A 268938-nucleotide genomic window follows, 5' to 3' on the forward strand; every position below is an offset into this window, starting at 1 on the left:
ATCGTCACATAAGCAGATCTTGTTTTTAAAAATTATTTTTTTAATTGTTATCAAAGTGAGATATTGGTACTGGGGCAGTCACCTACCATTAAGACTTTTAGTTGTTTGTTGTTTTTTTTTTTTTAACTGCTGTGCTCTTGTCTGTAAACGTGTTTGATTGCTACTTGTTGGGATTTTTCTTCCCGGTTTTATATGCTATCCCTATCTGGAAAAATATTTTGAGATTGCTTATTAAAAAACTTTCATCCTTGGTATTCTAGTTTGTCTGGGTATAAAATTCTGGTATAAATCATTTTATTCCAGGGACTTCTAACTTCCAGAATTATTGAATATGCTAAAAACACATTCTATTATTGACCTATTTTATTGTTTCTTTTCCTCGCCAATGTTTTGAAGTTACTGGATGCTCCGCAGAGACATGGGCCCATTGGTCCCTTCCACCAGCTGCTGGTGTATTATTTCACTCTTAGCATTCAAGCTCCTGAATTAATTTGTTGACTATTTCTTCTCCATCTTCACTATTTTCTCTTCTTGGATTACTCTGTCATTCAGATATTGACTTCCAGGATTACCCCTGTGGTTCTATACCTTAGTTATCAAATCACCATTGTCCTGGTTGACATTTTTTTTTTGTTGTTTTTCTTCTCTAGTTTCTTTGTTGGCTTGTTTTTTCCAGACAGGGTCTCACTCTATAGGCTTGGCTAGCCTAGAACTCACTGTGTAGACCAGGCTGACCTTGAACTCATAGAGATCTACCTGTCTCTGTCTCCCCAAGAGCTGGTAATACTCTAGCATATAAGCAGTGACCTCAACTTTATTTTCACTTCATCTTAATGACTATTTTTTATATCAAACTTTTACTTTTTCAAGAACTGTTTATCCTGGAGCGTTGCTTTGTTGGCATGCGCTTTATTTGTATGGTTGCATAGTTTCCTTGCCTGGCTTCACAGACTAATAGCCATTCTTCCCTCCCCTGCAGACTCTGTTCCTCACAGCGCCTTTATACTGGCATGCTTTGTTTTGTAATGTTTCCTGTGGCCTCTGAACCGTGTCCGTTGCCTATGATGAAGACAATCAGAGATCATGATGTCCATCAATAAAAGAGTTTGTAGCTTGGGAAGCTGCAAAGCTATACCGGAGTGACAGGCATCTCCATGCAGCAATACAGGTTGGCAGTCAGAAAACATTAAGTGGCAAAATCTAGGTGGAACTGTATAAAGTGTGCTTTGTTTGACAGGAACGGTAGCTAATGTACTTTTAATCATGTGTACTGGAGGGGGGGATGCAAGTGCTCACAGAAGCTAGAAGAGAGCATCGGAGTCTCTGGAGCTGGAGTGACAGGCAGATTGATGGGTTGTAAGCTGACCACCATGGGTGCTTGGAGCCAAACTGACCCTCTGTGAGAGCAGTGCATGCTCCTAACCACTAAGCCACCTCAGCGGCCTCAGCATACTACTTTTGAAAGAAGGACAAGAAAGCCAAAGGCTGTGACACATGGCTGCTTTCAAAGAGCGGTGGGCCAGCCAGGAGAGAGGGCAGCGAGGCTTCCTTATGAACACCTTATTTCATAGAATCTTAGCTTTTGAAGCATGCAAATCTTTAACATAACTGAAAATTATATTTGAGTTTCTAAAAGTGTCTCTAAACATTGAAAACCAACAGTGATAAATGAACTTAACTGTTTGTCAAATAGCTTGACAATTGCCTATTCCTTAAAGTACTGACAAACACAAGCTCCTAAGAGGCTGAAGCACGAGGATCACATGAGCTGACAAGTTTAGGACCAGCCTGGTCAAATAGACCTCATTTCAAAATGAAACTGAGGGTTAGAGAGATGGAGAGCACTGACTGCTCTTCCAGAGGTCCTGAGTTCCATTCCCAACAACCACATGGTGGCTCACAACCATCTGTAATGGGATCTGGTGCCCTCTTCTGGCCTGCAGGCATACATGCAGACAAAACACTGTCTACATAATAAATAAATCTTTTTTAAAATGAAATAAAATTTAAAAGAAGGCAACTTATACATTACAGTTTTTAATGCTTCGGGGACTATAACTCCTTAATATCCTCTGTACCCCAATATTTTACTTCATATGATGAACAATATCATCCTCAGCAAGGGTTTATCAGATTGCTAATAGAGTACCTGAAACATTAAAGGATAAGGATCCATGATTTTTATTTCTCTCTTTCATATTAAAAAAAAAAACCAAGAGGCCAGTGAGAATGGCTCAATGGGTAAAGGTGCTTGTAGCCAAGCCTAATGACCTGAGTTCAGTCCCTAATAAAGGAGAGAACTGATTCCTACAAGGAGGGAGAGATGAAAGGGTAACTCTCATAGAATATAAGTGAGTTAAATGAGCCAGGCGGTGGGGGCGCACACCTTTAATCCCAGCACTCGGGAGACAAAGGCAGGCGGATCTCTGTGAGTTCGAAGCTAGCCTGGTCTGCAAGAGCTAGTTCCAGGACAGGCTCCAAAGCCACAGAGAAACCCTGTCTCGAAAAACCAGAAAAAGGAGGGCGGGGGGAGTTAAATGACAAAATGCCTCAACCTTGAGTCTTGACTCTCACAAACAACTTGTAAAAATGCATTTTCAGGTAGTCAAGGACACTGAACACAGGGTGAGTTTCTTTCTACATATTAAGAAATTATTGTTAGTTTTGTTCTATATGATAATAGTATTGTGGTGATTTTTTAATTAAGATCTTAAATTTTATTTTTAATTGTGAGTTACGGGTGGTTTTAAGCCTCCTGACATGTGTTGCCCGTAACCACTGAACTGCCTCTCCTGCCTCTGTTTTCGGCCAGGAATGTGCCTGTTTTGAAACGCAATCAAATGGTAATTACCGTGTGCTGGGTATTTGATCTGAAATACTTAGGTGAGCCTTTGGGACGGTTCAGCTACTGACGGCACCTGCTGACGAGCCAGACGACATGAGTGCTGTCCCCATCCCGCACGGTGGGATGAGAGCGCCATCTCAGAAAGTCCTCTGATCTCCACATGTGCTCCATACCCCCATAAGTAAATGTTTAAAATTAAAACGCTGAATCAGAATGGATGAGACCAGATCAGCCTAGCATAGGTGAGGGCCGAAGCCTAGTAGGGCTGTGGGTGCTCATAATCTAGCAGACAACCTTAGCCACTCTAGCTTTCTGATGTTCCAGTCACCCACGACCAACCACAAAAATGGTAAATGGAAAATTCCAGAGATTGACTTCGTGAGTTTTAAACTGGGCACCGTTCAGCATGATGAAATCTTGGACCATCCTGTTCCATCCAGCCTAGGGCATGAATCATCTCTTTGTCCACACTGTACTCCTTCGGGCACTTAGTATCCTTCCTGATTATCGGACGGACTCTCGAGGCCCTTGTGCTTGTACTCAAGTGGTTCTTATTACCCTTCATCATAGCCCCAAGGCACAAGGGAAAGGGTGACGGTGATTGCGATATGTCAAAGCAAAGCCATAAAATGCTCCCTTTCGGTGAAAAGGTATATAAACTCTTCACCTGAGAGAGAAAGAAATGTTGAAGCTGTTGAGACTGTCAGTATGATTTCTGTGGTTGCAGCTGTGAAGAAGGAAAACAGAATTTATGCCATTGTTATAGTCACATCTCAAGCCACCCGTGTTACAGCCACCCACTGTGTATGACAAACAAGTGCAGGAGTTACGATTGAAAACACACTAAATCTGTGCGCACGTGTGTTTCAGTAACACCTGTGGCTTCAGACATCTGCAGAGGGTCATGAAACCTCGCTATCATTTCCTGATACTTCTGTTCATTTTTCCATAATGAAAACATTTTCTGCCTGGGGAGAACATTCTGTCTAGTGAGTGCTTGCTGTATACGCATGAGGTCTGGATTCAATTCCCAGAACCCGGGTTAAAAGGCCCACTATGGATGTGTACATTAGAATCCCAGTGCCGAGGAGAGAGGCGGATGGAGACCCGAGCTTGCTGACCTGCCAACCTAGCCTACTCTGTGAGTTCCAGACCATAGAAAAATCCTGACATTTAAAAATAAAAGTGGGTGCCACCTGAAGAACAGCCCAACACCCAAGACTGCCCTCTGCCCTCCACATGCTTAACTCCCCACACACATGTGTGCACACAAAAGAAGAGATATACTTGTTGATTTTTTTAAAAAAATAATGGATTTAAAGGTAACTGTCAATCAGAAATATCTGGTGCCAGCAATTCTTTAGCCTGAATCCACTGTGTAAAATGAGCTAGCCCTAACCCTCAAGCCTCCCCACTACTTCCTACCAGGTGTCTTTTCCATTCCTGTAACAGCGTCCTGACCCCCAAGACTTTGTTGCTATGACCATCTCTGCTAGGCTCCCTCTCTGGATATCCTTTAGGAATTCTTTACATTGGGGCTGAAAGATGAGCTGCAAGGGTGGAGGAGCACTCACTGTGCAAGAGTGAGGACTGGAGCGCTGGTCCCCAGTGCCCACATAAATGCTGAGCGGATGTTCTGGCCTGACTGTAATCCCAGTTCCAGCGCAGATAGCATGCTTAGAGCAGACCTGCTTTCTAGACTAGCTTGACCGATGATTCCAGATCCAGTGAGAGACTGCGTCAATACACAAGGTGCAGAGAAACTGAGGAGACACCAGACATAAACATGCACACACAGGCAAACACACATGCACACACTCATGCACATGCACACAAACACGTGCATACCCCACACACATGAAAAAAGTTCTATCCACGAGTGGTGGTGTACACCTTTAATTGCAGCACTTCAGAGACAGAGGTAGGAAGATAAGGGATTTAAAGGAGTTTGAGATCAACCTGGCTCTCTGAGACCCTGTCTCAAAAAAAAAAAAAAAGAAGGGAGCTGGGGAGATACCTCAGTTGATATAGCCCTTGCTGCACATGAGGACCTGCATCCAACCCCCAGCACCTACATAAAAACCCAACATGGTGGCACTCATTTATAATCCAGACAGGTGGATTCCCAAGGCTCACTGGTCATCCCACCTGGCCTCATCATGAACCCCAGGTCCTAGGAGGATTCTGTGACTCAAAAAGCAAGATGAGAGACTTCTGAAGATGCCATACCTAAAGTTGACCTCTGGTCTCCACCCTATGAGCACACACATCCACATGAAGTGCAAACACACACACACACACACAGCCTTTATCTGGTTCTGGGGAGGGGCGTGCAGGAAGAGGGAAAAGTGCAGATATCTATGCTCATCCCACTGTGGCGTTCCCGTCTCTGTGTCATTGGTTGAAATATCTGCCTTTGCTGAAATGGCTCCAAGGTATCATCGTGTCACTCCTGCCCACCACAAACACCTACGCCTGAGCGCAGCTAAGCATCTGTACTCTGACATCAAACATCTCTCTTTTCAGCCTTAGATTGCAGAGCAAAAAACAAGGGTTGACTCATCAGGGCAGCTGTCCATTACTCACACTGCCGAGGGGCCTGGAACGTTATTGGAAAGCTGACAGTTTGATAGCCGTACAAATCAAACTGCCAGAGTTTTATCGAGGACCAGAGAAAGTGTTTGAGTGGGAGGCAGGGACAGAACCTTGAAGGACAGGGTGCTAACAACAGACAGTTGTCCACAAGAGAGGGGCCCCATTAGATAAAGAGTAGAGGCCGCCCAGAGCATGTGACTTATGTCCAAGGGACATTCTTTAGACCACAAAAGAGTTGTTGCTATCCAAGCCCTCTTGCTCTCCGACTACTCACACATTGCTCTTGCTGCCCATCATAGACAGACTTAACAGGTTGAAAGATCATGTATTGGAGTCTTTGGGGATAGCTCAGTTGGTAAGATACTTGCCATGCAAGCATGATGACCTGAGTTCGAATCCTCAGTTGAGTGTGACCAGGTACACTTCTATATCCCAGTGCTAAGGAAGCAGAGATAGACAGGTCACTGGGCTGGGCAGTGCTGGCACACGCCTTTAATCCCAACACTTGGAAGGCAGAGGCAGGTGGATCTCTGTGAGTTCGAGATCAGCCTGGTCTACAAGAGCTAGTTCCAGGACAGTCTCCAAAGCTACAGAGAAACCCTGTTTTTGTCTCGAAACCACAGAACCATCTCTCTGGTCCCATGTCAACAGTTTTTGAGAGGGCCAAGTACATTCTTGTTGGCCGCAGGCTACTGCTGCCTAAGCTAGCCCTGCCTCCTGTCTTGCTCCCCCGCTCTCACTAAAGCCCCCATCTGCTCCGGCCATCAGTCTCCTCGCCATTCTCCTTTGGCAGCTGTTTCTCAATATACTGGGACTGGCATTTTAGAAATGTGTCTATAACTACACAGAGAATTCCATAGTCTCAAACATGTATGCACAGGATAAACCAATGAATCGATGATTGCAGGGAATATCCATCCACTCATGAGACACAGAGAGAAATAAGTTTCTCATTTTAAGCAATTACAGTTACCTGCTCCAAACCCATGAATACTTTTATCCACCCCACCGCCCATAGCAGAAGCTTCCCCTCTCTTTCTGTTTTATTCTGACTTTTTTGTCCTGAGAGGAATAACTTAGAGGCAGAGATTTGTCCTCACTCTCCCAGCTGCCGATGTCTCGGTCTGCATTCAGCTGCCCCCTCTGTTTCCAGGAAACAACAAGGCAAAACATCAGAACGGAAAAGCATGGAGAGCAAGTCGTTCCCCTCAGAGAAGCCAGGAAACAGATAGTTAGCCCAGAAGGCTCCAGCAACAGCGTACATCATCCTAGAGCATGCTCCAGGGGTCTACTTGATTCACCAGCCCCACTTCCCAATGATACCACCAAATAATGTACCCATCAATAGATTCACTCACTGATGAGGTCACACGCCTTCTGACCCAAACATCTCTCAATGACAGAATCTACTGTCTCTCAGTGATAGTACAAAGCATAACAAGCCTTCGAGCCATTCCTGACAGAGAGTTATCAGTACCCATCATCCCCCTCTCCACCAGTTATTACACTAGGATGGGATAAAGTCCAGGCCTCCCATATCCTTACAACAGTGGACATTTGACAAAGTCTGGAAACACCATTTATTGTCTTGGTTTTGCAGGGGAGTGGATGGTTGCTACTGGTACCTGCTTTGGTAGAGGCCAATGTTGCTGTTAAACATCTTACCTGACTCAGGTCAGTCTTCCACAGCCAGCAATTACCCAGCTTGAAGTGTCGTGGTGCCAAGGTTAGGAAAGCTTGTCTTAGAAGAAACAGTAGATTATCCTTCCATTAGCTACCTGCCAATAAACTGCACGAAGGTGTGTCTTCCAAGATAACTAGGTTTGATCTGTGTTGTGAAAAGCCAAGCCTGGACACAACTACATATGCTAGGATGGGCAGACACTTACCTGAGGGTAACCAACATACAGACTTCCCTAGCCAGTTCCCTCCCCCAAGTCACACTAAGCTGAAAGTTGTCCCAGCAGACTCTAGTGATTTGATGAACCAAACCACCTCTCAGGGATCTGAATTGGGCATTAGAATAAAGAGCCCTGGAAGTCAATAGTAGACACAGAAGGTAATTAAGAGAGAGGCAGTTCCAGGGGCTGTTGCAGTCAGAGTTAGCTGAGCTGAAGCCACCAGATAGAGAAAGAGGCCCACGAGCTGAGGCTGCTGGTCGGAAAAGGAGCAAGGTGGTGGAGATGGCCATTGGACTCCTGGTTGATAGCATGAGTCAGGAGGACCAGGCTACTCTGGGGAAGCCTCCTTTGCTTCCAGTCTGGAGAAGGCCTGGTTGGAAAGGTATTTCTGTGAATCTGAGTCCTACCCCTTTGTCACTACCTGTGACCTGACATAGACCCTGCTGTAGGCTAGAAAACAGAATTTGGTTCATACTGCCCATGACCTACAGAAGCCAATGAGCAGAGAAAAATAGAATGCTCTCTCTCTCTCTCTTTCTCTCTCTCTCTCTCTCTCTCTCTCTCTCTCTCTCTCTCTCGTGTGTGTGCGCGCATGCATGTAAGAGAGGTGTGTGTGTGTACATGTGTGTGTACATGTGCATGCATTCATGCAAGCATATACACATATGGAAGCTAGAACTTGGTATTAAGTGTTATCCTCTCTTATACTTATTTTTGAGGGTCTCTCTATAAATCTGGAACTCACCTATTCGGAAAGACTAGCTAAGCAGAAAGTCCCAAGAATCCTCCTGCCTCTACCTCCTCAGTACTGGGATTATAGGCGCACCACCCAGCCAGCTTCTGTTGTTTGTGAAAGGTTTTTTCTGAATGAGCCATCTCCCTAGTCCAGTAACTGAATCTTAAAACTGCACTTTATTCAGAGAGCTGGCAATCTGAGAAGAGAGTGGCTTCATTCCTTGGCAGACTGGCTCACATCGCTTCTCCAGCCAGCAAATGATACGGGGAGAACGGGGGCTACAAAGGCAGCCAAACATTCCAGACTTCGGTTTGCCCCTGTGGTCAAGGGATCATCCATGCTTTGGGGCCTTGGATCTCTGTGTTCTTCTCATCCCCCATTGCATTCTTCCCTTATCCTGTGGGTGTTTGGGCTCTGGCACACATTGAAACACTGAATCAAGTTAGTTCCCACTGGTATCTCCCTGCACTCTTCCAGGGACGTTGACAGCCTGTCCGTGCTGAGCTGAGCTAGCTAGTGACAGTGTGTACTGCTTGCTGATAATGTTTTACAATGTGGAGTACAGATGTGTCTTTGTGATGTAGAAGTATACGCGTGTCCCTGGTCCCTCTCATTCTGGCCCGTCAACACTAACTCTTAAACTATGTATGTCCTGCGAAGGGTGAGAGCCTGTCACCATGCACCTGGTGGTTTGTCACCATGACGTTTTACCGCCAAGGGAAACACCCTGCACGCAGATATGCACGTCAGAGTGCGCCATACGTTTAACGGCCAGCAGTCTCATCTGGTAAGAAGATGCCCAAATTATGTTCACGTGTCTGAAACAAACATCTTAAATGGCATAAGAGTATGAACCAAGCTTAGTGACGTCAGCTAGGTGTCAGCTAAGCTGCTGTGCTTCAGTGACTTCTGGAAGGGCTGGCACAAATGACTGCATTCTTGTTGCTGGCTATGAGTCAGGGTCTTGTTACAAAGGCCAGGCCAGCCTCAAGTACAAGATCCTCCCTGTGTAGCTTGCCACGTGCCGGGATTACTGGCAGGCTCGATCATATCCAGGGGGCTTTACTCCAAGCCTGACAATATGTCTCTGAACAACATTCTTTGGAGATATCACTAATTAACCATCTGGTGTTTGATCCTAATTGTCCCTCATTGCCAGATCCAGGATGAGAACTGTCCTAGCTGGTCTCATTTGATTCCACATTGTATGTGTGTGTAGTGGTGGTGTGTGTGTGTGGGGTGGTGGTGGTGGTAATAACTTTCTAATGCCAAGGAATCGTGGCCAATTTTAAGCATGGTATAAGAAATAGATCTTAGGTAAGACATAACAAGAGTTCATTTTCTTTTTAATTTTTGTGTCCTATAAGTCATGTCCTAACATCTCCAAATAAATAAATAAATAAGCAAATAAACAAGTAGCATTGCTCAGGTTCCTCTGTCAGAAGCTGTACCTCCGCAGCACGTCAGCAAACAGAACCCACGCAGCTCTACGAGGAGAGCATAAAACATAACAGACAGGAGCAAATTCGTGTAAAAGCTAAGAAGTCCTCTACGGATGTACACGGAAATCTACCTTAGGAGGTGAGGCTCTGGTGCCTCTTGTTCAGTAGGAGGGGTTGCTTAGAAGACACAGGTACAGGGCATGTCCTTTTGTTTCTGCTTAAAGAGAATGGTTGCAATGCAACTAGTAGTAAGTTAGCAGCGGCCTGGGGAAGGTTGACCACTCTGGTTTGGAAGATACAGGCACGGTAAAGTATTTTCTCAGTATTGTACTTTTAAAAGCTTCTATAACATTAAAGGCATAAATACAAATAAAAGACCCAGTAAAATTAGCATTATTACACAGAAGAACTACACGTAAGTCATATATATATACAATCATATGTGTTGGTATGTGTGCATATAAATGAGTTGGTTTTTAAAGATTTTTTTCTTTGCCTAATGAAAGTCTGAGAGTTACATTTTTTTTAATTTTCCATTTGAAACTTTATTTGAAAGCAATTTTACAAGCTTTTTGCTCATTCATGACAGTACTTGTCTTGGTAGGATAAATTTCAGTGATCTGAAATTGAACCCGAGTAGCTCACACAACATTCAGAACACATCCTGAAGGTAATGTAAAAAATAAGGCACACACAACAACAGTAAAACCAGATCTTAAATGTTTTTATAAGTTTTGTCAATGAGCTCTGAGAGTTGCATTATATGATCTAGTAAGAGCTGGCCAGGACAATGAAGCTTTCAATGACCTTGGACAGCAAAGTAACTTGTATGAGCAAGAAAGCAGAGGAGAGAGAAAATACACAGAGAGCCAGAAATCTTTATATGTTAACCCTGTAATTGCAGTTAGGACAAGAAAGAAAAGAAAAGAAAAAGAAAGCCATTTGCTGTACTAAGAACTAGGTGAGAGGGACAGAGAAAGACAGACAGAGAGGCAGAGAGAGAGACAGACAGACAGAAACAGAGAGGCAGAGAGAGACAGAGAGGGAGAGACAGACAGAGGCGGAGAGGCAGAGACAGACAGACAGAGACAGAGAGGCAGAGAGAGACAGACAGAGACAGATGAGACAGAGACAGGCATAGAGAGAGAGAGAGACAGAGACAGAGTGACATAGAGAGAGACAGAGACAGAGAGGCACAGAGAGAGACAGACAGAGACAGGCATAGAGAGACAGACAGACAGATAGACAGAGACAGAGAGGCAGAGAGAGGGAGGACACACCAACAATTGTTTCTTTATCATAGGGTCACAAGCATAATCAGGCCGTTTCAACAGATCATGCTTCACAAGGTTGTCACCGGGAAGAGGGGCTGTGTCACCCATTCTAAAGACAGAGCTCTGAAATAAACCAGACAGAAAAGAGCAGAAACTTAACTCAGAGGGCAAACAGGCCATAACTTGGGAAGCAGAAAGCAGTAGGAAGAGCTTTGAAACCAGAAGCCAGGGAAGCCTTAACCGAGGAGCCCAACCATGAAGCGCAAAGATCCAATACGTACTGTTTGAGAAGCTATGGAAAGCGCTTACGTGGGGAGAATGAAAGCCCCCACGGGGAATCACCTGGTGACCTCTTGGGACTTTTTCCACCATGGAACCCCAGTAGATTCTCCTAATCAAGTCATTAGCTTACTGAAGGAACCTGGAACTGTTGCCAAGAATATGAAACTAGCTGGTGATGCACGCCTTTAATCCTAGCATCCTAGAAGTAGAGGAAGGTGAATCTCTGTGAGTTTAAGGCCAGCCTGGTCTATAGAGTAAGTTCTAGGCTAGCCAGTACTACAGAGCAAGACCCTGTCTCCAAAAAGAAAATAAATAAAGGAGAAAAAAAGGAAGTGAAGTAGTCTAGAGAACTATGCCCAAATTCCCAAATACTGTTTATAAATGTTTGTTTACATATAAAGGGGGATTGCTATAGAGATTTGCTTTGGTATGGATCTTGGTCTATTGATGTAAATTTAAGGTCAATTTTGTTATATATATTTCTGCTCTTGATTAAGGTATTGTGTAGTTCATTTAAAAAGTAACGTATAATTAAGAAATATAGGTTAATAGTCATCTATAATAGTTAAGCTTGTAGTCATGCTAGTTAGGTTTTCTAGACATACAGAGATATATTTCAGTTATGTATTCTTCAAATCTTTCAGAGACCTTCACAATATGACATTTAAATGTTTTAAGAACTTAGGACTTTCATGACAATGAGACACATCTGCTCCTGGCAGCTCCAATAACTTCAAGAGGATGATGGGAATTGAAGAGGCTCCTTATGGAGTTGGTTAGTCATTCGGACAAAAAACTGCTCTTGCCTGGACTGCTTGATAAACTGGACATGCAGGACCCACAGAGAAATGACTGCTGATCTTGCCTAAAGGTGAGAAAGAGCCTTTGGGGTTCCTGCATCATAAAAGAGTCTGCCAGACATGTTCAGAACACAGAAGAAAGTGACTGACAAACTGCCAATATAGGTAGAACTGTCTTTGAAATTTCCTGATTTATGGAAAAGTCTGCCAGATACTATGTTCCTATAGGCTGAAGATGGATGCCTCAACAGTACAGAAGAACTTTGGGTGACTGTCCAGGCAACAAGATGTCTTTGTCAACTCTAGAGTTTTGGAAGTTGTTTACAATGTACTTCCTGTTTACTTAGGTAACATTATATCCTTCTGAAGTCTTTGATGGAGCTGAAGAATAGATAAAAATATTATAGTTTTCCTTAATTATGATAAAATAAAGATATAAATACTGTAACTATAATTCTTGCTTAATACCTGTTTTGTTATATGTAATTTTACTATGTTAAAGATAAAGCCTTCTTTTTTATTTAAACAGAAAAGGGGAGGTGATGTGGGATTCCCTCTGTATGCTGTGAATACCATTGGTTAATAAAGAAACTGTCTTAGGCCTGTGCAGGGAATAGAGGTAGATGGGGAAAACTAAACTGAACGCTGGGAGAAAGAAGGGCAGAGTCAGAGAGAAGCCATGTAGCCCTGCTGAAGATAGACGCTGGAACTTTAGCCGGTAAGCCACAGCCACATGGTGATACACAGATTACTAGAAATGGGTTAAATTAAGATATAAGAGTTAGCCAATAAGAAGCTAGAGCTAATGAGGCAAGCAAGCAGTGTTTTAAATAATATAGTTTCTGTGTGATTATTTGTGCCGGGCAGCTGAGAAACAAACAAGGGACCTCTAACAACAAGGAAGGAAGGACAGAAGGAAAGAAGGAAGGAAGGAAGAAAAGAAAGAAAGAAGAAAAAGAATAGAAAACTATAAAACTGGAATTTAGTCCATGCAACCTGTCACAGAAACCAATAAACAGAAGCAAGACTTAACTATCCTTTTTTTTAACATAGTTTTTAAAGATTTATTTATTTTTATGTTATATGCAGGGTGTTTTGCCTACCTGTATGTAAGTGTATCACATGCATACCTGCTGCCTATGAAGGCTAGAAGAGGGTGTTGGATCCCCTGGAACTGGACTTACAGATGGCTGTAAACTACCCTGTGGATGCTGGGAACCACTCCCGGAACCTCTGCAAGAACAGTAAATGATCTCAACTGTGGAGCCAGCTCTCCAGCCTTTTCTCATTTTTAAATTCACAGATTTATAGCTGGGCAGTGGTGTACACACCTTTAATCCCAGCACTCAGAATGCAGAGACAGGCAGATCTCAGAGTTTGAGATCAGCTTGGTTCACAGAGAGCTCCTAGGACAGCCAGGGTTACACAGTGAAACCCTTTCTTGAAGAACAAAAATTAAAAAATAATTAAAAGATTTATTCTCGTTCTCTCTCTCTCTCTCTCTCTCTCTCTCTCTCTGTGTGTGTGTGTGTGTGTGTGTGTGTGTGTGTGTGTACGTGTGTGCACGAGAGTGTTCTGGAGGCCAGAGGTGTTGAACCCCCTGAAGATGGAGTTTCACAAGGTTGTGAGCCACATCCAACACTCATGCTAGGAATTAAACTGCACCCCTCTGACAACAGTATACGCCCTTAACCTCTGAGCCCCTCTCTGCAGCCCAGGAACTGACACTTGAACCTGTACTTTACTCAGACAACAGCAATCAGAAAAGCAGACTATTACCTAGTGAACAGATGACCTGCGTCAGGGCACACAGAGGCAGTCAGCCGTTCTGAACTTCAGTCTTCCCCCCCTGTCAGGTGTTTGGCCACGTTTTGGGACTTGTGTGGCTGTAGCTCTCTCATAATCACTCCTTGTTCTGTGGATGCTTGGGTTCGGGCACAGCCAGAAACTCTGAATCAGGTTCCCTTCTGCTGGTATCAAGCTTGTCCTCCTCCAGGGACAACTGTTAACTCCGAACAAACAAACCGCTAACTGTGTTCCTGCTGATCCCCTCTACTGCACGGCTACAAATGTGTCTTTGTAACAAGAATGTGCCAGTGTCCCTATCTGTCCTTCTTGTCCCTGGGCGAAGAATTGTTGAAGTGCTTGTCTCACCACGCAGAATAGGACCATGTTTGGAAACATAGCCATGAGTTGCCTAACGCTGGGGACAGAGTCTCAAAAATGTGCTATTTGGCAATTTCCATTGTGTTTAAACATCATAGTGGGCACTTAAAAATGCCTGGATGGCAGAGCCCACTACATACCTAAAATATGATATGTATGTACATATACATGGCATGCATGATTATAATGTATGTGTATGTATATATATGGTGTGTCTATATGATATGCCAAAAACACAATATGTATGAGGCCACTGCCAGTATAACACGGCATACTGTTTCACACTCGCTGGCCTAGGACTCACTCTGTAGACCAGGCTGGCCTTGAACTCATAGAGACTTTCTGCCTCCACCTCTTCAGTCTGTGTACCACTGATACAAAGTTACAACCTTTTCTTAGAAGTCGAATTATATTCTAAATTAATGTCCAAAAGTGTAGTATCCTAAGTAGATGAGCTGTCACATAATCACTGAGCATATGTGCTGTAGAAACTGTGAGCACTGAACACCTACACTACAGAGAGCAGGAGAACTGTTTACACCGGCATCGAGCAAACGGATGACATTATATTCTTTCACAGTTTTATTTGGGGAGGGGGTTGGTTGGTTTTTGGAGACAGGGTCTCACTATGTAGCCCTGATTGGTCTGAAACATGCTATGTAGACCAGGCTGGCCTTAGAACACATGGAAGTCTGCCTGCCTCTACCTTCTGCCTCCCCAGATCTGGGAGACATGTACCACCACCCTGGCCATTTATTTATTGATTTATTTGGTGTGCACGTGTGCTGTGCCACATCTGTGGTGGGCAGAGGAACTTTACCAGGTGGGTTACAGGGCCTGAACTCGGGCCCTCGGGCTTGGTGGCCAGCACTTTTCCCTACTCAGCCGCACCATCACCCTGTAGGTAATGTCACTGATTAGAATTCTCAGCTCCGTTAGAATTTTTTGTTCTTTAGGTCATATTTTTACATGTGTTCAGTTTGTGCTGTGGAGGTGTGTGGGTGCAAGTGCTCCACAGTTCCCATACGGAGGTCAGAGGGCAGCTCGTGGGAGCCAGTGATCACTTTCATCATGTCGGCTGCAGGGAGGGAACTCAGGTGGTCAGCCTTGGCAGCGACCCCCGCTCTCTGCTGAGCCATCTAACCAGCCCCTCCATAATTTCTCTTTCTTTTTTTCCTCTCCTTTTGTTTGTTTCTCTGTAGCTTTGGAGCCTGTCCTGGAACTAGCTTTTGTAGACCAGGCTGGCCTCAAAGTCACAGAGATCCTCCTGCCTCTGCCCCTTGAGTGCTGGGATTAAAGGTGTTCACCACAACCGACTGGAAACCCCTCTATAATCTTAAGGGACCAGCATTGTATATGTATATAGTCCACTGTGTTATTACTACAGAAAAAATAGAATGAGTCCCTGCTGTAGCAGGGCAGGGCCCTGTTTAATATGGCTTCTGTCCTCATAGAAAGAGGGTCATGTGAAGACACAGACACATGAGGAGTAAGTTTCTGCTCTGTTTTTTGTTTATTTGGTTGGTTGGTTATTGATTTTTGTTTTGTGGTTAATGAATAAATAAATTGCTTTGGGCCTGATGGGGCAGAACTTAGGTAGGCAGAGAAGACAGAACTGAATGTTGGGAAGAAAGGCGGAGTGAGAGAAGCCATGGATCCTTTGCCAGAGATGGCTGCCCATTAGAATCTCTGGTAAGCCACTGCTATGTGGCGATACACAGATTAATGTAAGAGTTAGCCAATAAGAAGTTAGAGCTAATGGCCAAGCAGTGTTTTAATTAATACAGTTTCTGTGTGGTTATTTTGGGTGTAAACTAGCTGGGTGGCCATGACAAACAAGCGGCCCTGCTCCTCCAACATTTTGTTTTTGTTTTTTTCTAGACAGGGTTTCTCTGTAGCTTTGGAGCTTGAACTAGAACTCACTCTGTAGACCAGGCTGGCCTCGAACTTAAAGAGATCCACCTATCTCTGCCTCCTGAGTGCTAGGATTAAAGGGATTTGCCACCATGGCCAGGCAAGTTTCTGCTCTGTTAAACCATGGGTTTTATTCAGTGCAACAGACCTAGCAAATTAAGCTAGCCACCCTTGATTGCAGTAACCCACGTGTGTCCCTGTGTCTGCCAACACTTCAGCCCTGACCCTGGGCTTGTGGAGACTCCAGCACTCTGACTTTTCTGACCACGCCTCTTCCTGGAAGGTGAGGCGTCCACTGGCCAGCACACGGGGCTAAAGCACCTAGAATCGAAGTCTCCCCTCACCTTCTAGACCAGCAGTTCTCAATCTGTGGGTCGTGGCCCCTTTAGGGATTACATATCAGCTATTCTGCATATCAGATATTTACATTATGATTCATAACCGTAGAAAGATTACAGTTATAAAGTAACAATGAGATAGTTTTATGGTTGTGGGGGGGGGGGCACCACAGCATGAGGAAACTGTATTAAAGGGTCACAGCATTAGGAAGGTCGAGAACCTCTCTAGACCATTATCTGTATACTAAGAACCTCTTAAGATGACTCTAAGATCCCTGTGAGTTTGACCAATTTGGGATCTCAAGACCGTCCTCTTAAAAAGAGTTGAGGCATTAATGTGATAGCATTGGCCCAAAGGGTGAGCAAGGGAACATGTTTGCAAGGGCCTGGGGAGCTGTGGATAGAACTTCAGCTGTAGCTGGGGTGTCAACACGCCCTCAGTTTTTAGTCTATGAGGAGGCAGAATGGGGACAGGAAGACGAAGGGGACAGCTATGGTTTCTGGGTCCGGATCACCATTGCATTCTTGCCTTACAGGAGGCTCTACACTTTCACCCTCTCGGGCCAGGATTAATGCCCAAGGAGGATTCCTGGTCATGTTTGTGCATCTCTCAGCAGCCTCGTTTCTCTAGTGTGCCCTCCAGGTGTCTTCTATCTCGCCGGCCCTCAGTGCTGCACCAGCTCCAGATCCCTGGCCTTCCTTCCCCTTCCACACGGCCAGGAAGATGTGTGTGTGTGTGTGTGTGTGTGTGTGTGTGTGTGTGTTGTACATGTGTATGTGCATGTAGAGGCCATATATTCTACATCAGGTGTCTTCTTTAATTGTTTTTCCATCTTATTTGTTGAGACAGGGTCTCCCACCAAACCTTGAGTACCAAACCCAGTATTGAGTACCAAATCACTGCCTCATCTCCCATCCTCCACACTGGGTTATAGGCATGGACCACTCACCCAGCTTGTAATATGGGTGCTGGGAATCAGGAGCTAGGTCCTGTGATAGATAACTTTATGTCAACTTGACACAAGCTAAAGTCATCTGAGAGGAGGGGAAAAAAGCCTCCAAAAGATCTGGCTGTAGGGCAGCCTGCAAAGCATTTTCTTATTAGTGCTTTAGGCAAACAAAGCCTTTGTTCCCCAAGCTGCTTCGATCACAGTGTTTTATCACAGCAGTGGTTACCCTAACAGGCCCTCGTGCTCCTTCAGCAGGCACTGAGCCAACTGCGCCCCCCTCAGCCCCTGATTTCTTACAGAACAAGTCAAACCCAGTAACTGGAGCCCTTAAATGTGCCAACACATAAGTCAGAAATCCAACTGCCCACAGTAGTCAGGCAAGTATCCTGAGTGAGTATAACATCTTAGGGAAGGGTGAAGTCTACAGCAAATGGAGCTGTTGTAGGCTTGATGAAACAAATTGATAGAATTTTAGAAAACTTCATTCTATTACACAGAAATTCCCATTTTACTAATTCAAAATTTTGATGTAGTGTCTACTATAGACTAGCCAGAGAGGTGAACAAGCTGTTAGCCAGTACTAAAACTAAACATCTACACCAGACCTACTGGGTAAACTGGGGCAGCCTTGGGGATCACCTCCAAGGACAGATTTGGTCTGTCCTGATCTAGCTGGTTCTCCTCTGCAGTTAGAGGAAAGAATGGGGTTTGGTGTGTTGTTATTATTTTTTCAGATATATATTTTTATGTGGCATGAATTCTTTGCCTGCAGGTATGTATGCACCATATGCCTGCCTGGTGCCCACGGAGGTCAGAAGAGGGCCTTAGATCCTCAGGTACTGGAGTTAAAGATGGTGAGTATCTGTGTAGGTGCTGGGAATTGAACCAGCAGCAAATGCTCTAAACTGCTGGGTCATCTCTTCCGCAGCTGTGCTGTTGGTTTGCAAACTTATAAGGCCTTCCTAGCCTCTTCGGTCTTGCAAATTCCCAGTGTTCCTGTCTCCACGGTAAATCTCGATGTCCAGGCCAACCTCTCCCTCCGTATCTGCCACTTCCTGGTCACACTGTTGTATTTGCAGCCTTTGGCGGGTTGCTTTAAGACTGTGATGTGCACAGTAACTCCCCAAAGCCTCGGGTTATTTATGTTCCCGGCTCTCCGGCACTTAGCAGGTACAATGCTTGCAGAATGAGTATAAAAAACACTGTGCATTAGTAATGAGATGAATATCACAAAACTGCTAGCTGTAATTCTAAATTAGCATGCAAGGCAATAAGTATCATGACCCTGGGAAACAAGAGTGGGGCAAAATAATATTCGGCGGGAATATCACCTGAAAGGAATTTACATTAAACTGAGAAACTGATCCTCATGGGGGAAGTGAGGGCTAACGATGTGAAATGTCCAAGGACAGAAAGAAAGCCTGAGGTGGCTCTGAGCTGTTGGGTAGGATTGCAAGGGAAAGGCAGTGATCAAAGAGAGCAGTGGAGAAGGAGTGTGCACGCGCGCGCGTGCTCTGGTGTAGGGTGACTGGAGTGTGGGGTGATGAGAATAAAAACATGCTGCTGGTGCTTTGCATTGTGTCACCCAAAGAAAGTTCTGTGTTTGCCAGATGCTTCGGGAGCCCCTGCAGTCCGGAGGGGCCGATGTGTAGTCTGTCGCCCCCGTGCGGCGGGAGCACGTACTGCATAGCACCGGCGGGAAACTTTACCACCAGAGGGCACTAAAGGCTTAAGCTCCCAATGGGCACAGACCTGTGATGTCATTTAATTAAGTCTTAGCCAGAGTTCTTTTCACATGAGCTGTGATCAAGCAAAGGACCATCTGTCACTCATTTCAGCAGACCAGGATCTCTCTCTTCTGCTTATTCGTTGCCTACTCCTTCCTTACTGTTCAGGTCAGAGTGACTATTGCTGTTAAAAACACCGTGAGCAGAGCAACGCCAGGAAGAAAGGGTTTATTTCAGCTTCTACTTCCACATCACAGTTCATCCTCGGAGGAGCTCAAAATAGGAACTCAACCGGCCAGGAACCTGGAGACAGGAGCTCAGAATAGGAACTCAAACGGGGCAGGAACCTGGAGACAGGAACTGACGCAGACGCCACGAAGGGGTGCTGCTTACTGGCTTGCTCCTCATGGCTTGCTCAGCCTGCTTTGTTATAGAGCCCAAGAGCAGGGATGGTACTACCCACAATGGGCTGGGTCCTCCTCCATTGATAACTAATTAAGAAAATGTCTTACAGAAGAGACATTTTTCTCTATTAAGCTTCTCTCCTTTCAGATAACACTATTTTGATATAAAACTAGACAGCACGCTTGCTACTTTATAAACTTGTTAGGTCTGGGAAGCTCATTCAAGAACACAATACACAAACACTCATCCCAGGACCTGTACACTGCAGTTGCTCAATGAAGATGACATCTATAAAAAAAAAATTAAACCTCCCAAAACATTGGGGGTTTTGTTTGAGACAGGGTGTCTTTGTGTAGTTTACTGTCCAGAGACCAGGCTGGCTTCAAACTCACAGAGATCCTCCTGTCTCTGGTCTTCTGAGTGCTGGGGTTATCTGCCTCCTGAGTGTTGGGATTAAAGGTTTACACCATCACTGCCCAGCCATTGTTCCTTTGGGAAAGAAAAAAAAAGATGAGAGCAAAAATGTTACCTCTAAATCTATCACTCTCAGTCACTTTGTGAATGAGCAAGCAAGTCAAAAGAAGAAGCCTCCTTCCTGTTCCCCATGGACCTCTAGCCATGGAATTGCTGGACGTGATAGAAGAAGTAGCCTCCTTCCTGTTCCCCATGGACCTCTAGCCATGGAATTGCTGGACGTGATAGAAGAAGTAGCCTCCTTCCTGTTCCCCATGGACCTCTAGCCATGGAATTGCTGGACGTGATAGAAGAAGTAGCCTCCTTCCTGTTCCCCATGGACCTCTAGCCATGGAATTGCTGGACGTGATAGAAGAAGTAGCCTCCTTCCTGTTCCCCATGGACCTCTAGCCATGGAATTGCTGGACGTGATAGAAGAAGAAGCCTCCTTCCTGTTCCCCATGGACCTCTAGCCACGGAATTGCTGGACGTGATAGAAGAAGAAGCCTCCTTCCTGTTCCCCATGGACCTCTAGCCATGGAATTGCTGGACGTGACAGAAGAAGGGTGGAAGGTTACCTAACCAGTTCCAGTTAGGGTGATTTTGGTGTTTGGTAACAGAGAAGCCAGATCAAATTAGCTTAAGTGGAAACCTGCTGGCTCCTGGCTGGGAGGTTCAGAGAGGGTGTAGGAAGTTGTCCTGTCCTAGTGACAATACGCCAGCTAGAAAGATTTCGGGAACCTACAGTAAAATTTCTCTTTCTGACATTTAGATCCTTCCCCATCTCTCTGCCTGCTAAGCCCTAGTCCATTAGCCATCTAAGCCTTCCAAGTTCCTCACTGTCAGACTAATTAAAGAGACCCCACAAATTTGAGAAAAATATGGAAAGGACCAATAATAAAATAACTTCCAGGGAATTAGAGATGGCTAAGGAAAAAAATGTAAACAAAAAGTTAAGGGCCAGCCAAGATGGCTCTGCAGCTAACGTGCCTGTCGCCAAGCCTGAGGGGAGCGGGATCCTCAGAAGCCTATGATGGAAGGAGAGAACTGGCTTCAGGAAGCTGTTCTCTGACCTCCACACACACGCATGACACAAATGTGCCCCACACACGAACAAATAATATAACTTTAAAATTTAGGCTGCTTGTGGTGGTGCACACCTTCTCCAGCTCCCTGGAGGCAGTGGCAGGGGCACCTCTGTTTTACAAAAGAGTGGCCCTGGAGCAAGAAGGGGAACTGAAACCTAAAGTACAGAGACAGTGTGTTGAGAAGAAACCAAAATTAGTGAATTCATTAACTAAACATCATAGAATTAAGAATTATGGCTGGGCAGTGGTGGTGCATGCTTTTAATCCTAGCGCTCGGGAGGCAGAGGCAGGTGGATCTCTGTGTTAGAGGCCAGCCTGGTCTACCACAGAGAAACTCTGTCTCAACACACACACACACACACGCACGCACACACACACACACACACACACACACACTCTAAATAAATAAATAAGAATTCACAAACAGAACAAACACATATAGAAAGGCACACAGACACAAATGTAAATCCTCTCGGTTTTGGGTATTGAACCCAGAGCCTCATGAATGCCAGGCATAGCATCACCCCAACAAAAGTACATCTTAGTGAACTGTTAGAATTACATACCTACATGGCCAACATCCAGGCCATAAAATGCATTTTTATGTCAAAATTTCAAAAACCTGTATCAGTATCAAGCCTGGTCTACAAAGTGAGTCCTGGTTGTCCTGGAACTCACTTTGTAGACCAGGCTGGCCTTGAACTCACTGAGTTCCATCTGCCTCTGTCTCCTGAGTGCTGGCATTAAAAGTGTGTGCCACTACCACCTGGCTCCGTTTTATGACTTTTTAAAGTTTTAAAAGTAAAATATTAGGGCACACTGATGGGGAATCTTTGTCAACTAATTATCTTTAAGAGGTGGAACCAAGTTAGGGTGTGGTTTTTCTGGGACCCAGAAAAAATGCCACACAGCTCAGGTGCGCTCTCTCTGTGGTTCCCTCGCAGCACAGCTGAGCTTGGACTTTTTGTTCCTGTTTCGTGAGTTTGCCCCTTATAATAAATAAAATATAATTGTTTTACCTTTTAGCTAGCCTGGTTATTTCTCAACCCGAGATAATTCAACAACACATAATTCTTCATAGTCAATGGGGAAATAATTTTGAACTTAGAAATCTACACTTAGCAAGCTGGCTATTAGGATGGATTCAAAGGGCTTCCTTATTATTGGTTCTTTCTGAAGGAGATAATCAGAAACATCAGTCAAGAAACAAGTGCACGGTGTGCGTAGAAAAGAGGTGGCAGAACCAGTCCTGCTAATCATGGGAAAGAAACCAGACTGGCACCTTGCAGTATTTGTGGCTAAGTTTGAGCTGTGGTGGTCACATGAAGAAATAGAATCCATTTTCCAGTAGTCGTGGGCTTTTTAGATAACTTTTTACACTTGCTTATTTTGTGTGTGGGGAGGGCAGGTATGTGTCATGGGGAAGTCGGAGAACAATTCGTCAAAGTCCGTTCTCTTCTTCCACTATGTGGGTACCAGGGATTGAACTCAGGTCTTCAGCCTTGGCAGCAAGCACCCTTACCCATCGACCCATCTCACAAGCTAACCTTTTCAGTTTTCTACATTGTTCAATGAGCAGTCCAGACCCATGACATTACAAATATAGAAGGCCAGGTAGGTGTGGTGGTGCACACCTTTAATCCCAGTCCTCAGGAGGCAGGCAAGGTGGAATGTTGTGTGTTCAAGGCTAGCCTGGTCTACATATCAAGTTTTAGGCCAGCCAAAGTTGTATCGTGAGAGCTTGTCTCAAAAAAAATAGAAAACAAAAAGAAAGGGCTGGAGAGATGGCTTAGCATTAAAGAGCACTGGCTGCTCTTCCCAAGGACCCGGGTTTGATTCCCAGCACCAACACGATGGCTCACAACCATCTGTAGCTACAGTTCCAGGGGATATGATGCCCTCTTTTGGCTTCTGTGAATACCAGAAACACATGGTGCCCAGAATTACATGCAGGCAAAATACCCATATCCATGAAAATAAATAAACAAAAATTTTAAATCCAGAGTTCACAGAAACTAAAAAGCAGGTGTCGGGGGAGAGATCAAGGAGGCAAAGGATATGAGGAAACCCAAGACACACTGATGAAAACGGATAGAATAAAAATAGATATATATATTCCAGAATAAAATCTAAATCTGTGAAAGTAACTAATAGGAAGAAAACTCAATGGCACGGCTAGGAAAACAAGTCTGTAAAAAGGAGGAAGAAGTGGATACTGAGATACTGAATGGTCAGAACAGGCAACTGGACAGAGCTGATAAACTAAACGCAGCAGGCTGGCAGGATGGCTTAGCGGCTAAAGGTGCTAGCTGTCGAGCCTAACAACTTGAGTTTAATCCCTGGCACCCACATGACGGAAGGAGAGAAACGACTTCCCCAAGTTGTCCTCTGACCCCTACATGTGCAGACCCATGCACGGTAAATAACCCTAGTAAATGTTAAAAAGACAAACCTATTTTTTTAATTTAAAATATAATTCACAATATACAGATATACATGTGAAGCCCCCCCCTCAAAAGCTAATGTAAGAAGATACTATAAGTGGTTATTATTAGAACACACAGAGGCAGGAATAAGGGCCCCAGGCCTCTTAATAGCTCTTTCAGCACTCTGATTTATTATTATTATTTTTTAAATAATCCAGAGATTTGTGTTCACAGAACAAAATGTGTCCTCTTTGCTGAGGACTTCCTTTGTGCTGTTGCCATGGATAAGTTCGTGTCTGCTGCCTGGAGCCACTCATTAAGTGGACCCGGTTGCCAGGGAAACCAGATCTGATACCAAAGGTAACAGCAAGGCCTACTGTTTACCAGGCAAGCTTTCCAATCTAGCTTTCGCTCCTGTGTGATGCTGTCAAGTCATAGGAAACTTATCTCATGGCATTCCCCATGACACTGGCTAAGATGTCACATTGGTCAGCCTTGTCCCTGTCTATGATAAACACGCTCATGAGAAGTGAATACATCTGTGTTCATAATGTCACAAATACCAACCCTTGTGTCCAGCTCGACATGTACACTGGGGATCTGAATTGGGTCCTCAATCTTACAGCCCTCATCTTTTAAAAATAGCATCTATTCTAACTGGTATAAACTTGATTCACTTCTGAAAATATTATGTTTTAATCTTTTTAAAAAAATAATTTATTTAGATTCATTTTATGTGCATTGGTGTGAGGTTGTCAGAGCCCCTGGAACTGGAGTTACAGACAGTTGTGAGCTGTCATGTGGGTGCTGGGAATCGAACCCAGGTCCTCCAGAAGAGCAGTCAGTGCTCTTAACCACTGAGCCATCTCTCCAACCCCTGTTTTAATCTTGTGTGCTTGTGTACTGTCGCAGGCCAGATAGGACACTGGATCCCCTGGAGCTGTAGTTACAGGTTGTGAGCTGCCCAACATAGGTGTGGGAAGCAAACTCTTAATCCCTAAATCATCCCTCCAGTCCCTTGATTCATTAAAAAAAAGAAAGAAAAGAAAAAAAAGTGCATTTCCAAAGGTGCCCAAGAGATGGCTCCCCCAATGCTCACCCTCAAACTGTAACAATTAACTCTTGGTAACAAGCAGGGAAGGGTATGTATGCCTCCAAGAGAGGGCTGAAGATCTACTGACACTGCCAAGAACAGTGTTTGGGCCGTACTCTGTGAGGTAAGGCCAGATGACTGATAACCAGCCTTCCAGGCCATGCTCAGAGGAAGGGACAACAGAGCACCAGAGTGTGTGGGTCCCAAGAGAACCCTCACCATTTTTTATCACACAAAGAGTATTTTTCATATTTATCATATTTATTATATTATTTTGGGTTTTCAAGACAGGGTTTCTGTGTGGCCCAGGCTGTCCTGGAACTCACTCTGAAGACCATACTGGCCTCAAACTCGAGAGATCCGCCTGCCTCTGTCTCGAGTGCTGGATTAAAAGTGTGTGCTACCACCGCCTGGCTTTTTAAATTTAAGTATCTACACTTTCATGGCAAACACCTTACAAGCCCCCACCCCACTAACTTCTTCCGCTGAAACCCTGGCCCTCTACGTGACAGCACAGCAGGAGTGGGGGTATAGCTGTGAGAACGTGGTTGGCACAGACAAGACAAGGCTCTCCTCTACCCGATAGCACAAGGCAGCTCATCAACCAGCAGAAACTGTTGCCAGTGCATCTGGAGAACATTTTCAACTTTCAAGTTTCCAGAGCTACAACCAATGTTTTTTAAGCTGCCACTCGATGGTAATTCGACCCAAGTTTGAACCAACTATGACTTTGCCTTTCAACAGAGTCCTGATTTTCTTCTTATTAGTTGACACCAAGTGTAAACTTTTAAGAACGTTTCTTTCTTTTTTGATTTCATGGCCTGGTGTCTGTCAAAATTGAATTCTTTAACCATGTCAAGTTTCTAACACTTCAGTTGTAAAGTTATAAAAAGATGTGTAGCTTAAAAATCCTTTTTTAAAATTTACACGTTATGTGTCCAAGGATGACCAGGGAGGACAGAGGAGAGCATCAGATCTCCTGGAGCTGGAGTCGAGCATCAGATCTCCTGGAGCTGGAGTTACCTGACCTGGGTGCTGTGAACCAGAAACCAAACTATAGTCCTCTGAAGGAGCGGTAGGAGCTCTTACCTGCTGGGCCTTTTCAGTCTCAGTATCTAATCTCTAACTTTATAACCACTAGTGACACACCAACAATGGCACACTTAGAGGTCCCTGTAGTGATATTTCATTTGTATTTTAATAAAAAGAACAAAACAGCACCACTGGTCAGCCTTACAGATCAGGCAGTGGTGACACACACCTTTGATTCCAGTAGCCACACTGGTTGCCATAGAAACCAGGCAGTAGTGGTGCACTCCCTTAATCCCTGCCTCAGAGAGGAATATAAAACTGAGGGGACGGCTCTCAGACACTCTCATTCTGAGGTTCCTGGAGGCAGGATCGCCACTTCAGACTCAAGTATTACTAAGAGCCAGTGGCTGGCTGTTTTGCTTTCCTGACCTTCAGATTGAACCAGTATTTGTCTCTGGGTTTTTATTAATCTTGCTACAGGTCCCTTGCGGCTGTGCAATTTTAGGTTTAATACAAATACTTCCTCATTCCACTGCCTTCCTAACTCCTCTACCACAGTGCCCAGGACCCACCTAAGCCCCGGGGACATGAACTAGTAACAGAAACAGGAACATCATCACATTGACAAACTCTAATCATAAACTGGAGAACTGCAATTCAAGAACTTACACATTTCTGAAATCAAGATGGCTCTGTGTTTTAATATGTAAAGACCTTTTAAAAGTTGAGCATTAGTGCCGGGCGGTGGTGGTGCACGCCTTTAATCCCAGCACTTGGGAGGCAGAGGCAGGCGGCTCTCTGTGAGTTCGAGGCCAGCCTGGTCTAGAAGAGCTAGTTCCAGGACAGGAACCAAAAGCTACAGAGAAACCCTGTTTCGAAAATCAAAAAAAAAAAAAAAAAGTTGAGCATTAGTGCTCAGTGGGATACTTAATGCATCATAAACCAGTGTTACAGCAGAATGCAGTGAGAGGCAGAGCAGATGCTTTACGTCCTTGAGGCCCTGGAGTCAGTCCCCAGCCTGAAACCAAAACCAAGCTACTCAAAATATAAAACATTTGCCTTACTCCCCAACTGATAAGCACAGCACTTAGTACAGAGTGAGGAGACACAGAGAGAGACAGAGGAATAAAAGACAAAATGTTAAAATGCTAGAAGAGACATCAAGAAGTTATGTGTGGGTAAAGACCATGTAGAAACGGCCAGACGTCAGCTTTGATTCTGTGTTCCGAGTCTGAGTAGAAAGGTGGCATTATCTGACAGACTTTAAAGTAAGGGTCACTCTGCTTCGTGGGAAATAACCTGTATAAAGTAAATAACAGAAGCAAGGTTATCTGCCAAGAACACACCAACCAGAAAGAGTAACACATGCTCACTAAAAGACAGACACAAGGCTTTTAATAGCAATTTTATTAATAATGACCACAAACTGGAAACAATCCAAATATTCATCAACACTGAATGGAGAAACTGGTACAGCAAATGGACATGAACACAGAAATGAAAAATGAGCTGTTACAACCCACACCATAGATTACTCTAGCAGACACAGAGAACAGAAGATAGAGTGTATATAATTACATTGATATAGATTTCAAACAGGCAAAACTGATTGACAGGCAATAAAGGTCAGCCCAGCAACTCTCTGTGAAAGGCAAAGGGCACCGACAGGAGTGACAACTATTTCCTACTTGGATCTGAATGGTGCATTCACAGATGAATAGAAAATCCACTGAGATGGACACTGAGTATTTGTAAACTTTGATCTCAATGAAAAAACAGACATATTTAGAATGATGTAACTAGGGGCCTAGAACCACAAAAATCACTAGTGTTATCTTCCAAATAGTTCATTTTCTTCCCAGCTATGTGGAGGGATTGTACTTCTCCTTGAGCTCTGGTGTGGCTGTGGGATTTGGAGCCTCTGCTATCTGTCAAACTTTCTCTTCTCATTCCCCAAAGTGAGCAGTCAGCTCCTAATGAGTCTGCTTTGTCCTGGGCCACAAGACAGAGGCATTTTAAGCAGAAATTAGCAAACTTTCCCATAATGTACTTTAGACTGTGCAGCACACACACTGTGTCAGCACTCAGATCTACAACTGCAGAGAGATGCAGCCATGAGGGTTCAGGGCAGACACAGCTGCGCCTCAGAACACTGCCTTAGGGGATGAGCCCGGACAGACTGGGCCTGCAGGCTTTAGTCCCTCCCCTACATGAAGCCCTCGACAACCTGCTGCAGACAAGCAGCATTAACTTTTGTAGTTAGTCACCTCATGGCAACCTTGCCAATCCTGATGCAGAACTAAAATACTAAACACGCTGCTTAGCGATTAGCTGGGAGGCCTTCGGGAAGATTGCTACCGGAAGATAGAAAAATAATTACACAAGGGCAATTTATACTAAGGAGAGGCAAAAGTGCCCCCTTCAGATGAATTGGGAGACGGGACAGCTACCCTTTATTTAAAGAAGAAAAAATTACCTTGTGGTGGCTGTTGCCTGCATATGACAAAATGTGTAGGACATGAACTCAGCATTTGGTCAGTTTCAAGACAGAAATTATAAAGTACTTACAGTGTAGAAAGAGACAATTTTTCAAATACAAACTAAAAATGAGAAACTCTTGAACCCAAAGATTGATGAAAACCTAGTTTTGCAACAAGGATCAAATCTCTGGATAATTATCATACCTACTACCAAGACCTCAGAGTGAATTAATTAATTAATGTGACTAGTTAAGAGAATGATGCTAGCTCATCTCTTAAATTGGGCAAAATGGCTTAATGAAAGAGACTCAGGGTCTGGCTTTCCAACATAAGACTGATTTTAAACTTCACAGGTGCATGAAACAAGAAAGCAAGGAGATACAGCAAATCAAAAAGTACATGTTTCCTGGACCTCAGCTGGGGGTTTTCTCCTTGGGGAGATGATGTGGGCATTCCACACATAAGAAAATTAATGAGCTGAGGATCTAGTAGCCAGGATGGCTCAGACAACCTTCTCATAGACAAGTTTACTTACTTTGAAATTCCAGAAGAGCCAGAAATCATCTGTAAAGCAAAGTAACTACTAAATAGCATGCCATTTTCTCCTAGGGTTGACGCCTACAAAAGGAAAAACGGATATTAACTCTTAGGTGGCATTTCTTCAATACTGAAGATAAGTTTTAGATTACTGCACTCAGTTCAATCTAAACAGTTATCCAACCCTTTCCTCTATGTGTAGGTTCCTTTGGAAATTAAAAATATATACAGACTATATTATGGATGTACTTCACACTAGATACAGAGCAAATCTGTGAGTACACCTAGGTTTGCATCCTGACAGTACTATTAATTTCCTAGGGTAAACTCTTAGCCACAGTCACGTAATATTTGAACCACATGCTAAGCACTGCACTAAATTCAAGAAACACAACAGTGAGGTCCCTAGTCACAAATAAGGCGAGCTTCATTTCTTAATCTGCAATAGATGGCGAAGAACTAGCCAGTGAACAGGCAGGATGTCTATGAAGACCAAATGAAGACTGTGAAGGGTTCAAAGGTCATGAAAACCCATACGAGTATTTATTTGCCCAAACATCTGTTCAAATGCCAGCTCTGAACTATTCACTAGAGATCAAACAATGGGTCAGACTTCCCAGTTCCAGTCGAGCACTGACCAATTCGCAGTAAGAAATGCTAAGTAGGAAGGACAAGGGTGTTTAGCAAGTGTAGCTGGGCACCTGGCCTAGAGGGCGCCACCGCAGCCTCTTAGACACATAAAACAAGAGCTGCAAGCTTAATAAGTGTCTACCTCTCTCTTCTGACCGCAATGGGGAAAGCCATGGAGCGGTGTGAGTGGGCTTGGGTGAGGGCAACTGACTGACAACTGTTAACACCTGCTGAAGGGAAAATGAGAGGAAAAGCAGGTTTGGGAGAAAGAGCTAAGATGTGTGGGGAGGCCGGGAGAGAGCAGAGCGTCAGTGATCTAGTAACTAGGACTTAGGCGGAAATCTTCAGGGGATAAGAATTTGGAAATATCTGCAATACAGCTGGTAAAAGTCATAGGAAGAGATGAGAGCAACTAAGGAGGCAAAGTAGGAAAACAAGGCAAGGGAGATTAGGCAGCCTAAAAAGAAGCAAACAAAGCAAGAGATAGACATACTCACACATACACTTAACGAAGAGGTGCCTGTACGGACTGAGAGCACCTGAGGGCTGGTGTCTCTGCAAACCTAGGATGGTTTCAAGGAAGGAAAAACACTGACAGAGATACTGAACTTGGGTGATCTGACTGGCAATATGGGAGACTGGGCAAGCAAATATTTGAGCCAGTGGGAAGGAAAGAAATGGGAACAGCTAAGGACACAGTTGTTTGTCCTATAAATGGCACTTATTTTAACTATATTCACTGATACCACAGGACCAGTAACAACTAGATATCTAAAAGGGAAAAAGGAAAGAAAAAAAGACTGACATGCAACTATAATTACTTAATACAGAAAACGGCAAAACACCTTAATCAAGTGGTTCTCAACCTGTGGGTCATGACCCCTTTGGGTCACATAAGCAGATATTTACATTATGATTCATAAGAGTAGCAAAATTACATCTATGAAGTAGCAATGAAATAATCTTATGGTTGGGGTCACCACAAATATAAACTATATTAAAGGGTCGCAGCATTAGGAAGGTTGAGAACCACTGCCTTAAATAAACAAACAAAAAACCCAAGACTAGTTACAGCAAACTCTCTATTGCTGAGGGTCAATTTAAAAAAAAAAAAAATTCTTAGCTTATATATATATATATGTATCTCCCAAACTCACACAGTGGCTACATAATGCAAACTAATTTTATTATCACCTTAAAGCAAACCACAAGAACTTGACAGAATGCACACGATATTAATATTGAGAGGACTAGGAATAGAAAGTAGAAGCAGCTTTCAGGACTTCCGATCATTCTCCCAAAGAATAAAAGTTCTTGAAGTATTTGCTGTAAAAGGTAGCATACAAAGCTACGGGAAACTACCAGCAGAGTCCTTCGGTTTCAGGTACTTAAGCTTATTCTTGGCTAAGCAAGAGGCCAGCCTGACACTGGCTTCTCCTCTCTGTACCGCTGGAATCAGGCTTCCCTATACGTACGCCATCAGCTTCTACTGGAGACTCTCCCTGTCTCCTGAAATAAGATAATGTGTACTTGGTGGGGAGGGTGCTGGCACTTTGGGAGGGCTGCCTCTTCGTGGCATCAGGCTGTCCTGAAAACCACAGGAGAGATCTTTAAGCTTAAAGGCCAGCAGAACCTTCCAGTAAACAGATAATCAATCACAAAGGTGCCCCCAACACTTTCCAGCACTCTCGGGAAGGAAGGGTTCCACCTCTGGCTGAGAACCACTGATCTGACTTTGGCTCTTAGGCTTGTGTGGCTTAGGCATCAGTTGCTTCTAAATTCGTGGTTGCAATCAGGTTCCTGCACTGTGCAACAGGATAACGTGCTGCAATACTCAGGACAGGGAGTAGCACGGCAGCTCTTAAACTGTACTTGAGGATGGGTTACAAATCGCTGCTGCTTTTACATCAGGCTCACAATGCTGAGCTTTACCGTAAGGTTGACGTCGTCACAGTTAACACGTCTGATAACGTTACAGCACAAAACCAACGTCTCTAAGAATAGGAATTGTTACGGTCTGTGGATAAGGCTGCTTCTTGAGATTTACATATTAATTGTGTACTGTCTTAACTACATAATGTGTAAGACAGCTGTGGAGTAAATCCATTTTCAGCAGCTAACATAATCTGAAATTTGTCATTTCAAAATAAATGTCTCCCTTAAGTATAGTTTCTCTATAAAACATTAATACCCATGCAGAAGAGACAAAGAAGTTAGAACCTCTCATAACTCCTGATCCTGAAGTGGAAAAGCCCTCTCCCACTGTTTCGATAGGGCCAAAATTCTGTCTAGAGTAGAAAAGAGAATTACTGACTGGCAAGGGTTAAGATTTCATACTTACCATGTTTCTTTCAGAGACAGGCTGAAAAAATTGTCCCTAGTTGTGAAATAATAAGGAGCAAACCTCCAATAATCGTTTATTCTTAATTCCTGGTAGTAGAGGCCTAATAAATCAAAATTTTAAGATGATTCTTGCTGCCCCAGGCAAATTTTGACGACTTCCTCCATCTTTAATGTCACCATGAACGGGGTATGTGGGGGTGGGGGCGGAACTGCCAGCTACTTACTTCAGGCTCAGAAATATGCTTCCAAAAACACCCTTAACATCTGTTGGCTAGACAAACACCTCCACTGTGTATACTCCTTTTCAGAAACTTAATTTGTTAGGAGTTTCTGTAAACTGACACAAATACACTTTGAAGGAGTTGGCCATTTCAAACCAGGATCACACTTTTTACACCGTGTCAAAATAAGAGCTGAAACTTTTGGCAAATATCTCCAGAACATCTTAAAACCAGACTTCTAGTTCAACTTACAATATCAATACTAAACGTGTTGAAAAGCAGTTATAACAGAAACGTAAAAGGCAATGACACTTCCATCAAACTAAGTTTCTGGAAGGTGTATTCTTATGTTTCAGTCCCATGTTGCCAAATGTAATGGGGTTTTAAAAGGCAACGTGTCAGAAAGAATTCAATGTTTATCAATTTGGACATCTTGTAATAAGCTCAGTGCTTTCCAACAATCCAAATTAGTAAACGTGAAAGAAAAATCAAACTAATTTTTCCTTTCCAAGTTGAATTGCTGTACTGCAAAGGCTTATGAATCATTTCTTTCTCTCACAAGATCATCCCAACGAGGATCCATTTCGGTTGTGGCAACTCGAAACAGTGCTTGGAGATGCTCGTCGGTCAGGGGCTGGCTCAGTGTGTGTTGGTGTCGAGTTAAATATGAAAAAGCCTTATCACAGATTTGGTTACTGTCAAACAAGGATGCCACCTTATAGGCAACCCCTTTGATAATGGGGTAAGCTTCACCAGACAACCCAGCATAAAACTGTCCCAAGTCTTTGACTCTGTATTCATTCCACAGGTCAGTGTTCGCCTGCAGTTTCGTCAGCTCCACTCGTACTGAAATAGGCGCATATTCAGGCTTAAAGCTAAACGGGTTTGCAAAGAGTTCTAAGTCCTTTTTAATGAACCTGAGGTCCTTAAAATGTCTCTCAAAATCTTTCTGTAGGCGGGAGATCACCATCTGATACCTGTCAGGATCAAATATTTTCTGATCTTCCTTAAACTGCTGTCTAAGTTCATCAACGATTATGCTGAAGGCAGGAAAGTCTGTTAGATTGACTTCCTCCATATGTCTCTGAAGTGAACTCAGCTTACCCTCAAAGGTACAGATTCGTTCAAAGGCGGCGGCGGCGAAGACCTTACTGATCTGCAGTTCTTCACTGATCTCTCGAAGATAATCCATAATATCTACCAAGAAGCCAAAATCACAGAGCCATTGCTTGTCTGAGAAGTGGACTGTTGTGGCCCCCACCGAAACCAAGAAAGCCTCTATTTCTTTTCTTAGTGAAAATATTAGTTTTAACGTCTTGCCTCTTCTCAGCCAGTTGTTCAAACACCGTCCATTAACCCTTTCGCCGTGCTCGGATTCAGACTCTGTTAGTAAAGGCTGGAACTCTGGTCGTCTAACACCTCGGGTCTTAATCATAACTACCCACTCAGATATGGTATTTATGATCTGATTAATATCAACATCGTAAGAACTCAGCAGTTCCAAGTGCAGAAATCCCGAATAGTGGATAACGTTCCAACAGTTGGGGCTCACGGCCTTTTCTCTCATGTAGGAGACCAGTCCCGAGTTCTCGCCGATCATCCTTAGAGTGTGGGTCGTGGTCAGTCCAACCATTCGCTGTAAGCTGAGTCCTGCTGTCTGCAGGGCCTCCAGAATTGCCGACATGAGGGCCCCGACACTGAAGTGATGAGTCAGGTTGACAATCGTCAGAAGATCTTCCTGAACCTCCAGGTCGCGGCCAACGCCACGGATGAAGACCAGGAGGTAGTTCTCATAGGCCACAAAAGCCTGGTCATCCAAAGCGAGGGAATAGGCCTTGAAGTCCCTGGCTCGGTTAAAGAGCTGGCTGCGGAGATTGCTGTCAATGCTCAGAATCCTCTGCCGCGTGATCTCCGGCGATAAATCAATGCCTTCCAGGACGCCGACGTGATCGGGCAGCACCTCCCTCAGCAACACCTCCATGCACTGGTGTACGAAGTCTCCCTCACCCCAGCCGCGACCCTTCAAGGCCAAGAAGCGACAGAGGCCGAGGCCTGCCCGCGTCGCTCTCTCCTCCGGAGTGAGCACGGCCGCCAGGGACCTGTCGCCCTGACGCAGCCGCTCCACCAGGGCCGCGCGCTCCTCGTCCCCTACGAACCGTTCGTAGAATTCGTGTTCGGCCTCGTAGTGGCGCCTCACGTCGCGTTCCCGGGTCGAGGCGACCAGGCGGCGACACACCAGGCACAGGGCTCCGTCGCCCTCCGCAGGCTCCACCACCAAGTAACGCTGGGTCCACTCGGGCCGGAACACGAGAGCTTCGTCGACTTCCATTCTGATCCTCTTGGGCGTCATCCACATTCTGCGGGAGGCCACACGATTACGCCGAGCTCCGAGGCCGCAGCAAACGGGGAGGAGCCCGCCGAGCGCCAAGCACCCCCTGGGGTCTGCGCCAGATCACCCGAGCAGGGGCGCACCAGCCTCAGCCAGGGCACCTCCGTTCCTATTGGCTGGAGATTTCGTATTCCCTTAGCTCTCGGGAACGAACCAATAGGAGGAGCGGACCGTGAACTTTGCCGCGCAAGCGCGTGGCCCTCTAGCCCAGTGGGCGGCCGCGGTTGAGGGCGGGAACAGGGATCCAGGAACTGACGTGTAGAAAGCAACTTGACTGGCATTCGTGCTGCCCAATCATCACTTGTCGTTAGGAAGGCCGTCAGGACGGCGTCGGCCGAAGCTGCAGGAAGAACGTGAAGGTGAGGAGCCGGAGTGATTGGCTGGCGGCGAGCTGTGGCGCCGACATGGCGTTTGTGGCGGGAGTTATTCGGCGTCTGGACGAGACGGTAGTGAACCGCATAGCGGCGGGGGAAGTTATCCAGCGGCCGGCTAATGCTATCAAAGAGATGCTTGAAAACTGGTACGGAGGGAGCGGAGCCGAGTTCCCCCGAAGGCGTCACGGGACGGGACGGGACGGGGCCGACCCACCTGCTGCGGTCGGCCACCTCGGGCTGCTCTGGGCACGGGGACCCTGAGCGCGCCTGGCCGGCTTCCTACCAGCGGGGTCCTCACGGCTTCCGCGAGACCCGTTGGGGTCGCAAGTAGAGGAAGCGGCGTGATACGGATTTAATGGTACCTTCCCGAAGGAAGCTGCTTAGCTTCACATCACGTTCGCAAAAGATGCGCTACTGAAGATGTGTGAATGTCTAGGGTGGAGAGAGAAACAGTCCTCAGAGCACGCCGTGTTTATCATTCGTTCAACCCCTTCGCATCCAGGGCACAGTTCATTTTGAGTTTTGTTCTAAATTATTGGCCTTTTAGGTCAGGCCAGTGGACACGGGACTTTTTTCTGACTCCTATTGTCAAATCAATGACCCCAGTTAGTGTTCTAGGAAGAAGCATTTGTTGCTTCTGAAACTTAGACCAGTCCATCACCTTGTGGAGAGGAGAGGTTAAAAATGTGGACAGAACGGTCTACTTCAAAATAGACACACCATCAAATAGGTTCAAAAAGGACCCCATGGAGTATACATAAAGCCTTTGTGTTAATATCAGTTGATGTCCGTGAAGCCCATACTTTGTTACAATAAAGAGAAAAGGTTTCTCCAGTGAGGACTAGCAGTCTTGTAGAAGTTCACTGAAAACAAACCATTCAGAGCAATGGTACTGCAAGAGGGAGAAAGGAAAAGAGGTAAAAGGTAACCGGCCCAAGTTATCCTGATAGCTCATTCTCATACAGTGGTCTATTGCTGTACCAACTCCAGCGTCCCCAGGCTCCCTGCGGCCAGTTAGTGTACTCTGCCTGAATACTGTAAACCAAAGCTAAGCTTAAAAATAGCATAGCTTATATTCAAGCAGAGATTTTGCATGGATTCTAGTTAAGGACTTTTTAAATAGTTAAGGTTTTTGGTACAGGGGCGCCAAGAAAAGTTTATCATTTAAGTAACTTTTTTTTCAATGCAGAATTTTTCATGAGAGAAATTGATAACTTCCCCTTTCCATGCAGTCCCAGGCCAAATTTGTTTTCTGTGCTGGATAGTAACTTCTTCCTTTTTACGATTATTTTCCCCTTTTAGCTTAATTAATTTGGTTTACTGCTTTGTCTGTGTGATGGAGAGTGTATGTACCACACACTTGTGGAGGTCAGAAGAGAACTTCGAGGAGCTGATTCTCTGCTTCCACCTTGTGGGTCCTAGGTTGAACTCAGGTCGTCACCTGATTAGTGGCAGGTGCCTGGACCCCCTCACATGTTTTCTGTGAATGGTGTTTTGCTGGTACATGTCTCCGTACCATGTCAGGTGCACCATGTGCATGCAGTGCCCATAGAGGCCTAAAGAGGGCATCGGGTCCTCTGCAACTCCTGTTTCAGATGGTCCTGAGCCACCATGTGGGGGCTGGGAGCTGAACTCTGGTCCTCTGGAAAAGCAGCCAGTGCCCATAACTGCTGAACTATCTCTCTAGACCCTCAACCCTTAAGCCCTCTTTTTTTGTTGGCTTGTTTTTGTTTTTTTGAGACAGGGTATCTCTGTGTAGCAGCCCTGGCTGTCCTGAAACTCGCCTTGTAGACCAGGCTGGCCTTGAACTCACAGAGCCCCATCTGCTCCTGCCGCCCCCCTACCCCCCGCCCTCAGTGGTGGAAGTAAAGGTGTGCACTGCTGTGCCTGCACCCTTTAGGCCTCTTCAATTTGTGCATGGCAGTTTTTCTTTGCTTCATCATGAGTGTGTTTTCTTGAAAATGTAAGTGTAGAGAAAAACATTTTTAAATATTAATACAGTAAAATTAGTTGGAAAGAGTAAGAAACAACTGTACTAAAAGGACTGTCCTGCAGGAACAGAAGTGTTGGCTCTGCACTTAATGGCTTTTGTAGTATACGTTCATACAGCACCCACATCGAGCTGTCAGACAGAGAGATAACATGTCAAATACTCTGTTTGGAGTTTGTTATTATAGTATGTGTATCAAAGTAGTTGCAACTGACTTTTTTTTTTCTGATTGCCAGTTTAGATGCAAAATCTACAAATATTCAAGTGATTGTTAAGGAAGGAGGCCTGAAGCTAATTCAGATCCAGGACAATGGCACTGGAATCAGGGTAAGGAAAGCCTGGGGAACTAGGTTTGTGTGCTTCATGTCAAACCTCTAGGAAAATGCACGACCTCTCCCTAGCCTGCTGAGTGAGTACTAGTGTCTATAAAGGCCGGAAGAGGTTACTGGACTCCTTGGAGCTGGAGTTAGAAGTGGCTGTGAGCCACCTGGTATGGGCGCTCTTACCTCACTGAAGTATCTCCCCAGCCCTTGTTTATGGCTTTTGAGGCCTGGTCTCTTGTGACTTAGACCAACCTTGATTACACTATATGGCAATGGGTGACCATAAATTCTTATCCCTCCTACTTCTACCTTCAAAGTGCTAGAATTTCAAGTGTGTGCCACCACACCCAGCTAAAATGAAAATTTTGTTGCATGTATTTTTATTTTTACTACAATTTTAAGAGTTTCCTGTATACTGAAAATAAAGATTTGTTTTGTTTTTTTAACTTCAAAAGAAAACGGAATTTGGATATGATATATGCATAGAATTTCAGCACTTGAGAGGTCGCTGTCAGAGAAGTATCCTTGGCTATACAGTGACACCCTGTCTCTAGGAGACAGACATGAGTGAGCATAGGTAGAGAAGCCGTGTAAGGGTGGAACCCCAGTGTTAGGAGGTGGGAACTACAGGACACTGAGAAGGAACAGCCTAGAGAAGAAGATCCATTGGTAGTTCGGGTGCCATAAGGAAGTTAGTACTAATGTAAACCTCTTCTGAGAACTACTTCTCAGATTAGAGCAATAAAATGAGACTCCAGAAAGACTTGGGAAAGTGAGAGAGATAATTATTTACTCCTTTCCCCCTCTTAATCCTGTAGAAGGAAGATCTGGATATTGTGTGCGAGAGGTTCACCACAAGTAAACTGAAGACTTTTGAAGATTTAGCCAGCATTTCTACCTATGGCTTTCGGGGTGAGGTAAGCTAAGGCTTGAAGAAATGTATAGAAATGCCCTCCCGTGATAACATTATCATTTCTCAACAGAAGCAAATGAAATTTAATATTTCTTATTGTTAAATACAAAAAATTTTAACAGATTTAGCTTTCCAGGACAGAACTTTTTTCTTTTTTTTTCTTTCTTTTTTTTTTTTTTTTTTTTTTTGGATTTTTTGAGATAGGGTTTCTCCGTAGCTTTTGGTTCCTGTCCTGGAACTAGCTCTTCATTCCGTGTTGTTGGGTTGTTTGAGACAGGGTGTTTCTACGTAGTCCTGGCTGGCCTGAACTCACTCTGTAGACCAGGCTTGCCTAGAACTCACAGAGATCCGCCTGCCTCTGCCTCCCGAGTGCTGGGATTAAAGGCGTGCGCCACCACCGCCCGGCTCAGAACTTTTTTCAAAAATACTTGATATACTATTTTATCTACAGAGGCACTGAACATCATGTGTCTCTTTATAGAAGTCCCTAATATCATCTATGAAATTTTATCAGAAAATCAAATGTGAATCTGATCAACATTTTCATCTGCATATCAGTATATGGAAAATATAGGGCCGTGTGTGAATGGTAACGTAAACTATACAGGGTTAGAAAATTGCACACAATAGACTCAACTGGCAGTCTGCACAGGAAAACTAAAAGACATTTGTAGGGCCTGAGGAGCCTCCTCATTTGATCTCTCTCCTCTCCCCCTTCCTCTCTGTCTCTCTCTTTCAGAAAGGGTCCCACTATCTCAGAAGAGGCAGACCTGACTGTCCTGGAACTCACCAGGGCCTCCTGCTTCTGTCTCCCCACTACCCTCACACTCACACTTCATTGACTCTTATCTAGATCCTAATTTGAGAAAATGGTGATTTTTTTTTCTTTTTCAAGGCAGAAATATTTGAGCATATTGGCCAACTTCCTTCCTGAAAGTACGTAAGAGATTGTCTCCTATGAACAGGTCTTGCCTTACTTACATGGGTTTCAAAGTTATTTATATTTTAAGTCTGCTTTATGCTTTGAACTATGTCTTCTATAGCCCTGGTTGGTCTTGAACTTTTTATGTAGCTGAGGCTGGTCTTAAGCTCCTGATATTCATGCCTTTGTGTCCAAAATATTGGGATTATAAGCTGCACTACCACACTCAGCTCAAGTTTGTAAGTGTTGAAAATTGTATAAACCAAGCTGGTACATGCTTATAATACTGCTACTTGGGAGACAGGACAATTGAGAGTTTGAAACCAGCCTGACTACAAAACGGGCGGTGGGGGAGGGACACATGGACGGACGCAGGGACGGGACCTTATAGATTAATACCTGGGGAAATCTGGGGTGACCAAGTAATCTCCGAGCCTGAAGCTTTTTTGTTCATTTGTTTTTGAGATGGGGTCAGGCTCCTTTGCTGATCTCAAACTCCTGGGTTCAGGTGATCTTCCTGCCTCAGCTACCCAAGGAGAGCCATGTTCCTTTTAATGAATTGAAACTCCCTCAGGAGTGTGGATGATGTTGTACAAACCAATTGTAGCAATTTTGAATTCCCATTTTTAAAAGTATAATTGTTTCTATAAAGCAGTTTTGAGAGATCCTGTTTTTTCTTTGTGAAGGCCCATTTTTTAATTTCTTGAAAGATACATCACTAAAAATTTATTTAATACGTTTGATACCATTTGGAACTGAAGTGGCCCCTAGAGACCCATGCACTGAAAGCTTGGTCCCCAGTTTATTATTTTGGAGATATTATTGAAGCTAAGTGTAGGGGCTGGTGAAACCCCTTCCTGTTCTTTTTCTCTTTGACCTCTGTGGATGTCTGTTGTGAGTAGCTTTGGTTTCCATGAACTCCATACCATGATGAATTTCTTCAGCACAGGACCAAAGCATCAGGACCTACTCACCATCAAATGAGTCCTCTAAAAACATGAGCCTTTTGTCTATAAATTGGTCATCTCATGTATTGTTACAGTAATGGGATACTCCAGCACAGGCCCTGTGTATTACCATGAGATACAGTTGCTGTTAACACAGGAAGTGTTGTGTGATTCGTTTCAGAGTTTTAATATATGCTTCCCCTTTTTTTAGTTATTATCCTACGAATTAGATTTTATCACTTTTTCTTTTTCTTTTTTGTTTTCGTTTTGGTTTTTTGAGGCAGAGTTTCTTTGTAGCTTTGGAGCCTGTCCTGGAACTAGCTCTTAGAGACCAGGCTGGCCTTGAACTCACAGAGATCTGTCTGTCTGCTTCCCGAATGCTGGGATTAAAGGTGTGTGCCACCATTGCCTGACTTTATCTCTTTTTCTTAAAACATGTCAAATTGTTCGTTGTTGCTTCATTAATGCAGATCAAAAGAGGCAAGTTAGATAAACTTTGCCTTTGATGAAGCGACAGTGAGTTTTCCTTTCATCTTCTCCCCCTAGGCTTTGGCAAGCATAAGCCATGTGGCTCATGTTACTATTACAACCAAAACAGCTGACGGCAAATGTGCATACAGGTATGTGATGATGACTTCTGTGAGGCGTTTGGTCTCAGTGTGGATCCCCTCCCCCCAACGTGTTCCTTTGTTGTTGTTGTTGTTAAGATATTTGTTTTCTTCCCTTGGTAGGGATAAATTGTTTATCTACAGGGATGATCATGGGTTCTTTTTACATTTTAGATTCATTTATTTTATGTGTATGGACGTTTTGACTGCATACATATCTGTGCACTAGGTGTATGTATGGTGCCTTTGGAGGCCAGAAGACGGGGTGGGGTCTCTGGGACTGGAGTTACAGATAATTATAGACTACCATGTGCATTCTGGGAATTGAATACAGGTCCTCGGGAAGTTTCCAGGTCATGAGATCTGCCCCGTAAAGAGATAGTGAAACCCCTTTCTGTTTATTTTCTCTTTGCCCTCTTGTGTTTTACTGGAAGATCAGCCAGTGCTTTTAATAGCTGAGCCATCTCTCTAGCCCCACTTTGTGGCTACTTAAGAGGTAAATTGTGCCGGGTAGTGGTGGCACAGCTTTAATCCCAATACTTGGAAGGCAGAGGCAGGCGGATCTCTGAGTTCAAAGCCAGCCTGGTCTACAGAGCGTGTCCCTGGACAGCCAGGGCTACACAGAGAGATCCTGTCTTGAAGCGCCCCCCCCCCCAAAAAAAAAAGAGAGAGAGGGAGATAGAGAGATAAGTTGATAAGCTGTAACATATTACAAGCACCAAGGAAGATGTCTATTGCACATAGGTTTTCTAAACAAATAGTTGCTAGTGTTAGTACTGCCCTTTTGCCCTTTAGTAGGGTAGCACTTTGGGCTGATGACAGGTCTGCGGCTGGGATGCTGAAGAGTCAACACTCATTTGCTGACTCCTACATTTCTGGTTCCCTTCAGCCTGTACCTGAGTGATCTGGCTGCTGGCTGTCGTGCCGGCAGTTTCCAGAAGCTCAAAATGGTCCTGGAACAGAACCAAAATGGAGTTTAAGAACTCAAAATCATGCTCTTGTTTTTGTAAGCACTGGCTGCCACTGCCTGAAAACTAGTAGTAAGTAGTAGTACCTAATGAATGCAGAAAGAAAGAAAAGCAACAATAAAATACATTTGAAGCTTGCAAATTGCTTATAAATTAAAATAGGAAATTCCGTGTCTTCCACCTTCTTCAGCAGACTAATGTGTGATGTAGTAGTGCTTCGGAGTATGCAAGGCTGATGATAGGGTCTTGATTCTATGTGAATTTGGGTGGACTGCCTGGAATGTTATAAACCAGAGAGACAATTGTGAGTTAAGTTTTTTGTAAATAGCTTGAGGTACCTGTTTCATGATCTCTGGTTTTGTGTTATGCCCTATCTGGGGTTTCTACTGGCTCCCTTCTGAGGCAGGATGAAATCCAGAGGTATCGCTTTGACCCCCAGTGCCTTCCTATGCTTGATAGTTTTATATTAACTTGAGACAAACTAAAGTCACTTAAGAAGAGGGAGCCTCAACTAAGAAAATGCCTCTAGGGCTGGAGAGATGACCCAACAGTTAAGAACATTGGCTGCTCTTCCAAAGGACCCCAGTTCAGTTTCCTGCACCTACATGGTAGCTCACGACTATCTGTAACTCCATTTCCAGGGGATCCAGAATCTTTACACAGATATACATGCAAGCAAAATACCAATGCACATAACATTAAAGTAAGATAAAATAAAATGCCTCTATAAAATCCAATTAGCAGTATATAATATGGCTATGTTATAATGTATTGATATAATTTTCATTTTTAAATGAGATGTAATATGAACCAAATCCAGGTAATAGACACAATTATGAAAGATTAGAAAGTGCATTGTTTTACTAGTTCTGTCATGGGTTTTGTGTTGGGTGGTGGATAAGTATGTAAATAAAGTTTATTTCTTACTGAAGGTGTAAATTTAATCTGGAGCTCCACAGATTTATTTCTCAGTGTCTATTCTAACTGTATAGAAATTCATTGAACTATATAGGCTTTGGCCTGGTTAATTTTGGTGTATGAGATTTTATTTATTTCCAAGCTTTTTTTTTTTTTAAATAAGAAGTTCATCTTTTACATGTGAAGTATTGATGTATTTATTGTTTCATGTAGTTTAGGGACTTTCAAGGTGTTCCTCGTGTCTGGGTTACAGATATATGCTGCAATGTCTATATTAGGGTTTTTGTTTTTATGCTTTGGCTAAGCATCCTGTTAGATACAAATAATCTTCTATGTTGTTTGACTAGAGCAAGTTACTCAGATGGAAAGCTGAAAGCCCCTCCTAAGCCGTGTGCAGGCAACCAGGGTACCCAGATTACGGTAAGAGTGGCACATCGGAATAAAACTTGGGACACACAGCTTAGTAGGAATGCTGAAGTAAAAGTAAAATGGGCTCTGCGTTCCTGGTGTAAAAATCAGATAAGTTTTGATTTGTAATAGAAGCCCCAGGATACCTAAGCTTCTAAGTAAGAAAAATGATGATTGGGTTTTATGGCATGGCAGCCTGCCTATGTCTTGTCTTTTGTAAGAGGCTGGGATGGTAAAAATCAGTGGCAGAGCAGTTGGCATTGAGACATCATTATGGTGGACTAGAAGACATGGGTCGGAGTCCCAGTCTCACCTTTTAGTGCTCGTGTGTTCACAGGCAGGTCACTAACATCTCAGAATTCAGTTTCCAGTGTCTCAAGCAGAGCAGAGAATGTCTGCTCGGCTGCCTCAGGGCCGTGGGTGGGTCATGAGTGTTGTGAGTCAAAAGCCTTCTCCTAGTATGTCAATGTCTTTCCAGTCTGAGATCCCATGGGCACCTCCCTGTCATCTTTCCCGTCTCTGTCCCTTCACTCCTGACCCCAGCTGTAGCACATCTCAAGTCCTGAGCATGATAGGCAGGTAGGAGACAGAAGCAAGCATGTGCTTCAAAGTGCTGTGTGGTGGCATGTCAATTGTATTGTAATAAAGACTGCCTGAAGATCTGAGAGTAAAACAGTCCCGCTGGTCAGCCTTGCAGACCAGGTTATGGTAACACACCTTTATTCCTAGTAGTCACAATGACACGCACCTTTAATCCCAGTAGCCACACTAGTTACCATAGAAATCGGGTGGTCCATGCCTTAAATCATGGTGGTCCATGCCTTTAATCCCAGCCATAGAGAGTATTATAAAAAAGGAGGAAACCGTTGTCAACACGCAGTCTCATTCTGAGATTCCAAGAGGCAGGATCGCCTTTTCAGGCTGAGGTCAGGGTAAAAGCCAGTGGCTGGCTGTTTTGCTTTTCAGGTCTTCAGGTTGTCTTTATTTATTAAAATACAATTGAAATGCCCAATGGTGCTGGCTAGGGGAGCCTTAGCTGCATACCTAGGATGATTGTTGAGAACTCCAAATTATCCAAATTATCTCCAGAGTTTTATAATTTTCTTTAGTTTGAAAAATGTCTCTGAATGCCATGTAATATAGTAATTCATTGTAGAGTTACATTCATGTCTTACCAAATTGTCTACTCTCTTGAGCAAGACAGTTTTAAATGGGCTCATATTTTAGTCTTTTATACTTTTAACAAACAGCATGCCATAGCGCCATCTCCCATTACCTGTCTGAGAACTGAGTGAATGTGGGATGCAGGAAAAATACTCTTTACTCCTTTGTTGATGCTTTCTTATCCTGCCCCTGAGTGAATGTGGGATGCAGGAAAAATACTCTTTACTCCTTTGTTGATGCTTTCTTATCCTGCCCCTGAGTGAATGTGGGATGCAGGAAAAATACTCTTTACTCCTTTGTTGATGCTTTCTTATCCTGCCCCTGAGTGAATGTGGGATGCAGGAAAAATACTCTTTACTCCTTTGTTGATGCTTTCTTATCCTGCCCCTGAGTGAATGTGGGATGCAGGAAAAATACTCTTTACTCCTTTGTTGATGCTTTCTTATCCTGCCCCTGAGTGAATGTGGGATGCAGGAAAAATACTCTTTACTCCTTTGTTGATGCTTTCTTATCCTGCCGCTGAGTGAATGTGGGATGCAGGAAAAATACTCTTTACTCCTTTGTTGATGCTTTCTTATCCTGCCCCTGAGTGAATGTGGGATGCAGGAAAAATACTCTTTACTCCTTTGTTGATGCTTTCTTATCCTGCCGCTGAGTGAATGTGGGATGCAGGAAAAATACTCTTTACTCCTTTGTTGATGCTTTCTTATCCTGCCCCTGAGTGAATGTGGGATGCAGGAAAAATACTCTTTACTCCTTTGTTGATGCTTTCTTATCCTGCCCCTGAGTGAATGTGGGATGCAGGAAAAATACTCTTTACTCCTTTGTTGATGCTTTCTTATCCTGCCCCTGAGTGAATGTGGGATGCAGGAAAAATACTCTTTACTCCTTTGTTGATGCTTTCTTATCCTGCCCCTGAGTGAATGTGGGATGCAGGAAAAATACTCTTTACTCCTTTGTTGATGCTTTCTTATCCTGCCCCTGAGTGAATGTGGGATGCAGGAAAAATACTCTTTACTCCTTTGTTGATGCTTTCTTATCCTGCCCCTGAGTGAATGTGGGATGCAGGAAAAATACTCTTTACTCCTTTGTTGATGCTTTCTTATCCTGCCCCTGAGTGAATGTGGGATACAGGAAAAATACTCTTTACTCCTTTGTTGATGCTTTCTTATCCTGCCCCTGAGTGAATGTGGGATGCAGGAAAAATACTCTTTACTCCTTTGTTGATGCTTTCTTATCCTGCCCCTGAGTGAATGTGGGATACAGGAAAAATACTCTTTACTCCTTTGTTGATGCTTTCTTATCCTGCCCCTGAGTGAATGTGGGATGCAGGAAAAATACTCTTTACTCCTTTGTTGATGCTTTCTTATCCTGCCCCTGAGTGAATGTGGGATACAGGAAAAATACTCTTTACTCCTTTGTTGATGCTTTCTTATCCTGCCCCTGAGTGAATGTGGGATGCAGGAAAAATACTCTTTACTCCTTTGTTGATGCTTTCTTATCCTGCCCCTGAGTGAATGTGGGATACAGGAAAAATACTCTTTACTCCTTTGTTGATGCTTTCTTATCCTGCCCCTGAGTGAATGTGGGATGCAGGAAAAATACTCTTTACTCCTTTGTTGATGCTTTCTTATCCTGCCCCTGAGTGAATGTGGGATACAGGAAAAATACTCCTTACTCCTTTGTTGATGCTTTCTTATCCTGTCCCTGAGTGAATGTGGGATACAGGAAAAATACTCTTTACTCCTTTGTTGATGCTTTCTTATCCTGCCCCTGAGTGAATGTGGGATACAGGAAAAATACTCTTTAACTCCTTTGTTGATGCTTTCTTATCCTGCCCCTGAGTGAATGTGGGATACAGGAAAAATACTCTTTAACTCCTTTGTTGATGCTTTCTTATCCTGCCCCCCTCCCCACAAATCAGGACTTAGAACAGTGCTGTTGGCAATGTCCCTGGATTCACTAACCTGAGGTCCAGCTTTCGGTAGACAGTGCGAAGCTTTCCATGTACGCCCATGAACTTACAAGACAACTGGATCTCTCTTCAGGTGGAGGACCTTTTTTACAACATAATGACGAGGAGGAAAGCCTTGAAAAATCCAAGTGAAGAGTATGGGAAAATTTTAGAAGTTGTTGGCAGGTACTGTCCAAAATCTGGGAGTGAGTGAGTCCTTGAGCTCTTTCATGAAAAGAACATGCCTCAGTGCTTGTAAATTAACCTAGGTGCAGACAAAAACTTACTTGTGTGCTACTCTGGTCCCAGTTTGCTCATCAATCCTAAGTCTTGACCCATCTTGTGAGGGGTACAGTTGGTCTCCTTTGGTAGGTTCTTTGCTGGAAGATGAAGCAAACTGATCTTAGCTACCATAACTCAAAAAGAAATCACTGAATGCTTGATTATTGGGTAGGAAGAGGTAGCACAGGGTGACAGGTGGTCCTCCTGTTCTCCTCTGCCTCTCCTTTGAAGTTCTGTCCTAGACAGTGCTATGACTGACTTTACTGGGATCCATAGTTTTGTACCCACAGCTCTGGGAAAACTTGTTGGTTGTCAGTCTTTACTTAGTATGCCTTGGGAGAGATGGGATTAAAGGAGTTTCCCAAAGCGACTTGGAGGCTGTTAACAGGAGAAGGGTCTTAGGGTAGCTAAACGCAGAATTATGTTTTGATAAACGTAATATATTGGCACAAGTGGCTGAAGTGTGGGTTTGATCTCAAGTGTCTTTGAATCTTAATAGTGGTTTGTGTCAACTGTCTTTTAGTATTTATAAAATATATTTGTCCATATAGGAAGAGGTGCATGTATTAGGTCCCCTAACCCTCCTCACTTCCACTAGTATAGTTGTATAAATCAGTGTCAAAAATGTTCTCAGTGACTCTTTTGGTTCTAAGTGTGGTAAGGTGGAAAACTGTACTTAATAGATGTATTCCCTAAGCACCGTTCTCAGCGGGGTTGGTGGACAGAGGCGTGATGAAGTCATCTTCACAGAGCCTGTGGGTACTGGAGCAGGACCAGCTAAGGAAAGAGTAAGGGAGCCAATCATGAAAATAACCCTGTAGGTTCAGACTGGGCGGCCTCTAACATTCTGTGTCATGGTTGGCAATGTTGTCTCCATGAGTCTCTGTTGTTTTGTTTCCTTGGAAATAACATAGGTTATACCAAGGTATCTTGGTTGTATATATCCTTGTTTAAACCACCTTTTTCTTATAAATCTACCAAATTATTTAATTAAAAGTAGATCCTTTAAATTAAAAGTATTATGTATTTGACTATCCTCTACTTAGCTTTTGCCTTTTCTTTTCTAGGTATTCAATACACAATTCAGGCATTAGTTTCTCAGTTAAAAAAGTAAGTCATGATTTTTTTTTCAAAAGATATATTTATTTTTGTTTTATATGTACAAATGTTTTACCTGCATGTGTTTTTCTGCACCATATGCATGCCTGGTGCCTACAGAGGCCAAAAGAGGGCATCAGATCCCTTGGAACTGGAGTTGCGGATGGTTGTGAGTACTATGTACTCTGGAAAAAGAATAGTAGCCAGTGTTTTTAATGACTGGTTCATCTCTCTGGTCACTAAATTAGGATTTTTGAAGGACAAAGGAAGGAAACATAGGACATTTTTAAGAAACAATTTCTACTACTCAGGGCCATTGGATGTCTGAAGGCGTAAGTCACAAACAATGCCACACCAGTTTGGAATTATGATTAATAGGGTGGTATTTATTTAAAGGGGAAAAAACTTACAGATCACCGTCCCAGCCCTCTGCGCAACCAGGAAGGGAGTCTAGTCGCCATTGGAGCAGGAAGTGAAGAGAGGAGAGGGAAGTGGCCGTTTTTTTTAAAGGGAGAGAGACCACGCCCCAATGGGCTGGTATCTCAGCAGTTATAGAGGAGGAGCTGGAGGACCTCCCGCAACAGATGTCAAGTCACCATGCTGTCTGTTGTTTTTCAGCAAGGTGAGACAGTGGCTGATATCAGAACACTACCCAATGCCACAACCGTGGACAACATTCGCTCCATCTTTGGAAATGCTGTTAGTCGGTATGTGAGTAACCCACGTATAGTAAAGTCCTTGGAATTCCCTCCCTTGGTTCATCACCCGTTGTGTTGTTCTGAAAGCTACTGAGACAGTGGATGCTGCTAGGGCTAGTGTAGTCGGGTGTGCAGGCTTGTTGTTGGGTTTCATGGTGATTGATGTGATCACTGTCTCACTGGGACTCAGTGCTCTCTGGGAGTTTTGCCTCCTGAATGCTGTGCCTGTGAATGTGCTTATTCTCTGGACCTTCATTTTCAAAATGTTTATAATTCAGAATTCTGTCGCCCTTAATGTTCCTGTTGTAATTTAATTTACTTGTCATTCAGCATTGATTAATTTCCTTTCTTGTTTTAAAATTTGTATCAGAAGTTAGGGGTGTAAAGCTGGATGAAATTTTCTGTTCTTAAAGTCTAGATTTGTGGGTGTTAGCAGCCTGTCATAATCAAAGAAGGACCAAGAGAAGAGTTTGCTTATGAGTTACTCCTGAGCTTCCTTGTTTGTAAAAATCCACCAGCACCATCACAGGTTTCTTGCTAGGAATTCATGAAGTCCCAAAGGCCCATGCCATACCCCAGATTATTAAGAGTCTTCTTGTGCAGGCGTACATGAGGTGCTCATAGCACATAGCACAGATGGAGTCAACTGGATCTGCTTGATTTTCCCCAAGGTCTCAAAAGCATTGGAAGTTGTCCTAATACTGAAATTCTACTTCCAAGGACAAACTGTTCATTCTTAGAGCATAACCAAGGGAACAAGTAGTTTATTTGTCAACATTCTTTTCTTCCTAATTAAATGTGAATTAATTTTTAAAAAAAAAAACCTATACTCCTAGATCAAAGGAAGATCTCTGTATTCTACAGAGTATCTTTTAAGAGCTTTTGACAAGATTTTGAGACTGAACACTAGTCAATGGAATCCGTAGGGACTGTAAGAGATTAAATATTTCCAGAAGTAGGTTTCCAAATTGCCTTTCTGAGACATTGGAGGAAGAAAGGCTTTGTGGGTCAGTGTGTATGTACAGAACTGCAGGCTGCACTATGCCCACCCCAGGACTCAGAGGGTATGTTACTGCAGGAAAAGCATCCCTGGCCTGCGCAGCAAAATCTAGTGAGTGCTGAACTGTAGTTGGGATACAGCGGTGGACCTGGAGTGATTCTTGCTCTCTCAGTACTCCAGTTGAAAGGGAATGAGATAATTATGCCATTCATTGGTAGGCTCTGTTGATGCCCCAAAAGAAAAATACCAGGACAAGAAGGAAAAATCTCTGGAGTCAATGAAGACTGAAGAAGAAGGCTACTAGGAGTTAACTAGCTGCTAATAGCTTAATCCTGAAAATTTAGGAAGACGTATCTTGTCTTCCTGTCCTTGCCAGTAAGCACTCTTGGGAACCTCATTGGTGCTGTTCAGTATAGTAAAGAGTCAGGTTAGCAGAGATGAGTATTAGACTTAAAGCTTTGGGATTTAGTTACCATAAAATTTTAGGCATAGTAATCTTACCAAAAGCAATCTACAGATCTAGTGCGATGCCTATCAAAATCCCAGCAAAATTCTTCACAGACCTCCAAAGAACAGTACTCAACTTCATATATGGGGAAAAGGAAAAACCAAGGATAGCCAAAACAATCCTGTACAATAAAAGAACTTCTGGAAGCGTCGCAATGCCTGACTTCAAACTCTACTACAGAGCTACAGTACTGAAAACAGCTTGGTACTGGCATAAAAACAGATAGGAGGACCAATGTAACTGAATAGAAGACCGGGATATCAATCCACACACCTTCGAACACCTGATTTTTGACAAAGAAGCAAAAAATATCAAATGGAAGAAAGAAAACATATTTAACAAATGGTGCTGACATTACTGGATATCAACTTGTAGAAGAATGAAAATAGATGCATATCACCATGCACAAAACTCAAGTCCAAATGGATCAAAGACCACACTGAACCTTATAGAAGAGAAAGTGGGAAGTACACTTGAATGCATTGACACAGGAGACCACTTCCTAAATATGACCCCAGTAGCACAGACACTGAGAGAAAAAAATAATAAATGGGACCTCCTGAAACTGAAAAGCTTCTGTAAAGCAAAGAACATGGTCAACAAGACAAAATGACAGCCTACAGAATAGGAAAAGATCTTTACCAACCCCACATCAGACAGAGGTCTGATTTCCAAGATACACAAAGAACTCAAGAAATTGGCCATCCAAAGAACAAATAATCTGGGCTGGAGAGATGGCTCAGAGGTCAAGAGGTCCTGAGTTCAATTCCCAGCAACCTCATGGTGGCTCACAACCATGTATGATGAAATCTGGTTCCCTCTTCTGGTGTGCAGGCATACATGCAGGTAGAATGCTGTATACATAATAAATAAATAAATAAATCTTTACAAAAGAACAAATAATCCAATAAAAAAATAAGTACAGACCTAAACAGAGCTCTCAAGAGAGGAATCTTAAAATGGCTGAAAAACACTTAAGGAAATGCTCAACATCCTTAGTCATCAGAGAAATGCACATCACAACAACTCTGAGATTCCATCTTGCACCTGTAAGAATGGCCAAGATCAAAAACACTGATGACAACTTATGCTGGAGAGGCTGTGGGGTAAAGGGAACACTTCTGCATTGCTGGTAGGAATGCAAGCTGATACAACCCTTTGGATGTCAGTGTGGCGATTTCTCAAAAAATTAGGAAACACCTTCCTCAAGACCCAGCAATACCACTTTTGGGTATATATCCAAAGGATGCTCAATCGTGCCACAAGGACATGTGCTCAACTATGTTCATAATTAGTGCAGGAGAATTGTCTGTATTCTGTCAATCATGTTTTAAATAAACGCTGATTGGCCAGGCAGGAAGTTAGGTGGGTCAACCAGAAAGGAAGTAGAGGTGGGACAAGGAGAACAGGAGTATTCTGGTAAGAAGGAAGCATTTCCCAGATGCCCAGATCACTGAAGAAGCAGGATGTGATCTGCCCTGCTGAAAAAGGTACTGAGCCATGTGGCTAACATAGATAAGGATAATGGATTAATATAAGTTATAAGAGCTAATACAAAGCTTGAGCTAATGGGCCAATTGGTTTATTATTAATATAGACTCTCTGTGTGAATTTCTTTGGGGCTGAACAGCTGTGGGAACTGGGCAGGATAGAAACCCCAACAAGCCCAGCCCTCATGTTACACATAGCAGCTTTGTTTGTCATAGCCAGAACCTGGAAACAATCTAACTGGCCCTCTACCAAAGAATGATAAGGAAAATGTGGTACATTTATACAATGAAGTACTACACAGCAGAAAAAAATGACATCTTGAATTTTGCAGGCAAATGGATGGAGCTAGAAAAAAATCATTTTGAGTGAGGTAACCCAGATCCAGAAAGATAATTATCACATGTACTCACTCATAAGTGATTTTTTTAAACATAAAGCAAAGAAAACCAGCCTACAAATCACAATCCCAGTGAATCTAGACAACAATGAGGACCCTAAGAGAGACTTACATGGATCTAATCTATATGGGAAGTAGAGAAAGACAGGATCTCCTGAGTAAATTGGGAGCATGGGGACCTTGGGGGAGGGTTGAAGGGAAGGGGAGAAGCAGGGAGGGAAGCAGAGAAAAATGTAGAGCTCAATAAAAATCAATTAAAAAAAATTTCAGGCATAGTAAGGATTCAGAGCTTAGACTCATTTTACCTCTCAGCGTGACAGTAGTGCCCAGCACTGAACACAAACACTTGAAAACACTGAGTAGGTGAGTGGATAGATAGATGCCAGATAGTGTGTAGACTCTCAGGACCTCAGCTGAACCTAGTCTCAGGTCAGGTCTTTCCTCCTCTTCTTCTTCTTCTTCTTCTTCTTCTTCTTCTTCTTCTTCTTCTTCTTCCTCTTCCTCTTCCTCTTCCTCCTCCTCCTCCTCCTCTTCCTTCTTCCTCTTCCTTCTTCCTCTTCCTTCCTTTTTTTTTTTAAATCCAGAGTTCGTTTATGGGAAAGAGCCCTGTTTTTTTTCTCTTGTGATACATATATATCATGTGAGATTTCTTGTACTTTAAAAAAGTCTCAAAATTTCTCTTTTCTAAACAGAGAGCTGATAGAAGTTGGGTGTGAGGATAAAACCCTGTCTTTCAAAATGAATGGCTATATATCCAATGCAAACTACTCCGTGAAGAAGTGCATTTTCCTGCTCTTCATCAACCGTAAGTGAGAAAGAGCGAAGTGTCTACAGAGAGAGGTTTATGGAACCTGGAGAGTTCCTGACTCACAGGTTAGATTACACAGGGAAATTCATGTCAGAGGTTAGCCCTATTCTATCTTAAGTCTGTGTCATTGCCTGTCACAGTCTGGTTCATTACCTTGAGCTGTGTAGGCCAGAATGCCTTCCTCATGAGTCTGCATTACAGCCTTTACAAGCAGGCTCTACTCTGACCCTACGTCAGGGCTGCTTTTCCACATTGTACAGCAGAAAATCAAGACTCGAGTATAGGCATTGTAACTAAAAAGCTGAATCCTAAGACCCTTTTTCTTCTAAAGAATTAAATTTATGACACTCAGAATAATTCTAGAAATCAAGGAAGAAATGAAATTAGGTTGAATTAGTTCTTGTCTCTCTGATGACCTATTATTTACATGATTCTTACTAAGTAAATGCAATTTGATTTTTGGATTTGTGTAGCTTAGTTGTATATAGCAAGTGTTGGATGGTGCTAGAATCACACTGCCTCCCAAGCCCCAGAAGTTTGAACTTAGCTTCTGTTCAGATGCAAGAAGCATCTTTCCATGCATTTGATTTTCATATTCTTATATTCAAAGTTCTTTTTTTTTTTTAAAGCAAAATTGGAGTTTACTAAGAATTAGTTTTTTTTTTTTTTGGTTTTTTCGAGACAATGTTTCTCTGTGGTTTTGGAGCCTGTCCTGGAACTAGCTCTGTAGACCAGGCTGGTCTCGAACTCACAGAGATCCGCCTGCCTCTGCCTCCCGAGTGCTGGGATTACAGGCGTGCGCCACCACCGCCCGGCCTAAGAATCAGTTTTTAATACAGATTTAAGATAGGTATTGAAGGTATGAGAGAGGAAGAATTGAAAAGAGGACAGTACACATCTAAGACAAGGGTATAGGCTTTTAAAATAAGTTTATTTTAGATTTATTTATTTTGAGTATGTGAATGTTTTCCCTCCATGTATGTTTGTCCATAATATGTATACCTGATGCCTTGGAGGTAAGAACTGGCCAGATCCCCTGAACCTGGAGTTAGGTGAACTACCGTGTGGGTGCTGAGAACTAACCTGGCCCCTCTGCAAGAGCAACACACTCTCTTAATTGCTGAGCTTTCTCTCCAGCCCAAGGGTATGGGCTTCCTTAGGGTTGTTTGTTTGTTTTAAGGCATAGGTATTTACTTGGTTTCTAGGTTTCATGGCATTTTCAGCTTACTTTTGGCCATCTTCAGCCCCCTCCCCTGCCTGTGTCTCCATGTCTAGTCCATCTCCACCTTCATGTCACAGGAATCCGTCCCATGCCACCCTCGTCTTTCTTTCTTCTGTGATTTCCAGTTCAATTCATTTTTCTGTAAACTTAATGATTTCATTTTTCTCTATGACTTTATAAAATTTCACTGTGTATATGGACCACATTTTCATTATTTATCTGGTGATTAACATCATGAATGTACATGTATCTCTGTGGGGTCTTACTGGTCCTTTGCCTTTATTGGGAAGCATTTTATCCTAATTTTAGTTCTCATCTTCTTTGTGTGCTATTGGAAATTGTATATTTTCTTCCTTTTTTCAGCAGTAAATGGCTATAAATGTCTCAAACTGTACATCTTAAAACAGATTCTTTTTTATTTACTTTTATTTGTATGCGTGCACGTTTTTATCCATGCACAAATGTGAGGGTGCTGTGTCTGCAGAGGCCGGAAGAGAGCGCTGGATCCCTAGAGCTGGAGTTGCAGATGGCTGTGAGCTGTCTGCTGTGTGCTAGGGTCCTGTGTAAGAGCAGCAGCAAGTGCTCAGCTGCTGAGCCCCCTCTCCAGCATCCAAATCATGTGTGTTTTACAAGAGTTGTTCAGGGCAGTCCAGGAGGAGTTAGGAGAGGCCAACCACTGTTAGACAGCTTCTGTTAAGGTGTTTCTATTAGGAGACATTGTCCCTTCCCTACCAAGAAGTATTAAGCCTGCTAATAAGGCTTAATCCCACATGTAAGGTTTGGGAATAACACCTTTATCTGTTTTGTTCTAAACATAAGAATTGCAGCATGGAGGACAGTGTGAAGGCTCAGCTGGTCTAGGCACTTGTCAACAAGCCTGATGACCTGCGTTTGGGTCCCAGGACCCACATGGTGGCATGAGAGAACTGACTCCTCAGTTGTCCTCTGTTTTAGTTAGGGTTTCCATTTCTGTGACCAGACAACATGACCACAGCAAGGCTTGGAAAGGAAAACGTTTAATTGGAGCTGGCTTATAGTTTCAGAGGCTTAGTCCATTATCGTCATGGTGAGAGTGGCAGCATGAAGGCAGACATGGATCTAGAGAAGGAGCTGAGAGATCTACATCTGGATCCTCAGGCAACAGAAGACTGTGACACAGTGGGCAAAGCTTGAGCACAGGAGGCCTCAAAGCCCACCTCTACAGTGACACACTTCCTCCAACAAAGCTGCACCTCCTAATAGTTCCATTCCCTATAGGCCAAGCATTCGTAAACATGAGTTTATGGGGGCCATACCTATTCACACCACTGCATCCTCTGACCTCCACATGTACCCCTGCCGCTCCCCCCCCAAAGTAAATCAGCAGTTAAAAAAAAATAAGAAATAACTGTTCTGATTATACATGTTGACTGCGGAGCTGACAAACAAAAGTCAGTTAAGTGTCATTTGACTGCCCTTTTCTTGTTTCTGATTGGTCCATGTGCCATAGTCTGCGTTAACACTGGTCAATTTGTTCATTATGGCAAAAAGAGGCAAGTTTTTGTCCTACTGTATGTGCTCACTTAGAGAACAGAGGTAAAGGTCACTGTGATAGCCAGCCTCACTTTCAGAGACCTTAGCAGATTGCTCCATCTGTCTTGTCAGGCACACCACTAGGCCTCTGTGATCACTAAAAGAATTTAATAGTCTCCTTGTTGATAAAGTCATCACTATTCTTGGAAATAAAAAGATGTGGCATATCCTTAGCTGCCAGTTCACAGGACAACAGTTCATTAAGCTATCCTTTAAAACCTGTCTCAGGAGAAAGGGGAGCTAGATTTTTCTGAAATAGTTCTTTCTCTGTCTTTAGTCTCAACTATGTGCTGTTGAATATTTGTTTAATGATACAAAGATGCGTTGCTTTTTTTTTTGGTTTTTCGAGGCAGGGTTTCTCTGTAGCTTTGGAGCCTGTCCTGGAACTAGCTCTTGTAGACTAGGCTGGCCTAGAACTCACAGAGGTCCACCTGCCTCTGCCTCTTGAATGCTGCTGGGATTAAAGGCGTGTGCCACCACCGCCTGGCTGCGTTGTATTTGTTGAACTTTGTAAAACTGTGTTACTGCTGTGCCTTTCTAAAATCCCTGGTTAGTCTAATAAAGAGCTGAATGGCCAAGAAGTAGGCAGGAGAGAGAAGTTGGCAGGGCTGGTGGACAGAGAGAATAGATAGGAGGAGAAATCTAGGGAAGAGAGAGCAAGGAATGAGAAAAGAAGCAAAGGACACCAGGGGCCACACAATCAGCCACAGAGGAAGAAGGAATCAAGAAAGGTAAAAAGCCCAGAGGCAAAACATATTTAAAGAGAAACAGAATAACTTAAGTTAGAAAAGCCCCTAGAAACAAGTCAAGCTAAGGCTGGGCGTTTCTTAATAAGAATATGTCTCTGTGTGTTTATGTGGGAGCGGGGTGGAGGGTCCCCCCTAAAGAGTAAAACAGCCAACTATGAAGCCTGCTATTGGACCCTGGGCAGAGTTGGCTGCTGTCTCCTCTGATGGGTGTCACACAGCTCTGTCGTGGTGCTGCACTAGGCTGCAGTGAGTCGTTCACCACCATGGTATCTCAGCACTTGGCATGTGTGATGGGTAGCTTTGTCTTTGTGAACTGAAATATCCAAGGGCTGCTGAGGTCCAGAGACAGCGAAGTTAATATACAGGAGCTGATGGGAAGGGGTGATGAGGCAGAATTGGACACCCTCTAATCTCTGCTGCTTGAGTGGGAGGAAGTGCCCCAAACATGTAGTGAGATGGCTAAAGTGGTAACAGATAAAGGGGTGATTGTTCCTGGGCATCTGATGAGGCTATCATTCCCCAGGTGTTCTTCCCAAGGTGACTTCATGACCATGTAAGTAAGCACCTGTGACCTCGTCCTGAAGGACAGTTTTGAACTGGGTACTTGCTTTTTTTGTTTTTCAGACCGGCTGGTAGAATCAGCTGCCTTGAGAAAAGCCATAGAAACTGTATATGCAGCATATTTGCCCAAAAACACACACCCATTCCTGTACCTCAGGTAATGCAGCATCAGCCTCCTCGGTGCCCTCCGTAAAAGAGATTGCCTAGCAGTGTTCAGCCAGGACAGATCCTGGGCACTGCTGGTGTAAGGATGCTCTGTCCCTCCCCACAGGAAAATGGTCCTGTTTTCACTCAGGGACTCTGCGGTTCCTCCTGCTGGGGTCATGAAACAGCATCCTCCCTGCCCTGTGGGGAGTCTTTAAACATTTTTAAAGATTTTATTTGTTTATTTAATTGAGAGGAGAGACAAAGTGAACAAGCAAGCATGGGACATGGAACACATGTGGAAGTCAGAAGGCACATTCATGGGGTCAGTTTTCCTCTCTTATCTTTATGTGAATTCTGGTTTTTAAGCCTGCATGGTAACCATCTTTACATACCTGCCTTCCTGTAGAGTTCTTGTCTTTATTTTGGCAGATCCCAGTGACTTAAGTTGGTAGTCATGTTTCAGTTATCACTCATAGTTTAGGACTTGCCTTATTCAGACCAAACCCCATAGTGCAAAAGGAAGGAAGGAAGGGAGGGAGGAAGGAAGAAAGAAAGAAGTCAGGGTCTCTTCTTTGTTTCTTGTTCTGCTTGTCTGAAAAAGCCTCTCAAAACCAGCATGAAGAGTGACCATTCTCTTTGGAACAAGGCTACTCAAGGGCCCAGCTTGTACTGACATCTTTCAGGTTTGAAACCTTAGCCTTCTTGGCAGAAACTATGTTGCAAGTTTATTCTCAGCTAAACCTTCAGGAACAGACCTATAAATCCAGTGTTTTGGAGAATTTTAAGTTCCAGACCAGTGTAGCAAGAATCTATCTGAAAACACTTTCCTTGTTCTGATCTCACTGAAATGAGAGGAAGTTTACTGTCTGAACCACGGTTCAGAATGGCTTTAGGTGAGGTCAGGCATGCTCAGGGTATTGTGGCCATAGGCTAAAGTAGATTTTAGATGTAACATGCAGTTGTTGACGCCATTGCATGTTTCCTTGCTAGGAATAAATCTGTAATGTCATCAGCTGCTCTGTCTTTGATCTAAACAGGAGATAGAAATCATGCAACAGAACAAGGAAAGTAATGAAAAATTTGCCTACTGAATTCAAATTGGAGTTGAGTAGTGAGATATGAGTGGCAGGAAGAGCAGGTGCAGAGAGCAGCCATCCCAAGACTGTGGGATTAATAGTGCCCCTTGCCTTCCATCACTCAGTGAAGGACAGACTGTGGCTTGCCATGCTGGGGAGAAGTGGGTGAGGCAGATCTCCGCACTCAGGACCTGCTATGGGGTGTACTGCCCACAAGAAGAAATGACTTGCCGTTGGTTTTGTGTACAAGAGGTGTGGCATGTTTGCTCCCAAAACTGACTTAGGAAACCCCTCCTGTCATCCTTGTAGTAGCCCCTGCTGACAGGGCTTCATATCACAAAACTCCATTATCAGTAAGCCGTGAAAGATGGACTTGGAGCAGGGGAAAGACCTCTTGAGTTGACTAGCAAATTCTTCTGTGTCTTTTTTTTTTCCCCCTGAAAAGTGAGGAGGAACTGTTTGATAGTCACCCTATCTTTAAAGCTGAGAAAACATGCAGGGAAGTTAGGCACTTGCCTGGGGTCACAGTCCAGCAGCAGTTCTAGAGTGCTGATGGTTGACCTGTAATAACCTCCGTATACATGGGCGGTGCCTTCTATAGACTTCATTCCCACTGTAAGTCTGTGCAACGAGGAGAGCCGTTGTGTCCACCCTGGAAGCTGCACGGCCCCTCGGTATCAGAGATGGCACTCGGTCTCTCTGACTTGATCTTCAGGTTTGAGGCCGCGTGATTGGGCCTCTCTACATTGTCTAGTCACCCTGTAGATTTTCCCCACCATTTGGTTTCTCTCCTCTTTTTTCATGCCAGTTTGGAAATCAGTCCCCAGAATGTAGATGTCAATGTGCACCCCACCAAGCATGAAGTTCACTTTCTGCATGAGGAGAGTATCCTGGAGCGTGTGCAACAGCACATTGAGGGCAAGCTGTTGGGGTCCAATTCGTCCAGGATGTATTTCACTCAGGTGAGAGCATCTACCTCCATAGACTCTCTAGGCCTCTGCTGCTTTAAAGGGTGCTCCATATCATGAAAACTTGGATTTTTTTGTTATAATTTCGAATTGTCTTTGTGTTGCTTTGATAGTTTTCTTAAAGGTAACATTTTCTTCAGGAATTTATGTGTGTGTGTTCTATGCATATGTGTGCCAGTCATACAACCATACTTGTATGCTGAGGTCAGAGCAAGATGTTGATTTTTTTTTATACCTCTTTATTGCCTTGAGAATGGCTTTCCCTGAACTGATGCTCTCTGAGTGAGGGTGACTGGCAAGTGGGCTCTCAGGATCTGCCTGTCTCTGCCCCAATGACTGGGTATTGGTGCTTGTAGCCAGACCAGACTTTACTTGAGTGCTGGGCATTTGAATTGGGGCCTTATGCTTGCACAGCAGATGTTCCTACCATGGAGCCGTTCTCCTAGCCCCTCTTCTGCACTGTGGGTGTCTTCCACACTTTTGAATGGAGCTGTTACTTTGTTTTAATTTTTATTCATATTTCTAAGCAGAGTTAAAATTAAATAGTACATATATCTGTTATCCATCATCAGCATTTTGCCCTGCTGGTTTTAGTTATTCCTATCTTCCTTAGGGAAAAGTAAATCTGAAAGCATATTTTAGACATTTATTTCTTCCTTAATACTTTATCATACATCTAAAATTTTCTTGCATAACCATAATATAAATACTATACCTAAAAAAGTTACTAACAGTAACATCATTTATATTCAGTGTATGTATCATCTATATTCAAATGTTTTAATTATCAAGAGAGTCTGTTGATTACCAGCCTTGTTCAAATCTGTATCTAGTGATGTTCCAGTCATAATATAATATTTCTGTTGTTACATTTTTAAATCTGTTAGGTTCTCTCTCTCTCTCTCTCTCTCTCTCTCTCTCTCTCTCTTTCTGTGTGTGTGTGTGTATTTATTTTTATTTGGGGGGAAACAAGGTTTCATAGCCCAAGTTGGCCTTAAATTTGCTTGTAGCTGAGAAGCCTTGAACTAATGATCCTCCTGCCTCTGCCTCCCAAGACCTGGGACTTCAGAAGTGTGCCACCAGGCCTGTCTTTAGGTCCCTTAAGTCCCTTTGAATTAAGTAAGCCCACTCCCTTTCATTTCTCTGTGGGGGTTGTACACCTGTACTCTGGTGAGCATGTGGAAATCAGAAGGTGACTTTCAGGAGTCAGTCCTCTCCTTCTAGCATGTGGCTTCCAGGAGTTAACTCAGTTTGTCAAGCTTGGCAAAAAGCCCTATCACTCACTAAGCCATCTTTTGCCAGCCCTGGCTTCTCCTTTTTAAACTTGCTGTTTTCATTGACTTCTCTAGGTTTCCTGTAGCATAATTTGTACTTTTGGTTTGGCAGATTCTTTCTTTGTGGCGCTAGTTAACTCTCTTGGATCCCTCTGAATTGCCTTTGAGTTGGGAATCTAGAGACATAACTATATTCAGACACAAGACGTTCTTTTTTAATTAATTTATTTTTATTTTATGTGGATTGGTGTTTTTCCTGCATGTATGTCTGTGTGAGGGTGTCAGATCCCTAGAACTGTAGTTCCAGATAGTTGTGAGCTGCTATGTGGGTGCTGGGAATTGAACCCGGGTCCTCTGGAAGAGAAGTCAGTGCTTTTAACCACTGAGCCGTCTCTCAGTCCTTCAAAACCATCCTAGAATCTATTTACTTGTGAATTTTGTTCATTCTAGTTTGATCCCTCAAAAAAAAATTCAAATCTTTAAATCTTAGTTTTCCATACTGCCAGTGACTGTCCCTCGCAGTACTGTAAATTCTCATGCTCCATAGAATTTAGCATTGAGGTATTTGTCCCCGTGTCCTGCTCCGTGATGTTAAGGACATTCACATTGCTGATCTGGCTTGGAACATCCTGAAACAATCAGTTTGCCAAATGACTGTCAGCCCATTCATTTGACACCAGTAATTCTTCATCTAAGATGTCCTTTGTTGGGTCCATTCATGTGTCCATCTTCCTCTTTTTGGTGGTGTGTAATTAAAATAGACACGCCATACATATAAATTGCTGGCATGCTTCTGCTGTGAGTGTATGGGATGGGGCTGAGGCTTTCCTGTGGGAACCAGCTGGGCTGTGAGAGAGAGCACACAGAGAAACATGAACCTGAGTGGCAAGTGCTTCCACCCATAGCAGGACTCCATTGGAGTGAAACCCATGCTGGCTGCATCAGAATCATCCCCAGGGCTTTGTCCCTCTCTTTCTCTCCCATGTTTAAACTGTGACCATCAAGATGCCAGGAGAATCTGCTGAACACTTTGCATTCCTCTTGGGCAAGCCATAAACATGTCACCCTCCATCACAGTGAGTCTTAGAGTTCAGTGGGGTTCCCTGGTCTCTCACAGTAGGACGGCTGTTTAGTAACTAGAATCTGGGACCTGGGGCTCCCTGCTTCTGAGAGTCATTGAGTTTTAGACTTCAGTTAGGCTTCAGTGTGTTTACAAGTGAAATTCTGAGGACATAGTTTAGTGGTAGAGTTCAACAGGTGAGAGGCCTGGGGTCAGTCCCTGACAAAGAAATTTTAAAAAAGAAAAAAACAAAACAGTAGAATGCTAGTTGCCAGGGCCTGGGATGAGGGGAAATGGAAGCCGAGTCTGGAAATGGATACACAGCTGTACGAATATACTCACTGCCACGGTGTTCTAGCTTAAAAATAGGTTAAAATGGTATGTTGTATGCTGTGTGTGTTTTACCATAAAAAATAAAAGAGGATCTTTTCATAAGTAGAAAAACAGACAAGCTATAAAAACTTTTCAGTTTTCAATTTCAACATCATTTTAAGATTATAAGAACTTTGCTTGATTTTTTTAAATTTCATGCCTATGAACATTTTATACTCCTTTAATAAATTTGCTTCTGTACTAATATCTGTGGTATGACTCCTTCTGGCTCTGATGTCTCCACCCACTACTGCTGGGGGTTTGCACACTTATGTACTAAAGTCTGTCCTTCTCTTCTGTCTTCTCTTTTGAAACAGACCTTGCTTCCAGGACTTGCTGGACCCTCTGGGGAGGTGGTTAAGCCCACAACAGGTGTGGCGTCCTCATCTACCAGTGGAAGTACTGACAAGGTCTATGCTCACCAGATGGTCCGCACAGACTCCCGGGACCAGAAGCTCGATGCCTTTTTACAGCCTGTGAGCAGGGCCCTGGCCAGCCAGCCCCAGGACCCTGTCCAAGGGGACAGGACAGAGGGCTCTCCTGAAGATGCCATGCAGAGAGACGAGGAGATGGTTGAGCTTCCAGCCCCTGCTGACGCAGCTGCCACGAGTCAGAACTTGGAGAGGGACGCGGTACAAGAGGTTTCAGAAGAGGCACAGAAAGCAGCACCCACTTGCAGTCCAGGCAACCCCAGGTGTGGGCCCTTGTTCCTCACTAAAGTTGTCTTCCAGCAGGGTCTCCACAAGCAGACTGGGACAGGGCTGTGGCCTTGTATTCTGTCTGCATTTGACAGTGGCTCACATGGCTTCCTGTGAGAGTTCTTAAACGTCCAAGGTTTTAAGTGTTAGTAACGCATCGGAAAGAGCACAGGTGCAGCTTTTGTTTTTAATAAAGCATTTTGACAAACCCTTGACACCCGATGTGACTGGAGAGGAAAGCCTAAAATGGCTCTTCCATCCTCGCCACAGCTGCTGGTGCTCCTCTCAGAAGCCGCCCAGTTACAGAATTCCCTGAAGTTTATGAGCCCATGGAAGTTCCCAGATACTGATCCCACTGAGCCTATGAGGTAGTGGCCTAGTACTCAATTCAGAATCACTTGCCCGAGGTGCATGCTCTCCTAGAGGTGCTATCGGGAACTCTGGCGCTGAAGTGAGCATTGCACTCAGACGTACTGCTGAACTCTACTTTGTTCATTCCTGCATTGTCCTGCCAAGACAGCTAGCAGGCTCCTAAGGAAGCTTTTCCAGAGAATAAAATGTTGCAGGTATTTTCCAAGCATGGATACTTTATATGTATTATCTTATTTAATGTTCTTACCCTGCCAAAGAAATAATTCCACTTGTTTATCGTTTGGGGAACTAAGTGTTATTTATCATAGAGCAGTCAGAAAATGTTAAAGCAAAAATAGGGTTCTGTTCCTCCTGCTGAAAGCCTTCCCAGGGCTTCCCATTGCAGGCAGAATGACAGCCTAACCCTCATTTGCTGGCTTCCCCCTCCTCCTCGCAGTACTGTCGCCCATGATTCTTGTGGCTGTCCTGGACCAGCTGAGCTTAGATCCTTCCACTGCCCTTGGTGTTCCTCAACCTGGAACTCTGGGTCTTGTCACTCATATCTCAGTTCACATGTCACCTTTTCCCAAAGGCATTCTGTCTTAGTTACTTTTCTGTTGGTATGAAGAGACACCATGACCAAGGCAACTTATAGTTTTAATTAGGGGCTTACTTACAATTCAGAGGGTTAGTCCATGATCATTATAGCAGGAAGCATGGCAGTAGGCAGGCAGCAGGCATGGTGCTGGAGCAGTAGCTGAGAGTTTATTCCCATCTACAAGTTGGAGATGAAGTGAGAGAAACTGGGCCTGAGTGGGCTTTGAAACCTCAGAGCCCAGCCCCAGTGACACACCTCTTCCAATAAGGCCATATCTCTCAATCTTCCCAAACAAGTCTACCAACTGGAGACCAGGTATTCAAGTATGTGAGCCTATGGGGTCATTCTCACTCAAACCACCACATTGTCCATTCAGACAAAAAGATCTGTTTCCTCTTACATCCTATCAGTCTGTTATGTGACCCTGACCTTGTACTTTCTTTCTAGCATCCACTACTACTAAAACTTTCCTTAGACTAGAGAGAAGGTTCAGGAGTTAAGAGCACTGGCTATTCTTATAGATGACCCAGTTTATGGATGACCCATGATTCTTAGCACCTAGAACATCCACCATGTCATAGGTGTCTATAGCTCCACTCCCAGGGAATCCAGTGCCCTCTCTGACCTCAATAGGCATCAAGAATTCATCTGGTGTACAGACATACATGCAGACAAAACAGCCATAAACATAAAATAGCTTTTTAATTAAGCATTTAAAATTGGACTTTAAAAGTCTTTTTCTGTTGCTAACTTTCCCACTAGAAAGCGAGCATGAGGGCTTCCCTTAAGAGTGCGCTCACTGCTGTGTAGCTGGTGCGGATCAGTGTCACGTGGGTAGACAAACGGATGGATCTTGGAATCATGAATGAGTGGGACTTGGCAAGGCCAGTTTACTTGCTGAAGGCCCTTGAGATCTGAGGGTTGTCAGAGAAGTAGCGTGACACAGGACAGCCGCTGACCTGCCACGGCACAGAGAAGCTGCTCCTTTCTCTGAAGTTCAACACATACACTGAGTTAAAGAATAAAATGGAGCTGGACAGTGGTGGCGCATGCCTTTAATCCCAGCACTCGAGAGGCAGGAGGATCTCTGAGTTCGAGGACAGCCAGGGCTCCACAGAGAAACCCTATCTCGGGAAACTAAAAATAAATGAACTGGAAGGATGACGACCTGCCAGTTCTTCCCTTTCACTGCAGAAAGAGGCACCGGGACGATTCTGATGTGGAGATGATGGAAGATGACTCCCGGAAGGAAATGACAGCTGCGTGTTACCCCCGGAGGAGGATCATTAACCTCACCAGTGTTTTGAGTCTCCAGGAAGAAATTAACGAGCGAGGCCATGAGAGTACGTAAGTGCTGAGATTTGTGTGGCACTCGGGGTTTTGGAAATGCAGAGAGCGCTCATGCTGTCAGGCAGGTACTGCCGTGAGCTGCTTGGACAGGTTGTTTTCCTTACACAGAGGACAGTTCTCAAGGGGAAGAGGAGGGCTTTGAGCAGGATTAACTGGCATTCCTAGTAACGAAAGGGATTAGCACAGTGGTCATTGCAATTGTTTCTACTTTGTTTCTGCTTTACTAAAAGCAGCATCGTGAATGAGCAGCAAAGTGCTTATCCTGTCAGATGCGGTGTGCTTAGGTGAGAGTTGACAGGTCACACCACTGGAGTTCACCCTGAGCTCCATTTCAACCATGAGACCTCACACTGACTGAGCTGTTCTGTGCCTCAGAATATGAGATTGATTTATCCTAGAATATCACCGACTGATTAGAAATAACCAGTAAGACACTTGTTAAGAAGATGGGTATTTTTATAGCCTGAAGGCCGATAAGTCCCTGTTACCCTCATAAACAGCTTTTGAGAGTAGTTGAGTACCAGACTTCATCCTGGTCCATGTTACTAGAAAAGAAGCCAAAAGGTTTTAGAAGTGAGTAGATAGAGTCCATAATTAGATGTGTAAGAATGACCCTTTTAGCCACGCTGCCCCCGAAGCCTTGTTGCACCTGTGAGGAACTGCTGTTCCAAATGTGAGTATTGCGCAGGCTCCAAGCAGCAGCTCTGTGCTTGAGTTTGTCAACTAACTGTGACCTTTCTGTTTTCATCTGTTAATAAATCCTAAGGGCCCGCAAGATGGCTCGTTGGGTAAAAGCACCAGACTTAATCTGACTTTGATACTTGGGACCCACATGGTTGAAAGAGAAAACCAACTCCTCTCCTGAAAGTTGTCCTCTGACCTCCACGTATTTAGTCTGAGCCAACACAGGAAGGCCTGAACTTTCCTTTCATACATTGCTCCATGTCTGTCTGTCTGTCTGTCTGTCTCCTCCACCCTACACTTCTCTTGTGCTGTCCGTGTTACATGTGATGCACATCTTCCTGTGACTAGGCTCCTGCCCGTTGTGCGTGTTGCCAGTTGGCTCCTGATTTCCGTTTCCATGAAATGTGCTGTGGTTGCGCTTTCCTGTGTGTTACTTTCCCAGCTGGGAGCTTAAAGCCGTTTTAAATCACATAAGAAGGGCGGGCCGCTGCATGGCTTCTTCAGCACTTCTCCTCACAGTTGTTTGTAGATACTCTCCCTCAGTCTTGGAGGTCAGTAAAGATCATTTCAGTGATGTTTTTGACAAATAAACTGTTCAGTACAGGGTAAAATCAGCCTATATCAAGTGGTCAGAATTTTCGTCTTGCTGAGGCCAAGATGATGACTCTAAGTGACCTAAAAATATATATCCACACATGCTAACTTAATTTTCAGATAGTCTCTGGAGAGGGCATATGCCTCCACCTCCTCTAATAGAGAGGATGAAGAGATGAGGAAAGGAAAAATGTTACATGGAATATCTGAACAGTTTAAAACTGTCCTGGTGTGGTCGTCCTTGCATTTAGTCCCTACCATTGTAAAAACAGAGGCAGGAGAATCACTTCAGTCTAGGAATTCAAGGCTAACATGGACAACACAGTAGGACTTGATGTCTAAAACAAAATAAAGCACAGCAAAGATGAACAGCCAAGCACAGTGAGTTGGCACTGGCAATGGCCTTTGTGGGTAGGCTCACTTAATATTTATTAACTTACTTATTTTGGTTTTTTTAAGACAGGGTTTCTCTGTAGCTTTGGAGCCTGTCCTGGAACTAGTTCTTGTAGACCAGGCTGGCCCTGAACTCACAGAGATCTGCCTGCCTCTTCACTTAATATTTAAATGCAAAATTGGATCAGTGCGTTGTTCTTTGGTAAACAGTCAGTCTTGGATCAGATGCTGACACTATTGACCTAGGGTCACAGGTGTGCCACATATCAGCTAATTATTTGTAACATGATATAAGTTAATTACTTTGTGCAGTGTGTTGCACCATATGTGGAATAGTAGATGAGATGAATGGGGTTGCACAGATTGTTTAATGAACCTTGCTGTTTTATCAGGCAGAATGCAAGAAACCCTGTGCGCCAGAGAAGGGCAAATAAACAGTATCCCACCTCACCTGCTGATACTTGAGAGGCGAGGCCTCGGCGTTAGGATTCTCCTTAGCTTAGCTTCATCTGTTGGTGCTGAGAATGTGTTAAGACCCACGGTCTCAGAATTGAAGTAGGGTGTATGGTTTAGCTTTGATATAAAAGAAGGATTTTATCTATTTTGGTCTTTGCATAATGGAGGAAAACTATAGAGAAACTTTCTGTGGCTGGAGGAGCATTTTGGATGGGGTAAAATACAGGTCCTTAAGTTCTGTGAAAAGGCCATGTGCTGGGCCAGCTGACATGGATTCCACCTTCCTGCTGACTGGGTAACACTTCAGTGGCTGGAGATGGTTTGAGAGGCCATGAGTACTCCTCTTAGGAACTCTGTGGCCTCCTTTTAAGGGATCATATTGCTCTTTCTCCTCCAGTAGCTTATTAGTCTAGATTATTTGATGCTCTCCAGCTTTAAAAGTAATCATTTCCACCTACATAGAACATCCTGTAAGCATACGGAGTTCCCAGTAGAACAGGGTAGGAGATGTGCGTGTCTGGGGGTGGGGGGCTTATCCCATTACATGAAGAAAGCAAGCTTCTTTATGGGGCATAATTTGCAGAACCTACAGAACAGTGAATACTCACAGATACATCAGCAACAGCCATGACAAAACAGTGAACACTTGGTATAGGAGGTCCTTCTGTATTTGTGTTGCTTTTATTGGTTATTAAAGAAACTGCCTTGACCTAGTTGATAGGGCGGAACTCAGGTAGGCAGGGAAGACAGAACAGAATTCTGGGAGGAAGAAAGCAGAGACAGACAGACACCATGAATCTCTGGCCTGAGACGGATGTAGGTTAGAATCTCGCCAGTAAGCCACAGTCACGTAGTGATACAACACAGATTTAATAGAAATGGGTTAATCAAGATGTGAAAGTTACATCTTCCTGAATATTAACCTTCATCAGGCGATGAAATGAGACAGAGACAGAGACCCACATTGGAGCAGTGGACAGAAATCTCAAGGTCCAAATCAGGAGCAGAAGGAGAGGGAGCATGAGCAAGGAACTCAGGACCGCGAGGGGTACACCCACACACTGAGACAATCTGAGACAATGGGGATGTTCTATTGGGAACTCACCAAGGCCAGCTGGCCTGGGTCTGAAAAAGCCTGGGATAAAACCGGACTAGCTGAACATAGCGGACAATGAGGACTACTGAGAACTCAAGAACAATGGCAGTGGGTTTTTATCCTACTGCACGTACTGGCTTTGGGGGAGCCTAGGCAGTTTGGATGCTCACCTTACTAGACCTGGATACAGGTGGGTGGTGCTTGGGCTTTCCACAGGTCAGGGAACCCTGATTGCTCTTCGAGCAGATGAGGGAGGGGGACTTGATCGGGGGAGAGGGAGGGAAATGGGAGGCAGTGGCGGGGAGGAGGCAGAAATCCTTAAATAAATAAATTAATTAAAAAAAATGTGAAAGTTGGCCAATAAGAGGCTAGAGCTAATGGGCCAGGCATTAATTTTTTTTTTTTTTTTTGATTTTCGAGACAGGGTTTCTTTTTTTTTTTTTTAAGATTTATTTATTTATTATGTATTCAGTATTCTGTCTGCATGTACACCTGTATGCCAAAAGGGGGCACCAGATCTCATTACATATGGTTGTGAGCCACCATGTGGTTGCTGGGAATTGAACTCAGGACCTTTTGAAGAGCAGGCAGTACTCTTAACCACTGAGCCATTACAGACAGGGTTTCTCCGTAGCTTTTTGGTTCCTGTCCTGGAACTAGCTCTTGTAGACCAGGCTGGCCTTGAACTCACAGAGATCTGCCTGCCTCTGCCTCCTGAGTGCTGGGATTAAAGGCTTGCGCCACCACCGCCCGGCCAGCAGTAATTTAATTAATACAATTTCTGTGTTGTTATTTTGGGTATAAGCTAGCTGGGTGACCAGGAAGACAAGCATCCCTCCGGCTGGGTGTAAGTCAGTCTGGGACTGGATGCAGCCCGCTTCTCCTTACAACAAACACTCACAGATACATCAACAACAGCTGTGACAAGTTGAATTCATTCTCTCAAATTCACTTTTATTTTTCAAAACTCCAGATTGACAATTGTTTTTCCTTGGTGTATTGTAGGTCTCCTTTTTTTCTGATTTCTACTGTTGAAAATTCAGCCATGAATCAAATATTTAATACCCATGGTAATCTCCCTTTTCTTCCTGAGTGTATGTAAGTGCTCTTTAGTTCCCACTCCCCAGTCAGCCCTTGCATATAGTTGGGAGTATTGAGGTGATGTTTGGTTTGGGGGTTTTCATTCTTTATTTTTGGGGTTTATTTGCATTTCCTAGAACTGGGACTGACATTTCTCATCTCTCTGGGATACCGTTGAGTGTTTCCAGATATTAACTCCACCCCCCACCCCCACCCCTTTAGACTTAGGTTTTTTCTCATTGCTGCTTAAGCTGCCCTCACTTCTTCTCTTTGCCTCTCTGGACTGTGTTGTGAGAATCTCTTTAGGTCCACTGACATTGTGTGCTCTGTTGCCTGCCTTTTTCTCAGCGTAATCATTTTCAGGGTTCTGAAGTCTTGCTGGGTTCTTCCCAGTTCCCTGGATATTTGCAGTTGTGTCCTGCAGCTGGGTGAGAGCTTCATTCTTGAGGGGTGTGAGTGTACTCGTGTTCTCTGCTAGTGTTTCAGTCTCCAGGTCTGCTGTGCTTGTTTAAGATTCTGAAACTTGGTTCCCTGTTTCTCTTTTATAATATATATCACACTCCACACGCACAGAGCTGCTAGTTACTCGGACTTTTTCTTGGGGATTACTTGAAGCCTGTTATTAGTTTAAACCAGTATCTCCATTTGGGTTCTCAGACAGTCTGTCTGTCATCATTCCTGCCTATAAAAACATGTGAGGGGGCTGGAGAGATGGCTCAGTGGTTAAGAGCATTGCCTGCTCTTCCAAAGATCCTGAGTTCAATTCCCTGCAACCACATGGTGGCTCACAACCATCTGTAATGAGGTCTGGTGCCCTCTTCTGGCCTGCAGACATACACACAGACAGAATATTATATACATAATAAATAAATAAATAAATAATAAAAAAAAACATGTGAGGTGGGCGGTGGTGGTGCACGCCTTTAATCCCAGCACTTGGGAGGCAGAGGCAGATCTCTGTGAGTTCAAGGCCAGCCTGGTCTACAAGAGCTAGTTCTAGGACAGGAACCAAAAAAGCTACAGAGAAACCCTGTCTCCAAAATAAAAAAAAAAAAAAAAACCATGTGAGGATGAGATTATGGCTGTACACTCTGGTTGTCGGGGGTTTTGCTTTGGTTGGTTTTTTCTTTACTGCTAACACAAAAGGCATCAGGTGGTTGGAGAATGGACACAGGTATCACTTCCCTTTGTGTGCAGGGTGCAGATCTTAGAATTCCAGCTCCAGATATGGACTAATGTTAGTTTGTCAGACTCCCGATTTCAAACCATTCTTTTTTAAAATAATTCATTTTTATTTTATGTGCATTGATGTGTTTTGTCTGCATGTATGTCTGTGTGAGGGTCAGATCTTGGAGTTGCAGACAGTTGTGAATTTCCATGTGGTGCTGGGAATTGAACCAGGGTTCCTCTGGAAGAGCAATCAGTGCTCCTAACCACTGCGCTATCTCTCCAGTCCCTTCAAACCATTCTTATCTGTTCTCCTTTTCACACTGTTAGAGCCCATGAAAGCTGAAGGTTCCAATTCTGGACGAGCCTTTCACTCCTCCTTCATTCCTTAATCTTTTAGCAACTCCTCCTTATATCTTTAGAGGCAAATTGTATGGTTTCTTACAACAGGAGACCTAGTTGAGGCATCTTTGCTTGTGTGGGCCTTAGGGTGTGAAGAGCTGTTCAGAAGGATTCCATTACTTACATGGTTTCTGTTTTGTGTTCTAGCTCTCCGGGAGATGCTCCGTAACCATTCCTTTGTGGGCTGTGTGAATCCTCAGTGGGCCTTGGCACAGCACCAGACCAAGCTATACCTCCTCAATACTACCAAACTCAGGTAAATCTGGTGAAAGCACCAGAACCACCAGAAGAGTAGTCTCTGGGGACAGGCACCAGTGCTGGGTGGGGGTGGGGGAGCAGGTAAAATGACTGAAAAGGATAGATAGATAGATAGATAGATAGATAGATGATAGATAGATAGATAGATAGATAGATAGATAGATAGATAGATAGATAGATATGGCCTTGAGAGACACAGATGTGAATACAGATCCAGGGTCGACGTTTTCCATTTCCATGTCGGGAATTGTCTTTTCCATACGGTGTCTCTTGTGTCTTGACCTATAGATTAGACTAGTAAAACTGAATGTCACCCCTAGTATTTTGTAGGAAGAAATGGCTAGAGATGCCCATCCTTGGGCTCAGCACTCAGTAGACATTGGCTAAAAACCAGGTGTTTAGGGCTTTGTGCTGTTAGAGATCTGGTGTCTCTTAGGTGCAACAGGGAGGAAAGAGAAGGAAGCCCATGCCTCTTGGTGCTGGGGATTCAACACAGGCTGTATTCAAGCCACCAGTCACTATATAGGAAAGGCAATCCCAGTAGTGCCATTAGCCTTATTCACACCTGGTGACATTCTTATTGTTTCCAGGGACTTTAGAATCCATTGCGTCTAGAGTCTGTGTAAGTGTATTCTCAAATAGGTGATGTCTATGGGAGGACGCTGCTGCCTGTGTCTGCTGGGCATCACTTATCTACTCCAGGACCCCATTCTAAGCCTTTCTGTGACCTCAGTGCTTCCTGTCTTACAAGTGGAACAGACACTGACTGCACTGTATGACATGGTGCATGAGCTAAAAGGCTATTTGCCTTCTCTGATCTAGAAACAGCCCCAATCTTAAAACTCCCTCCTGGCACAGGTCCCTTTTCCAGAATTCAGGGTCATTCTTAGGTTGGAGTCTTTTTGGCATAGTGCTAAGTTTCACTGCTCTTTGACTTGTTTGATGTGTTAGCTTCTTTTCTCATTTCTGTGGCCAAACACATAGCGAGGAACAACATAAGGGAAGGTAAGTTTATCTGGGCTGCATTTTGATGCAGTCTCCCATGGTGGGGAAGGTGTTGTAGTGAGACCTGCTCCTGGCTGCCACAACAAGAGTGTGAGACAGCTGGGCACATGACCTCAGCAGTCCAGAAACAGTGTCCTTACAGCCTTGGTCTGCCAGCTGCACCCCATGTTGAAGTGCCATGAGCTGGGCTATGGGGAACTCTTCACTCCCTGCTTTGGCTTTTCTAGCACATGAGAGTGTATGACCTGCATGTCTCTACAGCTCACCTGTGTTTGACTTCTTCCATCACACTGTAGCAGTCACGGTAGTACCAGAATTGCAGCTTCTTACTGACGTCCTTAATCCGAGATCCAAAATCCACCCACAGTGATTTCCTAAAGTAGAAAATTCCACATGACAGTATGGAAACTAGAAAAACAATTAGCCTGTGTCTCCCTTCAAGACGTGATCATTTACCTGTGCTCAGTCCTGTCTCATCCCCTAATATTAGCCTTCCTTGTTCTCCTTTCTACATGCTGCACTGTACCCACATGTACTGTGTTTATATCTTTATGCTACAGGCTGGGGTTTGCATGAGGAAGAACATGATTTTTATTAGTAATTCAGTATACATACTTAATTGCTATTCTTGGACTATTGTCAGCCAGTGGAACATACTAACTCAAATCTCAGTGCATTTCCAGACGTGGGGCAAGCACCTAGAATCCCAGCACTTGGCAGGTGTAGGTAAACAAGGATTGTGAGTTCCAGATTGGGCTGGCTACATGGCAAGATCTTTTATCCCACCCCCCAAAAAAATAAGTGCAGTGTAATTCTGTCCATTTCTCATGGAAAAGGGAAAACTGCCCTTTCTATATGTTCCATATACTTTTTTCCCATATAACTGTTTCTGTGGTGCTGAGGATGAAACCCAGGCCTTCATGAGCTAGGCAAGCACTGCACCCTATGGTGTTGATGGTGGACTGCCTGCCAGAAGGTGAGCTCTAAGGCTCTTTGTTAACTGGGGAAGGGAAGTAGACAGTGTGTTAGGTGTTATTGCAGGCGTCTGAAACCCTTACAGCACTAGAGAGGAGGAGGTGAGCCAGACTGTGTTTGAACTTGTTCAGGAGGGATGGCTGCAGAATCCCGGCAGGAATCATGTTAGGAATCCCCTGCTTTACATAGACCTTCTTAGCCAGGTCCACAGCCAGGCAGCAGCATCTTTGTCCCATCTTGTCCTTGCGGCTCGGCCCTCAAGCATAGATTGATTTTTCTTAAAGTCTTTCATTTTTATTTTCAGTGAAGAGCTGTTCTACCAGATACTCATTTATGACTTTGCCAACTTTGGTGTTCTGAGGTTATCGGTAAGTTTCTTTCCTCCTCACTTCTGAAATGACAGCTGGTTGTTTCTCAGAATATGAGCTATACAGTGACTTCCTCCTTGGCAAATGTAAACTTTCCAAAGTATGTTTAAGGGTTTCTGTGCTGTATGATTTGCAATGCACTGAAGTTTTCTTTCTTTTTTTCTTTCTTTCTTGTTGAATCTTTTCAGATTATAGCCAGCTTAAACAAATGCTTCTTGCTATAAAGTTACTACATATTTACTTACAATTAAAAGGAGAAATTTTCACTAAAACTATGGCCAGAACGGGGATGGGGTGTGTGTTTGCTTTTCTTTACTTTGTGTTACTGTAGTAAGCACATACACTGAACTTTAATAATATCATGAAGGTATTGGTGCCAAGTTTTAATTTAGCCTTTGGAAGTTTGATTAAGATTGTATTGTATCTGTAGAAATTTTTGAGAAAAGATAAATTTTATTAGATTAATGTTTCACTTTTTTATGGTGCTGTACCTGGCAGCTTAATAGCTTCAGTGTCTAATGTTTATTGCCAGACTACAGAAATGCCATGAATTTTGTACATAGATGTTGTATCTTGCAGCTTTGCTAACCTCAGCTAGTTTGGTGCTTATATATAGTCTGTTTTTCTACGTGAATGATTATAATGTTGGGAGTGAAGGCTTAAAGCCAGTTTGGATGCTCACCATTTTCTTGATGGCTTGTAATCTGAGCTAATAGAAGTGGCAAGAATGGAAACTCTTCTCTTTGTTGCAATCTTGGGGAAGTAGTCAGACTTTTATTGTTGAATTATGTTAGAAGCTGGGAGAGAGGTTTTTGTGGGTACCCTTAGGAAGTTGGGGAAATTCTCTTCAGTTTTTTAAAATTTAGTAATAGATATGAAAATTTTTCAAATGCTTTTTCTTCCTTTAAGATAAGCTTTTTTAATTTTTAGACTATTAATGTAGTGAAATGCATTGACTAGTTTGCATGTGTTAAACCAACCTTGCACTCCTGGGATGAATCCTGCTCGGTTATGTGTTGCCAGATTTCATTTCCTCAAGTTGTATTTATAAGTTTTTTTTTAATCTGGGTTCATGAGTGTTACTATTTTGTTTTGTGTTTATGTGGTTTTAGCAGAGGATAATGTTGACCTCAAAGATGAGTCTGTAACCTTTCCTTTGCTGTTTTTCTGAAGGCATTCTGTAGGGTTGTTATTATTTACTCATTGTTTAGAACAATCTGGGCTTGAAAATTCCATGATAAGAAATTCTTAGAGATTTAGGTTATTACTCAGATAACCTAAATTGTTCAGGTTGTCTCTTCCTTGCTTTGTGTGGGTGCTCAGTTTGGGAGCATGTGTGTGCATGTGTGTAGGGCCGGAGGAGTATCAGGTTTATCCCCCAGGATCTATCCCTTCGTCTTGTTTTTTTGTCACTTCTTTGTTTATAAAGGTCTCAGTCTCTTGCTAGGACCTGGAGCTTTCTGAGTAGGCTGGACTATCTATTTAGATCTGTATCATTTAGCATCGTGGAGGTTTTCCAGAAATCTGTTACTGATTTCAACTTTAATTCTAGCTTGGTTGAAGAACATTCATGGGTGTGTTCACACTTACTGAGACTTGTTTCATGCCTGAAGCGCGAGTTCGTATTTATGTTATTTGCGCACCTGAATCTACATTCTTACCTTGCCAGACGTGTTCTATAGATGCCATATCTGTTGTGCTCATTGAGGTGCATGTCAACTCTCCATAACGATTTCCTGTCTGCTTGTGCTGCTGTTAATAGGGTATTGAAGCCTGCATTGATGAGCGGGCATTCTGTCTCTGTTGGTGCTTTTATATCTGAACTGAGTTTGGTCTGTTCAAACTAAAGCTTCCCACTGAATCCCTATGTTGTGGCTTCTTCCCAGGAACCAGCACCACTCTTTGCCCTCGCCATGCTGGCCTTAGACAGTCCTGAAAGTGGCTGGACAGAGGAAGATGGCCCGAAGGAAGGACTTGCAGAATACATTGTTGAGTTTCTGAAGAAGAAAGCTGAGATGCTTGCAGACTATTTCTCTTTGGAAATTGATGAGGTGGGGGCAGCTATCTGCATGCCTTTGAGCTTTCTTTCAGATAAGGGTCAAGTTCCTTGGCCGGAACTAAAAGGCTGGCCTCCCCTCAGAAGCAGCATGTGTGACATTCTCTCCAGTCCCCGTTTGTACCTGAGATGATAAAACCAAACTCATCCATCATGCTGTTCCTAGTCCCCGGGCGACGGAAAGCTGAATCCCAGTCCTGACAAGGCCACATGGAGAATGAAACTATGCCACCTGCTTCATTTCTCCCCCTTCCCCTTGTTCTTTGGGGCTTCCTGTCCTGACATTTCTGAGCAGATCCAGAAGGAAAAGTTGTTTCTGATTAAAGGCCCGTGTCCATCTTACAACCTGCACCCAGTACAGGCTTGGAGAAACACAAGAGGAATGAACCTATCAGCCGTGATGCCATTATGTCTTACTCTCCCTTTTTGTCCCCCTCCCCAAGCAGGAAGGGAACCTGATTGGATTACCCCTTCTGATTGACAACTATGTTCCCCCTTTGGAGGGACTGCCTCTCTTCATCCTTCGACTGGCCACAGAGGTATGTAACAGCAAATGCTAAGCAGTGTTTGCCTGCATGTGTGTGTCTGTGTCTGTGAGCTGGAGGTAGAGTACCTTCATTTGGAACTGAAAGGATAACAAAACAAAATAGCTGAGAGCCCCATCAGCCCGTACCATAGTCATCCCAGTCAAGTGTCAGTGCTGCAAGTCACATTTCTTATTGCCTGTTAGGGCCGTGGTATTTATTTATTTATTTTGATTGTATTTTTTTATTTATTTTTATTTATGTGCATTGGTGTTTTGCCTGCATGTATGTCTGTATGAAAGTGTTAGATCTTGGAGTTACAGACAGGTGTGAACTGCCATGTGGGTGCTGGGAATTGAACCTGGGTCCTTTAGGAAGAGCAGTCAATGCTCTTAACCACTGAAACATTTCTCCAGCTCAGGTCTGTGATATTTAGACACAAAATGTTAAAGCACGCATTAAATGCTTTTTTTGTATTGAATTCTGTGGATCAGGTAAATTGGGATGAAGAGAAGGAATGTTTTGAAAGCCTCAGTAAGGAATGTGCAATGTTTTACTCCATTCGGAAGCAGTATATACTGGAGGAGTCAGCCCTCTCAGGCCAGCAGGTACTGTGGTAAATAATGCACGTTGGCATCCAGGACTGGGGTAGGTTTCATGTACCTTTAGGATATGGGATTTAAATAATCTCTATAAAATAAAGTCCTACAGTTTTGCTTTATATGACAGAGTTCAAACAACAGCCCCCAACTTTTTTTTTAACCCAGGAATTTGCATATGGCTTTGAACTTTGGATGCTCCTGCTTCAGCCTCCTAAGTGCTGGTTATAGGCATGTAGCAGTACACCCATCTCTTTACAATGGCCAGCTTTTATTCATAAACTTTACTTCATTCTGTTGGACTAGAACATAGCCTCCAGAATGATCCAAGAGCCTGACAGAAACTCAGGTGTTGCCCGTGACACTTTCATATTTCAGAGGAAGGCAGAGAGAGTCAAGACTTTCTGAGAATCAGGGGCTAGCCACTGTAGTGCATAGCTACTTAGTGGTGGTGAACATGCTGTTCCCTGATCAGGACCCCTGGTGTGCTCCAGTTCCCATGCTTTACAGTGGTGGAACAGAAGTTAGCCCTGGTTCCTGCGGAGACCCCAAGAATTCTCTCACCCTGGTGGGGAAGTGGACACACAAACTGTTCTAAGTTGATTTGATAGGAACCAGACAGCAGACGGAAAAGAACACATACATGGGGCAGCCAAGGCTTACACGAAGAGGAGCCATGGTGAGGCAGGTTTATCCTCCTTGGGGTGTCAGAGCAGCGCCACTTTAAGACACTCCACGTTTGCTGTCGAGTTACGAACCAGGAACCAGGCTCGGAAATGTTAGATCCACCGCGGTGGAAACAAAAATGTAGGCAGTGGTCCCTCAAGTTTCTTTTCTTCACGAACTCTGCTTCTTCTGCTCAGACCTGTGGGATCCTCAAGACTGTCCTACAGAAGCCCCATTACACACACCACTAAGACCCTTCCAGGCCCAGTGCCTATCATGTCAGTGGGAAAGCCAGTGTGTGCGGAGATAAATGCATTGCATGTGTTTTCCAGAGTGACATGCCTGGCTCTACCCCAAAGCCCTGGAAGTGGACCGTGGAACACATTATCTATAAAGCCTTCCGCTCACACCTTCTACCTCCGAAGCATTTCACAGAGGATGGAAATGTCCTGCAACTTGCCAACCTGCCAGATCTGTACAAAGTCTTTGAGAGGTGTTAAATATGGCCGTAGCCACCTTAGTGACTGTGCATCCACTGTTCAAGACGAAGCATGTTCTACAGATGAGGAAGCCACAGGGCAGCTGGTGTGCTCCAGGGTTTCCAGTGCTCGCTGCTCATGCTTTGTATCCCAGCGTTGTTGCTATAACTTAATGTTAAAAATTCTCATTTGCCTTCATGTGTGGATTGACTGCAAATAAACTCACGTGTGTCTTGCTTGATGTGATTTTTTTTTTTTTTTTTTTAGTGTGTAACTTCACATTGGAAACTAAGATGATTTCACCTAGTATATACTGGGTTGTGTTGAAGACTCAAAAAAGCCCTAGGCACCTCAGAAGGCATTTTTACATACACTCTTAAAAAATCTCTTGAAGTTTTCTGAAACCATGCTATAATGTTTTTATTCTGGAAATTTATTATCAGATACCCTAAGTTGCATTAGTTGAAATTCCTTTTTTTTTTTTTTTTTTTTTTTTTTTTTTTTGGTTTTTCGAGACAGGGTTTCTCTGTGGTTTTGGAGCCTGTCCTGGAACTAGCTCTTGTAGACCAGGCTGGTTTCGAACTCACAGAGATCCGCCTGCCTCTGCCTCCCGAGTGTGAAATTCCTTTTAAAGGAAGCCCTAGAACAGCAATTTTGAGAAGTCCATGTCTTGGGTTCCCTGCACATCTCCTCCCTCAGTACCCATCCCTTAATAAACTCCAGCTTTGCTTTAAAAAAAAAAAAATCCTAAAGATATGGTGATACACGCCTTGATGCCAGCACACGGAGGCAGAAGCAAGTGGATCTGTGCGCTTGAGGCAAGCCTGGGCTACATACTAAGTTCCAGGTCAATGGAGACTGCACTGCAGAGCAAGACCCTGCTTCACAAAGTCCTGATGGTCTTGTCAACTTGACTGGGTTTAGAGTACCTAGGAAAGACACTTCGGTGTGTCTGTGACAGTGCTTCCGGGGCAGATAATTGGTTGGGGAAGACACCCTCTAAGTGGGCAGCAAGAGCAACTTCCAGTAGTCCAGATACCAGAAAAAGTGTACACCTGCCTGTATCCTTCATTGACGCTGCCATCAGACTCTGAAATTCTTCAGCCTTCCAAGGTGGACACAATACTAAGACTCCTCTCTAGGGATCTCCTAGGCTTTTGATGCCAGATTGGGTGTAGTAAGGCATCCAGCCTTATGAACTGAGCAGCTACCAAGTTTTCTACCCTCCAACTTGCAGACAGCCATCCTTGTACTGCTCAGTCCTTTCTTTGTAAATCCCTTTTATACATCCCATGAATTCTGTTTCTGTAAGAACCTGTCTAAAAGTTACTGGTATGGACAACCAAGGGATGCTGCTATGATAAGCTTGTCACGTGATTTATAAGCTTTAAACAGGTGTACAAGAGGAATGCAGAAAAGTTTGGAGTTCCAGGCTGGGGAGCTCTGGAATACTGTAATCAGAACTTCATGGGTGAGTCTGGTGGGAATTAGAAGAAATGCAGCCAGTGGGGACATGGCTCACGTGGTTTGAGAAGGGAACAAAGACTAGTGGGATCTAGGCTATTCTGATTTGCATTCTGGCAAAGACCTGGCTGTCTTTTCTGGTGTCCTTAAGTAAGACTGAATTCAAAGGTAATGGATTAAGTTATTTGGCAGAGACAGTTTCAAGTCAGCTTAACCTTTGGGTGGTGGCTTGGTTATCACTGTATTTATTGAGGTTGATAATGACATTTCGAGCAGAAAGATGAGAACTATGCGGTCAACTGCAAGAAAACATGAACAGAGTGTGAGCATGTTTAGAGTTGCAGAAAAGGAGCGTGCAGACAGAGTATCTGTAATTGTTAGAGATGAACATAGCTAGAGACCTTACGCTTTGTACTGGGCACTGGCAAATGTGCCCTGAGGGTCCACTCAATGAAACTCCTACATGTTGATATCCAAGACTTGAAAAAAGTGTGAACAGAATGCCAAGTAAAAGGCTTCCTGCTTGAGAACCATCTGCCAAATCCTGCCCATGAATTCTTCCACACCTTTCCTGTCATGGGCGATACTCTTAAACTGTGAGCCAAGATAAATCCATCCAATGTCGGGTATTTGGTCAACAGTAAGAAAAGATAGTTACTAATGCAATATGTTAATAGCGTTGGTATTGACTGGAGAAAGCTTGAGCTGAGACTTACTGTTCATAGTCAAGGCTAATTTATTATTAGGGACAAAATTTAACGCATTCTTGCCCAGTATTTTAAACTAGCCCCCTTAGTGGCTCTGAATATATTTCTAGGTGTTCTTATTTGGAGGATTCTGGGGAAGCAAAAGAGACACTGACTTCAGCTACTATTTTGCCCCTCTCTGGCTTTATCTTTTCCCTCCAGAGTCATTGTGTTTTGGAGTTACTTTGGAATTGAGGAATAACAGGACCGGTGCCTCCCAAAGTAACATTCATAGCACAGATTATCCCTCAAAATGAGAAAGTACTGCCAAGGTCAAGGCTGCACCTCGGAGTGGGAAATGATGTCAATGGAAACCATCAAGAGATGTCACCAGCACTTCTCCAGAGCCTTTCATGGGACCTGGACTTAATTACCAGTCAGACCACTGGCCTGCCAACATCAGCAGTGCATACCCCAATTGTCTCCTTTCCTCCCTCCTTCACACCATTAACACTTGGAAAATTAATTTGGGATTCCAGAACTGGTATCTGTTCTTACCAACACGGTCACAGGAAGTGAATCTTTGCCTTCACAGTTACTGCTTAACTGTGGTGACTTGCTGGGGTAGGTGGTCAAATCTAGTCCACTGGGAGTTGGCAAGGGCTCTAAAACCAGTAATAAGGATAGAGCTCTTCTTCAATGCCCAGATAAGCTACTAAGGTCAACCCTGCCTCAGAAAAATATAGCACTCGGCCCAAGGACTGATGCCTCAGGGTTTAAAGTAAAGCACAGACCACAGGAAGCAATGAAGAAGGTTCCAGGGGAAACAACATATCATGAAGAAATAGAGCCATTTCAATTGGAAAAAACTAAAGTAACAAGGGCTAGGGCCAGGGCTTCTCAGGAGAGTCTCAGTACCCAGGATGGGTACCTTCTCCATGTGAAGGGTTGGATCACTTAAGTGTAGCATCCCTGCCCCACCCACACACCTGTAGTTCCTGTTAGGACATGCACAGGGCGCTCTCAGCTCAGGACAGTTTCCATTCCCTAAAAATGAAGGGCTAGTGACTAAAGAAGGGAACAACTATCACTCACTTTTTAGTTAACTTTATTATCTAGTTCCAAGTCTAGATTTATTAAGAGGCTTTGATTCATTAGACTTCCTCAATATAGTTTCTTTGTAAACACTTTGAGCTACAGTAATTATTCCCATGAGACCACCTTGATTCTGACAAAAGAGAATCACAAACCCTGTGAAGTGGCTATGGTAGGGGAGGGAGCTATCTTGAATTGGTCTCTTTAAAGATGAAATGCAAGTTCTTAGGCATGTTTATTCTAGAGCCAGGCAATGAATGGAATCCCAGCACCCAAAAGGCCCAAGGATGACAACTATGAGGTGGAGGCCAACCTGGGCTACATAGATGCTGTCTCTCAAAAAACTTAAAAAGTTCTATGTTCTGGATTATCTCGTCTTGAGAAAAGAAGAAGGCAAGACAGGACTGTACATGGTTGCCATGATTTGTCCTAAAAAGCTTCAGTAACAATGACTGTGTCCGCCAATCCTGGTTGGCAGACGGTGTGTTTAATAGTTCTTCAGGCAGATTCCCTACCTGCCTGTACTGTACCTCCCTCACCCCTCAAGCTTGTCTGAGGTTTCATTTCACAAATCAGCAGCAGATGAAACTACAAGGAACAGCACAGTGGATACGGAGACTAAGGACCCTACTCTTAATCTTAAGAGTAAAAGTCTAGACTTCCTCTACCCCATGCAATCAAGTTTAATATACACTCCCCATATCTTTTCTAACATTTTTATATAAATTTAAATATCTTACAAAAAAAAGGCCTTTTTTCTCCAAACATAAATTTGATCGAAACACAGACTCCCCACCCCTGAATACTTCCTCACTGAAATATAAATGCTCTGGGAGAAGAGTAGGAATCTTGGCCACTTGGTCTCTGAAGCGTGGATCACACCGTGGAGAAGGCACTTGTGTTTTGAGGTCTCCAGCAAGTGTCTCAGCACTCAGAACGGCCATCCTCCAGACCCACACCACAGCCTCCCACGTGCCCAGTCAATGAGGCAGCTGGAGGAAGATGGTGAGAAAACATGATTCTAGGATGTTGAAAATTAAAAATAAAACAGCACAGACTAGTTCTCACGCTAGCAGTGAACTACAAACAAAATCCAAATTCATGACAATTAGACCTGCTTCATTCTCATAAATTATAAAATACAAAGGTGGCTGTTTAATGACAAGACTCAAACAGTACTCGAAAAGCTTTGTGTCAATATACAAAGAGTCAGTATCTCTGGGCAGGGCCCTTGGAGCAGCACCCAGGCAGAAGGTCCTTCCCCTACTGCTGGGCTAGAAGGGCCGTCCTGTTGGCCTTCATCTTCTCCAGCCGCTTTGCCAGGTGACTATTGGTCATCTCCATCTCCTCGATTTTGTCCAGTGCTGTCCGTAGCTGGAGACAAAGAACACAGTCACTTTATGTGGCCAGGGAAAGCCCAACATCCTTTCCTTTCTGTCTCTGCTAAAAATGGCAGCCATGTCTGGGGTCCTCAAACAGCTGCCACCCTTCTCCAGGCAGCTAGAGGCCTAAACCGTGGTGCTGGGGATTGTTTAAAACACAAAATAAAATGTGTAAAAGCTGTAGAAAACTGATGTTATCTGAAGCAAAACCCAAAAATATATTATTTTTTTCCTGCCTTACCAAAAAAAGTCAATGGCAGCCACTGTGCAGGTCCAAAGCTTGTGTGAAGGTCAAGCAGCTCTAGGTTTCTTCACCAGGTCTTTTGGGTTTTGGTTATTTGACACAGGGTCGCATTGTGCATCCATGGCTGGCCTAGACCTCATTATGTAGACCAGGCTGCCCTCAAACTAACAGAGAACCGCCTGCCTCCGCATCCCAAGTGCTGGGATTAAAGGCGTGTCACCACACTTGACTGACATTCATTGTGAATTTCCCACAGAACTTCTTTCAGGAGCACGCATGCGAACACAATACCTCTCGCTGCAGCTTCCTCTTTTCTGCTTTCAGCTCATCTTCGATTTTCTCTGCATTCTCAGCGGCAGTTCTGTAGCGCAGCACCTGGCCCTCAAGCCGGCTGACCTGTGAATAGGAGCACACAGGCCACTGGGGTTTGCCACTGCTCGCCATCCAAGAGGAAACTCAGAGCCACTGGGGAGCCAAGGGTCCCAGGAGAAGTACAGTTGCAGTCAGTCACTAGAAGGCCAATTTCCCATTTTAAGTCTATAGGCTTTTGAAATGTACATGAAGGGATATTTTTCTAAAGAGACCCTGTTTTTAAATTCTCTAGAAATAGCATTAAAAAAAAAAAGACAGCTGCAAAGTAGTTTTTTAAAAAATTATACCTGTTTATTTACTGTGTGCACATAGAGGTCTGTGTTTGTTTTATGTCAAATTGTGCTGTGGGACAATGGTCTGTACCCCGAGGCTGAGGATTTATTCTGAATTAAGAAAAATCAGGTTTGATCAAGGAAGACCACCTGAGAAATCTCTGGTAGAAACAGATAGCCCAGATGTCTGAGTTCTTGTTTTTTTTTTTTTTTTTTTAATTTTATTTTTTCGAGACAGGGTTTCTCCGTAGCTTTTTGGTTCCTGTCCTGGAACTGGCTCTTGTAGACCAGGCTGGCCTTGAACTCAGAGATCCGCCTGCCTCTGCCTCCCGAGTGCTGGGATTAAAGGCCTGCGCCACCACTGCCAGGCTCTTGTTTTGTTTTTTTTAAAAGGAGGGAAGTGCTATGGGACAATGGTCTGTATCTTGTCACTTATATTATAAATAAATGCTGATTGGTCAGTAGCCAGGCAGGAAGTATAGGCGGGACAACCAGACAGGAAGTAGAGGCAGGGCAATGAGAACAAGAGAATTCAGGAAAGAGGAAAGCTTAGTCAGCAGTTGTGATCCAGACACAGAAGAAGCAAGATGTGATTACCTCTGGGATAGCCCAGATGTCTGAGTTCTACATCCAAACTCAGTTTAAAGACTGCTGCCTGAGAAAATCAAGCCTCACAGGATACTCCAGTTATGACTTGATTATAATTCTAAATTTTCTTTAGGTCCCCATAAGATTATCAGTGCCCCCAAGCAGCAGGAAGTAGCCTGGAAAACTGCACCCACATTCCCAAAAAATGGAATATGGATATTTTCCTTTGTTTAGAATATTGGTTATAAGTTGTTATGAATAATGGTCAGGAGAAAAGCTAAACAAAGGATATTAGATTCAGAGTTTTTGTTTTGTTTTTTAAAGGGGGGAGTACTGTGGGACAATGGTTTGTACCCTGTCAATTGTATTTTAATAAAATGCTGACTGGCCAGTAGCCAGGCAGGAAGTATAGGTGGGGCAACAAGAACAGGAGAATTCTGGGAAGAGGAAGGCTCATTTCCACAGTTCTGACCTAGCCACAGAAGCAACAAGATGTGACTGCTTGCTGAATAAGGTACCGAGCCACATGGCTAACACAGACAAGAATAATGAACTAATATAAGTTGTAAGACTTAATAAGAAGTCTGAGCTACTAGCCCAATCAGTTTATAACTAATATAGACTTCTGTGTGATTTCTTTGGGACTTAAAGATTGCAAGAACTGGGCAGGACAGAAACCTCAGTAAACAAAATTGATACAAGCTCAAGTCATCTGAGAAGAGGGAGCGTCACCTGAGAAAATGTCGGTAAGATACAGCTGTAGGCTGTAGGCAAGCCTATTATAGGGCATTTCCTCTCCCCCACCCCTCTCTCTTTCTCTTTCTCTCTCTCTCTTTTTGATCAAGACAGGGTTTCTCTGTATAGTCCTGGCTGTCCTGGAACTTACTCTGTAGACCAGGCTGTCCTCAGAAATCTACCTGCCTCCGACTCCTGGGTGCTGGAATTAAAAGGTGTTTACCACCAGTGACCAGCTGGGCATTTTTCTTAATTAGTGATTGATTGGGAGGAGTCCAGCCCATTGTGGGTGGTTCCATCCCTGGGCAATCGGTCCTGGTTTCTATAAGAAAGCAGGCTAAACAAGCCATGAAGAACAAGCCAGTAAGCAGCACTCCTCATGGCTTCTGCCTCCGGTTTTCTGCCCTGCCTGAGTTCCTGCCCTCACTGCTTTGATGATGACCTGTTATATGGAAATGTGAGAAAATAAACCCTTCCCTTCCCAATTTTCTTTTGGTCTTGGTGTTTCAGCACAGCAATAGAAATCCTAACAAGGAAAAGATAAGAAAACAACATGTGGGAAAAGGTTGTCCACTGCCATGTGGGTCCTGGGGATCAAACTCTGCTGTGCCATCCTGATGGCCTAATCCTCTGTCTTTAGAACAGAAACAAAGCTGAATTACGGCAACTGTAATGCAGAGCTTTTGAAGAGACCAAGCCACCAGGGCCACCCACAGAAATTCAAAGGTCTAGCTACTTTGATGCAAGAGGTTGAGACATTTGGTAGCATTTAATGGCATCTGAATCATTTGGCGCCTCACAGAAATACTTACACTTTGTTCCAAGGTGGTTATGTCCTGTTCTGCTTTGGAAAGCTTGAATTTGTATTCACTAATTTGTCTATTGGCATCTCCTAAAACAGAAGATAATAATGAATTACACTGATCTCCAGAGATGACGTTGTGAAGTAGCATACAGAGGACATGCAGTTCAGGTTCTAGACTCTGTACTGCAAGAAGCTCCTGCACCTCTGCTCAGCAGTGTCCCTGAGACCAAGAGTTAGAAGCAAAGTTCTTCTTTCCCTCTAGATCAGTGGGTTCTTAACCTGTGGACTGCGACCTCTCTTGAGGTCACATATCAGATACTTATATTATGAGTCATAGCAGTAGCAAAATTACAGTGCTGAAGTAGCCACAACATGAGGAAGTGTATTAAAGGGTCACAGTGGGTCTGCTCTAGATGCCTGTGAACAGTGTTGAGAAAGGAAGCTCACAGGGTGGCAATGGCCCCCTGCATCTCTGAACCCAGCCCTGTGCCTTCCAGCTCCCAGGCAGTGTTTCTGCTCTCTCACACCCTGACTCATCAGTCCAGTAAGATGCACTCATTTCCATGACTCTAGAGAACTGTAGCACTCTCTTATAACAACTGTGCTCTGTAATACTGTTTGTGTATATAAAGAGAGGTCCTGCTTTAGTACCCGTAAATCTATGGACCTAGCCAAATGCTTTGCAGTGTATGCTTTTTTTCTTTCCTTTTTTTTTTTTTTTTTTGAGACAAGGTTTCTCTGTAGCTTTGTAGCCTGTCCTGGAACTAGCTCTTGTAGACCAGGCTGGTCTCAAATTCACAGAGATCCACCTGCATCTGCCTCCCAAGTGCTGGGATTAAAGGCATGTGCCACCACTACCTAGCTAGACAAATGCTTTTCAATTGCACGGTGATGTTATGGGTATAGCTACAAATCATTAGAGGCTAGGTTCTAGGAAGAAGTCACAAAAAGTTAGCCTGTTCCTCCTCAACTTGGCTCCTTTCAAATTCGCTGCCTTTGCAATCTTTCAAAACCTACTTGTGCCCTCTGGGACTCCTGGCAACGCTATACTGATCAAGTTCACCATACTAACTAGCCTCCCCACATTCTGTCACCTTTCTGTCCCACCACACCAATGAGGTGTTCTAGAACAAACTATTCATCAAGGAATATGGGGGACCTGAAGTCCACACAAGTTGTTACCAATAAGCTTCAACCCCCAAGTCCCGCCATTCACCCTAAGCCCAATTGTCAATATGAAAAGATCACAAATAGCCAAGATTTTAAAGTGCATTACCAGTAAAGCTTCTACAAATTACAAACTAAAATAAAAGCTCCTTATTGTAAGTTACACATCACTACCAACAGGGAAAGTGTAATACGAATAGATTTGAGGACAACTGTACTGTGGGATTTAGGGTGAATACAGCACATAGCCAAGCATGGTGGCACACACCTTTAATCCCAGCACTTGAGAGGCAGAGGCATGTGGATCTCTGTGAGTTCTAGGCAAGCCTGGTCTACAGAGTGAGTTCAGGTCAGCCAGGACTACGTAGAAACACCCTGTCTCAAACAAACCAACAACACGGGATGAAGAGTAGAAAGGTAAAGGAAACATAATTTGTGTAAACAGACTATTTGGTAGCCTAGGTTTCAATTTCATATAAAGGTGAATCTTTGTTAAAAACTAGGAAATTTCAGAAACTCAATATTAGTGAGCCGGCCTCAAATCTTCAATTTTCCAAAATGAATTTCAAAGAAAAGCTTAAATGGAAGAGGGGTTCACACAGGAGCTCAGGCATCATATGCAGGCAGCGACTGGCCCATGCCATCCCTAGGACTCACAGGTGAGTAGATCCCTGTTTAACAGCTCCTAAGTGGCCAGGACCACTCTTCCTGGACTCCAATAGCCCACATCCAACTTATTCCAGGAATACATGCTACATACCAGTTCAGACTGTCCTGTACCCTGGTACCTACTCTGCATCTCGATGAACTGCAAATCTGAGCCATTCTGCAGTCCCGCCAGGTCCCCAGACGTGCCGTCATTCCTTGAAGACTTCTGCCGTTCTTCCTCTATCTGCAGCTTCAGTCTTCTAACCTGAAATGGAAGTAGAAGTCACCAGTGAGGTCAGTGTCTGTCTCAATCTCTGTCTCTTTCTTTGATGATACTGGGGTGAAGCCCAAGGACTCCAGCATGCTAAGCAAACACAAGCACAGAGTTTAGCCATATCCCTCTCTTTACTTTGAAATAGGTCCTCACTAAGCTGCCCAGGCTGGCCTTGCACTCACTCTAGCCCAGACAGACCTTGAGCTTGTGAGTCTCCTTCCTCAGCCTCCCAAGTAGTTGTGATTGCAGGACCTGTGTCACCAGGCCTGGATTGAGGATAAGTGTCTTTAACTTTTATGTGTCCATGAATATATGGAGGTCAGGGGTCTACATCAGATCCTTTCCTCAGTTGTTCTTCATGTTATTTTTGAGATATGGATCTCACCAAGTCTGAAGCCAAATTGATTAAGTTTGGCCTGCATGGCTGACCAGTAAGCTCCAGTGAACCTCCTCCTATGTCTACCTTTCCAATGCTGGGATTACAGAGACTTCCTGCAGTGCCTACTACTGGGAATTCACATTTAGGACACGTTTGCGCAGCAAGTGCTGTAGCAACTTTGACCAGTTCCCAACACCAATTCTCTTTAAGTAATGGAGGTAACAGGTCCAGTGGCCATAACACACAACAAAGCAGGTCCGTATTATTATTAGCAAGTCATACAAATCAAACAGTTTTTTTTTCTATGAGAAAAATGGCTCTAGGCATTCAATAGAAACTGATATAAACAGAAAGGAATGAGCCTCAGAAGCCAGGTATCCCAATAAAGACTTCTACTCTTCATTACTTGTGTATATCTATACAACAATACATATTTTTCATGGGTAGATAGGATTTTTGTCTAGTTTTTTAGAGATAAGTTGAATACTTAGAGAACTCTTACTATTCAAATTAATTGGAAGCACAAGTGGCTGGCTCTCCCAGTGCCCTTAGCTCTGCTGCTAGGGACTAGAAGGAAGATGAGCACTAGCTTTGCCAACGTCTAGTGGGCTGGGCAAGGCTGATTTCAGACTCAATGAATGCACACTTCCCAAGCACCTCTGCCTTCTGCACACATGGGTTTGTCTTGGGAGAATTTGGTTATCATCCCATCATTCCTATCACACCCCAAAAGGAGCATCCCTCTTCTTTAGCACTCTTCCCCAAAGGTCCTGCACCATGCCTAACTTTACCCTCCATACACACAAACTTCCCCAATGCCTCTGGAAGCATCAGCCTGCCATTAGCTGATGCTCCTGCAGTAACTTTATCTAGGTACACTTTTTAACCTCAGGACTCTCACAGAGCCTGCAGTTCCTGTAGCCCCACTGTGCACTGCTGCTCCCTGCAGTTCCTGTATCTGCACTGTGCACTGCTGTTCCCTGCAGTTCCTGCAGCCCCACTGCACACTGCTGCTCCCTGCAGTTCCTGCAGCCCCACTGCACACTGCTGCTTTTGTCTTCCCAGGCTCCTACCTCAGTCAAGAAATGAACAGTGCTCTCCAACTTTCCTTGCTGTTGCTGATCTATGCTATGCTCATACTCCCTAGAAGTCCCCATTCTCACCTGTTGAGGCTCATCTCTAACTACCTCACATACTCTCTAGTGTACTGTGCCTCTGTCATGTTAGCTCCTGACTTGCACTCCCCAAACTAACCCCTATCTCGGCCATTTTAGTACACGTCTAGAGTAGGACATGCTCCCACAATGCATCCCAGTTTCTGGAGCACCTCCCCTTCAAGGATCCTGCTGTCTACCTCTTTTTGCTCTTGGCCTTCATTTAACATATAGTAACATATTTCAACCTTAGATGGCCATACTCCCTAGATTATTTAGCTTCACATACAGTATCCATGACTTCTGAGCACTCCGTTCATTCTCTCTGTACCCTGTAGTGGTATTTTATTTGTATTTAATAAAGCTTGCCTGGGGATCAGAGTGCAAAGCTAAGCCAACAGAGGCCAGGGAGTGGTGGCACACTGTAGAGGCCCAAAAATGAGCCTATTTCTACCTTGTCTAAAGGTCAAAAGTCAAAATTGTTGACAACAACTGGGGTTACCCTGACCTAGGGTGTGGTTACTTGGTCCTTTTGACATTGAGATGGCCCACACTGGTAGATCCACTCCCCACCCCCCAACCAACAGTCAGGAAATTCAAGCATACTTCTCCTTTTGAGTCTTGGGTGGGTTCACTGCCTAAACAACAGAATGATTTTGTCAAAAATCAATGACTCGATGAAGCGAGTTACTGTCTGAGTTGTTCTTTGTATCATGCAGTTTTTTTGTTTTCTTCCCCTTTTTGTATGGGCGGGCATAGAAGTGTGTGGAAAATAACTACAGGTGTAGTCAGCATTCAGTATTTGCTGAGTTGCCCTCTTGTTACTATCCTGTGTCTTAGTGATTCTTTCTAATCTCTGTTCCTCCTACTTAACATTTTTCTAATCCTCGACCCTGGTAAATGGTATTTTTGTTGAAGCTGGTCTCTGACAGCACATACTTTTTAATCCTAGGACTTGAGAGACAGAGTCAGCTTGATCTCCAAGAGTTCAAGGCTACCCTGAGCTACACAAAATTGACCCAGAAAAAGATGCAGATGGTAGTGGCTCACACCTTTAATCCCAATGTTTGGGAGTCACACACCTTTAATCCCAGCAATAGGGAGGTGGAAACAGTTTGGATATGGAGAGAGGAATATAAAGGGGAGGAGACAGGAGCTCACTGGAGTGTGGAGTCTGAGGATCCATGGAGACATGATCTCGCCCTGTGGATTTGGCAGATAAAAGGTCTCTCTAGTGATTGACTGTTTTGCTTTTCTGGTCTTCAGATTGAACCCCAATATCTGTCTCTGGGTTTTTATTATTCATGCTACAATACCCTAATCCTGACATCATTCAGCCACACTCACTTCCAGTCACTGATCTATCTTTTTTTTTTTTTTTTTTTTTACTACATCTGATCTCTACTTTGACATCTTCCCAACACTGCTCATTCAGCTTAACTTCCAGGTTCAACCTGATCCCATGCCCACCACCCCCTTTTGGTTTTCAAGACAGGGTTTCTCTTTGTAGCATAGAACCTGTCCTGGCTATAATGGATTAATTAAAAACGCGGCAGGATCCCTGGCAGCTACAGTGGCAGAAACACTGCAGGTCTCCGAGTGGCAGCAGTGGGCAGCAGGTCCTGAGAGCAGCCAGTCCCAGGCAGGGACGGTGCAGTTCCCTGAGTGGCTGCAGCAGGCCCACAAGGAGAGACAGACAGATGGGCACGCCACGAGACAAGCAGCAAGCAGCTGCAGGTGAGAGACAGAGACATGGATAGGCATGCCACGCAGAGTGAGGCTGGATATTTATTTAGTGAGTTATGGAGGGGAAGGGAAAAGGAGAGGAGAGGAGAAGAAAGGAGAGGAGAGAGAGAGAAGACGTACAAGGCATGGATTTTTCAAATAAACCCACAACAATCTGATTATTCATCCAAATTTCCTACATGCCATGAGTAATGTATTAAACAGCGGAATATTATTTGCCATTTGCTTACTGACTGAACAGGAGTAAGGGAAAGAGTGAGTAACAACCACTCAAGGTTTTCCAAACTAAGGATTAGAAGTTCCTAGAATTGACGTGGGCTGCACTGATGCTTGAACATTTTTGAATACATCACTGTGAGATTTCAAGATACTAGAAAAAATAGGACAGAAAACCTGAGTGGGCTTAAAACAGGGGCTAACTTTATGATAAACACAAGAAAACCAGGCATATGGAACAAAAAGAAAAGCCACCAGAAGACAGAATGGCTCCCTGTGGGGTCCTGCAGATTGAAACAGACTGGCCATTAAGAGGCTACAGGAACAGGAAGTAAGCACAAGTGCGGCAGAGGTCTGTCTTTCACAGAGGAATCCAACAAAATAGCAGCATCAAGTCAGCATGGTTCACACTAAGGGAAGATGGTCAGGGTGAGAGTGGAAGGGCTGAGCAACAAGCTTTGTGTGCATCCTCTACATTTTTAAAGACAATATGAGTTAGATTTTCTTCCTTTAAATGTCCCTTCAGTACTAAAGTTAAGAAATATATTTCTTTTTTTTTTTCTTCAAATCTTATATTGCGGGCTGGAGAGCTGGCTCAGAGGTTAAGAGCACTGCCTGCTCTTCCAAAGGTCCTGAGTTCAATTCCCAGCAACCACATGATGGCTCACAACCATCTGTAATGGGGTCTGGTGCCCTCTTCTGGCCTGCAGGCATATACACAGAATTTGTATACATAATAAATAAATAAATAAATAAATAAATAAATAAATATTTTTAAAAAAATCTTATATTGCTCAGGCTGTCCTGGAACTCACTATGTAGACTAGGCTAGCTTCAAACTCACAGAGATCCATCTGCTTCTTGCCTCCTGAGTGCTGGGACTAAAGGCATGTGCCACCATATCCAGCAATTTTTTGAATTTCTAATGAACATTCATTTATTAGCATTTTACTGCCTATCTTAGATGAATCAGTGGTTTCGGATGAGCAGACAGCTTACCTGTGACAGGAGCTCCTCCTTTTCGCCAGCAAGTTTCCGTAGCCTTACATCTGGAACAAGGGGGGAAGCTGTAAACTGGACTCACAAATAGCCAACATCTCCTAAATTACATTGTTTACATTGTGAACATGAAAAGAGGCAAAGGCTTTATGCAATCAAAGGAATCCTTTATCCTCCTAACTATACTTCCAGTCCATGACAGTTGTGACACCAAATACAGCATCTGCTCCCAGAGTAGTGACTTTCTGCCTAGAAACAAAGTGGGGTCCAGGGGAACCATTTTGCTGTTGTTGCAAAAAAATGTCTAAGCTTTTCCAGTTATCTTCAGAGGACAGGTGGGCCAGGAAGAAGCTAACCACAGGCTAGCAAGTCCCCACCAGGCCTGAGCTCCCCTGGGATGGGCATGCTGGACTCTGGACCAAGTCTGTTGTAAGTGGAAGGCGATGTGTATGTGCACCTGCAGTGCTTCCACCAGTGCTAACCCACGGGGTGACTCCATTTCTGTTCCCAAGATCAAGATTCTTGTCTGAATAGCCCATATACTGCTCCTCACCCCCACCCTCAGCTAGAAGCCCAACATTAATCCAAAACTAAACAGCAAGCAGTCTCTCACCTAGTGGCCCTTCTCCTGCTGACTCCAAGACCTGAGCCGCTTCCTGAGACACAGCAGTAATGGCTCCAACCACAGGTTCATGATTGACATCACCATTGGGAGTGCTGTCTGGGATTATAACTAAGCCATGTTTCTGTGGAAAAGAAAAAACTTAGTTACAAGCAGTAACCCACACAGAAACTCTAAGTTCTGTTGAGGCATCTCTGCGACAATGTTTGTTGACAATGTTTGTTTGCCATGTGTAGAAACTAGTTAGAATTAGCTTTATGATATACCTCTGTGGAGGAAACAGCTCAATCCGCCAGCATATCAAGGCTGTTGTTTATGGTTAGGAGAGAAAGAAGGCAGAGCAGGGGAAGAAGGCCCAGGCTGACATACCTCTGCTGTCGGCACTGTCTCCTGTAGGTCAGGCAGCTCCTCTCTGAGCACATCTCGCTCACTCCTGAGGCAGGTAATGTACTCTTTCTGTTTCTCTAGGGCCTGGTTTTAGGCAGGGTAGCAGGGAAAGAACAGCACAGAAAAAGAGCAAGAGAAAGGTGACTAATCCAATGGCAGGTGAGGCCTACACGCAGAGTCAGAGTGTGGAAACCGCGGCCAGGCAAGGGGAGAAGACTGCACAGCTGCACGTGGGTTTAAACAGAAGAAGAGCTCATGCATGAACTTGGCCAGACGTGCTCATCACATGAAGAACATTTTTACAGACAAAAAGTTCCTGCCTGTCTTCCTCAGTTCATTTTCATTTGGTGAACAACAAAATAACCCAACACATCTGTTTCATCTTTAACAAAGTAGTTAAGAATATGCTTGATTTTAAAAAATAAAGACAGTTTGGGAAGAAGAGAAAGTCTGGATAAGTTATTTAAATACTGGCTGTTTGGTTGTTCTCCAGTGTTGACAAGGTTCTCTGCTACCAAGTGACCCAAGTCAGCTCATCTCCAAAGGGATTCTCCACAACTTGCTATGTTAATTGGTTTTCTGATAAAAATTAGTTAATATTGATAAAATGAGAAAGCCAAATAAACACAGAAGGAACACTAGCCAAGCTGGGTAACGGGTTAGGGGTTCAAATCTAGCTTTGGGGACTTAACACACGAGAATCTACCCATCTGACAACAGGAAACCTCCCACTCAGGAGGCACACTGGGCCTGGAGCACTGCTCACACTGGCAAGTTACCCTGAGGGTCTGGGAAAGGCATGTGGGCATTGCTCAGAGTCTCCTTATTTCCTGCATCAGAGCCTTCAGGAAAGCAGCACAGGCAGAGGAGGGACCTATTTTGGTCACCAATGAGGAATCTGAAATCACGCTCAAACACCAAGATGGAAAGCAGGTGCACAGTAACCTGGTGGCAGTGCTGGTTTTACCAGAACCCTTCCGTTATTTTTTCTCCTGCATTTAATGTTTCCTCCAGCATTAGCCCAATAAGTTAAATTGTAACTTTTTCATCACCAGGTCAAGAGATAGTAACTAATGGCTAGAAAAGTGTTTAGTGGTTATCCATGTTGCTGAACAGAGGGTCTCATATTGCCTAGGCTGGCCTTCAACTTGCTATGTAGTTAAGGTTGACTTTGAACTCCTGGTCCTGCAGTGTCCACCTACAGTGGGATTACAGGCATGTGTCAACATGTCTGGCACTGACTGAGTAACTTTTATAAAAACCATTATAATCCTACTCTGTGACAAAATTGGGAACAAGTAAGAACTGGCTGCAACAGCACACACAGATGTGGTGGCGAGGCACCCTTGCACCCTTTGATGCGCTTCCTAGCTCCCCGTCTAAAGTTACAGAAGATGAGTTCACTTCACTCTGGCTCTAAAGCCCTTGCATACAGGCTGCATTCTGGTCCTTCATGGTCATCCCACATAATGCTGGGGACATATTCCTTAGGCAAGCCCTCTGCTCATTTTTTACAATGCAATGTTTAAACCTAACTTCCTTTCCGTAAGTGATAAAAATTCATACATCGAATGTATCTCCAAGTACCTGGAAAGTGACTTGAGAGTCCAGATTCTGAAGCTTTTAATATCTGTGGCTAGTGTTAACCAACTTAACAAGCGATGCAACATTAGAACAAGCACAGGAACATTCCCTATGTCACCTGAACCATGTAGATTAGATGTGTGTTACGGGCACAGGTTAGATGCGTGTTACAGAAGCGTGGCATGCAGTTGTGCTGTAATCACGACATTAAGCTGAGGAGGTGATCACTTTTATAATATACTGTGTCAATAATACCACTGAATACAAAAGACCCCTCAGGAATAGACCAATCTCAAGTTAAGAATTCTAGCAAACACCAGTACATGGCCTTTGTTCCTCCTTCTACAATTATAGTACTGGATTCTTGTTTTACTATTCGATCTTAAAATTTCATAATTACAGATATAAAAATAAAATATATCCTGTATATTTGTATATTTCACCACAAAGCTTGAAAGCTACTGAAATACTTTATAATTGGGTCAAACACATTTGTTCTAGTTCTGAAGTCCTCTGTAGCCTGACCGCATGACCACCGCCCTGTGCCGCAGGCAGCAATAGCCTCTGAGGCAGAATTTAAAGAGCAGAGGCTGGAATGCCAGGCCACGGGTGAAATAACTGCAGTTACGGAGAATGGGAGTCACTGAGCTGCCAGAGCTCAGGCCCTTCTCTATCCACTGCCTGCTCTATGCTGAATACCTAGAGAGAACTGCAAGAAGCCAGCGATAAGGGAACTGATGTCACCAAAGGAAAGTGAAGAAACTCAGTTTCAGCCTGGGGCTTGTTTCTTAAGTTATTAGATTTTATTCTTGAAAATGAAGCTGGAGCTGAGTGACGAATTAGGTGCCGGAAGCAACCAATTCAGAAGTAAATGGGAAGCTGGGGATGCTGGATTCAGCCTGCTCTACACAGACTCTGTCTCAAATCAAAACAAAACAATCCAATCCAGAGATGTAGCTCAGTAGTAGAGCATCTGCCTATCAGGTGTGAGCTCCAGGGTTCTGTTCCTCAGACTGGGAGAAGAAAAAACAAATGACACGAGAACGTCAGCTAGGAGAAGTAACAGGTGTTGGTGAGGAAGTGGAGAAATTCCATCCTTTGCTCATTGCTGAGGGGAATGTGTAAGGGCAGCGTTGCTATGGATACAGAACGGGCTAGTCCTCAAAATCACCCAAGTTGCTAAATAACTTAGCAATTCCACTTTTGGTTGGACACCCGATACCTTCAGTCAGAGCAGCATTGAGATAGCTGCTCAGCACATCCACAGCAGCCCTGCTCACAACAGGCAGGGGTGGACACCTGCATCCAGGTGTTCATAAAGAGAGAAATGGGAAACACATGTCCATTTAGCTTCAAAAAGTAAGGACATTTGCTGAGTGTGGGTGAGGAATGCTTGGACCCCAGAACTCAGGAGGAAATGGGAGGGTCATCCTGAACTCACTCTCTCTCTCCTCTCTCTCTCTCTCTCTCTCTCTCTCTCTCACACACACACACACACACACACACACACACACACACACTCGTACACAGATTCATTCATCCTGACACATACTTCAATGCTGATAATAAAGCTCAGGATATTGTGCTGCTGTAACAGAGCAGCCATGAAGTGCTATGAGTCCACCTCATTGAGGAACCTAGAGTAGTAACCTGGAGACAAGAGTGGAACAGTGGTTGGCAGGGGTGATGTGGATGGCACTGCGCAGTGGGTACATTAGCTGGAGAGGATGAAAATAGTACATACCAATATGGGTGACTTTAACTCCACTGAACTGTCTAACTGTAAAGATTATTATAAATTATGGTTTGTAATAAGCACAATTAAAGAAAAGCTAAGGGAAGGATAAACTACTGTTACATACAGATAAATTTTTTGAGTAATGCTGAATGAAAAAAACTAAATCTAAAACTATACACTGTAGGTTTATATCTATACAACATTCTTTTGTTTATTTGGGGTTTTTTGTTGTTGTTGTTGTTTTGTTTTTGTTTTTACAGAGTTCTCTGTGTAGCCCTGGCTGTCCTGGAACTCTCTCTGTAGACCAGGCTTGCCTCTACCTGCCTCTGCCTCCCAAATACTGGGATAAAGATGTGCACTGCCACCACCCAGCTACAAAATTTTTAAAATGGCAAAATTACAGAGTGGCTCTGAGGGCTGGAGGCCAGTTGAAGAAGGGGTATCTATAAAAAGGAGAAATGGAAGTACCTTTATCCTTACTGTACCACAGACATGTCCTTGGCTGTAATACCGTCCTACACCATTGCAAGATACGACATTTTTGAGCAAAGGGCACATGGGGATATCTTGCTACTGTTTCTTACACTTGCATGTGAATCTTAACTTTCCTCAAAATTAACATTTATTTTTTAAAAAGTATTTATTATTATGTATATGATGTATGAGTCGACACACACAATCAAGATAGAGGACCACTTGTGAAGTCTCTTCTCTCCTCCCACCTTTAGGGGGGTTCTGCATCAAAGTCAATGCATCATACAAGCAAGGCAGGCCCTCTACCCACTGAGCTATCTCGGCAGTTTGTAAAAGTTTACTCTTAAGTTAAATAGATCTTACAAAAAAATTCAATAAATCCTCAGACAGTTAAAAGCCAAGTATTTTATATCTTAGCCATCAACATGTACATTTATAATTTTCTTTTTGAGACAGGTCACACTGTATAATCCTGGCTGGCCTAGAACTCATGAGAGCCACCTACCTGCCTCTTCCTCCAAGTTCGGGGATCAAAGACATGTGCCACTACAACCAACACTGGCATGTCTTTTTAGTAAGAAAACCAAGATCTGTTTTAATGAGCTATTTTATGGGGTGTGTAGTTTTATTCTAGCTAGTCAGCTAGTCCAGGATAACCAGTTTAAAATGCTAAGAAAGACAGACAAATGAGAAGCCCCAGGTCTCCTGACTCATGAGACCGCCATCCCAGACAGTATGTACATTTCAAACTTTTCCTCAACAAGCTGCCTACTCTGTGCACCCACTCCTCTATATCACTTCAATTTCTCAAGTAAAAATGTATATAAATTAAGTAACTCACAACTGTAATGTCCCTGGAAGTTTTCTAGTTTTTGATGGAAGTTTGGAAATTTGGGAACTTAAGCTTCAGAAAATTATCTAAAAGTTCCTTTTGTTCTTTAAATTTCTGCCCTATGGAAGTAGGAATATGACTAGTTTTGCTGCCCCCCAGCATGGCTGGCCTGTGCCTTCAGCACTAAACAAAGCAGCAGTGGAGGAGGCATTTGTTTGCCTTACCAGGCCCCATGCTGGGGAGTGCTGGGTTGGAATGAGAGAAGGTGTCACAGTTTGGCAGCCCTACATCTTACATTCCTATCCGTTTCTATAACTGAACTGATTTGTAATCTCCTCCTACTTCATTCACCAACAATTTACAAGATAACATTTTCCCCATCTCCACCTCCAGCTTCTTTTTTAATCCATACTTCTGCAACATAAACATAGCCAGATACCCACAGAACTCGAATTAGATGCCTGTGGTTGCTCTGGGATAAGAATCCTTGGGGCATAAAGAACACTTCTTTTAAAGGTTTCTATTATGAGCGCCACAAGCATGGAGTCTGGAAAGAGCAGTTCTCTCTAGGCACACTACCAGGGCTTCCTAGAGAAGTCTCTGTCTTCTGTTTATTCACATTGCCTAAATTTTCTTGGTCTATTCCTCAGGAATGAACTTCTCCAAAGCCCCACCTCCTGTCATACCCCAATCATTTTATCTTTCCACAGCAGGGTCTCTTGGAGGTCAAACACCTCTTTTGTCACGGTGTCTACTTTCTGCTGAAGGCGCTGATTCTCCTGAAGAAGGAGGGAGGGAGATAATAAAAGCAGAAAAGAGTAAGGGTATTAGAAGGAAAGCAGAATGGAAAGGAGGCAGATGAATTTTAAAGGGGAGGGGGAGTCCATGATCAACAGAGCAGGGAAAGATGGCACCCAGTGTCTCACTGGCTTGCCCAGCAGTAAGCAAGAGAGGACAGCAGGACACAGCTTAGAGTGTGCTGAGTGTGCACCGGCCCTGGGTTCCATCTCCAGCACAAGAAAAGGGGGTGGGGCAAATGTCAAGGGTACTGGAGAAAGCTAACTGTTCCAACAGCAGCTCTGAGGCAGCCGGCCAGCCTGCGTTCCTGCGTATACACAGCACTCTTGTGTATTCATCCTGTGATAACTGCCTTTCTACCCAAGCATGGAACCACTTATATTTGCCAAAGGAAATTTACGTTTGCTTATGAACAAATGACCCTTTACCACAGACTTGGTAAAGGATAACTTAAAAAAGGACAGACATGTCTTCTGCTTGATCATTCTGATTTTCTGTTGGCAAAAACTGAAATATCAAGAATATCATAAACTATAAGAGAAACATGAGCTTTTAGAAAATAGGATTTCACCATTTGGCAGTTCTTAAACAAGTCTTCTGGTGGGTAGTGATGTTGTCCTCATTAGCACAGACACAGCCTAGAATCCACTGGGGGAAGTCTCAGGTCGGTCTTTGTCAGGTCAGTAGGCTTGTCTGGGAGGGACTGTCTAGACTTGTTAATTGATGGGCAGATGGCCCTGGGCTCTATCAGAAGGGTAAGCTGATTCAGCCAGCCAGTGAGCTAGCCAGCTAGCATGCAGCACCCTCCATGGTTTCTGGTGTACTTTCTGGGTTGTGAGTGAGTTCCCCAGCTGGAGAGACTGCTGTGTGCAATAGCAAGCAGTCCTGCCTTCAGGTTCCCGCCCTGACTTCCCTCCGTGATGGAATGTGACCTGATAAGGTGAAATAAATTTGTTCCCCACCTAAGTTGCTTCCAGCCATGGATGTTATCACATCAACAGAAAGCAACCAGAGCAAGTGCTTGTCCTAACATCTTACTGTGTTCCCCATTGTCACAGGTAAACAAGCAGAGCAAGTCCTTGTCCTAACATCTTACTGTGTTCCCCATTGTCACGGGTAAACAAGCAGAGCAAGTCCTTGTCCTAACATCTTACTGTGTTCCCCATTGTCACGGGTAAACAAGCAGAGCAAGTCCTTGTCCTAACATCTTACTGTGTTCCCCATTGTCACGGGTAAACAAGCAGAGCAAGTCCTTGTCCTAACATCTTACCTGTCCCTGCTGCCACTGATAAACAACTAGCAACACTCTCCTCCTACTCGCACCCTCTCCACCTGATTGTGTACATCTTAATTCTGGAGACCCAAAGGCACTGTGTGTGATACACAGTTTTCAGTCGTGCATGATCAGTAGCTACTGACATCCAAAGGTCAGAAATTGTAAGCATAAAAAGACCAAGGCTTTCCAAGTTTGTAAGTAGCACCCTGATGATAAATTACAGAAATCCAGCTTTACAGTTATCCTCTCCCATGTAATTCTTAAAAACTGAGACAGTCAGCCACAGCGGGGTGGTGCGCAAACGCGCTGAGCTGCGGTGGGTCACCCTCCTGCACTGCGATGCCGCCTTAGTGTGCTGCAGAGCTCCTCCGCTGCAGAGAGCTGAGATCTCACAACTTCACCTCTTCTTCAGCTTCAGCTGCCTCAAAGGCATTAACTTGAGTAAAGATCAAAATTCTTACTCCTCAAGAATCATGTCCTATTGTAAGCCATGCCCTAGGACCCCAAGAATATACTCCATAATGCTTCCTTTTCTAACTTCCTATGATATCTGCAGGCGAGCGTGCTTAAGAATAAAAGACACTGCCAAAAATCCGGCTAGTAAAGGAGGGATTTTATAGAATCTGTAAGCATTCACTTGTTAAGCTTGCCTTTATATTTTATGTTGGAAAATTTTTGAGAGATAAATGTTTACACAAGTAAACTCTTTATAGCAGCGGCTCTCAACCTGTGGGTCATGATCTCTAGAGGCAGTTAGCAGCACCCTTCCACAGGGGTTGCTCATGACCATCTTTATAGCAGCAGCTCTCAACCTGTGGGTCGCTCAGTTCTCACAGGGCTCGCTTAAGAGCATCAGAAAGCACAGCTGTTTTATGATTCATAACACTAGCCAATTACAGTTATGAAGTAGTAATAAAGTAAGTTTATGGCTGGGGGTCACCACAACATGAGGAACCGTATTAAAGAACTGCAGCATTAGGAAGTTGAGAACCACTGCTTTATAACACTGTAACACTATCCTACCCACTGCTTTATAACACTGTACCACTATCCTACCCACTGCTTTATAACACTGTAACAGTCTCCCTACAAACACGCCACTACCCTACCCAACTCGTCTGTTTTTCAGAATCAAATATTTCAGCAGTTCAAGTACATACCTCAATGAGCTCGTCTCTCTGCCGAAGGCCTTCTTTGAGTTCATCCATTTTATGCTGCAACACACTGCACATATGTTTCTGCCTTTCTAACTCCTGTTATTAAGCAAATGATATTGTTACAGAGGTCAGGGGATACAAAGCTGAACAAATGTCATTGAACACAGGGGCCAAGTCTGACTTCCAGAGTCATGCCTGGATGGATGGTTTGCATTTGGTGAAAAGGGTTAAACTTTAAATCTCCATCCTGTATAATGAAGGCAAGAAAAGCAACAGAAGAACAGCAAAATGTAGGTACTTTTTAAAAATGAGTAACTGTAGTGTACAGGAGACTATTTTAAATGATTCCAATATCCAAAACAATAAAATGTAAGTGATAGAAAAGATTACATAAAAATTAAAATTTTTAGAATAGCAAAAGCTACCACAAAATAATAACAGGAATGACAAGCTACACAAGAAATTATAATTTATGTTCAGAGACAAAGATTTATTCCTATTTTTCCATTTGAAGAATTCCTAAAATGAGACAAATAAAATAACAAAAATAAAACTAACAACAAGGAAAGCCAAGCTAAAGCCCTGGAAACAAGAAGGGAACAGCTCCAATATGAAATATTCTCAAGGGAGAGAACACACAGCAGTCTGAGTGTCACCACCTGTGGCTTACAAAAGACGACTCCGTGGATCCACCCACCATGGCTCTCTATCACAGATACACCGGGAAAACCAGAGAAAAACCAAAGCAGCTTATAAATACAAATATATTGTTTTGCAGGATGACTTCAGGAAAGCAAGTACTGCAAACAACTTGAACGCCCATGAGCTGGGAGCTGGTGGAGCAGTGTCTGCACAATGGAATAACCACTATGTACAGGAGTGTAGATATGTGTGCTCCAAGCACAGCAGCATTTACAGCAGGCTGCCAGTTTCTAGGAAAGGAGGGCCACAAATACATGTGTTGAGATGTATTTCAAATGCTGTATGTCTTTTTTAATAAAAATTGGCTAATATGCCTTCTTGGCTTATAAAAAGAAAAGATGAATCACTAAACTTAAAAAGAATTTCCAAGGGCTGGAGCGATCACTCAGCGGGTAAGAGCACTTGCTGCTCTTGCAGAGGGCCTGAGTTTGGTTCCCAGCACACACATGGTGGCTCACAGCCATCTCTAACTCTACTTCCAGAGGATCCAATTCCTTCTTATGACCTACACAAGCACCAGGCATGCATGTAGTGTATATACATACACAAAATAAAGGAATGAATCTTTAAGAAAAATAGAAAATAAAAAGAATTCCTCCAAGGAAAGAGGAAAAGTAGCAATGAAAAGCTGATGGACTCATTAGAGTCTCTACATACTTCTTCTATGCTCAAAACCAAGAGAAATTTTTAAAGATTTATTTTTATTTTATGTATATGTGTGAATATTTGCATGCATGCATGCATGTGTGCCACATACCGGCACCTACAGAGGCCAGAAGAGTGTCAGGTCCCCTGGAACTGGAGTTACAAGTGGTTGTGAGCTACCTCATGGTACTGGTATCTCATGGGTGCTGGTAACTAAATTTGGGTCACCTTGAAGAACAGCAAGTATGCTTAACCATCGAGTAATAACGTGTTTAAATGTCACTAAGCTAGTTCCTTATTAAAAGAAGTATTAAGAAAATAAACTTTTGTATGTTTGTGGTATGTACGTGTATGAACGGATGTACCTGCACGTATGTGCATGTGTATGGGAGAACCATGGGTTAATGTCAGATTCTTTCTCAGTTGGTGCCCACCCTATTGTTGAGACAAGTCTCTTACTGAACTTGGAGCTCATGGACTGCATGGGCTGGCTGGCCTGTGGGCTGCAGGAATCCATCCATTCAGCTGTCACTCCCCAGAACACTCAGATGTGTGCTGCCATACCAGGCTTTTACATAAGGCCTAGGTATCCAGGCATTTATCAGCTGAGCTATGCCCCCAGTCCCGAGAACACACCCCACACATTCCTAGTCAGGGGCTCTGCTGCTGACACAGGCATAGAGACAAGTTTAAAGCTGGAGCTACTAAGCTGGGTAGGGTGGGGCAGCCCTGAAATCTAGCACCTGGCAGCAAGAGGCCTAGGAGCTCAAGATCATCTTTGGCTACTTAGCAAGTCTGAAGCTAGCCTAGGTACATGAAACCCTGTCTCCAAAGAACAAAACAAAAACCTAAAGAAAACGAATAAGTAAAGGATGCATTTATTATGATAACAACAAGAAGAACTAAAAACATCTTTAAATTTAAAATATACATTTACTATTTGTGTATTAAAACAAACAAACATGGAGGTCCAAGCACAATTTGTAGAATTGGGTCCACTTCACCCACCATACAGGGTTGGTGACAACTTCAACATGCTGAGTACAGAGCTCTCAGCATCTGCTGCCAGGAGGCACATCAGAGAAGCTGGCCCCTCTGTGTATCTGTGCAGATGGCATTCTACTGTAAGAGGCACATCAAGTATGCATGGTGATTCAGAATCCTCTGAACTGCTTTCTAGGATAGAATACCAAAGAGTAACGCAGTTACTGTCTCCAAAGCATCCTCTTTGTGGGCCATCACTGACCTAACATGGAAGATACCTTATTTTCACACACCTAGACCCTAGCGGCATTTTCAAATAGGCCTTTAGAGAGTAGCTGTGGGTTCACAGAAAAACTGAGAGGAAACTACCATATATCTCCTGTCCCCATAGCTGCAGTCTCTGCTATGTCACTAACGTACACACCTGAGCAGTACACTCAGTTCAATCAGCGAGCCTGCTCTGGAAACCATCACCATGGAAGTTCATCAAACACAACACAACTGGCTCCCTTACTACGCACAATCCAGATGACTGTTTCCAACAATTCAATCAACACATATTTCCTAAAACGTTTTCTTACTTTTTTTCTGTATTAGCAATAAAGCAGTAACTAATCTCTGGCAATAATATCCATTTATTCTATGCTTAGACACCAACACTTTAAAATTTCCAGGTTCAAGAAACTCTTAACACACCCCAGTTTCTTTGCTACAGCTGAACAGGGGCAAATCTGGCACTTAGTGGCTTTTATTCTCCAACTGTACGTAACTTCTTAGGAAAACCCCTGTCCGTGTCTGGCTCATCTGTAAACTGCTGTTTCTAAGTAACTGCTTATTTGGAAAGTGGAGTCTCTTGAAGAGCTCAGAAGCTCACAGAAAAAAAAAAAAAAAACTACCTATCTCACTAAGCTCTGTGTCGTTCCACTTATGATGGAAAGAAAGCAGCAACTCCAAGTCATTGTCATAGCTAAAACAACACTACTTGGGAGCCGGGCAGTGGTAGCGCACACCTTTAATCCCAGCACTCCAGAGGCAGAGGCAGGCGGATCTCTGTGAGTTCAAGGCCAGCTGGTCTACAAGAGCTAGCTCTGGGACAGGCACCAAAGCTACAGAGAAACCCTTTCTCAAAAAAAAAAAAAAAACAAAACAACAAAAAACGCTACTTGAATTGTAATCTAGTTTTTAAAAACTTAAAAAGGATAAAAGTTTTCCTTCAGAAAAAAAAATTGTTAGGGCAGTGACTAATTTCTCAGACCATTTGGTTCTGTAGTTTCCCGCCAACCCTATCTTCTTCAAATGGCAGACTTTGATTTTTCAGGACCAAGACAGTGATAGTATGCATGATGTGCAAGCTACCTTTGATTTCTCTTCATTTTCTCTGTAAAACTCTGCCATCTGCTCCTCCTGCTCTTCAATAACGTCCTTGAGGGTGTCCACCTGGTAGATCAGGTTATTCTTCTCGTTGTCGAGCTGTGCATTGGACACCATGGCTTTCTTGTATTTCTCTTCTACTTCAGACAAAGACTCCTAAATGACAAGAATCATCAGCTTGATATCCACACCCTGGTGGCTGCACATGAGTGGCACAAGAGTGGCATGACCTCGCACATATAAAGAAGCATTTCCACACAGGGCAAGCAGGCGAGGGACTCTGTGCTTAGCAGCGTGCACATGTAACAGAAAGACGGTAGGAAAGACACTAATGCCTTTCTGGGAAATATTCTCTTTGCATGCCAAGAACACAAAATAAAGCAGCAATGAAAAAGTGTGCAGAAAACGTGTTTTTAAGAGGTAGTAAATGTAGATAGAATCATTTTTATTTTAAGAGGAGCTTCTCTTGTAGTTTTCAACAAGTAGATGTCTGGTGTTCAGAACACAGCAGTTCGAGAGAACACAGCCTCTCTCAGCACAACCACACACTTCTCGGAATTTTGCCATTCTTGGGTTTCAGTTTTCAGTATTTCCTCAGTGTGCTTAACACTAATGCAAATGGGACAAACATTTTTAATTATTTAAGAATAATTGCACAGTGCCTGAAATTTTAAGTAATTAAAAAATTTTTACCTAAGATACTATACAATATTTTAAAACAAGTAACTTTGTAATTGCAATTGCCTATTGACTTATTAAAAGATAAAAAGAAAAACTCATTCAGAAAAGTAATCACTTTTGGAGATACTTTTTTAAATGAGTACAAATGTTTAACAAACCAAAATCAGTAAAACAGACCTAGGACTCCAGAACCTAACATATAATCAGTTTTTCAACAGAGGTGTCCATGTAATCCAAAGGGAAAGAGTGAATGATGCTGGGACAGCCCTGTTCTGATGAATGAAGATGAATGACTACCTAACACCATGCACAAAAAGTAGCTCAAAACGAACCAAAGATTTAAACTTAAAACTCTAAAGGAAATACAGAAGTCAGTTTTCATGACTCTGGGTGGTTAATGGTTTCTTAAACAAAATTATACAAAGAGCACTATTAGTCAAAGAGAAAAGGGAGACCTTATTAAAATTTAAAACTTTACACTGCAATGGCAGCCCACAGAATGGGAGGAAGTACTTGTAAGTGTTCTGATAATTGACTTCCATCCAGAACATTACAGACTCAGGCAGATCCACAAAGAGGGTACACACATGGATGTCCAAGGAGTACAAGGATGCATGCTCAGCACCGATACTCATTAGGGGATGCGCATCAAAAACACCCAGTGTGATCCTATGTCTCATCTATTAAAATGGCTAGAATCCATAATCAAATCTTTATGCTCAGGGCTGAGGCCAAATGTCCAGTAGAAGAGACCACACCTCAACCTCAAGCAAGCTCCTTCCCCTTGAAAGAAAAAAGGATTAGGGAGGGTATGGTGAAGCTGGATTCTTTATACTGCTGCTGGAAGTGGAAGTGGTTACTCCGAAAACAGTTGGGCAGTTTCTCAGATGTCCAACCATTTGACCCAGTAATTCTATGCTTCACAAATCAGAACTAAATACAGGTATGATTAAAAATTGTATTGAAAACATTTAACTAAAAGCATATGTTAAAAAGTCAACTATAAGAAGGTCCAGATTCAATGGTATCTATTTATATAATATCAAATATCACCTAAGAAGTTAGCAGTAGAAAAAAATCCTTATCACAGTTCAGTAGCATATAAAATGGGGTGTGAATCCATGGGTAACAGAATCAAAGGAAGCTCAAAAACTAGGCACATGAACAAAATACATGATGCAAACAGGTCCATGTGAAATTAGTACAAGATGATTTCCCTGTAAAAAGCACATAACAAACTCTTAAAATGGGGCTGGAGAGATGGTTCAGTGGCTAAGAACACTTGCTGTTCTTCTAAAAGTCCCAAGTTTGATTTCTGGCACCTATTACAGACAGCTCACAACTATCTGTACCTGTGTCTCCAACTCTAAAACTCTGATGCCTCTTCTGGCCTCTGTGGGCAACCAGTCATATACACAAACATTAAAAAAATAATTTTTTAAAGATTTATTTATTTATTATGTTCTGCCAGAAGAGGGCACCAGATCTTATTATAGAGATTATATGGCTCACAGTTTGTCAGCCACCATGTGGTTGCTGGGAATCAAACTCAGGACCTCTGGAAGAGCAGTCAGGGCTCTGAGTCATCTCTCCAGCCCAATAAAAATATTTTTAAGAGAGACTTCTAAAGTGCCAAGGTAGAAAAATATCCTAATCTCACTTACATTCTTAGTCAAGTTTTATGAAAACAATTTTTTTTATCCTTCCCAGGTCCATTGAATACCAGATCCAGAGGGAAAGACTGGAGATTGCTATTTTAAGTATCATGGGGTGACTCTGGAGTACACCCACATTTTGAAGCCACAGTATAAATGTTTAAGCTTTGATTATCTATGTCCAACTACTCCCCCAATAAGCATTTATAACCCAGTTGTGAAGCCCTCTTACTACTAGTTCAGGAAGTGCCTTCATTATTTTATTCTTAGTACCCTACATAAAGTAGACACTTCACATACTGACCAACTTATAGCTGATAAGATTTCTTCTCCTAGTCCATTAACTCTTCATTCAACAGTTTTTTTCTGGACTTAAAGAGATAATCTATTCTTGCTCTCCTACAAATAAAAGGTATGTACAGAAGAACATTATCTGGAAAGTCATAAAATTAATCAATAAAAATGAAGCAGTACTTATATCAGACAATTTATACAAAGACAGATACATTGCTCTTGTTCTCAACCTCTCAAATCCTAGCTGAACAAAGACAACAAACTGATAAAAGGCTGAGATAGTGAACAGCACATTCTAAGGAACTAATGAATCTTAACTGCTTGCCACCAAAATGTCAAATCCTTGGAAAGGCAATATATACTTTCTGAGATTAGAAGAATAAAGGATGCTAAATTTGGGTTGGGGACCTCACAGACATAGAGCCAGAACTGTGTCTTCATCTCTTGGAGCTAGGATTGTTCTGGTTAGATCAAGATTATGCTGGACACAAGTGGTTGCTTCCTGAAGCTAGCAACAAGTAAGGATGCAAAGATTCTAGCTGCCTAAGGGAAGTGTCCAGCTGTGCCTCTCAGTTTTTGAGAGGAATTCTGAATGCTACATTTTTATAAATCTATATGGTTGAGATCCTGGTATCTGAAATCTTATAGTTTGGGTTTTTGCTGTTTTGCTTACCCAAAGTTTATTTTAGTTGATTTTTTTTTCAAGATAGGGGTTCTTGCTATGCCATTTAGACTGGTCTTGAACTCACAGGCTCAAGTAATCTTCCTGTTTTAGCCTCCCAAGTACCTACGGCTTCAAGTGAGTACCACTGAGCCTGGTTCATCCAAAGGTGTTTTTCTCTCTCCTCTTTCTTCTCTCCTGTCTCCCCATAACCACCTTGACTTCAGTTTGTTTGTTTGTTTGTTCAGTACTCAGATATGAAACACCAGTGTCAGTTAGAAATGCATTAGGTTTTAAGGTTCTTGAATAATGTCATAACTAATACCTGATAATAAAAGCATTTATTGAACATTTTCAAGCTCTCCACATTGCCTTACTGCAGGCAATTCCCTGTGTAGGTAACTCTGTCAAAGCAGGGACTATTTTCCAAGCCTCTTCATCTCACAGAAGAAAACCACACAAAGAGACTGAAGGAATGCAGGTTGGTCAGACAGTTATTGTGGAACACATCCACTCAGCGTAACTGCAATTAGTATCTTAATCAGAGCAATTGGAATTAACCACAACAGATTGGGCCTGTTGGGGCTGGAGAGATGGCTTAGCAGTTAAGAGGAAATATTGGCTCCTAGCGTCCAGGTAAGGCAGCTAACAGTGACTCTAGTACCTCTGGCCTCTACCTGCGCACACACAAATACACCTATTTAAAAGAAAAAAGAAATGATTGGGTCTGTTGACATTTTCTCATAACAAACAGTGAAGAGAGGTCATTAGATCCTCACTTAAAACTTCCAGCCACTCCCTCCCCTCTGCAGCTCCCTGCCAGCTGAATATACTTCTGCTCCAGATGCACAGAATCTAGGAAGGCGCACGAGTATATAGACTATGGAATATGGACTGGAGGGAGCGTCTATGCAGCGATGGCATAGACGCTCCCTCCAGCGATGGCGAAGGCTAAATCCCTGATGGGGTGACTTTTCAGTGAAGGGACTGTCTGGGGGTCACCCACACCCCTGGAAGTATACCCCAGAAGCTCACCAGCTTCACAAGCTGGGCTGCTGCTGTTGTGCTATCTGAGGTGAGTAGACCAGTTGCACTAAGTGTCCCCAGAGAAAGTTAATGTAACACTAGGTTTTATTTTATTTATTTATTTATTTATTTTGTGGTTTTTTTCGAGACAGGGTTTCTCTGTGGTTTTGGAGCCTGTCCTGGAACTAGCTCTTGTAGACCAGGCTGGTCTCGAACTCACAGAGATCCGCCTGCCTCTGCCTCCCGAGTGCTGGGATTAAAGGCGTGCGCCATCACCGCCCGGCTTTTTTTTTATTTTATTTTATTTTTTAACACTAGGTTTTAATAATCTAATAATTCTGAAATGTTAACTACCAATTAAAAACTGCTCTTAAAAATACCTAAGCAAAAAAGGTGGCAAGATTTTATGGGGAGAAAAAAATTATAAAGCAAAATTCTTCCTTGCCCATACTCCAAGCAGAGGCAGCAGTGCCATGAGTCAGGCTGTTTCCTGTTCTCACACACCCTCGCCTATTTTAATATGAACTATATACATACATTTTGTTCCACAACTTCCTGTTGGGGAATATTATTTTCAAGTGTGTTACTTTTGTTTACGCTGCATTTGTTTATCTGTGAAGCTGTGATTCTTTGCCTGTCTAAAACACCTGATGGCTCTAATAAAGAACTGGATGGCCAATAGTGAGGCAGGAGCAGGGAGAGGTGGGGCTGGCAGGCAGAGAGGATAAACAGAAGGAGACCCGAGGAAGAGGGGAAGCAAGAGAACAAGAAGAGGAAGGCACTAGGGGCCGGCCAGCCACGCAGACAGCAAAGGAGTAAGAGTTAAAGTAAAATATACAGAAGTGAAGGAAAAAGCCCAGAGGCAAAAGGAGGTCGGGATAATTTAAGTTAAGGAAAGTTAAAAGTTAAAGCCAAGTTAAGGACAGGCATTCATAACTAAGAATAAGCCCCCATGTGTGATTTATTTGGGAGCTGGGTGGTGAGCCCCACCAAAAGACCAAAAAGCCAAAAGAGTGAAACATCACAGAACAGCTTCCTACCTTTTCAATGTCAGGAAAAACTTGTACTCACTAAAAACAGGTAAATTGTGTTATTTTATGAATCTCTATAATTCTGTTTTAAAATTCAATAAAGTATTATAGTTTTTAAAATAGGTTTAGTCCTTTATAAAATCATTAAAGATGTTTATATCATTTATCCTTTTTAATACTATTTTACTGTTTTCTGAGCAATAGTGCACACTACCAGGCTATTCTATGGCATGGAGAAAACATTATAACACCCCTTATTAAAGGAAGGGTGGCAGGAGTCTAGGGAAAATACTCCAAAAGTAAACATAATAATCATGGACAACATTATGAGCTGTAAAGCAACAGCCCTTTTTAGTAGGATATGCCACAACACCACGGTCAGTCACCAACCAGATACATTTTTGTTGCAATTTTTCCAATTAAATGAATCATTTCAAGGATAAATAAAAATCTAAAGTCAAGTCCAATCATTCACAGAAAAGAATTAAGAGACGGCATCTTACCTGTTCAAATTTCAAATTTGTTGGCACTTTTATTCAAGGAATTTCATAAATTATAATATAAAATAAGAGGAAAATGTTTTAAATAAAATAAACAACAACAAAAAAGTTAGGAATTCCTCTGAATCATGTGATCACTGTCTGGCTGTGCTGTTGTATAAGACATTAAGAAAGTATATATGTATCTAATGTACCAGATTTGTTCCCTTGATGCAAGATGTAAGTTATACCACTAAGCCCTAAAGGGGGGATTAAACCTTAAAATTTAGATTAGTAAAAATAAATGGGCCCATTAACTGATTGAGTTCTGCTGATGTTTACCGACAGCTCACCTCAGGCTCCCAGGGGCACACCTCACAGGAGAACTCTCGTCCTTTTTGGTACCATGTGTGGCTGTGCTGACTCACCTATCAGAGTGCCTTGCATTCGCTCCTCTAGAGGCTTGCTGGTGTTTGCATCTAACACCTGTCATGTTTAATGAGACCTCTAGTTTCTTCCCAATATCCAGCTTGAACTATATACTGAAACATGGGGTGGGAGGCATAATCAAATGAACGCCTGACACATTTACACTTCAAGTACAGACATCCTTGTTGGGAAGAGATACAGGCCATTCAAACTGACCTCCAAATTATTTTTTTAAGATTAGATCTCTTAATTTTTAAATTACATTATTTTGTACGTGTGTGTGTGTGTGTGTGTGTGTGTGTGTGTGTGTGTGTGTATGTGTGTGTGTATACACAAATGCCAGGGCACACATGTGGAGGCAGAGGATAACTTGCTGGTGGCAGTTTTCTCCTTCTACCTGTGGGTTCCAGGGATCCAACTCAGGACATCAGGCTCGGTGGCGAGGTACTTCACTCACTGAACCACCTTGCCAGCTCTGAATTCTTTAACACACTAACATAAATAATCTTAACTTATATACAGGTAAGAAAAGAATCAGTATGCATGCCTTTAGGTCCCTTCTTTAAGGCTTCCCCACTTCTAAGACTGACTGGACTTGGTGGCAGAATCAGGCAATGCTTTCATTGAGCTGGGGAGACTTTCAAGGTCCAGTTCTCAGTAAAAAATATCCTTAGAATATTTTAGGTGTTTGTCTAATGTTGTATGGTTAAGACCCAAGAGACAACTAAAATTTTTCAAGTCATAGAAACTGTAACGAGCTGGCTATGGCAGCACACATTTAGAATCCCAGCACTGAGGCCAAGGCAAGAGGACCAAAGGCAAAGAGACCAGCCTGGGCTACACAGAGAGTCCCTGTCTCAAAATAATAAAAGTACAAGTTATAGAATCTTCTGCTCCAACTTTCCCCCAAACCTACACTACCATCTAAACTAATCAGCCCCGACGGCGAGCTGCCCTGTCCTGTGTACTGCCGGGTAAGCACATGCTGGAAGGACACACACTGTTAGTAAAGCCATGAGCAGCCGGTTAATGGACTCTGGGACCACAATTACCAACACTTCTGCATACAGAGCATGCGTGGGCTACGAGGAGCCCTGTACCTTCAGTTCCTTAAGTCCCTGCATGTATCTCCCTTCTACATCATGTATCTGGTCCTTCAGGTCATAGATGTCCTGCAGGACATAAGAATGAACCGTCGCAAAATATATCTTAAAACTCAAAGTAATCAGATGAAAATACAACTTAGTTCAACTAAAACTAGAGAAATTCAAACATAAAAATGTGAATACCACCCCCCATTCCCAAACCACTGCAAGAGGCAAATCCTTCAGATGACAGTGGAACCAGAGAAATCAATCTAGTATCAATACTTCCTTGACACTGAATTTTTTGAAAATAGCACTAGAAAATGGAGATATAGATATATAGATATGGCAATATATATATTCTAACATTTTTAAAATATGTTTTTAATTTATAAATCACAAATATTTTTAGTATAATACTTCACTTACACTGGTAAATACATAGTAAATTAATTGAAAACAAATTTTATTCTTCATGCGTAAGTTTTAAAAAACAATACAGTATAAAAACTATGTTACTTTTAAATCACTTAGCTACTGAGTCATTAATTTGGGAGAAAGAGAAGGAAACTAAACACAAGAAAACAATTTCCAGTGGTAAATTCTACTCAGAGGATATCTTTAAAGTGATGAGAAGAGCATTTGCTCCAAATGTTTCCATAAATTCTTCTTTAAAAAAATAAGCCAACTTTTAAATGGAAAATATTATTTATTAAGTCCAATCACGTCATGTAGAGTCAGGTAGGCTATAACTGCAACAGGACTCTGAGTGCAGCAACGGCAGCAGGATGGACTGCTGGAGACCATCTTGCTCTGTGCTTTCCCTCTGTGATAGGGGAGCCGGCCTTGCACTCACTGATCCATTCAACAAGCATTTTCCTAGGGGTCCATCAGGAGTCAGGCACTAGGAACCAAAAGCTCATCTCTTTCTCAGAGATTATTCTTTCAAGGGAAAAAGGTAAAGGCTAAGTCTATAAAAGAGCAACCTAAGGCCAAGACTGGAAGAAGTTGTCTCAGTGTCCTTCTGTCTCATGAGAATGCAGCCCCTAAAGCAAGACTTTCCTTATTCAAACTCTGGTCAATAGTTCAAACTATTGGGAGAACACTGACATCTCCCAAGGCATAGATGCCACCCATCGACTCTCCTGCCTGCCACAGCTCTACAACTCCTCCTCACCCGCTGCCCTGCTCTTTCACAGACAGGCGCCTGCCCAGTGGCAGTGGAAAGGCATGGCCACAGGCATGGCCTCCAGGTAAGCCTGCTCTCCCTCAACTCTCAGCCTCCCTTCCCACCTGCTCCAGCCAACCCATAGAAATATAAGAAACCTTACTTTACAAAAAGAAAAGGAAAGAAAATAAACAAAGCAGATACCTGTTTGATCTTCCATCTCTCTTGACTGACTGCCCATCCTAATCCTAGTGTTGCAAAGTCACCTCAGGGCCAGCCGCTTGCATTTCCTCCCCTGAAGTTTTCACTTGCCCACTTCTTCCTTCCTCACTGTTCAAGCCTTGGGTTATGTTCTCCTGTCATCTAATGCTCCCTCAGGACTGTGGCTAGAGTTACTTTTAAGAATGCAAATCAAATCATACTGCTCTCCTATCCAATACAGCAAGTTGTGATTTGTACTCCCAGATCCTCACCTCACCCCCACCCCCTGCTTTCTTTCACCAGCAATTCCTCCTTCCTTGTTACCCTAAACTCTCCAAGTCTTCTAAACCAATAACCCTCAAGTTCTCTGAATTCATTCAAGAGAGACTCCCCTCCAGTTTCCTTGCTTTATTTTTATTCTTCCTTCAAGACTTAGCTCTGAACTTGCTTCTCTGAAAAGTCTTGTGCTCTCTCTGTTCCTAGTCAAATTTACACAATGCCTGTCTGAACTAACTTATCCTGTTCTTGGTATTACTGTCTAGTATTAGCTGGTTTAACCAGTTAGAATCTTTTCAGTGAACAGTGATCTCCTGAAGGGCAGAACATGATTGGCTGTCTACATGTCCACTGCCAAGTGTTCACAAACAAGAGAGAATGAGTGAGTGGGTAGGTGATTGCAGTTTTTCTCACAAGTCTTGATCTATTACTCAGAACAGATTCAGCAAACAAGACAATCAACATAATTTTTGGTACATTCTCGTCTTCCAAATAAAAGGGTTTATAAGGATGGAGATGTAACTAATGGATCAAGTAAACTTACTACTAGCTCAGGCATTTCTGCTGACCAAATACTATACTTTAGTATGAAATACTAAGAAATTATATTTAAGTACCTAATATAATGGCTCAAAAGGCTAATAATTTTCATAGTCAAAGGCTAATAATTTTCCAATTAAAACATGGCAAGGTCTTTTTCTTAAAGAATTACTTTCATATATGTTACATAACTGTTTGTCATTGACTGAACCCATTCCAATGCCATCACATCTTCAGGAAAGATAACTGAAGAATGATCTAATCCCTTCCTTTCTGCTCTGAAACATCCAAGAGGGATGTTGAGCTGTGATGATGATGACCAGGCATTTACAGAAACTCTGTTTGTTCCTCATAAGTCACATTAAATGTTAAAAGCTCCATGAACTACAAAGAAACCAAAGCTGCTTTGCCAAGGCAGACAAACTATGGTTTACCCGCAGTTCACTTAACGAGGTGTCTGGGTCTATTAAGCTGCTGGTGTCCCCGCTGCCCCGTCTGGATGAGTTTCCGCTTAGAGGTGTTGTGGCTGAGGCAGAATTTCGAGATGAAGGCTGAAAAAGAGAGACAATGACACTGTAAGCTGTTCTTTAAAACCGTTTGCTGTGAAGACTGAACCTGGGCAGAGTGGTGAGAGCAGGTGAGCTTCAGATGAACATTCTAACAACAAGGTCAAGAAGACCACTAGGAGCAGTTCACACTGTCAGCCTAGATAGGTCTGCAGAGAGAAGAGGGGCTAGTCATACCAAGTACCATTTCATTACCTCAAATACTATCAGAATCTAAAATTCAAAATTCATAGGTGAAAATAATTTTTATAGAAGCTTTTGTATTCTAGGCTTTTGTCACATTCAAACACCACTCAGGTGAGCTGCCAGGCTAATTTAAAGTTGTTTTAGAAATTCATAACTAATGTCTAATTAGCACTTCCCTACTTTTGCTCCTAACATTGCTTAAGCAGCTCATCTCTGCCGAGAAAGATGAACCTATTTGTAGCCAAGAGCAAGAAAAGAACACTGTACACGCTATAAGTTTAGACTGTTCTCTCCAAAACCACACTCTTGACTAACAAATAGCAGAGACCTGTGCTATCTGGAATACTTGTAAGTCAAAAGAAATCACCTGAAATTTAGTGAGTCCAAATGAGATGTAAGTATAATATACACAGATTTTGAGGGCTTGTTGCAGAAGGAAGAGGGAACAAAGTACATCATAATAATTTTAAGTGGAGCACAGTGGTGCAGTTCTGCAATTCAAGCAACAGGCTGAGGCAGAAGTCAGGGTTATATACTAGGTTATATACCAAGACCCTGACTCAAATATCACAAAACAGAACATCTACATTGATTCTATGTTGAAATGTGTTGGTCATGTGGGTCGACTATTATAATGCTTTTTCTAGAGTGTGGCTTAAAAAATTAAAACTGCATAGACTTATAGTTTTGCTTGGCATTATAAAATTTAATACAGTAGATCATTTCCCTGGCTTCTTAAAAAATGTTTAGAAAGCAGAAACTTTACTACAGAGGCACTCCTCTACAAGGGAGTTCTACTTTTCTTAGAGAAGTGAGTTATCTATAAGGAAAAAAATCAAAGCTATGGGTTTGTTGGTTCATTCCTAGATACTTCATTTCCATGTTTAATGGCTTTTCAATATCAGTTTTTAGGGAGTGGGAATCAAAAGAGTAGCCAAGAGCTTTAGGGATGACGTCCTGTGAAATAAGATGTGGCTTCTCTCTTCCCAGGGCTTTCACATGATCTAAGGCTGGAGGAATTTGAAGGTCAAGCACAGGAAACAGAGGATGGGAAGAGCAGCTCCACTGGCCAATAATGCTGAACAAAACCAATGAGTCCCAGGAAGCGCGGGGCTGACCTTGAGTGCTCCATCCCATCAAGAATTTTATACTCACTCTTGTGTAATTTTCAGCATACTGTTTGTCTGATTTTTCATCCAACTAGAAAAAAAGAGAGATAGGAAGATCAAGAAGGCGTTCAGCGTGCTGACTCTTATTTTGTGGGGAGATGAACAATCTCAACAGGGTTTTCTAAGTTCAGTGATGTGTGGAATCAAAAGTAAACACCATAAAACTGAAATAAAAGTTATAACAAAATATCAAGAATTTTTAGTTCATATCCTAAAGAATATAGGTTGGAAGCAAGCTACATGGATTCAAAATTTTAGATTCTTCAGACAGATTTTTCTTTTCATGGTATTTAATAAATACATTAAAGAAAACTGCAGGGCCGGGCGGTGGTGGCGCACGCCTTTAATCCCAGCACTCGGGAGGCAGAGGCAGGCGGATCTCTGGGAGTTCGAGGCCAGCCTGGTCTACAAGAGCTAGTTCCAGGACAGGAACCAAAAAAGCTACGGAGAAACCCTGTCTCAAAAAAAAAAAAAAAAAAGAAAACTGCATATAAGGCTCAATTAAGCAGAGCAACTATCAATACAAAAATGGTTTTTTTAAAGACTTTTCTTTTTTAAAAGATTGTTTATTTTATGTATGAGTGTGCTAACTGTACTATGCCTTTACACCAGAAGAGGGCATCAGATCCCTCTAAAGATGGTTGTGAGCCACCATGTGGTTGCTGGGAATTGAACACCAGACTTCTGGAAGCGCACACAGCTGGTACTCTTAACCTCTGAGCCATCTCTCCAGCCCTATAAAAATATTTTAAACATTAAGACACAGAATGCATGCATAAAACTATTTAATGCCAAAAGCAGGTTATATAAACATAGGTTTCCTTACACACATAGCAAACTCAAGCAGTACAAAAGGGTGTAAGAAATCGGCCTTTCTCCCCACCAGACCCTGCTCTGCCAAGAACAGCCAACGCCAAGTCTCTGAAAATCTTGACAACACTGTCACAGACACATTGTTCATCTTCTTTTCCCCAAGCCTCAAAGTTTTAAAAATACTTCATTTTTCTTGCTAGCATTTCTTCTCCCTGCACTGTGAGGCCGTTCCATTTGTTGCTGTCTGACCTCTAGCATGCAAGCCTTGGATCTGCATATCCTTCTCTGTACTCGAACAAGAACAGCACTAGTGTTGTAAGGGCTCAGGATCCACTCCATCCATCTGTACTCACAGGCTTCATTTATGTTGGCATCTCTACAGTGGCGTATTATCTCAACATGCCACAGTCAGACTAGCCTGGTTTCTGCTGCTAATTCAGCCTTCCTGGCTTCTCAGACCAGCTTCAAGAAGCATGGTTCCTTAAACATCCATTCCAAAATTCTAACTAGAACTATAGGAAAAATTCAGAGGTGGGAAGCTTTGCTGGAGGCTGACCATTTTCTAGCTGTGCCGGCTGGATCTGAACGTGTTTCATCAACTCCAGCATTCATCTTTACCTGCATATGCTTTTAGCTATAGTGGGAAAAATGACATGGAAACTTAAAACTAAATGAAAATATCCCCAGTCCTGAACTCTGAAATCAGCCTTCACAGCCATTCACGGGAAGGAGGTTGGAAAACCTCCTTTAGCTTAATTACAGAACAGGAAGCATCTCTGCCTTTGCTCAGACCACTTTAACCCACCTTTCTCACATGTAAAGTTTCTAGCACATATTTTATTACCCAGTTATCATGTTTAAATAGAGACCTTTCACTTAATTAATACACTTATCAGAGATACAAAGGCTGGGTTTTGATGTCTCATTTCTTGCTGTAATACTTTGAAAAGGAAATCATTTTAATTTATTTGGACTTACTTTAAAAAGCACAAAATGTATTACAGCAAGCAGGCAATGACAGCTGGGATTTCAATCCCGTCACTTTCTGCTCTAAATGAGGAAGAACCCCTCTCGAGCGGCACTGGTGAAAAGCACTGCCCAGCAGTTAGAGCCAAAGTAAAGAAGTGTTATCTTCATAAACTGCCTTATTTTCATAAGTATTTTTCTAATTCTTTTCTGCTAATAGGTTAACAAGAAGAGACGTATTCAAAATAAACTACTCAAGTCCATCTGAAATCCTTCTTCATAGCACATTAAAAAAAAAAAAAACGACCCCAAACTCACCCACTTTACTAGACCACTGCCGGAATAATCTTACATTTCAGAGGCCGCGTCACTGACGCTTCCACAATGCTGACTCTATCGTGTTCACTGTATTCTAACGGATCCCATCTGTTGCAACACAAAATTTGATCATGCGCCAAACCTCAGGAATTGGTAAGCCAGCATAAAGCAGTCATGCCGCAATCCAATTATGTTGACTGCAGTGACTTGGCCAAAGACTGCCTCAGTCTCACTGAGGCCAACCTATGTAGGCGTATTGCAATGACAAGCTAATGTCTATAATAATGACTAAAGGTACCTGCCAGATCCTGGAAAGGCTTTTAAAATGCAATAAAGTTTAATCACACTTAAGGTATAAAAGCATACTCTAAATAAAGTATTTACAGTGTAGTTTGTTAAATGTATCCATTAGATTACAATTATCCATTAACTTCTATTAAATATCCTTCATTTGACATACCTGGTAAAAAGAAGTGTTTCAAATTTAGGGTTTTTTTCCAGCTATGGAAATAATCATATATACACACTAAGATATCTTAGTACCCAAGTCTAAACATAGAATGCATCTACATTTCACACTTTATACACATAAGTTAACTTTATATATATAATATATATATTATTTATTTATATATATTATTTTTAGTGTGAACTGAAGTTTGGCTACAACCTAGCTTATAAAACACAACGAAGGTACATAAAAACTTTTAGATTTTAAAACATTATGAATTTTGAATTTTTGTATCAAGAAAGCTCAACATAATAATGCTAATAATGACAAGGTTATCTAAAACTTGTTTAATGAGAAACAAACAAAATACAGGAAGTGGATCTGATCATAACAGAGAAGGGAAGAGAAAAGTGGATTAATGATTTCCTGAAGTGAATCTGGCTAAGGATTTCTTTCTAAAAACAAGTGCAATGAGCAGTAAGTCAGCACACAGTTAGACTCTTTTCCTTTATGCTAGCCTGCCTTAGAGTAAGACCGGAAGTTACAGCATATCAATCCTGTAGTCTTGTACAACTGGCTGGCACCTTTCTCCAGCACCTCCTGGATCCAGGATTATCACCGTGTGAGCAGACAGTGGGTCCACAACATGGCAGCTAGAAAACATCTTGCTAAGGCAGAGCTGGGAATGGGGAAGAATCAACCAATACAAACTCCCTTTCACCTGCTTCAGTGAGGTGAACTAAAGCATATGCTTTTCAATTTAGAGAAAGTCCCCTGTTTAGAAGACAGTGGTGGCGCACACCTTTAACTTCAGCACTAGAGAGGCAGAGGCAGGTTGATCTCTGTTAGTTCGAGGCCAGCCTGATCTATAAGAGCTAGTTCCAGGGCAGCTAGGACTATTACACAAAGAAACCCTGCCTCAAAAACAAAACAAAACAAACAAACAAAAAATTATCAAAAAGCAAAATTAATGATCTTTTATAGGTATTTAAAAATACAAAAGGCAATGGCTCTCAGGCTATAAAATAACAGGAGAAGCCCTGTTCTAAACAATCTTTTGCTTACATTAAAGAGGTATTTAATTAATAGAGGCAGTAAGAGACAAACTGTAATGTTCTTCATGTCTACATAATTACTAAAGCAAACTGCCAAGAACTCAGTGTACAAAGGCTATGACTACTAATTCAGGCAAGATGATTTGTGAGGTTGACAGAAAACAAGCCACCAAGAAAACACATCTATATAGTAAATTCAATTATATCTATGAAAAAAAGCAGGTACCAATGGACCAGTGAGGTGGCTCAGCAGGCAAAAGGCACTTGCCACTGAGCCTCATGACATGAGTCCAATCCTCAAGACTACGTAAAAGAAGGAGAAAACCAACTCCTGCAAGCTCTCCTCTGGCCTACACATGTGCTCCCTGCCATATGATCACATGAACATACATACACAAAATAAATGAAAATGTTTTAAAAATTAAAAAGAGGTTGCTAAGCAGGCAACATCTCAGATAACTGGGAAGCCAGCTCCTGATTTCATCATAGACAAAGTCCTTGGTCCAATCCACAGCAAGATTCTTGCTATATGGCTAGATTTAAATTAGTAGTGTGGAATAATTAGAACTGCAATTAAAATAATTAAGATTATTTTTTAGGATTGAAATAGTTCGAAAATAGCTACTTCATACCATAAGTGAAGTGCTAATAAAAAACGATCTCTGCATAACCAGGGAGAAATCCCTTCACAGTGCTGGGCAATCAGAATAGGACTTGTCTGCATGATGCCAAGCCAGGTGAGGAGGGGCTGGAGAGATGAGCTCAGCAGGCAGGTCACAAAGTACATGCAGAGTGGAGTAGCCAGAGGTGCCCCCATGGACACTCGACTCCCACTCAGCCCCCGATCCACTAGGAAGGGTGCCTCAGACCAATGCCAGAGTCCACTTTAAAATCTCTTCAGTTCCTTTCTGGTTACTGAACATGGGGCATTTTGCCAAGCTGCGTACTTTATTATCCAGCTTTTAAAATCTAACACTTTATATATAGGTTTATCAAAACCAAGCGGGGGGCAAAAAGTAGACCAGAAGCACCTGAATACGGGCCAAGGCTAGTGTTAGGAAACTACTTGTTTATTTCCTTAGGTGGAGGGTTAGGTATGCATATCAGCTACCTGTTAGGAAATGACATGATGGAAATGGATTGACTCTAAAATAATTCAGATAAAAAGAATAGTAAAAAAAAACCATATGAAACAAAATTAGGATGATATTAGGAATCATTGAAGATGCTAATGAGGGAATTCCACAGGGTAAAAGAAAGAGGGATTTTAAAGAACATTTTAACAAATATATTCCAAAATAATTATGTTTCATGTTAATATGCTCAAGTAAATATGTCTAAGGAGTTAATTAAATTCCTAATTTTAAAAATAGTTACTACATAAGCAGTTAGTCGCATGCCTGGGACAACACAATGACCCATGCAATACACTCACGCTGGTCAAGTCTGAGATGCTGGCGTCATCCACCTCAGAGACAACACTCCCCCTACGATTGGAGCGACTAAAATAATCAGCGGCAGAGACCTTTCAGTAAGAGAAAATGAGACACTTTACACATCAGAAAAGAGAAAAAGAACACTAGCTAACTGGAAAGTTGTGTGCCTGTCTTAATCTGATGTTTGATAAAGTATCGTGAAATGAGGAAACTTTTACAACTGACCTATTTCAAAAAGTAAAAAAGAGGTATGAATGAATGAATGAATGAAGTCACAGCTCCCTAGAGTAAGTTCTTTCAACAGTACAAGTGCAAGTCTATGCTACAGACCATTTTCTGCCTGAGCTCATGACAAGCACATCTTCCACACTGAAGCACTGGGAACCTTCGACTGGTGAGGGCAGTGTTCAGACCACTATCAAATCTCTACTATATTTTATAAAATTATAAATCTTTATAGTTATCAACTCTGGCAATACTCAATTTCTGCAATAATTTCTTCCTTTTCACATGTCATATCAGGAACTGTTGGACAAAACAATGAGAAAAACTGGCCTGTAAAGGCCCTCTCTTGCCACTCAAACAGCCGAGCCTCTCCCATCAGAAGCCACCGTCTCTGAGCACTCTTCCAAGGATCACTCTGACACACCCACCTCAAGGTCCTCTGTCCCAGTCACCTGCTCTTTTCTTCACACCCTGAACTGTCTTCCTTTTGTGCTCCTTTCCTTACTAGTTTATTTCTGTCTTTTCCTAGAACATAAGTTCCGTAAAGTCAGAGCTCTGTCCTTGGCTGAACAAATGACTCCTGGTGTTCTCAACACTGCACTCCACAGTAGAATGACTGCACCCACTCATCAGTCATTCTTACTCCAAGTGTGTCTGCCTTTCTGCCTTGCTCTAAAATTCCTCACCAAGAAACCATCCATAGGAACAAGACGTCTGCCAATGGCTAACAAAATCAAGCAATGATATTTTTATTCGTTACACCTTGATTACATATAATAAATGATTAGCACCTACTACCTTGGAAGTTTGAAAAGTGTCTTCCAGAGTCACTCACTGAGTACAGGTATTAAGTCTAACAACAGAGAAGACAGCCATCTCCACTGGACAGAAACAACTAACAGGTTACTGAGGTTGAGGCAAGCCCATCACTATTAAGTCCCTATTTCCACTGCTTCCAAGGTGTTATGACTTTTATTTCTCCTTCGGCCATGAGTATGAACATTATCTGGATGGCTAAGGAACCAAAAATGCTTTAATCAGATGAATTTATCTCACACAAACATGTGGTGCTCCCTTTATGAGAACTTTGGTTTACAACTGCGCACACTGAGTTTGTACCGCTTTTGGAAGAAATTACAGCTTCATAGGTCTCTTTATTCTGGCTCCATGCTGACACAGTCCTCTACTCTAATTTCCAGATCAGATCCTTATAGAGAACAAAAACGTCACCCTGCAACACTTGCAGCATCATTAAAGAATAGCACAAAGTCCACAATGATTAACTGGGTGAAATGTCTGAATTGATGTTTTTCAATCTTGCCACTGACAGCTGACGACGTCACAGTCTCACACATGAGTACTGTATGATGGTGTAAGTGTGACTCTTGCTTGAGAGGCTCGTTTTGGAAAATAAGTGGATAAAATGTGTGCATAAAAAACAACAGATAGTCTCTCTCCTCCAGCCCGGCAAGATGCCCAAGGGAAAGAAGGCCAAGGGGAAGAAGGTGGCCCCGGCCCCCGCCGTCGTGAAGAAGCAGGAGGCGAAGAAGGTGGTGAATCCTTTGTTTGAGAAGAGGCCTAAGAACTTCGGCATTGGGCAGGACATCCAGACCAAGAGAGATCTCACGCGCTTCGTCAAATGGCCCCGCTACATTAGGCTGCAGCGGCAGAGGGCCATCCTCTATAAGCGGCTCAAAGTTCCTCCAGCCATTAACCAGTTCACCCAAGCCCTGGACCGGCAAACAGCTACCCAATTGCTTAAACTTGCCCACAAGTACAGGCCAGAGACCAAGCAGGAAAAGAAGCAGAGGCTGCTGGCCCGTGCTGAGAAGAAAGCTGCCGGCAAAGGGGATGTCCCGACTAAGAGACCACCTGTCCTTCAAGTGGGCGTCAATACAGTCACCACTTTGGTAGAGAACAAGAAGGCTCAGCTGGTGGTGATTGCCCATGATGTAGACCCCATTGAGCTGGTGGTCTTCCTGCCTGCTCTGTGTCGCAAGATGGGGGTCCCCTACTGCATCATCAAGGGAAAGGCCAGGCTGGGGCGGCTGGTCCATAGGAAGACGTGCACCACTGTTGCCTTCACACAGGTTAACTCGGAAGACAAGGGTGCTCTGGCCAAGCTGGTGGAAGCTATTAGGACCAATTACAACGACAGATATGATGAGATCCGCCGCCACTGGGGAGGCAACGTCCTGGGTCCTAAATCTGTGGCTCGAATTGCCAAGCTGGAAAAGGCAAAGGCCAAAGAACTCGCCACTAAACTGGGTTAAATGTACTGCTGAGTTTTCTGTACATAAACATAATTATAAAACTTAAAAAAAAAAAACAGATAATGGTGTGGGAGGTCCTTCTGTCTATGTGTTGCTTCTATTGGTTAAATTGAACAAAGAACTGCTTTGAGCATAGCTATGGCAGGGAAGAACAGAACTAGGCAGGGAAAGCTTGGCTGTATGCTGGGAGGAAGAAGGGCGAAGTCAGGGGAGGAGCAATGGAGCCACCAGAGCCAGACATGCCAAATCTTTGCCGGTAAGCCACTGCCACGTGGCAATAGACAGATGAATAGAAATGGGTTAAATTAATACAAGAGTTAGCCAATAGGAAGCTAGAGCTAATGAGCCAAGCAATGTTTTAATTAATACAGCTTCTGTGGGTTATTCTGGGGCTAAGCTAGCTGGGTGGCAGGGACGAAGAAGCAGGCCCTCCCTCTAACAAGATAAGGTGAAAGTTTTCAGTCAACGATTTGTGCCTGGGCCTTGTGAGTCATTCTCAACAACATGGCAAAGCAAACTGTGCACATAAACTCTATTTGAGGAAAACACAAACTTCACTTTTCAGTAAATGTCACATAATCATACAGTACTGTCCTGTAACAGTTGTAACTGTTTTCATGCAGACCATGCTCACCACACTGTCCCTTCTCCCACAACTGGCACGATCAGAAGACACAATGCTTGCGGTGTCGTCATCGATAGACTAAGAAAGGGAAAAAGATTCAGTTTCTCTACTGTTCTGGTGGACTATAAACACCGTGGGAGAGTTTTAGAAGGCCACTCTATTGCACACTGTAACTGACATGAACCGCTGCACTCCGTTAAAGAGATAAGCTGCTAGAAGGCATAATGAAGTATCACTACAAGTCGATACTTCGCAAAAGCACAAAGAATAAAGCAACACTCTTTTATTAACATTAAACACTGGTGAGGGTATGAGTAAACGAGACGAAATCAGCTAGGGAGGTCATGGTATTTTTAGACTTGCATATCTGTGAAGTCCCTTGAGACGTCAATAAATATACTTATGATTTCAATTTGAGAAAGGAAAAAATGTTTTTAAATGAAATAACATATGTCAAAGAAGTTCCTACCAACAAAGTCCTTGAGGCAGTGACTCATTTCCTGGTCCTCATCCCTCCGCAGTTGGCGGAGATGGTACTATTATCCCATCACAGGACTGTGTTCTTCCCGATCTACTGGCAAAGCTCATCTTCGGCCTACTACTTTATCCCCATTCTGATGTCACTAAGATGCCATTTTGGCATCACTAAGGTAGTAATTCTGAACCCGCATTGCAAATGAAACAGAATCTAGTCAACTCACAAGAGCAAGGACCTGCACTGTTGTGTTTTTGAAAATACATTATCAAAAATTTTTGCAGGGGAACACTACATTTGACATATTAAAAATGTCACCCGGTCTGAAAACTGCCAAGTAGAATTCTGAGTACACAGTGGGCTAAGAGTAAACATCCTTCTTTTGTGACAAAGCCCTTAAGCCCTAAATACACCCGTGTTAGTGTTTACTAAGTCCAAGGGTGGGATCTCTGAGAACTGCTGTTCTGGAGGTCAGAACTGCAAACGTTTTAAATGTAAAAGCCCACAGAACTCTTCTTTTCCCTGATAATTATTAATTTCTCCAGTTTGGTATAATCTGTAAGGATAACAAGCTAGTACGCTGAAAGTAATCATTTACTTTGGAAATGTAAATGAGTAGTCTTTTTAGTTGTCAACATGGTCAGATATAGCAAAATTGAAACACATACACTCTGAGCATGGTGACCCACACCTTTAATCCCAGCATTCAGAAGGCAGAGGCAGCCAGATCTCTGTGAGTTCGAGGTCAGTTTAGTCTACAGAGTGAGTTCCAGACTCTCCAGAGCTACACAGTAAAATCCTGCCTCAAAACCTGGGAGGGGCTGGAGAGATGGTTCAGCAGTACATATTCTTTGCTGCTCTTCAAAGGACCTGGGTTTGGTTCCCGCAGCCACATGGTAGCTCACAATCTCCTCTAAGTACAGTTCCAGGACACAAAATCCTCTTCAAGCCTTTGCGGACACAGGCTTAGACATGGTACAAACATGTATATGTAGGCAGAACATTTATACACATAAAACAAAACTAATCTTCTTTTGAAAATGCATATGCTCTTATATTCCTAACATTTCCTGATACATATTTGTCTTACAGATATATTCATGTAAATGTATTCTCTGTGCATGTGTACGGGTGTGAAAGGAAGGGAAAGACAGGGGCAGAGAACATGTGTAAGAATGTTCACCACAGGGCTAGAGAGAGAGTATGCAAGCATGAAGCTTTAATCTGTACTTCCAGCACCCATGTAAAAGCCAGGCCTGGTAGTGTACGCACTGGGGGGACAGTGGCTCTCAGGGGCTCCCTGGCCTGACAGTCTAGCCAAAACAGTGATCTCTAGGTTAAGTGAGACTTTGTCTAAACAAACAAGGTAGAGAGGAGTAATAGACAGATACCCGACTTTGACCTCTGACCTCCATTTGTGCATGCAAAGCTCATGAGTACACATAGAAAATGTCTAACCATCTAAATGACCATCAATAGTAAAATGATTTTTAAAATTAACATCTATACATTCGTGTGATAGTATGCTAATATTAAAAAGATTTGATAATACAAAATTATCTCAAAGAGAAAATAATTGAAAAGGTGGGCATAGCTTAATTGTCTAAAATGATGATGACGATGATAATGATGATAATAATGGCAAAAAGGGATACTATAAATCTATATGCACTGACACAGAAAGATACTTTAAGAAAACATGGAGAAGTAACACATACTAGAAAGGAAGCCATTTATGGTCGAAATGAAAAGCACTCACACGCGTCCAGAACATCTCTGAAAGCATGAATGTGCACAGGTTACATGTAAGGTTTGTCTGGGGAGCTTTACTCTGGACTTGTCCTTTACTAATATTACTTACCTTATAAACTGCAAAATAAATGTAATGTTCTAGAAAGAGTAGCAGGAGCACATAACAAGCTTTAAGAACTGATTTGTTTTACTTCTCCCACCACTCCACAGACAGAAAAGGCAATGCAGGAACATACGCAGGGATAGCCAGAACAGCACACCCAACAGGAGTTAGCAAAGTGTTTCACATAAATGACAATACAAAAACTTTAAGCCTGTCCAAAGGCCTCGGTTCCAGACTCAGTTAAGAAATTACTTGGGTCCACACAAAAGCAGTCAATTAGCACATATTAGTAGTTGGTTTTTATGGACTTGGGGACACATAACCCATGCAGAAGATGGTGAAACACAGCACTCTATTCTAAAGTGGAATGCAGAGCAACTTGACACTCCTCAAGTGTGCAGAGAGGCTGGAGAGCTCACCACAGGGCTGCTCCGGGAGGAACTCGCTCTCGATGAGTAGTAACTGTATTCAGATGGCTATAACATTTCCAAGAAGAAAGGCTTTATAACAATGGCCAGCTCCGTTTTTCTGCTGGTAATACAGTGGCTCTACCCTTGACTTGACTCTGGTGCCCAAGGTAAAAACAGCTGCTTTGCCTTGTCTGGCACGCCACCCCCACACCCACCCTCAAAAGCAGAGGAGATGCCTGAAGACTTTCCCCAAGACTCCCCTCATATGTCACTCCTGATCTCCAAACGGTCACCTTCTCACAGCTGGCTGCATGAATGGGCCAGACTAAATGACTCCTGCCCCTTCCTGTGGTCACCCCCTCCCATTTACACTTACAGCTCGAGAACCATAAGGGTTATATAATCCACCACCAGACAATGATGCCTAAAGAACAAAAGAATAATTATTTACTTATTTAGCACTGGAGTTATTTTGAAAATACCTTCATTATTTGGCAGTTCATAATTCAAAAAATGTTTGAGGATGGTATGTTATATTCATTTGCTGTATCATTTTCATTGTAACTTCAACAATATACTTGGATTAACAAAAACACTACAGTATTTTCTTTTGCCCTCACTTTATAACATGAGGAAGCTAATATTAATTAATTTATTCTCTTAAAAGAGCAAACAGCGGGGAAGGGAACAGGTATAAGCACTCTGGGTTCCAGTCTTCAGAAATTGTCTACAGAACATCAAATGGCTAGAAACACCAACAGCCACACATACTAAGCTACTGGTTATGCTTTAAATTTGGTTTATTTAGTAAACTTTTGATTGCCACAGCTGAGGGTCATAACCATACCAAAGAAAACTAAGTGAATGTGGTAGAACCCAGGGAGTTTATCTCCTTGCAGAAAACAGACTCTTAAACATAAGCTACCAGAAGTCATCCATTTCAATGTTGGCAAAGAGAACAAAATTATTTTTTCACGTCGTGAGTTTTGTAACCTAAGCACAGGCAGCGTACTCTGCAGAGTATGTGGCAGAAAGGCCACACAGCTTAGTCAGCGCCATGGCACAGAGCACACACTGCAAGAAGGAGATACAAACCAGGCTGGCACTTCTCAGCAGACCAGAATTTGCAGCAGAGGAGGCCTATGGAATAAGTGCACTAATTAAACCTAACGAAGGGCAAGGGCAGCTGTGACAGCCACAGGCTCCTCGAAAGTACTAACCCTGTTCTTACTCGATGTCCCCAGCGGGTCACTGCACAGGGAAGAAGACTGCAAAGAGAGGCAGAACAATAGAAATAAGCAAAAGCAGAAACACAGGAGAATGCACCTCACCATCATGCAAGCAAAAGGCTTCATGTTTATGGTTTTAGATTCCATAACTCATTAGCAAGTCCCAAGTGCTTAGCGTAGTGTGAAAACACACGAAGCAAGAGAAAAGTCACTAGACACTTTCCGAGTGTAAACTGTTAAGGGTGAGAAAGAAAATCTGGTCTAGCAGACTTCTATCATTATGTACAACCTTTGGGTATTAGGACATTTTTGGCAGGTATGAGACAGGGACCCAGGAAAGCACTGAAGAAAAGAGGACCACGGAATTTGGGAATGTGTCAAACAGTGGTCTCAAACCAGTCACCAGTAGTTCCTGGGGCACTGTGGATTATTTTGTGGTAGACTCCTAATGGGTTTGGTTATAGGTAAGGAAGCTCTTAGTTACTATTATCACCATTTTTTTCCCCAAATAGTTTTGAAAGCTTATCTTTAAAAACATGCCATGGACAAAGCATGGTAGAAGCCACGTAAATTGAACTAGTCCCCAGAGTTCATGCACTAAAAGTACTTTCTGTAAAGAAATTACACTTCTTTCCCTGGAGTCACTTAAGACACAATTTTCAGTTCTTTTTCACTAAACCTAGACAAACAGGAATAGTGAAATAGTGTGTGCAGACAGGTTTTTCAGTTGACTGTGTTTTCCAGTGCCTGAAATTGAATTCAGAGCCTTGCATGTGCTAATGAATTATTCTACCACATAGATTAGCCCCCATTCCTGAATACTTTTAAATGTGCTGGGTACCACACATTACAGTATGCTTTAAATGTTAGATGTCTTGGAAAAAAATAAGATTCTAGCTGACTGTGGAGACACTAGCCTGTAATCTGAGCACACAAGTGGCTAAGGCAAGATGATCAGGCCTTGGCTACAGAGACACACCATGTCTCAAAAACAAACAAAACAGGCAAAAGCCCCAAAACAGACAAAAAGGAAAAACAAGATTCTAACATTACATTAATACTCTAGTAAATAATAACATACTTCTCATCCTATACGTAGCTTAGATTTTCACATGTTAACTTCTTAAAAGAGTATCTATTAGTGAGTGTATTGATACTTATAGCTTATTTTGAAATGAATCAAAAAACTAGACAGAAGCTTGGCATTATGGTCCCCGTCTTAACACCAGCAACTAGGAGACTGAGGTAAAACAATCTTGAGTTTGAGCCTGGGCTACATACATGTGAGACTGCCTTTAAAAAAAAAATGGAATGATAGACAAATAATTATGTGACTAAGAAAGTAAATTAAATAATCTAAGAACATGGTGCTCACTGTATAAATTCTTTTTCTATTTGAAATTTTCATTACAAACATGGTGATTTAACAGTTCACACTGAAGATACACTAAAGAAGAACTATATAAATCAGCTACCAAAACTATACAGGTATATCAAGCCATTAAGAGATTAGTTACAAATAGTCTAAATGCAAAGTGGGGGATTAGAGATGTGTTTAAGGTGGGTAAATACATGAGACCAAAGACTTTGGACAAACCCGATAGTAGTAGGTAGAGGCAGGTTTGCTATGTCTAAGACTGCTATAGTTTCTCTGGTCAAAATAGAGGCCACTCTGCAAAAAGAAAAATTTAATATATTTTTTTCAGGTTAAATGTTTTTGAAGCACACCAAGACAAAATTTGAATACACAGGCAAATCTGATCCTGTTAAGGCTCCTTCTTCCCCAAGGCAATGCCTTTAAACCATTGGATCTGAGCAAAGACAGGACAAGCAGCAATGGTTTCAAACCTCTGTAAGGGGTGGGCACTAAAGGTGAGCTACTTCAAACAAGGTCATTACTGCTTGTTATTACCTTAAAAATAAGACAAAAACCTCTCAGATAAAAATGAAATACAAATAACTGAGTTATTCTCATTCTACAGTTAAGAATGCCCCTGTCAAACCTAGGCCCACTGAATAATACTACTTTTATAATTTACTAGGTTAGAGAAATCATCTCTCAAATCCCCCTTGCTAGAGGCTAAGCAAGTGTATGAATCCCTAGCTGAGAACCTTCCTTCCCTACTGCTGACACTCCTTGCAGGGTCTCTGCTTCTACCCCTTCCCCCACACCGCTCTCACCATCACTCACACCTCCCCCACACCCCCCCCCCCCAGCACAAAACTGCCAAGTCCTTCCCATATACCAAGGCCTCTCTGTAATGTGCCTTCAGCATTCTCTGCCTCCCTCTTCCTTACTAGGTACATCCTCCCAACACTCCCGTGGGAACCCAGAACTGGCAGCAAGGTAGGGACTACATTTCTGCCAACAGCACAATAAAGAGGTGTTCCGAGCACCCCGGTGACTGTAATGAAAAGCCTGTTAGTTCTGCAGTGTGATCACACAGGTAACAGGGTTTGGGAGCTCTCACATGGGAACTCTCTATCACACACATTATTGTACATTCCAAGTTTCTAAAAAACAAACTTTGAGCATGAAACCCACTTGTAATTTGGTGCTGTCCATAATATCACAACTAGATCAAACTTCAAAGTAGAACTAACCAGGGGGTCTTTATGAGAACTAGAAGATCGCTTCTTCATCCCATAGGTGTGACTGTAAGAATAATTCTGCAAGTAAAAATTGTTGAGTCAACTTTAATGGCCATGTAGTGAAATTTTAAGAATGAAACTCATTATAAAATAATAGCAAAGGTACATATGATAAAGAGTAGTATGCATGCAACCTAATTCCTGTCAGTAACAGACTGAGAGAACCTGGAAGGCTGATACATGCAGTCTGGAGACACATCACCCTCTCTTACTTGACTTGTGTCCATTAACTAACCTGGTGTCTGGCCAGCTAAAGGGAACTTATTAGGACAGAGAGTCAGAAGGATGTCTATGGGGACTATTGTGGGATATTTGTACACTGTGTGAAATTATATTGCTGTGATTGGTATAATAAAAAGCTGAACAGCCAATAGTTAGGAAGGACTTCCAAGCAGAGAGAGAACTCTGGGGGGAAGAAGGCAAAATCGCCAGTCAGGCATGGAGGAAGCAGCATGAGCAGTATGGAGAGATGAGGTAATGAGCTACAGGACAGAATGTAGATGAAAATAAATATAAATAAATAAATGTGTTAATTTAAGTTATAAGAGCTAGTGGGATAAGCCTAATCTAAGGCCAAACTTTCATAATTAATAAGTCTCCATGCCATTATTTGTGAGCTAGTGGCCCAAAGAAATATCCAACTACATTATACACCTTACTTGAGTCTTGTCCCCCATTTAGTCATCTTATCTAAAAGCAAAAACAATGCTGTATTGTAAATAAACCAAAAGGACATTTCACTGCTGAAAACAACACTCTTTTGGGGGGATTTATTTTATTTATTTTATATGTATGTAATTATGTATTTATGGTCTATGTGGGCAAATGCTATAAAGAGGGCATGGAGCCCCAGAACTGGGTTAGAGGTTGTTGTGAACCAGCCAGCATGGATGCTGAGACCTAAACTCAGGTTTCTGGAAGCAGTAAGTGCTCTTAACCCTTGAGCCATTTCTCTAACCCCCAGACCAAGTTAGCAGAGCCAGGGCATGAGCCATTCAGAAGAGAAATACCTATAATGTATATATTTAAGTTAGCAGAGCCAGGGCATGAGCCATTCAGAAGAGAAATACCTATAATGTATATACTTAAGTTAGTAGAGCCAGGGCAGAAGCCATTCAGAAGAGAAATACCTATAATGTATATACTTAAGTTTACACAAAGTACTTTGGAAACAAGATTATATAAAGACATCACTTCTCCCAGGGGGACAAAGGTCAGGACTATTACTCAACAACAACCAGCAGACAATAAATTCAATCTATGTAGTGAGACTGTGCAGTACCCTTAGAACAGCCAAGGGCGACAGGCTGTCCTAGGAAAACCACTTCACACAGTCAGATCCTCAACAGGAAGGACATGCTCATTTTCTCATTGTGAATAATCTTTAATACTTTACTGTGAACATCTAAGTGAAAACTACGCAGCCTAGAAACTTGGGCAATCTACTGACATAATTGTAACCAAAAAAACAAAACAAACAAACAAAGAAAAAAAAACCCAAGCCCGTTTGACTTCCTTTGCTAATTCAATATGTCAAGCTGAAACTCTTGGACAGCTACAGCTGCCACCCACCACTGCTGCCTATTTTATTTAGTAACTGCCAGCCTATGACACACGAAATGGAGCACAGGTGGACTACTGTATGTAGCTCAGGTGTTTCAGAACACTGTCAGAGGGGCTGGAGAGATAGATGGCTCAGAAAATGAAGATGCTTGCTGCCGAGGCTGATGCTGGGTGACCTGAGTTCAATCCTTGGGACTCATATGGTAGCAGGAGAGAACCAGCTCCAACAAGTTGACATAGGCAAAATAAATCAATACAGCCCTCCTGTGCAGCAGGTGAGCACAGGGAACCAGCTCTACTTTGGAAGATGAAACTATGACTGAATTACTGAGCCAGAAATCTCAGCTCTTCCAGCACACATTTGATCCATTTGAAGCATTTTTGGTTTTTGTAGTACTGGGGAGCTTGTACAGGCTTGTAATGCCAAGGAAGCACTTTATCACTGAGCCACGCTTTCAGCCTGACCCTGAAGACTATGGGCAAAGCTATTATTCCAGTACCTGATTATGGCACAACTGCAAAGACAATCGTTTTTGGTTTTTTACACATCCCCCCCCAAAAACTATAACAAAACCATGAAAGTTAGTCATAATCTATGATTAGCAAGCAATAACTGGTGTTTAGAAAGAAAAGCCTCACACGTAACACAAAGTCATGCACTACATACTAATGACGGAACCCTTGATGATCTGTCCTTGAGGGTATCGTACTGCACTTCAGAAAAGTGCGAAAGTCGGTTGCATTGTCAAAGTCAGGAACAGAAAGAAGGGAAAAAGGTAACATTTGTCATTATTAAAATCAAAACAGTACTACTTCAAAAGCAAAATATTATTAAATGCAAAAGCTATTATATTTAGATATAACCTTTACTTTCTTAGTAGAAATTATTGCTAAGCTGCACGTGTGACTAAAACTTTGTTTTATGCCAGGCATAGTGATAGGCACACGTAGCCCTAGCTACTCTGCAGTCTGAGACAGAACCCCATCATGAACACACAAAAGGCTGTATTCTCCCCCACGCCAACTTTTGGCTGCACTGAGAGCCTTGTGCATGTTGTGCAGGTGCTTTGCCACTGAGACACTCCCCAGCCTCTACTTTTCTTTCAAATAACAAAATTCAGAATCAGTGATAGTAAGATGATTCAATCTTAGGCTATTACAGAACAATACAGCCTAAGGGAGGCTTTAAATGTAACGTATAAACCGTTTAAGGTCGAAGATGCTTCCCTCCTCATCTCTGTGGCCGCTACCACTGTCTGCCATCATTTGAAAAATAGCAAAAGCAAGGAAGAGCGCATAGCTGATTTGGCTTACAAAATAATCTTGGAATCAAAGTCAGGGCATGTCATCGAACCTTAGAGACAACATTTGTTTTAAAGTTTCCACAGGAAAACAAAGTAGAAACTCATGTGTCACTAGCCTATTCCTGTTGCCTCTATGTCCACAACACTGAAAATCAACAATAAACACATAAAAATCTGAGACCACACACATTTGAGAAGTACACACCATCATGTCTCTCCTTTTGGGTGTACTGGTTCTGCTCCAGTGTGTCCCAGTAATATCCTTCGATGAACTCTTAAGTGAAATTAAACAAAAGACAAGTTTAAAGAATAATTGAAAAACTGAATTCACTACAATTATCTCAAAACCATTAACATATGGCAAGGAACTAAATAAATAGTAACTAAACAGTAAAAATCTCCACTAATGAAGAATAGTGAATATCCTATGATTCAAGGTCACACTATTTCCTAATCTGAGATTTCTTTGACTGTCTTCTTGCACACTGTACACAAAGCAAAAATCAAGCATCTGTGGTAATTTTTAAGGCAGCTACTGCTATTCATGTTATTAGCAATCTATTCACATGTAACAAGCAAACAAACATACACAGTTTCATTCTTCAGTCCAAGACTTTGACTTACTCGTCCCTCCCCTAGGCCTACATTCAGGCTCAGGCTTCCTTTGTCCTTTTTATTTTTAGTCTTAATGTCTATAGCACTTTTCAAACCATGTAGCTTCTAGCAGGGCACCTCTCAACAGAGCAGTTTCTTAAAGATAACTAACTGGACAAAAGAAAAGTTCAAAATCCTAAAAATCCAGCATAAAACCTTAAGTGTACCTGACCCACATCCACATACCGCCAATGCTTCAAAACCAAATAAATGTGCAGACAGTATTAGTCTTTTAAAACCATAACTCGTAAGTTTAAAAACACAGGTAAAGAAACACTAAAACCTCTAAATTTTATGGTAAACCATTAGAACATTTAGGTCACTATTTTAGACCATTATATTTATTTATTTATTTATTTATTTATTGGTTTTTATAGAGGACAAAAATTGTCTGGCATATTCAGATTAGTGGAACTGGTAAAGTTATTTTAAAAGTCAATAATTTAGAGCTAGTGGTAGCTGAGTGGTCTGCCACATACCCTGGACCCGATCCCCAAAATAAAACAACAAACAAAAACTCCAAATGCTTAGAATTCCTAAGATCATCTAATTAAAGCAAAACGGGGAAAACTATCTCAAAGGCTAGGGATGTTGATCAGCCTCAGTGGAGGAGCACTTGGAACAGGGTTCCATCCCCAGAGAGAGCAAAAACAAAGCACATTGTTAAAAAGAAATACAATTTATCACTGAGCTTTCAGACTTAACTTTGTAAAGATCTATACATGTAAACCATGTTGAATCCATACACATACACACAAGGATAATGCAGACTCCTTTATTACTCTTCAAGTTCACACTGGCTTTTTCTTTCCAGTGATGGAAATTAAACCTAAGTCCTTGCACCTGCTAGTCAAGAACGCAATCACTTAGCTACATCCTTGGCACTCACATGTTAATTCTTAAAAATACAAAGAGTTGGGGCTGGAGAGATGGCTCCACATTTAAGAGCACTGCCTGCTCTTCCAGAGGACCGGGGTTCAATTCCCGGCACCCACACAATGCCTCACATCATCTCTAATTCCAGCTCTAGAGGATTTGACAACCTCTTCTGGCCTTGGAGGGCACTATACACATGTGATACTGATGCACATTCCAGCACCAATACACCTAAGATAAACCTCAAAAAATACAAAGAGTTTTTTTCTATTAATGGGAACACATTTTCACAGCTATCGTAAATTAAAAAAAAAAAGAACTAAAATTGTATCTCCAATGTTTACTGATACAATTTCCACTAAATCGATATCCAACTGGTAGTTTTATACCCACTCCAGGTGAATAGTTCCTTATGAGTTTAATGGCAAATTTCTTTCATTTGGAGGTTTGACTTAAAGTTCCCTAACTTAGGTCAAACTTAAAGATCAATGCTCCAAGGTCACATTCAAATTTATAAATACTCAATAATAAATTGTGAAAACTCATATTATGAGCATTATAATTGAAAGTCAAGAAACTGGTCACAAAAAGGAAGAGGAGAATATTTTGCAGTCCTTGACTCTCAACTTTGAAACTTTGGTAGACTCATTATATAGTTTTTTAAAAAGTTATTTAAAGAGGAAGAAAAAGAATGTCTCTAGCAGCAAGCATGAAAATGCACACATTTTCCTTCTAAAAAGTATTCATACACATAAAAAGCACTTTGGAAAGGAACATTTCTGTAGGTATATGCACACAGAGGCCACAAGAGGGCACCAGACGCCCTAGACCTGGAGTGACAGGCGTTTGTGAGCTGCTGCTGTGTGGGTGCTAAGAACTGACCCTGGCCCTCTGCAACAGCAGCAAGTGCTTTCTAACCGCTGAGCCAGCTTTCCAGCCCCCTGTAAACCCATTTTAAAGCCACTGGTTATCTTACGTTTCTTCAAAAATTTGTCAATACTACAAAACCAGTCTAAAGTTTGTAACTAAATAGAGCACTTATGACTTGAAACCAGTTTATAAAGTTACTCCAGAAACACATACATACACCAAAAGAAAACAATGTATTGGAGTGTAATAGGTGGAGTACTTAAAAATATAAAAATGCTAATACCTGTTATTTCAGGTATTAGCTTAAGTAGTACACTTATATATAAAGTAAGAAGGAAATCAGAGTTGGAACAAATAACGCCCTTAATATGAAAGATGATTTTACTGATGAAAAACGTAAATAACACAAGTGCAAAACACTGTGTTGAAGCACAATTCTTTAAGAAGTAAGAGGAAAGGTTGTGCTTCAGCACAACACACGAGACTTTAGGCAGCAAATCCTCACTCTACTTATAACAATCTATACTCAAAGACTGGTATATTATAAAATATTAATCAAAACGTCAAAGCATAATTCCTATACGCATGGCAAGAAAAAAATCTCAAGTCAATAGTTCCATGTAATTATAATTGTAATTAGCCAGACAAGCCCCAAAGCTATGTTCATTCAATAGATTGTCAGTCTATGATATGAAAATAAGAAAAATCAAAAAATTAGGACAAAGCAGATGTTATTCTACAAAACTCCATCTTATGATTTTGTGATACTTCTAAAATCAAAGGTATTTCTACAGAAAGCAAGAACAAACCTGCATTAAAATAAAAATATTCAAGATTTTAAAACTGATTCGCTTCTAGCAATAATTTGAGAGAAAACATATCTTTCTAATACGGAGCTTTGCCAGCATTGTTCACGTATGTTATGAAGAGGCATTAATGGACACTGCTGGACTGCTCAGATAATCACGGATGCTGAGGGAAGATTATTGTTAAAAGCTTTGCTATTTGATGTAAACAACTTAGAATACCAACCCTGTGACTGCCAAGGCTTCGAAGAGACAATGTATCCTCTAATCCCTGATAAAAGTAAAAGCAAGCATATTAAAGGTCTGACTTCATGAAGACAATGAGGAACAGCCCCACAGGCAAGTTTACATAACACTACAAACCAGGTAAGAACGGTGATGGCCAGACCGGTGAGAATACCTGGCCCTCTCTGAATCTTCCTGGGGAAGAAGAAAGCACATGAATAATTATTCACTGAACAAGTAATTGTTTATCCGAGCAAAGGAGCAAAAACAAGCCAGTCAAAAGCACAGCGGCACCTTCTTAGAATAAGCAGGATCCAAAGCTGAGTTTGGTGGTACCACATGTATCAGACGGAAAGGCAGCAGCTCAACAGCTGTGATGTGTCCACGCACTCTTATTTGCATGTGGCCCAGAGAGCTCAACATTCGAGGATTAAAACACACAACAGCACTTAGCAAATAGATGCAGACATTTATTTTTTCATTTTAAGTGCTAGATTATACAGGTGAGACGGAATGTTTACTTTGTCATATATGTATAAAGAAGAATGTACATTGCTTTAAAAATACTTAGGTTTTACTCTGGTGCTCACTCTAAGGAAGTTTTTTCATTTCAGGGGTTTTCCCCCTCTTTTCACTATTCTAACTGGAAAATAAAAGAAATACAGAAATACACCCCTGTGCGTTAATGTGATTAAACTACTAAGAAATAACATAAATATTTCACAGTTGATAGTTAAGCCATGCCTTAAGCAGCTTATAAGGGGACTGACTACACCCAGCAGTACACTTAACTATGTGCAATTCTAATGTTTCCAAAATCGTGCATCAGCAAGGAGACAGCAAAGCCTGAGTCATGGGCAGCAAAGAGCTAGTGCCCAGAATATGACCACCTGACACCGTAATGAACTGCTTATTTTTCAGAATTTTAACGTCCCAATTGCTAAAGTAATTTCCACTATGACTAAAAACTACATCTAACTGGTCTAGGTGGGCTACCTATCAAAATGAACCAATGTTACAACACTCCACAGCAATCCAGCAATGCATCTGAAAAACAGATGGGGCTATCTATTGCCATTATCTTAAAACAGAAATAGTAATTCAACCAAAATGCCACAGCTTACTGCTTCATTTTGGTCTCAATCTTTATGTGTTTTTTTAAATTGTCTTTTAACAACTACTGTATGCACTGCTACACTTGATACAAACATGATTTGGTGACTTGATTTCCAACAGGGTGTTGTGATCTCTAGGCATTGTATCACCAATTTACATTTTTTGTAAGTGATACCACAAAAGTCTAGGAGACATGTGAGTTAGCAGAGCAGAACACTTCATGTTAAATGGTAAACTGATTCTAAGCTAATTAGAAAGCTTGTATCACACAGGCAAATTAATTTTACATACCCCTCGACATCATTTGGGGTACTAAGCTGATTTCCAAGGTTGAAGACCTACTTCTGCCTTCACTCTATTCTACCAAGCACAGAACACTTCTAGACAGAACATCCTGCCTGATGTGATGGACCTAAAAGACTATAGAAGTCTACAGAGAAATTTATATTCCATACTATCTAGTTCATTTACACAAAGAATACAGCTCATTTATTTCACAGTCAAAAGCCATACTTTAAACGAGCACTGTCCAATAGAGATGACAGAAACAGTTATATTTGTGATATTATGGTAGACCTCCAGCCACATGTAGCTGAGTACTTGAAATGCCAGTATCACCTGATTAGGGAGCCTCAGCTGAAGAACTGTCCTTCCTTAATTGATATGGAAGACCCACCCAGAATGCTAGCAGTACCTTCTGGTAGTAGTTCAGATTTAAAAAGGGTATGGCAGAGGGGAACCACTGCCTTTGGTAACTTGGCCTTCCCTTCTACAGCAGGGTTGACTTTACCTTCCTGCCCCTGCTGTGTCACTGACAACAGAACAGGCTCTCCAGCCTCCCAGCATGAATTAAGAAACAATGGCTCTCCAGGTTTTTGGCACCAGATTCAGACTGGTGAGGCGTCCCGTCGGTTGGACAGATCAAATACCAACTTGTTGACCTCCCCGCAGTTAGAAAGCAGTGCCTGTGAGATGATTCCAACTGCTGAAGCACCCAGTGATACTAACTACCTGATCTCAGCCGCTCAAGTGTGAGGGTGCTATTATTTTAATGTAAGTTAATTTAATAAATTCTTTTACATATATTCATCTTATGACTTCTGTTCCTCTAAAAAACCCTAATACAATGCACAACTGAAAAACTAAATTTAATTCTAATCAACTTAAATCTAATTACCAGCACATGGCTAAGGCTGCCAAAAACATTTCTCTAAGCCAATTTGAAAAAAATATGTTCACGTAAAACAGTAAGAAAAACACAAAACAAATTTTTATCATGCCTTAAGAGCTGAAAGGCATCTTTTCTCAGTAGCACAGCTCTCTGCAGAAAGGCAAAGCACTGAGGCTGTTTCTGATTATCTCCTGACTGTGAAAAGCAGTTAAGTAGCAAATCTAAGGAAATTAGAAGGAAACACTGTTGGAAAAACTTTGGTTACAACTCCAGAATTCTGTTTTTTTGAGACAGGTCTCACTCAGTAAACAAGGCTAACCTCAAAATCATGGCAATCCTCCTGCCTCTGCCTCCCAAGTGCCAAGATTACAGGCAGGCACCACCATGCCTGGGTTCTGGGGTCCATAGAGAGCGTGTTATCTGGTCCCTTATCTTCAGGACAGAAAGTTACCACACAGAGGGCTGAGGAGGGATCTCCCAGAGCATAAATGGGCCCACAGAACCTTGAATAGCATCCACCCTGCTGAGACTCAGTTACACAGAAACAACAAACTCCGGGCTTCCTTCCGTGGAAGAACTGCCCTCTTCACTGTCCAGGTGGGATCAATAATCAATAATGTAACAGCCAGTAGCTTTTCCTTAAGGAATAGCACCAGTAGCTAAGAAAACAGGCAGCAACAAACTGTGTTCTTAGGTACTAAATACAAGACAGGGTGTTCCCTTCTCCACAGTCACGAGAAACAACCAGTCAGAATCCTGGGTGGTCTTATTAGGACTGAACAATTCAAGCATGACAATGCTTTAAATGACAGGGACATATTTTGCCCAAACTTTTGGGAGCCTTTTCCTCCCTGGCTGTCTAAGGACTGGCCACCATCATGAATGACAACATAAATATCCAGAGCAGGAGGCTGATGACCAGCAGACTATTTCTGCCAGGTCAATGCAGACTCTGTCTCAATAAGTAAAATGTTGCAGGAGGTCCTTCCGCTCCTCCAGCCAATAGCCGCTAAGATACCAGCCCATTGGGGCGTGGTCTCTCTCCCTTTAAAAAAGCGGCTACTTCCCTTCTCGCTCTCTTTACTTCCTGCTCCGGTTCCAGGGACTAGACTTCTTCCTGATTGCGCAGAGGGCTGTTGTCTGGGACCGTGATCTGTAAGTTTTTTCCCCTTTAAATAAATACCACCCTATTAATCATAATTCCAAACTGTGTGGCATTGTTTATGACTTACACCTTCAGTAAAAAGCAGGTTGGAGATAAAGCTCAGAGGCAGAGTGTCTGCCTGCTCTAAATGAGGCCCCAGTATTCTCAAAATTTTAAGTCATGGATGAAAGGCTAATGTTGGTAATGGCAACATCCAAATGGAGCAAAGATTCTGCAATGATGTTAACTGGGACGACTGAGTTTCTCATAAGAATTAATAAAGTATAAAAACTTCAAAACTTCCTGGAAAAATATCTTGTTATATTCAATTTGGTTAATGAAAATAAAACAAACTCTTTTTAAAAGTTCACTTAAAGTAAGACTCAGTAGTTTCAGTCAAAGAAAATCCCAGCCCCAAGAACATGCCTACCCATCTTCTCTGTCTACAAATATTATCATGAAGCTGAGGCTGGAGTTGCTCCTTCAGTTTCACATTAGAAAACACTAGAAACAGCATTTACTCTTCCAGCCACACACCAACATGCTGCTGATTGAAGCGCACAACTTTAAATCAGAATCACGAAAAACAGGGAAAGCTGGCTGCACAGGACCGTACGGAAATGCAGGAAGATTCCAGCCCTCCCCTCGATTGCTTCACCTTTGTCAGCAGCTGTGGCACTCCTTCTGACTCTGCCAATGACTAAACAGGCTGCTTACATCACTACACCTCTCCTTCGTCTCTTGTCCTAGTATGCTTTGTGTTGCTGTGATAAAACCCTGACCAAAACCAAGTTAGGGAAGGAAAGGTTTGTCCTGGCTATAGTTCATAAATGAGAAAAGTCTGGGCAGGAACCTAGAGGCAAGAACGGAAGCAGAGACCATGCAGGAACACTGCTTACTATGTTGCCTCCTCTGGCTTGCTCAGCTACCTCTCACATAGCTAGGCCAACCTGCCTAGGGATGGTGCCACCCACAGTGGGCAGGGCCTTCCTATATCAACTAGTAATTAAGAAAATACCTCACAGACATGGCCATAGACCAATCTGATGGATAAAATTCCTTAGTTATGATTCTCTCTTCCCAGGTATGTCTAGATTTAAGTGGACCGAAAACAAAAACAAAAAAACCTAAAGAGCCCATCTACAAAATGGAGAGCACCCCCTATGCTAAAGCAAGGTAAAAAGCTCCATCATGGTGCTAACACACAGTAGCTTCCTTCATTCCCGAACTTCGTGTTCCCTACTCACATCCCAACAAGACAAGAGTGACACAAGCACACGCACACACAAACACACACACACTTACAATCAAGAGAAATATCTGACGTGAAAAGAATCATCTAGCAACAGAGAGTCCTATGCGTGGTCATACATCATAGATTTCACTAAAAACTTATTAGCCACTTATAGTTTATATCAAAAATATCATATGATAACCTGTAGGCTCACAAACAAGGGAGCCAAGAGTATGGTAGGAAGGGAGAGGAAGAATCAATCTGAAAGGAGTAAAGAACGGGGGCAGAAGGAGGGAGGAGTAGCAATTACTCCCATCTGAAACACGCTCCCACCTTCTGCGTATGTCCAGTCCTAGCTACCAGTTAAGACTCAGGTTAACCAACTACATTTTAAAACTCAAACAAAAAACTTCCTAAGTGCAAGACTCTTAATGATTCTTTTAAATATTATCTTCACATCCCCTGAACAGAGAACTGAAATATTAGACTTTCAACATATGCTTTTGTTTGTATTTAATATTTTCTAGTCTGGCCGGTCCGTGGTGGCGCACGCCTTTAATCCCAGCACTCGGGAGGCAGAGGCAGGCGGGTCTCTGTGAGTTCGAGACCAGCCTGGTCTACAAGAGCTAGTTCCAGGACAGGCTCCAAAGCCACAGAGAAACCCTGTCTTGAAAAACCAAAAAAAAAAAAAAAAAAAAAATTCTAGTCTGGCCCAAACTACTAAAACACAGTCATTTACTCGTTCTTTCTTGATCTGGGACTCCATGAGGTGAAAGTGAGGCAAAAGGAAACGGCTGGACTACGAGGACCCATATAATCTTCTGTTCACACAGGCCAAGCGCCTACTTTGCAAACCATTAGTTAATGTTTGGCTGCAGAGTTGCATTAGTTCAACAGTTTATCACAGCATGCAGGACAGGCAATCCTGGCCTACCAGCCACTTTTGAATCTGCCCCCATTTCCGGTCAGAGCAATGATGAGAAGAAGGCTATGAATAAAAAAGTTTTATAAACTGAACAGTTTTCAAAACACTGCATTCTCCAAAAAATCTTTATCACATACACTTGCCCAGGACAACAATAGTAGGTGACTCAAAGCTACACTTTGAAAATACAAGAGATTTCTAAACTATGTTCACCAACAAAAAGACACATGGTTCTCTGCATGGACAGAACCTCTATCAGTAACTGTCTCTCCTATTTGTAATTTACTACAACCTTAGGTGTACAGAGACAATGCATTAGAACATTACATTTCAAACCAAGAACTGCATCCAATATTAACTGTAACTAAGGGGGAAAAATTACATCAGCCTAGAGCACAAATATATAAACTTCTTTTATTAACTTGTCAATAGAAAATCTACCAATAACATCAAAATACTCCTCCACAGATGTTTCCCCTTTATAAATAGTATTGAAATATTTGTGAGACTTTTCAGACTCAAGTAGATGTCAGAAAGAAAAGTGAATGAGTATCTTATCTTAGCTCAATTTTCATTTACCTATTTTACTTTTCTCCATTTTTCTGAAGACAAAAACATAATATAAATATGTAGACTACAGAAAAACAGAGGACCAATTATAACTACAGGCTGTCAAGTCAAAGTACTGATTAAACCAGTTCTTTCTGGTCCTATATTTTGGCACTGGTTGGTTTGTTTTGGGGTGTTCTATCAATTTTATACTTTGGGGTTCTCCCTATATTCTTACATGAACATTTTCCTACATTACTAAGTATGCTTCAAATGGTAAATGTGGGGACTCAGCTAGCTCTCTGGGGGAATCAGGGTTCACTGTCATGTTTCTACTTGAACCTGCACATATGTCATGTCAAAACCTCCCATTCTAAAACTCCCAGACCGGTCCTCATTTAGCACAAAGACCATTATAGAGGTGTCTCCCCACATCCTATGGAAATATAAAGGTTGACAGTGAGGATGGTAACACTGTGGGCAGAAACCATATTTATACTGTAAAAAAATATAGAAAAATGTCCAGAACAGACTTCCTAAGTTAACTATTTCAAAGGCAGAGAACTGGGATTATGAAGTGAAGAATGAAGGAGTCTTTAGTTTTACCACCCTGGGGCCAGAGCTTTTATATTGTCTGCAATGCCCCTCCTCTCTGTGTTCATTCTCAGACGGTTTATCTAAAAAGAAAACGCAGTTGCTGACCTAGGAGAACAAGACCTAGACCTACATTCAAGTGGAGGAGAAAGCACCCCGAAGAGAAAAAAACATGTCCAGCCTGGGGACATCCCTCTCACTACCTCACAGCAACCCTTGGACTCCTGAGCCCTGGAAACAGAGACTCAAGAGGATGAGATCCAACCTGGCTTTTTATCCCTCACCCCAATACACCACACACTTGACGTTACCTCTCTTTGCTGTCGTTCCAGTTCCCTCATGCGGATGTCTCTCGCTTCGGCCCGAGCAGCCCGCTTTGCTGCTAGCCTTGCTTCTGCCTGAAAAGTAACAAACACAAAGCTCAGCTTATAGACCAGACTAGGCAAGAAGGAACAGCAGCACACATCTTCCAAGGAAAAAGAAAATATCACCTGTCAACAAGTTTGACTGACTTCAGCCAACTTTCACACATTGCCCTCTTTCTCTAGTCTCAAAAATCTCTCTTCAAATCAGGGCCATTATCTTTACCTGTCTGCCTTGGTTACACATGAAATACATAGCTCACTACTTATTTCCCCAAAACTTGCTCTATTCCCATATTTCTGTCCTTATCAATTGTGCAGACTAAAAACTTAAGAAATGGCTGCTATTTCATTTTCAATATTGCTAATATTTAAACTATCACTGAGTGTCTCAATCTCTGCTTGTTTCAGGGTTTCCGTCTCTTTCATTCCTTCCCCTCCCTCTTAAATTGAAATATAATTTAAGCATCAGAGATAATTCACCATTTTTAAAGGAGAGCAGTTGTGTTCAGGTGGTATAGTGATAGTTCAATCTTATTAAAGAATGTAATTTGGTGCTTTCAGCACAGTCATAAGACTGCACAACTATCATTATTAACTCAAAGAACCACAAAGAGAAAGTCCACATACATGAATAATTCCTTCCTGTTTTATCTCCCCATTAGCTCCTGGCAACCACTAATCTCTAATCATCAGCTATCTGGGCATTTGATGTAAATGGAGCCACAGCAGGAAAGCTCCATCTCCTGCTTGGACTAGACCACCTCAGAAATCCATTCCTCTAGAACCTGCCCTATAAGACCATCTTCTATGAGACCACAGAATTGACAAAGACATTTCTGATGGGGTAAGAAGTGGAGGGGCTGCACAAACAGAAGGAGCGGAGAGGCAAAAGCAGAAAGAAGGCTCCTCACATTTGGGAGCTGCTCCTCCGTAGGTCAGTCACCCATCCCCTTCTTTGCCTGAGCTCTATAGTTTTCTAAGGCTCTCCTCATAGACTACCTGTCTTTCACTCAGCTAAAAGACTACTTTCTAGGAAGTTGTCTAGTACTATCCTTGGGGCAGAACAGCCATCACCTTCATCAGAGCAGCTGTGAACAATTGTAGACCCTCAGGATGGGGCCTGTTAACTGTTGGCATTAACTCAAAGGAGGAGGGGTGGGGAGGATAAGACACTCAACCTCTTATCTTAAATACCCCCTCTGTTTCCTGTCCTCTGCCCACTGAGTATGACTCTGCCCCAAAGTGCACATGGCCTTGTGGTCTAAGGAGGTACTAGTGTATACACTATGGCAGGTTAACTGACAGGAAGACTCCATATAAGCAAGCAGCTATGCAAAGTCATCATTCTCCATAGGGTGAAACTTTGGGGTGATACGGCTGCTTTGCTCCTATAAGTAACTACCCAACCATGCTCTGTAAGTATGCCTGATTAAAGTTAGTAGAATCATACTTTGGTTTATTGCTGATATCCTCTAATAAAGAGCTAGACATTTGTTTACATCTCCCCAGGAAAGAGTTCCCACAATATATGATCATTATTCCCATTACATCTTTCATAAATACTAAACACTCATATCTCTATGCATCTTTATAACTTTATATTAAAATGATAAGCCAGGTGTGGTGGTATACACATGTATACCTGTACACACCTGTAATCCCACCATCCAGGAGACAAAAGCAGTAGGGACTCAATAAAATTTCAAAACTAGCCTGGTCTACACAGTGAATCCCAGGCCAGCCAGAGCTACACAGAGAGACCTTGTTTTTAAAGTGGAATGCAGGGAGATGATTCCACAGGTAAAGGCCCTTCTCACCTAATCTGACAACCAATCCTGGGACATACATGGTAGAAGGGAGTAAACTGACTCATGCAAGTTCTTATCAAACACACATGCGCACTTGCACACGTCCAATGTGTTTAAAACAATTTTTTTTTAAAAAATAGGACTAGAGAAATGGTTCAGTGTTATGAGCATTGGCTGATCTTCCTGAGGATCTGAGTTCAGTTCCCAGCATGCCCATGGTGCTTTCAACTATCTATAACTCAAGTCCTAGGGAATCTGATGCCTTCTGTCACCTGTGGACACTAAGCACACCAGCAGCAGCCAGACAAACATGTATGCACAAAACAACCATACACATAAAACCTTTTAGAATTGTATGCCTCTTGGCACCCCACAACTTCATGTCCCAACATCTGCTAAATAAACAAGTTCATTTCATGTTAAGGTCAGAATATCAAGGAAATTCATAAACAGCTCAAAGTGCCACATGGAACTTTCAAATCTCTCTGGTTTCTGCTTTGTAGTGATTTTCCCCATCCTTGGCCACATCCTTACTCTAATCCAGATTAGCCCCAGGATAGCTATAGGAATTGCTAATCCAGATTAGGCCCAGGATAGCTATAGCAGATGCTAATCCAGATTAGCCCCAGGATAGCCACAGGAGACACTAATCCAGATTAGCCCCAGGATAGCTACAGGAATTGCTAATCCAGATTAGCCCCAGGATAGCTATAGCAGATGCTAATCCAGATTAGCCCCAGGATAGCTACAGGAGACACTAATCCAAATTAGCCCCAGGATAGCTATAGCAGATGCTAATTCAGATTAGCCCCAGGAGAGCTACAGGAGATGCTAATCCAGATTAACCCCAGGATATATATATATATAGTGTGTGTGTGTGTGTGTGTATATATATAGATATGTAAGCAAAACACCCAGACACATAAAACATGGAAAGCTTATGACGTAGGCACTGAAAGGGTCCCTTCAAGTGTCTGGATCTTCAGATAAAGTGAGGGCTGAGCAAGAGTATCCAACACCAGTTGGTGTGGGAGAATGGTCTGTATTCTGTCAATTATATTTTAAATAAACGCTGATTGGCCAGTAGCCAGGCAGGAAGCATAGGTGGGACAACCAGACAGTAAGTAGAGGTGGGTCAATGAGAACAGGAGAATTCTGGGAAGGAGGAAACCCACTCCTCGGCAGTCCCGGCACAGACACAGAAGAAGCAAGATGTGACTGCATTGCTGAAAAAGATACTGAGCCATGTGGCTAACATATACTAGAATAATGGGCTAATATAAGTTATAAGAGTTAACAAGATGCCTGAGCTAATGGGCCAACCAGTTTATAACTAATGTAAGCCTCGGTGTGATTTCTTTGGGACATAATTGTGGGAACCAGGCAGGACAGAAACCCCATCAACAACCAGTGAAATCTCCTGTGGACTTTGGAGACCTGCAAAAATATTAAGTGACTATCACTGATGCCCCAGAGCATAGACTTCTATTAAAAAAAAAAAAAGATGACAGGTGCACCATTACAGACTGCTTATGCTGTCTTGACTGTTGGTGCTGCAGATGGCAAGTTTAAAGCTGGTCTCTCAAAAATCTGACAGACCACTGGATGATGGTGGCACACGCCTTTAAATCCAGCACTTGAGAAGAAGATGCATCTCTGAGTTCAAGGCCAGCTTGGTCTACAGAGTGAGTTCCAGGACAATCATTGCTACACAGAGAAAACCCTGTCTTGAAATTAAAAAAAAAAGAAGCAGGCAGGCACATGACATGAACATACCTTCTAGCTTATACACTCAGTGTGAAACAACTAACTGTTCCTCCCTTTAGCCAGGAGAGGAACAAAGCTCTTTTTAGGAAGGTAGTATTTACACTAAGAAATAAACCAACACCCTCACACTGTAGCATTTGGGCCAAATTCCTGGTCTAAGTCAAGTGCCAACATGCCTTGATTCACAGAATGGAATGTCACTCACGGTGGCAATGCAAATGGAACCAGACCAGTTACAGACTGTACCCTGCCATCAACTTGTCCAGCTGAACGCCTTGTGCCTCCCCTTCAAAGACGTTTACAAAACTGGTGGTGTTGTATAGTCCCTGTGAGCTGAGGGAAGTCATTGTCCTCACCGTACAGTGGCTGGCTTTCTCCAGCCACTGTCACAACTGAAGTAGTGTGCTGAAATGCACCGTGAGGCTTTGAGTGAAGCTCTTCCTAAGAGAGCTGTCCATCAAAATGTTTATCCTCCACTGCTCATCACTATCCTGAACCATCCAGGCCAAATCACTGCAGGCTCTGCCCCTCTACTGGACTCTGCAAGTTTGCTGAAGGGAAGACGACTCAACATTCTGAACAAAGCTAGAAGGCAGTCCTCGGTTCCAGGAAGCTGGTACAGCTGCCATCGGTAAGGTCCCCAGCAATTCTGTGTGTGTTAAGACGCTTCTCTAACTCTGCTCCAAAAAGGTGACGGGGCTAGGAAGGCCACCAACTATGCCCAGGCCAAGCATCATCCCTAACACTTGTTACCCAGTCGGTGGAAAGAGAACATCTCATAGAAGACCGGACTGGAAAGCCTTCAGAAAAAAAGACTGCCATGTGGACGCTTGTTTGAGTATAGATGGAAGTTTTAAGTCATTACTGCTGTTTGTTTTTAGTCATGACTCTTATTGGAAATAACTTGATCAAAAATGTATCACAAATTTTAAAAATCGCTTAAAAAGAAAAGTTTAATGAGAAAGGGGAAAAAGAAGTAAAAGACCTCACATCCACTGAGTCACACTGCACAGCTACTAGAATAGCTATAATAAAACAGATTATTTTTTAAACCAAATAACTAGAGCTATCAAGAATGTAGAGAGACCAGAATGCCCTCAGCAATGGTAGAGGGGCACAGGGGAATACACTGCTTTAGAAGAGTGTGGCGGTTTCTCCAGATTTTAAATCAGTTATCAGAAACCCAGCAACTACCCTAGATGTGTTCCTAAGGGAGATGAAGACATATGTCTCCACGAATGTTCACAAGAGCTTTGCTCATAACAGTCAAAAAGGAGAGACAAGCAACACTCCAGCAGCTGGTGCGCGGACAAACGAATGTGGGTATCCACTGATGGAAGGCTACTCAGCCTTAAACACAGACACAGGATGACACAGACTGCAGCATGGATAACCCTTGAGCACACTTTGCTAAGTGAAACAAGTCAGACATGAGAAGTGACACATGTAACTCTATTTCTATAAAACACCAAGAATAAGCAAATCTATACAGACAGAAACTAGACTACTGGTTGCCGGGAAGGAAAGAGATAGGAAGTAACTACTAATTACGAAGAGAGTTCTCAGGAGGCTGATGAAATGTTTTACAATTAGATAGGAGGGGATGATTGTACGTCCCAGTAGACAGACTTTAAAAGCACGCAATATCCTAAAATGGTGCATGTGTTGGTCACTGAATTATATCATTTTGTTTTATTTTGTTGTGTATCTATGTGGGGAGGGGGAATTTTGGAGACAGGGTTTCTCTTTGTAGCACCTACTTGCTGCCTTAGAACTTGTTCTGTAGACCAGGCTGGCCTCGAATTCACAGAAATCCCCCTGCCTTTACCTGCTGAGTGCTGGGATTAAAGGTGTGCACCATCATGCCCTGCTTTACCTTTATTTAGGTTGTATGGGTGTTTTGCCTGTATGTATGTCTGTGCACCATGCACATGCAGGGACCACAGAGGCCAGAAGAAGGTGTGAGATCCCCTAAGACTGGAGTTACCATTAGGAGCTGCCATGTGGCTGCTGAGAATCAAACCCTGATCCTCTGCAAGAGTATTCAGCACTCTTAGCTGCTGAGATATCTCTCTGTTTGATTCCTTAAGTTGGGCTTTTTGAATAGATAAAGCTAAATGCAACAAAAGCCACCTAAGTTACGAGGTGTGGAGGCACACACCTGCAGCCCTAGCACTTAGGAGATAACGGCAGACCAAAAGTCTGCCATCCTTGCCTATATAGTGAATTGGAAGCCAGCCTAGGCTACATGAAAGCCTGACTCAAAGACACACACAAGTACACGCAAACACACAAAAAGAAAGAGACAAACAGCAAGAAAAGGAAAGAGAGAGCTCAAGTTAAATAAATACTACAATATACAAAATTCCAGTTCACAAAGTTTAATGTATAAACAGGAGGAAGGAGAATTTATGACCTAGGAGGTTTAGGAAATATTGAGTTGAACTTCTTTTTAAGTCAGAATATTTAATAACAACAAACATTAGGAAATTCAGAAGGGCACAGAAATATATAGCACTTCTTAGACCAATTACTAAATAAACCCCAATTAAACCTTTAAACATCAGGGCCTGAGAAATAAGCTTAGGAAAATAGATCAGAATCCAACTCAAACTGCAGTAGTCTGTTAAGGGATAACCTTGCCTAAAATTAAACAATATTATCAGAATAATCTTCTTAAATCAAAACCCAAACTTGCACCTGGCACACTGGAACACAACTGTAGTCCCGGCTAGTCTGGAGGCTGAGGCCAGGGGATCTTGAACCCATGAATTTGAATCCAACAAGGACAACATAACAAGATTCCATCTCGAACAAATAAACAAAGGCCACTTTGCAGAGAGTGGGTGAAACAAGATCTCACCCTGTCCTAACTGCATCATTTGAGCACTGACTGACTAGCAAGGCTAGATGACTAGTTGCTATTAATCCACGAAATCAACCTCTGTGATACAGAGGACAAATACCGTGCCCAATAATCACCTGATAGCAAAATAATAATAATAATAATCACCTAATAGCAAATACCAGAGCCAAGACCTGCGGCCTGAGACTCACACTGCAGTCCCCACTCTTTCTTAACCACGCACTTCCACCTGTCTATTTATACACCAAGTCTGAGCCTATCTCCTCAGACAAACCAGAGGTTTGCTTTGATCTCCAGTTTCTGTGTAACTGTACTATTTTGGTCCTACTGGTTCCCGGGTCAGTCCTTTAATCTCCTTATACTGTGCCCAGCCTTTGTGCTCATCTATGTAGTTTCAGTTCTGAGCCAATTTGAAGAACTCTAACTCATCATCACAAATTCTGACTTCTCAGCCATAATCAAAGCCTTCACTTCTACCCCCTAGTGGATGAGCTAGCCACAGACAGAGTGAGAGAAACGAACTCCACACTCAACCAATGGGCAGCTTTGCTTCCAGGGTCCCCAGTCTCCAGCAATGGAGCCCACCCCACCCCCCTCAATCCTGACCTAATCCATCCCTGGTTTCCTTCCAGCAGGCTCCCCCTTTTCCAGCAGTTCCTACCACTTTCACTGAGAGCCTTCAAAGCTTCTTAATTATGATTTCAGTTTCTTTCTTCCTTGGGACTTCCGCTGTATACTAATTGGGTCAACTTACTGAAACCCCAAGGAATACGCACAATACAACTTCTCAAACTAAAAGCATCCACAAGCTTTCTGCATTTTAAATTTAAGTTCTGTAACTGCTTCAGCTTAGTAGGCAGAAGGACTAGGTTAAATTTGCTGGGGTTCCCTGTAGCATTCCGGCCAAAGGCTCACCTGAAGCCTGTCAATCCTGTTATAAACTTTGTTCAGTGGATAGACAAAAAGGAGGGGCCTGCTTGATCTCCTGGGCAGTGCTCACTGTTTACTTCAATAAAATCCTTATTGCACATCTCACTTGAGACTACTATACTGGTAGGGGAACAAAGGTATGTTTACTTAACAATAGTCTGGACCTAGTATCTAACAATTTAGAGTCAAAAGACTTAACCAACTACAAGATATGCATACATTCTAGAAATTGGGGTAGGTCCATCAAGTTATAAACAGTACCTAGTGAACCACAAACAGGTGTTTTTGTTTGTTTTTAAGTATATACTCTAAGATTACAATGAACCACAGATGCTTTCAGAAACAAAACAGAATCACTCAAAATCATGCCATATTACTACAGACTGTTCTAAATAAACTGGAAGGGGAGAATTTCTAAGAAATACAATGTAAATGGTTTTTATTCTCCATGGAGAAAGTTGTGCAATATAATCTTTCTTCTCTCTCCTACGTAAGGTATTTCTTCTCTTATGCTAATTTTTTCCACAACAGAAGGCATCTTTCAAATATGTCTGAGAATATGCTTGAAGTAGAAAATACAGGTTGGGGCCTGAAGGAGGCGCTCCCTGAACATCTTCCTGCCCAGGACAGGTCTCCCAGTCTCTATGCCATCCCTTTTCCTCTCTCTGAAGTCCCACTGAAGAGTCAGCCCTCCTGTTTTGGGTCAGTGCTACCCCAAGTCCACCACTCTCAACGCATCCCCTCGAAACTGCCATGAAGGACTCAGCCACCCAGGACCCTGCCCCAACGATCCACCTTTCCTGTCTTCAGCTTTCCTTCTATTGGTTCATCTAAAGCGGGTACAAGGTCTCTCCCATCTTTAAGAAAGAGGGCAACAAGTCCCACCCCAGCACAGATCTCGTCTCCTCTCTACAGCCACGTCTTCACATACCTCTCCTCACTTCTCACTTGGTTCAAATGACTGCAGTCTGGCTTCTGCCCAAACCACTGGACTGAAACTACTCAGGCAAAGGTCACTAATGACCTCTAACAACCAAACCCAGTGCAATTTCCAAGTTCTTATCTCAATTCTTTCTGGATAGCTGACATCACTAACCCCTCATTCCTCCTGAACACTCTTGGCATCCTGCAGCACTAATGCCTTTGGTTAACATCCCTCCTTCAAAATCCTGTGTGGACACACAGTTCTTTTCTAGATTCTTCAAGTTTTAACAGAACCAGAGTTTCTGGGTTTAACCTCCTGCTCTTTGCATTCTGTCTTCTCTCCTGGAAGATACTGACTTCAGTTGATAAAAGTTAGCAAATCTTTATGTCCAAGACAGGTTTCTCCCCATCATCCTGATCTAACAGGCTGTTAAAAATGGATGGTGTCCCACAAGAACTTCAGACTCAATAAATACCTAAGCAAATGTATAACCCCCTTTAAGTTCCCTGCCTTCTTTACAGCCTCTATTACTGTCCCATCACCCAGAAGATAAAATGAAGACTTCCTTTTTCCTAGCCTCCCTCCACAATCAGTCCTTGAATCCCACCTATCCAGTTCCCACAAGTCTCTACGCCTCTGCCAGTCTCCCTAAAGCCTCCTTTCCCCATCACTCTTCCTTCAAGCTTTCATCATCTCCTAACAAGACACACACAGCTGTGACCTCCCCTCCTCCAGATGCATCCATGGTAGCTAGGGTTATTACCCTGTAGTCACATCTGACTGTGACCTCTCAAAGTCAATTCCAAGCCTCAGCAGAAAAATCCCTTTCTGACTGTGCGGCCCCACTCCTCCAGCATGCCTCCTCCAGCTGTACTCACTGCAGGGCGTGAGCTACTAGCCCAGCAGTTCTCCACATTCTGCTCTTTCCACTCTTTGTACCTGAAGACACTTGGGGAACTGAGGCATGGAGGCCACTATGAGTCTGTGAGGCCAGCCTGACTTGGAGTGAATCTTTTCTCATTCACTAGGTGTATAAAGGTATGGGCCTATAATACCAGCACTTGGAAGTCTGAAGTAGGAAGATCATAAATTTGAGGTCATACAGGGCTATATAATGAGACTGTCTCAAAAAAAAAAACATGAAACACTCAAGAAAAATGACTAACTCAGGTAGCTCATACTCAGCATTTACTGGGTTAATTTTGTTTATTCTTCTATGGCACTCAGGCCAAAAGAGCACTGAAAGACAAATTAAGAGACATAATATTTATTGTGTTGCCATGGTTTCCAAATTAACAAATAAAAGTTATTACTCCATGTTCCTAGCAACTTCCCTTAGATCCAAAATGTGAGATACTATTTCTCTTAATTAGATCTTGAAATGTATTAAACCATTTTTTAAAGAAGTTTTGGTACTTGAGGACAAATACTTAATTTTTTCTGAACAAAAGCACTAATGTGTATTAGATAAAGCCAAAATAATAAAATCTAGAAAATTTAACTCATCATTTCCTAATGTCAAACAACTGTTTCATCTTTTTAGTCAAAAGACCTTCTGACAGAAAATCTTTAAAAAACAATCTTACCAAATAAGAAAGGAAATCTAAGGTTAAGCAGTTTAATTACTGAGGGTCTGGATACAAACCAATAAATAGCCCAAGTAAAGCAAACCGTTGGCTCTGCAATGGTACAGTTTGACCCTGGGAGGGAATGTGAGCCAGCATGTAAAAGCGGGGTGAGGGGTGTGTGTGTGCTGCCAACAGTATCTTCCCATTTACAGTACTGGGACTGAAGGATATGGTGACAGTGAATGTCTCCATCTCACCTAGACAAAATGAATCCTTTAGTATAACAATATTCCCTTAATTCCAGACAAGACAACTAACCAAGGGACTTGTGATACTGAGAGCAACAGTGGTTGGTCTTCCTAGAGTGGGTGACTAGACCACGTCAGAAGGAGTAGGGAAGATAAGCAGGAGTGAAAAAGGGGCTTCAGCTCCACCTTCGCCTCCTCTCCTCAGCTGAGGATAAGGGAGCAACAGAGACTGGCTCAACTCATGCACCAAGACATCTCAAAAAATTCTGGGTAAAGTCATAACTTTGGCCTGCTCTCAGAGGACGTGCTAGTAAGTAATCAATAAGCAGAAAAGAGATTTTGATTTTTTTAAAACTGGGTAGAAATGAAAAGCATTCACTTCTCATAACTGAAAAAATGACTCTTGTTTCATAATCATTTAAGAATTTTGCAAATCAACATTGAGAACATGTTTAAACTACAAATAGGGGTAATTCTGAATCATATGAAATTATTTTTTCTGACAAATCCAATTTGCACAGAATAATCTGAATCAAATACATAAAGTAAAAAATAGGTCTAAGATAAAATTCTAACTTGACCTGGAACTCTAGGACTCAGCGAAGAGAAGCCATCTTCACCTTTCGCCCTAGATGATGGCGTCCACAAGCTGAGTTCAGTAACTTCCATATACAACATCACATCCAAGTATCAAGAATCTGCTAAAGCCCACCTCTCACCTTTGAGCTCCCAGTACGTATTCTCAAACACCCTGGAAACTTTATGTGGGTATCTCATAGCCAGCTGAAATACAACACATGCCAACAAGCAATCATGCTCGCCCTCCTCATTCTGATGCTCCCTACCATCCATCCAGACGTATTCGCCAGAGTCCTGTCTCTGCCGCCCATCCATAGCTATTCACAAAGCACCAGCTACTTATCTTCCCATTCCAACCACCCCCACGACCTGTGGTGCGTGACTCACTCTTCTGTGATACAATCTCCAACCTGTAATAAGCCATCCTTTTGATTGTGTCACTCCCTTGCAAAAAACCTTCAATATTTCCCCCATTGCGTTTTTTTTTTATTTTGATAGATATTTATTCAAAGAAAGCTAACAGAGAGGCAAAAACAGCTATGGGGAGAAGTTGAAATTTTGAAAGCAGAGTTTTGATAACATTTTTATCTTTCTTCTGTCCCACACCAGGTGGCTCTTCTGATATGAGACAGAAATTCTGAGTTTTTCTTTTAAGAACATGCTTGAATGTAGAGAAGAAGAACCACAGTTCAACTACAAAGCCAGATGTGATTTTTGAGTCAGATATACCATTATATCAAGAAGGAGATATGTATATTAAAGTAGTAATATTTATCCTGAAGAGAATATTGGTATCATAAGTCAGATTTTTCTTTGCTTAGCTTTTAGCACAGACTAAATCTTCTGAGCATAACCATGAGTCTATCTATCATCAGGACTCTCAACCTCATCCCTGTTCATGCTTGGGCTGGGAGTTTAGCAACATCCTCAGCCTCTACCCACAACTGCCAGGCCACCTTCCCCACACCACCCTTCACTGTGACAGACACAGATGTCTACATACATTGCCAAACATCCCCAAGGAACAAAACTAGCTTCCAACTGCAAACCACTAACTTGAATTAGCTAGTTCCCTTTTCTTCTCCTCTGTCTTGGTTGTCACCCTGAGGAAACTAGAGGCACCACAGTTAAGAGGGCAGGAACCATGGGAAATTCCAGTGCTAGCCTTTCCTGGCATCATGGTTTTGGCAAAGTTACCTGATGTCTCCATGGCTTTAATTAATCTCTGATGAAATGGTGATGCATAAAAAGGTCTGTGGCTGTCCGCTAAAGTACTGAGACAGTGTACAATGATGAACACTGGATAAATGTCAGCCACTGCTCTTAGTCCTTGAATTCTCCACCCTCCTTCAGCCTCACAAGCTTTCGAAAAATTCTCTGACAACTCCCTTTCCCTTGGGGAATATCCCTCATCCTTCAAACCTCAGGTGAAAGGCCACTTCCTCCAAGGAAGCCTTCCCAAGGCCCTCAAACATGTCCCTGTGGCACACTCTCTAATGACACTGTTTACTGTTCTCTCAAAGCACTTAACAAAGTTATAAATACACATATTACATATTTCCTCAATTCTAAGAATGCCAGTGACTATAGCACACAAATAACTGGTTCTCAAGACAAAAAGAAATTGCTAAATATCTAAAATTTGAGGAAGAATCCATTACGTGGTCTTCAATGTCTATTTCCCTCTAGATTAAGCTACCTGCTATAATAGTCTACTCCATACCCTCTAAGCACAGCAGTGTCCACACAAAATCGGTGCTCAATAAATGTGTGCTGAATGACTATTAGAAGTCCAACATTGCCAGGTGTGGTGGACCATGTCTACACAGGGAACTCCCAGTCAGTCAGCGAGCACTACAAAGGGAGATCCTGTCTTAAAACAAACAAACAAACAAACAAACACAGCCAGGTGGTACCAGACACCTTTATCAAGGCAGAGGCAAGTGTCTCTGTAAGTCTGAGGCTAGCCTGGTCTATATAGTGAGTTCCAGGATAGCCAGGGTTATAAAGAGAGACCCTGTCTCAAAATCAGAGAAACAAACAAAAAACAAGAAATAAGAAAACCAAAGTTCATGTTTGTTTTAAAAAAGAAGCTATAGCCTTAAATAAAAGCTGGAATTAATACTCATAATTCCTGCTGACTATGATAATTCTTCACATTTTAAGAAAGCTTTATACTTGCCAAAAGTTTTTTTTAATCTTTTATTTACCATGACCTAAAAGTAAACAATTCCTAAGAATAGCAGCATTACCATCAGCTCTGACCAGCTCTTATGGCTGCCACTTCATAAAGCCTGGTAGAAAGTGTCTTTTTACCTAAGCATAATCTACCTCTTTCTATCTACCCTTTTCCTCGGGATGTTAATCTATAATCAAAACCTATAAACTTCTGGTTCTCCTAGATGCCTGAATGCCTATTATGTCCTTAGGCAATAGACAGCAATTCAATAAAGCAGAATCAACAGATGAACCTATAAACAAAAAGAACACACACACACACACAATGGAATATTACACAACTACTAAAAAGAATCAAGGTTGCCTAAAAGAAAATCAGATAGTTAAGAGTCAGAGACTGGGGAGTCTGCTATGAACCCATCTTCTGGACATGACAGGGCTCTTGCCACTGAGGAACGCACAGCAGCTATGACTGCCCACACAGACTCACAAAAGATCAAGTCAGTCAACATTTCAGCATGATGGGGAGGCTCTCACAAGGCCCCACCCCTAGCTAAAGAGCTACTGGCAACTGATGGCTGCTGGGAAGGGGAGAGTCAATTTTTCTCAGGGGTGTGATCTCTGGAGACTGCCCGTGCTCCGGCAAGTGTACCCACACCCCTGTGCATACAGGAAGCCCAAACTGGACTTTGTGAGCTATTAAAAAAAAAAAAGAAAAAGGTTATGAGGGAGATAGGCGGAGCTGCGAGGGATGGATATGAGCAAGCTATATTGAATACCTAAGAGATTCTATAAATTATAATAAACACATTACAGAAAAAGAAGCCAGTCTGTGGCCCTTTCTAGAGGCTTCAGTTCCTTCCCAAAGCACCACTCATCATGTGTGACTGTTTAAAAATGGGGGGAGGGCAAATGCTTCCACATTTTCAGAAAAACAAATTTTATTCCCTTGTGTGTGTGGTATGTGGTGTGTACACATATGCTCCAGGGCACGTGTGTAGATATCTGTGTGTGTGTTTGTATTATGTGCATGTGGTGGTATGTAGATCTGCATGTATGTGTGTAGTGAGTACACATAAGCTCCAGGACACGAATGTGTGTGTATGTGTGTGGTGTGTACACATAAGCTCCAGGGCACATATGTAGATCTGTGTATGTGTGTGGTATGTACACATAAGCTCCAGGGCATGAATGTGTGTATTGTAGGGATAAGTCCTGCCCCTTAGGGGGCGTGTTCGCCTTGGGCTAATGTTTGCCTATAAATTTGGTGAGCATGCTCCCAGCCGCTGCTTCTGCTTTCCTGGTCTCTGCAGGAACAGTGGTTCTGTAAGTCTATTTTTCCATTAAAGCTATATATATATATATATTATGACAATCTGTCTACATTCGTTTACGCTGCTACATTTTGGCGCCCAACGTGGGGCTATTTTGCCCCCCAGACTCAAACGCGTAGCCCGATAACTAACACAGCACGCTCCCGGGTGCTGGTTTTTAGTTCATGACTCGGGTCCCAGTGCCGAGTCCCAGACACACTCGGCCACACAGGCCCATTCTGCCCCGCCTGCTCGCCAGAGCAATTAACCCCTCCCTGCCTGCCTTGGCTAAGTTTGGAGCGGAACCCCACTGCCTGAATTAGCAGAAACTCAAGTACCTGCGGTTTTGCAACAAAAGCCGCCACAGCGGCAGATTTGGTCTGACACAAAGTGACTTGGCCGGGTGGTGGTGGCGCACGACTTCAATCCCAGCACTTGGGAGGCAGAGGCAGGCGGATCTCTGTGAGTTCGAGGCCGGCCTGGTCTACAAGAGCTAGTTCTAGGACAGGCTCCAAAAACACAGAGACCACCACTGGCAGGAACCGATCATTGCAGGTAAAAAATTTTTCTTTTAAAAATAAAATGTCTGAACACGTTAGTATTCAAGAATTTAACAGGTTTTTTTTTATTTTACCATGTGGGAGATTTTACAAGAGGTGTCTATCACCCCACATCTATGGATCCTTCTGAGATTCGTAGTTTTCATTGGCACTAAATGGTTTGTTTGATAATAGAAATATGATAAAGTCTTTACAAGACGAATCCAGGATTCTTAAGGCAGAGATTGAATGCTTAAAAACAATTGAGAATGACAACAATCTTCTCAAGAATCAGTTTGAAGTTCTCCAGGCTGATGAAAAGGAGAAATTCATTACTATGGAAGAGGGAACAGCTGATTTGGATCTTAAGCTTCAGTCCCTTTCTGTAGGAACTGAAACATTAGTGCTGATATTAAGGAGAAATTCATTACTATGGAAGAGGGAACAGCTGATTTGGATAGTAAGATTCAGTCCCTTTCTGTAGGAAATGAAGCATTAACTGAGAGAATCAAAACTGCTGAATGTGACAATCGGATTTTGTCTAAAACTTATGACAGATTGGCGGAAAGATTGTCAATACAAGAAGGCACGGTTTATGCCATAAAAATTATGTCCAAAGATGAGATGTTATCTCTAATGGACAAACTTCATACTTTAGAATCCTCAATGAAGGCTTTGGAACATAATTCTGGACAGGAGATTCAGACATTGCAGAAGGCAATGGTGAATAGAATTGAAAAGATTGAGGAATTTCTAAATTCTGATGAAGAAGAGCAAAGGGTAGAAGGGCAAATATTAACTACATCTGTGGGTAAATCTCTCTGGGACAATTTCCACAAAGCTCTAACTACAGCTCTACCAGCCTTTCCAGTAATAACAACAGAGAAGGTGATTGGTTCCAGAAACCCTAGGGTCATCAAGGAGGATACATGGGAGCCTGTCTGTATGAATGACCTCAAGGAAATTAAACAGGCTGTCATGACTTTTGGAATGCAAGCCTCTTTTGTTAAAGAGATGCTAAGATCTTGGGCCACAACAAGCAGAGCAACCCCCTCGGACTGGCTCCAGCTGAGCTCTGCGGTACTTGAGAGTGGACCGCAATTGAAATGGAAATGCTTATTCAGGCAAGAGGCTAGACTTTTAGAACAGCAGGAAAAAGCGAAGGGAATTGACATTTCCCTAGATAAAATTCTAGGTGAAGGGCTCTTTTCCGACCCTCAGAAACAAGCTAATTTGGATGGAAACACACTCTCCATATGTACTACAGCAGCCTTAAGGGCTTGGGACAGGGTACAAGACCCAGGAAAGAGAATGGAATCATTTGTCAGAGTTAAACAGGGTCAGAGAGAACCCTTTAGTGACTTTTTACAAAGATTAACTAAGGCTGTACAAATAGGGATATCTGACCCAGAATCAAGACGTATAATGATTGAGTCTTTGGCTTATGAAAATGCAAATGTGGAATGCAAAAGGATTTTGGGGCCTTTAAAGCTCAGATCAGCGCCCTTGGAAGAATGGGTCTTGCATACACTCAATGTTGATACATTTGATTATGGCACTGAAGCATGGGTAGAAGAAGCAATTTCCAATGGTAAAAGGAGACACCAGAATACCAAATGTTTTAATTGTGGCAAAATGGGTCATATGAAAAGGAATTGTAGACAACGGATTTTCAGAAATAATAATAATAATAATAATAATAATAATAATAATGCATCTTTCAGAAATAATAATAATAATGCATCTTCTAGAAATAACAGAAAGCCGGGCGGTGGTGGCGCACGCCTTTAATCCCAGCACTCGGGAGGCAGAGGCAGGCGGATCTCTGTGAGTTCGAGACCAGCCTGGTCTACAAGAGCTAGTTCCAGGACAGGCTCCAAAACCACAGAGAAACCCTGTCTCGAAAAACCAAAAAAAATAAATAAATAAATAAATAGAAATAACAGAAATAGGAGGACTCAGCCTTCAGGTTTATGTAGAAGATGTGGAAAAGGCAGACATTGGACGAATGAATGCAGGTCTACAAGAGATAGACAGGGCAAACGATACAGTCGGGAAACGTGAGGGGGGGGGGGCCTCACAGGCCCCCATGGCAAACATGGTTCAGTCATTTCCAGTTTCTGCAGAGAATGTGACTCATCAGGACAATTAGGAAGCCCCATGCCTACTGTTACAAGCAATAATGATCAGAAAGATAAGTTACGTGTGTTTTGGCAAACTTCTATAAATGATCAAAGACCTAAACTGAGAGTGTGTGTAAATGGCATTTTTATTACTGGACTGCTGGACACAGGTGCTGATGTAAGTATCATTATCCCAGAATCTTGGCATCCGTATTGGCCTCTTCAGAATGTAAATGTTCAGCTCCTGGGAATTGGAACCCTATCTCGAGTAAGGCAGAACACAAGATGGGCTGAATGTATAGGGCCAGAGGGACAAATAGGAAAATTAAAGCCATATGTAGCCAATATCGCAATGAATTTATGGGGTTGTGACCTATTACAACAATGGAATACCGAAATTAACATTCCTGCTACTTCTAGAGCCTATATTTCTGAGAATAATATTAAAAGATATTACAAATGGGGAAAACCGGCCATTCGGGCTGTACAAGAACAAGCGATTCATGTCCCTTCAGAGATACCAACAGCCTTACCTCTAAAATGGTTGACTGAGAAACCAATATGGACAAAGCAATGGCCTTTAGCTGAGGAAAAGTTACAGGCTTTAGAACAGCAGGTACAAGAACAATTAGATGCTGGACATATAGAAGAATCTACCAGCCCTTGGAATTCTCCTGTATTTGTGGTTAAGAAAAAATCAGGTAAATGGAGAATGGTGACAGATCTCAGGGCCATCAACAAGGTTATTCAACCTATGGGCCCTCTGCAATCTGGAATTCCTCTGCCCTCTTTATTACCAAAAGGATGGCCTCTCATAGTTATTGATTTAAAGGATTGCCCTACTTGCTCTTTCTATAACCAAACGCCACTGCCTGCAGAGGCTAATCCAAAGGGCACCCAAAGGAATAAAATCTGGCAGATGGATGTGTTCCACTTTGCAGAATTTGGCAAATTAAAATATGTTCATCACACCATTGACACTTATTCAGGCTTTCAATGGGCAACTGCTTTAAGTTCAGAAAAAGCTGATTCAGTAATCACTCATTTATTAGAAGTCATGGCTATCATGGGTATACCTACACAAATAAAGACAGATAATGGTCCTGCTTATGTCTCTAGGAAAATGAAACGGTTTTTTGATTATTACAATACCAAGCATGTTACAGGTATACCAAACAATCCTACAGGTCAAGCAGTCATAGAAAGATCAAATCGAACTATAAAGGATATGTTGAACAAACAGAAAGGGGTGGAAAACACCCCCAGAAATAGGTTACATAATGCTTTGTTAACCTTGAATTTTCTCAACGCTAATGAGAAGGGAACAATGGCTGCAGAAAGACATTGGATAATGGAAAAGTCTACTGAACTAAATCAACCAGTTTATTTCAAGGATGTGCTGACCTCACAATGGAAGCCAGGAGATGTGCTACGTAGGGGAAGGGGTTTTGCTCTTATCTTCACAGGTGAGGAAAAATTGTGGATACCTTAAAAATTAATAAAAGTTCGGTTTGAAGAAGAGAAGCCACTTGGAAAAGATAAATAACAATTCTTTCATAAGGATGGCGAGCATACTGATGGTAAGAAATACAGATAGGTTGGAGGCAGGGTTCTTTTCTTATCTCTACAGGAAAATACTCATCTTCAAAGAAATTAAGGGACCCTGAATATTTAATTACTGATGGATGGACACATTTTATAAGTATTAATTTATATATATATATATCTTATTAAACATTTCTTTATAAATATGTAGAGCTGGTTTTGAAGTTGGACTATAGCTCAGTCCCTCTCCAATTCCAAGCCTGTTAGTAAGAGAAAAACCCAGAGTTTCTGGACTTTCTGTCTCATGTGAAGAGCCATGATATGGGACAGAAAGAAATATGAGTTTAGAAAACATCTTTGCTTTTCTTCATATCTATCATACTTTTCATTGAATATATCTATCATGCCTTTCATTGAATATATATATATATATATATGTATGTATGTCTATATATGTCTATATGATTAATGTTTAAGTTTTTTACAATGAACAATGAGTTTTTCCTGAAGTGACATTTGAAGTTTCCAGGAAGAAGATGGGGCCCCACAACAACAACTCTACCTGGTTGATATGACGTCATGATACTGATAGCGCTACTACAAGACCTGTTTTGGATACCAGCTGCACAAGACGATCCCAACTTGGTTAGCTGAAATGGTGCACATCTTGTACAACATTCTGGCCAGACCTCCACAAAATACTCAGAGACTATTTGCAATTTTAAAAGACATTGATCTTGAAATCTAACCATCATTTTACTTTCACAGGATCCCCCAGAAAGAACGTCGCCCCCATGACAGCTGGAAGTAATTCTAGAGGACGACGTCCCCTCTCCCAGTAAAGTTTGCCCCTGGGTTTAGGGACATCATTTAGGGGTTGGGAGGTTGGGGGAGGAATTTTATAAGTTCAGGGATCATTTAAAAAAAAAGGGAATGATGGGATAATAGATTTTATAATTGTGAGTTACTGCTTTTAGACAAATATATTGGTATTGATTCTTATATATTGATACAAAGTTAAATTATATTGACCATTATATGCATGTATGTTTCTATCTCTGTTTAAAACATTTTTTATGTATGGACATATATTGTATTGATATATATATATATATATAGTATATATTTACCATATTGCAGTGTACATTTCTACCTCTGATTAAGATACTTATATAATGTTTGTGTATTGATATATATTTACCATATTGCAATGTATATTTGTACATTGTTTATATTTGGAGGTCATTGTCCTCATTTGTTTCACAGTCGTTTATTGTCTTAGTCTTTAAGTTAGATAGATATTGAGAATTATATAGATAAATAGTCATCTAAGTTTGTCATTTATAATCAGACTAATCAGGTTCTCTAGATATATAGAGATTATACTTAGTATAGATAGATAATCTTCAACCTCTTCAAAGAACTGTAGAAAATGGCCTTAATCTAACTCAGAGTTTCGTGATAGTGAGACACAATTGCTCCTGGCAACACCGCTCTATTCCTGAGAGAATGTTGAGCACCAAAGACACTCCACCTGGAGCCTTTCTATTTGGCAGAACTGGCCTTTGGGCAAAGAAATGCCCATACCTCAACCACTAACAGAGATACAGAGCGTGCATCAATGGATAAAACAGGACTGTCATATCCTGCCAAGACAGGGTAAGATAGTTTTGAAAAGTTCCTTGCCTTTAATAATGGTATGTCAGTTATGTTAGCCCTTAGCCAAAGTTGGTTGACTCAACATTGCAAACGAAACTTTGGGTGATTGCCCAGGTAGTCAGTTGTCTCTGTCAATTGTTGCACATTTTGGATATATCTTGTTTGTTAAGTAATATTTATTCCTTCTCTGATCTTTGACGGAGTTGAAGATTATATAATTGTAGTTACTCTCTACATTATTTAGACTCCTTGAGATAGAATGTTTAGCAAAACTTTTGTTCTCAATATTGTTTGTTATATTTTATTATTTGTTATTATTGTATATAGTTGTATTTGGTTTAGTTCTGTCTTATTTAGACAAAAAGGAGAGATGTAGGAATAAGTCCCGCCCCTTAGGGGGCGTGTTCGCCTCGGGCTAATGTTTGCCTATAAATTTGGCGAGCATGCTCCCAGCTGCTGCTTCTGCTTTCCTGGTCTCTGCGGGAACGGTGGTTCTGTAAGTCTATTTCTCCATTAAAGCTATATATATATTTTTTTACAATCTGTCTACATTCGTTTACGCTGCTACAGTGTATGTGTGTGGTGTGTACACATAATGCTCAAGCACATATGTGTAGGTTCAGTGGACAATTTTGAGAGTGGTTCTTCCTTCCACTTTGCGGAGGCAAAATCTCTCATTTCTGCGGTGCTAGATACTTCAAGTTAGCTGGCCCTCAAACTTTCAGGCAATCCTCCTGCCTCCTCCTCTCATCTCACCATAAGTATGAAAGGACTCCAGATGTGTGCTATCACAGCTGGCTCTTTATATCAGCTTCTGGGATCTGAACATGTCAGGTTTGTGGGGCAACCTTTTACCACTGAACCCTCTCCCCAACTCATCTCCAGTTTTAAACCAAACACTTCAGTAATTTTAATTTTTAACCTAAAAGTATGTAACTTATAGAAATACTTAGCATCAATGTAAAGGACTGCTTTTTTTTATTCTAAAAATATCATTTGTAGTTTAAAAATATCTGGCTTTGGGGCTGGAGAGATGGCTCAGTGGTTAAGAGTACCGCCTGCTCTTCCAAAGGTCCTGAGTTCAATTCCCAACAACCACATGGTGGCTCACAACCATCTGTAATGAGATCTGTGCCCTTTTCTGGCTTGCAGGCAGAGTACTGAGAATACTGTATACATAATAACTAAATAAATCTTTAAAAAAAATATCTGGCTTCTAAAGTAACTTTATGGTCAACTTTTAGATGACTTTAATACTCTCCTACTCAATTTTTCGGTAATGTTACTCCAAATACTCTTCTACAAAACTCGGCTTCTACACTAAAATGCCTGCTAAGCAAGCATGAAAACCATCCTTCAGTCCCACAGAGCTCACATAAAAAAGCAGTGCACACCTGTAATCCCAGAACTGAATGGAACGAGAGACAAGAGGACCCCTGGGACCAGCTCCAGGTTCAGTGAGAGATCCTCTCCCACAAACATGAAGTAGGGGAGCAACTGGGTGCAGAGGGTAAAAGCGTTTGATGCACAGCCTGATGATCTGAGTGTGAGCCCCAGACCCCATAGCAGGAGAAAATGACTTCTGAAAGTTGTCCTCTGTCCTCACAGGCACATGATGGCGCGCGCACGCGCGCACATACACACACACACACTCAAATATAAAAGGGTGGAAAAGAGCAATTAAGGAAGACACTCCACGTCAAAGTCTGGCCCCCATGTTTGTGCACAAACACACACAATACAAAGGAATTCTAAAAGGGTGCGGTGACACAAACCTGTGTTCCCAATAGGAGTGGGGAACAGGATAGACACAGGAAAGTCAAATTTCAAGGTCTTCATAGGGAATTTGAGACTAGGGCTAGCCTATGTAAGAAATAACTTTTAAATACCAACAACAAAAAAGTTCAAATTAAAATAGCAAAGAGATATCACTGCCAACCTACCTGACTGAAAACTTTTTAGTAGTTCACCCTTCTAGAGTAGATAATTCAGTATTTTTAGTAGAATCATAGAGTTACACAATCATCACTATTACCAAATTCCAGAAGGTTCCATTATCATACATCTGAGAAGTCACTCCCTAATGCTCCTAGCTATGGTTATGCCTACCCTGATATTTCATACAAATAAAATCACAATTAAATGGTTTTATTTATAATTCAAATACTAGCTAGCTTTCAAGAGGAAACAAAGACTGTGCACTCTGCAGTAAGTCCAAAGGAAACAAGGCTAATGCTGAATGAGTCCTTTACTTGACCTTTCAAATCCACAGCTACAGTAGGAATCTGAAACACAGTTGGAGCCTCAGGAAGAAGCCCCAACTGAGAGCTATCCTAAATACACACATACAACAGGAAATGCTGCAAAGAATCCAAAAGCAATGTCCCTTCCCATCCCCCAATCCTTTCCACTGCCTCTTACCCCGCCAGAAGTCATGAACAAATAGAAACTAAAACTTCCTCGAAGCTCTGTTAGTATCTAAAAGAATTAAACACAAAAACTCCGGCACAGTTGCAAGATTAAGCTCAGTTGGTGCTGCTTGCATAGCATGTACAAAGCCCTGGGCTCCAGCTCCAGCACCATGTAAGCCAAATATGATGACACATGCTTGTAATCCCAGCATTGGGAGGTAGACACAGGAGGGCTAGAAGTTCAAAGTCATTATTGGCTATACAGGGAGTTCGAGGCCAGCCTGGGCTTCTCAAAAAACAGCCACTAGATAGATAGATAGATAGATAGATAGATAGATAGATAGATAGATAGATAGATAGATAATAAATTCAGCAGCTCTGGGAGCTATGAGGCTCAGTGAGTCACAACACAGTTCTCAGAACTCCAAATTTTAAGTATCCTAAGTGAGGTGCCTGAAACATACATAAACCACATAATTATAATGAAAAATTAATCTCAGATGAATTCTCAGAAAATCAAATTCAGAAGTGATACAAATCTAAGAACATTTTACCAGGACAGATTTATTTGTATGTGAGAGGCCAGTCATACATAATGTCTTGTTCCTAGCAAATCTCCAACAGCTTCTGACAAACAAACGTCTGCCTCCCCAGCACCTGTGAGCATCATCTGTGCTCCCCGGCACCTGTGAGCATCATCTGTGTTCCCCGGTACACACCTCTCTAGCGATGTTACTCAAAGCCTCATCTTCTGCAGAAAATCGATCTTTCACGGGTGTTCTTTTCCTTCCAGAACCAGGCGTCCCCATCTTGGTTTTTTTTTTTTTTTAAATAATTCTTTAACTCTGAAAAAGGAGCTTACTTGTGTTCAGTCCTGAAATAAACAAAAACAGTAAGTTAGAATTTTTTCCTTGCATAATCATAAGGCATAGTTGAACATTCAATTTTGACACTGCAACTTTATCTCTCCTCAAGAAAATCAGGGACTGAATTCCTTTTTCTGTTACCAAATTATTTCAGTGAATTTTAGAATATTTAAATTTACATCAATTACCAACTTGGTAACTTCACTAAGCTATTCACAACAATCTATGAGAATATCTTAGCTCAGAAAACTGTAATCAAGCTGTAATTGTACCTAACAATATAAAATTAATATGACTTTTTCTAAAATCTATTTCCAATCATGAAAGATATTTCAGGAAAGGTATTCAGCCCAAGTATTAGAATATACCAACAAGATTTAATATTGAGCTTTAAAGTAACAGAAAGGCGAGTTTGCCTTTTAGTGTAATTTAAAAATCAATTCCAATTAAAGCACAATACACAGAACAAGTAACTGAAGGTCTGTTACTCTGAAGTTAATTATAAGCAACACTGTCCATGCAATAGTTTTTGAGTTCTGGCTATTGCCAGGTACTACTGGTGCTGAAGATACAGTGACAAGACCACCAAACAACTAAGAACACATCTATGTACACAAAATCACATGGGTGTATGTGGGATATTTGTACACTGTGAAGATGTATTGCTGTGATTGATGTAATAAAAAGGTAAACACTAATAACTAGGCAGGAAAGATAGGTGGGATTCCCAGGCAAAGAGAGGAAGAGGATAATCGAGGCACACAGGAGATACCATGGAGACACAGCTTAGAGTTGGACAAACAGAATGAAAGGTAAAAAGCCACATGGTAAAACATAGATTAATATAAGCAGGTTAATTTAAGTCATAAGAGCTGGTAGGACAAGTCCAAGGTAAGGCCAAGCTCTCATAATTAACAGTAAGTTTCTGTGTCATTATTTGTGAGCTGGTGGCCAAAAGAAAAAATTCACCTACATATGTGTGTATGTGTGTATAATAAATACACATATATAAAACCTGAGAGTAGAAGTAAAATTGTTCAAAGGAACAAAGAGAGCCAACATGGGGGGAAAGAAAGGGGAAGAAGCATGGGAGAGAACACAGTCACAGTAAAATATATATATGTATATGAAATGTATATATGTTTATTTAGAAATGAAACTCATTATTATGTACAATGACTATATGCCAATAAAATTATTCCTTTAAAAAGAATATATCTAGGACCTATTACAATTGTTATTTTAGATACACCCATTTACAGAGGAAAGACAAACTCTTCTTAAAGAATTTAATAACAAGGATGATGAAAACAACCTAATCTGAGATTGAATATGCCCAAGAGAGGGTCCAGTTCAGGGAAGAAGCCCTGGGTTCAATTTCTATCATGACTACCCCCAAAATTTCCCCATGACAGAGTGTAAAATGCATGACAAACTGCATGCCCCCCTTTTCCTAGATACACTGCTGAGAAACAGCTCATTTAACCCAACGCCCAGTCCTAGGGACTGAACCCAGGGTTGCACGTAGATAAGGCAAGGACTAACTATATGAATGAGCTGCATGCTCGGGCCTTTTCTTTTTTCTCTGGAGACGGATCCTCATCATGCTGCCCACCCTCTTGAGCACCTGAGTTATAGAACTATATCACTGTGCTGGCGACAGTTTTAAGCTTCTAACTAAACAGAGATAGCCTTGGGTCATCTTCAGCATGCACATGTGATACCACTAGCCAAGCTAAAGACTTTCATTGACTCAAAGAATGAGCTACAAAAAAAATGAAAATACTTTTGACTATAAATATTTTACTGTTAAGGGCATTTATATGATGAAAAGAGAAGGCTGTAAGGTGTTTTATGATATTTAAAGTCTACTTCTGAGAACATAAAGAAAAACATGAGTTTGGAGATGGTAGCCTTGCAGGTTTTCAGTCTCCTCAGCAGAAGGTCTTCACAGAAACAGAACTATAGAAATTACTCAACAGTAACTTAAAATCTGTGTAGATTTTTCTTCATAAATTTTGTCTCAGAAGAAAAAGAAAGACCTCTATATGAGCTTTAAGGTCAGCTAATGATGTGCAAGCTAAAATGCAGTGTTGAAATGTACCAATCTCTGCTCCTTATTTCCACAACAACAAAGACAAAGTGATGGAATCGGACGGCAAGTTCACTGCACTCAGTTACAACTATTCCAATTCCCCTGTATGGTTTTAAATGTTTTTAAAAACATATCTGGGGAATGTAATGGTTGAGAAGAATGAATGACTAGGTCAACAAAAGGCATGGAAACTGAGGAATTATATTTCTTAAAACATTTTATTTGGAAAAAAAGTAAAGGTAATATCATACAAATAGTTACATAAGCACTTGAAAAACAGTGATTGGCAAAGGAAAGAATGGTCCAATTCCCTGAATTAAAAAAGAGATCATGGTAGGGTGGTGATGGCACACACCTTTAATCCCAGAACTTGGGAGACAGAGGCAGGCGGATCTCTGTGAGCCCTCGGGCAGCCTGGTCTACAAAGTGAGTTCCAGAACAGCCAGGACCACAGAGAAACCTTGTCTTGGGAGGGAAAAAAGGTCAGGGGGGGGAGAGAGGAATGAAAAGAATTAGTTCAAGATATCAATTCTACAAATATCAAATGAGATTAATACATAAATGAGAAAGTCATTTGTAAAATCCATAGATATGAAAAGTATATCAAGAAACTGAGAAAAAGACATAAAAATTATTTAAATATAGCTGAGCCTGGTGGCATGTCTCTCATGATTTCAAGTTCAAATGTTTTAGGTTACAGAGTGAGACCCTGTCTCAAAAATATAAATAAATAAATGAAAGACAGAAAATAACTATATAAGACAAAACCCCAGGACTTCACAGAATAAGGGAAGGAGAAACTAAACACAAATTCACTCCCCAAACAACATCAGAACCTATAATGGTTTTTCTAGGCTCCTATTTATGCCTACACTCCACAGGGTTAGCTTAAGCACTGTAAAAAAAAAAAAATGCCTTTTTAAGTCTTGTGATCTGAAAGTACACTATCCTCCATACCCAACACAAGAGATAATCTGTCCACTTCCTCTCTTCATAAGATGGCAGGCCAGTGGTTGTATTTCCTTTCTTGCTAACCCTGCTATTCCATAAATGAACAGTAATGGGTTATATGTCTGAGACAGTTTTTATAATAATCAGTTATGAACCACAGAGAACCCAAACTTGGATGATGTATTTTTACCAACAAATACATTCTCTGCACCTCTATAAGCAAACTGCTTTCTAGTATTGCTCAAATGGCCATCTTTCTCTATGCCTGTTGAAGGCTACCAAGAATTCGTGAGGCATTTTTTTTGCATGGTATGGCCATTGCTTTGTAGTTGAACAAAAGAGAATGGGAAAAATCAAAGTGGAAAATGTCAGAGAGAAGGTAACATACGACCTATCTATCCTTCTTTTTGAAGATGATTTATATTTATATGTTCCATACACATAAGCACATGTGGCAGCCAGAGAGTCTTGTACCCCTAAAACTGGAGTTACAGGTGGTAGTGAGCCACCTGATGTGAGTGCTTTAAGCCAAACCTAGGTCCTCTGCAAGGGCAGCGCACTCTTTACTGCTGAGCCATATCTGCAGTGCCACCACCTATCTATCTGTAATGACGTTCTACCTAGAAGGAGGAGGGGAAATACGAGCTCCAAAGATAGCTCAGCAGGTAACAGAACCAGCTGCTCCACTGGAGGACCCAGGTTGAATACCCAGCACTCATACGATGGCTTACAACCCTCTGTAACTCCAGTCCCAGGGGAATCTGATGTCTTCTTCTGGACTTTGTGGAACCACACACACATGGTGCAGCTATACATGCAAGCAACATACTCACACATGTAAAAAGAAAAAAATTTTCAGGAAGGTCTATTTATTTTTCCTTTGTTGTTTCTTTTGGTACTGTATTCAAGAAACCTCTGCTTAACCCAAGGTCACAATACTTGCTCCTGCATCTATTATTCATGAAGTTAACTTTTTAATATGGCATAAGGCCAGGGATCAAACGTCATTCTTTTGTCTGTGAAAATCTACTTGTCCTAGCATTACATGTTGTAAAGACTACTCTTTCTCTAGTAAAATATTATGTTACCCTTGTAAAAAAAAAATCAGGTGGTGAGCCAAGATGGCTCCATAGATATACATGCTTGCCAAGCAAGCCTGCCAACAGACCTGTGTTCAATTCCCAAAACCATGTAAAGGTACAAGGAAAATAACCAAGTCCGCAAAAGTTATTCTCTTACCACACACCTGAACCATGGCTTGCCCACACACTCCAAACCCACACACACTAATAATATAATTAAATAGAACTCTGTGTCACCTGGCTATAAAAGCAAAGGCAGATGGGGGGGGGGGGGGTACTTGGTTCCACACCATCAATTTATACATTTTTCTTTATGCTTGTAGCACATCATCTTCATTAGTGTGGCATTGTATCACGTTTTAAAATTGGAAAAAGTGAGTCATCCAACTTACAACGTGTAACTTTAAGGCTTTTGGCATGTGAGTCCTATGCACTTCCACGTAAATTTTAAGAAGTTTGTCATTTTTTGGAAAGAAAATAAAGAAAAAAGAAAAAAGCACCCTGAGTTATAACAGCAATTACAATGGCTTTATAAGTCAACTGGGGAACAATTTTAATAATATTAAACCTCAACCCCATAATAATGGGATTCTTTTCAGTTATTTTAGTCCTCTTTGTCTACAATATCGTGTTTTCAATGTGTAGGTCTTGCATTTCTTTATTAAATTCATTCCTATATAACAAGTGTCATTTACAAGCTCAAACAGATAAGTTTCTGTAAATTGTTACATGCAACAGAAAATTATGTTATCACTGATAGCAACAAAACAACGAAGGTTGTGAAATCAGAGTATCAAAACGAAGGTGTCAAAGAAAAGCTCAGAAGACAATTCTCTAGATATATTTAGCTTTTAGTTGAGTCAAGAGTGGACAGGTGAGAAAGTGTACGTCTTCAAACACAAAACAAGCCAGGTGTAGTGGCACACAGCAACAACCCAGCACTTGGAAGGCTGAGGCAGGACTTGTGGCAATGAGGACAGCATAGACACGTAAATCTTTTTAAACTTAATAAAAAAGATTAATAATAAAGAAAAATTGTATGAATAAATATGACTGTCCGAATTTTTTTAATCTATAATAAAACAAAACAGAAAATGGCATGAGCTTTAATAGCTTAATAGCTTTAAGTCACATAATAAATAGCAGTCTCAGAAAACTGAAGGTAAACAGAAAAAGAAGAGACAAATTTAATATCCTATTCAGTAGAAATGATGGAAAATGGCATATAAAAATAAGTTGGCAAATGTGCTAAAATATGCACATATGAATAATAACAAAGGCAAAAGAATACATTCACACTTTCACCTTTAAGCTTTAATGCTGCTAATTAACCCTCACACTAACAGCTGTAACAGAGCGGCTTCCTAGCAGAAAAGCATCAACTCGGGCTGGGAAGACAGCTTAGAAACTAAAGCCTTTGCAGTAAGGGGTTAGAACAAAAGTTCGGATTTCCAGCAGCCATGTAAAGGACAAGTGAATGTCTCCCCTGCTACCTCTCCACCCAAGCCTCCATGTAATCTCTGGGCAAGCTAGCTAATTAGATAAGTGATCAGCAAGCTCCAGGCTCACAGACACACACTGTCTTAATATATACGGTAGAGAGCAACTAAAGAAACCTGACTTCAACCTCTAACCTCCATAGCATGTACACCAGTGCACACACACAGGAACACCACACACACATAATACATATACAAAAAGCAACAATAATTTTATAATAACCAGCTTCAAGACTATAGCAATAAACTAAATAGAGGAGTGATCCATTTAGTCTATGAGAACAGCTGACTGAAAATTCTGTACCTTGTCCACGGTTTTGATGGCTGTGGTGCAAGACATGAGAGCCAAGGCCTTGCATATCCAGATGACCAAGTTACATACCCAGAACATTTATCCATGTTTTTGTGTCAGGCAAGTTTTATTTATTAAAACCACAAATAAAATATCACTATGTTTCCCTTTTGTCTAAAATTAAATAGAAAACACTATCCTGAGTGAGGTATCCCAGACCCAAAAAGATGAACATGGGATGTACTCACTCATAATTGGTTTCTAGCCATAAACAAGGGTCACCGAGTCTACAATAGGTGAATCTAAAGAAGCTAAGTAAGAAGGTGAACCCAAGGAAAAACATATAGTTATCCTCTTGGCTAAGGGAAGTAGACAAAATTGCCGGGGAGAAAATTGGGATCTTGGGGGGGGGGGGGTAAGGGAAGATGGGGAGAGAAAAGTTAGAAGGGAAGGAGGGGGGGCCTTGGGGAAACAGGAGGATTGGGATAAAGGAAGGTTGGACAGGGGAGCACGGAACCACAATTCTTAGTTAAGGGAGCCACTTTAGGGTTGGCAAGAGACCTGACCCTAGAGGGGCTTCCAGGTGCCCAAGCCAAGGTCCCCAGTTAGTTCCTTGGGCAGCTGAGGATAGGGAACCTGAAATGACCCTATCCTAGAGCAATAATGACGAATATCTTGCATATCATCATAGAACCTTCATCTGGTGATGGATGGAGATAGAGACAGAGACCCACACTGGAAGCACTGGACTGAGCTCCCAAGGTCCCAATGAGGAGCAGAAGGAGGGAGAACATGAGCAAAGAAGTCGGGACCACGAGGGGTGCACCCACCCACTGAGACAGTGGAGCTGATCTATTGGGAGCTCACCAAGGCCAGCTGGACTGTGACTGAAAAAGCATGGGATAAAACTGGACTCTCTGAACATGGCGAACAATGAGGGCTGATGAGACGCAAAGGACAATGGCACGGGGTTTTGATCCTGCTTAATGTGCTGGCTTTGTGGGAGCATAGCCAGTTTGGATGTTCACCTTCCTAGATATGGACGGAGGGGGGAGGACCTAGGGCTTACCACAGGGCAGAAAACCCTGACGGCTCTTTGGACTGGAGATGGAGGGGAAAAGGAGTGGGGGGAGGGGGAGAAGGGTGGGAGGAGGGGGAGAAGGGTGGGAGGAGGGGGAGGGAAATGGGAGGCTGGGAGGAGGTGGAAACTTTTTTTTTTTATCCTTTTCTCAATAAAAAAAGAAAGAAAAAAAAAGAAAAGCCTATAACTGATAAAAGAAAGTACAGTAAATGAGAAATGAATAAATGAGAATTTGCAGCCTCACTAAACCTGGTTTTGTCTGCCATTTGTTACAAAAATAGTAAGGACTACTGTCTAATTTCAACAATGAAAAAAAGCAACCGGTCAAGAGAGTAGCACTCAGATCTCTGTCAGTTCAAGGCCAGTCTGGTCTACAAAGCACCAGGATAGTCAGGGCTACACACAGAGAAACCCTGTCTCAAAATAATAATAACAATAATAATAATCTCTTAAACCTCAGACATATTGGAAAGTGAAGTTCAGAAAATCTCAGACAACAGAAAGAAAAAAAAAGAAACAAAAGAGTCAAAGTCTAAATAAGCACAAGGAGTGGGGTCTGCGATGGTGACATTTGAGAAACAGAGGCGAGAAAGATGAGGGGAAGATGAGAGAGGCTGTGAAGCAAGGAAACATGCACAACTTCCTAGAAGCTGAGGTTGTCAGACAGAAAAGTCCAGTTCAACACCAGTGTCTGAATCACAGCAAGGTCTGCAGCAGTGAGTTATCATGGTGAATTCAAACACTGAAAATAAGACAATACTAAGCCTTTGAGACTAAGAAAAGCAGTCACATAGAAGTTGACGGTTAGAATGCCTTCAGATTTCTAGGCGTTCGGGAAGCAAGAAGATAAACTCATCAAGCAAAGTCACAGACAACCCACAATCAACCTATAACCCAATCAAGCCACACTCTTCCCAAACTTGATTATGAAGACATTCCAGATATGTAAGGGCTCAAAACCTCACCTATTTTATAAGCTTTTTCAATAAGCTATTAAAATGTTTCACCAAAGATAACAATCAAAAGACCTAAGCAGATGAGAAATAAATCTAACACAAAAGAGGAACATTAAGGGTTTGCAGTGGGATGATGGCTATTCCAGGAAAAAAAATGAATCCAGGTAACTCAAGAAACATAAGAGAGGACCACTGTCATAACTAGACTCCCACAGTCTTTGGGATGTCCCTTTAACCTAAATCCGTGCAAGTTTTCATCCGAATTCAGTCTGCCTTGACCCCATGTTAAGCTGTGGTGTTGGGAGCAGTGAGACCCCAGATCCTGAATTTCTTGTAATCCCCTGATCTGAGTGCCTACAGCTGCTCTGAGCACGAGACCTTCAGGAGTTCCTAATGGCAGGAGAGTGGTTTCTGGTGGGTTTGGCTGGGGCATGGCAATCTCTATATAATCTGCCCCTGAACACAATAAAGGAGGCATTCTTGGGGAATTCAAGGATAACCCGTGTCACTGTCTCTCTGTCTGTGTGTGCCTGTGTATTTTAACCTCCAGCCCCCTTGTCCGAAGCTCACGAACTGGGTGCCAGCGCACAGAGCGCGCCACTGTGGTCCCTTCCTTTGATGCCTAGGTAGACTGACCTACTTCACAGCAGGGTGTTAACTTTTATCTATTCCTGAACCAGAACATGATGCACTCAGAGGCAAAATGCATACAAAGCAGTCTGCCTCCTTAGACACATTTGTCCAGATATCTACTAACACCTTGGAAACATTTCGGCTACAATAGATGACTTGATTATCATGAGCCACGTGTTTCTCAGAACTCATAGCAAGTTTTCCCAAAACTCTACCCACCAGGCTCAAGGAAGACTCTTCTGATTTTCCACTCTCAGGAGTCTTCATCTAGTGGGCAAAATGGATTTTCCTTCCATAGCTACCCAGTTTTCCAAAGCCAAACAATATACCACTCAGAGACACAGTGCGGTGAAGACTGGCTTACCATTCGCCAGGCTGCACCCCTTTTCTACCTGGACCCCAGAGTTATGTTATGCTCTCCCCCTTCCTAGGGCGGAGTACAGTCATGTCACTGTGTTCGATCAATGCAGAGTGGGCAAGCGCGCAGGGTTCAGGTCTGCCATTACTTTCTGAACTCTACCACACTCCCTTTCTTTACCCTGGCATCTGCCAGCCAGAAGCAAAGCACTATGAGGCCCTCCCAGGCCCTAGGGGGTAGAAAAGTCTCCAGATAAAAAGCCAAAACTCCTCAGTGACTGTAGGACAGACTAAGTCTTTAGTTGATTTCCAGCTCACAGCAGAAAAGGACGTAAATGTGAGCGGAAAGCTTTGGCTGCATTACGCCACTGAGACTTAGGGATTGCTAAAGTGGTCAACTGGAGCCACACAGTAGTAGGACAATCGCCTGACAAGCAGAAGAGCCCCAGGGTCAGTTCCCAGCACCACAAAAGCAATTAACCTGCTCTGAAACACACAAGCACAGGCTTCCAGCTTTTCAAAATGAAACTGCATAGAGTAGGCATGTATACATATGAGAGTGAAGGAAACAAAACCACAGCAACTGGGGAGCAGTGGCCCCAAGAGAGCCACTGACGTGTAAAATGGCTGGGACCAGGTGGAGGACAGTAGGTAACAGGGAAGGAAATCCAGAGAGGCCACCCAAGATAACTGTCATGTGTAATTTCTTAGCCTAGTATTGTGAATACTGATGCTCATTTTATTCTTTAACCATTTTTGTTTACTATATTTCCTACATTTTATAAACTAGTTGCTACTTATGTTACATGTTAATAAATAAAGGAAAATCTGAAAAAAATGAAAACCTATTGGAGCATGTGGGTAGAAACAATAAACAGAAAATTATGCAAATTTTTAATAAGCAGAAAATTTAGAAAGAGTCAAAATATAGTATGTGGCTGAGTAATAAACAATATCTAATTATAATGAAAATGTCAATTACTGATTTCAAAATTTGAATGTTACAAAGAGGTAAAGTAAGAAGTAAAGAAGAAATGAAAGCCTTATATTCCCAGCACATTGGAGGCTGAATCAAGAGGATTTCCATAGATGAGAGGCCAGTGTGGGTTACATAGTAAACTCAGGACAGCAAATTAAAGACAGTCAGACCCTATCTCCAAAAAAATAAATGTTTTTATTACAAAATAACAACAAAACCAACAATAATTCTAAAGACAGTAATATTTAAAAGCATACATTTCTTTTAAAAAAGGGCATATATACAATGTGTCATTTTTGTAACCAGCTATAGCAAACAGATTCTTCAGTGGCTCCCTGCCCTGAATCTCCACTCTAGTAGTCACCACTGTGCAAATATCACTGATGGGTGGGACCTGCAATTTACTTCTGAGCAAGTGAATATGGCAGAGGTGACAGGATGGCATACTGGTGACTGTATTACATTATGTAAGACCATGGTGTTAGCTGACTTGCTGCACGGATTCCCTGTGGCTTGATAAAAATACAAAAATGGCAAACAACTGCAGGTTGCCCCAGGAGCTAACCGACAGTGGACTTTAGCAGTTAATGATCCCTAGTTCCTCAGGAGAAGCCTCAGTGCTAAAGCATAGGAATAGCGATTCTGGCAGCAACTTGCACGAATTGGGAAGTGGATTTTCCCCAAGGTAAGTCTCCAGGTGAGAGAGACTCAGCTGAGTCAGCACCCTCAGGACAGCCTCAACACTCCGCAGAGAACCCAGCTCAACCCACTCAACTGCTCAAGCTCTGACTCCATCCACACCAAAACTCAGGAGATCAAATACATGCTGTTTTTTTTTTTTTTTTTTTTTTTTTTGAGATAGGGTTTCTCTGTGGCTTTGGAGCCTGTCCTGGAACTAGCTCTATAGACCAGGCTGGTCTCGAACTCACAGAGATCCGCCTACCTCTGCCTCCCGAGTGCTGGGATTAAAGGCGTGCGCCACCATCGCCCGGCTAAATACATGCTGTTTTAAGCTACTAAAAGTTTGTATAATTACACGCAGTAGTTCTGATCTTTAAATCTTTGAACAGAAAAACTAACTAACGTCAAAGAATACAAAAACAAGGGGGGGGGGTGCCCTGGAGAAAGGAGGAAGGGAGGAGACAGAGAGGGAAGGAGAAAAAAAGAAAGAGATTTCTACATCCCAACAATCCAAAACGGAAATTCAGAAAACAATTCCATTGATGATAGCACAAAAATAATAAAATACTTAGGAATAAACTTAACCAGGGAAACAAAGTCTCTACATTGAAAATATTGCCAAAAGAAATTGGGGAGGCATAAATTAATTGAAAGACACCATCCATGCTCACAGATTAAAAGACAGCACTACTAAAACAGCAAAACTGGCAAAACAATTTACAAATTCAATAAAAAGTCCAGTGTGCTGGTTAAGTTTAACTGACAACTTGACATACCTGGGAAGACAGTCTTAATTGAGGAACTGCCTAGTTCGGGTTGCCCGTGGCCTGTCAGTGAGAGATTATCTTCTGACTCAGTCCACTGCCCACGCTGGACCCTGAACTCCTAAAGTTTGACAGTGAATCAAACTATCAAGCCAGCAGGCCGGCAGCATGGATGCACTCATTTCTCTCTGCTCTTAACTGTGGGTGGAATGTGGGCTGTAAACTCCTGCCTTGACTTCCCCACAATAATGAACTGTGATTTTGAATTTTGGGCCAAATAAGCCCTCTCTCTCCCCTCGACCCTTCTTGATTCAAAATTTTATTATAAAACTACAGTATTTAAAACGGCATACCACTGGCATAAAGCAGACCCATAGACCAATTAAACAGCCTATTTATAAATCCCCATATGCATGGTCAAATGACTGTCCATAGAGATGCCAAGACCATCCAAAAGAGAATGGATCATTTTTCCAAAAAACTAGAATTTCATACTTAGATAAAGTCAGACCTTTCAGACTACACTATATAGAAAGTTAGCTCACATCACAACCGAGACAGCTAGGTTGTCAAAGGCTAGGCTCATAACCAAAATATCAAAACTTAACATAGGATGCATCAAAGCCTAAATATATGAACTACAAATCTTTTCAAAGGAAACACACAGGAGGGGCTGGAGAGATAGCTCAGTGGTTAAGAGCACTGACTGCTCATCCAGAAGACTAGGGTTCAATTCTCAGCACCTGCATGGCAGTTCACAGTTGTCTGTAACTCCAGTTCCAGAGGATCTGACACCTTCACACTAACGCACATAAAATAAAAAGTTAAATAAATTATTTTTAAAAAGGAAAGAAAACACACAGGAAAATCATCATGACATAGGATTTGACAAACATTTCTTGCTAAATTTGACAAAATTAAAGGCAGTAAAAGGAATAGACAAACCAGATTTCACCAAATTTCAAATTCTGTGCATCAAAGCACACTATTAGCAAAGTAAAACAGCAATCGACAGGAGAAAACATTTGTAAACAAAGGGTTGATGTCTAGGATATATAAAGAACTGAAACGCAATAATAACAAATTAAGGGCCAGTAAGATGGCTCAGTAGTCTGAGAACCTGAGTTTGATCCCTACAAACCTATGTAAACATGGGAGGAGAGAACATCCACAGAGTTGTCTTCCAACTTCCACATGAATGCTGTGAGCACGTGAACACACATCCATGTACAGACCCCAACACTGTGTCTCTGTGTATGTGCATACTAAATATATAAATACTAATAAAACTTATGTTTTAAAAGATGTGGGGCTAGAGATACGTGGTTAAGAGCACTGGATGCTCTTTCAGAGAACATAAGGGTATATACACAAAATAACAAACTGGGACTTAAATGCACAGTCATATACCCACATCCTTGGTAGTATTATTCACAATAATCAAAAGGTGGGAGACCTAAATAGCAATCAACAGAAGTCAAACATGGACGCTTCAACATGAATGACTTTGATGGCATTATACTATATAAAATAAGCCAGACACAGAGGACAATTATGGGATTCCAGAAATATGTGAGGTACCTAGAGTAGAGTAGTTAAATCACAGAGCCAAAAGTAGCAAAGTGGCTGCCAAGGGTTAGAGGAAGTGAGTAGTTACAGTCTGATGCGCAGTTTTCAGTCTAAGGTGAAAAAAAAAGTCCTGGAGATAGATGTTTAGGTGGCTGCGCCACAATTTGAATGTACTGTAATGCCATGAAATTGTACAATTACACAGGGTTTAAGGGGTTAGGGTGGAGATCAGCGGTAGAGGGTTTGTATAGCATGCACAAGGACCTGGACCCAGTCCCCAGCACTCAAGAGAGGAAGGGTGGAAGAGACTTAAATTTTACATTGTATACATTTTCCACAATGAAAAGAATGGGAAAACTCAATATGTTAATGATATTTAAGTTTATCACAATCAAAAATAAATAAATAAATAAACTGGTGTGGATTGCAAGGGATGAATTTGGCAAGAGAAGGAGACAATGACCTCATGTCCTTGATTGTCCACATAAATAAAGCATTATCCATAAGATGGGGGAAAAATTCATTTGAAACTGAAATATTTGCCTATCTTTAATCCTATAACCATTGAATCACTTAGCTGAAGTACTTAATTTTATTTTAAAAATGGTAATAACACGTCTTTGCTAAGTTTATTCAATTTTATTAAACATAGGTTATTTAAACCGTTTAACGAGAAAATAAGTATCTTAACATCTGTCTGTAGACAGTATACTTAATTCTTAGCTGTTAAAATGTTTCTATTTGAAAGTGGGACTACAAGCCGGGCGATGGTGGCGCACGCCTTTAATCCCAGCACTCGGGAGGCAGAGGTAGGCGGATCTCTGTGAGTTCGAGACCAGCCTGGTCTACAGAGCTAGTTCCAGGACAGGCTCCAAAGCCACAGAGAAACCCTATCTCGAAAAACTAAAAAAAAAAAAAAAAAAGAAAGTGGGACTACAGAAAGAATAACAAACTGCTTGTAAGTAGCTTAAAAATTAAATGTTTCAAAAGCACTAAATATATCCATCACATCAAAACTAGTTGAAAATATGATGCTCATATGAAGAGACCCTAAGATATATACAAGGTTCAAAGTGAAAACAATGGCAAAAGTGAAGTATGTGTCCTTTCAGTTCCCTTCTCAGAAAATAAAAACACCCTGATGTGCACTCGGGTTTCCCCCAATCTTTCACATCCTCAGCTCACCCTGAGTTCTATTTGTTTTGTCTTATTGTTCTAGGGGGGACAGAACTCTACTCTAGGAGAGTAGAAGAGATAGATGATAGGAACAAAGTAGATAACAGAAGAAAAAGAAACTATTGGTCATTTTGAACTCCTTACATTGAACCCTAAAGGCATCATCATGAAATGCTAATGACCCCACAACTAAATTCCTGAAGTAACAACATAATCTAATTCGAATGACCAGGAAACCTTTTGCAGGATCACATCTATAAATTATACATGCAAGCTGAATCCTTCAGAAACCCTTGACTGTAGTACAGCTCAGCAGTGAAATACAGAGATGTGAACCTTGGTCACAAGGGTGTAACAGTAAGTTGTTCAACAGCTTTCTAGTCAAAGTGAGATCACCTAAAGAACTTTAAACCTAAGTGCTCACTAAACAAACAAACAAAAAAATGCGCCAAGGTTTTCATGCAGCACTACACAGCACAAGGAGATAACTATGCAACCTGTTAAAAAACGAGCTTAAAGGTACAACTTCAGGGCCAGAAGAAGGCTGGCTCACTAGGTAAGGATACTTGCTTGCCCCAGACATCACAACCAGAACTCCATACCCAGGAGCCATATGGTAGAACACCCAGCTCTTTCAAATTGTCCTCTAACTTACATAGCCACACCCAGTGTATACAATATTAAAATATGGAAAAAATTAAAGACAAAATTTTACAACACTTTCATGGAAAAAAAGAGTAAGAAACTAATTTAGCTGTGAGAATTCCAGACACTCTTGTAAAAGAGTCGTTATTCCAAGATCCCAGTGACAAGTGTGAAGAACTCTGAAATGGATCATATCAAATAAATGTCCTCCCTATACCCATAACACGGCAAGTGCTCCGAGAACCGGAATATAAGACACTAAGCTGAGACAATCCTATGTTCCTTCTCATGCACATTATTCCAAAAAAATTCTCTTTAGTTCTCTATAATCAAACTCTTTCCAAAAATAAGAAAATAAGTAATAGAAAACAAAAACTTGGATACTAAAACATAAAACACCTGGGTGCTAGAATATGTAATATAGATGCTCAGCAGATTTTCACCCCAAAACTTAGCCTCAGTCTTCCGAAGGCAAATGATCTTCATAACTCCCTCTTCTGCAGTTGCCACTTTCCCTAAACCGCAGGTCTTCCTGACTTGCAGCAGGGCCAGGCCAGATTACAGTTATGTGGTAGATCTGTCAGGCAAGTTTTGACAGGGCCTCAAAATAGACCCTGGACACCATCCAGGGAAACCACCACTCGGGAGTTCCAGCTTCACCGCACTTGAGCCTCTCAGTACTTATTTCTTGCTGGTCTCTCATTTCAAAAAGACAAAGGCTCCTGAACCTCACCCTGGACATGAGACACCTATACAACTTCAAATTTAAATTTTGAACCTCCCTTATTCTGTTCACCAACTCTTTGCAGAATAGTCTAAATCTATACCTATTTCCTCTTTGACACAGGAATTCACCAACACTGCTCTGGATTACAGAGGGATTTCTGGCTCTCGGGTCCCATCACCTACCTTGAATAGACAAACTCGAATTGTAAAAGATAAGGAAGAAATGGTGTGTCTTTTATTTCCTTTATGACTAATTTCAGTTAACTTTAACAGAGCAAAAACATAAGCTATGTAAAGCTGGGTTTTTTTATTTTTTTGTTATTTTATGTATTTAATCCTAACAGGCCTAGAACTGGCTATACACACTTCACAGAGATCTGCTCTGCCTCCCAAATGCCAGGATTAAAAGTGTGTGCCACCATACCCCACTATATAAAAGTTTTTAATTAACAGAAAATATAAACTCTGAAACAAACCTAAAAGGTACGGTCATTTTACCATATATAAGTGGTTTACGTTTGTCGACACCAGGGTTAAACTACAGTATTTTGACATTTACCAGTTCAAATTAATTATCTGACATTCCAAAATGTCTTAAATTGACTTATAAAACACATTTGAGACAGGGTCTTATTGCATGCTGTTTAGACTGTGGTAGCCTCGAACTCTCAAAAACCTGGCTTAGCTTCCTTCCCAAATGCTGACAACAGGCACATGATATGAAGCCCAGTTCACAGTAAAGTAATCTCTAAATTCTTCCTCCTCCTGCGGCTGAGAAAACATTATCTTCTATTATAAAATGGAGTCTAGTATAAAACAAATTTCTCATGTTCATAACCTCACCAACCTCAATCAGAACTACACGCCACGGGTATACTTACAAACTGCCAAACACTTGTTCAAAAGTTTTTCTATAGCACTGTTTACAGAAAGAAGACTGAAAATGACCTAATGTTTACTAGCAGGGATTTAGTAAAACTACAGAAAATTAATAAATCCAGTCTGCAGAAAGGAAACTTTTTTCCCTCATATGACAGTTTCTTTATGCTTATCAATCTTTAAAAGGCTCACAAACACCACTGGACCCATATCACCAGCATTTCTTTCTATGTATGTCATTTTCCCCTCTTTTTACTGTCTCTGTTTTTACCTATTTCTTTCCCTACCCCTGGACTAAAAGAAGAGCACACAGGCTGCAAGTCTCCGTGACTACACAAGAAACAGCACTCTCTCGGCTCCCCATGCCAACCTCCAGAATGAATAACTAACTGAACAAATGAAAACATACAGCACAGAAGACCAGCTTTGCAATTTACAATTTTAGTCTAAAATATAATTGTTTTTAAGTCTAGACTAATTTACTGTTGAGCAAAAGTTTGAAAGGTTAAAGTGCAAAGTGCAATGTCAGTCACTCATTTCCCAAGATAGTCCTCCCACCTATTAGCCTTCAGGGAGAAAAATGGAGAAAGGGATGAAGATATTTCACTCACAGAGTAAATCCTGCTCAATTCCTTCCCTTCTAAGGTTTTAAAAAGCTGAGCTTTGAATGTTAATTAGAGTATTCTTTATCTGCAAACTGGATAAGGTAGTATGTCTTCCCAGGAAAGGGATCAATTCCCCCATCCACTCTTCAGAGAGAAAACAACTATCTAAAAGGAAAAGGCTACAAACCACATTGCTCTGTAGGGATAGCAGATAGCTCTCCTTGGAAAGGGACAGAACAATTTCTTTCCTTTTCAACAATCCTCATCAATGCGCTCACTCCCACCTTGCACAAGAAGGCTCACCCCACCTCATCACATCGTCAGCTCTGCTCCTTCTCACTCCAGGAACAGGTAAGCAATTCACAAAGACCTCTACCAGAACTCACTCCCTCCTTCTTCATGAAACACTTGTTTCTGTATTACAAAAGAGTGATACCCTACCAAATAAATTTCCTATCTCTTTTCCTTCACTATGGAGATTCTTTAATCCTAACCTAAAAAGATTTCCCTTAAGTATGTATGTATCATGGCTGTCCCCAGTAAGGTTTTCACAAGGGATTTTCCAAAGGGAATCTTTGTTTACAAGGAACAGAAACCCCTAAGTCATCATCTTATCAGCAGGACAAAAACAAAAAGCAACATTAGGGAACACTCTGAATGTAAGAATGGATACCCAAAGTAAAGAAGATGCCAAAATGTGGTCAAAGAATTAAAGGAATGTCTGTCTTAAGCAACAACGATAAACTAAACTTGATATTACTTTCCAATTAATCAATAGGATTTCTAACTGTCAATCAAGGTAAAATAGTCAGGTCTCTAAAAACAAAAAACAAAAAAAAATCGGGCAAACAGGTCATCATTATCAAGAACTGTGGGATACAAAGTTATTTTGCATCTCATTTTGAAAGACTAAAATGATCAAATTACACTGCAGCAATAAAAAAAAATTTTCTAGTTTGAAATTAATTGATTCTAAAAATAACCCAAAACTTCAATACACAATTCCTTCCAGAACAGAACAGAAGTTAGTGTAGACTCATTCAACATTTTTCAAGCTAGAATGCCAAGTTCTCCAGCTTCCCACTCAAAAAGCTATTTTATATAGTACAGACTCTCCCACAGTACTTTTTCCTACCTTAGTGTCGGTAGCTCTCCTTTCCACTGACATTTATTTGGCATCTAAACCCCTTCATTTGTCTTCCCACATCTGGTTTAAAAAAAAAAAAAAAGAGGGGGTAAAAATCACAGCAGTCCATGTAGTAACTAACAAAGGATTATAAATCAAAACATTCTGCAAGCTTTTAAGTTTTATTTCCAACCGCAGTGCATGACAATAACCACCCAACAACAGACAAAACCAAACATTAAACATCACTTGCTACAAAAAGAGTAAAATTATCTAATTAAACGGGGAGAAACAAACTTAGCTTTCCACTATTTCAATATGAAGATCCGTATCAATGATTCACACAGTGAGTGTGACCTCACTTCCTATATGAATCACACTTTCCGAAAGTCTTATTCGGTATGGGTCTATTAAATAGAGGAGGTCATCATCCCTCTGTAGCTGCTAAACAGAGCGTGATGCGGGTTAAACCGGGCTAGCTCTTCAAGACACTCAAGCCCTGGTAAACTTGGCCAGCTAACTCTCCCTGCAACGCTATGCACTCTCCAGTAATAGCAGCTTTTCACACCTTCTCCTCCGGCATACACTGGGGTTTGAGGAACCGGCAAGCACTGATTAAGAATGTATCCATCCGTACCCTGCACTCTAGCTCCTCATTCCTTTTCTGCATCTCTTCCCATTGTGATAACACAACACAAATAGCGGTCACTCTTTATCCTTATACCGCTTGGAGTCAATCAGCCTACTGTACAAAAACTGTGACAAAAATGCTGAGTCACTAAATGGGAAAATCAAAAAGCGCTACAAATAATGAAAGTTTAGGGTGCCCTTTAGTCATGTTCCAGCATTTTGTCTGTACGTCTCGAGGTGGGAAAAAAAAAATACATAAAGCAAACACTTTAACTTTTCTCCTCTATTTTCTTACGTCCCCTGTTTCCTGCTGGTCAGCCACAGCAAAGGAAAACCAGGCCTGACTAGAGCTATGGAACTCCACACCACAGTGTGGGTGTAAATAACGCCCCGTATTAGTCAAGCATTAACCCTGGCCGTCCTGCCCTGAGTCTGTTAAGCCCGCGCTTCAATTCAGATCAAGAAGGAAGCACCGGGGTGGGGGGGGGGGGGTATCTCATTTTAAAAAGCTACGCCCTCCACCGGCTTGACACGGTTCCCGGGGCGGCTCCTCCAGGGACAGACCGAGAACAGAGGGAATGTGGCGCTGGGAGCAACGGGAGCTGGGGCACCCAGCTGTCCCAAAAGATGCCCGGTCCAAGGGGCGTAACCCCTTCTTTCCTCGCGGGGGGTGGGGGTGGAGGCGGGAGCCGGCGACTCGCCAGGCGACCCCAGCCCGGAGCAGCGCCTCGAGACAGCCGGGCCGGTCGCCTGCCCTTACCTGCGTGTGGAGCGGGCTGAGGCAGCGGCGCCGCCCGGAAGGGCCGGAGCGGCAGCCCGGGAGCGGAACGAGGGGCGCGGCGGCCACACTCGGTCCCGACACCGTCCACCGCGCGGGCCGCAGGGAGGCAGAAGAGGGGCTCCTCGCTCCGCGGCCGGTCACGCAGCCACACTCAGGGTGCCCTTCACGCCGCGGCCGGGACGGCGAACGAGACCCGGGATGAGCCGCAGCCCGAGCGGCGGCTGCAGCTGCGGCGGTGGCGGGGCAGAGGGGCGGGGCCACCGGCCGGCGACCCGCTCACCCGGAAGTAGTTGTGGAGGGCGGCGGGTTGACGGGCGCGCGCGGCACAGAGGGTACCGCCTGGATCGCGGGGCGGCCGGTGCGCCTCGTATGATGGAGCGGGTGGCGGGGAGGGCGACTCGCTATCGCTCAAGCCCGGCCTGGTCCCGAGAGTTGGTACCGGAGCTTTTTGTGACCGTACTTAGCCTCGTGGCCTCTAAGCGGTCTGGCGGCAGGGCTTGGGGGTAAGTGAGACACCTGGCGCGCCTACTGTGGGCAAGGATGAGGAGGGTGGGTGTGTCTGGCGAGATGAAAATACCTGATTTTAGAGAGATTTCCAGCTAAGGCTGTAGCCCAGTTAGTAGGGTACTTGCTTAGTATACCTGTAGCCTTGGGTTCCATTCCCAGCATAAAACCAGGTATGTTGTCCCAGGTACTCCGGAGCCCGTGGCAGAGCGTCGGAGTTTGAATCACCACAATGAGACCCGTTCACACACAGGTGCGTACCAAACTGTGGGCCTGTCCTTCAGTCCCCCATATCTGGAAGCCCAGCAGGCTCAAAGTTCAAGGCACCGGAAGACCAGCGCCTGCTCTCGGGGAAACTTGCCTTCTAATTGAGTAGATGAACGTGAGCAGATAAACAAGGTAATGACAGATTGTCGTGAAACTCAGCAGCAAGCAATGGTGAGAAAATTTTAAGGGTGGGGTCTCTGGCTGGGGAAGATGGTCAGAGAAGACCTCTAGCAGGAAATGATAGTTGATCAGGTATCTGGGGGAAAGGGCACAAAATGCTCTTGGATTCAACCTCCCACCTACGAAGACGGCAGCTTTCAGAAGCCCCGGATAAGCCCACAGGTTCCGTGTTAGGATTTTGTCTAATGGCTTCAAGAAGGGCTTACTGGGTTGGCCATTGCCACTGAGACATCAAAGGATTGGTCAGCCTTAGAGTTCATGGGGCTGTCACTATGGCATCGATCCTGGAGGTTCAGCACACACGGAAAAGTATGCTAAGACAAACTGTGTATATCTGTCTGTCTGTCCACACACTCTTGGCATACATGAGGAACAACCTCGGATGATTCCTCAAGACCCATGATCCCTTTTTTTTTTTTTTTAAGACATTAAATCTTTCATTGACCTGGGATTCACCAGGTCGGCAAAGCCGGCAGCCTCTCCAGAGCTGGGATTATAGGCATGCGCCACCACACCTGGCTTTCTTTTTCTGTAAAAATAGGCAATGAGGAAGTGTTCTGAAGCAGCTTTAAAAGTTCACCGTTACCTCTCCTTCATATGTTGCCATCTTTGGCAACAGAAACAGCAGCTGGTCCTCTTGTCGTAAGAGCTGTGGTATCAAATGATTCGAATGTCGTGCAGAATGCTGGGACAGACACTAACGTTCTGTCATCACCAGGAGTTCCTGACCGCAGTCTGGAACCCTGGGTTATATTGTGGGCAGTCTTCCTCTGCACATTAACTACTTTCTGCCAAAAATATCTGTTCCCAGATCTCTGTGGAATATTTTGACATGTGAATGCCCCAGGTCTGCGTGGGCTGGCTGCTCTGGGGATATATTAATAGATGAAGGAAAATTTTGCAAATGTTTATGCAGCTTTGGAGAATGAGATGGCTGGATCTGTACCTATTTATTCTTTCCTCAACAAATCTTTCATAGTTTTCCTTGATGTCAAGAAATAAAGCTTTTCCATTTTTAATAACAAATACTCACTGCTGTGTTTACTTGTCTGAATCAGGTATTATACTTTTTATTTCTGTTATTGTGTTAGTTAGTTAGTTAATTAGTTAGTTAGTTAGTTAGTTAGCTTTTTGAGACAGGGTTTCTCTTTGTTAACAGCCCTGGCTATCCTGGAACTCACAGAAATCTTCCTGCCTCTGCCTCCCAAGTGCTGGGATTAGAGTTATGCGCCACCACCGCCACCCAGCTATTTCTACTATTGTAATAGGTGAAAATAGATATATTTTTACATAAATTTCTCTTATGACATTAATGTGTTTTTCATGTTTCTCTTGTTTTTTCGTATTTTTAGACAAAATTGTCTTGGCAAAAGCAATACTATGTTTCTTTGTTTGAAACACATATCTGGAAACATCATTAGTTCAAACATTAAAAATGAGCTGCTTGCTATGAATTGTGTTTGCTTGCATGAGATCAAGCCAGTCACAATTTCAGCATGGGTGGCAGAGGAGCTCCTGAGACTCCAACCTCAGAACCAAGGAGCTATTGGCAACTGTTGGCCGCTGAAGAAAAGAGAGTAACTTTTCTGTGTGTGTGGCCATGCTCCAGTGGATGGCCCCACACCTGTGTACATATGGCCAACAATGATTGGACTCAGGGGCTGGAAAGATGTCTCAGTGGCTAGGAATACATACTGCTCTTTCAAAGGCCTAAGTTTGACTCCTAACACCCACACTGTGTGGCTTATAACCATCACTAACCCCAGTTCAAGGGAAATCTGCCACCTCTGGCCTCCCTGGGCACCTGCACTCACTTGTACATATTCGCACAGACACACACACATGTGCATGTAATTAAAAATAATAAAGATAAACCATAAAAATAATAATTGGTCAGGACTATTAATAATAATAATTTTAAAGTTGAGAGGAAAATGGATTCTGAGGTTCCAGGGGGAAAATAGAGGGAGGTAGTGGGGTGGGGTAGATAAGATCAAAATACATTATATGCAAGTATGAAATTTTCAAAAAATAAAAAGATCTTTTAATGGGCTGGTTGGACTAGGGAAATGGTTCCACAACTAAAGCACTTGTATGCACAGAATCCACATACATGCTAGGCAAGTATAGAGTTCATCTGTAATGCTAGTATTAAAAAACAGAGACAGGATCTCCAGGACAAGCTGGCTAGCCAGGCAAGTCATGTCCATCAACTTGGTGTCAGACTGAGAAACCCTGCCTCAATGAATATGGTGCACACACCTACACGTTTGTTAACACAGTGCACATGGCTCATGTACACAAGAAAAAGTAGGCTGCCACTTTGTAAGTCACTGTGTGTGCATGTACATGCGTGTGTATTGGGAGCATTTTTAAATTTTTTGTTTTCTTAATAAGCCTATGGAAACCTGGTAATATAATTGTCATAGGCTATGTATGTTTATTTTTTTTATTTATTTATTTATTTATTTATTTATTTGGTTTTTCGAGACAGGGTTTCTCTGTGGCTTTGGAGCCTGTCCTGGAACTAGCTCTGTAGACCAGGCTGGTCTCGAACTCACAGAGATCCGCCTACCTCTGCCTCCCGAGTGCTGGGATTAAAGGCGTGCGCCACCATCGCCCGGCTTATTTTTTATTTTTTAATTTATTTATTTATTAAAAATTTCCACCTCCTCCCATTTCCCTCTCACTCCTCCCTTCCTCTTCCCCTCCCTCTCAGTCCTAAGAGCAGTCAGGGTTCCCTGCCCTGTGGGAAGTCCAAGGTCCTCCCCGCTCCGTCCAGGTCTAGGAAGGTGAGTGTCCAAACAGACAAGGCTCCCACAAAGCCAGTTCATGCAGTAGGATCAAAACCCAGTGCCATTGTCCTTGACTTCTCACTCAGCCCTCATTGTCTGCCACATTCAGAGAATTCGGTTTGATCACATGCTCCATCAGTCCCATTCCAGCTGGCCTTGGTGAGCTCCCATTAGATCAGTCCCACCATCTCCATGGGTGGACTTCACCCCTTGTGGTCCTGACTTCCTTGCTCATGTTCTCCCTCCTTCTGCTCCTCATTTGGACCTTGGGAGCTCAATCCAGTGCTCCAATGTGGGTCTCTGTCTCTATCTCCATCCATCACCAGATGAAGGCTCTATAGTGATATGCAAAATATTCATCAGTGTGGCTATGGGACAAGGCCAGTTCGGGCACCCTCTCCTCTGCTGCCCAAGGAACTAGCTGGGACATCTCCTTGGACACCTGGGAACCCCTCTAGAGTCAAGTTTCTTGCCAACCCTAAAATAGCTCCCTTAATTAAGATATCTACTTCCCTGCTCCCATATCCACCCTTCCTCCATCCCAACCATCCCATTCCCCCAAGCTCTCCCCAATCCTCCCCTTCTCCCTTCTCTCTCCCTATCTTCCCTTACCCCCACCCCACCCCCACCCCATGCTCCTAACTTTTGCCTGGCAATCTTGTCAACTTCCAATATCCAGGAGGATACCTATATGTTTTTCTTTGGGTTCACCTTCTTATTTAGCTTCTCTAGGATTACGAATTATAAGCTCAATGTCCTTTATGAATGACTACATACCATATTCATCTTTCTGGGTCTGGGTTATCTCACTCAGTAAAGTGTTTTCTATTTCCATCCATTTGCATGCAAAATTCAAGATGTCATTGTTTTTTACTGCTGAGTAAAACTCTAAAGTGTATATGTGCTCTTTTAATATCATCTGTGTGTGTGCATGTGTCTTACCCAAAATTCCTTATTAGTATCATCTTACATACCTATAGTCATTTTGTTCTGTTTTGTTGATTTTCAAGACAGGGTTTCACTATGTAACCCTGACTGTCCTGGAACTCACTCTGTAGACCAGGTTGGCCTCGATCTCATAGAGATCCACCTGCTTCTGTCTCCTGAGTCCTGGGATTAAAAGTGTGCATCATCACTACCTGGCTCCTGAGTCCTGGGATTAAAAGTGTGCATCATCACTACCTGGCTCCTATAGTGCATTTTTAAATCTAGATTTTTAGTTTTTGTTTTATATTAAAAAGGTTCCACTTTACAGTAATTCGTTTCTGTGTTATTCATTTGGTTATATTTAATTTGGCTCTTTTCCTTTACTAAATAAGCAGATGTCAATAGCAAATAAATCTGCCATGTTTTTCATCTCAGATTATGTTTATTTTTCAAAATTCTGCCAGAGCCAGGTCTGGTGGTTATATTAGTTCCTCATCTGTTACTGTAATAAAACACTGTGACTGAGGCTATGTACAGAAGGAAGGGTTGTTTGGGCTTATGATTCCAGAGGGACAAGATGCCATCACCAGCACAGGGAGTGTCAAGCATGGCAGCAGGGGCAGCAAGCTGAGAGCTGATTTTGATCCACAGGCATGAAGCAAAGAGAACAACTGTTCAGTCCCAAAGAAACACAGAGGCCTACATTAATCATAAACTGGTTGGCCTATTAGCTCAGGCGTCTTATTAACTCTTGCATCCTACATTAACCCATAATTCTTATCTGTGTCAGCCACATGGCTTGGCACCCTTTATCAGCGAGGCATTCTCATCTTGCTTCCTCTGCATCTGGGTTACACCTGTGATGACTGCAGACTGACTCTTTCCTCTTCCCAGAATTCGCCTGTTCTGGTGGCCCTGCCTATACTTCCTGCCTGGCTACTGACCAATCAGCATTTTATTAAAGCAATACAAGCAACAGATCTTTACAGTGTAGAAGACCATTGTCCCACAGCACTCCCCCCCCCTTTTTATAACAAGAACTCTGAATCTAATCTCCTTTGATAAGCTTTTTTTTCTGACCATTATCCATAGCAACTTGTAACCAACACTCTAAACAAAGAGAAACATACATAATCCATTTTTTTGGGAATGTGGGAGTAGTTTTCTAGGCTACTTCCTGCTGACTGGGGGATACTGATAATCTTATAGGGACCTAAAGAAAATTTAGAATTATAATCAAGTCCTGACTGGAGTATTCTGTGAGGCTTGATTATCTCAGCCAGCAGTCTTGAAACTGTTCTGGATGTAGAACTCAGACATCTAGGCCATCCACTCCTATTAGAGATTTCTCAGGGGGTCTTCCTTGATCAAACCTGATTTTTCCTAACCCAGAATGAACCCACAGCCTCTCATTTCCTATGGAAACAAAAGCAAAACTTCTTCTCCAAAGTAACATATCTTTTGACTTAAATTTTGAAGTCTAAGCATTTTCAAAATATATATTTTGTATTAATCCAGCAGCATTTATAACCAAATGTCTTTTAGCACCTATTGTTCCTTCCTCAGCAGCCATACAATTCACAGACAATACAAAAGCATACAGTATCCAGACTCTGTGTATTTTTCATCCTTACCTGGCTTTATTTTAAACTCCATTTCTTTTCTTTTTAATTTTTGGTTTTTTGAGACAGGGTTTCTCTGTGTATCTTTGACTGTCCTGGCACTCACTCTGTAAACCAGGCTGTCCTTGCACTCACAGAGATTTGCCTGCCTCTGCCTCCCAAGTGCTGGGATTAAAGGTGTGTACCATGACACCCAACTTCTCTCTTTTTTTAAAGGACTTTATCCTTTTTCTCTTCTCTCCCAAGGCTACATGTATTTTTAAACACACTATAAACCATTTAGAGGTTTTTTTTCATCTGAATCTATCTTTACTGTATCTCTCTCTTTTTCTGACCACATGAGTCTTTAATTTGCTAAGCCATGTGGCTAGGATTAAAGCCGTGGCTTTGACAGCTGGATCCACTCTATCCCTTAGCTTTCTGAGAGTCTAGCCTCATGCAGGAGGTACTGGCCAGAGCCATGTTTATTACCACAGTTCCTATGGCATTTCAAGGTCCCTGCCACCACCAAGAAGCATGCTGTTGTTGACTATTCATAAATACCATTTAAATGATTTGTGGTGGGGCCTCTTAAAAGAGCTACAAAGTTTTTGCAGCTAAAGCTGAGTCAGGAAGTCTCTCTTAAATGATATATCCTTGACTCTAACAAACAGAGCCCACCTGAGAAAGTGCTGCTACCAATAAGGCTTGCTTAACTCTGTTCTTTTGTGTCTAGAATTCCTTCCCAAACTCAGGTTTTAAGTGGATTTAGTTGTTTGTGTTGGCACCATTTGTTGACTGAGGTTTTTGTCCCACCAGGTCCCACAGCCATTCAGTCCCAAAGAAACACACAGAGGCCTACATTAATCATAAACTGGTTGGCCTATTAGCTCAGGCTTCTTATTAACTAATTCTTTTTTTTTATTAACTAATTCTTACATCCTACATTAACCCATAATTCTTATCTGTGTCAGCCACATGGCTTGGCACCCTTTATCAGCGAGGCATTCTCATCTTGCTTCCTCTGCATCTGGGTTACAACTGTGATGACTGCAGACCGACTCTTTCCTCTTCCCAGAATTCTCCTGTTCTGGTGGCCCCACCTATACTTCCTGCCTGGCTACTGGCCAATCAGCATTTTAATAAAGCAATAAACAACAAATCTTTACAGTGTAGAGAACCATTGTCCCACAGCAAACAACCTATAAATGGCATGAGTCTTTAAACTCTAAATGCCCAGCCCAGTGACGTACTTCCTTCAACAAGCCACACATCCTAAACATACCAAACATCACCACCAAATATTCAAAGACGTGAGCATATGTGGAGCATTCTCATTCAGACCACCACAGTGACTCACTCCTGTAATCTAGCACTTGAAGTGTTGAGATGGGATTACTGAAAGGCCAGCCTGGGCTAAAGAGTGGAGAGTTTATATATTAATTAATATTTCCAGACAGACAACAAAATTGAAAATTCCTCATTGTAAGATTGTTTTACTTTGTAAGATTTTTACTTTATACTGTCCCATGTCATCCTACCCCCAATAAATTCTTTTATAAACCTGTGTATGTATTTTAATACATCTAATCAAAAATATTTTTAGAGGTCAGTGTTAAAGTAAAAGGAAAGAGAGCCCTACCTTGACTGGAGAGAAAAAAATGTAAACCCTGCTGGTTTTGTCAATGTGATACAATATTACATATATTTCTACTACTGAGCACTATGAGCAAGGCAGCATATAGAAGAAAGCATTTAAGGGGCTTACAGTTTCAGAGGGGGAGTCCATCACCATCATGACAGGGAGAATGACAGTAGGCAAGTAGACATGGCACTGGACCAGGAGCAGAGACCTCACATGATGATGATCATGTTTCTCATGATCCGCAAGCATGAGGTAGGAAGCTAACTGAGGCTTTTGAAACCTCAAAGCCAGCCCAGTGTAAAACATCTTTGCCAACATGGCCATACTTCCTAATCCTTCCCAAACACTTCCACCACCTGCAGTCCAAGCATTCAAATAGATATAAAACCTTTGGGGAGCATTCTTATTCAAATTATCACACAAATGTAGACATATCTGAGAAGAGAGAATATTAGTTAAGAAAGCGCCTCCCTCAGAATTTCTGTAGGCAAGTCTGTGGAGCATTTTCCGATGATTGGGATGAGAAGGTCCAGCTCACTAAGGATGGTGCCACTCCTGAGCAGGTGGTCCTAGGTTGTATAAGAAAGCAGTCTGAGCAAGTAAGCAGCAACCCCATGGCTTCTGCCTCAGATCCCGTCTCCAGATTCCTGTCTTGAGTCCTGCCCTGATGTAGCTCATAAATGGACTGTTAGCTGGAAGTATAAAATGAAATAAACCCTTTCCTCCTCAAGTTCTTTTTGTTTTTGCTCTTTATTATAGCAATAGAAACAAAACTAGGACAAATACCCAAGCATCAAACAGAACACCATAACCTTTTAATGCAGGGTCTCATGAGCAATTCTGGCTCTGCACAGATTCTTCCAGAAGGGCCAGCTCGCCCTTTAGCCCTAAGAATAAACAAGGAAGTATAAAGTACTTTCATTAGTCTTAAAAGAGAGGAAAGACTGATAAGAAGAAAGAAACTGTTTCGGTATCAATTTCATTTGAATGCCTATCACAGATAATCAAGTGGTGTCTCTTTTTGCACTTATAAATGAGCAATAAAACTATATATTGTGGCTTACTTATCAAACTTTACTCCATCGTATAACCAAGTACACAAGCAATAAAAAACATGGCCATAAAATAGAATCTCCCCTTAAGGAGCTCAAATACCACCATTTCTGTGTAATACACTTTTAGATTTATTTTATTTTTTTCCTTAGGATCCTCCTGTGTCTACTTCCCTGACTCCGAGAGGACAGATGTGCACGACTATGCCAAGCCTTTTTTTTATTATTATTTTTGAAGTTATTTTTTTATTGATATTTATTGAGCTCTACATTTTTCTCTGCTTCCCTCCCAGCATCTCTCCTCCCCACTTCAATCCTCCCCTAAGGTCTCCATGCTCCCAATTTACTCAGGAGATCTTGTCTTTTTCTACTTTCTACTTCCCGTGTAGATTATATCTATGTATGTCTCTCTTAGTGTCCGCATTGTTGTCTAGGTTCTCTAGGATTGTGATTTGTAGGCTGGTGTTCTTTGCTTTATGTTTAAAAACCACCTATGAGTGAGTACATGTGATAATTGTCTTTCTGTATCTGGGCTACTGCACTCAAAATAATGTTTTTAGCTCCATCCATTTTCCTGCAAAATTCAAGCTGTCATTATTATTTTCTTCTGTGTAGTACTCCATTGTGTAAATGTACCACATTTTTCTTATCCATTCATCGGTCAAGGGGCATTTAGGTTGTTTCCAGGCTCTGGCAGTGACAAACAAAGCTACTGTGAACATAGTTGAGCACATGCATGTCTTGTGATACGATTGAGCATCCTTCGCATATGTACCCAAAAGTAGTATTACTTTATTATGAGGTTGTTTCCTAATTTTCTGAGAAATCACCACACTGACATACAGAGGGGTTGTACCAGCTTGCATTCACACCAGCAATGCAGAAGTGTTCCCTTTTCCCCACAACCTCTCCAGCATAAGTTGTCATCAGTGTTTTTGATCTTGGCCATTCTTACAGGTGTAAGATGGAATCTCAGAGTTGTTTTGATTTGCATTTCTCTGATGACTAAGGATGTTGAGCATTTCCTTAAGTGTCTTTCAGCCATTTTAGATTCCTCTGTTGAGAGTTCTCTGTTTAGGTCTGTACTCCATTTTTTTTATTGGATTATGTGATCTTTTGGTGTCCAATTTCTTGAGTTCTTTGTATATTTTGGAGATCGGACCTCTGTCTGATGTGGGGTTAGTGAAGATCTTTTCCCATTCTGTAGGCTGTCGTTTTGTCTTGTTGACCATGTCCTTTGCTTTACAGAAGCTTTTCAGTTTCAGGAGGTCCCACTTATTAATTGTTTCTCTCAGTGCCTGTGTTGCTGGGGTTCTATTTAGGAAGTGGTTCCCTGTGCTAATGTGTTCAAGTATACTTCCCACTTTCTCTTCTATAAGGTTCAGTGTGGCTGGCTGTATGTTGAGGCCTTTGATCCATTTGGACTTGAGTTTTGTGCATGGTGATAGATATGGGTCTATTTTCATTCTTCTACATGGTGATATCCAGTTATGCCATCACCACTTGTTAAATATGCTTTCTTTTTTCCATTTGATATTTTTTTTTGCTTCTTTATCAAAGATCATGTGTTCAAAGATGTGTGGATTGATATCCGGGTCTTCTATTCAGTTCCACTGGTCCCCCTGTCTGTTCTTATGCCAAGATTTATTTTTATGGGTATGTAGGTTTTGCCTACATGTATGTATGTGTACCACATGCATGCTTGGTACCCTCAGAGATCATATCCCCTGGAAATGGAGTTATGGATTGCTGTGCCCCACCAATGAGTGGCTAGGCTGACCTTGGTTCTTCTGCAAGAGTGGCCAGTGCTCTTAACCATTGAGCCATCTCTTCAACCCCCAAATACACTTGAAATGACTGTGATATTCTTACTATGCTCTGGACACTTCCTAAATGGAAGTGGAGATCCAGTGGGAAGGAGGAAAGATGCGGGGTTTTGTTGTTGTTCTTTGTTTTCATGAGACCCGCTGTCTTGTAAGAGAGTCAATTTTACAAAGCAACTTTACAGCCCAGCAACTATTAGTAGGTGTGCACTGTCATGAAGGCACAAAAATATGTGGTTCCTACCTAAATACAGTGTGTCAGGTATGATCCCAGCACTGCAACACTTAGGAGGCTCGATGCCAGTCTCAAGATCCTGTCTCCAAAAAAAATAGGGAGGGAGTGTTTCAAGATGGCTCGGAGTGTAAAAGCACTTACTGTACAATCCTAATCAGTTTGTTGCCTAGCACCCACATCTTCTGACCTCCGCTCTCACAGGCAGCCTGCTCACATCCACATCATACACATACAATAGCAAATGAATTTTTAAATGGTTGCATTCATCTTGGACAGGGAAGAGAGAGGCATAGAGAGGTTAGGGTTAGAAAGAAAACTAGATGTCCTAAGAGAGTTGATGGGAGAAGCAAAGAAGGGCGTACTCAGGGTGGAAGAGTTATTCTTTAAGAAGGTAAGACATGGGGGCTGGAGAGATGGCTCAGTGGTTAAGAGCACTGGCTGCCCCTCCAAAGGGCCTGAATTCAATTCCCAGCAACCACATAGTGGCCACAACCATCTGTAATGAGATCTGGTTCTCTCTTCTGGCGTGCAGACATACATGCAGACAGAATACTGTATACATAATAAATAGATAAAATCTTTTTTTTAAAAAAAAAGATAGGACACTATATTTCTACATCAGGGTGACACCTTTAATCCCAGCACTTGGGAGGCAGAGGCAGTCAGATCTCTGTGAGTTTGAGGCCAGGCTGGTCTACAGATCTAGTTCCAGGACAGTTAGGGCTACATATCTCGAGAAACCATATTCTAACCAATAGGCAGAGAAACATTGGGGAGCCCAGCCACAACAGAAAGGTGAGAGGTGGAAATAGGGGAGGGCAGCTGAGAAGGGCGTCAGTCAGGAAGCATGGAAAGCTGGTTTGAAGCAGAGAAGAACATCCTGGAGAGAGAGGGACACAACTTACACATTATAGGTTTTATATAAGATATTAAACATATCATTTAACTTACACATGATATCCCTGGGGAAGGATCTAGTGCAGTAAGACTGCGTTTAGAGCATGCTGTTTTCCCCAGGTAGTGAAATAGTCTTTGAAACAGTTTATGAATCCTCACAGTCCAGCATCAAAATGAGCCATGACTTGTTCTACTCAGCCACTATGTCTGGGCCCTGTAGAAGAGTCTCATCTCTCTGGTCACATCCACAGGCAGGACTGTTTTAGCAGATTTGCTATAAATAGACTTAGGGCAGCAAGAATGAAAGCAGGAAAAACAGTTAGGCTGTCCCAGTAACTCAGGGTTAGAAGTGGCAGCTTCACTCTACAGAGATTTTGAATGCAGACAGCAAGATTTGCTTGGAGAATAGATTCAGGGTGTGAGGCAAAGGGCAATAGATAACACTTGAGCTTTTAGACCTTGCATGACTGGAAGGATTGGGTTGCCGTCGGCTGAAGTTTGGAAGTCTGGGTACATCTGCACGATTTAGAGAAATAATCTCCCCAGACTTTATGAGCTCCGGATACCTGGTAGACATCTGAGCAGGAATGTCAAATCCACAATACACAAGTCACCAACTCATGAAACACCTAGACAGGAAATGCAAACATAGGCATGTTAGGAATATGAGCAGTACCTTGAGAATTAAGTGGAGCTGTTGAAGGTTTAAGGCCTCTCACTTTTTGGTGTTTGTAGATAGTTATCAATTACTTCATGTTCATTCAGATTTTTATATATAGTAATATAGTTAATATATAATTATATAGTAATGTGATATATAATTATATATTAATATAATTACTACCTTCAGTTCACTTGTTTTCAAAAGGGTTTATACTTTAATTTTGTTCATTTGTTTTTTTGAGATAAGGTCTCACAATGTAGTATTGGCTGACTTGGAACTCACTCTGTAGACCAAGCTGACTTTGAACTCACAGAGACCCACCTACTTCTGCCTCTTGAGTGCCGAGATTAAAGTGTACAACATATTGCTCAACTGTTCTCTTTTTAATATTTTTTAAATTTGTTTTGTGTATAAGTTTTGCTTGCATGCATGTCTGTTCACCAGATGGGTGCCTGGTGCCCATGGAGAGCAGAATAGGGTCTTGAGTCCCCTGGAACTAGAGTTATGGGTAATTGTGAGCAACCATGTGGTTGCTTGGAGTTGAACCCAGGTCCTCTGAAAAAGCAGCCAATGCTCTTAGCTGCTGAGCCATCTCTCTGCCCCCCCCTTAAAATACTGGTTTTGTTTTCCCAAGATTATATGGTTTTTGAGGAAAGATCTATTTTTTACACACCATAACACCATGTCCCTAAGATATATTTACAATGTACATAGGATAAAATTAAATACCTAAATATAGAGCTTTTTGTTTCTACTACTTTTATAGAAGGTCAACTTTTGTTTTTTTAAGACAGAGTCTCATTCTGTATCCCTAGCCTGGTCTCACTGTGTAGTCCAAGCTGGCCCCGAGCTTATGATGATCACTACACCCAGATTTCAGTTTTCTTACAAATATTTCATTTGGACACATTGAAGTGTCCTGGGAAAATAAAGACAGAGGTAGAATTTTCAATCTATTGCAACTTGTGGTCATTTCAGGTCAGGTAAAAGAACCTTCTGCCAACAACAAAAAATCCCGTGGCGCCTTCATATTGGCTTTATTCTCAGACTTCCTGAGGCACCAAGAAAGTTCTCGGTAATTCAGTTTTGCACACACTCTGATCTCTGAGGAAAGAGATTCGCCTAGGAGCGCCCCCCCCCCACACACAGACCGACATAGTGTTCCTTTCCCACTGAGTGGGTTACTTTCCCTGTCTTTCAGGACAGTGGTTCTCAACCTTCCTGAAACTGTGACCCTTTAATTAGGTTCCTCATGTTGTGGTGACCCCAATCATAAAATTATTTCATTGCTACTTCATATTATACTTCATACTATAACCACAATATTCTTCTTCAAGACAGACTGGCATGCACGCCTTTAATTCCAGAACTTGGGAGGGGGATCTCTGTGAGTTTGAGGCCAGCCTGGTCTACCAAGCTAGTTCTAGGACAGCCAATGCTACACAAAGAACCCCTGTCTGGAAAACCAAAAAAAAGAAAGAAAAGAAAATGGATGGCCGGGCAGTACTGGCACACGCCTTTAATCCCAGCACTCGGGAGGCAGAGGCAGGCGGATCTCTGTTAGTTCGAGGCCAGCCTGGTCTACAAGAGAGTTCCAGGACTGGAACCAAAAAGCTACGGAGAAACCCTGTCTCGAAAATTCAAAAAAAAAAAAAAGAAAGAAAGAAAGAAAGAAAGAAAGAAAGAAAGAAAATGGATGGATGGATGGATGGATGGATGGTCAGAAACAATGCCTGCTATGCCAGTCACACAAAAGCCTGAACTTCCTTAAGCCTGGGATGTGGCGGCACATTTATAATCCCAACCCTGGGGAGGCTGAGGAAGAGGGTGTTCAATTCCAAACCAGCCTGTCTTGAAGAAGACTACTGTGGTCTGAATAGGTACTTGGTTCCCAGCTGGGGTGTGGTTTGAATAGGTTTTGGAATGTTAGAGAGAGAAGGTACCTAGGTGACTGACACAAGCTGCTGGGAGTCAGCCTTGAAGTTCCAGCTGAGCCCTGTTCTGCCTGGTCCACCAGGATGAGAAGAGCCCAGACCACACACATCCTCCACCACGAACTCTGCCATCAGGGAGTCCCCTTAAAGCGTAAGCCAGAGAATTCCCACCTCCCGTGTGTGTTCTGTCAAGTGTCTGATCACAGACGTGAGAAAGGTAAAGAAGGGGAAGGAGAAGAAGAACTCTGCCTTGACACTTCCTTCGTGCTCCGTGCTCACTCATCAGGCTGCTAATGAGTTGTCACTGCTGTGTGTCACCAGAAAACTAAACACTGACTGTAGAAGTTAACCATCTGGAAAGGTCAGTATTTCAGCACTTGGCTTTCCAAAACACTCCACCTGGCCGTGCAGGTTGTTTCTTGTCTTCATAATTCTTTCCTATTGTCAGTTTGCAGGAAAGTATTCATTTGCTTTTCTTCAGTGCCCTGGGGACAGGGTGGCTGCTGGCTTAGAGGCCTGGGAAACCACCACAGAAGACAGTGGATCAGCGAGGACATTGCCCAGTAGAATCTTGAGACTGCATCTACAGAGATGTTCTTTCTCAGTGTCACTGCGTCCCCTTTATTCTAGAAGCTGTTTCCTCCATGTGGTGTGCGACCCACTTCACGCAACACCATTTTGTTGAAAATCTGCTGCAGGTACCACCAACCATTTTGTCCAACAACAGAGGAGTAAACACAGAAAACAAAGTTTATAGACATAAAGGAATTTTTTTTTCTTTGCCATAAAGAAGAATGAAGTTAGTCAGGCGGTGGTGGCACGTCTTTAATCCCAGCACGCAGGAGGCAGAGGCAGGCGGATCTCTGTGAGTTTGAGGGCAGCCTGGTCTACAGAGTGAATTCCAGGACAGCTAGAGACACACAGAGAAACCCTATCTTGAAAAAACAAACAAAACAATAAAAAGCAAACAAGCAATGCTACTTACAGGAAGTTATCTGCAACTGGTTGGAGGTACATTAACCAGTTAAGCTAGGCCCAGAATGGCATGTGTTATATCTTTTCTCTCATTTATGGCTCCTGAGTGTTTTATAGTTACATGAAATCATGCATATATCAATGAAAATAGAAGTAAAATTATCTAGGGAACAAAGGGAACAAGTGAGAGGGGTAGGGGTGTGAAAAGGGAGAGACGGGAGTAGGTATCAATGTGCAATGTATACCTCTCTGAAAAGTTGCCAAACTAAAGTAAAGAACTTGCTGTAGAACACCTGCCGCTTTGGTACAAAGAGAACTGGAGACGGTCTCTGGAATTGGAGATGCCCCCTCATTTCCTCTCTGTTCTAAGAAGTGCTTGGCAGTCAATGAGGAAGATGGGCATATTGTCAGGCTGAAGGAAATGAATGGTTTCTAGAATAACGTTATATGCTGCTGCTGGGCGCGTAGTGGGATGGTTGTCAACTTCCACTCTGTGGTCCCAGTCACCAGCATTGTAGAAAGTGGGTTTGGGTACTTAAAATGGGACATAATAATGAAAAGATGGAATGCAGCTATTAGATTTTCTATTACAGGAATGACAGGATATGTGTTTGGATGTACAAAGCTGTTTACTGGACAGTGTATTCTACATAATCTAAGACACTTGGATATCAACCTTAATGAATGGAATTTCTGGGGATTGAACCATCAGCGGTTGGTTAAGAGCTTAGATTGCTTTTGTAGAGAACTCTAGTTTTGCTTCTAACCGCTGTGTGGGGCTCAGAACTATCTGGAACTCCAGCTCCAGTCTCCAACACCATCTTTTGTCCCCACTGATGCTGTGCTCATGTGCACTAAGACTTTCACACACTCGTATGCATAATTAAAAATAAAATATTTAAGGAGTGAAGTTGCTGGTTGTTTTAATTTTTGTTTTTTTAATTATCCCAAAATGAAATATTTTTACCTGTAGTCAGATGAATTCATTTTTAAGGAAAAATTATAATGATGCTGTGGTCTGAATATTTCTGTCTTTATACTCAAAATTTAAAATCCTAAGCACCAAAGAGATGCCACTTAGTCATAGAACCCTTAGAGGTGATCAGGTTATGGTGGCAAAGCCCTTATAAAAGAACCTAAGAGAGAGCTGTCACTGAGTGAGACAACAGCTGGCTGTTAAAAATGGGCCTTCTTAGCCAGACACCAAACCTGCTGGTGCACCATTGTGAGCGTCCCAGCTTCCAGAATTGTAAAAAATACATTTCTTTTGCTGATAAAGTACCCAGCCTTTGATATTTTATTTCTGCAACTCAGACTCACAAAGTCAAGGCCCTGAGATTATCGGCACTGGGTTCATGTGTCCAAACATCCATTACTGAGGCAAGGCTCCTTCCCTTTCTTTTGCAGACCCACTGAGCAGAGATGCACAGTATCCACCACCAAGTGTGACCTCTTGTGGATGGCCTGCCTGTCACCAAGCAAGCCATCAAGGCAGTCGTAGATGCAGCCTGGCTTGAACTGGGCCACTTATCAGGCCGGGTTTTATTAGATACAAAGACACCACGTACAAACCTGTAGGCAGCAATGAAGTTGATAAGGGCTTTGTTTCTCAAGGGCATAGCTTTGAAACTTTCTGGACTCAGCAGGCCCCCAGCTTCTACAAAGGCTACTGTCACACGGGTCAATCAACCAGTGTTGAGATCACGTTGATCCCTAGTCATTCGGTGGCAGGGGGAAGAAAGAGGAAAGCCTGGCACATGGAGCTTGAGGTGGCAGCCGGAGACATCCTCTGAGAGACACTGCCGTCTTCAGCTGGGCAAGTGGATTCACTCACTCCCCGGTTCTTGAATTGTGTGCCTGTATTTTATGGACGTAACTCTGGTTGAGAGATGTGAACCAGAGTACTCCTCCCTCCCGGAGCTCCAGTCCCAGGGATCTGACACCCCCCAACCTCTACTAGCACCTGCATGCAAGGGGCACACATTAATCACAGAGAGGCACACACACATAAAAATAAGCGCACCTTTAGAAATAGAAAAGCAAGAAACTCATACTGGTTTGATGTTTTATAGGTATATCCTTGAATATACATTCATTAGTTTAGGAGACAATAAGTTACTCTAGTCTCTGTAAACAGTGTCTTGTAATCTCAATGTTAAAAGCCAGTGTTTCTTCTGTATCATGAGAGCAGGCGTCAGCATACTGTGGCCCATGGGACAAATCTGGCCACCATCTCTTTTTGTATGACCTGTAACATAAGAATCATTTTGACATTATAAATTTTTAATCAAAAGAAATGGACTGGGTCCAGGTAGTGGTAGCTCATACCTTTAATCCCAGGAGGCAGAGGCAAGGAATCTCTGTGAGTTTGAGGCCAGCCTGATCTACAAAGTGAGTTCCAAGACAGCCAGGACCACACAGAGAAAGCCTGTCTTGAAAAACAAGAAGGAGGAGGAGAAGAAGAAAAGAAAAGGACCGGGAATGTAGCTCAGTGGTAAAGCCCTTGCCTAGCATTCATGAAGACCCTGGGTTCAATTCCCAGCACTACAAAGAATAAAATAAAGAAAAAGAATATTTCATAACACATGACAAATAGTAATTCAAATGTCAGTGTCCATTTTCATCCCATAATGACAAAAAGGGAATGTGGAATGTTTAAAATGGTACCTTTTAGTTAACTTATTTATCTGGGGACTTTTTAATAAAAGATTTATTGATTTCTTTGTATGTGTGTGAATCACATGGGTACAGGAGCAAAAGAGACTATGGATCCTAGAGAGCGGAAGAGGGTGTCAGCCCCCAGGACTGGAGTCTCAGGGATTATGAGCCACCCTATAGCTACTGGGGAGCAGAACCTGGGTCCGCTGCAAAAGCAGTAAGTGCTGGTAACTGCTGGGCATGCTGGCCCCTTGGATTGATTTCCTTGAGACAGGGTCTCACTGTATGTTCCAAGCTGACCTTGAACTCATGTTCTTCCTGCCTCAACTTCCTGAATACTAGGATTACAGTATTCTCACTATGTACCTCCATGCTTTCTCTTTGTGTGTAGGTGTATGTAGGTACATACACACATATATGTGTGCCTGTGAAAGCCAGAGGACAACCTTGGGTGCTGCTCCTCAGGTGTCATCCACAGGTTTTGTAAGATAAGATCTCTCTCAGGCATCCCCCTTCCTCTGCCTCCCCAGCACTGCGGTTACCGTTGCATGCCACCACAGTGGTGGCACACGTTAGAGACTGAACTGTCTCCCCAGTCCACTGGTAGCATTTTTAATAGCACCAAAATGTAATAAATTTTTTTTAGTTTTCCTAAGTTATCTACATATTAGTGAAATCCTAAAGATTGGAGTGGGCCTGGAAATGGGACCCAGGGTCTCAGCTGCCGCTGTGAGTGTTGACAGATAAAGGTCATGAGTACCTCTTTTTACCAAATTTTTACCAAATTGCCCTGTCCGCAAATGCTTGAAAACATATGTCCCCAACTGAGACAGCCCCTAGCCAGTGGTGGTCGATGTGGGTGGGGTACATTGTTGCCCCCACAGTGCCTGGCAGGTAGCTCTTGTCTAGCTGCTTTCTCTGCAGGTCTCAGGGGCGAACAGGCTGGATCCAGGCTTGCTTGGTGCCATTTCCCTTGCTCCCTTCCAGGTTGCCCCTTGAAAGCACTCTTACTCACTCACACCAGACTCTCTCTGTTCCTGGGGAGCTGAGCTAAGTCATAGGCTCCATAGAAACTCTCCTAGCCCAGAGCCAGAGAGCCCAGGCACACCGACACAAAATCACGTTAGTGACAATATGACCACCCGCTCACGGTTTCTTTGCTGATCTGTGGTTGTTCACCTGTCTCACCGGTCTCATAAAAGACCCTGAGCTTTCCAGTAATCCTTTTTTTTCTCCTTATTTTGAGTTAGTCCAAGTGTCTCTCCCTGAAAGCCATGTGACCTTAACCACAGCAATGGGTAATACAGGCCTGACCTACCAAGGCTTTGGAAATAAGACCTTCTGCTGAGCTATGCTCACATCAGTTGAGATCCTGAGATGGACAGCCTTGGTACCTGGACGTGCTGCTGGGAACATCTCTGGCTTCTAATCCTCTAGGAACGTGCAGAGCTGGATTACTAATTTGATACCCAGGGCCATATTTCCCTGAGGCCTTCCTGCTCCCTGCACCCCACACCCGACACCCCACACCCACCCTGGAGGCTGGGAGAGCAACATTCCTTCCTCTGGATGTCATCCCCTTCCATCTCTCTGTTTCCAAGCCTCTAGCATCTCTATGAGCTTTCTTGTCCCTAAAATGTGTTTTTCTGCATCACTTGGCTGCTCTCTCTGTGTGTATGCATGTGTATACATGCGTGCTCCATGGACATACATGTCAGGAGAGTGGGAGGGGAGGGGAGGTGGTGGGCAAGTCAGGAGAGGTGTTCAAATATCCGATCACTGAACAGCGATCATGGAAAAAGGGCGACACAGTAGAAGCGTGCTTGGTTTCACTCAGAGCGGCCCACTGATTCATCAGAAAATCGACCCTCCTCACCCACGCTGTCCTCTCCCAGCACTCAGAGGTGGAATTCCTCCCCCAAGACAGGGTTTCTCTGTGTAACTTTGGTGTCCACCCTGGAACTATCTCTGCAGACCAGGCTGACCTCAAACTCACAGAGATCCACCTGCCTCTGCCTCCCAAGTGCTGGGATTAAAGGCGTGCGCCACCACTGCCTACCTGGCCAAAGGTAGATTTTTATGGGGACTGCTAATTGTGCTTCCACTGGAGTTCTGTGTTGTTCAGCACAAGAGAAGTTCTACCACAGCCAGTGTGGATGGAGCAGGACACCACCTACAGTAGAGCTGGGAACCTGGGAAAGAAGAGCTGTGGAGGAGGAGGATCCGAGAGCAGTGTGATTGCAGAGGACAGAGTGGACTCTGGAGTTAGCTCTCTTACGTTTGAAATTTGGTTACATCACTGCTTGGATGTGACCAATTTCCTTACCCTTAAGTGGTCCCTGACTTGATTTAATATAGTCACTAGCACATAACAAACAATAGAGGATAGATACTGTCATTGTTTTTATCAATAAAACTATAACATTTTAGTCCAAACAGTTAATGATCAATTATTAAGTTAGGGTTAGGGCTATTGCCACTAAAGTGCAGCTCTAAAGCCACAGGCTAGCCCTGCTTGTGCACACAAGCTCAACCAGAATACTGCGGTTCAGAGGCGTCCCAGGGCCCAGCCTACTGTTACACGCTAAAAAACCTGAAACAAAGCCGGTAAACTCTACAAGGGAAGATTAAGGGGCCTAAATTCCTGCTACTGTGTTGAGAGGGAAATGGTCTAAACCAGAGAGCTAGGAAGGAGCAGGTACCCCAGTGAGCAGCAGAGCTGGGGCCATAACCTAGGATGACATCCTGTCCTTGGAAACCAGACTTGTGACAGCCCATGAGCTTCCTAAGGAGCTGAGGAACTGGGCCTGATATTGTTGACTGTGTTCTCTTCGGGAAGACAGAGTGGGGCTGAGGAATGGCTCATTTAATAAAATGCTAGCCACCCAGCACATAGACTTGAGTTACATCCCCCAAGTCTACATTTTAAAAAAGCCAGGCAAGATGGTGTGCCCTTGTGATCTCAGTGCTGGCTAGGCAGAGACAGGTGGATTGCTCAGGACTTGATGACCTGCCAGCCTGGCTTTCTTGGTGAAATCCTGGCTAATGAGAGACCCTGTACCAAAAAAGAAGTGGAGGAAAATTGCCTATGATGAACCATGCCTGGTCTCCGTACTCTTTCTCTCTCACACACACACACAAACACACACACACAGATACACATGATGAACATTGCCTATGATGAACATGTCTGGCCTCCATACTCACACACACACACATACACACACACGCACACACACGTACACGTGATGAACCATGCCTGGCCTCTGTACTCACATACACACACACACACACACACACACACACACACACACACACGTACACATGATGAACCATGTCTGGACTCTGTAGTTACACGCACACACACGAATGCACACACACAGGCACACATCTTAAAAAGAGGTAGGGATAAGATGGGGTGATGAAAACTGCTGGTCTAGGAGTTGAAAGTCCTGCTGTGGTCTAGAGGGTCTACTAAGACTTTGGGGAGTGGCTGAGCCTCTCAAAGCCTGGGTTCCTCTGGTTTAGCCTTTATATCTCCTCCTTCACCTCTGTGGATGCCTCTCACCCTTCTGGTGAAATCATTTCTTTTTTCTTCTACGAGGTGCTCCCAGGGTCTTTGAAACATATTCTCTTTGTGACAGTAATTTTACCACAAAGTTCAGCTGCCAGTTGCGGAGGTAGACTTGGGGCATCGTGAGGTAGAAGGCAGGTCTTTTCCTGGGGTCACTGAGGCATGCGACTTTACAGGAGGGTGATTTCCACCACATTTCTGCAGCCTAGGAGAGGCAAACACTAATTTCACTACAGGAAAGGGAACCACGGGAAAGAGGGGTGACTTGCCCAGGATTGCAGAACCAGGAAGTTGCCGATTGACCCAGATTCACTTCCTCTGCCTCAAATCTGGGGTGTTCTCCTTCCCATTCAGGGGTACCTCAGGCTGTCTTCTCACCTCCAAGTTGTGTGGTCTCTGAAGTACACATAACATTTGGGCTCAGGGATTAGGGAAGGGTTCTCTCAAGGCACAGGAGAACTTGGGAGAAATCTCAGGGTGTGTCTCAGGTGTGTCTGGAACCACCCCAAGAGACTTTCCTAGTTGTCTTTCTCTGGCTGTGATAAACACCACGACCAAAAGGACCTTGGAGAGAGAGGGTTTATTTGGCTCACACATCTCAGGTCACAATCCATCCCTGAGGGAAGTCAAGGCAGACACTTAAACAGAAACCAGGAGGAACACTGCTGGTTGGCTTGCTCCTCTTGTCTGGCTTGTCTTGCTTTTTTATACAACTTAAGACCACCTGACCAAGGATGGCACTATCCACACTGGGCTGGTCCTCCCTGCATCGTTAACCAAGAAAATGCCTCACAGACTTGCCTACAGGCCAATGATATGGAAGCATTTTCTCAACTGAGGCTCCCCAGATAACTCTAGTTTGGGTCAAGTAGACAGAAAATTAACACAGAGATGTTTGCCTTCTTGAGTAAAAGAAACATGAGGATCCTTATCTTCGCAGAATTGACATTTTGGTTAAAGGAGAGACAAGCTGGGCGGTGGTGGCACATGCCTTTAATCCCAGCACTCAGGAGGCAGAGGTAGGCAGACCTCTGAGTTTGAGGACAGCCTGGTCTATATAGCTAGTTCCAGGATAGTCAGGGCTGTGTAGAAAATCCCTGACTTGAGAAAACCAAATTGAAAACAAAAATCAAAAAGGAGAGACAATAAATATAAATAAATAGATTATATGAGATGATAAAGGTTTTTTGAGACAGGATCTTAAACAGCTGAAGATAACCTTGAAGTCATGCCTTCCTGGTTCAGCCTCCTAAGGCTGGGATTGCAAGCATGTGTCACTAATTCCAACTAACGTGATTACAAGTTACCAGAAAGTTACAAGGGAAAGAAAGGAACTGAATGGGAAATGAATGTCAGAAGTGTCAAAATGAGCTTGGTGAGATGACTCAGCTGGCAAAGGTGCCTGCCACCAAGCCAAAAACCTGAGTCCGCTCCCCAGGCCCCATCTGGTGGAAGGAGAGAAACGACCTGAAGAGAGATACTCAACAGTGGGCTATTTGGGCAGAGGATTCCAGGCAGAAAGAGCCAGGGCAAAGGGCTTTGGGAAGAATACAATAGCTGAAGTGTAAATATGACCAGGGAGGCTGGCATTTGGGGAGTTTTCTAGACTACCCCAAAACTTAATAGCTCAAGACAAAATGTGTTACCTTGCAGCGTCAGTGGTCAGGAGTACAGCAGAGCTGACAGCCATGGCATGGGTCTCTTCTTATTGACATGTGGTCTCGTGTATCCCAGGCAGGCCTCAGCCACACATCACTTTGAACTTCTGATCTCCTGCCTCCACCCCGAGCGCTGGGATTGCAGGAGTATGCCAACACACATGGCTTGTATGGTCTATGCAGTACTGGGGACTGAACTTACAGCATTGTGCACGCCAAGCAAGCACTTTGCCAACTGAGCTCCATCCTCAGCCCAGAGCTAGATCTTCCTTGGGGCTGCGATGAGATGGTCCTTAGTGCTGTTGTTGGGACAACAGTCTTAGCATAGGAGACCAGCCCCAACCTGTCATGAGACTGCAGAAAAGCAGTCAAACAAGGCTAGGACTGTGCAGGGTGTGACTGACAGGGACACCTGTGGAGGTGTAGTCCAGAGTGACAACAGCGTGAGCTGGATCCCCATGTCTGAGAAGACATCATCATAGCGTAGGTTAGGACAGAGTGATTTCTTCCTGCATGGGGATGTTCCTGGTTTGTCAGAAGATGGCATGAAGAGCTGGGTGCTTTCCTAGAGTCAGAGTCTGCCTGTAAAGCCCCAGAAAACTCTAGTCACTTATTCATTCATGATTTGCTGGGAAACTGCTCAGGAAAAATTGTTCAGAATTACTCAAGGGGAATCATAGTGGTTGTAACTCAAGATGGCTGCAGTAAAGCCAAGCTGCTTGCCTTCAGTGGTAGTCACCTGAGGGTGAATCTTCCAGAGGATCTATTTCTAAGATGTCTCACAGGTATGGCTGGCAAGACATTGTGGGACGATGAAGAGCCACATGGATCTTTCCATAGAACTGCTTGAACATCTTTAAAATATGTCAGCTTGGGACTGGAGAGATGGCTGCGTGGTGAAGAGCATGTGTGGCCCCTGTAGGGGACCTGAGTTTGGTTCCCAGAATGCACCTAAGGGTCTGACAACTGCCTGGACCTCCAGTTCCAGAGGATGTGATGCTCTCTTCTCGCTTCTGTGGGCCCTTCTCTCTCTCTCTCTCTCTCTCTCTCTCTCTCTCTCTCTCTCTCTCACACACACACACACACACACACACACTTAAAAATAAAATATGACAAACAGTTACTTTCAAAAGAGTGACCTAAGAGAGTGAGGTAGAAGCTGGAAATTTCTTAATGAGTGCCTTGGAAGACCATGCCATTATTTCTACATAACCTACCCATCACACACACCAGCCAGAGTTTAGTGAAAAGAGAGACAATGACAAGGAAATAGACACCAAAATAATAGGACAATTTGGAGGCTAGCTGCCCCAGATGAGAGCCAGAAGTGGCTGGATTATGATCCTGGGTCGAATTAATTGACTTAATGGTTGTGAACAGCACTTTGAGGTAAGTCTTCTTCGTGGAACCACAGTCATATCTGACTTCCCCAGTGTGATTATCCTCAACTCTGAGTGCCAAGACATCTTCCCGTAGACTTTCATAATATTTATGTTATTAAATACTATTTTTATTTTATGCATGTCTATGTGAGTATATGCCACGTTTGCGGGTACCTGTGGAGGGCAGCAGAGGATGTCTGACCCCCCTGGAGCTGGAGTTTCAGGCAGCTGTGTGTTGCCCAACATGGGTGCTGGGAACTGATCTTGGGTCCTCTGCAAGTATACCAAGTGTTCTTAAACCACTGAGCCATCTCTCCAGCCTTCCTTCTTGAGGACTTTTAATTAAGCCTACTCATGCTGATGGGTTTTTTTCCCCTGTGAAAATCATCATCCAGCCTTGTATGAGTCTGTCATGTAGCCTCATGCCCAAGGCTTTTTAAAACTCTAGTCCTTCCCTTGGTCAGTATATGAGGCTTGGACCTGAAAACCCATGTAACTAAATGGAAGAAGTACCTTATTCAGAAAGTGAGAAGTATACTTATTCTGGGTCAGGACAAACCTTACACCCAGGGCAAGTTTTATAGTTCTGAGATTCCCATGTGTGCGTGCACGTGCGTGTGTGTGTGTGTGTCTGATGGGGGGGGGGTGTTACTGCTATGAAGAGACATTGTGACCATGGCAACTCTTCTGATGGAAAGCATTTCATTAGGGTGGCTTACGGTTCAGAGGTTTAGTCCATCGTTGTCATGGCAGGAAGTTTATGGGCATGCCCTCTTTAAAAATAAAATAAAATATGCCTTTTGGTGAAACATTTTCACTTTTCAGTGGGTTTGGCAATCATAAGCCTATAAAGGCTTGTGTTAGCAGACACAGCACGTAGTTTGATAACTAAAGATCTGAATAAAGTTTTGGGAATGTAGGTTTTCTTCTGGTTATCTGCTTGGGAATCCTCTGATGCTGCCATCTTGTGGCCACTTACAGAAACAACAAGCATGGTGTTGCCTTTGGTTCAGTGAATTACTAGACAATAAAGGCTTGTGTCCTTACTGCATGAACTAAGTATGTGTGGTGCTAGATCACCAGTTACTTATAGGATTATATCTATGATCTAAAACTTTGATTATTAGATAGTTTTTTCTGCTGCTAAGCCAAGTTCTGCTTTGGTCTAATTTCTACTTCATTTACTCTCCTTTTTTTCTGACTTTTAAATTTTGTTTAAAACATTATTTCAGGAGTTCCCCTTCTTGGGTGGAGACATTCCATCTTGAGAGTGTTATGCCAATGTCCGCAGCATGTGACAATGGGTACCAGGAAAAAAAATTGTAGCCTTTCCTCTATTCTCCCATCACAGCATCAGACCAGAACACAAACAGCCCAGAAATAACCTAACATGTAAATTTAAAGGGGCCGTTCAGTCCCACCCTCCTTAGTTTAGGACTAAGAGTCTAAGTTCAGACTTGATTTAGGCTAATCTAAGTCCCAAGATGTTTTCCTCATAGAAATTGCTCCAGGATCCATCAAGATGGCTCAGTGGGTAAATGCACTTCCTGCCAGGTTGTCGACCTGAGTTGGGTCCCAGGTCCCATATGGTAGGAGAGAGCTGACACCCACAAGTTGTCTTCTAAGCCCTACAAGCACACCACGACATGTGTGGCAGCCCCCTCCCCACAGAGATGGATAAATGTACAAAATAATTGCTCTCAAGACAAGTGTTTCCATCAGTGGAGGCGGAACCAAAAGCAACATCGCGTTCATTCTTTTCAAACCCTCTGCTGCTGTTTGAGGATCACGCCTGCCTGTGCTGTCCTCTGAGGACTGAATGACAGCCTCTCCCTCAACACTGGTGACTTCCAATGTTCCTGTCGTCATATCAGATGGCTTGTCCTGCAGTTCACCTAACTCCTGGCTCTACTACATAGCAGCACAGAGGGACTGAAGTGGCCTGGAGCAGACCTGAGGTCAAGGGTCAGAGTCAGCCACACTTCCCCAGAAATGTACATCTGACATGAGTTGAGCCTTAGTACCCTGGTGTAGAAACACCAATACAAAACCGCAAGGATGGGGGTACTATAGCGCTGAGCTGATGCCAGCACGGGAGGAACCAGGGGCATATCTGGTACTGAACTCACTCAAGCTCCAGATGCTCCCAGGTAGCTGGCTACAGCATCATTTTCCAATCAGGGAGGCAGGCAGCAGGATGCTGTTCCCTTATCTCAGCTGCCACAGCTAGCTCATGCATCTACTGGGCCTTGATGGACATGGGTGACATCATACTCCCCAACTCTGACTGAGGTGTTTGGGCAAAGCCTTCTCTACCTACCCTGGCCTCCATCACCAGAAGGACCAACCACTGCTTCTCCCTCCTCGGGGCTGACAAACTGTTTTCCTTAAAGGGTCACAATGATAGGCAGGTCATAATTAGGAAATGAAAGAAATAAATTGCTATGGTACATTTTCTTTATGAGCTATGCTTAGCATTAATAAGAGTCACAGATATGGAGGAGGCCCTAGGTCCTTCTCTCCCCAGCCTGGTGGCTGTCCTTTCTTATCTCAGAACTCTGAGAAAGTTACAGGAGTCTGCTACATGACTAAGCCCATGATAAGAGAATGAGATAGTCTCAAACCCTAAATGATTCATTAGATAAGGCTTTGTCCTAAACAAATAGGATGGGGAAATTGGGAAGGAGGCAAGTTCCTGCTATGGGGGGGTACCAAGCATTTCTCACATTGGGGGACTTTAAAAACCACTATTTTAGCCAAATTGGCTCATCAGCCATTTTTTCCCTTTCTTTATGCTGGCACCCCTTTCTGCAGTATTGTATATTAAAATTTTTCTGTTAACAAGTGTCTTGAATCTGTTATCTTATTTCCAGTAGAAATGCTGAGAACTATCTAACATCACCTCATGTGTCCACAGGGTTGTGTGTGACCCAACAACTGTGTACACTGGTGACATGACCACTCTGTGGCATGGTTTAGGGGAAGGTTTTTATTGGAGATGTGTGAGAGAGAACAACCGGAGGCATCTGGAAAAGTCCACAGCAGAGAGAGGAAGAAGTAGGCTGAAGATGGCCAGCAGATTAGACATGGTCAGGGCTATTTGCAAGAGAGGGAAGAATAGCAGAGAATGAAGAACAGAGAAAACATAGTGAGGGAAGCTGGAGGAGAGAGAGGGAGGGAGAGGGAGGGAGGAAGGAAGGAAAGGAGGGAGAGAGGAAGGGAAGGAGGGAGAGAAGAGGAGGCTTTTGGGGCCACCACCAGCTCCCAAATCATGACACAGAAACTTATTATTAGTTTTGAAGTTTGGTCTAGTTTAAGCTCATTTCCAGCTAGTTCTTTTAACTTTAATCTATTTCTTTTTATTTACCTTTTGCTTCGGGTTTTGTTTTTTGATTTTTTTTTTAACTTTTCTTCCTTCTGTATATATTACTTTCACCTCTTCTCCAGTCTGGCTGGCTGACAGCTGCCTGGCTGACCTATGGCACATCCCTCTCCTCCTCCTCATTCTCTTCTTCCCCCTTTTTGAGCCTAGACTTCTCCTATTTATTCTCTCTGCCTGCCAGCCCCACCTATCGTTTTCCTGCCTAGCTATTGGTCATTCAGCTCTTTTAATTAGACCAATCAGGTGTCTTAGGCAGGACAAGTGAAACAAATGCCACACATCTTTACATAATTAAACACAGATCCTTACATCATTAAACAAATGCAGCATAAAGAAATGTAACACATAGTCCACAGCATAAACTAATGTAACATGTCTTTGCCTAGTTAGAATAATAGTCCATAACAGAGAGAGGGAGGGAGAATAAGAGGGGGTAGGATGGGAAGGGAAGGAGGTAGGGAGAAAGAGAGAGAGAGAGAATAGCAAGTTGACAGGGTTATAAAGGGAACGAGCAGCCTGGAAGGGGAAGCATGTGAGCTGGAGGGAGTTTAGGGGAGGTGTCTTAGTTAGGGTTTCTATTACTGTGAATAGATGCCTTGATCACAGCAACTCTTACAAAGTAAAACGTTTAATTGGGGCTCACTTACAGTTCAGAGGTTCAGTCCATTATCACCATGGCAGGACATGGAGACATGCAGCAGACGTAGTGCTGGAGAAGGAGTTGAGAGTCCTACCTATACGCTGCATGCAACAGGAAGTTAACTGTGACACTGGGAGCAGCTTGAGCATAGGAGGCCTCAAAACCCGCCCCCACAGACGCACTTTTTCCAACAAGGCCACACCTTCTCACAGTGCCACACCCCTTGGGGGCCATTTTCTTTCAAACCACTGCCATAGGGAAGTAAGGGAGGACACTAACATGCACCCTGAAATGTGTCACAGTTATTTCTGATACTGAGGGGCCTGGAGGCCAGCATGGGCTTTGATATGTTAATAGGGACCACAGGTAGCCCTGTGTCCCTTCTGCCAGAGGTAAGGAAAGTGACTTCATTTAGTAATTGGAACCAGTTTCACAAGTTCCTGAGGAATGCTGGCTTTTGCCTAACTGCCACAAATCATCCTATAATCCATCTTGAGCTCATTTCTGGATATTGGACTGACTTTGGGAGTTTGTGGAACTGGAGTTTCCTTTAAACCTGACAGCAGCTTTTGGTGAGTAGCAGTTTCCAGCACGTATGCTGAGTATGGAGTCACCTAGCTAGTCCACTCTGGCTCCACCCGCTACCTACCCTCTCGGAAGACCCATAGCCCCTGTAGGTCTTGAAGACTTTTTTTTTTTTTTTTTTTTTTTTTTTTTTTTGCCCTTAGTGAGAGCCAGAGAGCTTTAAGAATAACAGGTCCTCTCTCATCTGCCAGGCTCAGTAGGTGGTCACCTGACTGGGGTCTTTACAGAGTAACGGGAACAACAGTAGACACCAAGGAGAGGACCGAGAGGCCAAGAGCAATGGATACAAAATTTGCTTCCTCTGACACACAAAATTCCTGACCAGGAGGGTTCACACTGGGTGCTTGGTCTCCAAGTCACCTTCAGATTGGATGTTGGTTGTGCTGTGTGTACACTGCGCACACAGTTTCTGCAAAAGTGCTCTATGGTGCTGAGATGTGGCTCAGTGGTTGCGCACTTCCCAGGCTCGCACAAAGCACTGGGCTCGGTGAGGTCTCAGGATGCCCAGAAAGACAGCCAGGGCTCAGCTTAAGCTGGACTATGGGATTTCCTGCATTGGATAAAAGCCAGCACTCCTCAGGAACTCGTGAACTGAGTTCTAGTCCCCTAAAGGAGCGTGTGGAAGACTTTGCTGTGCACCTGTGGTTGCACATTAACGCCCTGGCTAGCCTCCAGGCTCCGCCAGCTCCCTTCCACAGGTGCTTATTATACATCTCAAAGGTGCAGCTAACTCCTGGCCTCTCACCTCCTCCGCTGTGTTATCTATCTCCCAGGCTGTAGCAATTCGCAGAGGTCCCTCCTCCCAGGTGCCCGTTCATTCTCCATGTTCTCCTCCCCATTAATCACTACAACCCTTGCTCCTGCTGCTCACTATTCTCTCTCTTCCTTTCTCTGCTATTCCCACTTTCCTAGGCCTGGTTGTGTCCAGTCTGGTTGGTTTTCTCTGGATTCTTCCAGATGCCTTTGGATGTCCGCTCTCTCTTATCTACAATAACCCCCTCCCATGATACAGCAATCATTTCTGTGGTCTCTTTATACAGGTTTCACCCCAGCACCACATGAACTAGGCATAGTAGGGCACACCTGTAATTCCAGCATATGAAAGTGAAGGGGCACACCTGTAATTCCAGCATATGAAAGTGAAGGGGCACACCTGTAATTCCAGCATATGAAAGTGAAGGGGCACACCTATAATTCCAGCATATGAAAGTGGAGGCACAAGGATCAGAATGCTATCCTTGGCTATGTTTGCAAGTTTGAGGCCAACCTGGGCTACATGATCTATCTCAAAATAAAATTTAAAAACAAGAAGAAAAAAAAGAAAGAACGCTTTCTTCCTCTTCATGTCATTGGTTTCTTCAAATGCAGAGTCTGAGGTGAGAACTTAGATGCAAGCAATATATTGAGGGGACCCAGGGAGCAGAAAGGCAACAAAGGGAGAAACTGAGACAGAGACATGAGAATGAAGATTAAAACCAAAACATCTATTTGGGGTGCTGGGGAGCTAGCTCAGACATAAAGTGCTTACCCTGTAAGCAGAAAGACTTGAGTTTGATCCCCAGGACCCACATAAAGAAAGCCAAGAGTGGGGTTGACATGCTGGCTAGCACTGGCTGCTCTCCCACTGGGGTCAGGATTTGGTTCTCAGCACCCACACAGCAGCCCATAGTCACCTGTAACTCCAGTTCCAGGGGATCCAGTGCCTTCTCTGGCTGCCACAGGCACTACAGGCATGTGATGTGCAGACACACAAGTGGGAAAAAACTAATATAAACAAATCTTGAAAAAAAAATCAGGAGTGATGTGATAGTGTACAATCATAATCCCAGCACCTAGACAGAGACAGGAGGATCCCTGGGGCTTGGCGGACTGCTAGCCTAGCCGACTTGGTGAGCTCCAAGTTAGTAAGAGCTCTCGTCTCACAGGTGGACAGCATGGCATCCTGAGGACCAACACCTGACATGTTCACACATGTGCACATATGGGCACCCACATGGGTAACCCCCACAAACATACACACATACAAAATACCTTTAGTTCTGGGCATGTTAAGTTTGCAATGCTATTTACTCACTGATTTGAAATGTTTTGAGGCTCAAAACAGAAGTTAAGCTGGCAGTTGCCAAGCAGAGTCCGATGAGTCATTGTCAATAAACTGCAGCTTATCACTGTTTGGTTTCTCTGGCAACAAGCTGATGATGTAATGTCTGTGTCTGCCCTGCCAGCCATTCTGATTCCTCATGACTGATTGATATTAGCTGATGGGAGAGTCTACTGGACTCCATCTCAAGTCTAGAAGATTCCTTTCCAGATGCCAGAACCATCCCTGAGACCTTTTGCTGCATTAAAGAATGACCCAAGGTGCCATTTTCCATAAACTTTGTACTTACAGCTTCATAGATTGTTTTTCAATATCTTATTTGGCAAGAAGGAAACCATTACCATGCTCATTTATTTTTCATGACACGCTGCAACAGGAATCGTGGATTCAGCAAATGAAGCTGAAAGTCATGTTAATAATGTATTTGAACTACAACTGACGGGCACGCTTGTCTTCACTACACTGGCTGTTGGTACACTTGTGGGAACATGGCTATGGCATACCTTTTGCTGGAAGATGAAAGGACTGAAGGCAAATCAGTCTTTCAGCTGAAAAACATTTCTCTAGTGTTAGTGAGAAGAAAACAGTGAGGATGATTGTAACTTTAAAGATATCTCTCCTTTCTTTCCAACCATTCTCTCAGGGACCTGCCTTGGATCAGGCAGGGCTTTGCCTTTTGAAATCTATATATTAGTAATTCGTCTAACTGAGTTCCTGAGAATTTATTTGTTGAGTAACACTATTCCTGGAAAGCCATGACCAAGCGTCTACTCACCCCAGATAGGGAACCCATGACAGAACAAAGTATGGGTGTTACAAGGAGGGGCTGCTTGTTTGTTCCAGCCACCCGGCTAACTTAGCCTTGAAATAACCACACAGAAACTGTATTAATTAAAACACTGCTTGCCCATTAGCTCTAACTTCTTATTGGCTAACTCTTACATATTAGTTTAACCCAGCTCCATTAATCTGTGTATTGCCACGTGGCAGTATCTTACCGGAGATTCTAACTGGCATACGTCTCAGGCATAGGATCCATGGCTTCTCTCCTGACTCTGCTTTCTTCCTCCCAGAATTCAGTTCTGTTTTCCCCGCTTACCTAAGTTCTACCCTATCAGGCCCAAAGCAGTTTCTTTATTCATTAACCAATGAAAGCAACACACAAACAGAAGGAACTCCTACACCATATGGGTACCCAAAGTCTAACTTACTGAACCAATGAGTTTTGTTAGGGTTGCTGATAGGAATATGGATGAGGGGTCGCTTACAAGAGCAAAACTGACTCAAAGTCAGCTGCATCACCAAAGCCCACCCCAGCATGGGTGACAGCTCACCAAAACTGGAAACCCAGGGCACATTGCACAGCCTACAGGAAGCTCAGAAGTTTGGAGAGTGTCTTTTCTGGGCAGCTCAGTTGATCTGGGCCTCTTCCAGGAAGATGGGCTGTTCTCTGCCTTAGAACTCAGGTTTTCAGGATTGCATTGTCAGGTGGAAAGAGCTCGGACCTGCTCAGTCATCTTGCCATCAAGTGTTCTTGAATAGACTTTACAGCTTTATTTCTTGTTTCTCATTACACTTAAGAACAATTTTGCTGCACATGTTATAAAATTTCTCATTTTGCTTCTGATGATAAACCACATAAACACACTTCTGGGGAAGCTTTTGTTATCCTGAATTTTTCAGGCATATGTATTAAGATACCTTCCACTTCTCAATTCAAATTGCCCAGGTTCAACACAATGTCTGAGTTTGGTAGGTGGTGTTTGTGCTTTCTTTCTTCCAAGTGTTATATATCAGTGTGTGAACCAGTATATATGTATTTGTATGTGCATGCATGTATCTTCCTCTATTTCATGTCATCTTATTTTTTAATATTTAAATACTTGTGTGAGTGAACACATGGCGATCAGAAGAAAAGTTCTGGAATTTGACTCTCTCCTTTTTACCACATGGGTACTATGAATCAAACTTAGGTCATCAGGCTTTGGGGCGTGTACCTTTACCTGCTGAGCCATCTAGCTGGCCCCATTTTAATTTTTTGAAAGGTTAATTTTTAAGTGTGTGTGTGTGTGTATAAAACTGGAGGTTTCTCTCCTGCCTGCCAGTTCCCAAATAACCACACAGAGGCTAATGTTTGGCCAGTGGCTCAGGCTTATTACTAACTAGCTCTTGCATCTTAAATTAACCCATTTCTGTTCATCTATATATTGTCATGTGGCCAAGGCATTACCTCATTTTCTACATGTCTTACTTTCTCAGTAGCTGGCTGGCATCTCCCAGACTCCACTCTACTTCACCTGCATCTCTGCTTGGATTTCCTGCCGGGCTGCCTGGTTCTATCCTGTCTTGTCATAGGCTAAAGCAGCTTTATTTATCAACCAATGAGAATAACACATGGGCACAGCTTGCAGGGTCCCACACCGTGTGTGTGTGTGTGTGTGTGTGTGTGTGTGTGTGTGTGTGTGTATGTGTGTGTGTGTATGCACCCATGGAGGCCAGAAAAAGGCATTGGAACCCTGGAGATACAGGCAACTGTGAACTTTTTGGATGTTGAGTGCTATGAATTGAACTCTGATCTTAGGGAAGAGCAGCAAGGACTCCAACTGAACCATCTCCCTAGCGCCTGTCCCTCTACCTTTAGTTTCTGAGACAGTGCTTTCCACTGAACCTGGATCTCACTGATTCGGTTAGACAAGCTGGCCAGCAAGCTCCCCAGTGCTGCAATGACTGCTACAGCCAACTTCTTACGTGGGTTCAGGGGCCAAAAACTCAGATCCTAATGTTTGAACAGTGAACACTTTCCTAACCGATCCATCTCCCCAGCCCCAGGGACTGTTGTTTTAGAGCAGAGCATGTGCAGAGCTCGTGCCATTGCTGTATCATAAAACCTAGAGTCAAACACATGGCAAATGATGCAATCACTTTTAATTTTTGCCACCGGACAAGGAAAAATAAAACAAGGGAGGTAAAGTATAGATGGTATACTTATAGATTTATAAGTATAGGTGATCTGCCGGTCTCTGTTGACAAGCTGGAAACCTGCACACATCACACCAAGAACCTCTGACTTGATGGGTACAGTGGCACATGTCTTCAGTCCCAGCTCTTGGGAGAGGCAGAGACAGGGGGATCTCTGTGAATTTGAGGCCAGCCTGGTCTGCAGAGCAAGTTCCAGGACACCCAGAGCTGTTACACAGGGAAACCCTGTCTCGGGGCGGAGAGGGGAAAGACTCTGACTTTCCCTGAATTTTGAAGAAGAGGAGGATAAGGAGATACCTAAGGAAAAAGCTGCCACCTTCAGAAAGGGCCCCATAGGCCGGGCGGTGGTGGCGCACGCCTTTAATCCCAGCACTTGGGAGGCAGAGGCAGGTGGATCTCTGTGAGTTCGAAACCAGCCTGATCTACAAGAGCTAGTTCCAGGACAGGCTCCAAAACCACAGAGAAACCCTGTCTCGAAAAACAAAAACAAAAACAAAAACAAAAAAAAAAAAAGAAAGGCCCCCATAGGCTCATGTATTTGAACTATTAGGAAGGATAAGGAGGTGTGGCCTTGTTGAAGGAAGTGTGTCACTGGGGTGAACTTTGAGGTTTCAAAAGCCAGGTCCAGCCTCAGGCTCTCTCTCTCTGTTTCCATCTTGCCAACAAGATACAAGCTCCACAGCTCCGGTTCCATACCTGCCTGCTACCATGTCTACCGTGATGATCGTGGATTCACTCTCCGACCCTGTGAGCAAGTCCCCACTTAAATTACTTTTACAAGTTGCCTTAGTCTCCTCACAGCACTAGAACAGGAGGTAAGGTGATGTCCTTTAGCAGACATGGAAGTAAATGGCTTTGGCGTTTATTTCCATTCTTCTGTGACCACAGCTGGTGACAGAAAACAAGGTCATCGTAACTGTGGAACTTACGGGCCTTGAGGAACGGTCTTTCTCTGCCTTTGGTGTCTGAGGGAAGGGGTGGCTAGGTCTCCATGGTGTTCTAGGGTCCTGACTTTACTCATCGTATTATAACTAGGGAAGGGGAAGTCCTGGGGTGCCGGTATCAACCACTGCGAGTGTCTCAAAAGGAAAGACGGGCACAGCTCTGAGCTGGCACCATCTCCTGAGCTGCCGGTGGCTCCATGTACTCTGACTCGAAAATACAGCGAAGTAATTTTCATCCCTCAGCTGAGGCTTGCTGTTCAGGCATGCAGAAGCGTCTAGAGCCCAGGCATGTCAGAAAGGGCTGAGGAGAGACAGGCACACTAAGCCAGTTTGCCTAGAGGCCTCTCCCTTCTCTGAGGCAGGGAGGGGATAAGAGATATCTTGGGAAGACAGGCCCAGTCCTCTAAGGAGTATCGCTGCCATGGCCTGGACTCATTCCTCCCAACCTCCTCACTCAGGACATGAGGAAAGCCTCAGGGAAGGGACGATGAGGACAACAGCTGATTGCTTTGTTTCCCAGTGCTCAGGTTCATCTGGGTCAGTACTGACTCTTAGAGTGTGCGTCTCCCTGCCTGAGCTGCCTTGATGCCGCCTGCGTTTGCCTTTGTGCCTTGCAAACAGATGGTCACTGTGTCCTGTGCCTCAGCCAGCAGTACTGGCCATCTCCTGGTACCAACAGCTCACAGACATAGCATCAGTGCCCTTGGTTCATGATGCCAGTAGCCGGTCCTCAGAAGTCCCTAATCGTGTGCTTCCCCATGCCTAGCAACATGACCTCCTTGGGGTTCTCTGGTCTTCAGAGCAAGGACAGGTCTGGTGGCTACTGATGTTCATTCAGAAGTGGAGCCACTTGGCATGGTAGCCCATGTACACGGGGAAGGGAGAACTCTAAAGTTCCCTCTGCTCTGAAGATGCTTCCTCAATCCTGCATGGATTTTTCCTTGGTATGGACTTAAACATTCGGGCCCCCTTTCTTCACCCCTATAATAGAGAGAAAGGAAGACATGGCCTTTGGGTAGGCAGCGACAACTTGCTTCTTACCTACACGGTGCCTCCTAAACACAACACTTTTTCTGACTCTTCAAGGGCAGGTACAGGGCGATCACACACACTCAGGGCGATCACACCCACTCAGGTCTTTGTGTTACATTTATTTATTGTCGCATGTGCCACAGCGCATATGTGGAAGTCAAACTAGCGGGAGCCGGTTCTCTTTCCACCATGTGGGTGCCAGGGATTAACTGAGGTCTTCAAGGCAAGAGGTTCTCCCCACTAAGTCATCTCACCAGCCCACATCCACGCAACTTGTCCTGCTTTTGCTACCTCGACATTTTCTCTTTCAGCCAGACAAATACCAGCCAGCCATGATTAGGGTGTCTTGTCTAAACCCACTAGGTCACCATCTCTGGAGAGACTTTGTTTTGAGAGGGCACGTGGCTTTGAACTGAGGTCATCTCACTGTGCACAAAGGACAGAATGGGCGATTCCTTATCTCCTGTGCTGTGCCACGCCCTGCTGGAAGGCCTCTAGCCTCCTCTTGGCCCTCCTGTGTAGCGTACACCTTCACTGAGGAACTTTATCTCTAACTTCCCATCAGTCCTCAGAATCTAGGAAGCTCCCCTATTTTGTGTCACACACTCACACATGATGAAGAAAGCCTTGTTGGCCAATTATCTTTAAGAGGTGGAGCCCAGGTAAGGTGTGGTTTTCTGGGACCCTGTGCACCACCCAGGTGCCTTCTCTCTCTCTCTCTCTCTCTCTCTCTCTCTCTCTCTCTCTCCACCTTTTCCTGAGGGACATTGCTGTGCTTGGATTTCTCATTTCCTGTTTTGTGAATTTTCCCCTTATAATAAATAAAATATAATTGTTTTATCCTTAGCTAGCCTGGTTATTTCAAGACACACACACACACACACAGACACACACACATTTTAAGAAGGTGGTGCATCTTCTGGTGTTTCCTGGACGCGGGAGGGCAAATATGGCTCACCTATTTCCAGGGTGACGATTAACATCTGGCCAGAAAAAGTTTCATACCAGGGCCACGTCTACATCCAAATGGAGAATATATACTCCCCGGGAATAAGCTGGCCCTGGTTGTATCGAGTCCCCAATTTCCAGCGCATCGTCTGTGTAGCACAGCATTGTGTACCAGACATGAAGACACCTTTCCCTTTGTCCCACATTACTTCAGCAGCCCAGCACACTCCATGTCCACGGCTCCTCTCTTTGCTCCTTACTCATCTCTCCTCCCTTTGTAGCAAAATAAGTTGAGAAGAAGAGAAAAAGGCCTGTGAGAACCAAGTTACATTTTAAGTTTTAATTACTAAGCCTAAGGGATCCGTGAAACAAAAATGCCTCTGACCTACAAGCCCCTTGGCCTAGGACAGACAGTTCCTCAAATGCTATTGCTTTGACATAGGAGATAACAAGCCATATGTTTTCACTCCCCTAAACAAGTTTGTTTGACCCATCTGCATGGGATGTGCTTATCACATGTGGGCAGGAGGCTCATCACAGCCAGGAGATATGTCACCTGGGTAGAGGCAGGAGGAACAAAAGTTCCAGGTCTTCCTGGCTACATAGTGAATTCAAAGCCAGCCTGGAATACCTGAGACTTCCCCCTCTCTGTCTCTCTCTCTCTATCTCACACACACACGCATACAGACACACATACATATGCACACACATATACACACAAACACACACACACAGTACACACACACACATGAGAACCAGCATAAGGGCATTTGCTGTAAACCTGAGCTTTGTTCCTGTGATCTTCATGGTCCATAGAAGGAGACGAGTAAAGAAATTGGATTGTGGAGGGCTGAATAAAACATGAGGGAACGGGTTGAGCATAATTGAGCGCGTCCATCTGAAGTTCGAAACGGCGAAGATCAATGTGAACGCGCCTGCGCAGCAGCAGTTAAGCGGTGCTGTCTTGCGGGACTCAGGTATCAACCTAACAACATCTCAGTTGCTCTTAGATGCGAGCGTCTCAGCTGAGTGACAGCCCGGATGGAAGGCAGGCCGTGCGACACCATGTGACCATGGCAACTGGTTATCCTAGAACATTCAGAGGATCCCAGGCTATGGGGGCAGTGCGACTGATGGGAAAGGTTTTGCATTTCCAAAGGCATCGTTTATAAGTGTATGTTTTATTTCATAAGTGGAGTGCCAGGACCACACATTGTTATTCCCTATTTACAAAAACAGGTTAAATGGCGATGCCGGCTACTTTTCTATTGCTTTGATAAAGAAACTTACAGAGGAAAGAGGTGATTTTGCCCAGGGGGCAAGAATCTATCATGGCACAAAGGCATGGCTACATGCAGCAGACAGTGTTGTGCTAATTCCAGCAGGCAAGAATAAGACCATTGTTAAGTTGGGGACGTACCCCTGGCCTGGGAGTTGCTTTGCTCTGGACTCCAAATCCCAGCATGCCAGGCCCTGACCCCTTCCTTGGGGGGGGGGGGAGTCAGGACCAGTCCCACAGGGTATTTAAGTGGCGTCCTAGAGGAAGAAGAGGTGGTTTTCGGGTCTGCATGGACTCCTTGCTCTCCTGTCTCCCTGCCATGCGCTCGGCCACCCGAGAGCATCATCCTTAATAAAACGATGGGCATTTTGATTTGGTTTGATTTGACCTAATTAGATTTCTTGTACCGGCAGAGCTGTTCTTATTCTTAACAACCACTACCACAATTTTTGAGCCAAATTTGAAGCAAGCTTTATTAAACACTGGCCAGGACGATGGCCACTGGCCAGGTCCATACTGGGGATTCCCAGTTATGGCCATAAATTATGTTTAGTCAGGTGCTTATGAAGGTAAAATCCACAGGTGGCATACTTTCTGCCCTCATCCAATCAGGAGCACGCATACATCCCACCTACGTGTGATCGAGTACATCCTATGCAGCTGGGGCTGTAATGATTCTTTTTCTGTCCTACCAGCAAGCTCTGAAATAATGACATGGAGACTTTATATTATGAAAGGTTGGTCATTAGCTTAGCTTATCCCACTAGCTCTTATAACTTAAATTAACCCATTTATATTCATCTATGTTCTCTCATGTGGTATTTCCTCTTTTCCATCTTGCACCTCCTGTTCCTTCTCTGTGTCTCTGGGTGTCTCCTGTGCACCTAGTTTCCGCCTCCTCTTCCTCTCATGCCCTGGAAAGCCCACCTATACCTTCTGCCTCGCTATTAGCTATTCAGCTTTTTATTACACCAATCACAGCAGTACACCATCACACAGTGTGCAAATATCCCACAACATGGGGCAACCAACCTTTGTTTACAGAAGTAAAAATACATAGTTTGTTATCTTACATGAGCAACAGCCCCAGCATTTCAGGAAGTGATCTGTCCTCAGGAAAGAGGGGCTTAGATGCATTTTGTTTTATAGATCTTGTCAGGATAGTAATTTAAACTTAAAATGTAACTTAAGCCCTCATGTTAGCAGTAGGAGGCTGGTGGATCATATCTTCAACAACAAACACAAAGCAAACTGGAAGTGGAGCCTGACTATGAACCCTCCAGTTCCTCCCCCTGTACTTCCTCCAGCAAGGCTGCACCTCCCAATAATCTCCAAACAGTGCCACCAACTGGGAACCAGTGTCAAAGTGTCTGACCTATAGAGAAGCATTCTCATTCAAGCCATTTTATGGTTTTATGAAGATCATAAAAACTTATGGCATTGCCGGAGATTAACCTACATCATGGTAACTAGAGCTGACCATGCTATACTTGAAATTTGCTAAGAGGACAGATCTTTGTTTTTTTGTTGTTGGTTTTTGTTTGTTTGTTTTTATTTTCTTTTTTAAGACAGGGTCTCACTGTAGTTCTGGCTGTCCTGGAACTCACTCTGTACTCACTCTGTAGACCAGGCTAGCCTTTCATGGAGAGCCACCTGCCTCAGCCTCCTGAGTGCTGGGACTGAAGGTGTGTACCACCACACCCAGCTGAAGGGATAGATCTCACCGTAAAGGAAAACAAAAGGTGATTTGTGAGATGATGGGTTTCTCAACTAGCTTAATTTCAGTGGTGACTTCCCAGTGTGTATCCAAACGGCCGAGCTGTACAACTCAAAGATACACCTGAGCAGGGAGGCAACGGAGGTCCTTGTCGCAATGGGATGTTCTAAACCATTCTTTATAAAACCTGAAGCCTGCTATACAGTTCCTTCAGCAATCTCTCACCAGACTGAGAAATTTCCTTTATATCCTTTGTATGACAAAAAGAGAATATATTTTTAAAAAACTCACTGGCTTTTATCCACTATTTTCTTCATATTTTAATATATTTCTTGGCAGGGGTGGGGTGGGGTGGGGTGGGGAGGCTGAATGGATGACCCAGCAGTTAAACAACACTGACTGGTCCTCCAAAGAACTTAGGTTCAATTCCCAGCACCCACATCCATCCAACACAACCATCTGTAATTCCAGGTCCAAGGGATGTGATCCCATCTTCTGGTCTCAGGAGGCAGAAGGCACATACGTGGTACACAGACACACAGGGAAACACAACATCCATACGCATTAAATAAAACAAAAATAAAAATAAATTTCTTTTTTTTTTACATTGCAGTTTGTGTACATTTTTCTAATGTGGAGCCAATCTTCTCTTTGGGAATGTACAAATCTTCCCCATCCATTTCTGTAATCCAACACAAGAGCTGAATCCATTGTTTTAATGTCCAGAATGCTTGCCTCTGTGCTTCCCAGTGAGTTAGAGCTGTGATTCTCGTAGTCCCTTGTTGAGTTTTGTAGAGGCCATTGGGTGAGGGTCCATACAATGAACACCATGAGTCCTCTAGAAGAGTCTGCTCTCCGGGGCGACTACGTAAGTCTGGGGTTTCTTACCACTGAAGCGCTAGGAATCAGTTTTCTCTGGGAGAAGTTTTTTTCTACTGATTTTATGTCTTTTGATAAATCAATAATTTTCCTCCCTGTTCCTTTCCCTCTCCCTGTCTCCTCCCCCTTTCTTCTTCCTCCTCCTCCTCTTCCTCACTTTGACCCAGGTCCTTATATATGCTAGGCAAGTGACGGACCCCTGAGCTCCCAGACCCTCTCTTTTTTCTTGAATCTAATATTTCATTCGACTTTCCAAGGCCTTTCTCTTTTCCTATTAAAAGACTTGCGTAACTCTGCTGAAACAGATACTCATGTTCTACTTTTAGATACTGCATGTCTGCGAAAATGTCAGAAATATTTTTATTCCTGACGAGTCATTTGCGTCTTTTTTGATCTCATACTCGATGGATTCAACAAATCATTTTCAGTTTTATTATATCATAAGAAGAACCAACTCCTTTCTGTTTGTATTATCATCTACTTGCTATTTTAAAATATTTAATACCTAGTTCTTTAACATTTGCCTTTCTTTAACCTCTGCTTTCTGAATTACTCCACTGTTGTCTAACTTCCGAGACACATGCTTAGTTCATTCAATTTTAGCCTGTTTATCACCTCTGTCTCCCTCTATCTCTGTGTGTATTACGATAGTTGTTTTAAGGATTTATTTCTATTTGCGTGCGCGTGCTTTTGTGTGTGTGTGTGTGTGTGTGTGTGTGTGTGTGTGTACAGGTACCGCGGAGACCAGAGGAGTCACATATCCCTGAGCTGAAGTTACAGAAAGCTGTGAGCTGCCTGGTGTTGGTGTTGGGAGCCAAGCTTAGATTCTCCCCAACAAAATACTTGCTCTTAACTGCTGAGCCATCTCTCCTGTCCTCAGAAGGTTTTTATGCAATTTATTCACTTTCTTTAGCTCTTTATGCCATCCGATTTCCAATATGAAATTTTAAGCGGTTGAGGAAGAATACACACACACACACACACACACACACACACACACACACACACGTTGGTTTGAATAAAAACTATCTCTCATAAGCTCAGGTATTATTTGAACACTTGGTCCCTGGCTGGTGGCATTCTTTGGGGGAGATTATGGAACCTTCGGGAGGAGTAGCCTTGCTGGGGGAAGTACATCCTGGGAAAAGCCTTGAGGTTTTATAGCTGTTTCACTTCCTGTTCTTGCTCTCTTTGCTTCCTGCAATATGAATTTTTTTTTTAAACTGAAGTTGCTTTAGTCATGGCATTTTATCACAGTGGCGGAACAGTGACCACCACAATATATTTATTTATTTCCAGGGATTTAAGGATGATCCAGTTAGGCCTTTCTTGTTAATTTTTGTATTTTTCCTATGAAACATATACTAAGTTCATTTAAAACTTATTTATGGCCTGGCACATGATCCATATCTTAGTCCATTGGTCTTCTACAGTAAGCTCCTTAGATCTGGGGGCTTGTGAGCAACATGAACTTGTTTATCACAGTCTGAGGATTAAAATCCAAGACCAAAGTGTGAGCAGACTCAGTGTGCGAAGAGGACCCTCTTCTTGGTCCATAAATCATGTTCATGGTTGTGTCCTCCCATGGAGGATGGTACATGCCCAATCTCAGGCTTTTGTGCAGATGCTAATCCCATTTCCATGGCTCCATGATCATTCTCTAAAGGCCCCACTTCCCGACACCACTGCATTAATGGTTAAGATTTCAACATGAGAATTTGAAAAATACGTTCGGGCTGGAGAGATGACTCAGTAATTAAGAACACCAGCTGCTCCTTCAAAGGTCCTGAGTTCAATTCCCAGCAACCACATGGTGGCTCACAGCCATCTTTAGTTGAATTTAATGCCCTCTTCTGGCATGTAGGCATACACACAGATAGATCACTCAAATACATAAAATAGATAAATAAATCTTTAAAAAATTTTTACATTTTTTTCTTTGTGCATTTTATACACGTGTACAACATACTTTGGTCACATCTGCCTCCTAATCCCCCGGACCAGTTGCTTGAGGGAGAAAACACTTGACATGGTTTTGCTGATGAATGTGCACCACATGTTGGAAGTGACCAGCTCTGCTACCACAGTCCTCATCCCCTCAGGGTGACACCGAGGGACAGCAATGAAAGACAGCACGTCTTGGGGCAGAAGGCTGGTGGGTGTATTTCACTACAACTTGGTCTATGTCATGAGCTGGCAAGAAATTCAAATCTGCAGGGATTCACGAAGTGTTGCTGGATGATCAGGGCTTTGAGACGATCTTGGATCAGAAGCTGAAAATGAGTGACGTGGGAGAATGGGAAGAGGCAGAAGGCTGAGCTGTCTGGACCCCAAGGGAAGACCCTTGTCTCCCATGTGAATGCTCTCTCATTCAGGCATAAGCACACCGCCTGCAGAGGAGGTTTCAACAGTCAGGTGGACAAAATGACACCCCAGGGCTACCTGCCAACCCCATTTCCCAGTCACTGCAATGTCTGCCCAGTGGACTTGTGAGCAGAGGGGCCCATAGTGGTTGCATCACAGAGGCTGTGTACAAGCTCACCTTCATGGACTCCCTAAGACCAAGGCAGGAAGTCAGGAGTCCCTAATACCAAGTGGGTGATGTGTCAAACCCTCTGAAGTCGCCACCAGGTGGCAGGTTGATTCCATTGTGTCCCTTTTACCATGAATGTGAATTTGTTCTCCCCACTTCTGCTTCTCCCGTCCCTCTGCTCTGGGACAGCATAGTCCCTCTCCGCCCGAGTGAGTGGCTACTGGGTGAATTTATTACATTGCAAAGGAAGTACAGTTGGTAAGAGATTAGGGGGAATATGATTTATATGATTTACCAGTCAGATGTGTGAAGTAGAGCAGAACCGGAAAGAATAGAAAATGAAGTGGTGTGGGATAGTGTACAGCAATCAGTCAATCAATCAATCTAGAGAAGACATGTAACCCAGCTTAAGTGCTTTTATAACAGACACACTCTTGAAGTAATTCATTAGCTCATGAATCCACCAATAACATAATGAATGAACTTATTTTTTTTTTTTTGTTTTTTGTTTTTTTCAAGACAGGGTTTCTCTGTAGCTTTGGTGCCTGTCCCGGAACTAGCTCTTGTAGACCAGGCTGGCCTCGAACTCCCAGAGATCTGCCTGCCTCTGCCTCCCGAGTGCTGGGATTAAAGGCGTGCACCACCACGGTCTGGCTGAACCTATTTTTTTTTTTAAAGCCTAGGACAGTCTTGAACTCGAAGTGTAGCTTGGGCTGGCCTTAAATTTGTGATTTTCTACCCTCAGACTCCTCGGTCCTAGTGTTACAGATGTATGTCTCCATGTCTGGCTTCAATTAATCCATTCTTGAGAGTGAAGATCAAATCATCTCTTAAAGGTACCCCCCATCCTATTCTTAATATCGCACAATGAGTGTTACATCTCAGTATGAGGTTTGGAGAAGATAAATCATAATCCAACCACAGCAAAACCCAGACCTCAGTTTCCCAGTTAGTCACTAAATGGTTATGATGCCCAGTGGTGTGCTGGTTGGTGTTTAATAACCACATCCGTTTGTGTGGAGAATGAAGAGTCCTAGTTGGTAGCATTTGCCAGTGTCTGCTGTATAACTATTTCCACAATGACTGATTCCAAGCTACCAAGGTGCACCCTACCCTGATCACTGAGTTTGAGAAACGATGGGCCTAGTCGTCTATTCTCATGAGCGGGTGCAAATGGTCTCTGGTGCATCGCTGAGTGCGTCTCCGTCACCCTGTTCAGCATTCTCCGGTCCAGAGGACAGTGGAGGACTTCATGTGTTTCTGTGTACACCTAGGGGCTAAACTAAGCAAACCACAATCCATGTAGAGATGGGCTAGAGTTTGAAAACAAAACAAAACGTATGTGGAGGGACTAAGCGGTGGTTAAGAACACTTGCTAACCTTCCAGAGGATCAAGGTTCAGTTCTGTTCCTAGCATGCACACAGAGGCTCACAATTGTGGGACTCCAGTTTAAGGGATCTGATGCCCTCTTCTGGCCTCCAGGAGTATTGCGTGGCATTTGGTGCACAGGCATGCATGCTGGCACTCATACTGAACTTCTTCCAATAGGTAAATCAATTACAGAGGCAATGGTCCACTAATTCAGAAGATTTATGTGGGGACAATTTTTCTGAGAAATTTATAGTTCACCTTTAAACTCAAACTATCATCCAACTTGTAACTAAGTTGGTAACGCACTTCCAGATCACTTAAATACGTCATTCTGTTTACACACCATATATTCAACCTGTTCAGAATTAACTGACTTCTAAGGACAGCATTGTAATCAATCTTACCATAATGAACTCCAACAAGCTCAGCTAAATGCACAGCCTCGATTGTACCATGTTCCATCTTTTTTCTTTGTGATCCATCTGTGACCCGACTCTTAACAGTGTGTGTGTCAGTGTGGTGGTGGTGTGTGTGTTTGAGATATGTGATCACCAGGTTTAAGAACACGGGCTACAGCAAGGTGTTAAAGGGGCCTCTCCACCAGTATGTTGGAAACACCATGGGGGTACAGAGTGATGAAATGTTATCGTTGGCTCTGTGTGCTGTTCTGAGTCACTAGGACCAGGAAAACAATCCCTCCATGAGACTCCTGACAAAGATTGATTAACGCCAAAGTTCCTTGTTCCTTTTTGTTACCATATTTGCTGTGTTATTCAGTATAGAGAGAGGACGGCCTTTGTTCAGGAGTTTCCTCTGCTTCTTACATTAGACTCTTTTAAATTTTGATTTAGGGGCAAGCAAAGCTCTTTTAAATAAATCAGGCTCAGTCCTGTGTAAATGACACATAGATTAGTCTTTCTTCTTTTATGCAGTATTGCCAGAGGTTTGCTTTCCCAATTACTCAAGGCTCATTGAGAAGCTACTGTGCTGGGCTTTGGCAGTAACAAGAGACAAGTTCCTGTAGTCAGAAATGAGTTAAGGGCCTGAAACCAGGAACCAGAGGGATAAGCAATCACAACCAAAATGAGGCATTCCCCCAGGCATGGAGGGAGGCCTCCAAACCTGTGTTGAGCTAACCAAATCCACTTTTGCTATAGCTCAGATTAGCCCTGCCACAACATGAGGACACTCAGCCTTTAGGGAACAGGTAAGTCTCAGAGAGAACCTAGGCATGATTTTTCTGAAATTTCATAGAAACATCAACACAAACAAGAGGTTGGAGTCATACAATCCACTGTTGGGGGATATTTGTTCGCAGTGACACTCCAACACTGCCAATAAAATTGAACGTTGAAACAGGGGCTGGAACTAGCGACTAGCTGACCAGAATTAGCCATAGAGGTTTTGGAGGACCCAGGATACATATAGAGTGACACAGGAAGTAGTAAATGGGGCTGAGGATTTGTGGGCCATTTTGGATAAGGGAAGGAGAGTCACTTCTCTGCTACTTCTCTGATCAATCAGGTTTTTACCCCAATATCCAATTCCAAATTGTATTCAGTAATAGAACAACTCAAGTAAACGCTTAACCTAGCACCCAACGCAGGGCCGTGATCATGAGGCAGACACTTATAGCCAGCTTTGCAGCTGCTGAGGTCACAACTCACAGCCATCCCTGTCATTCAGGTGACCTCTGTGCCCTCACTTCCAGCCACGCAGGTTTCTCCTGCACACCCCCAGTGTCCACTTTCCAGGTAGCTCATTCTCACTCCCCATGGGTCCCTGGCTTTCCCTGGACCCACTCCCCGGGTCATGCATGCATCAATTCACTGGTTTTGACACCCCACTTGTACCTGCTCCAGGTTCCATTGCTCCTGGAACCACCACACACCTTCAGTCCCATCCCCCCCCCCCCCCGCAACTACACATGAGCAGGTGACCCCAGTGCCTACTGTGTTAGCCTGGCTGCCTGGGCACCCCACTGCACCCACACACACATATAAAGCCTAGCATCACAGCTCCAGTTGGCTTCTCCTTCCCCCCCAACCCCTGCCATTGCTGCTGTAGAAAAACTGAAAAGTCAGCAGATCTGGTGGGATACCTGGGAATTCTTCAGGGGAGAATTAGATTTTATTAGTATTTATCTTTCCCATGTTAAGATTAGAGAATATCGGGCTGGAGAGATGGTTCAATGGTTAAGAGCACTGCTGCTCTTCCAGAAGACCTGGGTTCAATCCCAGCACCCATATGGCAGCTCATAACTGCATGTAACTCCAATTTCAAGGGGATCAGACATCTTCACACAGACATACATGTAGGTAAAAATGAATGCACCTGAAATAAAAATAAAAAATGGGGAATATTGCCAGGCAGTTGTGGCACACACCTTTAATCCCAGCACTTGGGAGACATAGGCAGGTGGATCTCTGTGAGCTGGAGGCCAACCTGGACTTCAAAGTGAGTTCCAGAACAGCTAAGGCTGTTTCACAGAGAAACACTTTCTCAAGAATCTGAAAAAAGAAAGCAAGGAAGGGGAACATTATGATGCAAGGAGGTAGAACTCTGAATGGTTCCACAATGGATGGTTTGAGACTGGAGAAAATAAATAAGGAATAACCCACATAGCTGGCATTGTCATAATGTTGATTAGAATTATATCAATTTGGTACTTCATGTTTTATCTTTAAGAACTGGTTTGATATCTGTGCCAAATAAGAAAAATTGACTGATAAGATACAAACCTTAGAAAAACCTACCAATGAAACTAAGGAAATATTCCCACACAGACAGAGGAATTTAGCCCAGAACCTATCACACCAAGGCATGATAAAAATGGAAGAGGAGAGGCCCAAGGTTATTAGAAAACCAACCTTAGTTTATGTCATACAAGAACAACCACCAGATAATAGGCACCCCCAAGGCCATGCAGAATTAACCTGGAATCCTGTAGAAGTGTTAGAGTTGAAGAGATTTAAGGAAGCAGTTATTTCATATGGTGTGTATTCACCCTTTGTGAAACAGATGTTAAATTTATAGGCAATTCAGAACAGAATTATCCCCCAAGACTAGAAAGATTTAGCTACAGCAATATTGGAAGCTGGTCCTCAGTAACAGTGAAAAACAAGGTGGAAAGATGAAGCCAGGGTCACAGAACAATCAAGTAGGGCTATCAGTGAAGGTCAGCATGCTGATGTGTAAAGAGAGTTTGGATCTGATGATCTCACTTGGCTCTATGACATACAGCAACTTTTTTTTAATTTATATTTATTTATTTACTTATTATGGATACAGTGTTCTGTCTGTGCGTATGCCTGCAGGCCAGAAGAGGGCACCAGACCTCATTACAGATGGTTGTGAGCCACCATGTGGTTGCCGGGAATTGAACTCAGGACCTCTGGAAGAGCAGGCAATGCTCTTAACCGGTGAGCCATCTTTCCAGCCCCAACATACAGCAACTTTGAATGCTTGGGACAGAGTTGAAGAATCAGGAAAGAGGACTGAGTCATTTACTAAAATTATACAAGGCCCCGAAGAAGCCTTCACTGATTTTTTTTTGCAAAGATTGAGTCAGCTATAAATAGAATAGTATCAGATCCAGAAGTTAGACAAATATTAATGGAATCTTTGGTGCTTGAAAATGCCCATTCAGAATACAAAAGGGTGATTATACCCTTAAAGGCAAGACCAGCACCCATAGAAGAATGGATTAGAAATACAGCTGATATTGGATCTCACATTTATGATGCTACTTGGATAGGAGAAATGATTTTTAAAAAAATTTAACAAAAAGCAAAATGTTTGATGTTTTAATTACAGTAACCAAGGTCCTCTGAAAATGGATTTAGGCAAGCCATCCCTAGAAAAAATGTTCTTTCTAGAGATAATACAAACAAAAGACCCTAGCTTTCTTTAGTATGCAGAAGGTGTACCAAAGATCAGCACTGGACTAAGGAATGCAGATTAACAAGGGATAGACAAGGTAACCCTTTGCCATTGGGAAATGCCTTAGGGGGCCTCTTACAGGCCCAGATATCAAATTTGATTGTATTCTGGTCATACCACCTTCTGTGCATTCTTCTACAGAAATTCTTATACAGAGAGAAGATAATATTTTAGAATGAATCTTTTATCACACAGAGTAAAAAATTAAGGACCTATATAGAAAAGGGTTCTGAATTGCTTCTGAAAGGAAAATTGAGACTTTGTCAATTAGCAGGAATATACCCAAAAGAAATTGTGATCCCTTTTACTAATGTTGAAATTGCTTTTTCTGAGAAGAAAAAAAAATGAACATTGGCAAAGAGTTTGCAGTAATTTTTTTGAGAGATTAGCAACAAATGTCCCAAAAGCAAGGGACTTTAGTTTATAAAAAGAATTAATTGGCTCCTGCCTCACATTGTACAAAGAACTCCAATTTCTGAAGCCCGACATTCTATACTGATGGAAATAAATCAGAAAAGTCAGGTTATAAATCAGGAAATTTACGTAAAGTGGCTCAAAGCCCATATGATTTCCTTCAAAAGTTAGAATTATATGCTATTCTCATGGCATTATTAGATTTTTTCCAGACCTCTTAATATAGTTATTGACCCTCAGTATGCAGAAAGAATTGTTTTACATATTGAAACTGCTAAATTTATACCAGATAATTCAGGACTAACTTCGTTATTTATTCAGTTATAAGAAATAATCAGAAATAGAAAGCATCCTTTGCAAATAACATGTATCAGATCCCATATAGGTCTACCAGGCCCTCTGGCACAAGGTAGTGATGAAATTGATCAGCTATTGGTAGGAAATAAACTGGAAGCCTCAGAAATTCATAAGAAACACAATGTTAAGAGCCGAGGGGTGGTGGCACATGCCTTTAATCCCAGCACTCGGGAGGCAGAGGCAGGCGGATCTCTGTGAGTTCGAGGCCAGCCTGGTCTACAAGAGCTAGTTCCAGAACACGAACCAAAAAGCTACGGAGAAACCGTCTCGAAAATCAAAAAAAAAAAAAAAAAAAAAAAAAAGAAAAGAGAAAAGAAAAGAAAAAAGAAAGAAAGAAAAAAAAGAAACACAATGTTAATAGCAAAGTTAGAAGAAATATTTTTCTTTCTTTCTATCTATCTTTCTCTCTTTCTTTCTTTCTTTCTTTCTTTCTTTGGTTTGGTTTTTTGAGACAGGGTTTCTCTGTGTAGCCTGGCTGTCCTGGAACTCACTCTGCAGACCAGGCTGGCCTTGAACTCACAGAGATCTGCCTACCTCTGTCTCTCAAGTGCTGGAATTAAAGGTGTGTGCCACCACTACCTGGCTAAGAAGAATTTTATAGCCCTTGGCAACAAGCCAGGGAAAAGTTCTACTTGTTCTCTGTATAACCAAACTCCACTACCTGAAGGAAGTAACCCAAAGGGTACTCAAAGAAAGGAAATCTGGCAAATGGATGTGTTTCATTTTCTGAGTTTGGAAAATTAAAGTATGTGTACCCATATCATAATTACATACTCAGGATTTCAATGGGTACCTGCTTTGAGTTCTGAAAAGGCTGATTCTATAGTTGCACATTAATTAGAAGTTATGGCCACTATGGAAATACCTGTAAAAACTAAGGCTGACAGTGCTCCAGCGTATGTGTTTACTAAAATGAAACAATTTTTTGCATATTACAACATAAAGCATATTACAGATATACTACACACTGCTACAGTTATAGAAAGATCTAATCATACTTTTAAAAATACACTTAATAAACAGAAAGAGGTAATAAAGATCCCACAGATAGATTACACAATGCTCTATTAACTTTAAACTTTTTATTTTATTTCTTAAATATTTATTTATTATGTATGCAATATTTTGTCTACATGTATGCCTGAAGGCCAGAAGAGGGCAAAAGACCTTATTACAGATGGTTGTGAGCCACCATGTGGTTGCTGGGAATTGAACTCATGACCTTTGGAAGAGTAGGCAATGCTCTTAACCACTGAGCCATCTCTTCAGCCCCCAACTTTAACTTTTTAAAAGATAAGAAAGGAATGACAGCTGTGAAGAAACATTGGATAATAGAAAAAATTGCTGACTAAAAAAAATTAAATTAGTCTGTATACTTTAAAGATGTGTCAACCTCAGAATGCAAATCTGAATATATGTTACATTGAGGAAGAGGTTTTGCTTTTGTTTCTACCACAGAAGCAAAGCTATGGATAGCATCGAGACTGATAAAGATTAAACTCAAGAAAGAGTGATCTCGTGGTTAAGAGAGGCAATAGTTCATCAAACATTGTGACCACTCAATCTAAATTAATTTATAAGACTAACAAATGCCTTTCATTTGATCAGATATAACCTGCCAGAAAAGGGAACTCTCCAAAGTTAACACTGGGGCAGGGTTTTGTTCTTGACTTTCCAGGAGAATAAAAATATCTAACTAAGAATTTGACCACTGGACAAATGAGACATTGGAATAAGAAGGCAAATGATTAAGAGAAAATGTCCCAAGAAAAAGAACAAATTGGCCTAATGATACAGCAAACTTCCAGTAGGATAAAATTTCATAGATCTTCGCAAATGTTTGTTTCTGCTCTTCTCTACAGACATATAAGGCAAATGGTCTTTTTACAGTCCCAATTCAATTAAGAATTAAAATGGCTTTGGAGCTGGAGTGTGGTTCAATCCTCCTTTAAATCCAAGCATGTTTGTTAAAAGAAAATCCAAAATCTCTGTTTCATATGAGAAGATCTACCTGATATGGAACAGAAGAAAAATCCAAATTAAGGGACTATTCTATTGCCACTAATCTCATAATCCTTTGGTTTTATTTTGCTTCTTTAAAACCTTTCTTAAGATATAAATATTATCTCAAAATTTATAAGATTATTAAATTTATAAGATTATTATATATATTTAAGCTGTCTGTTGTGATATTTATGGTCATGTAGAGTACTAATTCTAGAGATAGGCTTCATCTAGCTTCCTGTGTGTGATTCCAGGCTTAAGTTTGAAGCAGGTATGTAGGAACTGAGTTTGTGTGCCTTGGATGTACTTCAAAATTTGTGATCCTTTAACCTTTTAGAGATCTGCTGCATATGAGACTTACAATGTTTAAGCTTTTGGCAGTGAACCATGAGCATTTCTGACAGTGACCATTGAGGTGACCAAGAAGATGATTGGACCCTACAACAAAGGATCCACCTGGATTGTGGTAACACCAGCAACTAAGTTGACAAACACCATCCTAAGATCATCTTTGAATTACAAACTGCTCAGGAGAACTTTAAAGTGGTTACCTAAGATGGTTCAGTATCATTGACTACTCCAGTTGGGACTTCAAATAAGCCAAGTACTTCCCCCTCACACTGAGACTGGACAACAGCTAGCTCTTCCAGGACATGACTGTTATCCAAATTTTCTCAGTGCCTGCTAAAGATGCTGTCACCCTCTGACAACAGGAAGCAATTTTAAGAACATAATACCCACATTCTCAAGAGGTGGGATAGGTGGGTTTTGGTTGTTAAGTGGATTATGGATGATTATCATCATATAGAGGGGATAATTTCAAGTTGTTATTGTTATGATCAGGGATGAAACTAAGCAAAGAAGATTAGATTCAAGGATCTAATTCTAGGGGCTGGAGAGATGGCTCAGAGGTTAAGAGCACTGACTGCTCTTCCAGAGGTCCTAAGTTCAATTCCCAGCAACCACATGGTGGCTTACAGCCATCTATAATGAGACCTGGCGCCCCCTTCTGGCTTGCAGGCACACGTGGAAGGAATGCTATACACATAATATAATAAATAAATAAATATTTAGCCAGGCGATGGTGGCGCACACCTTTAATCCCAGCACTCGGGAGGCAGAGGCAGGCGGATCTCTGTGAGTTCGAGACCAGCCTGATCTACAGAGCTAGTTCCAGGACAGGCTCCAAAGCCACAGAGAAACCCTGTCTTGAAAAACCAAAAAAAAAAAAAAAAAAAAAAAAAAAAGGATCTAATTCTGAAAAGAAAAAAGGGGGGATATGGAATGATAGAAAAAGGGTAGATCATTGAATCTACTTTTAAACAAATAAACAAAAAAAAAACAACTACTAATCTTAAATATTTTACATTGGTATGGGTCTTTGCATATTTATACATATTTAAGGTTACTTTATACTGTATATGTGTTTCTACTGTTGTTTAAGTTATTGTACCTATGTAGCTCATTTAACAATGTAATGTAAAGTTCTAGTCTTTGAAAATTATTATTACAAACTAATTAGGATAATTAAGAAATGCAGTTTAGTAGTTAATCATCTATAACAATCAAATTTGTAGAAATGTTAGGTATATTTTCAAGGTCAAACAGATATGTTTTAGATAGATAGATGGTTTCCAAACACCTCAGAGACCCACAGAGAATATGGCATTTAAGATGTTTTAATAACATAAGGCTTTTCATAACAGTGAGATGTGTCTGCTTTTGGCAGCACTACTCTACTTCAAAGAACCTCAATATGGAGTTTGCTTTCATTGTAGCAAAGCTAGGCATTGGGCAAGAAACTGCCCTTGCCTCCACTGCTGAAAGTGTGTTGTCCAAGTTGGGCAAGCAGGACACAAAAGAAGGCAATTGCTGAACTTCCAAGACAAGGTAGAACAGTCCTTCAAAATTCCTGCTTCACAGAAAAGTCTATCAGATATCCTAGGCCTGTAAGCCCAATGTCACAGAGGAAGCTTGGGTGACAGTCCAGGCAGCCAGCTATCTCTGTAATTTCTTACAGAGAATTTACAGAGTTGTTTACTCTACACTTTCTGTTTACTCAGTTAATATTATATCCTTCTCAGGTCTCTGATGGGGTTGAAGGCTAGATAGTTATAGTTTTCCTTACTACAAAATTCAAAAAAGAAACTCACAAAAGAGATGTAAAGTGTATAAGTTTGAGAGACATAAAAGATTGGTTGTTTATCTAAGAATATGTTTGTAGGTCTAAAAAGATATTTCTAGGTTGGTAATACAAGTTATGATAGAAAGCGAATTATGCTACAAAACTTCAGAGTCACCAAGACAGGACAGGTAATAGAGTATTTTTTCCAAGTCTTCCTACTACAAGTAGACTGGACATTGTGAATATATTTCTTGCTTGATAATTATTCTTATTGAATATAGTTTTACTTTGTTAAAGTTAAAACCTTTCCTTTTTATTTAGAGAAACCCGATGATTGTTCTTATTGTATATAGATTTACTATGTTAGGGTTAATACTTTTCCTTTTTTATTTAGGCAAAAAGGGGAAAATATGAGATATTTGTTTGCACTGACACTCCAAGATTGCTAATAAAGTTTAACCATGAATCAAGGTGTAGAGCTAGAAACTACCTACCAGAATTAGCCCTAGAGATTTTGGAGGATCCAGGATACATAGAGAGAGACACAGGAAGTAGTAAGTAGGGACTGAGAAAGATTTGTGGGCCATTTTGGATCAGGGAAGGAGAGAAATAGGAAGTCACTGGTCTTTTTCTCCACCACTTCTCTGATCAATCAGGCTTTTACCCCAGTAACTGACTATCGATGGACTTCTCTGTCCCATCATCCAACTCCTAAATAGCCACAGAGACACTTATTATTAATTATAAATGTTCAGTCAATAGCTAAGGCTTGTTGCTTGCTAGCTCTTACAACTTAAATGAACCTATATTTATCATCTAAGTTCTACCGTGTGGCTAGGTACCTTTTTTCGGTATGGCATATTCATCTTGCTTCTCCAAGAATTTCCTGGAGACCCCACCCTTCTTCATCCCTGTAGGAGGAGGGGGCCACTTATTCATTCCTGCCCCCTGGCTAGCTTAGCCCTGAAATAATCACACAGAAATTATATTAATTAAATCACTGCTTGACCCATTAGTTCTGGCTTCTTATTGGCTAATGTTTACATCCTAATTTAACCCATTTCTATTAATCTGTATATCACCATGTGGCAGTGGCTTACTGGGAAAGATTCAGCATGTCTGTCCCTGGCAGCTCCATGGCATTCCTCTCTCTGACTCTGCCTCCTTCCTCCCAAAATTCAGTTCTGCCCTATCAGGCCAAGGCAGTTTCTTTTTTTTTTTTTAAAGATTTATTTATTTATTATGTATACAGTGTTCTGTCTGTCTGTATGCTTGCTGGCCAGAAGGGGCACCAGATCTCATTACAGATGGCTGTGAGCCACCATGTGGTTGCTGGGAATTGAACTCAGGACCTCTGGAAGAACAGGCAGTGCTCTTAACCTCTGAGCCATCTCTCCAGCCCCCAAGGCAGTTTCTTTAGTCACCAATGAAAACAATACATAGACAGAAGGACATCCTACACCATTTTCCCTCTTTTGTTTAAATAAAAGGGAAGGTTTTAACTTTAACATAGTAAAAATACATATAATTACAGTTACAATATTTATATTTACTTTATCTTTTATAATAACTAAGGAAAACTATAACTATAAAATTTTCAACTCTATCAAAGACTCCAGAAGGCTATGATATTACCTAAGTAAACAGGAAGTACATTGTAAGCAACTTCCAAAACTCTAGAATTGACAAAGACATCTCACTTCCTGGACAGTCACCCAAAGTTCTTCTGTAGTGTTGGGGCATCCATCTTCAGCCTACAGGCCCATAGATCCAGCAGACTTTTCTATGAAGCAGGAAAGTTCAAAGACAGTTCAGTCACTTTCTTCTGTGTCCAGGATCTTGCTTAATTGTATGAGGCAGGAATTTATATAGGTTGTGCTACAGGGTAGGAGTCTTGGGATGAGGTGAGGTGGAGTAAGGAATAAGGGCCAATAATATTCTGTCATGTTAGTGGTGACTGGGCAAGGCAGGTTTAGGTCAGGCTGTGATGAGTCACTTAAATCTGGAAGTCATGGCCAAAGACAGGTCTTCAGTCTTGAGCTAGGCTCAGGAAGTTACACTGGGCCTCATGCCGGGGCCTTATGAGACCCAAAAGGAGTGGGCCTGATAGCTGTGTTTCATCTGTCAACCTAAAAGTTGAAATGTTTTAGATCATGGCAGAACTAGTGTTTTTTTGTTTATTGTCTGAGGGATGTGGTCTCTTACACCACAAAAATTGCAGGGAATGTCATTGGGAAAGGTGCATGGTGTTGACACAAAAATACAACTTTCAACCTCAAAGGTGATCAGAGACAGTTTATTCTAGTGTCAAATATGAGTGAGTATGGCCTGGGAACATAGATTCAGATTTCCTCATCTAATGATTTGGATGAGAATGTCCCCAATAGGTTCAGGCACTTAAACACTTGGTGATGTGGGATTCCCCTCTGTATGCTGTGAATACCATTGGTTAATAAAGAAACTATCTACGGCCTGTGTAGGGCAAAATAGAGTTAGGTGGGGAAAACTGAATGAATGCTGGGAGAAAGAAGGAAGAGTCAGGAGATGCCATGTAGTACCGTCAGGGACAGAAGAGCCGGAACCTTGCTGGTAAGCCACAGCCATGTGGTGATACACAGATTCATAGAAATGGGTTAAATTCGATAATAGGCCAAGCAGTAATTTAATTAATATAATTTCTGTGTGGTTATTTCGAGTCTGGGCAGTTAGAACGAGCAAGCAGGCACCTACAACAAATTGGTACTCGAACATGTGCTAGCTAAATCCACATAAAACTTGAGAGGGCTTGGAAAGGAATTCTAGAGACTAAAAAACAAAGTTTAACTACATTTGTTTTCTGGATGAGCTCTACTTGCTGGTGGCATGCTGCAGCTCCTTTAAGAGAGGTCTTCCTGATTCAGTGGTAGCAACAAAACAAAACAAAACACATGGTTTTGAAATGGCAGCTTCCTGGGCCATGTTGCCAGCATGAACTCTGACTCTTTCGGGAGGTCTGGCTATGGAGCATCTGAATGGTGTTTGTAGGCCTGGGTGCCCACCCTGGGTCAGGAAGAAAGTAGCTGAGACCATGCCCTTAGCTCAGCACTCCCTGCCTGGGCAAGCAGCAGAATGAGGTCTACTAAGTCTGCACAGGCAGGGGAGCATGATGGATTCCTGCCACCATACACAGAGATATTTCCAGGCCACATAAGGTGCTGCATGGCAGATTTAGCTTTTACTTAGACAAAAAGGTTTTATATGCTGCATGGTGCTTCCCAGAGTTGAGGTGGTAAGGATGGCACCCACTGGACTGGCGTTGTTGGCCCCAGCCATGCCTGCTTAGCAAAAAGAAAGAAAGAAAGAAAGAAAGAAAGAAAGAAAGAAAGAAAGGAAAAAAGATGCTTCTGGTCAAAAAATAATTACAAATACACAATAAAGACAGATTCAGATAAAAAAGACCTCTAAATGGGTCACAGTGTTGGAAAAATGTATGTAGTCTTGGGAGAGAGAAGAAAAAAGAGAATAGAGAGTTATAAAAAGAAGTAAAAGGTTTTTAAAAAAATAAAACAAAGTCTTTAAAGAGACAGAATAAACTTGTAGAAAAAGTAATAGGAATAAAGGAAATAAGCCATGTAAAGATGTAATATACACAGAGAGTCAAATTATGTATATCATTGTGTTTTCTTTGAATTTTTTGACTGCAGAGAGACATTTAATTCTGGAGACTGCTAAGCTAAACCAACATATATGTTTTAAAGGTTTCTTGACTTCAAAATTTGAGTCTAAGGATATGTTGCTTTGGAAAAGAGGTTCTTCTTTTGTTTCCACAGAAGATGAGAACCTGTGAAATCCTTCCAGACTAATGTGCCTTGATGGACCAAGACCCCAGAAAGGTCGCCACAAATATGCCCCAAAATAACTTCACCCAACAAAAAGCAGGCAGCAGTTTGGAGAGAAGTATGCCCAAATTCCCTAAATGATTGTTTATAGATGTTTGTTTACATTTAAATGTGGGTATAATATACAGATGAATACTTTGCATTGGTATGGATGTTGGTATATTGATACAAATTTAAGGTCAATTTTGTTATATGTCTAGTTGTGCTCTTGATTAAAGTATTGTGTTTGTGCTGCTCATTTAAAAATGTAATGTATAATTAAGTATAGGTTAATAGATAATCATCTGTAATAGTCAAGCTTTTAGTCATGTTAGTTAGGTTTTCTAGATATATAGAGATATATTTAAGTTAGATAGGTATTCTTCAAATCTTTCAGAGACCTTCAGAATATGACATTTAAAATGTTTTAAGAGCTTAAGACTTTTCATGACAATGAGACACATCTGCTTTGGCAGCACAAATCTACTTCAAGAAGATGATGGGCACTGAAGAGGCTCCTTATGGCACTGGTTAGCCATTTGGGCAAGAAACTGCTCTTGCCTGGACTGTTTGATGCTATGCTTGTAGTGAGTTAGGTCGGTATGATAAGTAACCAGGCTAGCTCAAGAGTAACAGGAATACTTTAATGGTTAAAGAGGGGAAACTTGCACTATAAGAATGGGAGTTCCAAAATCCGATAGGTCCAGCAGGCACCACCAAGGAGCACACATCTGCATCCCGGGTTTTTCTACCTGGGTTCTAGGTGGCCACACCCTAACCAGATGTGATTGGTTGAAACTATCAGTGGATAGTTTCCCCATCATCTCCCCTTTTGTCTAAACAAGATCAATCCAAACCCAATACAACTATATACAATAAGAACAGATACCAAGTATAAAATTACAAACAGTAAACAATATTAAGCAAGGAACACATGACAAAAGTTTTACTAAACATTCTATTTTAAGGAGTCTAACTATTGCGTTGAAATTAAGCTTGGCTACATCATGAGGAAGGTAACTGCAATTATCTAATCTTTAACTCCGTCAAAGATCTGAGAAGGAAAGCAATATTACTTGAGTAAACAGGAAGTGCAATTGAGAAACTTCCAAATTGTGCAACAAATGACAAAGACAACTGACTACCTGGGCAATCACCCAAAGTCTCATTTGCAATGTTGAAGCAACTAACTATGGCTAAGGCCTGACATAATTGACATGCCATTTTCAAAGGCAAGAAACTTTTTAAAACTATCTTACCCTGTCTTGGCAGGATATGACAGTCCTATTTTATCCATTTATGGATATTCTGTATCTCTGTCAGTGGTTGAGGTATGGGCATTTCTTTGCCCAAAGGCCAACTCTGCCAAGAAGAAAAGCTTCAGGTGGAGTGTCTTTGATGCTCAACATTTTTTGGGAATAGATCGCTGTTGCCAGGAGCTATTGTGTCTCATTACCAAGGAACTCTAGGTTAGATTAAAGGCCATTTTCTACAACTCTTTGAAGAGGTTGAAGATTATACTATCTATACTGAATATAATCTCTATGTATCAAAAGAACCTGATTAGCATAATTATAAATATGACAAACATAGATGACTATTGATCTATAACTCTCAATACCTATCTAACTTAAAGACTAAGACAATAAAAAATTGTATAATAAATAAGAACAGTGACCTTCAAATGTAAACATTGTATAAGTATCTTGATCAGAGGTAGTAGTGTACACTGCAATATGATAAATATATATGTCAATACATAAACAATGTTTCAAACAGAGGTAGAAGCATATATGCATACAATATTCAATATAATTTAACTTTGTATCAATATAGAAGAATGAATACCAATATAATTGTCTAAAATCAATAACTCACAAATATCAATCTATTATTCATCATCCAATTATCCCTCTTTTTTTTTCCAAGAAGATCCCTGAGCCTATAAAATTCCTCCCCCATCCCTCAACCATATACCAGTTATAACCAACCCCCAAATGATGTCCCTAAAACAGAGGGCAAATATGCTGTATGAACTGGACATGCAGGACCCACAGAGAAATGATTATTGAACTTGCCTAAAGGTGAGATGGTCCTTCGGAGTTCCTGCTACATGAAAGAGTCTGCCAGACATTCTGCAAAACAAAGAAGAAAGCAACTGACTTTGCCATTACAAGACAGAACAGATCTTCAAATTTCCTGCTTTGTGGAAAAGTCTGCTGGATACTATGGGCCTGTAGGCTGAAAATGGATGCTCCAACGATACAGAAGAACTTCAAGTGAATGTCCAAGAAGCAAGATGTCTCTGTCAATTCTAGAGTTTTGGAAGTTGCTTACAATGCACTTCTTGTTTACTTGGGTAATAGATCCTTCTGAGGTCTTTGATGGAGTTGAAGAATAGTTAGTTATAATTATACTTTTCCTTAGTTATGATAAAAGGTAAAGTAGATATAAATATTTGCTATGGGACAATGGTTTTACCCTATAAAGATTTGGTTTTTGTACTTGTTTAATAATAACAGCAGGCAGGCAAGAAGTAGAGGCAGGCAACCAGGCAGGAAGTAGAGGTGGGGCAATGAGAACAGAAGAATTCTGGGAAGAGGAAAGGTCAGTCTACAGCCATCACCCAGTCACAGAGGAAGCATGATGAGAATCCCTCACTGAAAAAGGTACCAAGCCACGTGGCTAACATAGACAAGAATAATGGGCTAATTATAAGAGTTAGTAAGAAGACTGAGCTACTAGGCCAACCAGTTTACAATTAATGTAGACCTCTGTGTATTTCTTTGGTACTGAATGGCTGTGGGACCAGGTGTGACAGAAACTCTGTCAACAAACGGTGTGCCAATGTGGGACTGACTAAATCCAGTTAAAAACCTAAGCTAGCTTGAAAAGGAATTCTAGACATAAAAGAACAGAGTTAAGAACAGCTTCTTTTTAGCAGCATTTTCTCAGGTGGGCTCTGTTTACAGGAGGCAAGCACATCTCATTTAAGACTCAGCTTTAGCTGCAAAAACCTTGCTGCTCTTTTAAGAGGCCCCACCACAAAACATTTAAATGGTGTTTATGAATAGCCAACAACAGCATGCTTCTTGGTGGCTGCACAGACCTTGAAATGCCATAGAGTTGTGGCAATAAACATGGATCCAGCCAGTACCTCCACTGTGAGGCTAGACGCTCACAAAGCTAAGGAATGGGACGGATCCAGCCGTCAAAGCCACAGCTTTAATCTTAGCCATATTGCTTAGCAAATTAAAGACTCATGTGGTCAGAAAAAGAGAGGTCTACAGTAAAGGTAGATTCAAAGACAAAAAAAACCTCTAAGTTGGGGGCTGGAGAGATGGCTCAATGGTTAAGAGCACTGACTGCTCTTCCAGAGGACCCCAGTTCAATTCCCAGTACCCACATGGCAGCTCACAACTGTCTGAAGATCAGTTCCAGGGGATCGGACACTTCACACCAATGCACATAAAATAAAGTTAAATAAACCATAAAAAAAAAACCTCTAAGTGGTTTAGAGTGTGTTTAAAAAATATATGTAGGCTAGGGGGAGAAAAGAAAAAGGATAAAGTCCTTAAGATAAAAAAGAAAGAGAATAGTTGGGTATGGTGGCATATACCTTTAATCCCAACACTTTGGAGGCAGAGGCTGGTGAATCTCTGTGAATTCAAGGACAGCCTTGTATACAGAGTAAGTGCCAGGAGAGCCAAAGATACACAGAGAAACCCTGTCTCAAAAAAACCAAAGTTAAAAAGAAAAAGAAAAAAAATAGAGTTTAGGATAAAGCCACGTAAAGATGGAAAATTTACAGAGAGTCTGGATACTGTATGTTATTGTGTTGTCTGTGAATTGTGTGAATGCTGAGGAAGGAACAACAGCTGCTAAAAGACGTTTGATTATAAATGCTGCTGGATTAATCCAAAATATCTATTTTGAAAATGGCTTGACTTTAAAATTTAAGTCAGAAGATATGTTACTTTGGAGAAGAGGTTTTGCTTTTGTTTCCACAGGAAATGAGAGGCTATGGATTCATTCTGGATTAAGAAAAATCAGGTTTGATCAAGGAAGACCCCCTGAGAAATCTCCAAAAGGAGCAGATGGCCCAGATGTCTGAGTTCTACATCCAGAACAGATTCAAGGCTGCTGGCTAAGACGATCAAGCCTCAGAGAATACTCCAGTCAGTACTTGATCATAATTCTAAATTTTCTTTAGGTACCCATAATATTATCAGCACCCCCAGTCAGCAGGAAGTAGCCTGGAAAACTACACCAACATTCCCAAAAAATGGACTATGGATAATTTTCTTTGTTTAGAGCATTGGTTACAAGTTGTCATGGATAATGGTCAGGAAGAAAGCTAAACAATGGAGATTCAATTCAGAGATCTTGTTTTGAAAAAAAAGAGGGGGGAAGTCCTGTGGGACAATGGTTTTACTCTGTAAAGATTTGTTTCTTGTACTTGTTTAATAAAATGTTAATTGGTCAGTAGCTAGGCAGGAAGCATAGGCAGGGCAATGAGAACAGGAGAATTCTGGGAAAAGGAAAGGTCCGTCTGCAGTTGTCACTCAGCCGCAGAGGAAGCAAGATGAGAATCCCTCACTGAAAAAGGTACCAAGCCACGTGGCTAACATAGACAAGAATAATGGGCTAATATAAGTTATAAGAGTTAATAAGAAGCCTAAGCTAATAGGCCAACCAGTTTATGATTAATGTAGACCTCTGTGTGTTTCTTTGGGACTAAACAGCTGAGGGACCAGGTGGGATAGAAACCTCTGTCAACAAATATTATAATTGTAATTCTTCCTTGATACCTATTTTATTGCATGTAATCTTGCTATGTTAAAGTTAAAATCTTCCTTTTTATTTAGACAGAAAAGGGGAGGTGATGTGGAATTACCCTCTGTATGCTGTGAATACCATTGGTTAATAAAGAAACTGTCTATGGCCTGTGGAGGGCAGAATAGAGTTAGGTGGGGGAAACTAAACTGAATGCTGGGAGAAAGAAGGAGGAGTCAGGAGACACCATGTAGCTGCTGCCAGGGACAGATGAACTGGAACCTGGCCGGTAAGCCACAGCCACATGGCGATACACAGATTCATAGAAATGTGTTGAATTAAGATGTAATAGCTAGCCAATAAGAAGTTAGAGCTAATAGGCTAAGCAGTGATTTAATTAGTTTCTGTGTGGTTATTTTGAGTCTGGGCAGCCGGAACAAACAAGTGTGCTCCTACAACAACTTGGTCCCCTGTTAGTGATGCTTTTTGGGAATGTTTAGGAGATTTAGCCTTGCTGAAGGAAGTAAGCTCCTGGGAGCAAGGCTTTGAGAGTGTATATTCCCACTTTACCTCCAGTTTGCTGCCTTCACAAAAAAGCAGAGATGTGTCTTTGAAGAGAAGGGAGTTCTAGAAGGCTGCAGAAGCACCAGCCATGTCAAATACTGCATAGAGGGGCTGGAGAGATGGCTCAGTGGTTAAGAGCATTGCCTGCTCTTCCAAAGGTCCTGAGTTCAATTCCCAGCAACCACATGGTGGCTCACAACCATCTGTAAAGAGGCCTGGTGCCCTCTTCCGGCCTGCAGGCATACACACAGACAGAATATTGTATACATAATAAATAAATAAAATAAATATAAAAAATACTGCATAGAGGTGAAGTGAAGTAAAAACAGACGAAACAGACCCTGGCCACAAGATGCAGTCAGAACCATTGACCATTCAGCCCCTGCCCGGCTTGTCCTTGCTGATTTTGGTAGCAGGGCACAAAGACACAGATTCTCCTTCCTCCCCAAAGCATCACCTTAGTCTCCATGTCTTGGACTGTCTCCAGAGCACAGGACCAACCTTGTGGTTTGGAGATGCTGGCTCACTGGGATGGGAGTTCCTTTCCGCATCCTTTCCAGAGGGTGTGACTGAGTTATTTGAGACAAGATGGAGACACAGGCTGTGGATTCTGGGCAGATAGGAGCTGACTTAACTCACATACTTAGATGCTGTTGGGCCTGGAGCAGGCGTGGCAGTATAGCCTCAGAGGAGCTCCAGAGACCATCGCTGGAGGGGGCTGGCAAGAAGGAAGCAAGATCTTCACAGTGCCCAGCTTGGTTTACATGGGTCTGGGCCTGGGAGGGACTCAGGACAGCCATCCAGGCTTCAGAGAAGGCCCCACCAAACCCTTTCCCTGCATAATTAAAATGAATGTGTGTGTGTGTGTGTGTGTGTGTGTGTGTGCGCGCGCATGCGTGCATGCACGTGCGCGTGTATTACTGGGAATGGAATCTAGAACTCAGCCACTGAACTATATTCCCAGCTCCAAAAGAAATATTTTTAAATGAGAATGCTTTTGTGTGTTGTTTTTGTGTATATACATGTGTGTGTGTACATATCCATGTGTGCATTTTGTGCACATGTTTGTCTGTATGTGGAAGCCAGAGTCAACCTTGGGTGTGGTTCCCCAGGACACCTTATGTTTTTGAAAGAGGATCTCTCGCTGACCTGGAACTTGCTGATTCAGCTTGGCTGGGCTTTGAGAACTAGGGGATGTGCCTGTGTTACCGTGATGAGATCTTTTCACATGGGTTCTGGGGACTGACTAAAGCCACCTCTCCAGACCCTTCCATGGCTTTTGTTAACCTCTGCTCGCAGAAGCAGCATTTCTTATTTAGGTGAGATATGGTTGATAGTGGTTGATGTGGTTGATAGTCTCACCCAGCCCAACCCTGTGAGAACTGGAGAGTGACTAACTTACTAGGGAAGACGGAAAAGAGGGGCAGCTGGAGGAGTGGGGCTGGGAGGACAGCTCAGCTCCTCCCTGACCTTCTCTCACTTAGGTGACAGTAGGGGAGTAGCCCGCCAAATGATCACGTGCAGCAACAGACAGTGTGGCCTCACAGGACATGTGACTTCCTCTTTGAAATATGTTCAAGCCCCCGCTTGGGTTCACTGGGCTTACAACACTGTGGGTTTGGAAATTTTCATTTCCATTTCTTGTTATTTGGGGTAAACACAATTTTTAGGAAGTCTAGAGCCCGCCAGAGCCACAAGAGGATGCTGTGAGACCTGCCCAAATGCCCTCTTTGGGGCCATTGCATCTGCCTCCCTCATTCTGTCCTCCAGGCAGTGCCACCTCCCAGGAGAAAGCTAAGAACAATGGCTGATGTGGGATTGTAGGAACATGACCTGATCACTGAGGTTCACAGTAGCTCTTCAGAGCAACCACAGCTCCACAGATGTAGGGCCAGCTAAGAGGTCAGTAGTTACCACATGATGGTCCCTTCTTCTGCTGCCCGGGGCTGCCTCGCTCCATCCTCTACAGACAAGTCTGCTGGAAACCCCTGCATGACAAACTTTTTGGTAACACTTTGGCCTCTCAAAGCTCTGGATTCCTAGGAACCCAATCCAGAGTCTGACTCTTGATTCCAGTGTTCTTTCATGGAAAGTTAATCACAGGTCAGCAGACAAGAAAACGCCGTGCTCTTGAGTTCCAATACTTCCCCTTAACTAGTCCCAACTCTGGGGCACAAACAAATGACCCTGGAATTATAACACACGGCTCTTTACTCTTCTGGTCTGCTGCTCAGTAATGGATACATAAATGATAGGTATAGATAGGAGGTAAATAATAGATATCTGGTAGATGCTGAGATAGTATTTCGATAATATAGGTTATAGATAGAGAGATATACATGAGAATGCAGATATTTGAAGGGAATAGGTTAAGGTATCATATTTTTAAGCAGCTCATCTCTCAATATCAAGATAGACCCCTGAGAATGACATCGTTCAGCACTCATCTCCGAGCATTTCCCATCCTGACACTGAGTGGAATGGAATGTGCCAGTCAGAAACCACACCAGCAGCTTGAACAGGAGACATTATATAGAGAGGGTTACTAACTGAGGGGACGGGCTACTGAAGAGAGTATGGAGAACTCTAATGTGCCCAGGAACAACACTGCAGAAACTGCCATGGAAGCCAGGCTGCCTTGGAGCACCTAAAGAAGGGGACTTGGAAGACGTCCAGGGCCCTTCTCCATGAATGGCTGGTGCACTGTATCCTTTGCTTTTACAATCAAGAATTAAGTCAGGTATGGTGGTGGCACACGCCATTAGTCCCAGTCCTAGTTCTGGCAGAGGCAGGCAGATCTCTGTGCGTTCAGGGCCAGCTTGGTCTATCTAGCAAATCCCAGTGAGACCTGGGTAGAATGTCAGTATACTAGAAGACTGTCTCTGAATCTTTGGTAAAAGCATTGCTTCCTCTGAAGTAAGAACTTTGTAACAAGGAAATAGAACACAATGCGTGTTGTTCAAGGGACCTGATCCTTTGCGGCTTCCCTGCCTGTCCTTTCAATCTCTTGCCCCTTCTATCCTACTCCCTCTACTTGGCCCTACAGACCCTCTTGCCTACCAACTATCAACACAATTTACCTATTTTGTCTTTATCTGTTGGATATGAGCTCTCGGAAGGTGAGAACTTTTGCCTCTTCTGTTCACTGATTTTATCATCTCCTGCATCTGGAGCAGGGCTGAGTGCGTGCTGGGCCAGTAGCAATGTTTGTTGAAGTGGCTGACTCACATAGAAGAGGGGACAGGTAAGCACATGATCTAACACCTAAGACTGACAGTCAGCAGGGTTGGGTTGCAGTGATTAGGAGGAACTCAGACCTTCTGCACTAAGATCGCGTGAGCCTCATATCAAAACTTTAGAAGGTGCTTTGGTTTGACAAGGAAGGATGCTGTGGCTTCAGTAAAGGCCACCTCAAGACTCGTGTGTAAAAAGGAAAGACTTCCTAGTCTGGGCACTTTGTGGTAGGACCTCCAGAAGGTGGAACCTAGAGGAAGGTCGTGGGGTGACTGCTTACTGTACTTGAAGGGAATGGTCGAGTCCCAGCCCCTTCCCCTCTCCCTCCCTCCCCAGCTAACACTAGGCGGTCAACTGTCTCTCCCGTGTGCTCCCACCATGAAGCACTGCCTTGGCACAGCCCCAGAGGTGGCGGGCAGAGTGAGCATGGACCGAAACTTCAGAAAGTCAAAATAAGCTTTTCCTCCCTTTTAAACGTGATTGTCTCAAATGTTGCATCACAGTGATGGAAAGCTGACCAAGACGACCAAGACAAGTTTCTGTGTGCGTTCAGAGGCCAAAAGCAAGCTTTCCTTGGACCTCTGGGTGGGAGATGTAGCTTCTTCTTTCCCCTAGGCTTCAAGACAAGCAACAAGAAATGCTGGTGAGGATGGGAAGAGCCGGGAACCTTACATTCTTGGTGGGAATGTGAGCTGGTATAGCCAAGATGGAAATCAGTGTGACAACTGGGCGGGGGTTGAGGGAGGGGTGGCTCAGGGACAGAGCACTTGACCAGCATGTGGTCCTAGGCTGCCTCCCCATCAGTGACAGAAAACAACATCACATTAGAAGTTAAAACAAACAAACAAAAACAAAGCAACTGCCGTGTGACCCGGCTGTGCCACTCTTGGGGAGATACCCAAATGACGCTGTCACCAGACCTCAGGGATACTTGCACAATCATCCTTACTGCTGCCCTATTCTTAGCCTCTAGGAAATGGAGCCAGTCTAGATGCCCAACGACAGATGAACGGATAAGGAAACTGTGGTGTGTAGACACAACGGAATTTTATCCAGCCAGGAAGGAAGATGAAACTATTACACGTGCAGGGAAAGGAAACTGAAAGTTGTGACGTAAAGTGAAATAAAGCCAAACTCTTGCATATGTGGACTCTAGCTCTAAATGTGTATGTGTGTGTGAGAGCATGTGTATGTATATGTGTGTGCATGTGTGTATATGTGTGTGCATGTGTGTATCTGAGTGTGCGTGTGTGAGTGTGTGTGTGTGTGTGTGTGTGATAAGAGACGAGACTAAAAAGGAGGCCATGAGAGGAGAGAATGAGATCTTAGGGAAAGAACAAGAGAAATGTTGGGTCCACAGGGGTCACGCAAAGATAGGGGAAAGACCACCAAAGTCTATTAAACCAGAAGCAAACTTTATTCCAGGAAAAAATAAAAATAAAAAAATAAATCTCCATGGGGCACAAAAGCTTATCAGCTAGCTGAGATCATAGCCAGGGATGGACTCGTAAGGCTGTGGCAATGGGCTGTTTCCCAACTCCCCTTTTTATAGCAAGAAGCAAGCATTAGGCATGAACAAAAGAATTTTTACAATCTCAAGGTAGAACTCAGATTCAAATACAAATTGCTGACCCTCAGTTTGCAGAGGGCCGCTTCAGCCTTGCAGACATTGCTATGGGCTGTAAAGCAAAGTAGCCCATTGTTAATAGTTAATCCTTAAGCTGCTGAGAAAGTTGCCGACAGCCTGCTCTCCTTCTCCTAGGCTTACAAGTTTACATTTCTTTATTTCTGGAATCTACATTTCTATATTTTTATTCTTGGACTCTTTTAAGAAAGAAGGGTGATAGAATCCACGTGACATGAAAGCAGAAGGAGAAACAGTTGAAAGGACCACTAAGAAGGGACGGGAAACTAGGCAGAGCCTTGTGGTTGAGGACAGATAAGACAAAGACTAGTGACACATGTGTATGAGCATGTCATAATGAAACACATTATTTTGTATGCTAATTTGAAAAAAAAAAACCTGTGGCCTGAGTGTGGACAGACAGGATGCTGGGAATCAAGCAAAAATAAAACAATGCTGAAAGTGGAGGCCACAGTGACGGAGCAGTAGGAATGATCCTGAATTTACAGACGATTCCTTTTCCTCAAGACATTTTTGATTTCCCATCATCGTGCAACACAAAGCACATAGGGTACATGCTACCCACACCCACTTTCCCATCCAAGGAGCATTGTGTACATCTGTGAATCTGTCCCCCGTCTGGGAGTGAACTATGAGCCACTTAGCCTACTCACTCACAGGCCAGGTGTCACAGTATGACTCAGAGGCATCTAGCTGCAGAGGGCAGAGATCTCAGGAGGAGGGTGACAGCTGACATGACCCTTGCTGTAGCCACATCCACGAATAGAGAGAGCATCCTAAGGCCTGGCGAGTCCCACTCACCCCTAAATGCTCTCTCCTGCAGGGGAGAGGCCTTATTGGGAAGCTCCTCCATTCTGGGTTCTCACCGTACCAACCCGTGTCTCTGTTTCTGCCAGGATGCTAGGAGCTTAAAGCTCAATCCTGCTTATCTGGGCTCTGTTCTTTCTTACTAGTTTCCTCAGTATCGATTTCTATTTTTATAGGTTCACTTTTGGTATCACGTGTATCAGACCCGTTGTTGCTAATGCAAAGGAGACATCAACTGACCCCCCAAATTAGTTCAGTCATGGCTGCAAAGGGTCCTTGGCCTGCGGGCAGTTCGTATATTTTTTCCAGCTCTTCCAGGTTCCTCTTCTACGATCCTCATCTTCAAACGGCATCTCTTTCCTCTGCCCTTTCCCGCCACTCCAAAGCCTGTCGCCATCCCCGTCCTCCACTGAAGTTAAGCTTCATCTCCTCACGGTGTCTCCTCCCTGATCATGCCCTCACACACCCTCACACAGGATTTTCTTCTGGGGCTTTCCCTGAGCAGGTCCGCGTTCCAGTGGCAACTGCTTCCTTCCGGCTGCCTGCAGCTCTCTACTTTCCTCAGCAGGGAGGTCAACGCTCCTTCTGTGCCCCACCCTGTTCCCAATTTCTTTTCCTGCTGATATCACTCTAGCGCCTGTGCTCCCCAGATCATTTTGTAGCACTCTGTTCAACAGGAAAAGCACCATAGCTCTTCTCAAAAACAGCAGGAAAACAAACAAACAAAAACCCGACACCCACCACTCTGTTCTTCCCTGCAGGTCACCAGGGCTGGTGACAGCTGCCTTTGAGGGTCAGGACTTTGGTGAGTGTGGACACATTCGCTCTGGAAGCTGTTATCTACTCAGAGAACTTCTGTCTGAAGCCCAGGAGGCGGGGAGGCGGAGCCCAGCTTTCTGACGTCACCCTCTAATTATCACTGGGAGCACGCTTGACTTAGCACCCTTATCTGAGACAGCCTGGAGGACAGCTGGCTAAAAGGTACCTGGAAGTCAAACATGGGATACTGGGAAGGGAGAGACGAAAGCAACTTCTCAGTTTCTCCGAGGCTGACAGAGGCTCCTGAGAGAGACTTCAGAACTTCATTCCAGCTGGCTCTTGAAGCTGTGCCTGGAAGGGGCCAGCCTCCGAGGGATAAACAGTGCAGTCTCTAGCTCCTTGGGGTCAGGAGCAGTCTGTTCAGAAGGAAGTGCTGTTTCCCTGACCCCAGTGTTCCCACAGCCCCCTGGATGGCAGATCTTGGGGCTGCACCCTTCTCCACTCTTGGGAACTCAGTCAAGTGGTTATCTTTATCTCGCTAGTTGTCCGCGTGTTTGGCCAGTACGGTTTCACTTTTGCAAACATCTGTTTATGTCCCTGGAGAGGAAAATATCAAGCAGCCTGCCCCAAGACCGCCGCCGCTGCTTTAGCTGTTTCATTTCAAGCCGTGAGCAAGGTAAGGAAACTTTTTTTTTTTAATATCTGGGAAGTAGGAGGGGCACCGACTTCTCAGGTTGTTTTTAACTCTTTGTCTTCTTAGATCCTAGCTCCGAGTAAGCGAATCTCATTTTAACCAAAAGAAATGAAGTGACTGTAATGTCCCCGCGTCCTTTTGTGCCTGGCAGAGCTGTCACATTACCAGCACAGACCCTGGGTGTTGTAGAAGATTATATTAAGGTATACTATGGGTTCTTAATGAGTAGAATGAGCATAGCTGCCACTGTGGGAGAGGGGACAGACTTACTTCAAACCTTTTGCTCTAGGATGGAGGGGAGACATAATCTCTGATTTCCCCCCAGGGCAGCCCGAGATGGATAATTCCACGGTGGCCCCAGAGGACGACTATGATGTCTTCATAAAGGATGACCTGGACTGCTGTGTGACAGAGAAACCCCTCACCCCCGAGCTTGTCTCCACCCAGCAGGTACTACGGTTCTGCTGTGCTGTGTTTGCGGTGGGTCTCCTGGACAACGCCTTGGCTGCGTTTATACTGGTGCGATACAAAGGACTCAAGAATGTGGGGACCATCTACCTTCTAAACCTGGCAGCCGCGAATCTGTGTTTCCTGCTCCCCCTGCCGTTCTGGGCACACGCGGCTGCCCTTGGGGAAAGCCCTGGCAATGGGACTTGTAGAATTCTAGTTGGCCTCCATTCCACAGGCTTATACAGCGAGACGCTTTTCAACATCCTTCTCCTCGTGCAAGGGTACAAGGTGTTTTCCCAGGGGAGGCTGGCCTCCACCCTGACATCGGTGCCTAGTAGTGTTGTTACAAGTATCCTGGCATGGGTCATAGCTATTGCGCTCTCTTTGCCTGAATCTGTGCTCTATCGGCCTCAGAGGGAAAGAGAGAAACCCAAGTGTGCCTTTGGCAAACCTCACTTTTTGCCAATTGAAGAGCCACTCTGGAAGCATTTTCTGACTTTAAAGATGAACATTTTGGTTCTTGGTTTTCCTCTGTTGGTGTTTATATTCTGCTGCGGGCAAATGAGGAAAACGCAGACCACCAGGGAGAGGCAGAACGATCTTCGAAAGCTTGCACCCGTCATAACGGGTGTGTTCCTTTGGATGTGGGCACCGTACTGTGTTGTGCTTTTCCTGTTCGAGTTCCGGGAACACTTGTCCCTGCAGGATGAGAACAGCTACCACCTGGAAGCAAGCATTCAGGTCACACAGCTCATTGCCACCGCCCACTGCTGTGTTAACCCTCTCATTTGCTTGCTTCTTAACAAGGCTTTCACGAACTATCTCTGCAGCCTGTTCCCGCGGTGCAATGATGCCCCGTTTCAAAGGCACGGGGACTCTCAGCGAGCTACGCCAAGGAGTGGTCATGACCAGACAATTGAACTCTACCATAGTGTGCCTCAGAGGCAGGATACATAAACATCGATATTCCTGTCTCTTCGGATTATTTTATGTAATTTTTTTACATGTTTGTAAAAAAGAAAGAGGACTGGTTAATAAATATTTATTTGTAACTATTGGGTTTGTCTCTGGCATGGGGCTAAGCTGTTTATAAAGGTGAACGTCATCTTCCTCCTCACTGCTTGTCCATAGTGTGGGCACTTTTAGTCCCATAGCTCTAAGAAACTGAGGCTCGGTCATTTGTCCAATGTTACATAACTACAAAGCGCTCATAATTGTCAGCGAGGGGTGATGGCAGATGTCTGTAATCCCAGCACCCTAGGAGGCTGAGGCAGGAGGATTTCCACAAACGTAATGGTAACCTGGGAAGCATAGCAAGACCTCCCCCAACCTGGTTTTTGTTGCTGTTGAACAAATGAATATGTACTTCTAAAGCCCAGTTTGAAGGTTGGGGTGTAGTTCAGTTGGGAGAAGGTCAGCCCTGCCTCGCAGTCTTTGGTCCCAGTGCAGCATGGACCTAGCATGGTTGCACACTTTTTTTTTGAGACAGAATTTCTCTGTGTAGCCCTGTAGGCTGTCCTGAAACTTTCTTTATATACCAGGCTGGCCTTGAATTCAGAGATTCCCCTGCCTCTGCCTCCTAAGTCCTGAGACTAAAGGCATATGCCCCCATGCCCAGCTCCATGGTGCACAACTTAGAAGCAAACATTAGCATGGAAGCAGTTTTTCAGGCACATGCTCCCTCAGGCCGTGAAAAGAACTGACTTCATGATGGAGGCTGTGGAAACCAAAGGTAAGGCGATCGGTCCTATGGGTACCCAAGGCTCTTGGCTAGCCACCATACCCAAGCTTCCCTGGTTCTTCCAGCCCATGGGTCTTCCAAGGTTTTAGAGTCACTTGTTGCTGACTGTAACACAAAGGCAGAAACCTAAAGAGAGTTGATGTCAAAGTATGTCTAGAAACATTGGATTAAATGAGCACGGTGACCTTTGAAATATAACACATACCTCAGGCCTCATTAGCCTCTGACTGCAAAGAATTTCCACTTCCTTTTGTAGCTGAGTTACACGGCAGGCTTCCACCCGCCAGGCAGCGAGGCCAGCTCTTCGCCCAGGTTACATGCTACACCTGAGATCTCTGAGTGGCCCCCCTCTCTGCCTCTGGAGTTCAGAGCTGGACACCACACTCCATCTGGGCTGAGGGCTTGTGGCCACAGCTCTTCTTCTAGGGCTAAGATGGTGACACAGGCCTCAAAGGAAGTTGGAGGCGAGCATAGGCAGGCACAGAGAACAAGGAGAGCATTCGCCCAGGGGTCCTTCCCAGGACAAAGAGTTCTCCCGGGTCATAGGTCAATGACGGTCATCATCATCACAGAAGGAAGGAAAAAGAAAGGAAGGCCAGCACCGGGCTCCGTGACTGAAGGCACTTGCTGTGTCAGCCTGGTGGCCTGAGTTCAACCTCTGGAGCCAGCAGAGAGGGAGGAGAGAGCTAACTCTGACAAATTGTCCTCCGACTTCCACGTGTGTGCTTGTACATGCACGCACACACAGGCATGCGCGTACGTGTCACTCCCCACCCCCAGCCCCACCATGCACATCTAAAAGAAGTTTTGAAAGAAAGAAACTGATGGTGGCATCTCCAAGTAACTAAAGCTGGAATTCTTGTACCCTGCTGGTGGGAATATAAAATGACACAACCAGTTTGGGGAGAGATGCAAGTTTCCTAGTTACCAGTCGTTCCTCTTCTCCTTGTTAAATTTTATTTGTTTATGTACCTTTTTATTTTAAGTCTATGAGTGCTCTGCTTGCATATATGCCTACATACCAGAAGAGAGAATTAGATCCTATTCTAGATGGTTGTGAGCCGTGCAGTTGCTGGGAATTGAACTCGGGACCTCAGAATCTCTGAAAGAGCGGTCAGTGCTCTTAACCACTGAGCCATTTCTCCAGCCCCCATCATTCCACTTTTAAATGCTTACCCAAGAAAAATGAGGATGAAAACCTGCCTGTACACACACCCGTACATGGACCTTCACAAAAGCTGTATTTATGTAGCCGTAAAGTGCTGCCGATCCACCTGCCCCTCAACAGATGGATGGAGAAACAGGAGCAGACTGCGGGATCCCACAGCTTCAGGTGTGAAGTCCTAAAAGGCAGAGCAACACGTGACTTCTGCTCAGTTAGACATTTTAAATTTCTGATATGTTTTTTATTTTTATTTCGATAAAATTTTAGAAAACACAAACTAACTTGGTGGCTGAAGTCAGTGGTTGTTAAGGATGCTTAGTTAGGAGGGTATGGGATACAATGCGAAGAGTACAAGGACATTAGGGGACTAGTGGATATGTTTGTTATCTGTGCTGTTTTCATTAGCCGTTACATGTACCTTAACAAACTGGGGATTTTAAACATGTGATCTATTATGTATCAAGCGTGCCCCATATGGTTGATCTTCAAAGCCTCCAAGGCACACCAGTGTGTTAGTGCAAGCCATCTCGGAGCACAGCCTAGGGCCCTCTGCTGCTCAGGCTTCCATCCCATGCTCAAATAGAGTTCCCCAGCAGAGTAAGGGATGCCTGTCCATGGACCACACCATCCCATCCCTACCCCTGACTAGGGGGGACGAGAATGCGGATGGCACCCCACAGGAAGTGCAGTTGCAAGAGAGAGATTTAAGGAAACGGTATGGGTGGAGAGTTCAAGAGAGTTTGGCTGAGAATATAATCTCTACATGGATTTAAGGAAGTGGGTCTGGGCTCTCCACCCACGTCTATTCTGTGTTAAACAGAAGTGCTAGAGGAAAACCCAGCATTCACTAAGACTTACTGACAGGGATGAACGTCAGCCTTGTCTGAATTTCCAGTGTGAAATTCAGAAAGTGAAAAAACCTGGAAACTCTAATGGGAGCCATAAGTAAGACAGATGCTGAGAACCAAGAGTAGGGTGTGGTATTCTCAAAACTAAATCTAGCAAGACCTTCCTTTTGTGTCAGATCAAGCAGACTGTTCCCTAAAAGTAAAACAACACTTGTGGACCAGTGAGATAACTCGGAGGGTGAAGGGACTTATTATCACAGCTGATGACCCGAGCTGGGTCCCTGGAATCCACGGGGTGGAAGGAGAGAGCCAACTCTCATAGGTTGTCTTCTGACCTCTATTTGTGTGCTTTTGTAGACACACACATACACGCATGCGCACACACATACACCCATGCACGCATGCACACACACACACTCATGCATGTATGCACAGACACACAAATAAAAATGTCATAAAAATTAAAAATAACATAAGTTTTTCTATTTTCCCACAAATACTGTAATAAAATTTAACACACAGTAGAAAGCAAACAGAAAATGGCTAGTATAGTTAAAAAACATCCAGGGTTTCTGTTTTGCTTGCAAGTTATTTGCCAGTAGAAGAAACCGCTGGTTGACTCTGTCTATGAGGAAGGCTCACCACTTTGGGACCAACTGTAGAATGCTGCAGTAGGCATGGGTGAGGGCACTGCCAGCCAGCAACCTTCAATCTTACCATGGCAGCCATACAAAGACAGACCTTCCTGTGTTTGGGTACCGAAATCCAGCCTTCCGGCCCTCCAGACCACATTGCTAGGGAAGGGACCACACATTCCCAGGAAAGGGCGTAACCATCCTGGCAGAAATGAAGACATGTGTACCTCTCTCTTTTTGGATCTCAGACTACCGAAACAATGAAGGGAACTGGAATTTTCCAGGAGTCTCATGATAGAGAAGGGGGAGCTGGTGTCAGCTAAATGGGGAACTTGTCCTCTGGGAAGAGATTTCACGCAGTTCTGAACACTGGTCAGACCACCTGGTAGGTGAGACTGGACTGGAGACAATGATGGTGTTTGGGACCACACTTTGACCGGGTGTGGTTATACAGAGCTCTTGCCCGCTATTTAAATCTGAACCGCGTGTCAGGACCCCAAGTATAGACTTGGGTGAGAGTGTCACTGTGTTACCAGGTTTATTAGGAGCTGAGTCTGAGCCTTGACAGACTCCTAACAAACCAGGCTTGGTTTGTCTTCAATTGTCCCCAACTGGTCCTCAACAAGTCAATTACACAAAGAAGAAATGGTAAGAAGCAGGAGAGAGAGAGAGAGAGAGAGAGAGAGAGAGAGAGAGAGAGATTAGATTAATATGGCTACATTGGGAAGAACAACAAAGAGCTCCCGTGTCCTCCTTTGCCTCTCTGAACCCTAATCCGAGGCTTTGGTCAGAGTAGAAGGCAAGAGGCCTGCAGCTCGGCAGTCTGGGTTAGGATGGAGCTCTGCCCATTGTCCTAGCTCACCTCTGCTGCAAGTCTGAATGTGGCTTGCTTGTCAGGGCCCACATTCTGAAGCCAGCAACCCCGGGTAGCAAGGACACCTCCAAAGACTTTGTACAGAGGGTCCCAGAGCCCTCTCACCTATCTGAATGGCTGTGTGACACCCTGTGAGTTTTCCCGGTGCAGTGGCACTGCTTCTGCCTTGTGTGGGATGGGGAAGAGAAGCATAGGGAGCAACGTGGTAAGCCAGGACTCTGCCTGATCGGAATTACGTGTGCCTACCTTTCCATAACACTCTGGGCGGCCTAGCTCCTTTACCTACACATGGTATGCGCACATGCCTCTCTCTCTGACAAATGCAACTAACAACCTCAGACCCCACCTTCATCAGGTTATACCTACACCCCTCTCTCAAAAATAGGATATGTTTCTCTTCTCCATCAAGTTCTGACAGTTTCTGTTCAAAAATATTCCTAATACATCTTAGCTGAGGGCAAGTTCATCAAGCCTAAACTGGATGTGAGCACATGTGCATTAAAGGCAAAACCATGTCCTCAAGTTTTAGGGACAATCTCCTATGCTCAGGTTGCTTTTCTGACCTAAAGCAAGGTGGGGAGGAAAGACTTTATTTGGCCTATAGGTTACAGTCTGTCAGTGAGGGAAGTCAAGGCAGGAATCCAGAACTGAAGCAGAGACAATGGACGATCATTGCTTGCTGCCCCTTGATTGCTCTGATACCTTGATTGTACAGCCAAGAACCAGCTGCCCAGGGATGGTGTGGTCCATAGGAGGCGGGACCACCTGCCCAGGGATGGTGTGGTCCACAGGAGGCTGGACCACCTGCCCAGGGATGGTGTGGTCCACAGGAGGCTGGACCACCTGCCCAGGGATGGTGTGGTCCACAGGAGGCTGGACCACCTGCCCAGGGATGGTGTGGTCCACAGGAGGCTGGACCACCTGCCCAGGGATGGTGTGGTCCACAGGAGGCGGGACCACCTGCCCAGGGATGGTGTGGTCCACAGGAGGCAGGACCACCTACCCAGGGATGGTGTGGTCCACAGGAGGCTGGACCCTCCAACATCAATTAGAAATCAAGAACATGCCCCACAGATGTGCCTGGAAGTCAATCTGATGGAGACAGTTCCTCAGCTGAGACTGCCTCTTTCTAGGTATGTCTAGGTTTGTGTCAAGCTGACAAAAACTAAACAGCGCACCCTGTTTATCATCTTATGCTGTGCATATGATTAAAACCAGACGCATTTTGGAAAGAGACATGCACCGTTGAAAAAAATGACTGTATGACTTACTCTATCAGTCAAAACAGAGAACTGCCCTCTGTATCTCCCTAGTCACCAAATTCATCCTTCTCCTGAATCTAGTCAAGGGAAATACAAAACCAATAATTGGCGCCCTTGAGTGTCTTCACTCATGAGGCCACTGCTCCTCTCAGTGTATTCTGGCCTTTTCTATTGCTTTGCTTTAAATGAAGTTTCCTTGTGATTTCTGCAAATTTGTATATATTTCCATTTCAGTTATACGAATAACTGGGAAACGCTTGGCCCTTATCCCTACCGTGGGTAACAGGGCATTCGTTAGGCATGGGCTCCTCCTGTTCTTTCCATCTTAGGAAGATGGGAAGGCATGACTTTTTCTCACAAGGTCTGGTTCACAGCGGAGGAGAAGCCTGATGGGCCATTTTTGGCTTTCTTCAAACAGTTTTATGAACTGGAAGCAGAAGACGGGTAAGGAAGGGTGGGCTGGGAAAGGCAGGACCTGACCTGAGTTCCTCTGGCTCAGGAAATGTGTTCTCACACTGTGACTTCGGGTCAGCTTCTGCCTTCTCTTCCTTCTCCCCTGTTCCCTGGCCCAGAGAGAGTGGAAGGCATTGTATCTGTATGTTTGAACATTTTCCAGTGTTAGCATGCCACCAGGAAGCAACACCCTTAACTCAACAAAGAGGAAATGGAAGCTAAGGGGCCTTGTTTAGATCTTCACTTGTTTGACTGTTTTCCTGCTGTGCAGTTAACCTAATTAAGCTCTTAAAAATTCAACATTTAAGACAAGGGGCCTGAGGTAGAATCACAAATCTAGAAAGCATTGCTTTGTTCTAGGTTTCTGAAGGCAAATATCTAACAGAATGTTGTTACCTTTCTGACGTTCTTCCACACGGGAGACAGAGAACAAGCAAGGGACCTGCTCAGGGACTGCAAGGGCCTTGGGAGACTTCCCTAGGACTTTGGTTCACTGTACCATGATACGATCCTGGAAAAGCCTTGAGGCCCTGCCACAGGTAGAAACAGAAAATGATACTGCAGATAGGCTGTGTTGAATCCAAAGTTCAGAGCTCTCCCCAGGACATGGGTGTGAGAAAATGACAACATGACACGGAGCAGAACACACTCTGTGACAGTGACTGTGTGACTGATTTAGAAACACAGTGTAGACACACCCCTGGGCCTGTCTCTAAGGGAGTTTCCAGCAAGGTTTCATTGAAGGGGGAAGATCCACTCTGAGATGGCAGCACCATCTCTCAGGCCGGGTTTCCCGACTGAATAAAAAGGAGAAAGTGAGCCGAGCACCAGCATCCATGGCGCCCTGCTTCCTGGCTGGACACAGCGTGACCAGCTGCCTCACACTCCTGCCCGCTTCACTGTGGTAAGCTGCACCCTCAAACTGAGTGAGAACAAACAGTGTCTTCCTTGAACTGATTGGCCAGGGTTTTGCCACGGTAACTAGAAAAGTAAGAGAAGCACACACTCAGCTGAGTGTGAGGATGGACGACACACGAGGCATGAGCCTGTGGGACCAGCATTGTGTAGAAGTGCCAGGATAGGTCTTGGACATTACATGCACACATTTAGATTTTACATATATGTGTCTGTCTAAAATCATTCGCTAGAGGTATTATTTAGGGATTTTTTTTCCCATAAGGCCATGAGAAGCACAGAGCCTCAGCAGCGTTCACAGATGCACGTTTCTCTCATCCACGTCGGAGTTCACAATTCTGATGACCAGAAAGTTTTCACTATAGCCCTAGCAAAGCGGAAGCCAAGGGGATGAATTTCCTCTTCTTTTTTTCCCATCTATCCCTGCCTTAGCCAAGAGTCCCTACAGCCTCTAATATTCAGGGTATCATTCTTTCTTAAAAGTCAAGCAATATGTCTTCAGAATGCCCAGGACCTCCCTTAGGAGGACCATGGACCCTGAGAACCTTGATGCCCCTGGCTATTGCCTCCACCACCTCCCAGATTTCCCCTTAGTTACCGCTCATCTTGGGGCTCCTGTCCTCTCTCCATGTGCTTCTTCCCCCGGCAGAAAACATTCCAGGTTCTTTGTTACCAAAGGAAAGGACAGGAAAACCCACAAAGAATGGCCATTCCTGCATCCTAGGTATCACTGTTAAGACTCCAAGAGAATCAGCTCTGTGTTCTCACCCTTATTTCTCTTGGCCTTGCAAGAGGCTTCCCTAGCAGACACCAGTTCTAACACTGACTCTCTGGTTCCACCCTGCCATTCAGACACTTGTGAGAATCTATTTTGGGGCATGGTACTGGAAGCCAGCAGGACTATCACTTTCAGTGTAAGGAGCAGGCTCATGCCCACAGCTGCTGAGGAGCCTGGAGACTTGCTAATATCCTCTACATTCGAAGTTGTGGGTCTGAGGTACCAAAGTGTGTGTGTGTGTGTGTGCGTGCGTGTGTGTGTGTGTGTGTGTGTGTGTTTGTGTCTGTGTGTGCATGCATGAAGGTGACTGCTAAGGTCAGGAGCATTGAATCCTCCTGGAGCTGGAATTACCTGTGGTTGTGGATTGTCCAACACACATACTGAGTCATCTCTCCAGCTCAGTTACCTTTAAAAAATACACACACACACACACAAACACACACCCTCTCTCTCTCACACACACACACACACACACACACACTGTTTTTATATAAATTGGAAAGATGGCTCAGTGGTTAAGAGCACTTGCTGCTCTTACAGGGGACTCAGGTTCAGTTTTCAGAATCCAAATAATGGTTCATGACCATCTGTAGTTCCAGTTCCAAGGAATCTGACACTCTTCTGACCTCCGAGTGTGTCTGGCATGCACAGGGTTCACAGACATAAATGCATGAGAAAATACTCATACACACAAAATTCTAAAAATAATTTAAAACATTTATTTTATTTTTCTTTGTGTGTGTGTGTGTGTGTGTGTGTGAGAGAGAGAGAGAGAGAGAGAGAGAGAGAGAGAGAGAGAGAGATAGACATGTGTGTAGGTACCAATGGAAGCCAGAAGAAGGTGTTAGATCCCCTGGAACTAAAACTATAGGTGCTAAGAGCCAAACTTGGGTCCTGTAGAAGAGCAGAAGACAAATAACAACTGAGCCATCTTTCCAGCCCCTTAGTTACTTTTTCTGTTGCTATGACCAAACCCCTGGGGAAAAAAAGCAACTTCAGGGAAGAAGACTTTATTCTGGCTTAGAGTTTGAGTCCATCATGGAGGAGTAGGAACAGTGCAGGCTACTCCATGGTGCCAACAGTGGGCAGCTGGGACTCCACCTCAACCCTTAGAAGAACAGAAAGTAGAAAACAGACAGAAAGTGGGACTGGCTATGTGGGATCAGGCTATAAAACCCCAGTGACCCACTTTCTCCACAGGATTCCACTTCCGAAAAGTTCTACATCCTTCCATAAGAGTGTTGTGACTGAGGACTATGTGCTGAAATGCATGAACCTATGGGGGGCATCTCATATTCAAACCACGCCGGGGACAGGGAAGAGCCTTGAGATAACTGGAAGTTCTGCTTCTGAAATGGAGGGGGTAGAGTGTCCTGCTAGCCCATCTCATTTACATTGTGCCATGGGACCTTATTTGGCATTGAAATAATGGGGATCAAATAGAAACTTAAATAGAGTTTAAGTTGTCTGGCATGTCCATCTTTCTTCCACTTCCCATGTGCAAGTCTAACAAGCCCCAAGTCAAGATTTCTACTTCACCCTGGGTTCAGACCAAGGGGCTAAATGGCAGAGCCATTGCTTATCCATGGGGGCCACAGATGCAAAAGGGAGGCATCCTTTGTTGGTAAGCCACTAGGGGTCCTCAGCTCCAGTAGTATGGCTTCTCATAAGCAGGTGATAAGAGATAGATTTCATTTCAATCAGGGAAAGGGATTTATTTCATTGATGGGTGTTTTTTATTGTTGTTCTTTAGGGGTTTGGGGGGGGGTATTTTGGTTTGGTTTTAATTTTGGTTGTTGTTTATTTGTTTGTTTTGAGACAGGTTCTCACTATGTATCCCTGGCTGTCCTGGAACTCACAATGTAGACAAGGCTGGGCTCACAGAGATCTGCCTGCCTCTGGCTCTTGAGTGTTAGGATTAAAGACATGTGCTACTGATGTGGGATTCCCCTCTGTATGTTGTGAATACCATGGTTAATAAAGGACTCCTTTGAGCCCATAGCAGAGCAGAAAGAGTGAGGTGGGAAAAAAAATAAAGTCAATGCTGGGAGAAAGAAGGGCAAAGTCAGGAAGAAGCCATGGAGCTGCCACCGGAGACAGACATGTTGAAACTTTTCTGGTAGGCCACGGCCTCATGGTGATGCACAGATTAATGAAGATGGGTTAAATTAAGATATAAGAGTTAGCCAATAAGAAGCTAGAGTTAATAAGACAAGCAGTGATTTAACTAATACAGTTTCTGTGTGATTATTTCAGGGCTAAGCAGCTGGGACAAACAAGTGGCCTCCTCCAACAAATTGGCACCAACGTGGCTGACTAAAATCCACTTAAAACCTGAGAGGGCTTGAAAAGGAATTCTAGACACAAAAATACAGAGTTTAACACAGCTTCTTGATGTTTGCTGATGGCGTGCTGCAGCTCCTTCAAGAGAGGTTTTCCTGATTCAGTGGTAGGAAAAAAGTCACGCCATTTTGAAATGCCAGCTTTCTGGGCTGTCCTGCTAGCTTGAACTCTGGCTTTTTCAGGAGACCTAGCATTTGAATGAGGTTTTTGGGCAGCGTGCTACAGCTTGCTTGATGGCAACATGAGCCGGCTGTGTGCCTAGAGATGGGGCATTGTGCATGGCTCCCAGAGGCCGTAAGCAGCTCTGCCATGCTGGACTGTGTGGAGCAAGCAGGAGTACCGTATATATCCTAGCAGTGGCACAGCTTAGATTCTTAAGAAGTACTTAGCATTTTAAGAAGCACTTCTGATCAGAAAATAATTACAAGTATGCAATAAAGACAAATCCAGATGGAAAAGACCTCTATATGGGTCATAGTGTTGGATTAATGTATGTAGGCTTGGGAGAGAGAAGAAAAAGAGTATAAAGTTATAAAAAAGAAATAGATTAAAAGGAGTGAAAAATAAGCCACATAAAGATGGAAAATTCACAAAGAGTCTGGATTATGCATATTATTGTGTTTTCTTTGAAATGGCTGACTGTGAAGGAGCTAAGTAACCAACATATATACTTTAAAGGTATCTGTACTTCACAATTTGAGTCTAAAGATAATTGCTGTAGTGGTGGCACAAGCCTTTAATCCCAGGCAGAGGCAGGTGAATCACTGGTGAGTTCAAGGCCAGCCTGGTCTACAAGAGCTAGTTCCAGGACAGCTAGGATTGTTACACAGGGAAACCCTGTCTCGAAAAACCAATAAATAAATAAATAAATGAATAAATAAATGATTGCTTTGGAAAAGCGGTTCTTTTCTTCTTTTGTTTCCACAGAGGATGAGAACCTATGGAATCATTCCAGACTAATGTGGTTTGATGAACCAAGAGCCCCTGAAAGGTCACCTTGAACACCCCTCAAAAAATTACTTCACCCAATAAACAGCAGGAAGCAGTTTAGAGAAAATCTACACCCATATTCCCAAATATTGTTTGTAAATGTTTCTTTATGTTTAAAGGGGATATAATATAGGGATTTACATTGGTATGGATCTTGGTTTATTGATACAAATTTAAGATCAATTTTGTTATATGTATATTTCTGTTCTTTATCAAGGTATTATGTTTGTGCAGATCATTTAAAAATGCAAT

General features: G+C 42.8%; 5 protein-coding genes across 30 annotated transcripts; 3 read left to right on the plus strand and 2 right to left on the minus strand.

The window, feature by feature from the left end:
- Positions 1-27433: 27433 nt before the first annotated feature.
- Positions 27434-34155, minus strand: Epm2aip1 (EPM2A interacting protein 1). The gene has a single exon (XM_041677101.1). It carries the CDS (start codon positions 34032-34034, stop codon positions 32214-32216), a length of 1821 nt encoding a protein of 606 aa, XP_041533035.1. The 5' UTR covers positions 34035-34155; the 3' UTR covers positions 27434-32213.
- Positions 34156-34426: 271 nt separating this feature from the next.
- On the plus strand, positions 34427-76876 carry Mlh1 (mutL homolog 1). 4 transcript variants are annotated; one of them, XM_041677140.1, is made up of 19 exons: positions 34427-34587; positions 36668-36758; positions 37573-37671; positions 40083-40156; positions 42378-42450; positions 45651-45742; positions 46906-46948; positions 47555-47643; positions 51723-51835; positions 56006-56099; positions 57974-58127; positions 61157-61533; positions 63681-63829; positions 69856-69964; positions 72251-72314; positions 74201-74365; positions 74817-74909; positions 75389-75502; positions 76492-76876. In XM_041677140.1, exons 1-19 carry the CDS (start codon positions 34472-34474, stop codon positions 76657-76659), a joined length of 2277 nt encoding a protein of 758 aa, XP_041533074.1. In that variant the 5' UTR covers positions 34427-34471; the 3' UTR covers positions 76660-76876. The 4 variants fall into 4 exon arrangements, with proteins under 4 accessions (XP_041533074.1, XP_041533075.1, XP_041533077.1 ...); XM_041677141.1 differs by having other exon boundaries at positions 36673-36758; XM_041677143.1 differs by lacking the exon at positions 75389-75502.
- Positions 76877-80996: 4120 nt separating this feature from the next.
- On the minus strand, positions 80997-186139 carry Lrrfip2 (LRR binding FLII interacting protein 2). 20 transcript variants are annotated; one of them, XM_041676817.1, is made up of 30 exons: positions 185872-186139; positions 184491-184562; positions 166239-166393; positions 143007-143093; positions 141562-141615; positions 136101-136157; positions 135964-136008; positions 132737-132805; positions 131895-131936; positions 129617-129682; positions 128610-128684; positions 127004-127051; positions 126879-126923; positions 126160-126207; positions 125793-125849; positions 123053-123121; positions 119920-120009; positions 114868-114912; positions 113395-113511; positions 110791-110862; positions 103420-103590; positions 99736-99828; positions 97188-97280; positions 91856-91957; positions 91478-91610; positions 90865-90914; positions 86241-86361; positions 84289-84368; positions 81801-81905; positions 80997-81257 (listed from the first exon to the last, which is right to left on the minus strand). In XM_041676817.1, the coding sequence occupies exons 3-30, from the start codon at positions 166326-166328 to the stop codon at positions 81147-81149; spliced, it is 2235 nt and encodes a 744-aa protein (XP_041532751.1). In that variant the 5' UTR covers positions 166329-166393; positions 184491-184562; positions 185872-186139; the 3' UTR covers positions 80997-81146. The 20 variants fall into 20 exon arrangements, with proteins under 20 accessions (XP_041532751.1, XP_041532752.1, XP_041532753.1 ...); XM_041676818.1 differs by lacking the exon at positions 126879-126923; XM_041676819.1 differs by lacking the exon at positions 110791-110862.
- Positions 121604-122418, plus strand: LOC121464178 (60S ribosomal protein L7a-like). The gene has a single exon (XM_041676838.1). The coding sequence runs from the start codon at positions 121618-121620 to the stop codon at positions 122416-122418; it is 801 nt and encodes a 266-aa protein (XP_041532772.1). The 5' UTR covers positions 121604-121617.
- Positions 186140-255455: 69316 nt separating the features above from the next.
- On the plus strand, positions 255456-257728 carry Ccrl2 (C-C motif chemokine receptor like 2). 4 transcript variants are annotated; one of them, XM_041677268.1, is made up of 3 exons: positions 255456-255584; positions 256081-256214; positions 256558-257728. In XM_041677268.1, exons 2-3 carry the CDS (start codon positions 256130-256132, stop codon positions 257637-257639), a joined length of 1167 nt encoding a protein of 388 aa, XP_041533202.1. In that variant the 5' UTR covers positions 255456-255584; positions 256081-256129; the 3' UTR covers positions 257640-257728. The 4 variants fall into 4 exon arrangements, with proteins under 4 accessions (XP_041533202.1, XP_041533201.1, XP_041533200.1 ...); XM_041677267.1 differs by lacking the exon at positions 255456-255584 and adding an exon at positions 255630-255760; XM_041677269.1 differs by lacking the exon at positions 255456-255584 and adding an exon at positions 256384-256435 and having other exon boundaries at positions 256136-256214.
- Positions 257729-268938: the final 11210 nt, after the last annotated feature.

The sequence above is a fragment of the Microtus oregoni genome, unplaced genomic scaffold (genome assembly GCF_018167655.1).
Source record: "Microtus oregoni isolate MIOR12 unplaced genomic scaffold, Mior012 000028F_ref0000031, whole genome shotgun sequence".
NCBI classification, from domain to species: Eukaryota; Metazoa; Chordata; class Mammalia; order Rodentia; family Cricetidae; genus Microtus; species Microtus oregoni.

Bases quoted from the DNA above. Each gene is read 5' to 3' on its own strand.
- Epm2aip1 (XM_041677101.1), bottom strand. From the start codon at position 34,034: ATGTGGATGACGCCCAAGAGGATCAGAATGGAAGTCGACGAAGCTCTC.
- Mlh1 (XM_041677140.1), top strand. From the start codon at position 34,472: ATGGCGTTTGTGGCGGGAGTTATTCGGCGTCTGGACGAGACGGTAGTG. The intron at 58,128-61,156 runs GTGAGAGCATCT...CTTTTGAAACAG, and splicing joins CCAGGATGTATTTCACTCAG to ACCTTGCTTCCAGGACTTGC. The intron at 63,830-69,855 runs GTACGTAAGTGC...TTTGTGTTCTAG, and splicing joins TAACGAGCGAGGCCATGAGA to CTCTCCGGGAGATGCTCCGT.
- LOC121464178 (XM_041676838.1), top strand. From the start codon at position 121,618: ATGCCCAAGGGAAAGAAGGCCAAGGGGAAGAAGGTGGCCCCGGCCCCC.
- Lrrfip2 (XM_041676817.1), bottom strand. From the start codon at position 166,328: ATGGGGACGCCTGGTTCTGGAAGGAAAAGAACACCCGTGAAAGATCGA. The intron at 120,010-123,052 runs GTGAGCATGGTC...TCTTACTGAAAG, and splicing joins GTGGGAGAAGGGACAGTGTG to GTCTCTGCCGCTGATTATTT. The intron at 103,591-110,790 runs GTACAGGGCTCC...CTTGTCATTTAG, and splicing joins AGGGACTTAAGGAACTGAAG to GAGTCTTTGTCTGAAGTAGA.
- Ccrl2 (XM_041677268.1), top strand. From the start codon at position 256,130: ATGTCCCTGGAGAGGAAAATATCAAGCAGCCTGCCCCAAGACCGCCGC. The intron at 256,215-256,557 runs GTAAGGAAACTT...ATTTCCCCCCAG, and splicing joins CATTTCAAGCCGTGAGCAAG to GGCAGCCCGAGATGGATAAT.